At 38.6% G+C, this 288,358-nt stretch overlaps 3 protein-coding genes across 7 annotated transcripts; 1 reads left to right on the top strand and 2 right to left on the bottom strand.

Annotated features, from left to right (window-relative positions):
- Positions 1-5,779: 5,779 nt before the first annotated feature.
- gfra1a (gdnf family receptor alpha 1a) lies at positions 5,780-162,499 on the bottom strand. Of its 4 annotated transcripts, none has more exons than XM_041789929.1 (11): positions 162,461-162,499; positions 159,082-159,378; positions 157,997-158,077; positions 131,986-132,123; positions 49,340-49,518; positions 48,256-48,428; positions 43,062-43,171; positions 37,332-37,466; positions 24,392-24,573; positions 14,733-14,780; positions 5,780-8,984 (listed from the first exon to the last, which is right to left on the bottom strand). In XM_041789929.1, exons 2-11 carry the CDS (start codon positions 159,272-159,274, stop codon positions 8,835-8,837), a joined length of 1,389 nt encoding a protein of 462 aa, XP_041645863.1. In that variant the 5' UTR covers positions 159,275-159,378; positions 162,461-162,499; the 3' UTR covers positions 5,780-8,834. The 4 variants fall into 4 exon arrangements, with proteins under 4 accessions (XP_041645863.1, XP_041645864.1, XP_041645861.1 ...); XM_041789930.1 differs by lacking the exon at positions 162,461-162,499 and adding an exon at positions 160,881-160,944; XM_041789927.1 differs by lacking the exon at positions 162,461-162,499 and adding an exon at positions 159,859-160,286.
- A 160-nt stretch (positions 162,500-162,659) lies between these two features.
- Positions 162,660-183,776, top strand: ccdc172 (coiled-coil domain containing 172). Of its 2 annotated transcripts, none has more exons than XM_041790111.1 (8): positions 162,660-162,796; positions 162,986-163,071; positions 165,050-165,166; positions 165,593-165,758; positions 169,805-169,906; positions 172,194-172,296; positions 182,989-183,094; positions 183,341-183,776. In XM_041790111.1, the coding sequence occupies exons 1-8, from the start codon at positions 162,718-162,720 to the stop codon at positions 183,380-183,382; spliced, it is 801 nt and encodes a 266-aa protein (XP_041646045.1). In that variant the 5' UTR covers positions 162,660-162,717; the 3' UTR covers positions 183,383-183,776. The 2 variants fall into 2 exon arrangements, with proteins under 2 accessions (XP_041646045.1, XP_041646047.1); XM_041790113.1 differs by having other exon boundaries at positions 183,007-183,094; positions 183,341-183,774.
- Positions 183,777-189,630: 5,854 nt separating this feature from the next.
- On the bottom strand, positions 189,631-194,341 carry si:ch1073-126c3.2 (uncharacterized protein LOC555816 homolog). Its single transcript, XM_041788886.1, has 6 exons — positions 194,201-194,341; positions 193,995-194,080; positions 193,714-193,828; positions 190,344-190,456; positions 190,109-190,223; positions 189,631-189,901 (listed from the first exon to the last, which is right to left on the bottom strand). Exons 1-6 carry the CDS (start codon positions 194,241-194,243, stop codon positions 189,720-189,722), a joined length of 654 nt encoding a protein of 217 aa, XP_041644820.1. The 5' UTR covers positions 194,244-194,341; the 3' UTR covers positions 189,631-189,719.
- Positions 194,342-288,358: the final 94,017 nt, after the last annotated feature.

Below are 288,358 nucleotides of genomic sequence, written 5' to 3' on the forward strand. Positions count from 1 at the left end.
AATTGTGCTCACCTGTCTGAGCAGGCTTCTGGAAGCGTCCACACACAGTGAAGTCCTCCACAGTCCGCCTCAGGCTCCAACTTATTAGCTGGCTGGCTCTCAGTGTTTAATATAACACATTCAGTCAGCCGTTTTGTCCCGCTGCGCTCCTCAAACACTTTGGAATATTTATGAGCTGAGAATGAGAGCTCAGCCATGGCTGCAGGGGATGCTTTCTAACAGCAGAGAGCCTGTGTAGGTATCACTGCAGGTAGAAGTTACAGCTCAGAGATCACTGTGAGTGCTGAAGTCAGATGCAGCATGCACCTGTTAGCTGCAACTCCATGACTGTGTTTGATAAACATGACTTTGCTCACAGGTTGGTCAGTGCATTATATCATCATGTTTCTAAATGTGTACATATACAGGACTGTGACTGTGAAAAATGATCATATGCACAATTATTATCAAATATCTATGATGTCTCAAGAATGCTTTGAGGGATTTCTGAAAACTTTGCACAAATATTCACCCCAACTTAAGGATGAAATAATCAGGCCCCTTTGATGTTTTATCTTTTCATTTATTTTTTCAATCAATCATTGTCAATATAATTTGCAAAAAAAAGGTACAAAAACTCTTTAATGTCAAAGTGAAAACAGTAGTATCAATTAAATAGAAGTATATAATGTAAAATAAGTGTCTGCTAAGATATTCACCTCCTCCAAGTCAGTATTTAGTAGATGTACCTTTGGTTGCAATCACAGCAATGAGTCTGCCCTTCCAGGGCAGGAAGCATCCCCACAGCGTGATGCTGCCTCCACCGTGCTTCACAGTTTAAAGGCACTGTATTTCCACAACAAAGTCACTGTAGTTGCTATTGACTTTGGGGTTCTCAGGGAAACACCTAGAGCAGCCAGATCCATGTAGAGTTGCAAATCATATTATGATATTTTATTAGTACTTTGGCCAATCCCCAGATTTTTGCTGATATAATAGTCTGGTAGATATCATTTCAATTCCCTTCAATTTAGTTCAATACATTTTTCAATATCAGACAATATAATAAGCACATCAGATAAATTAATAGTAGTGCTTAGGGAAGACAGTTTTTGTCCTGTTTGAGAGCCTACACTTTTTAATCTTTATTTAGAAAATGAGGAAAGACAAAGACATAACATTGCTCCTTTGTTTTTTTTTTTGTTGATAATGAAAATAAAGGTGCTCAAATTAGCTTTATACTGTTGAATATAAGCTTTTAAGGTTTTACATGGTTTTATGTCTAAATGCATGCGTATCAAGCAGATCAAACACAATTTAAACCCAGAAAGTCCTCCCTGATTATTTCTTCATTCTAAAGAACACAGCTTACATCCTTCATGAGACATTGTGGAGAGTAAGTGCAACCACTCAAATGTTACTATTGAAATGCAAGTTAGACCACCACCCACACATAAACAGTGATATATTATGGTCAAAAATCAACATCAGTTTTGTTGTTTTATTGATAAACCCCAGCAGAAGACCTGTACATTATCTACTTCATGCGTGTTTTATCATCACCCCAGACTAAGAACCAGTGCTCTAGAGTTTAAATTGATGGTGTCTGTGATAATCACATTCGTTTCTGTTAATGTATCCCTTTGTGTGTTTATTTCTTCTGTATATGTAGGAAAAACCTCTGTCTCTTTTATTTCTGGTTGACACTGGGTACCTCTAACTATGAGAAGTGAAAGGCATTGTTTTACATTTATCTATAAAGGGTTAATTGACACAATGGCATCATATATAATGTCATTGTTACATCAATCTCATCAATAATATTAAACACATTCCAGTATCTTGCTAATGCTTAAGTTTCACAGGCAAACACTTCCTTTAGGAAAACTGCTTTTACACTGTAAACCCTGATAGTGATCTGGACTCATAGAAATTTAGTTTTTACTCAATAATCACATGCATGTTCTTATTACGATGTTTTATCAAGTAATGTTAAATTGCAGGGTGAAGGAAACCCTTCACTGTTGTTTCAAGTAAAGTCAACTTAACATAGACGAGTATCATCTAAGGGCTGGACTGAATATTTACTGATTTGCACCACTGTCCAGTAGGTGGCAGTAACCAGGTCAAAGCAACACTGAAAGAAGTAGAAAAAGAAGACAATAAACAGTCAGAACTGTCTGAAACAGGAGTGAGGACAACACAAGATTTCTGTGATTTTAACTTTTGTGAGGCTTTATCTATTTATTTTTACTTTTAAGGTAAGGCCTAGGTATTATGAACCCTAGAATTGCATATTTGCTCAGAAGTCTGAAGCTTTTTTTTAATATTGTGTAAATCCTAAAAGTTTGCGTATATCTTTGCACATGTGGGCAGAGCATGACAAAATTCGGTTTTCCTACTGGGGCTGTTCTTGATAAAGTAGTAAAGAGGAGAAACCATGAATCCAGTTACATTGACTTGTACTCAGGAAACTACACAACTGTCCAGCACTGTAAAACCCAACGTTTTGCATCAAGAGTGAATTATTGACTCAGTTAAAGAGCTCCTGCCTGTGGGGAGCAACTTAAAAATTATAAGGAGGATGTACTCAACCCTGAGGAAGTCTGCTTTCTGGATCAAATGCACCTTTCAGACTGTAAGACATGTTTAACAGATATTCAAAATAAGTTCTGTTAACTTAAATATCCAAAACAACTATTTCACCTCTATTTTTATGAGAAATTGTTTTTTTAGTTTTAAGTAAATAGTATCATCCTTTAATCATCAGAGTATTCCTAGAATGCTTTGTGGCATTAGACATGTTTGCACCATGAGTGAAGTTACTGACTCAGTTAAAGAGCTCCTGCCTGTGGTGAAAAACTATAATGAACATGATGGAAGAGGACTTTCCTGTCCAGCTTGCACCTTCATGGTTATAAATTTACTAAGCTTGACTTGAAAAAGTTAACATCTTAGATGTCTGAGTAAAACTGAATTGGTAGAACTTAAAATGTACCCGTAATTGATTTTACTTGGAGTTGCCTACTAGTGTAAAATGGGTATTACTTTTACGCTTCACTCAGTCGCTTGTACATCTCATTTAATTTATCAAGTGTTGATTACAAATTACTTTCAGTTACTTAAACTCAAGCGCAAGTGCACAGCACTGAAAAGCTTTTGAAAATGCAACACACAGTATCTAGTAATTGATGTCAAAAAGTTTGTTTTACTTTTGTACTTTCAACATTCACAACAAAATTTTAAACTGCAAACACTTGTTCCTTTTGGTCAGTTTAGAACTGCAATAAAAATATTTTTCTTTTTGAATGTAGCAGTTTTTAACAATGTTGATGACATTGTTTATTGTTCTGTTAAATGCATGTTTGTTATGTTCCTTGTTCCCTGAGGGCATGACCTCAGTGATTGTTGGAGACTAAATTAAGGTTGAAGGAATGAACATAAAATTCTCATTCACCACTAAATGATTCAGAAATGTTAGCCCAACCTAATGAGACCCTTTAACATCAGGCCAAAGCTGCATACCTCAGCTAACTCTTCTCTTCATGGATCACTACGGGGCTTTTATGCCTTTATTTGCGGTAAAGGATGAAGTCAGAAATAGAGGAGAGAGAGAAAGGAATAAAATGCAGTAAAGGAGCCACAGGGTGGATCTGAGCCCAGGGCATCTGCCTTGAGGACAACAGCCTCTGTGCATATACACATAACATCAGGCTTCTGGCACCTCAGATGACTCTTTGCCGGTCCTATCTCTTTGCTCTTAATGATTTCTGTAGCTAAAGTCAATTACCTTAAGCTCTTATCAGAATCCAGTCCACCTTTAACGTCCTTTAATCTCTCATGACACCATTTCATCTGACTTTTTCATGTGTCTTCTTGCTTGTTTGGTGGTTCCTTTTCATGTTTCTTGTTGAAATAACACAACAAACAGTGTAGATGATTTAACAGTTTTTAATCATAACTTTTGTACAATAGATTTTACATTTTCACAAGCGAAGAAGTGAATGATAGCTGAAGGACTGTGCATCTCCAAAAAGCATTTTTTGGTATTTTTAAACAACACATGGAGATGGGCAGCAGAGATTAAATAACATCTTTAACTTTTTTGGCCTAAAATGGGATCCTTATCAGCTCGGCGTGAAACCAGTTTAGGAGCTCTTCAGTGAAACTGATATACTAGAACACCTCCATAAACTTTATTTTATATCCCAGTGGCATTTAAGACATGAATCTGGATCAAGTATAAAATGCACTGTAAAACAATTATCTGTTAAATCTATTCAGACATTTTGTTTTTATTTCTCTTCTGATTCAACTGCAGCGTCCCTTTATGGTCAAACATGTCAGAGAAATGCCTTCATTTGTACCGTATTCAATATATTGATCTTCAAACTTTATTTTCTTCCCAGTCACCATGCAGTGACCAATTCCTTTCTTGCATTATTCTTTTAAATATTGTCACCATAGTTATTCCAGCAATAAAGCCAGAATATTTATGGTAACCAAACTTTAAAGAAGTTTAGCAATTAAAAATGATCCATCTCCTTTACTTCAACCCACCCCAAAAAGCAAAAATTAGTAAAAGATAGAAAAATAAGCTCAAATCTCAGCAAAAAACAAAATATTATATCTAAGCAATGTCATAAATGGGGCTATTTTCCTACATTAGGGTTGTAATGTTGATATCATCTTCTCAGATGCAATAATATTTCATAATAATGTACATACTGGGAGAAATATACACAATATAAAAAAACAATATTCTGGTTTATTCAATGTACTCTATATTGTATCTGAATGTCAAAATAGCTCACAATGCTCTGGAATAGAATATCATCAGACATTTATTTGTCCAATTTATAGTTTCAGCCAAGTACATACAGTGCATATACCATGTTTATGCTTGGTAAATAACATTTAGGTCCTACTATACATTAATCATGGTTTGAGAAGCTACATAAACCCAAGCAGTGATGCTTTAAATTCTCCTGTCTGTGTCCGAGTGCTTAAAGTAACTTCGCTGAACATGCCACAGTGATGAATCTGATGTATGAAAGTCTGTAGAAATGAAAAGTTTTCACTGAAAGAAGAGTTGAGAACTGTGTGCCTATTTGGAAGAAGCCAAAGAAAACTGATGGGTTAAAGTGGATCTAAGAAACGTAATATAATACATGCTGTGGCCTTTCAATTCCCCAGCAGTCCTTGGGAGCAGACATAAAACGCTTTGACATTTAACATACAGTACAAAAGTCACATGTGACATACTGTCCAGAGCTGTGCAGTGACTTGATCATTTGCTAAACCCCTCTAATACAAATAATTAGTGAAACAAAAAACTTAAGTGGGGCAATGTGAGTTTCTGTAAGGTAGTTTCTATCTTATCACTTCCTAAATGTGCAGAAGTACAAGGACTTACACGCAAATTCCACAAACACCACATACTCCACTTGCCCCACATTCAGGGTATGCAGTGGTTTGCTGCAGCAGACAGTGCTTGCCCTTTCCCACTTGTGTTTTTTTTCTGTCTACAGTAGGTGAGTAACCTTGCAAAGCAGATGGATACCCCCGTTTCCTTGTTTTTCACTGGTGAATCTATCTTGCAAAGATCCCATCTCACGTGTTTTGTTGCTCTGATTGGCCCATAGAGATGTGACAGACAGAACGTTCTCCCAATCACACTCCGAGTTTTTTTCAAAGCCTCTGCCTTTTCTCAAACATTTCCTATTGAAGCTTCCCCAGATGGATGTGTTTCACACGTGTTTCACACATCCATCTGGCGTGTCAGGTTAGTAGGTGAGTGCATAAGGCCCCCCCCCCCCCCAAAAAAAAATTATTTCTTTCATCCAATGTATCGTGTTACCCTTGTGACTCTGTGACAGACTGGTGACCTGCGGCTAGTGTGACAGGATTGGATGTACTGTTGATATAGTGATCTCTAGTGCTGTCAAATTTTTTGATCAATTATGATTAATTAATGACAGCTGTGAAAATATGCTAATTAATCACACTGATGCCACCTCACAACAAGCTAAAGAAGCTTTGTTACTTTGATTAGAACATTTAAAAATTCTCTGTGCTCTTAATTTTTTTTTATAAGTTTTATGGATAAAATCCATATTCTATAGATTAACACCATCTTTGCTTGACTACTAAGTGGATAATCTGTCCTCAGACCCCACATCTCCTGCTTCAAAATATTGGATGCCATTCAGAAGCATGTCCTATCTAATTATCAAAATATGCTATTAATTAACTACAAAGCCTATGATTAATCAGATCACTCTTAACAAATCACAGGAAAGCCTGACAAGTCTGAAGTGGTGCTATGGAACACCCTAAAGCTGTACTAGAGTGCCTGCTGTGGAGCTGCAAAGATTGACTTAAAAAAGGATACATTTTCTCTGGCAAAAATATTGTTATGCAGACGGAGCATGTGGAATTTTAGGGTTAGACATACAGAAGCAAATAGTAGTACCATGATGTTACCCTCATAGCCAGTAATCTTAACAAAGCCAAAGCCAGAATGAGACTAGGGCCCAGCTGGACAAAAGCTATGATGAAGGACTTTGTTGACAGGGGTTCTCCATCTGCGGCTTGCTACTAGGTTGCCTCTTTGCTTTGTTCTTCCCAGAGGAGGCCCACGTTGCCACAGATTTTTGAGAGTTACTGCAGAGCTGTTGTATTGTAAAATAAGTGTAGTATAACTATTTGCAGTATGGGCTGGTATAAACACTTGAAAGTTTTAAATTGAACTCTGTATGAGTGTAAATAACAGTGCCAATTTTGCTGTGAGTTTTAGCATATTATAGAGGTGTGACTTTACCTGAACAATCTGGTTGGCGATCTTTTTCCTTGTTGTTTTTGCCAAACAGAAAATATCATACTGTACTGTACTTCTCCTCAGTAGCTACTGAGTACTTTAAGCAAACTATTAATTGAGAACATTTTACTTTTAATTGAGCAGATTTATAGACCAGTGCCTCTACTTTCACTTAAGTAAATTTAAACCAGAGTAACTGCACTTTTACTTGAGTACAACAGTAATGTATTTTTTCCATAACCTGGAGCAACACTGTCTTATTCTTTGCTATAGTATATATAAAAGTATATTTTGACAATGAAGTTGTGCTGAAGAGTAAAGAAAATGATCCTCCTGCCAAGTCTTTTTCATGAATAATATAATTCCAGCTTTTTGGACAAACATGATAAGGTTGGTAGTGCCACAAAGGTGGCCCTTTGTTAGCAGGATATGCTATTTGATGTAGCCTAGCCATTAGCTGAGTAGCAAAAGCCCTTATGCTGGCACATCAAAGTCCCTGGCTGGATGTTCCTCAGGACACAAATCAGTGTAATCTAATTCATTTTATAAATTAAACAATAAAATAAATAAATAAACAATAGAAGTCTGATGAAAAAGATGTGCTATCAATATAATACTAAACTAATTCCAAACTAGAGTTAATAACAGGCCCAGATTTTCTTTTAGCTGTAAATCTGATGGTCAGCAGCTTAAATATAGCAACAGTCTGTCTACTTCTTCTTCAGTATGTCTAATGCCTTGTATTTGAAGGGTAATTATTTAAAGGATAGGAACTCCTGCTGTAGTAACAGTAATTTAAGGTAGTGGGGAATAGCAAATGATCAATTTTAAGTGCGAACCCTCCTCCCTGACACATGTTGACAGTTTCACAAAAGAGGCAATGAGTTGTAACACTGAACGGACAGAAACAGATGCTTTGACCTTAGAAGCAACAGAGGTGCAAGTTACTTTACAACATTTAGCTTCTTTTCTCTCACGAGCTCTCATCTTTGTGGACACAGTGCAGCAAAGTACATCAAAACTCAAAAGTACTTAAAAAAAATCCCCCAGGTGACACTTTAGCAGCTTTTCATTAAAAAAAATGGAGCATGGCTTGGATTTCTAACAATAACAAGTATGTACAATCACTAATGAGTGGATTTCCACAGCAGTGAATGACCTACTGCTCTGTGATCTCTGAGTATCACTCTGTTTGCAACAACAAGGTGTAAAAAAACAGGACGCTAAAAGCCTGGCGCTGTGAGTGTTTCGGTCTGTATGTGTGAATATGTGCTGTGTGTATTTGTGGGTCTTTGCCTGTGTGCTTTTGCCGGCAGCGATGCATGTTCAGTAAAGACGATTTGGGCGCACATGTTCTCACTTCTCTGATGTGTTAGGATATTGGTGTTCACCCTAAAAAACAAGGCTTCCAAGTGACTTTTTTGTAAGGTATATCCACAACCTTTCATAAAAATGTAAAACACCAGATTACATCATTATCAAAACATACCACAGAACCACAGAGACTGAATAACACCGAAAAAGGCTGCCCAAGTGATAAAATGTAGCCATTACTGAACTTACTGTGACTTTTAAGCAAAAGATCCCACCATTAGCCTCAACACACAAACAAACATGGGTGGTGACTCTGAAAATCTAGGCTAACTTACATTTTGCGTGTACCTTTCCAAGATCCACCAGCTGTGGTGTTTTGGAATGTAGTCCTTTGCTTATATCTGTTTGACACGTAAGCTTTAAATCCCCATTTTTTCACCAAATACCCAAAGGGGACACACAGCCAAACTGAGTTAACATGTAGAGAATATCACTCTTTTAGCACATAGCTGCAATGCAAAGAAAAAAAAACAATAAAACAACAAAGCTTCTCAAAAATTCATAAAAAATCAAAGAAGGAATCAAAAGAGAGAATCCAGAAGAAATAAAAGTACAACAGGTATTACCAAGAAGAAAGGATATATTTTCTGGTTTTGCTTTTTCTTTTATACAAATGTGTGTCTGTCAGTCCATTTTAGCTTTTTGCTGTGACGTTGTGAGGCTACAAGACGCCCAGCAAGGAGAGCGCATGCATGCTGCAGTACCACAGCCAGAGCAATGGGGGCAGCAGAGAGGCCAGGCCTGCGGGCCGTCTGGAGACAGCAGAGTCCCTCAGTATGGCGTTGGACGTGCTTGGGTCGTTTATCTGGTCCTGAGAGAGAGAGAGAAGAATGAGAGATGAAGAACTCATTACAGTCAGAATAAGTTGCAAAGAGCAACAAGCTGTAAAAATCCAACAACATTAATATTCAGGAAACTAATTATGAAATATTGGGTGCACTTTTGATAACTTAACTAGTTGATTAAGTAAGGGCGCACTCACACTAGGCCGTCAGTACCATGCCTGGGCCCATTTGAGCCTAAAGTCCAGTACGTTTGGTCAGTGTAAGTGCATTCTTTCTGTGCTAGGGCGCGGCATGCTTCGCGGCCCCGGCACGGAAGGACACATTTTACAGCCTAAACAACAATACATATGTATACTGAGTCATCAACATGTATCAATTTTTCAGTGGTGGATACCTCGTGTGATGACATCAGTGTATGACGTGCCCAGGCCTGGATATGTTGAGCAGTGTGAATGCAGGCCAAATGGGGGACAGGGGAAGGGGTCAAATGGGCTTCAGCACTCTTAGAATATGGCATGGTACGGATGGCCTAGTGTGAGCGCACCCTAAGTTCAACTCTACTTTTACTTAAGTACAATATTCTTGTACTTTCTGAAATCGTAGTGGGTGGGAATGTGTGGCTGGCATTTCTCATTTGTTTTATGTTTGGTTGTATTTGGATGCTGTTTCTGATGGATTGTTGTTGTTTTTGATGTGAGACACATTTGCACCATGAGTGAAGTTATCCATTGAGTTAGAGTTCCCGTCTGTGACATGGCACTTCAGCATGCATCGACCTGCTATTAGGTTGACTCTCTGCTTTGTTCTTCCTAGAGTAGACCCACCTTGCCATTGATTTTTAAGTGTTACTGCAGCAGCTACTGTGATATTGTAAAATATTTAACACTTTAAATGCGTCGTTTAACTATATGCTGTTTCACATTTTTAGCTATGAGGATGCTATGTCAACTAAATAGTTACATAAAGTAAAGTAGAGTTGGGCACCTTGACTCAAAAAGCTGTTAACACTTTTTATAGTTGTATCTCATACTTATTCATTCTTCTCTTGTTTAAGCTGCTTTTCCTCCCTATTAAGGAATAAAATACAGATGTAATAGAAAAAAATACCCCTGCCCTGTATTTTGTTTGATAACACACTCTTTTAAAATGAAATCTTGACTTACTCATCTAATTGTCTTAAAATAATGATGCTAGTTTTCCAGTAAAAATAACGTAATTCCTCAAAATCTTGTTAAAAACAACTGATACTGACATTTTATCATAAAAAAAAGGATTGGATTGGAAAATGGGAAAAGGAATCAGTGAAAGCTTGTCCTTTTAAGCTGGCTAAAAACACACGATTTTTAGACTTGGGGCAAGATTTGTCTCCCACCACCTGCTGATTATCAGGGGTCTGTGACCTGATTTGAGATTTGTTGCAACCAGGGTTGATCCTGATCACTCAGATAAGAGACAATATCAGCATTTTTTTTAATTGATTGGAGATCTGCAAATTGATCTGATTAGCCCAGCAAACTCACTTGGACTTTTTAGGGTTACAGACCAGTATTAAGATGAACATGAATGATGCAGCTGATGAAGGACTCGCTAAAGGATCTCACTGGCTGAATGTGTGGTGTTGGAAAGAAATATAAAACTGCCGTTGGCATAAAGATGGATGCTACAGTGTGTAACAGCAGATGTAATGTTGTTGATATATAATTAAAATAAAACTGGGCCTTTTATTGAGCCTTGCGGAACCAAAACCACATACTGTTGTCTCTGTGACAGACAGTCCTGGAACCAGGATTTATGGGATTCATGATCCAAGCCAACCTTGCTTAGACCAGGAATAAGCAAAGTGTGGTCAACAGTGTCAAAAGCTTTACTTTATGTTAATCTACAAATAACACAGCACAGTGCTTCCCTTTGTCTATTACACATATATCATTGGTAACAACGTTGATACTGACTTAATATGGGATGACTGGAGGGGAGGGATTTGATTTTATTATTGACTAAGGATTCCAAGATTTGGAAATGGGCTGGTACTTAACATGACTGGTTTTATCCCCATCCTTGTGCAGTGGGACATGAGCAGTCTTCCGAGCCAGGGGGAGAGCTCCAGTAAAGGGGGACAGATGAAAAAGATTTTTAACTTGATCAGATACTAATAGGACATGGAGTTTTAAAAGTATGGATCAAGTGTATCTTCTCAATAGTCTAAGAATGTTTAATACATCCTTAGCTTTACACTCCTTTGCACCTTTATAATTTATACATACATATACATATATATATATATATTTGTAAGTCCCTTATTCCCTCTCCGTGAAGTATTCCACCATGGCCAGGTAGTCCAACTACATTTAGACATCAATTTATTTGAACCAAATAACTCAGTAGTTGTTTGGTAGAAACGACACAGTAAGTCCTGTTTTTTTACCCACTTCTGGAATTTCAATATTATTCAAAAGTGATGATGATTTCTAAACTGTATTAAGTGTGAAGCTTATTAAAAGATGAGTGAGGAAGGATTAGTGATAAGTCTATTAAAGTAATCACCACTCTGCTCTGCAACTGAGCTGCAGATTATGCACCAAAGAGTCTTGGAAAGTCTTTAAAAATTTGAAAATACACATCAGTCTATCCAGATAAACTGCATTTGTGGGTTTAATTAGTGAGTCTGTGTGATGTGACCTTTCTGCGTTAAAAGTTTAGTATAAGTAACATGTAAGTTCAGAGACACTCTGCCTGCTCTGAGAGTCCACATCTGTGATGAGTAGGTTTCATGTCTCAGCTGATCATTTCCACAGTATTGTTTTCATGTCAGCTTGTTAAAGGGAAAACATTGTTTTTTTTTGTTTATTCATCTGTTTATCACACATTGGCAAAAGCCATTTTATCACTCAAAACTCAGGATTTGTTTGCCCTCTGAGACGGTGAGTTGCTGCAGTTTTATATGTGCATAAAAGATTTAGAAGACAACAACACACAAAACTGTTAAATTAAATGCTATCAGTCATAAAAACTCCTGAATCATCCTGTTTCTCAGTAAACTTCCAAAAGGTTGTTTAAAACTAGAACACCAGAGTGGAGCCTAAAAAGTCTGTTTGTATCTGAGCATGTTCACATTAACATGTGTCATCCTGTGTATGGGTGTTTGTATGAAGCTTCGCCACGGGTCTTTGGCTCGCTAATAAAGCCGTACGCTAACAGCTGGGTCATCTCCTCCAGACCTGTCCCAGCCTCTATTAAATGTCAGTCCAGTGAATACCAGTGCCTTATTATTGTACAATGACATTTACTGTGAACTTTAAAAGCCAGCAGATAAGCAACAATCCTATTCCAGCCTCAAAGGAACTACAAAGACCAGGAGTTTAAAAAAGGCTGGGAAGGACTGCTGTGGCAATCACTCTCAGCGGGAGATCAGAGACTTTCAAAAGCAAGGTCAGGATATGGGTTGTGATTATTTGGTAACTTGAGCAATTGCCTTATGGTTGCAACTAAAAGCGTTCACTGAGATAAGTAGAAGAGACGGTTTAAAACGCCTTTATGCAAAAAATGAGTGATGTTTTATTAAGTGCTGACCCTGCTGAAGTCTTTTCTCTAAAACTGGGAGGAACCTGAGCTAAACTGCAAGTGTTGTTGCAAACGGTTTGAATGCCTTTCAATTAGGGGTGTAAATCACTAGTTTCATCCCAATATGATATCAGTATTTTGGGTGATATATTTTCCAATATTACAAAATCTCACGATATGATTTCGATTTTATTTGACATAGGGGCCTACGATTGATATCAGGCGAATTTAGTCACCAATTTCACACACTTACAGAATAACAATTTCTGCAATTAACTGATTTACAGGTCTCTGTATTTAATAAGAAAAAGGATCTGCATTTCATTACAATAACATTTTTTAATGTTGTGAATACCTCATTTCTTTAAACCAAGGCCCCTGACCACCTTTAAATTAGGAACATAACTATGAACATGAATCTTTAGATACTGTGTACCATGGGGCACTGAGGTTTATAACTAAACTTAAGTCCTTAACTCATCATTGTATTCTGTATGATCTAGTTGGGTGGCCTTCTTTATGACAGTGAAGGCTGAATCATTGGCTTATCCTTATTTATAAGGCCATACTAAATCTGCTTCCATCATACTTGTGTGATTTCATTCATGTGAAAAGTTCTGGAAGTTACAGTCTTTGCTCTGTGACTCAGTCACAAGACTTATTTTTGCTCTCTGTGCCAAAAGTCTGTCTTGAAATGGGTAAAAGTAGTTCCAGGTATCCTGCTCCTGCAGCCTGGAATCTACTACAGGAGACTCTACTATGTCTTGAAGAGCTGGTCTCTTTAAATCTTTTTAAAAGTAGACTGAAGGCATTGGAGGATGATGCTTCAGGCTGTAGATGTTTGGACCAGTGACTTTCTGTTCTATGATTCAGGATTTGTTTGAGCTGTGTTTATAACTGTTATATTTCATGTCTGTAACTCTGTTAATTGTTCTGCTGCCTGTCTTGGCCAGGACACTTTTGTAAATGACATTATTGATCTCAGTGAGGTTTTCCAGGTTAAATAAAATTAGATAAATAAAAACAAATTAAAAAAATATATTTTTTCAACTGTAGCATCAGGCTACAACACTCAAAAAAGTAAATGGGGTCTTAATAATTTCTGAATGCACTGTACATTATACAGGGCAATGGGAATTTTACCCAAACGGGGAAAATAGTGGTTGACAGCTTGTCTTGCATTTTATTTGTTATTCAATTGTATTAAAGACCTGAAACAAGTGATTGAGGTTGTGAAATAATTAGAAAATTGTTTACATCAGTAATACGAAAGTAATTAAGTACAACGTCTTGTTGAAACTCACAGCCAACCTTTAAAAGAATACAGATTTAAGGTACTTCTGCATCAGCTTTATTAACAGTACAATTTATGAAAGGGTTGTGTTCACTTTTAATGCACAGTCTAAACAAGAGGCATACCTATCACAGTGTGATAGCATGGTTAGAATAAAGCTTACTTGGCTGCCTTTCAAACACCTTTTTACTTGAAACTTAGATGATATAAACAAGTTAAAAGGCTGACGGAGGGTTTTCTCAGTGCCTTGTTTAAAATGTTTTGAGGAAAAAGTCAAATTAAGCCACATTTGCTGCCGATGTGGTAAGACTGTGAGACACATTCTTTAAAACTCATTTTGTTTTTCGCCTAACCTTGAGGTAACTGTTATAATTAAATACAGTTATGTCTTGCTGAAAGTCATAAAGTTTTTTTGTAATCGACCGGAAATTTAATTGGAGGTAGAACGTCCTTGGAAGTGTGCTATTTATTTAACTCAGTCTCATGATGAAATATGAGTTTCAAAAAGTGATTTTTCTGACATTAATAAAGCTCAGTGTAAGTTCAAGCAGGAGGACTGTTTCATTTCCATTCACCCTTTCATTCATTAGTCATATTTTCAAATCTGTTCTACCCTCCTCCTCCCCAGCCACCTCCATTACATCTCATCAGTGTCTGGGTCAAGCTCCTCTGAAACCTGCTCCTCAGAAGTCTCTTACTCATCTTATCTTACTCCTTTATTACCACCACCAGTGTCTAGACTCCATGGGGGGGTTTCCTATGCTGTCTGCCTCACTACCCCTTCAAGTTCATAAAGATGGAGTCTATATGCCAAAGACATTTCACTATTTCAAACATTGCCAAAAATTTCCAAACTTGTAAAATAAATCATTGTTAAACTGGTATAAGTCTCTCCAGATTGAGGTGATAATGAACTTACCACACAAAGGACCCCATCAACAGTTGAGTTTGACTTTAACTTCTGGGCCTGCAACAAAAAGATACAGGAATCAAAATCAGTTGCACAACACAACACATTCACATCAACACATTCCTGCTGGTAACACGAAAGTCTTATTAAAAAACATTACACATTTAAAAAGCTTCATAGCTTTTTCTTACAGTTTGCATGTTGTCTCACAATGCTACAGCGTTTTAGCACTTCTGCCGCTCACACACAGACACTGAAGTTAATGTCGACAGGATCCGCAGTAATTAATTTGCTGTGATTAACAATCGATGGACCACTCTACAATCTCATTATGCTGAAAATATTCTGTCAATACATTTAAACAACAGCTCCAAACATCAGTGTTCACACACTGTGACTAAACTTGGACGAAGCGTCGCGTTCAGTGGCTACCTTTATGAAAGCTCGGCGCTGATCTGATCATAAAAGCAGATTGGAAGCTCAAACTAAATTGGAAACACTACAATAACCTTGGAGTGTTTACCCCGAGAGCCTGTTAAACTTTTAAAGCTTCTGATATTTTCACTCACAGGAGAGGAAGAGTACAGCCGAGCACAGAGGGACAGTCAAACCCAGACTGTGATTTCATCTCACATTTATCATTCAGCAGTTGTTGCAGGCTCAAACACACTCTCTTTGATTCTCCTGCTCTCTAAAACACACACCTGAACAGATTCCCCTCCAGTCAAAGTCGAGGTTAGAGGCTGTTCTATGACAACAGCAATGACTGGATGACTTCCTGTGTTTAACATTATTTAATAATAAACAATTCTGGTTGTGACAACATCACTTATAGAGTTTGTTTATTGTGTTTCAACAAAAATGTCAAAACAGAGTTGAATAAATATTATGATAAGGGTTAATCTAAAGGCAAATAAAGGGATGGAACTCCATCATGCATGTCTCATGGCCTTCACACCAACCCACCACCCTATCCTCCCAGCTGTTCCCCATCTCCAACATACTCAAAGGTAAGGCTGGATGGTACCACCTCAAAAATTAAATCTGTGATTTTTCACACCAAATACCCGTTTTAAACTATACATGGACAAAGACTTCAAACAAGTTTTGCTTTTATTTTCTCTTTAACAAAATTAAACCAAATTGGACACCTTCTGGAAATGTATGCTCATTTATGCACACAGAAATTAGTTTAAGCTGCTTTTACATTAATGATTATGTGGCGTGGCATGGAGCCAATCAGTCTGTGGCACTGCTGGAGTGTTATGAAGCCATGATTTTTCTGATAGCAGCCTTCAGCTCTTCTGTATTGTTGAATCTGGAATCTCTTATCTTCCTCTTAGCAATTGTCTATGGGTTCAGGTCAGGCTAGTTGGCTAGCCAATCACACACAGTGGTACCATGGTCAGCAAAACCAGTTTCTGATAGTTTTGGGTTCAGTGTGGGCAGGTGATGCTGGAAAAGGAAATCAGAATCCCCTTAAAGCTTCTCAGCAGATGGAGGCATGAAGGGCTCTAAATCTCTTGGTAGACGGCAGAGACGCAAAGTGGACCAACAGCAGCACCATCACTGTGGAAACACCTTGAATTCCATGCCTCTCCATCATTCGCCAGACTCTTTTAGGCTGAAGGCTGAGCTCAGCCCTGTTGCTTGTGCACCTTTTCCTACCACACTTTCTCTTTCTGTCAACTTTTCATGAATAAGCTTTAACACATGAGAACAGCCTGCCGGTCAGCACTGACCTTATGTGGCTTACCCTCATTAACTGAGATGTACCTGTATTGGGAATCCACTCCACACAGAGCTATGGGAATACATTTATTGATCAATTTCAGTACATTGACACTTCATGTGTTCCAAATTAAAGCCTGTAAACCTCAGAGTTCTTTCATGCTTCAAATACCTTATTAAAGAATCTGTAACTATGAGTATGACCTTGTTACTCATGATGAACATGGTCACATGTTTGCTGCATGTATGACACTGTAGTCAAGAACAGACAAGCTAAATAAAGATGACATTTATTCAGTGACGCATGTCCCTGACACTCTCTGTGACTCTGAGGTTCAGGCGCATTCTTAAACATATGGTAAGTGATTATTGCTTGTGCTGATTGCAATTCCACAATGCACTCACAGTACAGACCTAATCAGCAGCTAGACGTGTTTCTGTTGTGCTTTGGGAAGTTAAACATCTGATTGCCAGATTATTATTTAGTGAGGCCAAAGCACAAAATATCTTCACTTTCTTTGACCTGAATATTTAATCTGTGAATTCACTCAATTCATCCTGATACTCCAGTTTCTGCTTGTGGGTATTTTAGTGTGTGCTCGTTGTGCTAAGGCTGAAAGTGTGACGGAATAATAAATAGCTCCTGGATTAATTATTGTAAAATAAAACCCGAGATAAGGGTGTACAGGATTTAACATACACAGTTATACAAAATGAGAAACTTTTTTTTGTTGTTAATACAGCGTTTTTAGCACATGATGGCAACAAAATGCCAGGTTTGAGTGGAATGTCAGCTATAAATCGTTTTGTATTTGCAGACCTCTGCATAAAGACTTAGAAAACAAGGGAAGAATTCAAAACATGGTATCAAAATACAAGAGTCGCTCACTACAGTTGTAGAGATCCTGTGATTAAACATATCTCATATCAGTGTGGGCCTCACAATGAGGTCCCATCTGCGTTTACATTCATTGAAGATGAATTAAAAGTTTCAAACATTTTCACATCACAGTTAAAAGAAAAACACAGAGAGATTAGGATGATAACAGACGTTCTGAAATTGTTCAAGTGTGAGATTTTGGTGTTCATAAAAACTATTCACAATTTCATTAAAAAAGTGACTTCAGAAAGAAGCTCCGTTAAGAAGTTGGGCTCCATCTGCCACTGCACATACTTCTACTGGTTTGTTGCCAATATTCACTCTAAAATTCAAACATTTTTATATTTGGGTGTCTTGTCTTGCTAATCATCAGTGCCAAAATGTAACATCCAAATCCATAGAAAAGGATCATGAAACTGCCAAATTTAAGCACTGTCAATCTGTCTTATTTCTAAAAGAAAGGCATGAAGTAGACGTGGGAAATTTAAGTATCAAGAGACAGTAAGATTCACAAGGAGACATAACAGGACACAGAGAGAAAGCAGAAGGCAGACAATACATTTACTTTAACAAAATTTCCCCGTGATAACATGTAAACTGTGGTTGTTTGCTCAAGTTCTTGATGTCTCTCCTTTTCTTTGAAACCAAAACTGGTTTTCCCATGATCACAAAGGCTACACAAAAAATAGTGAAATGGATTCTATGCACTCAGGGATTCTCTGCTTAAAAGGAAAATTGTGGAATAAAAAATGTTTCAAGCAACTGAATTAAGTTCATTCAAGTCCAGTTAATAAGTTTCAAGAAGTTGAAGTGAGTTATAACATGTTAACTTGAGTTTTCTAAACTTAATTGCATTGCTTTTCGCCAGTTGAAGCAATTATGTAATGTCCTTTTCACAGCAACGGTAATCCTTAAAGTCTCTACCTGTATACTGATTTCAGCTTTTTTGTTCAGGCTCTGGCTGGATCATGTAATTTCTTTTTATTCCATCGTTCCCCAGATATAAAGCGCAGTTCATCGATTGAATTATATGATGCTCAGATGCTAATGCGCTGCAAGTGTTATTGTTTTGAGCAAGGTGTAACATAGCCCATAATTATCTTCAGTCAAGTTAGTGAGAAAAGGGAGGCAAATCTTTGGTCTGAATTCTGACTCAAAACTACCAAAATAAAGAGATTTGGTTGTGGTCTTCACCATGTCTTTTCATCGTCACTTAAATTTCTGTTTGATTGTGGCATCCTTAAACTAACTCAATAGAGTGAAATCTATTTCACATGAAGATATCCTCTGTTTTGTTATTGTCTGACCCTTAATATCAGATTACACCATGAGCACTTTGCTGGTGATCATTATTGGAAGACATGTAATGTGACATGTAAATGAGACCTATGTAGACCTTTTCAGTATCCTTCATAACTAAACCCCTGAAATGCTCAATTCAAATTCAAAAAGATTAGATGTCAACTAATTCAAGTACACATTCCTGCCTTGTGCCCTTGTGTTTTGTATTAGTCGAATACCTTCCTGCTCTGAAAAGTCACATTAGCATTTGCTACATTTCCATATTTGTCCAGGGCATGAGCTGCCTGGTTCAGAGTCAACTGTATTCAAAAGAACAGGCTGATGGCACCCTGGAGCTCACATACTCTTTATGTGTATGTATGTTTGCCTCTTTGTCTTGGCATGTGTGTATATGTTGTTATATCTTTGCTGGGTTTGCTGTGGGCCTAGCTTTGTCTGTTGTGTGATTGGAAAGGTAAAGCAGTCCTTCTGGTGTTTTAATCTTCTCTGAAACCTCAAGGGAAGAGTATAAAGAAAGATTATTTTCTCTAGCTTTGTATTCACACAACAAAAGGCAGAGAAAAGGAGTGACAGCACATTTTTACTATGCTGCTATGTTTGGTTAAAACACAACCAGGAAGCCACTGGCCCACTCACCCTGCTGTGGCCCACACTTCAGAACAAGTTCGCATAGAAGGGTTGGTCTGGGGACACTACTGTTTTGAGATTTGCATGAATCCTTTCAGGTTTGAGAGATAATATCACTGGTTGTATCAAATGTTGAGCTGTCATGGTAGATAGGAAAAGCAGCACCTATCCTGCCCCCCTCTAAATCATATATTCTAAATACTGTTAGAAATTACTACAACTAAAACAACAGTTATATCACTATATCATATTCCTATGATACCTTATCATTTCTATTATTTGTCGAGATTTTATTCTTCTTAACAGGATAGCTATACACAAATTTTATAGTGCAGTTCTGTAACAGTGCTGAAATAAAGCCCTGCCCTCATTACATCTTTGTACACTTCTATTGATTCCACAAAGTTGTGATACTGGTGTTATATCACAGTTCATTATGGCATGTAAACACACAGCAAGAACTCCATATCCATGCACACACACAACAATGCTGCTCAGCTGATCCCATCTAATCCCTATTATGCCTCCATTACTATCTGTGTTACTAAGCCAGCACAGAGTGGGATCCGTTCATCCTCCAATTTCACCTTCATGGCATTGGATCTTAAACGTGAAGTCTTATTAGGACAATTAAAGCAGGAAAATAGGGTGGCAAGTGGGGAATCTTTTGCAGAGTTCGAATCTGGGACCAGTGCAATGACCAGTTATGAGGAAATGATCAAGCAAATATATAGTATGTTAGCATCATCCCAAGCATCCCAACATATTCCATGATGAAAATTTACACAATCTCATAACTAGGATTTGTTATATTCTACTCTCATCAGTGTTTCCCCTACCATTATATTAGGCAAAGTTTGGGGCAACCAAAGTTGGCAGAATCCATCGAAAGAAGAGCAACGATACTCGTCCGAAATTTCATTATTAGACTCCCAACAGATGGTGGAGATATGACAGATGAACCGGTCACCTTATTGACTAACAGACTGACATGACTGAAAAGACTAAGAATTTTAGTCTTAATTGCCAGTACTGAAAACAAAACATCAAACTGGATCTCCTTAACTCAGTTTGATGCTTACGAGTCTTCCAAGTGTTGTCTGTACTTTTCACAAAGGAGTCAAAGTCGATTTCACAACATCAAGAAAGGGAATATGGAAGCAGCACCAGTCTCACTTCAAGCTGCGCAGCTTTTCACCTTCCATTTTTTTCCTCTCTACGCTTTGATTCTTGTCTTTCAAGTGGAGGTAAACGCACTGCTGTAAGTGTTGTTGGGCTGTCGTTTGCTCGAAGTGGAGAGGTTTGAGTCACCGGTTAATGGCTATTATTCTGCATTTGTGTGTGTGTGTAAGGTAGTGTGTGAAGAAGAGAGAGATCAATGTGGAGTGGAGGGAATCTTCTCATAGGCCTGTCCCCAGAGTGTGTCATTACAACGGCCTAGCCTGCCTTGATGACTGCACGCACACACTTTTACACACATTGATGCACTCCAATATACAAAGAAATTGTATACACACCCAGACACACACTAGAAAAGTGGTTAAACACAACTCTCTCATTAACTTGTACTTGACATGCTATCAGAACAGTGCCAACAGCACACACGCACCACTACACCAGCAAAGCTCATTATCAGTGCAGACTGAGTGTATGCGAGCATCTGAGGATGTGTGCAACTGCATCTGTGTGTATTTGTGTGTGCAGAAACAAGTGTGTAAATGTTTCCATCTACGATATCTGGCTCAGGGAAGTAAACTTGCAGGATGGTTCAACTGCATGTTTGTGTGTTTCAGGGTGTGTGTTTGTAGGGGCAATCCTATTAAATTCTCTTCTTGTTTATCTAAACTAGTCTCGGACAGAGGCAAAAGCTGTGATCCAAATCCAATCAAAGGGTGTTACCCAGGCCACTAATTACTCAGACAACTTTTATCTTCAGGTTTCAATCAGGTGCCCAATTAATTTTTCACGAATGACCCAGGCTCCAACTTTAGAGCTAATTAAAATCTGCATTTAAGAATGGATAAACTGACAGTAAGTGTTAAACTAGGCTTTTACAGTCATAAACCTTAAGATAATTATTCCAGCACTCTCTTTATTTTGATACCCAATTTAGCATCTTTCAGTTGATTTTTTTGGATTAAGTAGCAAGCAAGTTTAACATACTCACGCTTTATTTTAGTAAGCTGGCTCAACTAAGCTTTAAGTCGTACTTAGAGACAGTGGCATTAGACATTGGTTTAGAAATGTAATATTTTACAATATTACAATATTAAAATATTAATATTTTATTATTTTCAGTTTGGTATTGTTTTCTGTCAGGGGAGCTACTGCTCCTGGTGTCTGCGCAGTATTGATCTTGTGAGATAGTTTTCACCTCGACAAGAAAACTTGTGACATCTTGATCTTGCGAGATCTTGTAGCACGAGATCTCGTCACATCCCTACTGGGTGTACACTGCGATTTCAAGCCAAAGCTATAATAGTTATGGTAAAGTCTCAGCTCACGCTGGGAGACTTTCTCTTTTATGACGCAAGACCACACAATTTAATCTTTAAGCTCACACTACATAATCTGTTGGTCACACAGAGAGGTTGAAGTCAGATACTGTATATTGTCTTGTTCTATTGCTACAAAACCACTCTGGTAACAATGCACACATAAACAGCATCACTAGCAAACACAACTAGTAGCTAAATAATAACAAATATTCTGTGTCAGCTGAAGGTTTGGTATGGCTATTTCCTGCTTGTTTATTTTCTTTGTTATAATTGAGGAAGGCACATCAGGTATTCCTGCTGTTGTCATGGTGATTTAAGATGCTGTCTGACAGTTTACAGAAGAAAATGCTCCAAAGTTAGGGATTCTGCTCTCACTGAGGGAGTGTGCAGTTGTACGACCAAAAATCATCCAGCCAATTAGGAGCAGCTTACAACAAATGATGCAAGATCAAGCTAAAGCTCATAACAAACCAGCGTGTGGCGTTATTTGATGCGGCTTAATTGCCACCCCCAACACACCGACAGCAGGGCATCAACAGCCAAACTCCCCGCCAGCCACAGCTGGGCCAGGTGCATGATATCAGAGTTGAAAGCCCCGTCAGGGATCGCCTCCATGTTTCACCGGGTAGGTGAAAAACAATAGGAGCAGTGGTATTTCACCAGCAGACTAGTCCTCCTGTCTATTCTACACCTCAACCAAAAGATAGCAATAAATTTCATTTTTCTGTGTTCTCAAACACTCTGCTGCCAATGTGGGACAAAGTGAGCTGTGTGACTCAAAATTTTTTTAGAAATCAGCTGAAAATCACACGTTGTATGCCCTGCTAAATTCAGAAAAGTACATAAGTACATAATAATTTCAGGTATGTTCTGTTTAGAAATATGTTATGATGGTTTATCTCTTTAATATTCTTTAATTAGGGCATGGACCGTAATTTAAGATGGACTAAACAACAGCTGCCTGAAATTGAAGCCAAAAGATTTTAAGCATCCCCTGCTTACAGACTTTGGTACAAGTTACAAAGCCTGTATCCTTTGTATTAATAGATGGGACATGGGTCAAACTATAGAACTGAAACTTAAATCAATTAAAAAGTTCTCACAGGCTCTGCCATGGTTGTTGGTTATTATCATGTAGATTTGTGTCTGACTGTTCATTCTTCGTGATTTTCCTTCTTTAGATATTTGAGATGAAAGGAGAATGGATTTAATGTCATCATTGACTAATGCTGCTCCTGTTGTTCTTTACCTGATTAGCAGATAAGAGAAAGGTGAGAGAAAAACATACGACTAATAAAACAGTTAGATAAGTATATATCATATCAGCAATAATCATTCACAATCATGAATGTTTCCTCTAAACCACGACAACATTTTGCTCTGCTGTTGACTGTACCAACTTGAGAGAGCTTCAACATCTTGTTAAGTTTGAGTGCAGGTTGTGGAAATGCCATGGCTCCAAATAACATCAACAGCAGATGTTATCACACCCATTTTGGTGCTATTCTGGCTTCACTTTGGTACAACAGAAGAACACTGTCCATATCTATATACAATGAATGGATTAGGAGACACAATAGATTGCTGCAATACCAACAAAAACATATAAACTCTATTTCAGAAACAACAGCAACAGCTAGGAAAAAATGAGAGATACAGAACTTGATAGCAAGGAGATTATTATGGGGGGGCAGGAAGATTTCCTGTCAGCTAGAGTTAAAAAAATAACTAGTGATTTGATGATGCTCCATCAGGTTCCAGTTGTTGTTGTATTTGTAAAGGTTCTCTGAGCCCTTGCCTTCACTCTGCAGGTAATGACAGTATTATCCCCACTTCCTCCCTGACCTAGGAGGAGGATATTGCTGGTGTTCAGGATTGCTGCGTGTGATCCCTCTGTTTCATCAGCCAGATAACGGTTGTTCCTGTAGAGCAGGAGGGGCTGCTCAGAAATGTAGTGTAAGAGTCCTGTTGTGCACAGAGGGAAACACATATGCAGAGGTACATGTTTTCCTAATTCAAATCAATCATTTGTCACAACTGCTTTGGAAAATTATCATAAAAGTTGTCCTGGTTGGTGAAATAGTTAGTGGTTTGTTTATTTTTCTTTTAAGTTTTACAAGTTGACAACTTACAATAGTGCAATTTTGTAAAATGTGACCATCAGAGAATAGAGTTGCAAATCAAATAGTGCTGGTATATAAAACTATTAACTGCCATCAACTGTCTCTTTTAATGCTATTTTGGTCTCCACTAACTCCAGTAAAAAGACAAAAGGTGTCAAAAGGTGCTTAGTTACTTGAAAACTTTGTCTTGCCTAAAGAGTGCTTTGTACTTAATGTTTGTTTTATACATTACATCCACTAGCATTTTTAATTTTCATTAAATTCCTTTTACTTCCTAGTATTTTAGAGTTTCAGCTTGATGTATTTAATATTGTTGGTTTTGGAGTCAAAAGACACAGAATGTGAATTAGATGAGGACCAAGTAGTGACGGATATAACTAAAGCAAACAGCAAGATAGTCATATATGAACAAGTACTGGTGACACTCGGACTAATACACAAGTGAAGAAGGAAGATTAGCATGTAAGACAACAAGAATTAGAAATTTCAGAAACCTCAGAGTCTCACCTGTAGGTTGCCACAGAAGGGGTAGATGCCAGCGCCTGTGTTGATGTGGTTGTCGATAGTGTTGGGGTTGCGTTCGCGGTTCCTCTGGTAAGGGGTAGTGGTGGAGGTGGTGGTCTGGACAGGGGACATCGGCTGCCATACTCCAACATCTGTCCCATTCCCAAAGGCCTGTATGGCATTACCTAAAGAATGAAACACAACAAATGTTTTAGCTTTGAATCAAAAGTACATGTTTATGAGGAGGTTAGCAGCAGACATAAGTATTGTAAACTTAAGCTCTGAAGCAGTTCATGCAGCTGTGAAGGTCCCTTTGCTGCCTATCTCCAGGACTGCAGACCTTGTGGCAGGCAATCAACAAAATGAAAAGCACTTAGGCCCAGTGTGCCCCATTTCTTTTAATGTCAAAGTGAAAACAGATTTCTACAAAGTAAAGTCAACTAAACCAAAACATGCAAATGTAAAATTAGTGGCTGCTTTAAATACAGTATTCACCCCATTTAAAGTAACTGTCCTAATATAACTGAGGTCCAGCAAACTGGTGCTAGTTGGGATCACCTGAGTGCAGTTAATGTGTCTCAAGTGATTGTAGTGGTCCAGTCATGAGTGAATCAGTATCCCTGGCTACCATTACACCATCAAGACAAAAGAACACTCCAAGCAACTCAGAGAGAAGTTTATTGAAAAGTATACAAAAACATTTCTAAGCAACTGAACATCCTGAACAGTTCAGTTAAATCCATTATCACTATATTGACCATGATAAGCTCATATGCTGACTGTAACTTATAGTATTTATTTTTCTTCCAGAATTAGAAAATGGCAAAGCCAAAGTCACATTTATTATGTAAATATACTGAGGAGTAATATTATCTTAAAAAATATTAAAGTTAAACTACCTCAGGGTTTGTTGTCCAGCTCATTCATCATTAGTCAATCAAAGGCTCAACTATGTTTCATAAACGCTTTTTTTTTCTACCGAACCCCTCCCTCTCTAACTTTAGGTGTTACTACCTGTTGGGGTAGATAGAGTTTGCCCTTCTCAATGCTGTTTCTAAGGGCATAATATTTAAGTGTGGCCTCAAGGTACAACTGAAAGAGATCGAACACTTTTTTACACCAAAGAAAATATTTTCAGTCAGGAACACTCTCTCCTAACCTTGCAAAGCTGGTGGATTGGCCAGACTCCCTGTCATTAGAAATCAGAATGCATTTTGCAATGCTCTGGTCTGCAACTTTTGTGGCAAACCAATCAGCATCATTTGAGGAGAATGTGGCGGTAGCTATGGGTGGGGTTTAGTTGCATTGCCAGCAGACAACAACTTTCATGTTGAAAGTCGACCACATTTCTTTATACAATAAAGAGCAATAAAAAGGACCGAAAGCTTGGAAAGATGTGTCCGACATGCTTCTGCATGAGTTTGTAAGAGTTACGGAGGAAGGGGGGGTGTTAGTGTGGGTCTGTACGATTGGAGCTGGTGGAGCAGTCAGCTCAGCTGTAGCATTAGTATAGCCACAGTTTAATCAGAAACGGACCACATCTCTTTATTGAAAAAAGAGCAAAAGAGTCACACAGAGCTATAGTATTCTCTAGGCAGAGAAGATGCTTTCGCTCCTCTGCCAACTGGCTACAGCATTTAATCCACATCATAATTCACTGTTCCTAAACTACGGTAGCTTTTACCGGTAGGTTTGTTGTAGAGCTGCAAATGTGTACTTTTACGTCACATGTTTTGTCACTCTGATTGGCCCATGATGAATGTGACAGACAGAACGTTTGTCCAACCACCTTCTGAGAATTTGTTTTTAAAAGTCCTGGCCTTCCCTAATGCCCTAATAGCAAGCTTTCCTAGATGAATGTGAAATATGTATGCCATGGCTATATGAAACAGTGTATTTGGCATGTCAGGTTAACTCTCACTAAACATTTACCATATTATTGCAGAATCGATATACAGTTTTACTTGGTGGAGAAGGCTCTGCTCAACAGATGCTTTCTGGGTTAGTCAAGCAGCATATTTTAACTTTCTAAGGAGTGCATAGCTAGAAACCCCCATATGGATAGATACATTTATGACAATGTGTACTGAATACAATAAAATTAGTTCAAAAGCAATTGTTCCATAGTAGCATAAATCTGAATATGAGGGTACAACAAGCTTTATGCTATAAAGGAAGAGTCTGGGATGGAGGAGATTTAGGTTTGCCAGCAGCAGCAGCAGCAGCGTGATGCATCAGAATTAATGAAAGCACGGATTAGTGAGAAGAACATCATATCTAAATAAACCACTGTGTTGAGAGAAAGAGTTGTGATTGGCTGTGGGAGCTGAGAGGCGATAATTAGGATCAGCTGGCTGTCAGCTGACCATGGTGTCCTGCATGAACTAACCCTAGGCCTCATCTCTTTGTGCAAAAAGAAAAGAGAGAAAAACTGACAACAAAAGACTCAAGTTTGAGTTGCATATCATCATTTCAGATTAATGGCAGATTTTTTTTTTGTTTTCTGTCTCACAGACACTTGCTGGTGAAACAAGAAGGGAGGGCTGGGAGAAAGAAGTGTTGAGGCAGGAGGGGAGGTGGAAAGTGAGGGATAACATCAATGTGTTCAAGGAGTGTATTCATTTAGGCCCAACAATCTGCTCTGACAGTCCAATAATTTAATTTTAAGCCCCTATATTTAAACTATAAAGGTTCTTAACCCACCTCTACATGCATCTGATGTTAATACTTGCAAGTAATTACTTTGCCTTAACATAAATACAGCAATGTAATTCAGGTGGTGCTGAGCTGGATTCTTTTCATGAATCACAAGCTTGTTAGTCCCCATGTTCAAATAAAGCTTTATACTGCACCAGTCTAAACCACAATTAAAGGTGAGTTAGAAGGTACTTAGGTTTTGTTATCACTTCCCCCCATTATAAATTCACCACACAGTCAAAAACCTGAGTGCTGATGTGGCTATTTACCATTAGAGTCCATTAGTGGCCCTATTAATAGGCTGCTATGGCTTTGATGTAAAAGACACACACTAACACACTCACATCAGAATAAAGCTGAGCTGGACAGAGGGGCTGTTTGAATGTAATGATATTCTTCCCTCTAACAGTGAATTATGACCCTGACGCTGTGCTAAAGAAATGGAGAGAGGATCTGCATAACTCCTCTTTAACCTGACTCATACACACATGCCCAAAAACGCATGGGTATATTAAACAATAATCAGCCAAATCGTTGTGTATAAAAATGATCAGTGTTGAATGATTTCATTTTAAAAAAGAAACTTAAAAAAACTATGACATCAGCTAACATATATAGGAGTTATGAGATATTTAGTAAGTCAATGATAAAACATAGTAGCTTAGATAAATATAGACTGCATCCAAATAAGCAAATACTGGCATTTGAATCTGAGAAGAATCATTCAGCATGACATATTTATTTTAGTGACTTTCAACTTGAGTGTGCATACACATAATGCATTTGCTTAAATGTTTGTGCATATTTTTGAGTAGTTGGCCTCATTGAGCTGGGATAGCAGAGGGCTGATGAATTTGTTTTAAGTGTTGATGGGCTCAGTCTCTTGACCTCACGCCTGAGTACCCTCAAACCAAAGTGGCCACAAATGATCGAGTGTTTGCATCTCAAATTTAGCCTCAGGATGAGATTAAAAAAAAAATGTAAACTGTATGTATTGTAAGAGATTTTATCAGGAGCCGGGCTGACATAGATGAGTTTTCACTTCCTTTATCATGGTTATTTTTTGCAAGGTATTAGTGAAGACTTATCAGCCCTCTGAGAGGGCCGGCGTATTTAAAAATATTAACTGACAAGTCATGGGCTCAAATTTTAGTTTATAGTTTCAGAATTTTGATAATTAACATTTAAAAATGTTTCTAAGAGAATAAACTCATCAAAATGGCACAGTAAGAAAAAAAAATACTCTGATAAAAATATCCAGCTAGATCTTCTGAAAAAAAAAAAAAAAAAAAAAAAAAATCTTGGCAAATTTTTGCACACATTTTATGTAAACTAGCCTGATTCATCTTTTGTATAACTTACACATTTATTTTTGATCATGAACAAAAAATCAAAGTAACATCAATTTACACTAACTTTTTTTGAGTATACTAAACAAAATTTGTGTTTGAATTATTTCATTTCAATCTAAAATAAATGGAATTGCAAGTAAATAACCTAACCTGCAACTAACCCAACCCCTCAGGTTGTCAGGTGCAGGTCTTTAAGCTGTACCTAGGCTGGTGATGGGACCTTCAGGTATGGTCCTTCTCTCTGGAACAAACTCCCTGCAAACCTAAGGTCTATCACTACTGTATCTTTAATTAATACTACAGAAAAAGACCTAGCTATTCTCTTAAGCATATGAATAATTTCTCTAAGTGTGTTAATGTGATCTTTGTGTGGTTTTATGTCTTTTTTCTTTCCTTTTCATACTCCCAAGTGTTTAATTTCTATGTTTTGTCTCTGATGTCATTGTTCACAAGCTTTTTCAATGACTGTAGAAATAACTGCTGATGTTTTTAGACCCTCAGAGTAAAGCACATTGAGCTTTCTTGTAATAAAATATTCTCTATAAATAAAGTAGCTCTATTGCTTGCTAAACTCAACTTTCAAAATCTACTTATTTTTAGTGAGTAGACTCAACAAAAATAGACTTTGTTTTAGTGTTTTGGATCCTACACACTTGGGGAATGCATTTAATGCATCTTTGACTATACTGGTAAAATATGCATCAAAATGCACTTTTAAAACTTCCTTGATTTCACCTCATAACTGGGGCTATGAAAGAAGACTTAAATGTTCAGACTTAAGAGTGACACATACAGTCAAACTTATTGTCAGGAAGTGCTCACTTCACTCATGGTGCAAAAGTGTTGAACATAAAAAACCCATTAGAAGCATGAGCAAGTTAATCTCAGTAGTGATCTCCGTACAGCAGACAACGTCTAGAATCACCTAAATGCATTTAAACACATAAACACTATACCCTAGAAACCCCGCCTACTTGTATCAAAATAACTTGAGCCCCCTCAGAAACGACATGAAAAAAAGTGGCACTTTGTGGCCTAAATAAACATAAATTTTAATTATTTGTTTGTGTAAATAAACAAAGAAGCCCTAAAGACAAATTATTTTACACAAAAATCATTGCATGAAATATTTATGTTATACCATAATTTCTGTTTATATGTCCTGCTAAAAGGCATACAATCAAAACTTGCTTAAAGTTGACCAGATTAGCTAGCTGTCTTCCTTGAATGACGCTGTTATGCTGCGTCTTCCTAATGAGTTAGAAAAAGGAGCAAAGTTAAATTGATGCTGTTTTTTGGACCAACTTTATTTTTTTCTTTAAAGACAATTTCGAGCTTTTGCCTTTATTTGATAGGACAGCTGAAGAAAGAGGAAATATGGGGAAAGAGAATAGGGAAAGACATGCACCAACAATACCAAGACTGGTAATCAATCCTGCAACACGTATATCAAGGGCTGTAGCTTTTGTACTGTATGGCTACCTGTTCTACCAACTGAACCAAATGCTAGCCTGGATTGACTCGTGATAAAAAGTTGGAGTTACTTTGCAAAAGAAGAGGATGCCAGGATGCCAGGCCTACTTATTTTATTCCTGTTGCTATTACTATTTTATAAAGGTTTATTTGGAATAATGTGTCACAGATGATGTTTAAGAGCCATGGTGTGCTACTGAGACTTAACAATGAATTTAAGTAGACCTTTACAGAAAAACTGAACACTGTCAATGTATGCTTGGGGGGACAAAAAGCACTATAAACAACTCTGTGCTTTGCAGCCCGTCTGACCAGAATAACATTTGGTAGAGCGCTGAGCTAATCTTTGAGCTTATGTGGATAATAATCCTGAAGACTTAGAGCTTATACTTTCTATGGATTCTGCTGAGATTTAATGGTACCTCTGAAATACTTTTTACAGTTACCAAAGATGTAGATCACAAACACAGCAGACAAAGCAAAAGGGTCTCAGGGCTATATGTCTTCAGTACATACAGTGCTGTGAAAAAGTGTTTGCCCCCTTTCTTATTCCTGAAACTTTTTCACATAGGGCCAGATAAGTTTGGATTTTCTCCCCTTAATGAATAAAACCACCATTTAGAAACTGCATTTTGTATTTACTTGAGTTGTCTTTGCGAGATATTAAAATTGGTTAGATGATCTGAAACATTTAAGTGTGATAAATATGCAAAACAAACAGGAATCAGAAAGGAGGGTAAACACTTTTTCACGGCACTGCACATTAAGACAGACATTGCAACTGTATATGCTTCTCACTGGAGTTTGATCTTTGTAGTAAAACAAGCAATGCTAATTTTGTCTTGGATTTTTGAGGAGGTTGGATTGTATGTGCATGGGTCTTTTGCACCAGATTCAGTGGCTATGAAAAGTATTCACCCCTTGGATGTTTCACCCTTTTGTTGATTCTATCAGTACATCATGGTCGATATAATTAGGCTTTTCTGACAAAAAAAACAAAAAACAAAAAATTATAAAGATGCTAGTAGTTCGCTGTTATTGAAATGGAGATCACCTGAGTGCAGTGGATGTGTCTCAAGTGATTGTAGTATAAAGACGTCTGGAAGGTCCAGTCACTGGTTAATCAGTATTCCTGGCTACCACTACACCACCAAGACAAATGAACACTCCAAGCAACTCAGAGAAAAGGTTACTGAAAGGAAAAGTCAGGAGATGGATACAAAAAAGAATTCGAAGGCCTTGAGCATCCCAAGTTAAATCCATCATCAAGAAATGGAAGGGATATGGCACATGTGTAAATCTGCCTTGATAAGGCCATCCTCACACTGAGAGCAACTGAGTGACCATGCAAGAAGGAGACAAGAGAGTAAAGGCAGAGGGTAAAATGAATGTGCAAAACATAGAAAAATCCTGGAGAACGATCTTATTCAGTCTGCAAGAGAACTACGACTTGGGAGAATTATTTTCAAGCAAGACAATGGCTTGAAGCATACAGTGAAAACTACACAGAAATGGTCTAAAGACAAGGTGAATGTTCTGGAGTTTGTGGCTGGACTTGAAAAGGGCTATTCACGTCCAATCCCCATGCAACCTGACAGAGCTTGAGCAGGTTTGAAAAGAAGAATGGTGTAAAATTGCAGTGTCCAGAGGAGTAAGCCTGATTGAGACCTTTCCACACAGACTCAGTGCTGTGACTGCAGCCAAAGATCACAATGGAATACTGATGTGAAGGGTGAACAATTATTCAGTAACTTATTTTACATATTCTAATTTGGTTGGCACTACTTGTAGAAATCTCTTTTTTTTTGTTTTTATTTGTCACAAAGTTTAAATCAAATTGTCCATGATTGATTTAAAAAACACCCTTGGGGTTGAATACTTTTTATAGGCATTGTCGTTTTAAAAAGAAGACTCTCAATGAACTTTACTTCTTTTTCAAGCTACTCTAGTTTGTCCTGTGCCTCCAGTTTTAATGACCTGTTAGTTACGGCTCACGGTTTCTTGCATGGACAAGTACAACTGCTGGTTTTCCATTTCAGCTGCAGAGTACCTGTCCACCAGGCTCATGTGAGTCACAGTTCAACTGTATCTAACAAGATACATGGTGGATATAGTCAATTTTTATATAAAGTTAAGATTTCACCAATTTATTTTACTGTGATTTCAATAAAAGGCTACCAAAATATCTGAATATTATAATTCTAATACACATTTAAAATGCTAGTTTTTAAAGGTAATTGAATCCTACATTTCTATTGCACCAGAGAGTTTAAATGCCAACAAGCTTTTATGTCAGCTTTGTGTGAAATTATATGAGTTGTAAATGTTCACATTTCATTGTTAAACCCTTATTAAACCTATTCCAGTTTATCTCTTTGGAATTTCTCTCATTGTAAATTTACCACACAGAGCTATCTTTTCCTTTGTCTTAAACCCTCAATTAAAGCTAAAAGTCATGGTGCATTTTACTAATCTTAGACATTCTACTTAATGTCAGTGTTTAAATTTTAGCCTACCTTTGTCCATATTGTGATCAAAAAGGGTGAAAGATTTAAGTCACAAAATGGAATGTGGTAAGTAAAATTGTTTCTGGTGGTATGAACATGACTCATGATGGCTCCTAATTCAACTATTCACAGACAATGTTATGCCCTTCTGGGATTTGCCACTTCAACAACCAGTCCCCTTTTCCAGGAATTGATGATGTCACAACAACGACCAGAAACCTTGTTAGGAGAGCATCACAGCTTTACAAGAACTTATTACTGGAATGGTACTCAGTAGAAACACTGAAAGCCATTTCTGACCCTCAAACAGCCCTTTTCAGGGATATCTTTTCAGTAGGCATTGTGCCCAATAGACTTTCAAGGACACAAATATAGAAATGTATCTGAAAGAACATGAGATCATCTTCCCATTGCAGCAGATATGTGTTGAGGCAGTAATAGTTGTCTTCTCAGAAATCTTCATTATCACTTAACTCACTTTAAATATACTGTAGTAAGAGAATTATGTTCATGCTGAAGGCTCTGACCTTAGCATATTGTGGCCACTTCAGAAAATAAATATTTAAGCCTCAGTTTATTTCTTATAGTTTAAGTGAACCCCCAGCTCAAAGCTAACTCCATAATTCAAAAAATGCACAGAAAGGGAAAAGTTTGGTGCTGAGAGGAGGAAGGGGAAAAGGATGGGGTTTTCCAGATGAGGTGAGAGTGACAGTGACCTCCCCAGAAAGTGACACAGAGTCCTGCAGCACTGCTGCCTCAGAGCGATCTTTAGAGGTGGAGGATTTTTCACCTCCAGAGTCGCCTGAAGCAGGCTATAGTATGGTGGACCGTGGTGGTCTTGAGCACTACCTGTTTGGGCTGTTGGCTCCAGCACTAGCGTTACTAAAGCCGGAGCTGAGGCAGTGCAAGTGCATGAAAGGATGGGAGTGGTCTCTGAATGGTAAAGTTGGTTAGAGGTGGTAACGTTCTACTTTTTATATAGAGTTTGTGACCTACGGATGGTAGGTTTCTACGCCTTTTCAGAAAAGATTTTTTTGAAGCAGATGTCCATTAGAGCTAATTAAAGGCCATAAAACGCTGATTTTTATCAGTTTGGTGCAAATGTCAGAAATAACACCAGCATTCACGTGTTTTATCATCGTTCAGTCAGATACTTCAGTGTACAGATGAAAATTGTTTTAAAAGTGTTCACTGCTTCTTTAAAAATGTAAAATAATGGTTTCAAACTAGTAGGGGTTAAAGTGTCTCAAAAGCCCTAAATAATTGCAAGAAAATTCACGAAAACAAACAAAAAAATAATTAAATGTTGATTTCTTGGTTAGCCTCTAACTTTTCTCATTGCTGAATTTTTACATCTTAATGTGAAAAAAATTGCCAAAGTGATAAAAAGAAAACATTTATATCTTAGCTTAACCAGCAGATATATATAACAGAACCACCAATGACAAACTAAATTCCCATTTTAAAGATAATATTGCTTATGGTTCTAAAACACACAAAAACCTGCTGATTAAAGCAACAAAATACAAATTTTAAAGTGGATGACTACCCCCTTCCACAGAGAGTCTATGTCACTCGGTTTTAGCACTAAATAATTTTAGCAGTGGGCCAAAAAGAAGCCAGGTAGCCTGGCTTCGTTTCTTTTGATATGTTCTATATTTTAATGTCTTGTGTTTGCTCCCTGTCATGTCTTCTAATGCTCTTGATGTTATGAGTGCTTTGTTTTTGGCTAGGGTGAAACACTTTGACTTGATGTACAGTATAAAAGGTGCTTTACAAGTAAAGCTGCCCTCTCTTGCCTATCTTTTTATCCCAGTGCCAGCCCTGTATGCCCACGTTCATCATTTGCCAAATTAGTCTGACATTATTAACAAGAGTTCTTTAACCACTTTTGAAGCATCTTCAGACACAGGAATTAGTGCTACTGGTGGAAATAGACACATATTGTCAAGGCATTTAGTGTAAAAGTGTGTTCAGTCTGGTAGCTTTGAAAAGGCAGATGTTAAATGTTGAATTAAAAAGTATCTTAGTCAGGGCACAGATGGCCTAGTGGTTTAAGGCTTGCCCCGTGTCTGAGGGTGGCCCAGGTTCAAGTCCGGCCTGTGGCTACTTTTCCGTGGGTCTCTCCCACTTTATCCACTGTCCTCTATGACTAAAGGAATAAAAAAGACTGACTCTCTCTCTCTCTCTCAAAAGATAAGTCTCTGTAAAGTTACTTTCAGCGATGTTCTTCGAAATGAGGACTAAAAATCCTAGCTCCTTTGCTGTCAAGGACACAAATGCAGATATTACGATCCATTTTGCATCTGTAGTCTACTGAAATAATTCCAAACTGTTTTTGTCTTTGACTTGTTTTTTTTCATTTTGACCCCAAATATAAAATAGAGCTAGTCTTTTTTAATGGTTCAAGGGCCTAAAATGTTGGTAAAACTTGTGCTTTTATGAGTTTGCCTCTGTATGACATTCAAAGAAAGAACCATACATAAATAAATAAAAAAAAATTCAAGGAGTAGTAAAAGAACAGGGAGTTCTCTTTCTCTCTCCCAGTGTTTTAGTTGTCTCTTTTTTTGTTTCTCTTTAAAATCTTTCCGTCTTGGAGTTTCTCTCCAGTCATGACCCTGTAGCCGGCTGTGTGTCAGGATCTTCAGAGTTGTCAGTTCCAGTTACTGCTGAGCAAACTTAATGAGTGTAGAAGGAGGGAGGACATGAAAGGAGGGAGATGGAGACACAGAGATAGGATGAGGTGAAGCACGAGCAGGAAAGCAAGTGAAAGGAAGGGATGCTGATGGTGACATAGCGGCATGGAGACCAATAACAGGAATTCAGAGGAGTTTTCCTCCAGTTTGCCCTTCACTTTCCTCCTTACAGTCAATTTCCACTAAAGGGATTAATAAAGGATATCATCTTCTTCTTTAATATAGCAAATGATAAATATACACAAAGAGAATGTTTTAACCCACATTAACCACTCTTGATCCTGCAAATCTCACTGTGACTCCCTTAAACACACATGTAAGCACGTATAAACCAGTGGAAATAACAACATTTATGGTCCAAACACACACACAAACCTACAACCACTGACTGTGGCTGCCCTTATTATCAGCAGCAGACCAGCCTTGTTAACCCCGAATTGCAAAAAGACAACAAAGCAGAGAAAACAGAGGAGGAGAAGAGAAAAGGACAATAAAAGAGGAGAAGATAAACGAGTGAGTGAAAGAGAGAGGAGATGTTGAAAATGAAGCAGTGTCTGGTTGTTTTCTCATCTGCTAACTGTCACTCTGACAGCGGAAATTTAAAGCACCCACTTAGTTGTGAAGAGCAGAACTATCAGCGCTTCAGTTCAGCCTCCTCATTTTAACTCTGGCTCATTATTTTAAATGGCTCACATTTTCAAGAGCAAACATTATGTTTGGAGGTACTCATCAGTCAGTGGCTTTAGCAGGTATCTTCATTTTGATTGCATTATTGATTGCTCACTTGCAACAAATTGTTGTCAAAATGTGCTGCAACTCTACTACATAATCTGCACAAAGCCTGGTACAAACATAGCAATTACAGCAAATTCACCCAAAGTCATTCAGCGACAAAATCATTAGGAGTTAAACTGGTCAAACGTTACATAGCAAAAACAACAGAAAGGCTCAATAACTCATGAGAAGCAGTAAGGAGAACTCTTGATCCGAAACAAGGTCATAATATTAAACTTAAACTACCGAAATAATGAAAACAAAAACAAAAATCATTATGGTCTACTGAAACTGAAGTAAAAATGAGGCTTTACCAAGAAACGGAGAGCAGTCTAGGTATAGTGAAAAAAAGAAAGAAAGGGCTGCTATGATGTTTCTGGGACAGGTTCACATCTTTAGATGCTAAAGTACCAAAAATATACAAGTCAACAAGTTTTCCTGAGTTCTCAAAAAGTGGCCTTTTCATCTTATAACTGGTAGATATTTTAGCAAATCCATTTTTTCTGTGAACCTGAAACTGGATCCCAATTAACCCTAATTACTCCTCTTTGTAAATCAGCATCAGAGACAATAGGTATTCTTTTATTGATGATCCAGGTGCATTAACTTAATAATAATTATTCATCCCTTTGTCTTTCTGTTATTAGTGTAATAACCCTTGAATTAATTTGATAACACTTGCTAGATCACTTTTGTTGCATAACCTTATTTTTCTGAATAAACACAGGAATAAAAAGAAACCTCCCCCCTAAATCAGTCTCCATGTAATTATCAGCCTACCAGATATCACTTATCAAGGGTATAAGGTTACAAACATTCATCCAGCTCAGGTGTCCTTATAAGATATGACCCTGTGTCCTGACCTCCGTACAGAGATCAATGAAGAATCACGTTACTCTTAAACAGGACAGCAGCAGGCTGACTGACACCAAAACAAAAGTAGCAGAACTAGCTCTGATTACAGAGAAAACAGAATAAATCTGGCTCTTATCTTCACAGCTCACTACAAATGTCCAGCAACTTATTAATCGTGGTTGGGGATAGGTGTGTGAGAGTATGTGTGGGATAGAGACAGGCAGTGTGGGGTTGTTAATTAAAGTCGCTGTGTAAGAGGGCTGGATGAAAAAGCGGCTTTCTGTCAGAGATGTAGAGCATGAGTTCTGCTATGGCTTTTAGGCACACACACAAACACAGACCTACACTGTGGTGCAATATGACTGGATCCTCTATAATGCAGAGAGGATAACAATGCAAGCATGGCAATGGGATATATTTAGTTAGGGGGGAAGATAGGAAAAGAAAAGAGAGGATAAAAAGATCCAAGCAGAGCGAAGTGGGTGAGAATAAGAAGTTCGAGAGCAAAACTGAGAGGAACAGATGAGACTAAAGAATATTAGGTAAGAGTAGAACATACAAAAGTGCACTGATCTGGAGGATAACTTACGCAGGCAGGTGTTCTCTGTGAAAAATTCTGTGAATTTGTCACACTCGTCCTTGTTGTTGCCACTGTTGCTACAGTCACAGTAGGGTGAGACGCTGATTTTGGGTGAGCGCAGGTAGTTGGGGGTCATCACGGTACCTGCAGCAGATGTAAGGAAAGATTAGGGATGTTCAGGCAGCTGTATTTCAGAGTCAATTAAACACAAACTATGAAAAGAAAACATTTAAAACAATGCACTATTTATTTCACATGGCTAAACATGGCATCACAGCATCTGCGAGTAAACAATGCCAGACCGACTTCTTGAGTTTGGCTGATGTTAGCAGTGCTAGCTCCACCAGCCTCTGGTTGTCCTGAAGGGTTAAAAAGTCCACAAACCACTTTATTCCTGACATAACCTCATACCACTTTATCTCCAAGTGTGGAAAAAAATACTGCCAAAAATTCTCTAAAACATCCTTTAAGATAGCCTACATTATCCCATTTAAATCATGTTTGGTTACAGGCTTTCTCAAGTTCTGTTAATGTTCTCTTATATTGTTTATTTGTTTCTGACTTTGTCAGCTCAACTTGTGTCCTAACTCCCTTTCTTCTCCTTTCTGTTTCTTTTGTCATTGTTAAGGTAGCTTCAATATGGAAACTGGAAATTTGGCAATATGGCAGATAGCATTAGCAGCCAGCAGCATAAATGTCAATCAAAAGAAGAATGGAGGGCTTCCAGAGGAAATAAAGTAAGTAACTATGATTTATGGTTTAAAAGTTATGTAACTTTTGTAACCTGTCTTTTTTTTGTTGTATACGACAATGTTGGTCTCACAGGGTTAAGATTCTTTTGAGTACGTACAATGTGTAGCCCAACATTGGAAGAGTGGGTGTATTAAGGGGTCTCTGCTGTGTCATATTTGACCAGGTTGTAGGGGCCTGTTTGGGCCAAAATGAAACAGCAGAATTTATGACCCGGTCTTGTCTCTAAAATAGGTTAGTAGCAGGATATGTTTTTCAATAAATAAATAAGCAATGAAACAAACAATCTTTATGTTACAAATTAACCATGATACCAGTATTGATCAATATAATGATGATTATTATTTTGGCTAAAGTCATGCAGCCCTACTGCCAAAGTGCTATGTGCTCTGAGATGTTATCCATCCACTGTGCTGATTTACATTTAAGTAAAAGAACGGAACTTTAAGCCACTCACTGAGCTACAGCCAAAGCTAGATGATAGTCACCACTTAGGCATGATATTTCACCAGAAATGTTCAACATCAATAATTTCATCAACTGACTAAAAACTCTAATACCGGCTGTTCAGGGTGATGACATTTATTAGTTCAACTGACTAATCAAACACATTCCAGCTACAAATTTATATTTGTATATTCATTTGTTCTTATTCCATGGGTTGAATATTGATTCACAAACAAGGGTTCCATGTGAGTTTTCTAGTCAAGAACACCAATAAGCTGCTTACTGTCAAGAAAAAGAAAAGAGTTTTAAACCCTTTAAGCCTCAGTCATCATCCTTCTTCTATGTTAAATGATAAATGCCATCATAACCAAGTTAAATGTTGTGATATTTATTTCTTTCTCTCGCCCCATGCAGAGGAGTAATGCAGTGTGGTGGAGTTTCTGCAGGAAGCAGAATGCAGAGAAGCTGAAGTGAAGAATAGGCTTTCTCTCTGCGAGGGAAAGTAAATAGCTTCAGTCAGTGATTTCTCACTCCCCCAATGGATTGTTCCCTTGTGCTGGCTGCTCTCCAAAACGGGCCTTTATGTTTTGCAGTAGGCAGAATGAATTGGTGCTGTGTGGACTGGGTGTGCATGTGTGGCCCAGTTTAGTGAATTGTGAGGACCGGTTCTTGACAGCTCATTAGGTGTTTTCGTACCAGAGGAACTTTTAGTTTAGATTAGTTCCGCGAACCTCTGCATGCTCTGCCCCTGCAAGAGCTTGAAAAGATCTCAGTTGTTGGAACTACAGTAGCTAAAAAGAGAAGGGAACCTGCAACCACCCACTTGATCTACACAAGGAAAAATGCTGCAAAAACAAATATGATGCAAACTGAAAATCCCATGAAATAGATCAATACAAATGCAATAAAGAAAATGACACTACTAATAAAAACTGTGCAAAATGTTGCAAATGGTACAGAAAATTGTGGGCTAGCAGATATTTTCTGTGCTTGTATATTTTTCACTTTTTATAATCACCATGACTGTTTTAATAACAATGATTAAGACTTTTGCATTTGTTTTTTTAAATTTGCATAATTTGTCACGTTTTCCCATTGTTTAATATTTCTGTCATTGCTGTCAACCACTGAAAACATTCTAGTTTGGGAAATTTTTAATACTGCTTTTGTGTAGATACCCTCCAACCCTGCATAGGAACAAGGGCTTCTTGGGTAACACAGTGTATCGGTCCAGTCATATCTGAATGCTAATTTTTGACATTCATGAGCCAATAAAAAGCACACATTCAGCATCTCTTGAAACATAATTGTTACTGTAGCTTTATAAAAAAGAATAAAAAGGATCAAAATGAGGCCAACAAGGTAAATCTAAAGTGGGGTCTTATCTGAAGATGGAACTACCAGCAAACACATTTGTGACTATTGTGTCACACATTTCATAATTGTTGCTTTACATCCTGTTACACCAGCTTTGACATTTCCACTGGTAGAAAAAAAGACATTAGGGCTAGTTAGATGGTTTCACTTTTCATGGGATAGCATTAGCCGCTACTGGCAGACACAATCAAAAAATGGATTAAAAAATTGATAAAAAGATGTTCATTGTCAGAGTTACTTGTGTGAACTTCATCTTTAACCGCCCTGGAGAGTCAATCAAATTCCAGGCTTGTCAAAAAAGGGTCCTACAAGGCTAGGAAGACATGGATAGCAACATTAGTGTGGTCATTTGCAGTTTTTGCTTTTATTTTGACAACTTCCTGTGTGACCATTTCCTGCGTGGAGTTTGTTTTCTCTCGTTACAGAGACTGGGCGCCTTCCCCTGCACTGGCTCTCCTGGCACCTGCACACCTGATACTCATCACTGCAATCACCACCTGCTCTTAAAGTGGAGGTATTATGCCTCTTTCAAGGCTTTACACCATCTCTCTGATACCCACGTAGTAGCTTAACATGTTTTACAGCTCCAAAAACTCCTCATATTTCTCACATTTGCGCCCTGAAAACCCCTTATTTTAACCTCTGTCTGAAACGCTTCGTTTTCGCTGCTGTCTCTCTAAACCCCCCACCCCCACAGACCTGCTTTCCTCCGACTGGCTGATTTTCCAGAGGCTGGCCAGCAGCAGGTCTCAATGTTTTGTGCCCGCCTCCTCCAATGTGGCTATATTGCTATGCTAGTACTTGTAAACTTTGAATGAACTGGCTCGACTGAGTAAAATATGGCGAATTTTGATATATGTCTGTACGTGTTAGACCCGGAGTCTGACCCTGATAATTTGGAGAGAGAGGGGGAAGAAAACCAGTAGCAGCAAAGATTACTGCCACATACATTTATCTTGCGGTTTGAAAATTTGCAGACGTGAAGTATGGACACCCAACTTTGTGACTTTATATTTATGTTTTAAAAATCAGAAAAGTATAATACCCCCTCTTTAGGCTCTGCTCTGAGTCTTCACCAGTGCCATAAGATTCCCACATCTCCTGTGGTATCAGCCAACTCCTAGTGCTTTGTTGCTAGTTTGAGACTTTATTTGAGAATTCTTCTACGTGTATCTTACCTGTGACTAATCCTGCTCTCCCTCCATCTCTTCCAGTGCTTCCACGAGCTGCCAGTGCTTAGCCCAATCTCTGCCACGCTGCCTCACTCTCTCCCTGGATTCACTCATCAGCCTCTCCCCTCAAAGCCTTATGCCTGCAGCCCTCACGTCTTCTTGGATTCCCCCCTCACACCCTGGACCCTGGAATCCACCTCCCTCTACTGCCTGTTTCCCCCACAATAAATCCATTTTAACTGCTTCACTGTGTCAGGTTTCTGCGTTTTGGGTCCAACATTAAAATCATGATCTCCAGATCATTACAATTAGAATGGCAAAATGGAGGGCTTCTAGAGAGAAAAAAGCGCACGTTGCAACTACTGATGGTTTAAAAGTTATTTAACGTTGGTCTCAAAAGGTTAAATAACAAAGAAAGGCAAACACACATGACTTCCAAACATCTTGCAATAATGCTTGCAACTTTTTCCTAATTGCTATAAAACAACAAATGAGAAAGAAGCAGGTACAATTAAACACCTCTTTAACTTCTCTGAACTGTTTAAAAAGCCTTCTGGATGTGAAAGCAGATAGAATCCAAAACATTACCAAAGTAGGCTTCAATCGTTTATTGTAATTAGGGTTGCACCGATCCACTTTTTTTCACTTCCGATCTGATTCCGATAAATATGTGCTAATTTTTAACAATTATTATTGTTGTTGGTATAATGTGTGAGGTTACACGAGGCTGTAGTAAACCACCCAGCTCCTCTTATTAAAAAGCAAAAAAAAAACAAACAAAAATGAATTTAATTTAAACGTATTCCAAACAAATTTATTTGAACTACTACTAAAATATAAATATCATCATCATCCAAAAAACAACAACTGAGTTTAAGTTATAAACAACAATGCTTACCCTAAATAGGATAACTCAAGTCGGTTAAACTACGACTTTAACAGTCGGCTAAACTAATTACCTATCATTTTATAACAACACAGGCTTGAAATCCCTATAATGCTCTATTAAAGAACCTCCCGCCACTAGAGACCGCTGTCGCTTCAGTTAATGGCTGCAGCCTTCTTCTCTGACCCTTCACTGCCAGATGTAAACAGTGAGAATCTCTGCGGTGGTTAACCTGTTAGCATATAGTAGGAAGACCGTGGTACGGCAGTTTTCCAAAGTAGTAAATGGAAATAAAGTGGTATGTGGGCTGTCGAGGGTTAAGCTCACGTATGACTACTCGCCCAAAGTGAAAAGAGGCCAAATATCAAAGCACAATATTAATCTGCAAAGAGGAACGAAGGCGGGTGGAACTAGCTTTCAATGCTAGCCACACTGTAGAGAGTGTATTAGGCTAACAACACTACCGCTCTTCTTTGTGTTCTCTCATCTTTAGACTAGTTTTGACTATTCTAAATATAGATTTACGTTTAATCGACTTGGTAATTACACCGCTAAGAACATCCTTAACTAATACCAGCTCAGTTACACACAGACTGTCTCGTGTTAGACTGCGGTGCGTTCATGGTCTTCCACAAACTGTAGGATGGATTTGGATCAATCACTTGGATCGGCGCCGTCAGTCAGATATCCGATTTATTAATTACGTCCATATCGGATCCGATACCGATATTGGATTGGATCAGTCCCATCCCTAATTGTAATCTCTCAAGTTCCATCATAACATCCCTGAATAAACGGGTCCTTGTTCTGTTACTCACAGGAATGGTAATTTAGCATGAATAACCCAGTCACCCACTGTTCTTTGACAACTCAGTGACTACACACTTTTATAAATGGTAAATATGATACATTCATGTGGGATACACTTATTTTATTCTGATATTTCCTTTTGTATTTATTTATAAGTCAAATGTAACACTGAAAATAGAGTGTGACATAAATGAGTGATCCATTTAAGACATGAAATAAGTTAGAGAACTCCACTGAACCCTGGATAAAGTGTGAGTACAAGGCTGACCAATAACAATCAAATGTCAGTGAACTCACCAATCAGCCCCGAGTAAGCGAGCAGGCAGTCTGCGTAGTTCTCCTTCAGACAGCCTGACAGCGAGCGAGGCTCTGGCTGGCAGTTGACAAAGAAGTCAGCCAGTCGTGACCTGAAACAAACACACATCCCAAAAAGAAAATGTCAGAGGCAAACATCATTAGAGCTCCGATAGATTTCATATGAGGAATATAGATAGCCAATGTGACTGGAATGTGCAGCCATACTCCCGCTCCAAATGAGTGTTCAGTGGGAGTCATTTCTCTCAATATAATTAAGCATCTTAATGTCTGCCGTCAGCGCAGTAAGATGACCCTCTTATGTACGCTGTGGCTGGTTTATATCCTGGAATGAACGAGGCTGAAGGCAATTCTCTACCAGGTCTGTTTGGTTTCATTTACTGCCTTCATAAATGTTTGTTTATACTTTTGCCACAGGTGCAGTGGCATGTGAAATTGGAATGGAGTTTTGATTTTAAAGGAAGTCAACATAGGAGTTGGATTGAGTGTGATATACACGCACTTTGACGCAAAGCCAAACCTTCCAATGATGCTTTTCTAGTGCATCATCTTTGTGAAGAAGCTACTCTTATATACATTTGAGCAAAAAGTATCTTATTCTTTGTGTTGAACATTTGTACAAAAACTGCCCTCTACAGGGGAAACTGCTTGCTGAAACTTATTTTTAGTACTGTTTCTTTTTTTTACATTTCTTCTGGCTGATCTGCTGTTAAGTGACATATTTAGTGTCAACTTTCTTCACCACAGAGCTCCAGAGTTATTACCCATTTTCCAACAACCCTTAAATTCACTTGCTAGCAGCCAAATGAACTTTTGTGTTGGATTTCAGAGAGATGGCACAGCAGTGTGCTAGCTTAGTAGACAAGCACTAACTAGATAACAGGTAAGGGATATGTTGATATATATAGGGATATCTATGCTTTCTGTGCACAGAAGAAGGCATGATACGATAGAAATAGGTTTGTTAAATTACAAATGAACATTTAAATGCATGGCAAGCTAGCAAAGCTAAGCTAGTTTGGCCATTCACAGGACTTGTGTTTCAAGACATATTTCTCAAAATATGCTATGTTCCTGGCAGCCTCATTTACTCATTTCTTGACATGCAATATTAGCCTTGTTTTTGTCATGGTTATGACAGTTCTGGCTCATACTCAGACTCATAACATGTTCCTTTGAGCACAGATTTGATCTTTAGAAAAAGGAAAAAGTCACATGGTTCTAGATCAGGTGAACAGGGAGGGCAATCAAACTTGATATGTTTTGGGGACAGAAACTGCTTCACAGAGAGTGCAGTGTGAGCTGGTACACTGTCTTAATAGAATGAATCCATTTTTCCACAATTGTGGTCTCTTTCTTCTTACTTGCAGTTTTTCTAGAACATGTTTGTAACACTGTTGATGCACATAGACCCACTCCTCCAAAGTTATACTCTTAATGTCAAAGAAACAATCAACATGGCCTTGACTTTGGACTTGCTTTGCTGTGATTTCTTCATCCTTAATGATGATGGTGTTTTCCAATGCACTGATTGTCGTTTCGTCTCAGAGGATTGTACTGGAAGATCCATGTTTCATTTCATGCAATCACTTCTCCTAACTACATGGGTTTTCTTTAATTAGTTTCAAAATGTATCCACAAATCAGCAATTCCTTTTGATCAGGAGTCAGAAGTTTTGAAAAACCTTTATCATGTTCAAATTTTCATGCAAAAGTGTTTCAATGGAGACCTTTCCTGCTATCATTCTTATACAGAGTGGTTGATCAGTTCGAACGATTTGTTCAAATTGTTGAATTTGTCAGAACTTTTTGATATGCATGGGTGCCAAGCATGTTCTTAGTCTTGGAAATCCTCTCTGCCTTCACATAATCTTTTGTGCCATTCAAACACATGTGAAATGCAGTGCTCCCCACTCACAGTTAATGCACCAAAAAATCTGGCTGCTGTTTTGTTCAGTTTCACCAAAAATTTCAAGTTAATGTTTTGCCTAATTTTTAAGGTAGTCATTTTCTGATGCCTTAGCAAAAACATGTGCACTTCAGTCAGTCACTAGCAGTGAACTAAAGACGTCAGTTACTGGAAACTTACAGCAGTTGTGCGTGATTACCTGACCTTGAATATATAACACTCAGTGTGACTGTGATCATGTGGTTTTATCCTCATAAGAGAAGTCTCTATTTAATAGCCATAGCTTGTACAATCAAAGGACTTTTCCAATAAATTAAAGTACCTTCCACCAGAAAAACAATAGTTCCTTGTTAGCCAATCAGTATTTACATGCAGAGTTTTCCATCAAATGTCTGCATACTTGATGATTTTTTAAGACTTAATGAAAACTCTAGGTTAAAGAAACTTCGAATGACATTGAATACATTTTCATAATTTTAAAGAAATGTTATAGATCCTGATCGAGCACAATAGATTAATTTCTGGAACAGTACATGGAAAGTCCCCATATCAGTAATAGTGGTTAGAAATCTGATCCTTTGAAACAGTTGTGAAGAATCAGATTTCTGAGTGACAGCAACATAATTGTACCAGGAAAAGCTTACAGGCATGTTGCATCAAAACACACAAATTCACAGCTCTACACTAACAATGGGATCCATCTAACAAGACAATCTGGCGCAGAGCAGAGAGGAGTTGTCTGAGGTCAGAGTTGTCAACAGCAGCCACTACACCTGACATATGGTGAGAGAGCTGGTGGAAATGCATGGCTTTAATCTGTGCTAACCGACAAATGGACCAGGAGGAAGTGGAGCTGCAGTGAGAGCTGTTTTTCAGCCCTGAGCATATGTCTGATGGATAGAGAGAGCACAGCAGAGAGAAAAAAGGCAAAGACAGAGAGACAGAAACTTGCAGTATGAATTCACAGTTATCCTGCTGCTTGTTGTTAAGTAGAGAAACTGGAGGAGAGAGGGAGGGAGACCTGAGGCCATCGTCCAAATGGAGCTCATTTATGATGCCTAATGCCTTCATTTAATCCCAGAGAACCACACGACGGCTGGCTGCGAGCTCCAGAGACTGCATAACACACACTCCTCTACTGGTGATATTAGATGTCTATTAAGGATTACTATTTTCAACCATGAATTTCCATTTCTTTGTGTATGGGAAAGACTTGAGGAGTGAATGCAGACTATTTGACTAGTTGTTTACTGTAACTCAGAATATTCATAGGGCCTTTCTTAGAATGTGAGACATAAACATTACAGGTTTATGGTAATGATTAGTGTTTAAGTAAGCCCCTTGTTAACAGAAGTCTTTGGGGAATTAGCCCCAGTCAATGTCTAATGTCGCTTTCAGAATCAAAGCAAGCTCATCAGTGTTTAAAAATACATTACGTGTGTTAAATGCATAATCATTTGTTTATTCTAAACAACAGATGCTTCTTTAAACGTGCAAAGTAAGTGTATCTCATTGTAATCTTTTGCTAAAAGTTAAAAAAAATCGAATGCACTTGTGCTAGCAGCAATAATTACATCAGTTCCATACAATGCTAACATAAGCACAGTGCTACATGCTACAATATACGAAGTACTACATGACTAACCCACCATCATTTCTACAAAACAACTGCTTTGTCAGAGGCTTTTTTGTAGCCTATTTATGATCTGAGGTCAACTGTGATAATATATAAAATCCTGTAATGCTGCTTAGTGAACCTCTGGACGTTATGATAGTTAGGACTGAACAATCCTAGAAATTACTCCAACAAAATGTGCTGTTATATGGGTGCACATGAGTGCTAGGTAACATGACAGTGGAGGATCCTGAGTAGATGCTAGTGTTTTGATTTATTTTTGTGCATTTTTGTGCCTTTATTAGATAGGGGAGGACAGCGGATAGAGTCAGAAACAGGGTCAAGAGTAGGGGAGAGACATGCGGTAAAGGGCCTCAGGCCGGATTCGAGCCCGGGCCGCCTGCGTACATGGGGAGCGCCTTTAACCACTAGGCCACCTGCTCCCCATGTATTATGATTTCAGACTTGCATATGAATAAAGTTGAATTCTAAGAAAAAAAAAAAAAATCAAAACAATACACAGCACTTCCATCCTGACAGAGCCAGCCTCTCACATTAACAGGGGACATCTGAGATCTACAGCCTACAGCCAGACCGTCTTGGACATTTTCCAGAGGGACAGACAGAAAAAGATAAAATCCAAGTAAATATGGCTTTATATGGCCACACTGGGAACTGGGAATCCTAAATATCTCACAACGGGAACTGTTGTGAGATATTTAGGATTTTAAACAAATGTGTGAACTCTCAAACTGGTTTTAAGGACAGGATGTGTACAGCTTTAGTGAAAGATGATGTCTGTATGCGAACTATGGATGTTTCTCCCCACACTGTCAGGTTCCCTAATTTCCAGTTATTACCCCCACCAAGGAGGTTATGTGATTGGCAGGGTTTGTTAGTTTATTTGTTTGTTAGTTTGCGTGTTAGCAACATAACTCAAAAAGTTATGGACAGATTTTGATGAAATTTTCAAGAAATCTCAGAAATGGCATAAGGAAGAACTGATTAGATTTTGGGACTGATCCAGATCACTGTCTGGATCCAGGAATTTCTTCAAGGATTCTTTACTATTTAGAGATAAGGCTGATGGCGGAGGTCTGCGCTCTCTGAGTACTTTTCTAGTTTCTTTACTGTCTACTGTCTATTCTAATGGTCGCAAAGTGTGAGGCAGGCCACCTATGGGGGGTTTTCAGAGGACTTTAGGAGAAAAAACATAGCTCAGAGCAAAATGGTCTGTTTAGCTAACTTCTGCTATGTGTGGGGCAAAATGGTTAGGCTTTTAGTAACTACAGAGAGAGAAGGAACATTAAAAAGTGAGAAGAAAGTAGTACTTTGATGATTATTTCATGCTTGAATTTTCCTTGACTGGTCCAAATGATGCTTCCAGACCAAAGTGTTAAATTTGCAAAGAGGTGTAAGCTACAGATAGCATGAAGATGTAAACTCTAGTGGAAACCAAGCACCCACGTTTGGTTCCTTTGGTTCATATAAGTCTTTTGAAAGAAAGCTAAAGGGTGCAGCATATTATACTCTTTTTCTTATGGGTTACTCTCCCACATACAGCAAGCCCCCGATCTTTTCAAGAGAAAACATCCTTACATTTTCATAAACAAAAGTGCATTAATAGTATTGAGATAGTCTTTAGTGTCCTACCTGCAGATGTAGTTGGTCTTGCATGAGGCCTGCAGTTCCAGGCAGTTGGGCTTCTGCTTTTCTTCGTATGAGCAGACAGGCACAATGGTCTGACGCCTGCGTTCAGAGCACGCCGTCTGGTCGCTAAGTGGGCATGAGCAGAACAGCATGCCATAGCTGTGCTTTGGAGGAACCTGAAAGACAGAGAATGACAACAAAACATTAACATTACATTGCATTACCTGCAAAAACATGCTCCATTTGTTGATATTTCACAGTGGCTGCTTATTCTAACTTGCGACTATTTATTCAATTCTGCTGTTTGAACTTAGATTTAATGACTTCCATATATAGTATGGATGATATTGGAAGATTTTTTTCTCATGTTTTATCTACCTTTTTCAACTTCTATATAAAGCATCAAAGATCCACTTACCAAAAAAAGACAACTAACTTTTTAAGTTTGAACTTGAATAACTGCATTGATTATTACTCACAGAGTTCAAATATGATCATTTGCCCATTGTACACTAAAATATCAATAAACCCTGATGTTAAAGTTGGCAGCCACAAACAGTGGAGCATCATTATAGTTTTATGTCAAACGCATAGAAAACTCAAAGCTTAAGGCTGTTTACACAGAGAGCTCTGTTGTGGAAAAATAAAACTAAACCACACATCACATCAAGATTAACACTGTCACACATTCTGAATATTTTCTATTCATTCATATTGTTGCTTACTCTGAGCCATCCCAGTTAAGTGATTCCACAGAGGAATGATGGGAGCTGGGCTGTAATTACAATGCTTCACATCATTTTTTACAATACAGCACAGACAGCCAAAAACATCTTTTGTGTTTGATGACTGAATCAATGTCAAAGCTCGCCGCTGAAAAAGCGGCAACCCAAACAAAAAGGCCGACATGATTATTTATTGTTATTTTGACAACCTCTCTAACTTACGCACTTCAAAATGGTTCTTCCTTTTGAAGCACATCCTTTGTGGTGGACATCCAGCTTTTATCAGATATCAAACATGCAGAAAACCTCCTGCATTTTTTTTTCTATTTCTTTTGTAAAAGCTTGTGTCAGAAGCTCCTTGCCTTGTCGAAGAATTGCCGCAGGGCTTTGTGGCACTTTCTCTTGTTGCAGACTTCAGCGGTGGAGACACGGCTGGTGCATGGGCTGATGTAGGCTGAACGGTACTTCTTACACGTGTCGTTTAAGTTGCAGGCCTTGGCTGCGTTCAGGCAGTTGTTCTCTCTGGCCACTGCAGGTTCACCTGAAGAGGAGAGGAGGAAGAGGAATAGAAAAAATTAAAGAACTAAGCAGTTGTAGTTAAGCTTGTATTGCAATTTAGACATTAGTTAGTGTTTCAACTAGAAAGGAGGAGCCATAGAATAATGGTGAGCAATCACAGGGTAAAAAGGAAATATGAGTATATCATCTGCATATCGAGTAACTGAGAGCACAACAGCTAAGCAAGAATTTGACCAACAAAATACTTATTTTCTCAATGCTCTTTTGGGCTGACTGTCTACCAAGTGTCCCTAAAATCTGTCCGTATTTTTGTCCAAAATCACTGCTGATTAACCAACATTCATCTGATCAGCCTGATTCTCCTGTTTCAGGACCCAGGGCAGGATTTGTTTTTTTTCAAGGAATAATGCCATATGAGCAGCATAAAAGGACAACAAAACATGTTATGTTGAAACATTTGGACACATGGCCTTTTCTGAAACTGGATAATAAGATTTGCAAATAAGGCAAAAAATACGTTAGTTGACATTGTGCTTCAGAGACATGAAACACCTAACTATGCTACAATATTAAGTTTTCATTACGCAGACGCTTTTCTCCAAAGGGATGGATGACAATAAGTACAACAAAGTCACAGCTCTTGAGGAAACAACATAAACACAAGCTCAGGTAAACATATTTGACATATGAAACTGCAAAATGTCTCAACAAAATGTTATGTCTCCTGAAATCATTATTTTTTGCATCAGAAATATCATCAGAAGGTTTTATAACATTTACAGTTACGTACATCACATCTAAAACAAGACGGTGTAGGAAACAAAAACAAACATGTCTGTTGTGCCTTTGTTTGTCCATCTTCAGACTACTGAGTCAGATCTGGGGCTTTTGAGACCCTTGTGGGTCTTGGTCCCTCATCTGGTATGTCATATGTCACACAATACATAGCATAACTATGTAGACAAAGACTTTCATAGGAAATTCAGGACTCTGTGGCTATGGAATCAGCAAAGCGTTGATGACATTTACTCACCATGCGCCTTGTTTACCCTGCTCTATGATTTTACATAGTCTTCTGCTTCATGGCTGAGTTGCTGTTGTTCCTAAATGCTTCCACAAAGCTGGAATCCATCACAGCACCATGCTTGAAGTCACTGAGCTCTTTAGAATGACCCATTGTGTATCACAGTTTTTTGTAAATGAGACAGCATGGCTAGGATATGATATGCCTGTGGCAACAGGTCTGATTGAAACACCCGATTTTAATAACTAATAGATATGGACAAATACTTTTGTCCAAATAGTGTATATGGTCATATGTTTATACTTTGTTGCAGGTAAAGTCATTTCACTGATAAGATCAGAACCAATAAAAAACATTTCAAAAGTATATTTATATCTGTATTTCCCTGGAAAGTCACTGCATTTTTGAGCTCCCTCACTTTAAACTTAAAATACACCTGAACTTTATAACATCATAAAACTAAAGCTGTATTATTCCCCTGGCTGCAAATACTCAACGAAAACAAACAAAAGCAAAGAAAGAGAGCGAGGCACTGAGAGAGCAACATAATGATGTTTTATGAAACTAGTAGATAACCCCAGTCACATTTCTTTCAGCCTGTGTTTGTGTGTTTGAGTGTATTTGCTGATATAAGTGTTTGTTTTCATGTCTATCCTCTCTCTGTTCAAGTGTTTGTGTATGTGCTGGTTTATTCTAACTAAGAAGACACATTTTTGCAGTCTGGCCCTCGTCCACATGGCCATGCATCTGCCTGCATGAGTAGAGTTCTTGTAGTCGTCACAGTCTCAAGTAAAGTGCCTTGCTCATGTGTCAGCCTGCACTAATCACCAGGGTTGTCCTCAGACTACTATCAATTAACTTTTTCATACACCATACACTTCTCCCCCTCCTTGCAATTTTTGGGGGGTTTGGAAATGAAGCAAAAACAGCTTTTTTTTTTCCTCTAATGAGCACCAATTAAAAAGCGGGGGGAGGGCCGCCGTGACAAACGTACAGACACGGTGAAGGGCAGGAAACGGAGAGGATCAGCAGGAGTGGTGTAAGCAAATTAACAATCTGAGTGGCTGATTGAGCGTGGGCTGTGTTGTGACGGCAAATGGTGTTAATAAGATTCAACACATCAAGGGGAAGAAGAGAGAAAAAAGGGCCTAAAAGGCTCACAGACATAAAGGTGGTTATGAGTTGATGGTCCGCTGTATCAAAAGGTGACAAGGACGATGCTGTTTATTCCGCTAGAAGAGAGGAAATGGGCTGTGAGTGGAGTCACTATTTAACACATGGGACTTTTGGCTGTTATGTTTAAAATTAAAGCTAATTCTGCACTCTGACTGCTGCTGCTCATCATTGTTAAAGAAAGATGGATACCACTTTCCAGCCAGCCTATTCATTTTCAGACTTTAAACATATTATTTGTCTCGCCCCAGAACAGGACTGTCACTTTTAAAAGCAACTGGCAATTTCAGAGATAAGCCCCTGGCATTATCATTGATTTTTGGACGTAGGATTTTTTTTAAAAATTAATTTTGATGATTGCACTGCACACTAAATAGAATACTGAGAATATGACAGCCTGCAGTACAAAAATACAAAAGTACATGAATTTAAGTCAAATGTTCCTTCAGTCAGGAACACTGTTGTCATACATTTTACTTTTTTATTGCACAATGGATACAGTTTTACTGGGCGGAGAAGGTTTTGCTAAAAAGATGCTCTGTGGGTTAGTCAAGCAGCATGCTTTGACTTTCCAGGGCTAGAAACCCCCATATCAAAGATACATTTATGACCATGCGTACTGATTACATAATGACATAAAATTAGTTTAAAAGCGATTAATACATAGTAGCATAAAACTGAATATGAGCTTTATGCTATAAAGGAGGAGGCTGGGGTGGAGGAGGTTAAGCTTTGCCAGCAGCAGCAGTGTGGTGCATCAGCATCAATGCAAGCAAGGATTAGTGAGAAGTATGTCATATTTAAATGGACTGCTGTGTTGAGAAAAAGAGCTGTTATTGGCTGTGGGAGCTGAGAGGTGATAATTGGGATCAGCTGGCCGTCAGCTGAGAGATTATTTTAATACAGAGATCAAACCAGATTTCCCAGATGAGCTAAACAGACTGTGTTCAACTGTGTAATGCACTCAGAAACAAAGTCAAAAATGTATACCAGCGTTATACCGAAGTATGGTGAGAAGTACATGAACTCTATATAAGGGACAAATGGAAAAGGGAAATAGAGAGGCAAATAACAGAAGAGAAGTGGGATAACAAGCAGGATGCAGATGAGATCTTCTAGCTCTAGCTACTGGAGGGAATTCTGCTGGAGGAATATCGTTAGATTTTTTATCCTCTAGTCTAAAAAAAACGACTGAGAGATTCACAGCCCTGCTAAAGACTGTCAAGAGCAGAATGTTTATCACAACCATATTTTCTGACATACAAATCACTTTGTATCAGAAAGAAGTGGGGAAAGGAATTAAAGCAATATTAGGAAATGAACTTCCCATGACTTTTGAGGCATTACATCTGGGTAATCTAACACAAGAAACCATACATACGGCAATAAGGAAAGCAATTACAAGACAATGGTGCAAGGAGGACTCCCTAATCAGAGAAACTGATAGACATTGTGGAAGAACTACATGATATGGAGAAATTTACACATGCTTTAAGGCTTCAACAAGATTTAAGCTCCAGAAAATGGAGAAAGTGGACTGACATGCACAAAACATGAAGAGAATGGACTATTAAAGCTCAGCATTAGTTCATGCAGGAAACATTAAGTGACACGCCCAGCCATGATCAGCTGACAGCCAGCTGATCCCAATTATCTCCTGCCAGGTCCCACAGCCAATCACAGCTCTATCTCTCAACACAGTGCCATATAAATATGACCTACTTCTCACCAGTTGCTGTTTGCATTAATGCTGATGCACCATAGCGCCGCTGATGGCAAAGCTTAACATCCTCCACCCCAGCCTCCTCTTTTATAGCACAAAGCTTGTTGCACCCTCATATTCAGATTCATGCTTCTATGGATTAATTACTTTTGAAATAATTTTATTGTGTTCAGTACACATTTTCATGATTGTATCCATCCATATGAGGGTTTCTAACCATCTTTTGAGAGAAGCCTTAAGTGCCAAGTAAACCGTAAAACCATTTTACAAAAAAATGTTAAAATGAATGACTAGAGTGTTCCTGTCTGAATTATAATAGAAGCTAAAAAGGATTTTTGTTTTCTTGTGACCAATTTTTTTTATTTATTCATAGCTTACATAATAGGGGAGGAGCATCCCCACAGCCAAAGAAAAAACCGGAAGCAATTATTTACATACTGGGGAAAAGCAAAACAACTTTACATCCATGAAACCAGCACAGCAAAACACCATTTGCTCCGATGCCTGCTCCCCCCTCCCTCCCCAAACCATCCCATGCCCACCAACCCTCTCCACCCCCACCCCCTACACCCCAACAAGATGGAACCAAGGCAGAACCATATATTAACAAAAACAAAGGACTTCTGTTTTCTGACGCCAAGCTCTGTATTGTTTGTTTCGTTGTAACTGAAAAAATATACCGCAGCTGCCCAAACATTAAACCTTTCTATTAAATAAAGAAAAGATTTCTCTTAAGTTTCACTGATAACTAAGTCAGAGAAAATGCTCTTCATAACACTTTAAATAAAGTACTTTTTAAAAATTTTGTCTGTTTTCTTCCAGTAGGTAACTTAAGGTTCTTCTGTTCTCTCATCTGACACTTTTATTTTTTTCTTCATCACTTCAAAACTCTCTCAGGCTCTCCACTCCTGCTGCATCTCTCCCTCTTTTCAGCCCTCATGTCCGCCTTCAGTTTCCTCCTTCCTCCTCTCCTCTCCTGTCTCTCCTCTCTGGATCAGTCTGCAGACACATACACTTAATTCTTTTTTATTTATCTTTTCTTCCAGCTGCTTCAGATCCACAGACGGACTGTCATCTGCTAACCCTGCAGCCATCTCCCAGCAGCTGTGCAGGCTCTGAGCTTTTGTGTATTTTTTTCATGTTTCTTGGTATCTTTTGCTTTGTTTGAAAGGACTTGCTCTGAGCACCTATGTTTTGTGTTTTTACACAAAAGGACCCTCTTAATGAAGTATGCCAGGCTCATGCTTAACCTGCTATCATAAAGGGAGACCTAGAAATGGGTACAGTTACATTACACCAATTTGCTCTTTTTCCTTCAACAGTAATGTCCTTTAAGAGAGCTTTTAAGTCAAAATGAAAACATATTAAGATGTAAGCATTAATGATGTAGCCAGAGTTAATGTAAGAGGATTGAAAAGAGAAAGGAGGAGAACTTAAAAGCCACTAAGCCACAGCTTGAGCTTGTGTTGTAGGATTAGTTCATATCCAGAGTTTTGAAGACCCTTTGAGGTCGAAGACGGTCCACATTTAAAACCATAAAACTCAACTATTTAAAGGTTTTTGATATACTTCTAATCCTTACCCTGCTGAGTGCCTGAAGAGTATTTTCCTCCACTATGAGCCTCACTTTTTCATCTTCAAGAGCACCTTAAAGATTCCTGGACTCGAATCTTTTGAAACTGAATAAACACTTGGACTCTGAAATCTTTTTGATATCAAATGCAATGCTGCCAAAAGTCTTCAGTTCCTGTTCTGAAAAACATAAAACAGCAATTTGAATCAATTTTTGAACATATGAGAGGTGAGGAATCGGTCATCCAGTTACTAAATCAGTATAGTTTAACATTCGCACACTCTCCTTTGGTTTCTTGACAAGACTTGGCAGATTTAACTTCTGAAAAAACATGCTAGGATAAAATCTCCAGAGAACAAAAAAAGCATATCTGTTATACCTATGATTAATATTTTTCCCTTTATCAAAAAGAGACAAAAGTTGTTGGAATTCATGCAGAACACTTCTATCGTATTTTGATAAACTTCCACACAGCAAACTTCCACAGAGGGGTTTAATAGGACAACACTTCTAACATTATAAGGATTTATCTCCAACAGAAAGCAAACTGATCTGGTCTTGGGTTATTGATGAAAGCTGGACTGCAGTATCAATTTCTGGCCCCTTTACTTTGGTTCCAGTGAAGCCAGTGTTTAGCATTAAGGCTCATTTATGTTCCCTTCACTTATGAAAATAGATCAGTGCATTTTCAATGACACAGCCACCACTGCCAACAACTCTGTTACATTGGGGCAAAACATAAAAAGATAATCCACTACAGGTTGATGTCTCACCTGGACCTCAACAACGTCTTCACTGCTGCTCCATCTGGCCTCTGCCCAGCTGTTCTGTTATAGCTGTCTGTCTCTGTGCCAAGGTAAGCTTATATCATCAATATGTTTGTAGTTTAGAAAAACGCTCCCAAGATTCTGCAATTTCTTGTCAGAAATTTCAAGCAAGTTTTGTCATTTTTCCAGTTATTATATACAGTGACTATATAAAAGTATTCACCCCCTTGATATTTTACCCTTTTTTATTGATTTTATAAATCAACTGTGGTCAATATAAATTGGCTTTTTTAAACAAAACAAGAACAACAACAAAAAACATGTCAAAATGAGAACTGATTTCTACAAAGTAATGCCAATTAAATAAAAATATTTAATGTAAAGTAAGTTACAGAGCAAACATTCACCCCCTTCAAGTCAGTTGAGTCACCTTTGGCTGCAATCACAGCATTGAGTCTGTGTGGATAGGTCTCAACCAGGCTTGCACATCTGGACACTGCAACTTTACTCAGTTCTTCTTTGCAAAACTGCTCAAGGTCTGTCAGGTTGCATTGGAATCAGGCGTGAACAGCCCTTTTCAAGTCCAATTACATATTCTCTGTTGGATTTAGGTCTTGGCTTATGACTTAGCCGCTCCAGATCATTCACCCTGTTGTCTTTAAACCATTTCTGTGTAGCTTTTGCTGTATGCTTCAGGTCATTGTCTTTCTGGAAAGTAAATGTTCTTCCAAGCCGTAGTTCTCTTGTGGAGTGAATAAGATTGCCCTCCAAGACTTTCCTATATTTTGCTGCGTTCATTTTACCCTCTGCCTTTATGCTGAGAAGAATCCCCACAGCACGATGCTGCGACCACCGTGCTTTACAGTGGGGACGGTGTGTTTGCGGTGATGTGCAGTGTTTGATGACTGCCAAACACAACGTCTTGTCTTGATTGCCAAAAAGCACTACTTTGTTCTCATTAGACAAAAGAACTTCCTTTCACCTGACCATGGAGTCTCCCACACGCCTTTAATCAAACTCTAGCCCAGATTTAATATGAGTTTTCTTCAAGTGTCATTCTCTCTGCCACTTTCCCATAAAGCTTTGACTGGTGAGGAGCCAGGGCAACAGTTGCTGTATGCAAAGTCTCTCTGAACTCAAATGCGGAAGCTTGTAACTCTTTTGGAGTAGTCCTAGGTGTCTCAGTGGCCTGGTCACTCAGTTTGTAAGGATTGTCTGATCCAGGCAGATTTACATGTGTGCCATACTCCTTCCATTTCTTGATGATGGATTTAACTGACTTCTGGGGGATGTTCAGTGCCTTGGAATTTTTTTGGCATCTATCCCCTCACTTATACTTTTCAATAAACTTTTCTCTGAGTTGTTTGAAGTGTTCTTTTGTCTTCGTGGTGTAATGGTAGCCAGGAATACTGATTGACCAGTGACTGGACCATCCAGAGACAGGTGTCTTCATAATACAATCACTTGAGACACATTCACTGCACTCAGGTAATCCCCACTTCAATAATTGTTATACCACTGGCACAAATTGTCTGGATCTCTATTGAATTAGGTCAGTCACTTTAAAGGGGGTTGATATTTATGCAGTCACTTGTTTTACATTGTACATTTTTTTAATCTAATTGACATTACTGTGCAGAAACCTTTTTTCACTTTGAATTTAAAGAGATTTTTTCATAAAAAAGCCAAACTATGTTGACCCTGACTGATTTATAAAATCAATTAAAGGGTGAAACATCCAAGAAGGTTAATTTTTTTCAATAGGCACTGTGTAAATGACTGGTGAAGTTTGGACTCTTTTAACATAAATGTGTACTGCATTTCTTGCATGAACATAAACTCTTGAATTTGTGCACAATCACATACACCACAGCACATAAGCATAGAGCCATTGTCTGTACACTACAGCACCCCTAGTGTGAGCAAACACAACTGCTGAACTCCCCTTGCACTCTTAGCAGATGGCACTGTCTCTCAAACACACACACTTATCCACGCACACACACTCTGCATATTCTGACAGCGCCCACACAGGGTTAGGGCCGGGGCCATCTGGAGGCCTGGTAGGGGGAGCGAGGCCCCCCCTCCAGTGGCTCATGTTTCCGATTCAGCCTCAAATTGATTATCATGTCGCCTGTTTCCTCCAGTCCCACTGCACCCCCTCAGCCCCCCCAACCCCCACCTAATTTCAATTACCATGGGACACCACAGGGTCGAATCCTGACCTCACCCACCTCTGGATCCCCCTACAGCGCTTCTGGAGCCCCTTATTTCATCTTCTCTCTTCTTTCTTCTGGACCCTCCCTGTCTCATACCCACAAAGTCCCTCTTTTGTGTATTCCTCCCTGCTCCTCTTTCATGTCTTTCTCCATGTGGCTCTGAATGTACTCTACTCATTACCTCCCTTCCTCTGTCTCAATCATCATTATCCATCTCTTCACTTCTCTCTGGTGACTTCCTTCTCTCTTATGTCTTCCTGCGTCTTTCCTCCCCTCTGCCATCTGTCCTTTATTTTGTCTTTGGAGCAAAGCAGAGTCATTTAATGGCCTTTGGTGGCTTTTTGGATTCCTGTTCAAGAATCCCATTGACACTAAGCTTCCAGGTGCGTCAGCAGACCCAGTTTCAACATTTGAGGCTTACTTTCCATAGCAGTATTATGTTTTTCTGTCCTCTAAATTATGAAAAGCAGAATAATGATTTTCATCCAGCTCACCAATTCAACCCTCTGTCTTGGAGTTGAAAAAAAGTGAACTTGAGTTTCTAATGAAAAAAGATAAAGATGACACAGAGGTCATTTGAGGTCATGCTCTAGGGACTGTGATAATCAGAAAATCTTTTTTTAAGACTGCCTTGCTTGTATCAATATTACCAATGTGTTGAATGAACATAGACAAGGACCTGGAAAATCTGCAAGCTCATATTGCATTTCTCTGACAGATGTGTCTGCTCCTCCTACCCATTCAGACAGATTTTTTTCTGACCTGTTGAGGTCAGACCAATCACTTGTTAATCTAATATGAGCTTGTCTAAGCACTGCGGAGGCATTTTTGTACAAAACCAAGATGGCAGAGGGGAAACTGGATTTTTGTAATATCTATTTTAACATTATTCAACATCCTTGGGTGCCAAATGATTTAAAACAATAGAATAACAACTGTGTCCTGCATGAACTAACGCTGAGCTTCAATCGTTGTTCTGCATTTTTAGTCAACAAGAAAAAACTAACATTGCAGTATTATATTTCCTTTCAAAGGGAAATCCAAAATCTTTAAGGAAAACAATAAAAACAAATCAACTGCCACCACTAATAAGTGCTTTAAGAAGAACATAGTTGTCCCTATAAAAATGCTATGCAAATATGAGCACTTGTATTGTTAATGTGTTTTTTTTCCTGCTGTTGTTATAGAATATACAGTAATCTGCTGTGTTCTTGCCAGTATACATATATGTCATGTTACTGTGCCAGTAGAGAGTCAAAACTTTTTTTTACCTGGCAGACCACATGACAGTACTTGAGCCAGCCAACCGAGGGTCAGTGAGGGGAAACTGGGAGCACTTGACAGTTGCTTTTGCTTCCAATACTCAAAGCTCTTCAGCAGTGGAAACAGTCAGCGGCTGCATGCTGTGCCACTGGGTGTCTGACTATAATTCACAGCCTCTTTGTTTGCTAAGTGCAATAAAAAAGTGCAGGGATTTGTCCTGCTGGCATGGCTGCAGGGGATTACTGAACAAACACGCTGACGCCGAGGGGTAACAAGGCTTCATAGACAGAGCAAGGAAACAGTTTATACTGAACACGTAGCTTTAAGATTAAAGGTTTATTTCAGTGTTACTATGTTACATGCTCTTAAACTGCTGCTACCATGGATTCAGCACAGAGAACATGACGTGTCTCACAAATATGTAGTTGATGTTAAGTATTTCACTGAAAAGCTACTGGATAACTTTTTACACATGAGCAATAATCTAAATCCACTATCAAGCCAAAATTTCAATGGGGTTTCAGTCTCAAAGTTAAGAAAAGCAGCTTCAAATAAACATATTAGAATCACTGCCTGGTGGTTATAGGTGGTTATAGTAGTAAAGTAGAGTGATATTCATGTAGTTCATGAGGGACAGTCAAAGATGAAGATGGGGAGGAGAAGAAAAATAAGTTTAAAAAGTTAAATATTAAAATATTGAAAAATAATAATAAAAATGCATAATATAATAATAATAATAATAACATGGATGAACATACAAAAGGAAACAAAATACAAGGAACACAAATACCTCCTAACCTAATATGGTCATCCCTGATAACCTTGCAAAGCAGATGGATAGCTCAGTTGGTAGAGCAGGCAACCATGGGCAGAGGCAGTAGTCCTTGGCGTGCTAGCCGTGGGATTGCTGCCCGGTCTTGGTGGATGTTTGGTGCATGAATTCCCCATTCTCTCTCCTCCCATATTTCCTGTCTCTCTTCAGCTGCCCTATCATGTACAGGCAAAAAATGCCCAAAAATTATCTGGAAAAAGTGTTTTTTACTCCTTAAACTTGAAAAAAATGTTCTAACATTCAAGGGACACATACCAGTGAGAGGTGATAACTCTCACGTTTTACACCATTAAAACTTCAACATAATTTGTGTATTTTAACTGTTGGATTTAATATATGGCCGTAAAATAATGAATATCTTTAATTACAATTGTCTCAGACTTTCTGATTGTGGTTATTCTTTTTGCACACTTAAAAATTTCACCATTTTGCTTTTAATATGGTTTTGTTTCTTAAATTAAATGTAATCTACTTCCTGTTTGGATACAGACATGCTTTCATTTTAAAAGACAATAAGAAACTTTAGGTAGATGGGAGACTATGACATGAATTTAACCATGGAAAGAGGAACATGTTATGGGCTGAAAAATAAATAAGGGAAAATTCAAAGGTAAATGCTTGATAACATACAGTGCAGACAACTTTTGACTTGTCCACTGGGCTGTCTGTGAGTTTGTAAAAGTGAAATGAGAAATTATGGCTCAGTGGTGCCTTTTATGACAGGGAGACTCTGCAGTGGCTTAACCAGTGTGCTGATAGGGACAATACAGTGTCATAAAGTCATTTAGCAGATGCTTTTGTCCAAAGCTATGTATACCTGACAGTAAGTACAACACAAGTCTAGACAAGAGGAAACAACACCATTTAGTTCCACAAAGTGCTTCAGTCAGACGCAGGTACTGCCATGCATGTTAAAGGCAATACACATGGTGTATAGAAGCTTTTTTTTTAATGATAAACATCAGCAGTGAAACAACCGATTATTGAGTGAGACTCCACATCACCATCAATGAAATTTTCTTCTCCAACAAATAATAACCAAAGTATAAAGTAAAAATGCAAAACTCCAGAAGTAGAGCAGGACAGTGTGAGCCAACAGTAGGTGAGAGACCCAGTCTACCACTGGGTACAACAGAGAAAAGTCTAGCTAAGTGCATAGTGTTCTCTAAAGAGCTGGGTCTTTAACTTTCTCTTGAAAATAGAAAAGGACCATGCAGACAGAAAGGAGTTGGGTAATTCATCCCACCATCAGCAGACAACAGAGAAGAGTTGAGCTTGTGACTAAGGGCCTGGATTTGATGAAAGTACCAGGCACCGAGTAGGGGTGTAGACCTGGATATAGGATTCCATGTAAACAGGAGCAGTTTTAGGTATTGCTTTGTAAGCAGTGATTAGAGTTTTGCAGTTTATGCGAGCTGCAACTGGAAGCCAGAGTACAGAGACAAACAGTGGAGTGACATGAGCGGTCATGGGTTGGTTGAAGACCAGACCTGCTGCTGCGTTCTGGATCATGCATGCAAATGTGCATGCAGGAAGGCCTGCCAGTAGTCAATGCACAATATTGGAAATCTATCAGGCAATTCATGCGATTAAAAAAATGTAATGCACTAATTATGGACCTAAATCGAATCATACTTAATGGACTAATGCTGACAGCCCAAGTTTAAATTGTGTGTTACAGTTACCCATAAATATGCTAATATCAGCAAACATTACATGCTTTAAGAAGGTTTCTTTTTATTTTGCATCAAACTGGGTGGCTAGTGAGTTAAACTCACCTATTGTTTCCTTACAGCACAATTACAACACTGTGATTTGATATGAAAATCCAAAAACTTAACACCTATGCTACCACGAAAATCTGGAATATAATGTAAGTTGCACAGGTATATAACACACATTGTTAATATAATCCATTTTGTACTCCCACTACCTACAGTATGTTAGTTGAGATCTCAGCATAAGGTAATGTTGTTAAGTGGATGCTATGACCAACCTGCCCCAAGTCAAACTGTAACCACTGCTGGTCTCTATGCTGTCTTAAACTGATCAATATTTTTTTTTTAATCACACCAGCACTCCAAAACGTTCATTTACTTAACAGTACAACAGTCTTTCTCTAAAAGCATGACTTCAAACTAACGAGGGGGAAACGCTGTTAAATGTTGTGCCACTAGCTCGTCACCTGTTGCTATGCATTCCAGCACACTTTGTGCAGTGATGCAGCTGCTAATGATACACCATGAATGGGGGCAAATTTTCAGTCCCATCAGATGCATGCAGTGGGTGAAGGTGGAGGCTGCTCTTGCTGCTGGAAGGAGCATGCCTCAGCACTTTATACAGCTGTACTGACTGCACCAGTATAAAGGACACGGATATTTTTTAGAATTAAAAAAGGTATTAAGTGTGTGTTTTCTGATACATATTGTGTCATATCAGTGGTTTACTGTATATAAGGGGCTATCTAAAAATAAACAATATTAGCTGCATATGCATGATTTAGGTCTTTGTTAAAATGGAATTTATTCTTTTATTTCCCTGTATTAATTAGAAACTAAATTTTTCTCAGTCCTTTTCTTCAAAAATGTTGAATATTCATTGTGTAAATTATAACTCCTTACCTAGTTTCCACTTAGAGGAAGGCCTGGAAGGTCCTCTCCACGTGATTTTGTTCTCTATCTCTCTCTCTCTCTCTCTCTCTCTCTCTCCGTTGATTATCAGTGGTGAGTTACACTGTCATTCCCTTTAATGGGCTCTAGCTTGAAAGTGCAAGACAAGCAGAAATGAAGAGAGTGGAGGGTTCCAAGAGGAGAAATGAAGAGAGAGCCTCAAGGTTTACTCATCTTTCTTCGCTCCTCCTTGTTCTCTTTCTAAACTCTACACATTTCTTTCAATACTCTCTGATTTTTCCTTCAGCTTTCTTTTCCTCAGTTTCTCTCTCTCTCCGTGTGGTTAATAATCTCTCTCTCCCTCCCAACGCTGTCCCAGTGCAATAAAGCCACATGGCACTTGGTGCAGCAAATACCATAACTCACAGTTCCTAGTAATTGATCCCTGTAGTGCAACAGTCTCTTTCTCGCTTTCTCTTTCTTTTCCACACTTCCATCTATATCCCCTCCTCCTTCACCTCTTGTGTCTCTACCAGCACTTTCTCTTCTATTCCATAGAATTTATTAAGCTTTATTGGCACACAGTCCAATAAAAATCTGCCAAAGTCAATTACTTCTGTCTCTTCCATTAGCTGCTTTTTTAGTCTCCTGACATCTCATGCTATTGAAGTGCTATACTTTTCTCTTCATCAACAAATTCCCTTCACCTCGCTCCATCTATCCCGTTCTACCAGCATTTCAAGCCAGGTCTTGACAGAAGCGCTTACCTGAATACAAATCATGCACTCACGACTTCATCAGCTCTTCCAATTTCATACATGAAACTTATGTCCTAGACTGTAAATTCACTTTTTGGTGCAAATTGCTCTTCCCAAATCCTGGGATTCAGACTGCTGGAACTGATGGAAAAGTGGAGATATAGCCCCTTGGCAAATCTTGAAAAAGTTTTACTCCTCTAAGCTTTATTTTGGCTCTCTATCCTTTCCCAAATGTATTCCTTTTTGAACCCCTCTGGTCTACCATGTAATATCAACAAGCTATTAGCTGTGTGCCTATCATAGTTGAGTGGCTAACTTAAACACCTCTGCAGCTGCAAGTTCCCCCGCTGGCTCAAAAACCAGATACTTTTTTCATGTAGTTTCCCCTTCTCAGAATTTGTCAGCCTGACTTTGCTCAAACTACCCACTTTTAACACAGAAAACAGGGTAGGGCACACTGAAAGCCGGGAAAAACAACACGTTTGACACACAGTAAATAATGACTGCAACTTTTTTTGACTAAGGCCGGCCACACACTAGATGTTTCTTTAATCTGAAACGATTTTAAAACCATGAGAGACCACAAACTTCAGGACAATTTCCAAAGATTTTTCATCTTTAATCCTCTGAACGCATACACTAGACAACTCAGCCAGATTGTCAGAACACTGGAGACCACACACCTGCCGACTTGCCTACGACCATGTGTGATCATGTGACTTCAGAAAAAAAACAAAACATGGATGTCTGTCGATACCGTCTTGCTGTCTCTCCACAACAGGCTGTCCTGGCGTGTGTTACAGGTGCAGCAACTATCATGAAACAGGGGCTGGCTGGAATTAAGGTACAGTTGTGTTTATGGTTGTGAGCGGTGAAAGTACGTATGAGTCGTCTGGTGACCTTACCCGCTGTGCTCGCTCTCATTGGTTGTTGTGGGTACTCTGTCAGCAGCACTACGACCTAGAATCATAAATATCAAACATGTTTGATATTTATGATACAGGGTCTGGGAGGTTACGACACGATTTGGAGCTATAAATGAATCGTGTTGACAACACACACATGCAGACTACTCTGACAAATAATCATTTGCGACGAGGCTCCAGTCCCTATACGCCCCCACAATAGTCGGAGGAGTCAAATCTTGGCTATAATCGGGCTTAAAATCTTGTAGTATGTGGCCAGCCTAAGACCTGCTCTCCCATCTCTTAGGGACAAAAAAGTTAAAAAAAAAAAAAAAAAAAAAAATCTGTGACAAAAAGTCTTCAAGATTCACATATTTACAAAACAAAAGTCCTTGTGCTTTTTTGAATTGGCTGAATTTGAGTGACTATTCAAAACCGTTCCTGTCTACAGTGACACAGGGGGACACCTCACGGCTTCTCTGTGTCATTTTGAGCTATTCAAGCAGTCTATACCAATTGTTGAGGCATGCGTAGTTTGGCAAAGCATGACATGACAACAGAACAGAAGGCCATTGGCTGTCATGGTCCATGTGACAACTTCGTAGGAATAATATGGTGTCTAATGCCAAGGTCACTAGGTCAGCCAAGTTCAAGGCTCACTAGAGAAGTTTCTGTAAGGGCTGTGAAGGCATGGATGATGTCATTTGAATGGCACAATGGCAGGCTGAAAGAGGAAAAAAAAACATAAGTGGCTACGGTTAATGGTTCAAAGTTTTTTTTAAACTTTTTGTTACATGTTTCTCTTCATATAACAACACTGGCCTCAGAAGGTTGAACAAATTGCCTTCAGTTTTGGTTGAACCTTGAGTAGCTACTGAACATAATAACTGAATTAAAAACACTCACACCATGCTTTAGTGCAGTGGTTCCCAAACTTTTGTTGTCAGGTCCCTTACCCCTCATTGTGCATAGGAACATATAAAAACATGTAACTATATGAAAAAAACACAGGTATTCACAACTTTTGCACACAAATTCCTGTTTGTTTTAAGATTTTTTTACAACATAAAACCTAAAAACCTAACTTAACCTAAAAATTCTGAGTTTTAAAATTCTGACTCTCTAAAGATGAACAAACTTAACAAACATCTCTAAGATTTGCAAATCCTGCCACAATTTGAGTGACTGCTGTGGGCTTTTTTCGTGCTACAGATCTCTCGTGTCTTGTGTGCTGCTGTGAGACTGAAAATCTCGGACCACTGTCAATGTCCAGCTTTGATTTGTTTTGGTATTTTTGTCTTAATTAAGGCAACAGCAGAGAACTGTCTCCTACAGGTAGGACTTTGCAAAAGGAGAGAGTGTGGCCAAGGCTCTCAGTGGCATTGTTGAATCTGAGGTGGCATCAGTGAACTGCTCCTATTCTGGTGAAGTCATCGGCTTGTGTTGCTTAGCCTTTCCTTGCTGCCCCCCCTTTCATCATGACCTCGTGCCCCCTTTGGGGGGGGGCCCACGGCCCACTTTGGGAACCACTGCTTTAGTGTAAATGAGTGGCATGTGCTGATCATTTGGTCTACATTCATTTAGCCCACAGTCCACCAACTTTTAAGCAATGAATCTTGTTTTGTTTTACAGGCTGGTGGATGCTAAGATGTTACCTCTCTTGTATTGAGAAAAAATCCTGTACACCCCATCTTAGGGAATAATGCATCATCTGTGTTATTAAAAAAAAAAAGACGCAGTCAAAAGTGGTCCCTGCTTAAATTACCGTGCCTGTCAAATTCTGGGTAGCTAGCTTTGCTAGCAGGGAACAAGCAAGTATTCTGAGTAATCAGCCAGCAGTTACTTGGCAATTATACCTAAACTTTTTAACTTACCAACTGTGGTTAGAAATGAAATAGCTGATTTGTCCACAAAGTATTGAGCATGATAGTTGTACAGACTCTTGGGATTCTGGCCAGTAAAATGACTTCATTAAAGTTCCCCTGTCATGTAAGGGGAACAAAAACTGGCAGGAAGGAACCAAACAGGGTAGTGGCGTTACGATACAAAGTCTGACAAGATGGGAGTACATATGCTGGTTTTGAACTATTTAATGTAGCACATTCAACAGACCAAAACTATGACACAGAGATGAGAAAAAACAACTTGACAAAGAAAAAGGGAGAGGAGAGTGGGAGGAAGAGAGAGAGAGAATTGCCTTGGCTCTCTACAGTGATGAATCTCCAGCGAGGCCTGTTTCATTACCCGTCTGCCAGAGTGGAGATCAGCCGGTAAGAGCAGGCCCTTTGGGGCTGCAGCAGAAATATATGGCTCTTTAATAATCTCCACAAACACATTCCAGTACAGTACTGTACAGTACACCGCCCCCACAATGCTCCCCGGCTGTTGGGGGGCCGAAGCCCTGCACGCTGTCTGTATTTCCGTACTTCTACATCAGCTCTTCTGACTGCAAGTGTGAGACCATGAGTCAGCTGCAGCACAGACAAGATTTACAACTTATTTGACACTCATGCACTTATTTTGTCTCACAGTTTTTGTCTTATGTTAAATCATGTAGTCGTGGATACAATTTTTTTTGTTCCATTAAATGACCAGGAGTTTTTCATTAAAGTAAAGTAAAGTTTAAGGAGTATGGTTTCTTTCTTTTAATGATAATCAGCTGTTTACATAATTACTGGATTTAAAATATCCACCTCTCTCTTATGTTTTTTAATTATCATGTTAATAAAATCTTGAGAATGAATATTTCAACAGACCACAAATAAAAATACAAATACAAAATACAATGCAAAGAGTACGCAAAAACACAGACTGCCATTGCTAAGTGTGGCTGAATAGATCACCTTGTATACCAACAGTAAGATTACCCAGTCAACAGACAAAATTACCTTAACTTGAATCAGAAAAAAATAGAATTTATGGATCTGTTTTAGGGAATTCTAACAGATGATATTCTACATCACCTACAAAACTCCCAAAGATACAACTGACTCAAACAATGGAGCAACTAAGGCCTCATAGTGAAACAGAGCTCGCCAGGCACAGAGTTGTAGCTGTACTCTTAAATTAATTAAATCAGTGCTAGAAGAACTATCAAGGATTTTATCACATGGCAAAATCCATTTAAGTGAGTTTTCTCTTCCACCTGCAAGCAGTCAATTATATCTCCACACTCCTCATATACTGACAGATCATTGTGATTGTCTGAGTCTAAATGTAAGTCAGAGTTACTTTTGGATTTTTTTCCAGGAGCTCATTGCTCAGCTATCTTTCTTTTTCAATTAACATTTCTCTGGAGTGTTATACTATCAACTCTTAAGGTAACAGAATGGCTTCAATTCTGAGGAGAACAATTAAAAAATAGTGAAGTAAAGCAGTCACAGCTATCTTAACTTTCTTTCTGTAAACCCCAGTCCAGGATGATTAAAAAGAGAGGGCTGAGAGAAAACTTAATTCTCAGAGCAGCAGCTGAAGATAGAGAAAACCCACTGTTGAGCTCCACTAAAACTTAATGTGCCTGACAGACAAATTCTATTTATGACAAAGTCTTCACAGTAAGTCCCCACTTATTATGTTGATGAGAGACCCTTTATTATAAAGGAGCCATAGCAGTAGAAAGAGTCATTTTAACAGCAGTACCTCAACACAACTCAGACATCGTAAATACAAACAAATAAGAGAAATTAAACTATAATGTCAGAAGGCCTAAACATGTGTTAAGATGCACGATGAGGGCTGACATAATGGTTGAGTACTTTCCAGAAGATGGTATGGTTTTGGTGCATTCAGGAGTCATGTATTGCACCCTAGAACAGACATTACTGCTTTTTTTATGATTTTATTTTTTCATTACTGTAATGTGGTGGTGGTGGTGGTGGTGGTGGTGGGGGGGGTGTTAACACTGATGCACATATTTAGTTGGGAGCACACTCAGGCAAACCGATGCAAGATGCTATGGGAGGTATCTGTACTAAAAGTTCAGGTCTTGGAACCACTTAAATAGAGCACCTGCTGGCTTTATGGTTTGAGGATGTGTACCCAATATACAGAAGCTATAGTCTAGTCTGCCTCCAACCATTGGCTTCTTTCCAGCATGCTGGGAAAGGAGACATTATTTCTGATTCTATCTACTGTCTTGTTACTCAAATAAAAGCACAGAAACAAAAGTAGCTGCTTTCATTTTTACTAGGAATGCATGCGATTAGCTGGCTAAACTTGGTAGTTGGCACCAGAATTACTGGCCGATTAATATAAGTTCTTAATATTTTAATTGTTCCAGGCTAACAATCTCAGTCAAATGCTTTATCTGAACGGTAGCACAGCTAGACACCAATAATGGGCACTGTACGTCTTGTCAACAGCTACTGCCATGCTACCATAAAGCCCTTTAACACAATGTAAACAACAATGAACTGATCGCATCTTGTAGGATCAGTGTTGTTTAGCAATATTTTGATCTAGAAAATGGGGTTGAAGTTGTATGCAAACTAGGGGTGTAGTGGTACAGAAACATTCCGGTTCAGTACCTACCTTGGTTTTGAAGTCATGGTTCGGTACGTTTTCGGTACGGTAATTAAGGGGAACAAATAAAATTTATTTATTTATTTAATTTTATTAAATTGTATTACCATAAATAGGCTGAATAAATTACATTTACATTATTAATAATGCAGCAACCTCCTTCCAAATGTTTTTCAGTGATTGAGAATATTAATAAATAAATACATTTTTGAATTACTAGGTTATTTTAATTGCTATATTGACATACTTAAACCCATTCTTCAAACGCTAAAATTTCCCAGCCAACCTGAACGCATCATCATACAACCCTGCATTAGCTTGTTAAGTATGCAAATTAGCATCTATCCTGCTGATTTAAACACGGACTTCAGCACTGGATTACTTTGTTAACCAATGGGACCTACTACAAAGTTTGGGAGAACTTTTCACAGCCCATCTTGGCAGATACAGAGTTGAGAGCTGTGTGAAATCTGATGATAACTTTACCTATGACGCAGCTGCAGACATGAAGGAATCCTCTCTCCCCCCTCCTGTGAGGCTGATAGTTTAAGGTAAAATTAATTTGATTCACAGAGCCAGAACACCAGTGTTATTATAAAAACTATTTTAAAGAACAGGAAATTCATAACCAGCTGGTGAGACTTTTTGTTGTTCCTCCTCATTACAGCGACGTTCTTGTTTGAGTGGAGCTTTTTAAAATGCTTTGATTGGTCCGCTGGACGGCGTGCTGTCAGCGACACAGCTGCTGAATAATGTCAGCGCTACTGTTGTTCTCTTTGTCCACTGTTGTATTTTACTGGGCAACAAAGAGTTCCTAAACAGGACACTCTTATCTGGGAATATTCAGGCTGTTGCTGTCGTTTGCTGTGGTTGTGTGGTTACCAGGACAGTGTGACAGTGAGTTGCGCTCTGGTTTTCTGTCTGTATGTGAGCTTCATTCCACATGTATTAATTCGGTACATGTCTGTACCGTATGAAGAGGCCCGTACCAAATCGGTACAGTACAGATACACGTACCTTTACACCCCTAATGCAAACGTTGTTGTACTCAAACATAACCAAAGTACTGATTGTTGACATTCAGCACAGGATTGTGAAAGTTAAACTGTAAAGAGGATTGAAGGCCTGAGATGCTAGCAGTGCTAACTTTAGCCACATTCTGTGAACCAACTTTATGTTGTTCGCCCACTAGTTTTAAATGAATAGTGCTAAGTTTCTCTTGACTTTAGACGAGTCCACTCAATGCATGCTTTGCATTTAACTGAATTTGAAATCGTTGGCCTACGAACATCACTAGTTTCAACTGCTTTTACTGACCATCCCTTAAAACTGATAAACACCATTATCCTCTATTGCCAAGAACAAATCCCCTATCTTCATGTCTGGTTCTATGTTTTTTTTTTTGCTCTCAGTACTTCAACAGCTAATGCATCATCTTGCCACCATTCCCACTGCTACCACCTTCATATCTTGACAAAACCCTGAGCGCCCATTTCCTGCTGTTTAATATATCTAATCATTCTGTCCTCACCATCTACAACCAGTACTCCCCTCCTTAAATCGTCTGTCCCTGCTCCCCAGCCTCCAATATCTCCAAGCCCTTTCTCCTCCACTATCCCCCACCTGTGGTCCCTCTCTGAACATCAAACAGTCCACTGTGGAGATGGATGTGGACATCAAACAACTGCATACTCTGTTTACTCCGATGTGAGTACAAGTTGCAGCACAAGCACATGGCGCATAATTGTATTCAATAGCTTACCTCAGAGTCTGTCAGATTGATTTACAATAGTGGCAGCGATATGCCAATGAATTTGTTACACAGCTGGGAGCGTAGCAGAGCTGAGGGGGGAGTTATTGTTCGTTCATAATTAGTCCTGCTGGAGCCCTTTCAGGTGTGCATGAGTGAGAGTGAAGAGGAGAAAGAGACAGCATGAGGAGGACAGAAAGAGGGCATAGTTCCTCTTAAACAGAGGATTTCTGTCATCCTTTCCAAAAAAACTTATCTATAAAAACATCACTACATTCCCCATCCATCCAGATCACACACTCAAAGTTTGAGAGCAACAACATTTCAACATAGCTTCCATCAGCCATCATTCTTTTTCTTGTCCACTAAAAACAGAGTGAAATCTGTGCTGCTTTTCCTTTATGACAGGAGGAGGTGATGGTTGCTGAAAGCAATCTGGCGGCCCAGGACTTTTGGATCGATACTGAAGGACGGCAGCACAGTCAGCTAACTCTGCACTCCGACAGCAGAGAGAGTAAAGAGAGAGAGAGAGAGTTTGTCACTGTCTGGATGGATAGATCACCGGGATTACCAGGAGTCAAATCTGACAACTAAAGACAGAGTCTTTTAAATCTTTCAGACTGACAGAAGTACCTTCAACTGTATGAGAAATAGGTTATAATTAATGAATCCATCTCAGTGGATCCAGACAAATATCTGAATTGGGCACAGATTATACACCCAAAGATAAAATGTACTTGAACAGAAAGTGAGAAGCAAAGGACCGGGCTTCTAGTATTCAGATTTTGCCCTGAAGCAAAACAACTAATGCTTAAGAGTGGCCCCAGGTCTGATGTTAACTGTGGCCTCAAGAATATTTCAAAAATAAAATAACTATCAAGCATTTATGATTATCCATTACCTAAACTTTTTGTCAAGTTGTATGAGGTTGTGTTGTGGCAGCAAGGTCAAAAGTAAGCTAGAGAGGTCATATAACAAGTTTGAATACTCACCATTATAGGTTTGTGGTTGTAGAATGGCATTATTTTTTAATCTAGGAGCATAAATGTGATTTTTGTTCAATATCACCCTGCTGTAGGTTTGACCATTTAAAACTGAGTTTGCAACATATACAAAAGGTATAATCGTAAGCAGGATTACAATACTGAAAGAGGACATTTGCACTTAATTATTCAATGTCTTGTTAGCGGTGCAATAGTGTTTGGTGTACACCCAAGGAGAGGTGGAAAATTTACACAACTATTGTACCTGAGTAAAAGTACAGTTACTCTTGTTAAAGTTTACTGAAGTACAAGAAGAAGTACTGGTCTATAAATCTATTTAAGTAAAAAGCACTTCATTTAAAGTTTACTTTAAGTACCAAGTACTGAGTAGATACTGAGGAGCTGTCCTGTAAAATATGATCTTTCATTAGTGGCAAGAACAACAAGAGAAGAGATCTCCAACCAGGTTGTACAGGTAAAGTCATGCCTCTATAACAAAGTAGAATAAACAGCAAAATTGACTGAGTTAATTAAACTCATATAGAGTTAAATTCAATGCTTAAAAAGTTTCTATTTGAGTCCACGCTACATGCAGTTAAACTACACATATGAAAGTCTAAATATTTTACAGTATGACAGAGCTGCAGTAATTCTCCTTTCCATGAACAAAGCAGGGAGTCAACCTCATAGCAAGGCAATTCGTTCTGATGAAGAATAGTCCATGCTCTATGCATCCTTTAGGAACACCTGAAGTCACAGAAGTGGAAAAAGTATTGTACTCAAGAAAAAGGGGTGATTGACTCAGGGGTTCAAGTTTAAGTAGAAACAAAAGATTTTATAATGTACTAAAAAAAGTACAAGTCCCCCCACAAAACCTACTCAATTTCAGCACTTCAAGTGAATGTAATTAGTTACTTTTCACCCCTGCAACCGAGACAGAGCCTTCTTTATTATTTGAATAGAACAGAATGAAAAATGGGCAGAAATTTGAAGATAACTTACAGGTATAAATACATACAATTTACTTTATGGATACTGAAAATAACTGAACAGGGGTGAAGTAGATTTGGATGAAATCTAACAACATTACCCAACTAAGATCAACAATACAAAGAATGCAGAATCTCAGATAGTACTAAAATTGAATTTTAAAAATCCCAGTGTCTGTGCTGTGCAGGGGATGCTATTAGCTTAAAGCCTATACTAAGTCTCATACCAGAGTTCTCTTGTCTACATAAACACAGTATCTATCCATCACATCTGTTTTGAAATATGGACTAATGGATGTGTAAAATGCAAACACCATCTTGCACACATACCCACCCCTGCTCTTTAAATCTTTGGCATGTCATCTCTTCTCAGATGGTTTACCCAGGAGTAAAGACATGCACACATCCTGCCACTTAAACAAACTGAATATCACAGAACACTCTGTGTAGGTCTTTCTTTACTCATCTTCTGTTCTTTTCCTGTCTAAGGATACAAGCATATGTGCATGCACTTACAAAGTTTGTACACACATCCTTTCTATAATTGGCTATTTGGATGGCTGATGTCAGACAGCATTTTCTCCTCTACAAGCTTTTGCGAAGATGCAGAAGGTTTTGATGGATGATGTTCATTTTCCAAGGCGTGTCTTCGACACTTTGGGTGCAAACAACCCAATTTTTGGGGGGCTATATGTTTTTAATTTAACATCCAGGCACGTCAAAGTCTGGCTACAAGATGGATGAGAGCTCCTCTACCTTTGCTGGCAGGTTGAAAGCTGAAAACACGCTGGGAGGGGATAGGATCTGTGTGAGAGGGGTTGCATGGATAGCAAGACAGAGTGTGTGGAAGCCAGCCTTATAAGGAACAGAAGAAAGAGAAGTGGGTGCTGCTGACACCGTCCAGACTGCTAACAAAGGCAGATGAGATGAGAGGAAGGGAGGAACAAAGACAGAGAAGAAGGAAGGAGAAAAGGAAAGCAGTGAAACAGAGAAGCAGAGCTAAAAGTGGTGTTATGGGAAGAAAAGTGTAGCAGGAGTCAGGAGAACAAGGTGGTGGTAAAAGTGGAAACAAAGAGAGGTAGACAACTGAAAGGAAGGGTGGCTACCTTTCTCAAACAGTGAATTTTATTATAACAGATGGCAAAGCCACTGGAAAATACAATTTAGAAATAAGCGTGATAAAATTAACCTTTAGTTGTCATATAGTTGTCAATACAACAATTTTCATGACTATCATTTTTTCTCATCCATCCATCCATTATCTAAACTATTCTTCTCAGTCAGGGTGGCAGGGAGCTGCAACAGATCCCAGCTATTTTTGGATGAGTTGCCAGTCAATCACAAGGCTGGCATGTTGACAAGCATCGACACACACATTTATGGGCAATTTAGAGTTACAAATCAGCTTAACAAGCATGTTTTATTTTATTTTATCTTAATTTGTTTTTGGCTTCGAGAGGAGGCTGGAGTGAACTCACACATGCAATCTCCTGACAGAAAGGTCCTATCTGACTGGGATTCAAACCAGGAACCTTCGTGCTGTGAGACAACAGTGGGAAACTTTGCAACACACTGCAGATCAGTTTTTCCATGCGCAAACTTAATAAGCACAAGTGAGCTGTCTTAACCATTTTCATAGAGCTACATGCATGTCAGTCCTCCACCCAGTTGTACTCTTGTAGTCTTCTGTCTCTAAGTCCAGGGTGTGTTATGTAGCTCTGGCCTGAACTTTTCTCAACATTTCTCAGCACTGATTCCATTATTGCCTATGGTATTGCATCGTTTGGACAAAATCCTTAAGATTCTTGAGCATCAGTCTTAAATTTGGCAGCTGTTTTTAATCTTAGTCTTTGTCTTTAAAAGAAATGTCTTTTAATTTTAGTCCCATTTTAGTCGTTTCTATCCTTTTTAGTTTTAGTCTAGTTTTAGTCGACAATAACTCAAAACATTTCAGTCTAGTTTTAGTCCATAAAAAATCCTCACATTCTAGTCTTTATTATCAGCCCAAGCATTTTAATTTTTGCCTAAATCTGCTAATAAACCATGCTTATCTGTTCTATGCACTCTGCCAAACCTGGGGCCCCTGCTCTCTACAGCTGAGAGACAGAAGAGATACAGCTACATTGTTTTTTCACAGATTTACCCACAGTGGAGAAATATCACAGATTTTGAATGTCTGACGAAAACTACATTAGTTCATTTTTAGTAATCTTGACAAAAACTAAACTTAGTTTTTGTCAGTTTTAGTCATTACAGATCTATTTTTGTTTGCCTTAGTCTAGTTTTTGTCATGGAAAAAAAGGCAGTCAATGAATAGTTTAAGTCATAGCTTTAGTCAACGAAATTAACACTGTTGAGCGTTGGTTCCCAACCTAGGGTTCAGGATCCCCAGGGGAAGGGCAAAGGTTTCACTGGGAGCGTGAGGCTTTGCTGGCACTGAGGTTGTCAAACCTAAACTCAGTGTAGACACTAACTGGATGGTTAGTAAAAGGTCTTTTGTGAGTAACAAGCATTTGTCATCCTGTTATGTTAGAATTTTATCACTGAAAACATTTAAAGTTTCTGTTAATCTTTGACAACAATGCACTGTTTTTTCCTTGTGGGTCCTATCAGATGGGGGGCTCACAATTTTTTAAGAACCAAGCAGGGGGTGGGCAGGTGGGTGGGGGGCTCCAAGTAAAAAAGGTGGTAACCACAGTTCTACAGGACAAAATAACCACAGAGTACCCATAGAGGGCTATGTAGAGCTCCATCTGTCAATACAATTTCATATTGTTTCTCACGAATTATGTTCCTTTTGATTTCAGACAAGCATTTGAAAAAATAACCCATAATAGAAATGTCTGGTATCTCTGCGTCTGTTCTCTAATGTCGAGTACAGATGATGTATCAGGAACTTGAAAGGTCATCCCATTACGTGCGGGAAGTTTCCACCACAACCCCATTTAAAGGTCACATATTATACAAAAGACACTTTTTCAGGCTTTTCTAACCAAACTATATGTCCCTGGCCTGTCTACAATCCCCTCAAGCCCCCACCTTTCAGAAAATGTGTACTGTAACAAGCCGTTCTCAGATTTTCCCCTCATGATGTCATATGGGGAGGTAGCACCACCCCCAGGTTTGGTTGGCCCTCCCTCGCTTGGAAGAAAGTTCTGCCCTCCTCACAGCTGTCAGTTGAGAGGTGGATCAGGAGACCCACATCCATTAAGCCACATCCATTTCCTGGGAGGGGCAGCTCAGCAACATTTGAAGCTGCAGACACAGAGACGGCTTGTTCTGAACAAGGCTGAAACAGAGGGGTTTTTAGATATGCATAAATCCAATACTGGAGTATTTTTTCAGCAACAAACTTCACGGGCATGTTCTGGGGACCTCTGGGACCAATATAAACTTGTCTTAAAAGGGTAAAATATTTGACCTTTAACGCTGTTTCAAGGGGTAAGGGGGCACTACAAAAGAGGGGTAGCAGTAAAACTAAGAAATGGGACTGAACCCTCAAAACCCTTTGAGAATTAAATGACATCACAATAAATACTGGTTGGATGGATGATAAAGGCGGGGTTTTAAAGTATGTGTTTCAATTGCATCAATTAATTGTAACGGTCACCCATTACTAGCTACTTTTAATGATCATCTACTTCATTTTTGAAGTGCAACATTTAATCCTTAAGTGTTTCATTATTCTAAGTTAGATTGAAAGTAAAAATGCTACTCCAGTTTCTTTCCTGTGTTTGATGTAACTGTAAATGGTTGTGTGATCTGAGCCTGTGATGTCAGTGAAACAATCTGGTTCTGGTGGGTGCATGGGTGTTCAAGGGGATAAAGAGGGGGTGGATGATGAGGTCATGATTAAATGAGATTAGTTAATGATTACTTAATGAGTTGACAGGCGACCCCAGGCTCATTTACTGACCGATGACTTCCCCTTCATGCTCATTATTTGGAAACATGAGAACAATGGGTCAGTGTGCTCAGATGCACTCTAATTACATTCAGTGTGGACGCTGTCTCTGAAAAAGAGATGCTGAAAAAAAAGGAAGAAAAAGACATGACCGTAAGTGTTGTTTTCCCAAAGCTGTTTTTGTTTAGTCTGCTTTATAATAATAAAGTTTGACTCAAAAAGCTGTTTCATCATTCATGTTTTGACTCTGAGAGATTTAACATTTTCTCAAGATGATATCAAGCTCTGCAATTGACTGCATCATCTTTTGTTGCTGTCTTCTATTGCTGTTTGCTCCAATGTTTTACTTTTCACTTTCTGTGTCTGTCAGTTTCTCACTGTCCATTTTCAGTTCAAATTCTCCAGCCTGTACCTTTCAATAAAATCAGACCAAACAGAAAGCACTCAAAGGAAATAAACTGTGGCCTCCAGCATCTTGGCTCTCCATTTGGCTTCACAGCTCCAGCTAAAACACAGCGCCTTCACTTATTTGTCCAGTAAGGTCGCCCGCTGAGTTAATCAGGATCTGTTATCTTTTTCTATCCATCACAACAAGGTTAGAGTGAAATTGACGGATATAAAAGTGGAAAGGGTCTGCAAAGATGTCTTAAGTGTCTTGGAGCGTGCTGATACAGTTATTTGGCCTTTTGGAAATTGCTGCAGGACGTCTAGACGTCTAGAAAGATGATTTTTACCTTCTCTAAAACCCATTTTGATTTGTCCAGGTTCAAAGTTTCCAGCTGGTTGACTCATCACTGTATAAGTTTCCTGTTTATCCAACCCAATGTTTAAAAGTTAACTTTTTAAGATGGTTTTTTTTATCGTTTTGAAATGGCAAAAGGTTGTACAATACACACACTTTTACCTAGATGTCATGCAAAAATCTACTGTAGTTCAACCATTACAAGCAATTAAGTATACGTGAGTAAAAATAATCAAAAGTTGTGGCAATGATGGAAAACTTGGCCAAACGGTGAGTGACAAAGGTCTGTAAGGTGCCATCAGTAATGGTTGAAGGCTGAGGCTTACATTCTTAAAAGATGTAAAAAAAAATGCTTGGTTTGTTAAATCTGTTGGTGTTCTGCGATAAAATGTTGGGCCAGAGGTGTTAATAGTCACTCACCGATCCTTTCTGGGGTGCTTTTGGTCATGTTGATTATTATTGTTTTCTATGTGAGACAAATTTGCACCATGCAAAAGCTATCCGAAGAGTTAGAATCCCCCCTGTGACTATAGGTGTTCCTAAAGGATGCATAGTTAATTAATGATATCCCACAATACCAAACAGCTCTTGATTTAAAGCAAACCAGGAGGCCACTGTCATCAGTATAACTTTAAACAGTGAGCAAGGAGAGAGGAAAGGCATTTTTACACATTGTAAATCATATATTTTCTGTTATTCTATGGCCTGTTCCAGTCATTTGATACTGCAAACATCGTCAGCATTAAGCTTGTCTTCACATGTTTTTAAATAATCATTCATAATTTCCCATAATTCTCAGCCCTGATTACAGTGTACATTGCGTATTGTTTAATCCAGAATTTTTAATCCTCTTGTGAGAATAGTTAAATGTTAGCATATGTTACACTAGAATTTACATGTGCAGTTTCGTATCTTTTCTCTAAATCCATCTGTGCATCTTTGCAGCCACCCCTGAATGTACTTATGATTGTTCATGTTTGTTGACTTGTGTGTTTTCACATAGAAGCTCAGGTTTGTGTGAGCATGTCAGGCTCAGTGTGTGTATGTGTGTGTGTCAGGATGCCTGCCTTTGGTTTATGGATATTCATTACAGAGCCATTACAGCAGAGGTTACACGGGACGGGAGGGATGTTTTATCTACTAACGCATAAAACACAATCACACACATCCACAGTCCCCACACGCGCACAGCCACACGCACGTCCATATCTCTTGACATCTCGGGAATGAAAGCATCTATCATCCAGCGTGGCGGATCGACCCGAGCGTCAGCGGCGACTGTGTAGTGAGATGATGAGAAACAAATCACACTAACACATTCCTATCTGCGACTTCCCAAACAATTGAATCGCAGGAAGTCACAGCAGCGAATCGCAGCCTCGCAGGCACGCCATCGGTAAAGACGACTCACCTTTAATTGAGCTTTATTGAAATGGGAGAGCGTCATCAGCAAACAAATTGCAGTCGTGAGTTTACACCAGGCGAACTTTCATTACACTCAACTGCCTTTCCCTTCCACGGCTCCATGATCAATCCCATATTCCTCACCTGATCAATAGGATTGATCCCCATAGCTGATTGCATCATGTGACAGTAACTGCTGGCAGATGTCCTGCCTGAGGCGCCATTAGTTGAAATAATGGGGGATTTATTTACTACTTACTCCATGACAATGAAGTGGAACAAATATGTGCTCTGATGGCAGTCAGTGGAAACCAGGACAGCGTGTTACAGCAGTTATCAATGTCAAATATCAATCAATATCAATATAATGGTATATTGCCCTTCAATATTAGCAAGCACTTAAATCAGAAAGGAAACTCAAATTGTTTCGAAATGGTGCCCAACAAAGAGAAGATACAGTTTCCAAAGCACAGACAAAACTGTGTCAGAAGATGAATAATGTAGAGCGGTGTTTCTTAAATGCTCTTCCAACAGTCCTGTAAATGTTCAGCCGTGACATAGATCACAGAAAACTCTAAAAAACACAAAAGTTAGTTAAAGCCCAAACAAGCAAAGCCCATTAATTATGGGTACAAAGACACAGTTTCTTGAAAAGTAGGTCTTTCAAATAAAAAATAGCTAAGATTTCCCATTCTTTCAGAACTTCTAGAGTTCTTTGGCTCTCTGTTTGAAGAAACTTTCGACAAATAAGGCTGAAGGTTTCTTTGAGTACTAGAGAAAACCAGCTCCCTGTGTGCCTGTGGTTATGTTCAAGAGATAAACACAGGACATTAGCTCCAGGCTGGATGAGCCTCAGGGGCTACATGAACAAATCTGCTCTAATAGACAGCACACATTCTCTCATTTAACCCAGAGTGTTCACAGTGTTGATCACTTCATCAATGTTTCAGCTGCGCATATAGGGGAGAGCAAGAGGACAGCCCAGGGCGAGGACAGTGGGCGATAACAGAGCTACAGATCCGTGATTGCTCTTTATATTTACAGAGAAACCTCGGGATCGTATCTGGATTCTTTTGCTGAACCTTGACAACAACTTACAGAAACACTCATGCTTATTTTGAACTCTAGCTGAGTAAGAGTTTAAGCCCTTTGGCCAATTTACTGAAAACACAATGAAGTTGGATAACAAGAAGGGCTATGTGCTGAGATCCCATATTTAATAGAGAGTAAAAAGTTCATAAAACTTAAAAACTGGGAGAAAATTCTCGATGCAGAGCTGCTTAGATATTTACATATGTTCGCAATAATTCATCTCTGTATTAAGATGTTAAAAGATTAATTTTAGAGTCTGTATTTCAGGAAGCAGTAGGGAAGCAAAGTTCGACCTTTCAGAAAGCAGATCTTTTCAGTTTTGTATTTTTCTGAGCCAGGGAAACAGAGGACCCCATCAACTTTATTTTTAAATATCGACTGTATTATAAAGGGGTTTAGGTACAATCAGTTTCAAGCCTTATGTTAGGCTCCCGGCTCAGTCATCGAAGCTGTTGAAAGCCAGAAGTCACCACAACAGCTGGATAACAGGGATGCAAAGAACAACCATTCTGACAGTAGCAGTTATTGAAGCAGTTGACTATTTTTCATTATGACTTGATGTCTTCTATTGAGGTTAAACCATCGAAATTAAATAAGTATTATTATTATTATTATTATTATTATATGCCATATTCCTTCCATTTCTTGATGGTGGGTGCATCTGATCTTTTGGGGATGTTCAGTGCCTTGGATATTTTTTGGTATCCATCCTCTGACTTAAACTTTTTAATAACATTTTCTCTGAGTTGCTTCGAGTGTTTCTTTGTCTTCATGGTGCAATGGTAACCAGGAATACTGATTGCACAGTGACTGAACCTTCCAGACACAGCTGTCTTTACACTACAATCAGTTAGGTCAGTCACTTCAAGGGAGAAAATATTTATGCAATCACTTATTTCACCGTAAATATTTGTACAAATTTGTTTGACATTGATTTGTAGATATCTGCTTTTACCTTGACATTCTTTTGTTTTATTTTTAATTTTTTTTGTCCAAAAAGACAAATTATATTGATCATGATTGATTTATTAAATCAGTAAAAGGTACAAAAACTTCCAAGGGGGTGAATACTTTTTATAAGCACTGTTTCATCTCTGTACAGCATGAAAAACACACGATGATGTGTAAAACATTCATCAACAATAAAATCCATCTGTGAAATAATTTGTCACCTTATTTTGTCAACAACATCACATATTGTTCCATCCCTATCCCTAACAGCGACTACACATTGCTACACGTCTGGCTGTCAGACGTTTCACCATAACAAGGAAGATAATACATCTTTGTGTTAGGGCTGTCATCTTTTATTCAACATTTTAGCATTCATTTGCACCAGTGGGTGTAAGAACCCATTCAAAGACTCAAGAAGCACAATCTATCAGCACATCACACCAACGGAGGGCACTGTCTGCATAACTTTACCATTGTGTGCCCTCAGTAAATGAAGACAGTAATGCAGTAAGTTCTAAACACTCAAGAAGTACTGTGTGGAAATATTTAGGATTCTACACCAGGGATGGTAAAATAAAAGACATGGCATGCGAATCGGGAGATGCAAACATACGTGAGGAAGACTCCTCACTCTGCTGCTCTGGTGGAGAGACATTGAGATGTGCTAGATGCCTCGGCTCTCCAAACTGACTGGTAAACACTTCTGCATACCAGGAACTTCTGGGCTTTTACTAAACCCTGAGGAAAGCTTTATTTTTGGCACTCTGATATTGAACAAATAAACAAAAATGAACAAAGCTAACAGGATTTAGCAAACGTGAAGCTACAACTCAGCAGCCAGTCAGATCAGCAACAGCACTGATTATGCCTAATAAAGCAACTCTTAGCGTTGACATAACTACAGCTAACCTGACTAGCTGGACAAACTGTTTCAGATATCTAATGCGCTATGGCAACAGTCCATGTATAATGTTTGAGAAGAGCAGAACCTTTAAAAAAGCTAGAAGGATGCACAAGTTTACTTTTTGTGTAAAAACCAAGGGTGAATAGCATTTCATTTCACTTGATCACATTAGCCAATCTGGTCTCTTATAATTCTTCTAAAAAATAGTCAGAATAATGAAAATAGTTGGGGAGAAAAGCCAAAGTTTGGTGGAATGGCTCACATCTCCCAGACATAACAATCTGTGACAGGAGATCAGGCAGTAACTGGGCCAAAAGGTTGATAACTACTGCCTTACTTTTTGTCTGTCTCTGTTTTAATCTGAGAGGGCTTCCACTTTGACAGACAGTCGCTGACACTGAGGCATTAGTTTTATCCTTGTACTGGAGACACTGACAACAAGACTGAGACAGAGAGTGACACAGACACAGTGGGTGGGACAGTGGGAAACTGACTGTCAACAAGAGGAAAATGGTGTTCTGGGAAGAGAAGCTTCCTTTGGATTTGCATCCACCAATTTAGATAAAAAGTTGCGTGCTTTTCAATAAGGCAGTCTGAGGTGTTCTACAAACCTTGCCAGGCTTTGTACGTCATAGAATTGTGCCTGTGTGTAGATCCTTAACAGTGGAAATGGAAAAGATTGACTGTGCTGCAGCTCACAAGTGTATTCTAAGTGGAAAGCACATCGCGCCCACAGTGATTGACCACATTTCCCACTGGAAGGAAACATAACGTCTGAGCTTCACTGCATGCATCACGCAGGGAGCTGAGAGCCCGCCGATAAACCTACAACAGCCTGATTACCTGCCCACTGGATTCACTCACTCAACAAATCCCGCTGAGGCCGAGGCCACGTTGCAGATTTGTATTCATCAACGCACACTTTACTCAGAGTCAATCTCTGAGGTGTGCGCTAATCAGGACTTTCACAACAGCACTGGAGACTATTAAGTAGGACTCAACACAGTTGAGTCCACTCCATTTCTTAAAGTACGCCCACAGAGGCATGGATGGAGCCGTCACCTCTGCCAGATCGTTAATTCACTCCTTTTCACTCTGTTGTTCCCTGTTTTCTGCAAAGTCCCTCCTTCTGTTTGTCCTCCTGTCTCTCTCTCTTGCTAACTGCTCCTCAGTGAGCAGCTGTGCCAGTTTTGTCTCCCGTGAACTTTCCCTCCTGTCTCTCTGCATTTCTTTTAGCTGATTCTCTGTTTCCCTCTGCCTGTCTCTCTCTCTATGTTGATGAGAGGAACTGTATCGAGTGCTGTGGCTGTATTAATCAGGGACACATGGAGCCGTTCCAGCGGCTCTAGGCCCATTACTGAAACAATTAATAATTGATCAAGAAACTCAGAGACACATAAGAGTGTACACACATAGACACAAGTCTGTACTCATACGGATAAACTGGGTTTGCCAAACTTTGTCAGCACTGCGGAACATCTCAGTCATTGATTGGATAAAGAGCTGTCAGGTGGAAAGCAGACACAGAAGCCACATCTAAAACTTACAACATTCTCATAAAAGTTTGATACGTTCACAAGTTCACACTCTTACAACAGGAAAGTGGAAGCTCTGTGTGATAAAATGTTATAGCCACAAAAGCAGCAAAGCTTCTATCAGCTGTTTCCACATGAAGCATCCAAGTAGACATCAAAGTCTATTTTCCAGGCTTTACGTTATTTGGAAGGCTGCTCTAATTCGACCTACACCTCCATTATAAGTAATTACCAATAATATATTCATAACTGACAAGCAAATTTTGGAGATCTTCTGGGTTCTTGTAGTGTGTGCATGGGTAATAACAGACTTGTGAAAAGTCAAGACTAGTGGATACCAAGTCTGACATCAAACTAATAATCAATACAGAATAGGGGTGGGAGAAAATATTGATCAAGCAGTATGCCATTCTCTTGACTTGTGTTAAAATGATCAAATAACTGGTCTCAAATACTGATATCCTAATTGATATAGTGTAATTATATATTTCAGTGCTCTAATCAAAACAGATCCCCCAGTCAATGTAGGCTGCAAGCAACAATCCATTGAAATTAAAAAAAAAAAAAAAGCGCTCAGTAAGGACCAGAAATGCAAGGATGCGATCACAGTAGGGCTGGGGTGATCCAATAGATTCGTCCTATATGTAGGATGTCTGTGCAAAATTTGAAGAAAATTCCTCAGAGCATTCTTGATATATTGGGCTGAAAAATAAGGGCTGAAAACAAGGCCAAACGACCTTGGACTCTGACCTCTAAAATCAAATCAGTTCATCCTTGAGTCAGAGTGGACGTCTGCAAAGTTTGAATAAATTCCCTTAAAGCATTCTTGAGATACTTTGTTCACAAGCAGGGGACTAACATGAGGCCTAACTACCCTGACCTTTGACCTGCACGGTGTTTTAGGTGATAGACGCACAGACCCCAAAAACATAATGCATCTGGCTTCCTATGTCAGGAAAAGACATTTGATTTATGGTTAAAATATTGGGAATTTTGAGTCAAAGAAACAAAAAGACACACCTGAAAATAACATCTCTGATATTTCCATTAATTTTGGAGTCAGATGTTTTTCAGTGTGGTTTAAATTCCTGAACAATTCTCGTTATTTTATGTTGTGTTGTTTGTGGTATTTTCATATTATCCCTCTTTTATTTGCTTCCTAGGAGCTCTCAACCTTGGTGCAATTTGTTTTGTATCTATTAAGGTGCAAATTTGATCTCATTTTTTAAAACACCACAACATTATTGTCTTTGTTTTCTTCATTTTTCTCACTCTATAAAAATGATTTTCTCCTTAAAACATAATTTTGACTCAATCGAGTGTTTTCCAGGACTGTTGAGCTCTGTCTGTGAAACAGAACAAAAATGTAGAAAATTTTTCTAACCTGACTGCCTCATATCATCTACTCTTGAATAGAAATTTAGCTTGTGTTGCCCTTTATAGTTCAAAAGATGTCGTTGCAAACAGCTTTTATGAAAAATATGCAGGACTTGTGTAACTAAAATGTTGCTTGAAGGTTGGTAAGTAAAACTCATTAAATACAGTTGTAGGCAATGAATAAATATACATTTCCAAATGAGGAAAAACTTCACAAACTTTTTTTCCCAACTTAAAACAGAAACAGATGTACAAACGCCCACCAACCACTCTGACACATCAACCTTTTACTTCTCACACAACATCTCGATGAAAATTTTTTTTTCCTCTACACTTCAGTTTGCTCTATGTTTCATGTTGGATGGGTCTCACTTTATTTTAATTTCTCTTGCACAACTAAGACTATGTGCTCATTTCTGAAAACCACCAGGAGACCAGGATTCAGAAAGACAATGATGACAGAAGAGAAAGACTGGATGTGCATGATGGTAGCGCTTTACAAGAAGGTGACATAGACTCTCAAATCTGAAACCCCCGAGAACAGGATACCTCCTGATCTGATAAAGAGCTAAAGCCAGGATTATACAGTACCTATAAAAAGTATTCACCCCCTACGATGATTTCCCCTTTTATTGATTTTATGAATCAGTCATAGTCAATATAATTTGACTTTTTGGGGGCAAAATCACAAAAAAACTTTTTAATTTCAAAGTGATAGCAGATTTCCACAAAGAAATGTCGATTAAATAAAGAAAAATACCCCCAACCCCTTAAAGTGACTGACCTAATTCAACAGAGGTCCAACCAGTTGGTGACTACTCTGAAGGAGTTACAAGTTTCACAAAATTAAATGGGAGAGACTCTGCATGTAACAACTTTTGCCCGGGTTCTTCACCAGTCAAAGCTTTAATGGAGAATGGCAAAGAGAAATCCACGTTGGGGAAAACTCAGATTAAAACTCAACTAGAGTTCACCAAAAAGCATGTGGGAGACTCCATGGTCAAGTGGAAGAAAGTTCTTTGGTCTCATGAGACCAAAACGGTGATTTTTGGCCAGCAGCCAAGACACTATGCTTAATGATCACCAAACACTGCACGTCACCACAAACACACCATCACCACTGTAAAGCACAGAGCTGGTAGCATCATGCTGTAGGGATGCTTCTTAGAAGCTGGCCCTGGAAGGCTACTAAAGGTAGAGGGTAAACTGAATGCAAGAAATTATAGGAAAATCCTTGAGGAAACTCTTAATCATCCTGCAAGTGAACTGCAGCACGGGAAAAATTTTATTATCCAGCATGACAGTGAGCCAAAGCATATAGCGAGAGCTACAAAGAAATAGTTTAAAGACAACGAGGTTAGTGTTCTTGAATGGCTGAGTCAAAGGCCAGTCCTCAATCTAATAGAGAATGTAAGGCTGGCCTAGAAAAGGGCTGTTCACACCAGACCACACCCCTGTGTAACCTGACAGAGCTTGAGTAGTTTTGCAGAAAAGAATGGTAAAATTTCAGAGTCCAGATGTGCAAGCCTGATTGAGACCTACCCACGCAGACTCAGTGCTGTGATTGCATCCAAAGGTGCATCTACTATATACTGGCTTAAAGGGGGTAGGTATTTTATACATTTTTATGTTTAGACTTAGCAAGAGCATAAATATCAGCAAAGACTGGTCCACCAAAGTCAAGACTGGTAAGTACTACTACGTACTGGCTCTGGGAATGTTAAGGTTGTGTTTTTTTCCCATGTTAGCCATAAAGGAAATCAAGATAGTGATAAAGGAACTAATGCTAGCTTTTCTCAAAATGCTTAACCCGTTTCAAAGATAGGATTCCTTCAGTGTTCATTGTGTATGTTTAATCACTGGAATTGATTGACCCCATCTCCCCGTGTCAAAATGCAGAGCCGCTCATGAAAACAGAAAACATTACAAAGGAATGCAACATTACCCAAAACTCTTTAGCTAGGTTTGTCAGATTATCTAAGATCGAACATCCTCGTAAATCCTTGTAAAATCATTCATATTATCAAATGGAATAGTTCAAAACAATGTGATGTGAGTTGAGTGGTATAAAAGCTGTGCTGGATAGCTGACTAGCAGTTACATAGTGCAGCCCATGAATGGAGACTACAGTCCTACAGCCCAGTTATGACTCTAACCCTCAGCACTATACCCCAACATTACCCACATGCTCATCCTTGTCTTTTGGACTATCCACTGTCCTCAACAACAAAGGCTTAAAAAGCTCCCAAAATCAAAGAAAAATAAAAAACACGTAGCTCCCCCTACCTCTTGTTTTCAAGTGCCTGCAGCACCTTTGAACTCAGTGAAAAAGGGAAGTGGAAGTCTTCCCTTACTAAATGGGACGACCCGTCATGACTCTGGTAGTAGTCACTGATGACCGACATGACAATGGGTTCCCCAAAACACTTGAATTACAGTGTGCCTCTGGAAGTTTTTAGTTTAAAGTGCTATGTACCCCTAGCGTTTCACCCTTCCCCTCAATTTGAACAAAAATCCTTTTCTTTGGTGCCTTATCCTTTGACGTTAACATACAAAAATGTATGGGTTAGGCCAAGTGGCAGGGGCAAGGGTGGGATTGAGCCTCTAAGTGATAATTCAACACACTCTCATAAATGGACTGCAAGAACTGAAATGATCTTACAGAGGATTAAAACAGAGTTGTGACTCCAGTTCTAGCAGCCCTGCCTATATGTGCCCACAAACAACAGGCTGAAAAACAATGATTACAAATGTGACATGTTCATTGCTCTGTTTGTTCTTGATTGTTACAGAGATGCATGCATGTGGCTCCTCTGGGTTGCACAGCTGATAGTCATCAGTTATTTTCCCTTTAAGAACTTTGAAGAGTATGGTATACAGCCAGCCACTGTAAATGGTATATTTAGGTTTTTATTCATTTTTACTGCTGGTTTGTTCTTTAGTTTAGTTTTTATTGTGTAAAAATCCTTCATTTCAGTTTAGTTTTTATTTATTTTAGAGCTAGTTTTAGTTTTTTCAGCAATACGGGAGACTTGTCAGGGGTGAGAGCAGAAAAAGTAAACATCATATAATAGTTAAAGCACTTTTCATTTCATTTATTCAGATTTGATGTTTGAGTACAACCCAAGACCAAAAATTACTATTATGTGAAGTCTTTTTTAATCAAATCAGGCCATTTTACAATCTCCAGGTTAGGGTATGTATGTCAGTCAGTATGCTTTAGTTTGTTTTGTAAGCACATAATAAAGTTTAAGCTTTCTTTTTTGTAAAGCTTGTCCAGTATGTCCAAACAGCATGTGACATGAGCAAACATCAGAGACAAAATCAGCTCTATTACACTGATTCCTATTAAAGTGTCGTAACAGCACAGGAACAGTACATCCAGATGCAACATGCACCTTTTACACTGTCGCCCTGCTTTGTCTTTATACCTTTCTGTCGCTTGTGTTGAGCCTGACATGGATGAAGAACAAGGAGTGAGGAGCACAAGGTGTGTGAAATGACCTAAAGGAAGATTTTTACTGAAAAGCACGTTTTGCTGAATTAAAAAGATACATATGCATGAGCTGCATGATCACATGCATTGTAAAGCAATATCTGACATGTGCATGCTGATAGGACACAGTCTAACTGTATTAACCATTGTGTTTTATGACTTAGAAAATGTGCCACAATGGACCATGTTATCATGCAGAAAGTCATAGAGAATCAGTTGATGCTGCACAGATCTGTCTTGCACATCCGAACATTTTAGATCCTTATCTGTTTACAAAAGGACTGTGCGCTATACTCACACACATGAGAAAGCAGCAGAGAGGACGCACACACATATGCTCACGCAATTGTGGCCTAACTTGTAAAACCTGCTCTCTCATCCATCAGCCTCAGTAACACAGCCCTACATCTCTGACAGTGTTTAAATAACACTGTCTGAACAAATCTGCGGGGATGGAAATGTGACCGCACTGTGAACCCTCCTGTGACCTCTGACCTCACAGAGACAATCCAGATAACCAAGCTAGCCCTGTGGTATGCTTCATTTTGTCAACATTGGTAAGAAAGAGAGAGATGAAATCATAGCTCTACCAACTGTTGTTGAGAATAGTTTAGCCCATTTTGCTGTACAGTTTATTTACATGGGTAGTTTGAAGGGATGTTCAAATTAATTCTGATATGATTACATTATTCTTCTATCAGATTGTGTCCCAGCAAGAGCTAAGCAGATGCTCTGTACATCCAACTTAATAGTGAGGACAAGTCTAAGACACTTTTCTCTGTTGGGACATTAAAAGACAACTCATTCTGAAAAATAAAGTTCACATTGTATTATATCCAAAGCATTTGTTTCTGTGTTATCATACTCTGCCGTGTCATGCCTGGTCAATCATGTGGTATAAAATCACATCATGTTGTATCAAATTGGTTTCCTTATTCAGTGTTTGTTTTTCCTTGTAATCCAAACTATCACTACAGCAGCCCATTCTCTCTATCTGCGTCCAGGTCTACCTCGTTCATCTTCTGGACACAGTCCAGATGTCAGACTCTCTCAACGCCAGTGAAAAAAGTGTGGATGTTCTCAGGTTGTAAAGATGATGGAGAAGATAAACAACATGGAGTGGAAACAAGGGAGCCAGCAGGAGACAGCAGGGTCCCCTGTTGTTTTGCTTGAGCAGCCATTCATCAGGTGCTCATGTTGTTGTGTAAAATCTTTCTCTTTTCTTTTAGCGGTGTCGCTGAGCTATGGCCCGGCAGTCCTGTTGGCAAAAGGAAATGGGCTCTCTGTGTTTTCCTCAGGGGGCCTGGGTTTATTTCCTTTAGTGGGACGTTTAGAGAGGATCTACTAAACTGAAGGCCGCTGCTACCACAACCACTGCTGATTTATTACAGTAGCATGTCTGTGAAACGAGTAGGAGCACAAGAAAATACATGCATTTTAAAGACTTTCTTGAAGAAAAACTGTATTTAATGTCTACCTGTTTGCTTAAATCTACGAACACATGACTTGGAGCAGGGGTCTCAAACTGCCAGCCTGTGAGCAACTTCAGACCCTCCTCACTCTTCACCTTGGCCCACACCAGATGTAAAACATCTCAGTAAACAGCTCAATTTTTAAAATTCTATCCTAGTTTTTACATGCCCTACCCACTTTAATGTTCGTAATAAAGTTTTGAGATAGAGTCTGGGTGCATGACAACAAACATGTTTGCTCAAGCACTTGCTGTCGCAGCTTCCATACCGGACGCATGTTCTCTGCATGCTGCATGTGTCTCTTTGTTGTCACAGCCATGTCTATCCTTTCCTGACATTTTTTTGCCTTTATTTTGATAGGACAGCTGAAGAGAGACAGGATTCAAGGGGAGAGAGAAGGGGAAAGACATGGACCGAACAGTGCAGAGAATGGTAATTGATCCCGTGACCAGTGCATTAAGCACGATAGTCTCTAGTGTGAGTTGGTATGGCTGCAGTTGGAGTGATTAGCTCAGATGTAGCCATGGTGGCAGTTTTATCCAAATTTGACCACATTTCTCCATGAAAAAAAGAGCATAGAGTAACACCAAAAGCTTTACAAGATGGAAAATATGTTTTTGTGCTTCTCCAGACCTGCTCCGGCATGGGTCTGTGATTGTTACAAAGGAGATTGAGTTCTAGCTGCTACAGCTGAAGTGATTAGCAATAGAGAAGTGTCTGTTTTATCAGAATTGTTTTCTCTCTTCTCCTGACCGACCTCATCATAAGTTTTATCCACGTCATGCTCCACTGTTTATGCACTATGGCAGATTTTGCCTGTAAAACTGACTTTACTTTTAGAGCTGTGCATACGTTCAACCTAATCATGTCTTATTGCCCTTATTGGCCTGTCTTGAATGTGACAGACAGAATGTTCCTCCAATCAACTTCTGAGAATTTTTTGGAAAGTCCTGTCTTTCCCAAAGTTATCTAGGGGAAGTTTCCCAAACTATGAATGCTCAGCTAGCCTTTTTATCAGTGGGTAAGTGAGTGATTGATGCCTTACTTATGCAACTTCCAATCAAGAAATGTTTATTTTTTTTATCTGACCTTTATTTTACCAGGAGAAGAACTCATTATTATCAAAAACATCCTTTAAAGAGTGTCCTGACCAAGATATATACAGTGAAGTTAACTTACAAAGTTACAGACAAACAAAGAGCAGCCATACAAATAAAATGCCAAACACCTGAAAACACTGAAAGTAAACCTAAGTATTTGTTGAGGTCAGCCATAATCAAAAAACCTCATTTAAAAAACCTGCAGCCAGATGTGTCTGCCTCCAAGCTAACTTTGACTTAAAAGCGTCCAATGTTTCAGCGTGCTAACTTTCAGGTCTTTCTATAAACCATTCCAGGTAAAGGGAGCAGAAAATGTAAACACCTTTTTTTCCCAGTTCAGTTCTGACCCTTAGGACAAACAACAAGAAAAGATCCTGAAAAAAGACAAGGGAAAAGTTTGCAAAAGCAGTCGAAAACAATACAGTTTGCTGTGCGTTTTATGTTAGAGTAGAATAACAAAACAAACCACTACATACACATTGAAGTGGACATCCTGCAAGATACAAGAACCAACAGGGGCCTCCAGCCAAGTGAAGTTTGAGATCCCCGACCTTCAGAGACCTTAGACTGACCTTATCCACTCATGCATGTAATGGACAAACTATTTAAGCACCGAAGGAGGAGGTAGAACATTTTATGACCCTAAAACCTCCAAGGAAGGAAGCTGATGTGGATGGCTGGAAGTTCCATCTCCTTGCATCTTTGAACCATGAAGGCAATTATTATTTAACCTGAATTCATTACATTTTTGGTCCCTAAATGAAGCTTAGAACATGATTGAAGAAAAAACAATTCATTTGAATGACTTTTGGTTTGTCCAAGTGACTCACTGCATTTTTAAGCAGAATCTTTATTCCAAACCAAAGCAGGGTTAATCAAAATCCAGACAAGTACAAAAAGAAAAAGCATCTCCTGAAAGCACACAAATTTGTTAGGCTTTGTTGGAGTAAAGAAGCACACTTCAGCATCGCCAATTTTTCAGCAACTTAAGGAGGAAGAAAACAACAAATTTAGCTTCAAAAAGCCAAGATACCCTGAGAGTTGTTACATGAGAGTGAAAGTTTCATCTGAATGAAATGTGGTAAGCTGTGCTGCTCTTGAACGTTGGCTAAAACACCTGACGTATGGCTGCACTTCTCCAACAAAGGGAAGCAGTTAAATAATACGTTCCCCGTGACCATTTGTAAAGTGAGGGCTGCTCTTGTTCCTGAGATGTAACATTTCATGATATGCTCTCCAGCTGTGAAATATGATTTCAATCTATCCAAGCGATGGAACTGTATCTGTTCTCCCTTTCTTCTCTCTCCTGTACCTTTGCCTCGGAGGTGTCAGTGTCAGGGGGCCTCGTGATGGAAGCAGAGAAAATTGAGGTAGTGGATGACGCTTTCACGATCGCCTGCTGGGCTTTTGATGTGTTTGAGTGGTCGTGTGAAAGTGATTGGAACAATGAAGGTGAACTTTGGAATGGGTAGACGACAGGGGTTGGCGATTAAAGAACAGGAAAAGGTTTTTTTGACCCACAGGTGGGCCGCAGCGAAAGACTGAATGAGAATCGGAGGGACAAAGAAAAAAAGAGGGAAGTAGGCAAATGCAGAGAAGCAAGAAAGATGTAAAAAACGATCTGTTCTGTTTTCATAGCAGACTAACTGTAACTGCAGATTAGAATCAGTGAAAGCAGAGTTTAAACGTATCCATTTCTTCTTGCGATGTTTATGCAACAGCGCTAATCAAACTTACCTTTCATTATTGTAGTTGGCTTAAATAATTACTCCTTGAAAAAACATCCATTTGAGCAAGACACAGCTTTATTTATTCAATTAAAAGAGACAATGTCTGAGTGGAGAATTAATTCTCTTTTAACTGCTGCCAGCACAATATGGCTCAACCGACATCCATATTAAAAACCCTAGTGCATTAATTAAAATCTGAAGCAACTAGTGCACTCAACTGCAATTTGAGCTCACAAAAGAATTCATTCATTTGGCCTAAAATAATCATTAAAAAGCCGTATATCCTGTTCCCCTAACTCACTGTTGGGTTTTCCTGTTATTTATTCATTGAATGTCTATTAACCTGAAGGCATTTCACACAGAGGGTAATTTATTATTCAATAAGGTTGATATTGCGGCGCCAACGCTCGGAAATAATATTTATTTGAGACAAATGTGAAATACATTTGTGTAAAAGACGCAGAGACAGAGGAAGCAAAGAGAAGTTTGTCAGATAGAAGAATTAAAAAATGAAAAGTGTTACTAATTTCATGTGTTTTATAACAAATTAGTCTCTTTTTGTCTCTTCTGGCTGCATTTCTGACAATAATGGGATTTTCAGCCTCCAGGCTAAAACTGGCCAGCGCAGTTTCAGAAGTCATTGACTGTCTAATTCTGTGGATTTAGTTTGACCTTGAAAGATGAGTACAGATCTGGGTCAAAAAGCTGCACATGCTCACACACATGCAACATACACACATAAACAGTTATAGAGGATGGAAACACCCATCCTCCTCCCTGAAGTCAAGTGTGGAACTCTGACATTCATTACACAACTTCAGCTGCTTGGTCTTTGACTATGACAATTATGGTGCATGGTAAAATAGTCCTTGATAAAATTTAAAAAATGCTAATTTTTATTTGAAAAGGAAATAAATTAAAAAAAAAAACTGATGATAATGCTTGGAGTCACCAGTCTGATCACCTATATAATAATCTGGTGCTTGCAACCGAGGGCAATGCTCTGTGGGTAATGTAGTGTCACTATATAACAGGGCTGAGTGATACTGGAAAAAACAGACACTTCGATAGTTTTTCCCTCTGCAATGTATATTGCAAATTTTTATTTAAAAAAAGAAATAAAAGCAGATAAATGAAGCGCCTTCTATCTTACTTATAGGTATCAGCTACAAAAAAAGGAAACAGTGGAGCTTCCCTTGTGGAGACGTATCTAATAATAATATTTGTTTTGTTGTTATACAAGACACAGAAAACAAGAAATAACATTCAGGAGTTGTAAGGCTCGGTATACAGACCAGGATATATTCTGAAAACAGCTCCTGTTACTGTTAGAGAAAAAAAAATCATAAACTCACAGTAAGTCCATCTGTCGATAAGAAGATTGTTTTGTTCTCACAGGGAATTATTGGATACTTAGAGACAATTAGCACAATATTTTGTGCTTGAGAGTCAGTTTCTGCTGTGTTTCTGTCTCCTGGGGGACGGGGGGAGATTTCCTCACTCTTGTTTTAGCCAAATGCTTCCTCATGTTGGGATTTGTTGGATCCCTTTAAGTAATATTAATAGAGTACAGTCTAGACTTGCTCAATGTGAGCAATGTCCTTACATAACTTATTTATGATTTGGGATTGCTGACAAACTGTTTTCTTTTTCTTTTTTTTAAACCACAAATAACTTCAGCTACTGCTACAAACACTTAAAACAGCTTAAAATAAATAAAAATAAATAAATTTTAAGGCTGAATTCTTGTTCACCACTTCACCAGGATTTGTAAGATGGTTGTGTCTACTGTTGGGACTTTATCAGCTATAATCACCTTCCTATTTCATGATTATTGTTGCTGATGTTAATGATCAGTCATGATTGATTCTAATAGAATTATTAAATACTTTAATCAATATTATTGGCAGCATAGCAAAAAAAAAAAAAAAAAAAAAAAAATCATTCACTGTTGTTGTTCTGTTTGTCTCCAGTCATCCTGTTCTTTCTGCATCTCACTCATTCATGCCCCCAACATAGTCTCAGCAGATTGCTATTCAATGTGAGTTTGGTTCTGATTGAGGTTTCTGCCTACTTCAATGAAATTTTCCCTTTTAACTGTAATTGTGTTAGATCTTGTCTAGTGCTGTACCCCTTGTGGATTAATGCTGAGCCTCTGTAATAGTATAACAGAGAGTCACTCCAGGTAGGATAACAGTTAGGAATTGGTGCTTTATGAATAAGAATTATTTGATTGAACTACTTCATAAAAAAGTAAATGAAATATGTTTCTATTTGTGCATATTTTCAAATGAAATATTTCAGTGAAAACCCCAGGCTGCAGCAAATCTACCACAAATACTGCAACTAAAGTCAGATTAGAAATGGAAAATAAAACCAATGCTTCGGTCAGATCATACAGATGTCCAAGAACAAATGATACTCATTTAAATGTGGTAAAATGCCTCATCTCACACACACATTGCACTAATTCATCTTTTAACTGTAACTTAAATCACTGTGGTAAAATGCCTCCCTTCACACACACATTGCACTAATTCCTCTATTAACATTAACTTAAATCACTGCGGTAAAATGCCACACCTCATATGCATATATGCACTAAGTAATCTACTTCCATACAAATTACTAATTTAATCTATTTACCATACTTAAATGCTGTGTTTAATCTATTTACTGTAACTCAAATACTGTGAGAGTTAAAATGACTCACCTCATGTGGATGTTGCAATAATTAATCTATTAACTGTCACCTTAATCACTGCGGTAAATGCCCCACCTCATATGTATAACTATAATTAACCTATTTAACATACTAATTACTAATCAAATCTTTTTACCATTCTCAAATGCTGTAAGAAATTAATCTATTCACTGTAACTCAAACACTGTAGGAAGCCTCTCTGTGGTAAAATACTGCACCTCACATGGTGCAGGCTCAGGCTAGGTAAAAACATTTCAGCTTGAAGCTTTGCAAAATGGACCTGCCTGATGATAGACGTGGTCTATCAGCTTCACAAAGATACCTATCCATCAGCTTTACCAAATATGGTCTTGTGTGGCTGCACTAACAACATTGGTTGAAACACCAGTCTGGAGCCTTTAATTGGTCCACATGTTGGTGTGTAAGTTTGTAGCCATAACCATCAAAATTGCAAAATACTGCAAAAGCTATAGTATTTCAAGCTGGACAATAAAGCCAATCAGAAGCAAAGTGATCAGTTTTGACGCAATAAGTCTACATCAAATGACTTGCAATCCCCCCCCCAAAAAAACAAACAAACAAACAAACAAACTTCCACAGGGCAGTCAATAACCCACAATCTGTTTTTGAGACTTGTCTAATTATAGGAGTAGACATTGAAAAGAAAAACCCTTATCTTGTCTTTGACCTGTAATTATCCTCCACTCACTCTAAAACAGTCCTTGATAGATGTCATTCAATTTTCTGATCGAGCTGAATATGCTTATAGAAAAAAGGAAAAGGTAATCTTAAGAGCTACAAAGGAACCTGACAGAACTGTTTCTGATACCTTTTAACAGCTGAAAATGCTTAAACCTAAGTTTTTCTCTGCGGTAAAGGATCAATCACAATAAAGTGTAAAAAGTCAACCTCAGCACTGCCTGTAGGAAAAGTGCAATCTTTATTGTTTTTGATAGTTTCCTGCAGACAAGTCATCCCACCCAAGTGCACTCTGAGTGGACAGTAGTTAAAAAAAAATCTCCTCAGACTCCATTACTTTTTTGGCATTTCTCCAGCATGTGGATATTTTTGAGCATTTAGCGAGTAGAGATAAAACAAGCACACAGCGAAGGTTTCCCGTCAAATTTCCATCACGTTATACGATAGCTGCAGGTGTACAACACAGCCAGAGTGTTTCTCTCTGGAAATCTTCCTGTTTAATTTCCCTGTCTGCCTACCCGCCTGCCATCCTGAGAGGATATGTTAAATGTGCTTGGCCTGGGGATGTTTGATTTCTCTCTGCTGTGCTCCCTTCCATCTGACAGATTGGAATAATAAGGAGAGCTAATTGGGGAGGCTGCTCATATGCTGATTAGATGGGATTTTTTTAATAGAAGTATTTGCTTCCGTCTTCCTCTCCGTATATATTCCTCTCTGTCTCTGTTTTGATTTAACATATGGGAATGTGTGCTTCGACGACAGCAGACACACTGAAGCAGAGAGAGTGTCTTTATATATGTCCTGGGCATTGCTTTGACTCTCTACAGCTTTCTCCAGCCGGCTGATAACAGCAGATCAGGACACATTTGCAATTGCTGCTGCTTAGCATTACGACGCCTCTTAATCCAGGGGAAAATCAATGCCTAATAACCTATGAAAATGTACATTTGCTGTTTTACCACTGCCAGAGGCCTCGTCTGCCTCCCCTGGGTGTTTGGCTATAAATATGTCTGCATTAGCACTCAAGAAAAAACACAAGAATGGGCTGAAGTTTCAGCTGAGACTCAATACCCAAGCTAAGTGCAAGAAAAAGAAAACAAAAAGCTACTTTGGCAGCTTTTTCTATGACTTCTATTCTAGTTTTATATCTTGTTTGAGTACGTGAATGTGAAAGTGCTCTTTGTGTGTGACTCAGATAGAGAAAAGGAAAGTAATCGCTCATCAGGAAAAGAAGCGTCCACATGAATGCAACTGTGTGCACCCAAGAAACTCAACAAATGTCCTTATTGCTTAATTCTTCCCCTCTGTATCAGCTTTTATTTTATTTATACTACCGGTGACGAATGCCTTGTCTGCAAGGAGACAACAAAGAAGATTACATTGTTTTTCACAGATGTTTCTCTTCAGCTTTAACTTCTGTTGTTCCTTTCAAATGGAGTTAACATTGACTTCTATTAAGAGAACTGAACTTTTCATGAAGATTTGTATCAGATTGTCCCCAGCTTTTCCCACAGGTGCCACTAAAGTGTTGCTTGTGTTTGCTCAGATAATAAAGGGGAGCTCTCTGATAGTTTGGAAACTTTTTCAGCACTTCAGCTGTTCTGGTCTGTTAAAGGCTTTCTATTCATCTCATCCTTATTCGTTTATTTATCAGAGCTACTTATGTGCACTAGTTGTGAGATCAAAATCTGTGGATAATGTAGCCTTTTAGGACTCATGTGCATTCAGTGATGTACTTCAAAGTTCTTATTTCTATGCAGTTTTTCTGACCAAACTAAAGTTCAGCTGACAGAGGTGTCACTGTGAATTCAGAGCTGAAAACAACAAACCCATACACAGCCTGTATTGATTCAAAGACATATATTTCTCAACACTATATTAAGTTGATATTTGATATCTGTTATATTATTTTTTAAATATTTTGTATTTTTAACCTTAAAAGTCCATTCCTGTCAGTGCCAGATTCAATTTTGTAAGGACAGTTCTCATGTAAATGTGGCCTTGGTCTACTGATATTGACAGCAATGGCAATACTTCAAAACTGTTCAGTTTAAAAAGACCAGTTAGATTAATGGTAAAGAGTAGTAATATCAATTTAAGGGTTGGGCATTTTGGCATTGAGACAGTCTGGTGAGTGAATATTTAGGCAGATGCCCTATGATTAAAAGCATGATATGCTTTTAAGAATGCTTTCACTTTTGCATTTTCAAAAAAAAAAAAAAGAAAAAAAAAAGTAGGGATGCATGGTATAAAAAAAAGACAATCAGTCCTAACAGCAGTGGTTCTCAACCTTTCTGAGTTGCGACCCCCAATTTAACATGCACTGTTGTTCGCAACCCCCCCCGCTCCTCCCAAACACGCACGCTGACCCCCCCTGCGCTGTCCGCAGTGCTGAGACAAAAAACGGTGCAGGTATACTGAAAAAACAACTGGGAAATGTACTTAGAGTTCTTCTTCTACTCCCTTTACTGGTTGTCAATAAAACTCTGGCTCTAATTTCACTCTAACTTCAGTGGAGAAATCAAAAGATAGCTCAAAATTTTGAGGGCTATTTCTGTATATGCTGAATAACATGTGCAATAAATCTCAATAGATACTTGTTTTTTCACGACATTCTGTCTAAATTCATAACTTCTAATATTTTAAAGGCGTTCCGTGTCCTTTCAGTCGCTTGCACACCCGACCAATACAGCATACTGTTTGTGTCTGATTTACAAACAAGCACTTAAGCTCACACTTAAGCTGTCAGTTTCTTATTGAGACACGTCTTGCCCAAAGGCACGATAACATCTAATTTTTTTGCAAATCGCTTTTTATCGGATTTATTAAAAAACATGTAGCAGCATCACAATAACTCTTTAACATGACCGACAGACCCACAATGGTCCCTACATCACATCATATTGCTGCTAGTTGAGCTAAATAACATGTAAACAAATAACGCAAACTTTATGTTTCTTTTAAACAACATCAACACATACTAATTAAAGCCTTAAGAAAACAGTGGGGAGAAAAATTTGAACATTTCTGTTGCTGAGAGCTTGTTAACATGAAAACACACTGCAGGTATTCCGTGTTGTTTTTGGTCGTGCATGAAAAGCCATATTTCAAAAAGTGGGGCTGATATTTATGGAGCCTCAAAGCTCTGATATCAGCCGGTGTCGGCCCCAGGGCCTTACATTTCTCAGGTGGTGGAGCTGCTGTTAGGCTTTCTGGTGACTTACCTTGAGACCCCTCCTGCTGCTGCTGACCCAGGTCTAAGCTGGAACACTTTTTCTGTGAAGCCAATCACTCCATTTTTCATCAGGTAGCTAGCAAACTTGCTGCACAACGCGCGATTGTTTTTTCTTTCTCTTTGTTTCTTTTTTTTTTCGCTGTGTGTCACTGAACAGAATCTCCCGTGCACAGTTCAGATTGAACTCAGTTGAGACAATGAATTTTTGGCAAATAATGAATCAGAAAACAACTAAAACAACTCCCCGTCTAAAATAATGTATTTTAATATTAATTATGCGCATTTATATTTTTCCAAAATGATATGGCGACCCTCAGAAATCATCTCGCGACCCAGTTGGGGTCGGGACCCCAAGGTTGAGAATGGCTTAAATCTTAAGGAATAAAGGTAAATGAAGCAAAGGACTTCAGCTGACAAAGGTCTGTTGGTCCTGCCAATTCATTGGTACACATGGCAAATATTTACAGCTGATACACTGGTTGTAAATATCGGAAGAAATTTTCATAATAATGCATATAATTATCTTACGTTAATTTCTACCGGTACTTACATAATGCTGATGAAATTGTGCATTCCTAATCAAAAGTCATAAAATAAGAAATGTTACCTTTTTGCACCCACATAGTGAGCTCCCTGGAGCTACATAGTGTAGGTAATGTTCCACTGAGTTGTCCATGAGCGTGACTATGCTTTATAGGGTCCAAGAAATGAAAAAGATTTTGTTTTTAACTGATTGAGATGTTCTTCATTGTGATTTCTACCAATATATATGCCTTCTAAAATTTTTAACATGCTTTTATTCAGTGTGCAGTTTCCAGTTGAGTAAAGATGGATATAAGAAAGCTGCTAAGCCTATTTAACACTTTCACTCCTCCTTGCCATGGCTTAAACACGGTTATGGTAGAGCATTTGCAGGCAGATTCGCTCTGTATATCTGTGTTAATATATATCCTCCTCACATGTGTACTATTTAGATCTCTCCTGCAGTTTATCCGACCTGCTGTGTACAGAATTTGTCACTGGTAGTGCAGAGCAGAGCAGAGCAGAGCAGAGCAGAGCAGGCCTGACCTGGATGTAAACAGCTTCAGATGAATACAGGGGCTTAGCAGGAATACTGGCTGGAAGGCTGAAAGACTGCAGGGCTAAGCTACGTCCTCCATCAACACACGCACACTACATCACAAATAATTGCTACCATCCCTGTGACTGAAGCTCTCCATCTTAAAGTTCAATTCTGTTCAGTCATGCTCTCATGAATGCATATGAACACCTAGAGCTGATCCCTAGCAGCCATGATATTAAATTCATCTGAGTATTCCACCTCAAGTGGAAAATGTTCACCTAAACACAAACATACCTACAAAGGAGATCTCAATATCAGCAACTTTAATTAAAGGAGCAAACAAAAAGTCAAGTATTTGTCCAAATCAAATCAAAAAACACATTTACCAGCATTTTCTCCCATGTTATTAAGTAACAAATGATACTGATAATGAAGCTACAGCAGGAACAGAGATTAATCATACACCGTCAAAGCTACAAGTAAAATACACACATGTAAACAGGGTCTGTGGTGTATCATCTGTCTTTTTATTCTTGGCGCCCTCCTTCCAGAAGCATCTCCTTAATAACGTTCATAACTTGTGCCTGACGAGAGCACTTCTGCCCGGCCTTGACAACTTCGATAGCTCTTTGGAAAATCAATGCTCAGATAGGACTGAATCAGAGCCTGAGGGTGAAGGGGGGGGGGTACGGGCTAAGTGAAGTTTTGAAAGAAAAGGTAGGAAAGCCAGGCAGGAGAGGAGAGGAATTAAGATGTTGGGTGAGGGATAGGAGGAAGGACAAGAGAAGAGAAAAGAATACAAGACGGGAGAGAGGAGGGAGGACTAAATGTGGAAGGATAAAACAGGACGTGGAGAGCTGGGATTTGGTCTTTATAGTGCAAAGTTACCCAAATGCCAAACGTTAAATGTAATTTATGAATGGCAATAGCTTAAGTATAACAAAACTCTAAACTTCAAAAAATGTTTTCAACTGTTAGATTTAAACATCATTCATGCACACTGTGTGTACGAAAGTGTTTGGTTGCCTGAACATTACACCAACACTGACTGTAATGACATTGTATTCATACATTTACTTTGATAAGAGGCTAGAATAGCCTTCACTCTTTTTGGGAGGATTTCCACAAGATTTTGGATTGTTTCTGTGGGAATCTGTGCCCACTGATTCTGTAGAGTATTATGAGGTCAGGCACTGATGTTGGACAAGAAGGCCTGGCTCAACATCTCTGTTCCAGTTCATCCCAAAGGTGCTCAGTTGAGGTCAGGGATCTGTGCCAGCCAGTCAAGTTCTTCCACACCTAACTTATCAAACCATGTCTTTATATTCCTCTCTTTGTGCACTGGGGCACAGTCATGTTGAAATAGAAAAGAGCCTTCCCCAACGCCTGGCATTGGACCTGGAGATGCGAGGTTTGCGCGCTGTTGCTTGGCCATGGAAACCCACTTCATGAAGCTCTTGCAGCACAGTTTCTGTGCTTACATTCATGCCAGTGGACATTCAAAACTGGAGACTTTTACAAACGATGGACCTTAGCAGTGCCTGGCCTGCTCTGTGATTTTAAGTGGTCTTCCAATTCGTTGGTGAGTTGCTGTTGTTCCTAAATGCTTCCACTTTCTAATATAAGTTACAGTTGACTGTGGAATATCTAGCAGGGACAAATTAAAAGCTAACTATGCCGAGACAATGAGGTATTTGGATCTGTCATCACATAGAAGAAATGAAAGTTGAAAGCTGACAGACTACTACCAGAACATTGTGTGATTAAAACTAAGCATGAAAAAGCAAGAAAATTTCAATACTTTTTGAGACTAAGATGGGAGAAACTGCATACAACAACTGTTGCCCGGGTTCTTCACCAATCCAAGCTTGATGGAAGAACCGCAAAGACAAAAATCACTGTTGAAGAAAACTCAATACATCTAGACTAGAGTTTACCAAAAGTCATGTGGGACACTCCATGGTCAAGCGGAAGAACGTTCTTTGGTATGAAAAGACCAAAATGGTGCTTTTTTGCTATCAGACAAGACACTATGTTTGTTGGAAACCAAACACTGCACATCCCCTCACACACACACCATCCCCAGGGCTGTTTATGCCCAATCCATGTGCAACAGCAGTTTTGCAAAGAAGAATGGAGTAAAATTGTGATTGCAGCCAAAGGTGCATCTACTAAACTGAGGATTGAGGACTAAAAGGAGGATTTTTGTTGTCAAAAATGCCTAATTATATTGACCATGACTGATTTATTAAATCAATAAATGGGTAAAGCATCCAAAAGTGTGAACACATTTAACAGGTCAAAACATTATATGTGAAAAAGCCAGTTTTCAAGAAGAAAAACTAGGCATTAAAAGTGTGCCTTGAACATCGGACTCTTTAAAAACTCTCATTTAAAAACTTAGGTATACTTGATACCTACCACTGAAACTTGGACAAAGGCGGGGAATTTGAGTAAGTAGATTTGATTATGGTGTCCACATGGCTAAAACGAGTCCTTACATGACTCACCACAGACCTAAAGTCTACTACAGTAATGATAATGGTGATCTGGCTTCATTTCAGACTGTGGATATAGCAGAGAAAGCAGCTTCCTAGAAAAGCCATTATTCATTTTCTTATAAAAAAAAATATAACATGAGTCACTGTGACACACAGCCCAAGTCAAATAATTACATCCTGATAAGTGATGTAACTTTTTTCAGTGTATTTTTTATATTGAATCGGTTGCCACAGTTATTATCTGCTCTTCTGGGGCTTAGCAGATCTGTAAGCAAACTTCCTGTGTACCGGTAATAAAAATCCCTCCTGTGGCCCAGGACACTTTGTTCCAACTTGTTTTAAAGAACAACATAATTCTGCTTCACCTCACAAACGCAAATGTGTATGCTAATGAAATCTTGAGCTTAGCGGTGTTACCACGGCAACCACATCCAAAGATGTTTTTCCTCCTCTTTCCTTAAATGAGAGTCACCCACACGGAAATGTCTGTGAAGTATTTTTCCTGACAGGAGAGGACAAACAGTGCTAAACAAACAGTGCATTACACTGTCTCCTTACCTGTGAGCTGCAGATATAATGTACACAAATGAGTCCTGCCACGGCGCCTGTGGGGAGATCCACAGCAATTCCAGCTAAAATTGACTTTTCCAGTGGGGGGTTAAGCTAGAGATTGTGTATATGAGAGGCTGTGTGTGCATTAATGGCTCTGTAAATCTATGTTTGTGTGTTTTATGTGTTTTAATCTAACTTTGAGGGGGCTATTTTTTTTCTTTGATTCACATCGCTTTCTCTACGCGGACATAAATGTACTGCTCTCCGTCCGTCTATCAGGCAGCAGATTGGATCTCGTGTCAGCGCCTAAACAGATTACTCTGGCAAGAGGCAAGAAACAAAGCAATAACACACTCCCATCCTCAATCTGTTGATTTTTAACTTCATTTCACAGACAGACTCCTCTCACTTTCAATATCTGCAGAAGCATCGCAATTCAGCTGAAAGCAACAAGGACTTTCAATAAAACTATATTTCTGCAACAATACCACTGACTGACTGACAAATGTGATCATTTACAGGAGAATATCAACACACAGTCTTCAACTGACTGACTAGAGCAAAAAAACTTATTTTCCACAGTGTTTTTCTAAATGCACACATAATCTGGTTACAAGTCAGGTTCAAGGCCACCCATAAGAGGGATAAACAGGAGAGCTTTGTGGGACCCATCAAAACTGGGGGCCCTTGGGTGTCAGCAAAACCATGGTTTATTGTAAAGTTAAGCAGCGATAACCACATTTAATTGAAGCAAAAAAAAAAAACAAAACAAAACAAAAAAAGAACAAAACAAAAAAAAACAACACTTTTTTTAATTTATGCTGTGGTACAATAAATGCTTTTTAAAAATGTAAACCTCTTTTCTTAAAACAGAACCCCATTTGTACTGATAATGTTAACAATGTGGATGGCACAATGAACTAAATGACTGGGACAGTAATTTCAGACTTCATAGCTAAGCCATGATGTGCACAACTGCCAGGGCCAAAAATGGGTTTATTAAATGGCAAAAAAAGCCACAAAAAAGCCACATAAAATGGTAAAATGCGGAAAAAGAAGTGGAAAAAATGAGCTAGAAGTGGGAAAAAAGCATGTAAAGTGCCTTAAATGGGGTAAAGGTGGAAATAAAGTGGAAAAAAATGATCAGAAAGTGCCAATTATGGGCAAAAAGCTGCAAAAAACTGAAAAAATAAGAGGCAAAATTGGATAAAAGTGGCAACTATAGTGGCAAAAATTGGTACAAAGTGGTGAAAAAAGTTAAAAATTAGCCAGAATAAACAATTTTATTAGAACCCAATAATAGTTTGATACACTTCAGTTCCAAATGAGGTAACTGTCTGTTAGCCAGGTTGCTAGCACCAATGCTACTGATCCAACACACATGCATTGATAAATTCAATAAATCACAACTGAGAGTCCATCCTTTGGGGTTGTCAGGGGCTAAGCCAACTGTGTGGGCAGGCCTGGTCAGGTCTATTTGATGGTTTTATTTGTCTTTGGCAAAAACCTCATGGTCAATGCATGAAACATGAAAACATTTGACATTTCATAGTTAGAGCCATCAGGTAAAAGTAATCCAGGTAAACCATCACCTAAATGCTTTAGGTCTTCCCCCAGAAAGTCTAAACCCCGAATGTATGGGACAAACATTTCAATTTCCTGCACTACTTCAAAATCAATGCATGCTAAATGCATGGCTGTCAGCATTTAAATAGTTAAAGATATTTTTGATAAATTCCAGACCTCAGTGACATTACTGCCGCCCCCATAAAAGAATCCAGTATGCAAATGTTTCACCTGTGATTCCTTTACTGTGACAGGTACATCTCAAGTGGAGACGCTTGTTGATAACTCGGTAAAAGAACAGAAAGAGCAGCTGTAACGACCAAAACAGAGAGATTAGATCTACCTCTGACTGAAGTGTGTCTGCTTTCCTCTCCTCTGTTTTATTCTCAGTAGACTGATGCAGTACACAGGATGCAGTCTCTTGAGACTGTCATAAAAGTTTGCAAATTTTGAGCAGATTGTGCAAGTAAGTGCTTTTTGCACACTTACAGCTGAGGAAAACCCAAAGCAGTTCCAAAAAGCCACACTGAAGTTATTTCCTTAGGATTAATCCTAAATTTCGTTTCCTTTTCAGTCATGAATCCCTGCTCCTTAGAGAGGTGGAGGGGTGAAGCAAAGACATTTAATAGAGAGTGTGCAATAGAGCCAATAATATCATATCACGCTCTAAGATTCATAGGATCAAATATGCAATATTTTTGATATTAGCGTTTAAATGTTAGTTAAAAGTGTGAAAGTGTCAAAAGTACCAAAGCTTTAAAATTCTACATCATTTACATAAATGAAGTGCATAGGAGAGGCAGGAATCTGTTAAACTTTAAGGGAACTCCTCAGTGTGGAAACATCGCCAAACAGGGGTCCATTCACTTTTTTGTTTTGCCAACAAAAGTCGGTCTCATAATCTCACCATCTCTCTCTACATGTTAAATTTAATCTCAATAACTTGCAGCTGCTACTTTTTATTAGGTATCACTTTTCGGTGATCTCAAATAGTGTTGCATGCTTGTGGTGAGTGCAGTCAACTTTTTACTTGTCAACAAATACAGAGATCATTTTAGGAAAATCATTCACAAAGAAAAACCCTTCTAATCAACAGCTGTTTGATGGGAATATGAGAAAAGGCTTTAAACAAATAAAATCAACAGTTGAAGGTCATATTCCCATAATGCTCAGACAGAGTCCGGACACATAAATTAATTGCTCTTGTGAGAGTTCACGCTGGCTTTGTGCGATTAACTTCAGCTATGTCTGTGTGTGACTGGAGCTGCTATATGATCTAGTGTGTAGACAATCAGATTAGCTGCAGTCACAGACATGCCAGGCCAGGCCTGAACGGCTAACATCTGTTCTCCACATCCAGATTTATGGCTTAGAAATTAAGCTTTCCTGTACTGAGACTCTAAGGGCACACGGGGGAGAGTTTGAGGCTCTATTTCCCTCATTAGAGCAAAGTTGAGCCTGGATTTAACAGCATCAACAGGTCTGTGGTTGACTCAAGATTTCTGCTGAATGTAGAAAAAAAGGAAGAGAAACTTTGGTAAACTAGATAAAAAAAAAAAAAAGTATCAAACATCTTTATTTCCTTCTCTGTTTTTGTATTTTAACCTGCATGGATCAATATGATGGGTCAAAAATGGGATTTTTAAGTAAATGTATTTCCTTTAACCCAGTTTGAATCAAAACAGGCTTCTCTACAAGCTATTTGCCAACCAAATCTTCATATTCATAGCCCTTCTGGAGCTTAATATTAGGAAATAGTTTCAGGCCTTCCTCCAACTGATTCAATTCTTTGTGTAAATACTCCGTAGGCCAGGAAGCGAAGAGCGAGGAAGCCTAGCATAACTGGCAGCCTGAGCACATAATCCCAACTACAACATGGCACAAAGCAGAGAGGAGGAGAGGAGGGGATTGAGGAGGCAAGAGGAAGAAAAAGTGAAGAAGGAAGACTGCAGCGGAGGAAAGATGAGAGAGAGCAGATAATTTGGACGTGAAGGGAAATAAAAGAAACAGGAAGACAACTTTCGGAGTGTGAAACTGATTTACATCTATGCTGTCAAACAGGCAAATGACTTGTAGCTTTCTGTCACATCATGTGAGCTCATTTGCATGCAATGTAACTTTACATGTCTCACAAGCAGTTAAACTTCCACACAGTTCTAAAAACTGCATTATATCAATAGATGTAGACACTGACTCATTTTTGCAGGCAAATTCCTGCACTCTGATTGTTTAACAACATTGGCAACATTTCCATAGGTAGATGTTACTACTGGCAAGGAGTTATTATTATCAATATACATACATACATATATATATTTTATTTTTTATTTATTTTTTGCAATTTTAGATGGGCTAATTCTATGTGCCTCTGTTATGGAATAGATGGAGCTTTTTATAAGGGTGCTTTCTCACTAGCAATATTGAACCGTGCCCGGGCCCACTTGCATATTTACTCGGTCTGAAACAGCAGGTGGCGGTATGCACGTAGCTGGTCTACAACCCCCCAAAAGAGGAGAAAGAAGAAGAAGCTACCATGGCAACCACTGGGGTCATGACCTGAGCGAAGACTGCTTTTGTTTTGACCAGCAAAAAGTCCATCCTGCAGCCATGGATGATTAAAATCCCTTTTTAAGATGCCAGCAACTTCGCTCTTCGTATCTACACATCTATGTGCAGCTCAGAGGATTAAATGGGCTTGCGCTGCACAGATACAGTGATTTTTTAGGTGACAAGAGACTTTTATTGCCTTTGCACCTCCTCTCACTGACTCCAACTTGTGTTCATCCGTAAGGTGAGTCACAACAGACCATTTATTGGCTGGATTCTGATGATTTCTGTTTTTTACTGAGGAAAAATGTGAATAAATTGCAGCGCTGTTGAAAGAAGTTTAGTTTTTATGATGACGTCATATAGCTGATATGATGCTCTGTCCCGTATCCGAGCATGGTTGCATTCACATCTCATCCAAACCGTGCCAGAGTCCACTTGAATCGCACCCGAGACCACCTCCCCAAGTGGGCCCGGGCCCGGTGCCTGGGCACTGTTCATTTGCATTCACACTACCCAAACGAACTGGACTTTGGGCTCAAGAGCACTTGGATCCGGGATCGGGCCCTTAATATGAAAACACTCTAAGTTTCTGCACTTTTAAAATCTTCAATCATCAACATAATTGAGAATGTAGCTCCCTCCAGCTAGTTCAGAATGCTGCAGCACTGGTTTTAGAAGACGACGTCATGCCATCCCGGTTTTAGTATCACTACATTGGCTTCCCTGTTAGTTTTAGATTGGTTTTAATATTTTACTCATTACTTTTAAAGTATTAGAGGATACAAAGTAAAAGGGTATATTTCAGAATTACTGATCCACCATGAGCCACCCCACAGCCTTAGATCCTCAGGTGGGGCCTCCTGGTTGTTCCCAAGTCAAGACTTAAAACTAGAGGTGATAGGGTCTCCAGGGCCCCTCGAATTTGGAATGACTTGGCTGAGGAGATAAGGCATGCAGAGTCACTGACATCTTTTAAATCACTTCTTAAAACTTATTTTATAATTACGGGCTGATCTTATTAGTTTTTATTTTTATCTTTTTGATGTTAATTGCTATTATGTCTGGACATTTTCTAAAAAACATCTCAAGCACCACGTGTTCACCACAGCATACAGTCTTCACTAAACCAGCCCTTACACTCTGCCTTCCCCTCACATAGTTTGTCCTTGTCTATGTGTTATTGTAAAGCGTCCTTGGGTTTTTTCTTGAAAGGTGCTATATAAATTCAAGATATTATTATTATTATTATTAGTGTTTTCTTTCATCATACTTCTGCTTTTACTTTCTTTTTGTCCTGTATATATACATTTCTATCATTTTAGCTCTCTAAATCTTTTTTCTTTTTATTGCTTCTCTTTTGATTACTTCTTAAAACTTTGGTCCTCATGCTCTCAGATTCTCTAGTTGGGTTCCGGTGTTGGCTGAGTATTCTTGATGTCTAATTGTGTCTCATGATGTCGCAGTTCTTACGATTTCTCAGGATATCTTAGTTCTTTGACGTCTTAGGCTGTTATAGTACTGATGATGTCTTATGTGGGGGTAATAATGCTTTTTTGGATTTAATATGTAGGTTTGGATGTTGCTTGGGTAACTGATGTTATTTTGCTGTCTTTATGCTTTCTTTGGTTTCTGCTGCTTTGTTTATCTGCACGGCAAAGCACCTTCTGCACGCTCTTTTTAGAAAAAAAGTGCAATACAAATAAAGTTCTCATTATCATTATAAGTATTAAGACACAAGTAAGACATTTTACCAACCAAGAACAGTAACAGCAACATGCACACATGGGTGGTTGCAACAAAGAGCAAACTGTTAAAGCTATAATGATGCACAGTATGCACATAAGAGGAACATTAAAACATTCTATATTAAGAGGTTAAAAAGACAAGAATTTAAAATCAATTAAAACCCTATAGCCATATTTTTATGTCAGCTGCAGTTGCTCAATCTGAGGAAAGAGGAAGAAAAAAGTGCAAAAGGAAAAAAAGGAGGACCATAGAGTAACGCAGAGAGAGGTAAGAGAGCTGATAATCTGGAGGTGACAGGGTAAAGAAAGCACAAGAAAACTGCTGACAGACTGTGTAACTGATCGACATCTACCTGTGCTCAAAAAATCAATATGGTGATATGTTATCATATATTCCTTGCCAATACATGCATCAAGACAGATTTTAAGGTATTGATATGGTCACAAATGCTGTTATAGTATTTATGAAACATCTGTTACAAAGGACATAGCTAACAGAGAAACTAATAGGCATTAGCAGCTGCTAAACTACATGATACAGCTAACGCTTCAGATTTAAAAACAGCACTCAGAGAAAGTCCTGGCATGACTAAAAGCAAAGACATTTGATTATTTAAGGTTTCTTTAAACACAGAAAAGGCATAAATTGGTTATGAGTCATGCAAAGCGGTGCAAGAACAAGGTAAAATACTGCAGCAACACAACCCTGCCGAATAAGACTGAAGAGTTAAAATTGTCCTCAAATTCTAGACAGGATAAGAAGATCACAAGCAGCACTTAAGACATGAGACCATACAGCGTAGTAGGTAACAAAGGCTTTGGGCAGCTGCTTATTTATTGTGAGTCAGATTGTTTAAGAACTGCAGTGCCTGCATCGAGTGGCAAAAGAGATGTGGGGATACAAACGGGGCCTACATTTTTGTGAAACCAGAGTATTACTGTTGTATGAAAAACAACAGAGAGGGCCATTCTGGGACTAAATATTAAATAACATTGTACTTGCATTTATTAGTTGCTCAGTGATTATAAGGAGTAAATTTTTAATCTACTATTTGGATCTCTGAGGAGCTGAATTTAAGTGTTAAAACTATCCTACCGCAGTCATTTTCTGCAATAATGAACAGATAACTGCAGTGAATTATGTGTATTATGGTTCTTAAAGTAAGTGGCAAGTCCATCTATCCATCCATTTTTATACCGCATAGAAAGGCCCTTACCGGGAAGTGAACCAAGGACCTTCTTGCTGTTAGGCAACAACGATAGCCCCTGTGCCACTGTGCAGCCCAGCAGTGGCAAGTGTGACAGTTAATTGTTTTTGCTTGTTTGTGTCTTTGTTTGTTTTTTTAGCTGTACATCAAGAAATTCAGCATATTAAAAGTATCAAAAAGCAAGTGGAAAGATCACACTGGCATGCAGAAAGAGTATGAAGCAGCTTCATTATGTGCATGGCAACCAAACATCTTCTGCAAAAATTTTACAAGAAAAAAAAACAAAAAAAACAAACATAAAAATGTGGAGTTTGGTGCATGGTTGAGAAAAAAAGCATAGATCTATAAATTCTGCTCGTCAATGACATCTTTCTTTCATGTTTATCCCTCAGTTTTGCCAGCTTGGAAAACTCTCCAGCAAAGACAGAAAAAAAAAATTAATAGCAGAAGATTCATCCACCTTTGTTTTATTTTAAATTTCAGGATGAAAAAGAATTTCAGACACAACAAGTGTTAAAAATCTGCTGTAATTACTGTTTTTGTTGTTGTGGTTTCCTCACCCTCTCCTGTGTGTTATTATTATTGTAATTTTCCTTATTATTGTAATTTCAGTGAAAATGGTTTGGATTTATTTGAGATAGTTAGGCTTCATTTTTGTTCATGTGTTGTAATAAAAGCTTGTTTTCATTTTTGCATTAACCCTGATCCCTTCCTGTTTCTCCCTGGGCGTTATTGTTATTGGTACTCCCCTCATTACCTAGACAGTTTTAGGGAATGTAGAATCGAGTCTTATTTGTAGGGTCTGGCCCTGCAAATTAAACTTTAATTAAATGAATAAAATGAATTAATAGTAGCTTTTAATGGCTGAAGATCTCTGGTGAAATGAGTCTAAGACTATATTTGGGAACAAAAAAGATGTTACACTAAGTGATAAAAACTAGAATTACTGCCTTGTGTGCCCAACAGTCATGTTGTAGTTCTCAGTTTTTCCCAAATAATGTCAGTTTAACAAATTGCATGAGTAGGTCAAAATTAAACAGTCCGACCACAATCATTCACAAGAAGAAAATAATACCAGAGAAACTCCATCTCTCTCTCTCCCTCTACTTTTTTCTGCAGAGCATGCGGTAGCTAGCAGACCCTTTCTGCAACAGAAGGACAAACAGAATAGGATCAAATCACTGGATCCAATCCACAACTCCTGCAGTCTGTCTGACAGAATTGCCACAAGACTCATGATAGCTGTGCTTTTGAGGTAACAGCATCAAACCTCTTGATTTATTCCCAAACATCTCTGTGATCTGCTGACATGCTAAACCTTAAAGAAAAGCAGTCTATTAAAAGCAAGGACACTGGATTATTTCAGATTTCTTCAAACACCAGATAGTTGGTTGGGCGTGAGACATGCAATATGAAAGCTTAGCAAAAACAAGGACAAAAAACTGCAGCAGCACAATCAGGTTAAATCTGCACACACAGGGCTAGTAATTAGCTACAACAGCCAGGCAATAAGCTGAGCTGGTTTGTACAGTCCTGAATGATCCTTTAATGTCAAAACTTACCTCAACTTCTAAATGGGATTACATTACCAATAGTGCTTTTATGCTTAAAAGACTTGAGCGCACAAAGTGTACACAATGTGCTGTTTATTCGCCACTCGTTTGCTCATTGTAGAATCTGCTGTTCTGGTAAAGTAAAACCAGATTATCACTGTTGTTTTAAAACAACAAGAAAGGCAACCAAAAAGGTCATTTCAAGCTTGCATATTAAATAATACTGTATTTGCATTTATTGACTGCTTGAAATCCCTAGCCCTAGTTTCCTGCAGGACTGTAATCATGTGACTCATCCTAGACAGTTAATGCTGTAATCCTGAATATTGAATTTTACCGACATAAATCATCATGATATTTGTCAGTAAGAAGTGCAGATAAAATGTATTTACTTACTTATCTGAGAGGTGAAACAAGGGGAGACTGTGTGACAATATGTATCATATGGCATTTTTCTTTAGGATAACAACGTACTTGTAAAACAAGGCAGAAACAGGCAATAAATGGCAAAACATGGTTTAAAAGTGGTAAGAAAGTGCCTAAACTTGGTGTGCATTTGTTGAAATGGGTTAAAAGAAGCAAAAGGATAGTAAAAGTAGCAGGAAAAAAGACAAAAGACAAACAGGTGTTGATAGTGGCAAAAAGTGGTGAAAATTGGCTAAAAGCAGCATTCTTTAGCAAAAATTGGTTAAAAGTAGCAAAAAGCTTTAAAAGTCGAAAAAAAAGTGACAAAATTTTGTTAAAAGTAGGAAATACTGGAGACAATGGGTTAAATGTAGCAAAAAAAGTGGCAAAAATCGGCGTAATGGGTTGCAAGTACCAAAAATTAGATGGGAATACGGTGCATTTCAACAATTTTATCATCAGACCCAATAATTGCTTGACAAACTTTTCAGCTCCAAAATGAATAGCTGCTAACGTGGACTCTAGCACCAACGCTACTGCTCAAACACATGCTTGACATTGTAAATAAATCAGACTGGGCAGGACCCTTTCTCTGGGGTTCTAATAAGGCTTGGTCACAGCTAGCACATTATTTATTGAAAAATTGCCAAGAATCTGTTCCACAAGATCTTGTGACCTTTAATGTTTGATTACTAAAATCTAGTAATCAAGTTTAATCTGTATGAACAGTCATAAATGTTAACTAATCTCCTAAAATATCAGAATTTATTGCCTCTTACTCACCTAATTTGTAAAGTTAGGCCACAGGCTGCTCAGATTTGTCTATAATGTTGAGTTATTAGACCACCTAATACAATAATGGAACAGCTGGCTGAAAAGCAAAGGTCAGTATACCCCACTCTTCTTCTTTAAGTTTCAGCAACACACTTGCTCTCTCCACTCTTTTTTTTTTTTTTTTTTACTTCTCTGCACATTTCACCTTAATCTAAAAAGAGGCTTGAAAGTTGTGAAATTAAAGAGTTCTGTTCCCTTGTGAAAGTGAAGCCAAATTGCAAAAATGACCTCAGACTCCATCGGGATCAAATTTGCTCCCCTCTAAGAGATGAACTGGTGCGTTAATATATACTTTCACATTCATTTACTCACTTCAGGCACACTTTTCTGCTTCTCTTTATCAGCACGGCCCCACTGTGACCCTGAGGACAAGGGCACTTCACATGATGTCGACTTGTTAGACACGTCCCACTCTTTACTGCTCTATATATGAAAATATTAGAAACATATCATTACAGAGGCCCTTTAAGTCATTAGGAAATGTGTGCAGGGTGGCTTATTCAGTCTCCAAGTGCATCAGCCAAACATCTGTGGATAAAATTAACTTATAATTTTCCTGCCTTGTTATTCTGGGGTGTAAATCTCTTTCCCTACAAAAACAAGTCAAACATCTTAAGATGGAGAGCGCTTGAGTGTACGAATACATTACTTTGAGTTTCCACTTGTAAATGAAATTGGTTTCCTCGCTAGTCGTAAGCGCATTTGCACTGAGTACATTTCAACCTTCACTTCCCCAAGTTAAGATGCAGGAGCACCGGCGCTTTGCATGTAAATCTCTCAAGTTTAAGCACACAGCCTACGCTCGCTGGCTTGCTCTGTCTCTTTCTTTTTTTGTAGTTCACACACACACTCATGCCCCCACACTCACAAAGCTTCACAGCAAATCCAAGTCCAACTTTAACTCTCTAAAACTCTATAACTTGTATTTCTGTGAAATTCACTGTAGGGCAATTCCAAAATGAGACACTGACAGACATAAAAATTCAAGCTAGTACACAAACTCATTAGCACACCTTTATGCCTCAGCTGCTGGCAACTAGACACACAAACGCCTACACATACAAATCAATATTCTCCCGTCATCGAAAAAAATGCCAATTTCTTTTTTCTTCCCTGACTAGACATCTTCTCTGTCATGCAAAATTTGTTAAAAAATAGACCTGCTGACCCTAGTAGATGACATTATATCTATTAAACAGCTTGAATATACCCACCTCAACACGGTGGGTCAATCATTAAAGAGAAAAATATGTGTCGCTTGCCAGAGGTCAGCTGAGTTCTTCCAAAACTTTAACTCTTGCACTGGTAAACCGAATAAAAACTTAACATGGGTGCTGTTAGCTCAGCTGGTAGAGCAGGCGCACATATTCAGAGGCTGGATCCATCAATGCACCGGTGAATGGATTAATTCCTGGTGCATGTCTACCCCCACCCCCACTCTCCCATATTTCCTGTCTCTCCCATATGTCCTTTCTGAATAAAGGCAAAAAAATATATAATTTATAATTTAGGATTGTGGATCCATTGGCTAAGTATTTGGTGTCTTTAGTGTCCTTCAATTTTACAATATCATTTAGCAGATGCTTTTGTCAAAAGTGATGTTCATCTGAGAGTAAGTAAAACACAAGCAAAGATGTAGACAGGAGGAAATAACATCAGTAGGTGCTACAAAGTGCTTCAAGTCCAATTGGGTGAAGGTGCTGTCATGAAGTGCTAAGGGCTATACACATGGTGTAACTTTATTTTAGACGATAAACATCAGCAATGAAACAACCAACCATTAACATGAGACCAGCCATCATCACCATCAATTCAACTGTCTTCACCATCAAATAACGACCAAAGTACCAAGTGCTGGGTCACTCATAATGAGCTGGGTGCAAAACCTCCAGAAGTAGAGCAGGAAGGTGTAAGCCAACTGTATTTGGGAGACTCATTCTACCACTGGGTACAACAGTGGAGACAAGTCTAGCTCAGAGCATATTGATCTCTACAGCAATGGTTCCCAACCTGGCATCCGGGACCCCATGGGGGGGCACGAGGCTTGGTTTGCTCTGAGGTTGTCTAAATTAGATTTATAAAGTAAAACCATGATAAAACATTGTATAAACAGTTAAGTCTTCTGGTGGGGAAACATGTGCAGGGACATTTTTTCTGGGTTGTATCAATGAAAAGTAGCAGAGACGCGAACCCCAAACCCGAGTGGAAGGCATTTATATTACTGCTGAGCTACCTGATAGTCTGCTGGTTTCCTTAAATTTCCCAAACGTGAGCTGAATAACAACTTCCTTAGCATCTGAAATGACTGAGCCATCACTCAAAAACTCATTGGCCAAAAGGGATACGCCCCAGAAAAGCCCGCCCACACGTGACATTTGTGTCAGAACTGAGACCAAAAACTCAAGAAATGCAAACAAAGGATCAAGCAGCGCAAACGCAAAACTGAGAAGCGAGAGCAAAGGTCTGATCACTGAGAGAGAATAACAAGAACTGTAAACAAAAAGATAGATGTTCAAAATTCAGACTAATAATTTGATTGCTATTTCAAATTTGTTCTCTTGATGTGAACATTTTTTGCTTGGATCACATTTTTTTGTTCTCAAATGCTAATTTTTGTTTGATACTGAAAAGTTTTGTTTGAATCTTAATACACTGAAAATGTACTAGTATTGTAACAAAGTAGGCTTTTAGAAAAAATTGATAAAAACCATGAATTGACTGATTAATTAAAAAAAAGAAATTAGATTCTTACACATAAATATGCCTGTCATGTCATTGACCCATGCATAAATAAAATGGACACAAACCTCCAACACTTCCCTCTGACAAATAAGGAAAATGCCTGTGAACTAGTAAAACCACACCTCTGCATTCAAAGCAACAACTTGCAAACCAGACCTGAGACTTAATCAAAACTGAGTCTCCACAGGTCTGACAACCATATCTAAGTTTTAGGGCCACACAGTAAAGACAAATAAACCACGTTCTGTAATGACACTCACATCTCAACACAAAGCTGAGCTCAAAAGCAAACCAGGAATTTACTCTAAACACTGAATTCAGCATATTTTAAAAAAACCCAGCAAAACGGCCACACTGTGGTTCAAAAATATTCAATATTTACATCATTATCCCCTCTTTTACCCCACCACAAACGTCATTATTCCCTGCTTCCAAAGCTCAATCAGCCCTGCAGCAATCTGGCACCACAGTCCTGCTGCTGCTGTTGTGTTTCATAACTTGATCAGTAATTTTAAAGCTTAAATTTCGCTGTTTTTAAGACTCATAAGAGCAACTGCGAACTGGTGTGTTTTTGAAGCTATGTAAACTAGCCTGGTGTTTATACCAACATAAATGCAAGCACATTTCATATACTTCATGCTCTTTAAGCCATCACATATGCAAACCCTACTCAAGTTATAAGCAAACCTTGAGTCTTGAGCTGGGGTTTTAGGTATAAAAGGTGTGGTGAGACACCCAGACTTTGACTAAAAAGGCATAAACAATGTAGGTTTAATTTGCTAAATATTCTCAATGGCCCTTGTATAATTTCATATTCTACTGACAGGAGGCCACCAAGGCGGAGAAAGAAAAAGAAGCTATGGTAACCACTCGGGTCATGACCTGAGCAAAAAAGTCCATACCGCCATCATGGATGTTTTAAAATCACGCCAGCAACATCGTCCTTCATATCTACACACCTAGATGCAGCTCAGTGGATTAAATGGGCTTTTACTTCGCAAGTACAACAGTTTTTGAGGTGACAGGAAACTTTTATTGCCTTTGCATCTCATCTCGCTGACTCCAACTTTTGTTAATCTGTAAGGTGAGTCACAGTAAACAGTTTGTTGACTTGATTCTGATTATTTCTGCCTTTTATTGAGGAAAAATGTGAAAAAAAAACTGTCGCACTAGGGAAGAAAGTTCAGTTTAGTTACATCACGTAGCTAAGGTGACTCTTAATTTGTTTGCACACACACCAACCAAAACCAGACTTTGAGCTCAAGTGTACTGGGATCAGGGACTGGACTCCTAGTGTGAAAGCCACCTAAGACTCTGCAGACACCCTGCTCTCATGGCATGAATATGACTTTAGGATTAAAACTTAGAATCAGGACTCCATACATTTTGTTGTATTTTGAAATTAATCGAATGCCTTGCACGTTCTTCCTCCGGTTTGGATTGATCTGCTCTCCAGAAGCCTTCACAGAAAACAGACCTGCTGGGAGCAGAGCTGAGCAGAGTGGCACTTTTGTCATGCGCCAGAGACTGACTGGCGTGCTTACAGTGGAACTGCAAAGATTGCCAAGAGTGGAAGTGATTTTCTCTGGAGAACGCTCGTGTGCAGATCGTTGCAGACCGAGTATCGTGATTGTTTTAAAATGGGGTAATAGCTTTTTGTCTGGAAATGTTGCACTATTTACACCATTAAATACATCTTTGTTTTGAATTAAACAATTTACATACCTTTAGAGCAAGCTGCAGTTTAAGACCAGTGCTTTAAGCACCATTTATAAATAAAATAGAGGTCATCAGACGTCTGTTGATATATGGTCATAGTCGAAAAATAGCAAGCTATTCTCTCATTAAAACTAATTACAAAGTAGAACTGCCTGAAGCTTACCTAAAAGTACTTTTGGGTAAATTCAGCTGTAGTTACAAAAGTGAAGCTTTAATGGTCTCCCTGTGGAGGATGGATTTGTGTTGTTAAGTTAAAACTGAATACAAAGTCCACTTCGTGTTTTTTCTGCTTATGTTATGAAGATATAAGGTTTCACATTTTCAGGGTTATAATTTCATCCTTGTTACTTCTTTTAAATGAAAGTCATGTTTTATGTAAAAACTGGGGTTTAGTGTTGTTTCATCACTGTTGCTGTATTTTGGTGCCTTCCTTTAAAATTTTAAACACTCCAAATCAGCTCTGCCTCTAACAACCCAAAATGCCTCCACTGCTTTGCCAAGTACTTCAGCTCATCCTCTGGAGCGTAATGTGCCGAGCAAAAACAGCTCGTCAAACTGCCCGCCGAGGTCGGAGCCGCCACTGACTCACCACTAGCACTTCATACTGGGAGCAGTGGGAAGGAAATGCCCCTGCTCATTTTTCAGTCAACAGAATGGAGCCAAGGTAGTGGCTGCAGTGGGAGTGCACAAATGTGTGAGTCAACACTGGCGATTTAAATGGATACGCTCCACGGGCACGACAGCAACACATAGTGAATCACACATCAGGATACCTGGCTCTCTCAGCGGCATGCGCAACACGGCCAACTACACGCTCAGCAACACGTAAACACCTGCTCACAAACACACATTAGCGCAGTTGGCCATGCAATTGCACATTATGTCCCTTTCACCTCTCCCTCCCTCTGGCTGGACGATGATAAGTCCCCCACTCTCAGTCAACGCAGAGCTGTGAATAATGGATGAAGTACAAGTTGTGAGCAGAAAACTCACATGATGGACACAGACACAAAGAGAGAAACATGGCAGGGATGGCAGACATCTGTCTCTGCCTCTTTTACTGCCCCTCATATCCAATCAGCAGGAGTATACTTGTCTTTTATTTCAAAATAAAACAATTTAGACTCCTCAAAAACTAATTTTAACACAGCGAGTTGTCCCGTCTGACTGCCTCAAGTGTTTTGTAAAACCTTGGTTTGACCAGCTTCACCATTTCCCGCCATTTTCTGACCTTAAAAACCATTCAAAGCACATCTGCCTCCATCTGTGAGTAATAGCACCGCCAACACATGCACAAAGCTACACACGCTGCTCTCCATCCCCTCAAGGTGGCACGACCATGCCAGCTCTGATTCTCATAATGTTCCTTCTGTGTGTTATTTCAAGCTCTCCTGGAACGCTCTAGCCGTCATTATCTTTTTCCTCTCAGCCGGCATGTGTACAGAGAACACGTGTGGTCGTCAGCGGAGACATGATCCGAGCGTGGAGAGCAGTCAGTGTGGTGATCTGCAAAGTGTTTGTGGTTCAGTGCCAGTAACCTGTGGGGGTATCAGTGGGTATCAGGCTTCCGACTGTTAAGGCGACTGCTACGGCATTCTAAAGGGCTCACGCCATGCTCAGTGACCTGTGCTGATGAGCTCTGAGAAATAACACAGGAGGAGCTGATCATGGGAAGAAGATAAAGAGCATCTCAACAAGATAAACATGACAGATGTCCTCTTATTTTGTAAATCAACCTGCATTTAGGGTTTTTCCTGAACTCCATGAATCTTATTTACACTTTTCATCAATCTGATCTTCCTTATCTCTAGTTCCCGAATCACCCATTTCTGCCTTTATTAACTTTTACATCAGACTAAGTTGCATAAGTTAATACAGGGTATATGCAGGAATCTTGGAGTTAATTTTAATACCTTTTTAAGACTTTTTCAAGACCTCAATATTTTTTAATACCTCACCGTCACTTCAAGCTGTAACCATTTACATCAGTGATATAGCTCGTTCTGGTGCTCTCAGAGACAATTTACGAACACACCCACAATAGCCTAGTTTTTTATGTACCTGTCCATCTTTGTTTTTAATAAAAATGAAAAAATTCACACACTTTTATGATGTTTTTGGGACTCAAACTCTTCGGCAGCTAATTCAGAGAAAATACTTTCAAAATTTAAGACTTTATAAAGTCGTGTTAAGACTTTTTAATACTTTTTAAGGGTCTTAATTTTCCCAAAATTGATTTATCACCTTTTAATAATTTTCAAGACTCTGTGGATACCCTGTAATAAAAAAGCCTCTGTTTCTGCACAAAATGTAAACATGCTTTGGTGCAAATGTACCAAGTACCCTCGGCTTGGTCCTAATGCTAGCAGCTACTGCTAGCGGCTAGCTCTACTGCTGTTTCATATTCTGTCAATAGTCATTAGGATGATGACTCATCCGTTGTGTTCAAACTTGAGTTTTTCCTCCCTTTGGAATCGTTGCGAAACGTGTTACAAAAACTAGTTAGGTAAAGCCTAGTAAAGACCATAGACTAGTAAAACTATGTTTAAGGGGCTTCTTGGCAGACAAAATACCATGACACCACCTACTGATTGAGAAAGTGTAGTCTTGTGAGGTAGTAAACAAACACCTTTGGTATTGGTGGATTTCATTGGTTAGTATGTGACACTTGGAATATTACCATACATACAGTATTTGCCATATCAGCTGGTAATTTATCATAATTTACCAGAAATGTCGTGCATCCTTAAAATATGATCACTGTTTTGTTTTTAACTTGGATGAAAACTATGCCTGAGGTCTGAAGTCAATGGACATCAACACACTCAGAGACAAATCCCTGGAGATTCTTTACCAAACCTTTACAGCATTTACTGTTTGTTTCATGTTCAATTTTGTCTTCAGTATCTAAAAATTGTGCTCTATTGGGTAACATCATGTGACTGACTTGGCCATTGAAGAATTCAATTCCTTCCCTGGGTTGCTTTCCCAGTATGTTCTGTGTCATTATCCATCTACACTGCAAAGCACTATCCTATCAGTTTTGCAGTATATGTGAGCAGAGAGTTTAGCCTTGTCATCTATAAACATTAGTAAGCCCATTCCATTGGCACTGCCTACACCTATTTGGCAGATGATGAAGTATGCTGCTTGTTTCCTTCTCCAAACTTTTCTTTTCCCATCATTCTGGCATGTTTGTCTTGGTTTCATCTGTGCAAAGAATCCCACTCAAACCTAGGAGGCTCTTTCAGATGTTTTCTGGTAAAGTCTAATCTGACCTTCTTATTTCAGTATGGCACGTGTAGCTATACACTGAGTGCAGCTCTCTGTCAACAAGGTTTCTAGAGGCTGACTGATGCTTGGCAGATTTTGATAACTGAATATATTTGTCTAACCTTGTTTCAAAACTTAAGTAAAAGCTGATGCAGCATAAATGATTTCCATAGTCTTGTCAGCACAGTGAGGTAAATGAGCTATAAATTCAACATAATTATCAGTGGACACTGAAGAACAAGAATCAGATTGGCATGGGAGCTGAAAAGCAGATCTGTAGGTAAAATGCTGCTTCACCAATAAAAACAGGAACACATAATTCATAATTTCACATCATTCTCCTGTAATACTGGTGTTTTGTCATTGGTTCTTGTGAGATCATCTTGTTAATTACCGCTGCAGCATTAACATTTCATAAGCATACACACACACACACATCACAGTTAGCTCACTTCACTCAGCTGTACATTCTTACACAGATCATAACATGGGATTCTCTCATTAACTAGTTCGTTTTAAACTAATGCTTCCAGATGTAAACTCCTAAAGAAAATCCCTGAAAGAGAAGATGGTGAGTGACAGAAAGAATGACAACTAAAGAGACAGCCACACTGGTGAGATGGATGGAGTGAACTGGAACATGAGGCAGCTAAGAACTTCACTGAAAAAAACTTAATAAATAATGTTTTTTGAAATAAGTTGTATTCTTTTTTATTTATTAAATTATTTTCATTCTGAATCAGAAATAATGTTGCAAGGCCAGTTGGCACCCTGATTAAAGTAATACATCTTTGGAAGGGTGGTGTTTGTGTTGCCTTACTGCTTCTCAATTTTTATTTATTCTATGCATAATGCAAAGTATTTCACTGATATATTTGTTTAATTTCAATAAGTTTTTGACCTTTTTGTACAGAAGTCATGCAGGATTGTAACCTTTGTGGCAAAAATTACACTTCTTGTTCAGTTATTTTATTGAGTTATTTATTAATAGGATGTAGTGCTAGAATTTCAGATGGCATTTAGAGCATTTTCACCATATTGGCACTTGTGGTATTTCCTTAAACAGCTGGTTATCAAACTCAAACTGCATCAAATGTTTAACAGTGTGTTGGTATTGTGCAGTCACCTTGAGTGTACAAGATCTTTGATACAAAATAATACTTTCCATAACGTTTATCCACACATTCCTACTATGTCTCACTTCCTCCCATCCTTCCCCTCTCTGTGCTCGCTGTTTATTTTATGCAGATTAGTTATATGAACATTATTATGAGGTGCAAGAAGTTTCCTCGAAATATGCAAATTTCAAACATTTTACAGTGTTGCAGGGCTAAACAATATATTAACCTTAGAGCTCTGTTTCTAATTAATCATCAGTATTTCATATTAAGTCTGTGAGATTTCTGCAAAGTTTCTGAGACTGGAATAAGAGGATAAACGCTCTGGGCGTGGCCCATTATAAGCTCCTCTGTCTGAAAACGCTGATTTAAAATAAGCTCTCTCTTTCAGACAGTCATGACTCATTTGGTTCGGGAGGAGATTTTCAGCTTCCTCATTTAAAGATAATGCTTCATCCAAGAGACGGCGAGCTGGTGGCCAAATCTTCTGAGCTGATGAGACTACAAGATGAGGAGAGCTTGTTCTAGGTGGTAGAGGAAGAACCAGGGGGCATCCCAGGTTTGACTCTGTAGAGTCAAAGGGGGGCTTTAACTGTTCTGTGTCTTTTCTTTAACCTTTTTTTGTGTGGAAATTGCAAAAAAATGCATTAAAGTCACAACTCCAACTGTGCTATAACTGTATACTATTAATAAAATAATTATATATGGTTTTCAGTGCATGGGAAGTGTAACTATAAAAGTTCAACCTCAACAAGGTTTATAAATCATTACTAACAGAAACCGTTTCTTACATGAAACCAAAGATGTACAACAAGGAAAAATCATATTGTGTACATAAAGGCACTTTCTATCCCATAGAAACCATTTAAGACACAAAAAACAAGAATAAACTATGATATCAAACCCATGAGTAGGCTCTAAAATTCACTTATTGCACATAGTTACTCAAAATGTGATTAGTACCACAGAAATCGAGTGATTATCTCTCTGATTTTTGTTATCTTATAAGATTTCAATACACTATTCATGCACAGTGTTGGGGAATTACATGACACAGCAATCGATTTGAGTGCTGAGATAATTCTTATGTCGTAAGAAATAATAAAATAGTATTTTCTTGTTGCTGTAAAGAAATGCTGCATTCCTCTTTCCCCATCCTTAGAAACTCTCCAGAGCATCTGCACTGTTTCTGTTTCTCCTCTTTTGGAGCAGGTAACTGTGTACCAGCAGAAGTTAACCCTACAGTTGTGTCTGTGCATGTGTAGCTAGCTAATTTAACTAGCTAGACACTGTATACTTTCTGGAAAGTGACAAGAACCACATCATGATGAAACCTGAGTAAAAAACAGTTTTGCGTGGTTTTTATTCAAACAGTTGTGCCTCATACCACAGCACATGCAAAGATGTACTATGGGCATTGTACTATCTAGGTTGTGAATGTGCAACAATGTGCAATGATTTATGAGTCAGCTAAGTGAATTACCCATCATTTTATAAACACAGGCTTGAAATCCAGGTCTATAGTGCTCTTTTAAACAGTAAAGAGCCTCCCACCACTGGAGGCCGCTGCCTTCCTGTCTGGCACTTCACGGATGTAAACATCAGAAGCTCAGCGGTGGCTTAGCGGTTAGCGTGTAGTAGGAACAGCGCGGTATGTCAGTTTTTTAAACTAGTTAATAATGTGGTATGTAGACTGTCAAGAGTTGAACTCATGTATAACTTCCACCTGAAGTAAAAAGAGGCCACATATCAAAACATGGTATTAATCTGCAAAGAGGAACGAAGGCTGGCAGCACTAGATTGTAATGTTAGCCTTGCTGTAAAGAGTATAGGCTAATGTCACTGTGACTATGACACTGTGAGGAATCTGTTTTCTAAGGATTTCCTCCTTTTCAGAGTAGTCTAAAATGGAAAATGTATTATTCTTAGTGATGCATGATAACTATTTTTTTGAACCGATACCGATAACCGATAATTTCCTACTCCTGATGGCCGATAACCGATAATAACCGATATATTTTTTTTCAATTGTTGATTTAACAAAATAAGTTTATTTGATGTGTTAATGCACATCTGAGGGTAAGAAGGGGTTACTATGTAGTGAGCAAAGATATTTATAACTCATTTAACTAATATCACTCGTGCTTTTCAAAAAACAAAGAACTATTCTGACTTTATAACTGTTATTATAGTTAACTTTTTTTAGTTGAACATTTGTGAACCAAGTACAACATACACAAACAACTGACAGATGGTTTTCCCCCATAAAACCAAATGATAAAAGGCTGTTATGCTTAACAAATGGAGATATTTAGGGGTCTGTTTTTTTTTTTTTTTTGCTTAAGCCAGAGTTAAAGCAAGCTGATGTTTTACAAGATTAAAAATATGCACTGACATAAGTCATATCAGAGATAGGTTAAGAATGTAAAGTCCAACGTGGTCTGTGGCTAACTTCTGTTCATAACGTTGATCAGACTGAATGAAACCACGTCAAACAGAGCAGGCAGGTACACGTCTATGAATGGATCAGGAGACTGTCAGACTGATTTTGTTATAACGTTGCGCCTTTTGGCTCTGGCAAGCTTTCTTCAGTTTTCAATGCTTGCTAATGAGGCTAGTGGCTGCTGCCGCTTCGTTTTAACGTCGTTAGGATGATGACTCTTAAGTGACTTATAAGATCCGTCGAGGACTTCTTTCTACTCTTTGCGACCTTTGCAGGGCAAATTCTACACACACGGTTGTGTTATCCTCCCTGTAAATACTGAAAAACACCACCGTGTTGTTAGCAGTTTAGCACAGGGGCTGCTACTTTCTCTTCTCCTTTAGTGCTTTAATAGCAGGTCGTGTACTGCGGCGCCACCTGCTGTTTCTGAATGTGTCTTGTGAGAAAGAAAACAAATGCCAGCACTGTCTTGCTGACGAAAATATATATGTTATCGGGACTCATCGTAATGATATCAGACCGATAAGAATGACAAAATAATTTCCTGTTATCGGCCCGATAGTTATCGTGCACCCCTAATTATTCTAAGATGCCAACCACGTCTATCTTCCTACTTCCTCATCTATCATGCTGCTCAGAGGAAGACATGCACCCATGCTGAGCAAATATGACGATTTTTAAAGAGAAAGGAGACGTTAAGATTTGTCTTCACAACTTCACTCTCTGACAAATACCCGTACTGAAGAACAGCTATGTCTGCCATTCAGACGTTCAGTCTGGACAGCTGTTGTTCACACTGATCAAATGAACAAGACATTGGAGTTAAGTACACTCAGATCAAGCCTCTGGCCCCTAGAGGGAAACCACCCTTAGTCTGTCAGGTTTAAGATGACAAGAAGTTTATGATGAGAAGTTTCCCCTCAATCAGTCAATCAATCAATCAATTGGTCAATGTTCTTCACATGCCAGACTTCGGAAGTATGATGCATTTAAAAGGGTAAAAATAACTTTATCATGGTTGTTTGTGTGTTAAATAAAACAAAACCATCAGATTATTTGTCAAAATTTTTACTATCATGTGACAGAAGCTTCTGATCTCTGATCCAACTCAGTGACAAACACCTCACTGTGATGCTCCAACTTTTATCCACTATTGTTTCCATCATCATCTTTGATGTTTTATAGAAAAGTTGAAACAGAAGATGCCTGTCTGGTTAACCTTTGGAAACATCCCTGTAATGTTTGCCATGAAAATCAACAACTCTGGCTCTTGTTTACTTTTCTGAGATGCATGTTTCATCATCAACAAAGAGTTGTATTTCATCATTTCATATCAGCAACTTAAGAAAGTGGTGCTCCTCTAGGAGTTAAAAACCAATTTGAATCCATTCATGTACACTTTCTCAAATCCTCTCTATAGTGGGTTCTATGATTAGTACTACCTGTCTGAGACTCTGAATCTTTTTAAATGACAATTTTTGAGAAGCAGTATTTACAGTTAAACCCCAGGCGGCATCCATATTCCTGTCAGAGAACAGAGGGATAGAAGTTTTTAATTAATCAGAACGTCAGCATCCCCCGGGATACACAATCAAATCCTCACTCACTCTCCTCTTCACACACTCTTAGACAAACACACCAACCCGCCCAGGCACAAACTCTGACTATGCAGACTGTGCAATGGTAGCTTCTGGCTCTGCCACTTTCCACCTGTCGTGCTTCTTCCTACAGGTCTTGCTTAGATACACTGTCAAAATAAAAGTGTCTGAAGAGACAGTTCAGCCCCAAAGCCTGTGTCAGAGAAGTTCAAGAGTTTACTAGAAATTCAAAATTTTCATCTCCAGCTGCTCTTAACCAGAAACAGTGAGTATATAACTGTGGCATTTATTTTTGTTTTTTTGACCAATAACAGTTCCCATACACTCAGACTTTTATATTACAGCATGGCAATATGATGGCAATAATGTGATAAATAAGGGGTTACAAATAGGAGCTTAGTAATAACTACACAACAGCTTGACAATTAAAATTAGATTTAGAGTTGCTCAAGAATGGATGTCAGCTGATATCTGATATGCTGATATTTGCAGCTAAAATGTAGCCAATACAAATATCGGTAGTCATACTTAAATGTAATTCAGACCTGAATCTACTGTAATTGAAAAATACTGTCTGTTTTAGGATGAATAAATTAACAGATTTCAGTCCTTAAAATAAACTTTAAGTTGCAGGAAAAATGATTAATAAAAAAAGAAACAGACTCAAGCTGAAGGTCTGTTGGTTCAGTCTAAAATGACAAACTTATCAGTTTGTGGGCCAATATATACAGCTGATAAAGGCAGGTTTTTATAGCCAAAATATCAGAGGTAAACATCGGCAGAAATGTCCATATCTGCAAATACAGATAATTCACTGTTTAAGATACAGTGTGTAAAAATTTAGAAGCATTCAGTGGGACAACCCTGGTAAAAATGTTAGGTTTGTTTTATTTCATTTACCATATTTGACTCCTTGTTTCTCTTTGTTTTTAGTTACTTTACTTACTGCTTTTGATTGTGATTTGAAGTTTTTGTCATAAGTCGGCATGTTTATGTCTGCCTCACTGTTAGCTTTTATGTATGTTTGAGGCTGCATGTTTATGTCTGGCTGTTGTGTTTTTTTTTTGTTTTTTTTTAATGTAATTGTGTGGTTATCTATCTATGTCTTGTATTTGTCAGTGTTTTATGTCTGTTTTGTTCTGTTGTACCATGTGTGTCATTCCTAAAAAGCCTAATCAGGGACGAGGACTGACAGTCAGCCATGGCTAGAAGTCTTGTTCACATTGCATCAGTTGTACTGCAACTGATAAACAAATAAATGTGTGTTTAACCACCTGAAGCTATCAAAATTCTGTTATTTTTAATAAGCCTTTGATTCATATTTAAGAAGGGTGTCCCTCCAGGGACTTCACCATCTTACATCGCCATGTTTCTACAGAACCTCAGAAGGCACCAAAAACAGTTGAACATTTTTAAAAATTTCATTGATTACCTAAGTTGACACCAGATGACAGATTTCACTAATACGTCACAGTTTTACACATTGTACCTTTAGGAAACAGGGCAACAATGGCCCTGAATCCAAGTGTTGTAATAAGGAAACAATTATGAAGATGTGAAAGTGTTTGGAAAAATGTGGTAGTTCCATGTCAAAAAATTTAACAGGAAAATCAGTGCATTTTAAGGATTCAAAACTGGTTATATAGTGGTAAACCATGATAATAATGGTGTGATAAATGTTCATGTTTTTACAATTTTCACCTAATGTTTCACGAAAATAAGGGGTAAATAATACTTCTCGATTGTCTTTTGACTTCCTGCCATTGCAATGGTCTGAGTCTGTGTAAGTTATACGTTATTATATGTGACTTTGTGCAAAAATGTATTAAATGGTATTTAATTCAAACCCAGTTTTCTGTAAATACTAATTTATTTAATCAATTATTACTTATTCTATGGGAGGATGCCACAGTAACTGAAGGAAAAGATGCTGGAGCAGAAGTCAAAAGACCACTGGAAGATGCTACATAAGGCGAATAGTCTGCTATTAGTGTTACACCTTCCATAATGCTGAGATTCATCCAACCCTTATATTCCAAACATTCTCATTTGTTTCAAGCTGATCCTGCAAAAATTTTGTCTAATCCCATGGCATTGATTCATAGTTATATGCAGGAACTACCAGAAGTGTTTCTATGTGTATCCTCTTTGTTATCATATGTTATCCATGTTGTTACCATGATGTCATGTAAAACGATTTCTTTTTTAGTAGTAGTAGTAATTAAAAAAAAAAAGGAAACTGACATTTTGCTCTCACTACAATCTCTGATTGAACGGCAAATCTTTGCATTGCAAAAGCATGGTTTCTTAATTCTATATGGCTCTATTTTTTACAATTCATAACTATGTTTGTAGAATTCCTGTAAGTTTGTTGTAGATATTCCAACTTCATCAAGAGTTATAAACCAGATCAAAGTTCAAGCTGTGAACTCTTGGTATGTTTTAACAGTATTACCTGAGTAATATTGTAGTTTTTTTTTATGTATCTTTGTATTGATAAGTGAAGTAATGTGGATTATCACTGTGGCAGCAGCCAGAAAAACCTTGATAAATATGTAAAGGGATTATCAACATAAGCCAAGTTGTTACAAAATGTTCCCTTGATCCTGACAGACTTTGTTATTTGTGTAGTTAAGCAAGATTAACATGGAAGTTCAAGCAGCTCTCAGAGGTGAGCAGTTAGCAACATAGATGGTTTTTGTTGTTGTTTTGCTGGGATCTTATCCTGTTGAACACAAGTTTCAGAATGATTTCTATTGTCGTTCTTTGGATAACCACCACGTTGATACAGCATTAAAACATGTTCATGTACTTGAGATATCTGTGTGAAGATGTTCTCATCATTCTCTTGTATTGGACAACCACTTATATGCTGTTGGTTAATTGAGCACATTATACAGTTGTAGTGTTGGGTGGCAGGAATTAATGTGGTTAGATTTTTGCCAAATTAGTATCTAAGTAAAAACTTCTGTTATTAGGAGAACCATTGCATCAATTCATTTTTATATGAACCTTTATTTCAAATGTTCGCCTAAATATAATAAACACTTGCTTGCAGGTTTTGCACTTTTCATTTGAATTACTTCCTGAAATTTCCACTCTGATGGTTATTGGCAAATTGAAAATGGATTAAAACACGTGGATGGAAACACTCTTTCAGTAACCTGAGAGAGAAAACAGGCTGGGAGGCAGTGCTGGTCTTCCCTTAGGTTTTAGTAAGAACATACATTTCAACATGATTCAACCTCTAAACCTCATTGATGTAATCCCCCTTCAGCAACACTCACAGCAGGAAACACGTGTGTATGTCCCTGTTTGCTTCCTGGTTGAGTTGTATATTCAAAAAGATTTGTACCAGCATACCTGATGGACCATTTCTGTGTGTGCTCATGCATGTGTTTGTGGGAAACAGTCATGTTTTTGCAGTCTTGCAAAACAATATATTAGTATGCTGACTGCCTATGTTTGCATGGCTACAAACTTCAGGCATGTATGTACATCTAAGCTGGAATAATGCTGTCATTTAAAAAAGAAAATGATGCTTCAAAGTGTACATATCAGGTTAATTTTTCAGTATGCCTTGATGAAGAAATTGAATATTTCCCACACAGCATCGCAGCCTGCAATAAGCTGTTTTTTGGCCATAAAATTAATGTAGCAGTCACAGACACTGACTGCCCTCTAAAATGGAAATTCATAAGCCAAAATGGCACAGTGGGAATATCCAAACATGACATATCCTCTCCTTCTTCTACCCCCTCACTTTTCAGTGTCTCTTGCCGCCTCCATCCCTACTCTGACTTTTTCAACAGAGAGCACATCTGCTGTAGAAACTCCTCTGAAGGACATGTCAACCCTCTCTGACGCAGCTGACGAAGCAGACAGATGGACAGCCAGGCTGATGGTCTGACACCTCTCAAACATGGTCCAAAAGAAACCAAAATCTATAACTAGCTTAATGTAATTCCTACAAGCATGATGTCAGTGTGAACGGATCAGACAAATCAAGGTAAAAGATATTGTTATTGGGACTTTGCAGCTTTGGATCTAGCCTTGGGTGGATGCACAGGCAAGACCCCCATAAAGGGGTGTAAACAGGAGAGCTTACTGGGGCCCAGTCAATTGAGGGTGCACGGAGTTCAGCAAAATCATTGTCTACTGAAGAGTAAAGCTGTCATACCCACATTTTATTTCTATTTTTTTTTTTACCTGATTAAAAAACACTTACATCAAAGCTACACATACTTTTTCCAATTAACTAAAACCCATTTTCTTAAAACAGAAATAAAATGGACTCAAAGTGGAAAAAAGTAGGGAAAAAAGGGTTTAAAGGAGTTACAAGTGGCAAAAAATAGGTTTAAAGATTTGTATGACATAGGGAAACGCGGTCAATTGGCAAAAATGAGCATTAAAGTCATACAAAGAGGTAAACAGCTGCAAATGGGTCAACAGAGGCACCAATAAGTGGAAAGTGGCAAAAAATGGGTTCAAATTGATTAAATGGGGGAAAAATGGGTTAAAATGTGAAAAACATGGGTTAAAAGAGGCATAAATTGGTAAATGGTGAAGAAACTGGATTACAAAGTGGCAAAAATGAGTTAAAAGTATCAAAAAAAGAGCAGAAAAAGTGGTCAAGTGGGTTTTAAAAATGGTAATATAGGGTAGAAGGGGCAACAATTTTTGAAGTGGTAAAATGTGCTGAAAAAAGTGATGAAAATAGGTGAAAATCTGGCACAAAATGGTTTTACGAGGCAAAAATTGTGCTAAGCTGATGAAAAATCTGACATAACGGAGAAAAAATATGCAAAAAAATTGCGGAATGGGGTTAGAAATTGGCAAAAATAAATAATTTTGATATCCAAACCCAGTAAAAGCTTGACACAATTTTTACCTCCAAAATGAATTAACCGTTCGCTAAGATGCTAGCCCCAGAGCTACTGATCTAACATATATTGCACTGATCCCATCAACAGCTGGGGAGGGCCCATTCACTGGGTTTGTCAGGAGCCTGAGGGCAGGCCTGCTCTACGGTATAAACCAACCTCATTGGTTGCCACACATATTTACAGCTTGGTAAAAAAAAAAAAAAAAAAAAAGTTTTGGTTGGATTAGTTCAGGTCTTTGTTGGCGGACACTGTACAGGATCATTTTATAACTCATCCGTTTTGGTTTAGATAAGGATATCAACTTAAATATCATAAGGGGCGTGGCTTGTATGACTGTATGCCAGCAGCTGTTTGTCAGGAGGCTCAAGACCCCCCTAAGCTCCTCCTCTTTGCTTGATACTTGGTAGAACTAAAGTTAGTTTGAGACAGCATTTTCAACATGGTCGCTGCCACAGATGGACCTTAAGGCCTCTTTCACTAATGAGATGAAGCTATCATTCATGCTTCTTCCATTATCTTATACACAAGACATACAAATCATATCTAATAACCAGCGGTTATTTGGCTTAGAGAATTTCCTGATACACTGGTTTAAGAAGCATTTGTGCATGAGCCTTAAACATGCATTATTTCTGATGGCCGATATGGGCTGACTCCAGTGGTAACAAAAAGACAGGACGATTTTCATGAGAGTAAAGTCATAAAATCTGTTTCAAGTTCTTCAATAAAGCAGGAAGTTAAAGCAGAGAAGGGTCCAACTACTTATAACAACTACAGTTGCTACATCACAGACATATCAGTCAAGGGCCAGATAATAAGCGTTTGACCTCTCACTGATCTCAGTCTCAACCATCCAACCAAGAAAAGGAAAAAAAAAGGGTGGCCCCAATGCCAAAGTAAAAGCTGATAAAATGTAGTGCACAAACCAAAAGCTTTCATGACATGTTTCACCCAAAAGTTATTTCGTAAGCCAATGGCACCCATAAAACCCTTAAAACTTCCACTTTTTAATATTTTTAAAGCAGTTAGAATCCCCAGAAAACATAAATATGATGTGAAGTATTAGGGAATTTCTGTCAGAGGTGACAAAGATTAAAGTTTTTGGTTGTGTTTTCAAGTCTGGATCCTCTACTAAATTTGTGAGGTGCTATTTTTAAATGTGTGTACTGTATATACCAAACAAACTGCAAGTTACCGCCATACATAACAATGACTGTGAACCATGAGCGTAATCTGATACCTAAAGACATTCAACATGCACTATCAAACACAAGAACACAAGTCTATTTTTGTTACCCAGTATGGCCCAATTGGGATGAGCTCTCCTGTTTCTACTGGGATCCTGAAGTTCCGTGGAGGAGGGGCTACCTCTGCCCGGGGCGCCCCCCCTGCCTGGAGCCGAAGTGGCCGAGCTGCTCCAAGGTTCCCCACCCTCTGTAAGAGATTGTGCTTCATTCAGGACCACCAACCAAAAATACAGCCATGACAGGGGTCATCAGGGTTCACAAAGGTCACAGGGGGGTCGAGACTCCAAACGATAAAAAAGGAGAAAAGGTCAAACAAGGACCAGAGAGACAGCATTCAGATCATTCGGCTGACAGGCAAAGAGTCACATTCTGGGTTGATCCAGGTAGGAAAAGGTGAAGGCAGAAGGGGCACACAGGAGAAAGGTTCAAATGGACCTTGAGTTTCTTGAAAGGAAAAATATAGGAGAGGTTTACAGTACTGCAGAGAGAGAAAAGGAAGGAGGAACCATTGCCTGCAACATCACTGAGGGAGTATAGTTCTTATCTGCAGTAGAGAAGAAGATGTAATCTTTTTAATTTCCTGCCAGAGTCAATCAGTGAAATCACAGCTGAGACTGAACAAGCTTCACACCTGACATCTTTACACATCCATGTCTCTGCTGAATTTTTCTAACAGGCACAATCAAAAAATCTGGCTGCACTGACTACAAAATAAGAGTCTGGCTGCAACAAAAGAACAGCTAGAGCGGTGTTTACAATGCAAAAAAACCCCTCAAATCTTAATAAGAGTTAGTCTAAGATTCAAGATTCTAATTATTTGTTGTTTTCTCTAAGTAACAGCAAAAAGAAAACACAAGTTTTTTCCAGCCCCCAACTGTGTGAAGGATAGAAAAAAATAACATTATAGATGTAGACAATTATAACATGATTAAAATATAAATTAAAAGCATACAATTAGCATCACAATCTTAGGAAGTACTTTGTGTTGTAAAATGCGATGTAGTTAAAGTACTGATTAGGTAAAAACTATCAGAAACACAGCTGTAGTTGTAGTCTAGTTTGTCTGATTTCTTGGGCTGAAGTCAACAAAAGATAAACTTGACCATCACTGGTCATTAGGGCACCAAAAGAAAAAAAAATGCACGTTACCTCTAGACCTAATCAGTAACAATATCCTCATCGTACTCTCCTGGTAGTTTAAATGAACTATAAAACAACCATAATAAGCTTCTTGCAGCATAACTTTTACTTTTTATTATGTTTTACTGAAAAAACAACAAACTCAGAGCTGACCAATGTGAACCTCCATATGCCCATTTAATCCCTGTGTTCATGTCACAAGAATGATAAATAACAGAACTTCAACTCATCCATTATGCCTTATTTATCATGAGAAAAATAAACAGGACCCACCTGATTGTCATTCACGACCTAAATACTGTCCAGACAACATGCAATGTTAATCAGGTGAAACTGAAAATAAGTTGGTAGGTCAGTAAAGGAGGACTTTCAGGGGTCTTGAGATATCTGTCTCTCCTCTTCTGTCTATCTTTGACAGACAATAACGTTTACATGTGCGTTTTAATGAGATGCCAAAGGGACAGGGACATATGGAGCTCAACAAGGCCTGCTTACTGTTTCAGAAGCTCTGGTCTGGAAGTGAATTTTCACTTTAAATCCTCCATCAACATTTCACAAAGTCCAGTATCAACACTTTGAATGTGTGAACCAAGCTAACCAGCTACCTGCATACTCATGACTATTCCATATGTACTGCATATATGTGCACGCGTTCATCCTCGACAAACTGGTCCGACATCATTAACAGGAAATATGTATAATCTTTCACAAATAATTCACAGAAATATCTTTATAAGATACCAGTTGAATATGGAATAAGAAAAGGAAAACAGTGTAACTTAACTTACATCACAAAAAATTTATAATCATTTTCTTTCCTTTCATTTGGGGTGACAGGGTATTTCAGGGTAATAATGTATCAATACATGTGTTGTAATATGGTCCAGTACATATTGGATATGTTGATACTGGTACAACGCTGGTACCAGATTTCAATTTTACAATTCGAACTGATGTTCCACATGTCATTTAAGGTTGTTGAATTGAAATTGTATTGAAATTGAGAAAGAGAAAGAGCGAGAGAGACCAATTGGACTTTAGTCAGATGAGAGCTCGACCAACTAATCAACTAGCTGACTGAAGGCTGCTGGCTCTAATAATTTCCTTGCAAACATCAAATTACACTTAACATGAGCCACATTCAAACTAAACCAGTTGAAAATTCATAGGTTCTGCAATCAAAAATAAAACCAGAAATTCTAGGTAAAATAGCCGTCAGAGCAGCATGCAAAATTTACTAATTAAGTTTCTTGAAAAATATCTTATTTCGAGCAACTTGCTTGTTCAATTTGCCACAATTTCCACTTATTATGAGCAATACTGGCCACATTTTTGTTTGTAATATCTTGAAGTGAAATGTTTGTCTTGAATTGCCATGTGAGTTTGGCTTGAATCAAGTGTAATGACATATTTTTGACCAGAGATCAGAACCATTCAATAGCTAAGATGTGACTTTTTGCAGTGTACCTCAATTACTATTGACAAACTGCACAATCCACGTGGTAAAAGATAGCTGTTTAGCCCACTTATGTGTGAAGAAAGAGTACACACAACCCAATCGATTGAGAGTCACGCTAGCCTCACATGAAAGAAAAAAAAAAAAAATCCCAGAATAGAAGCATCTAAAGCTGCCTGGCAAATTGGGGGCATGCAACTATAGATTTTGAGTTAGGAGGACTGAGCAGATGAAACAAATGCAAATTTATGTATCAATGCCCTCATTTAACATCTCTGAAACAAGACTGGCATGGAACAAGAGCTCAGCTGGATGCCATGTGTGTATGTGGGCATATACACACTTGGTTGTGTGTGTGTCAAAGGCTGTTTGCTTTTTAGGGATGCTGCTGTTCTGTGATCAAAAGAAGAGGCACAAAGGGAGAAGAGGGAGAGAGAGAGAAATATATGGGAGAAGCTATTATTCTCTACAGAGCCGTGTTTGTTCGTTAGAGACATTTCTTTAATCAGACACACTGTGACTGTTGACAAATATGATAACTGAAGGAGGAGACAGTAAATACCAATTAAACAGAAGGGACCTTCAAAGTGCATTTAGCAACAACAGGAAATTTACACCGCTGTGTAACAAGGAAGCAAGAGCTCTTAAAACCCAGTAATAAAGACATCACCCCCCCCCTCTAAAACATGTAAAAAGAATGAGCAAAACCCTGAGAAGCTTACCCAAATAACCCTTGCAATGGCATAAAAACACACTGAAGGCACAATTAAAACACTACACAATCAAGACTGAGAGTAAGCTAGCTGCACCATCAAACAGAATAACCTAGGAATCCATGGGGAAAGAATATGAAACAATATCACAAGACATTCATTTTCTTTGCTAATTAGTAAGTGCAGGAGAACCAATGGGCTGCAATAAGATAAACAGCTCCTGTGACAGAAACTCTACATTATCACTGTTGTGTGTGTCAACACATTTTTGAACCAAATACATAAATTCACAGCATGCTCTCATTGTACTGAGTTAGCAGCCTTGGCTCATACAGCAGAGTGAAATGTTGCCCTCTCAACCAAGACATCTTATTATAATAATTACTGCAGAAACTATTACAACTATGTTAATACTGTCCTAAATGAGCTCTGCTATTGAAAGCTGACTGTCTATGGTGCTACATAAGTTGGCAAAAAAGGCAGAACACTGAAACTGGTCTGAGATTTTTTTTCCATAAAGTGTTCGCTTTATACCAAATTACGTGACTTAAAAAATGATTGACTGTAGGGGTGTGGGATGGAACAATATTTCACTTCAGCAATCCATGTCTACATAATAATGAAACAGTATAGCTCAGGCCTCACTTTGTAAGGGTGTGTAATTCTATTAAGACACATCAGTTCAAGTGAAAGGGCTGACAGTCGGAGTCGACTGTCAAGCTAATCCAGCGAGTTGTCTTTGTGCAGCTGAGGGCTTAGAGTAGCAGCTTAACACAAGGCCGAGGCTTTGACACACCTGCCAGTGGTCAGTCATGCCTGCAGCCAGCTGAGTAAAACACAGTGGGATGATAAGAAGTCATGATTGACAACAGTGGGCTTAAATCATCTCTTCATCAAAACTCCAGATTTTTTTTTTTAACAGTCAAACAAATGAAAGAGTCCAGTGTGAAAGCAAATATACAACACAGCCAACCTGACACCTAGTAGGATAAGCTGACAGATAGGAGCTTGGTTTGTTGCAGTTTTCTTATTCAACAACCCAATTTTCTTAAAAGTTCGGACACATATAGAAAACAAAATCTAATGATTGTAAAAATGCTGACATGCCATATTTGATTGAAAATAGCTCATATAGTTTTTGACAATACAATTTTAAAACTATGTTTTATTACTCTGGGAATATTTCTGCCCATGTCTGTTTCAAATTTGATGCCAGGAACACATTACAAAAAAAGATATTACACCACTCTGTAGCATCTACTCTTCCTATAACTCCCTGAAAGCCTTAGAACCTGAAAAAACAAGTTCCTGTCATTTTGGGGAAAAAAAAGAAATTAATAAATTGGGCATTCAAAAACCATGACTTTTTCAGTTTTAGTATTTCATACAGTCTTTGTGTTACTGTCAACCAGTTTGATGTCTTGAAAATCATCACCCTCTGTTTTGTAATTAACATTTCACAAACACCCCAACTTGTTAGTAATAGGAGTTATTTATGTATCCTCTAGTTTTAACAACATGCCCACCAAATCTTTTATTTTTAATATATAATAAGAAACAGTGAGAGCTGAGATGATAATACTCCCCAAACCAAATCACAAATAGATTGATTCATATGATGCTCTGATTAATCTGGATCCTGCAGGTTCTGTGTACTGCCTGAATCCTGTTCATACATGTGGGCTTAGATTAGTCCTGTTACTGTAATGTTTATGACAAAAGCTCAGTGTTTTACTACTTTTGACTAACATGCAAAATGCTCACCACAGGTGTAGCAACAAAGTGATTCATTCTGCACATAGTCTCAACAAACAATCCACATCAACAAGCACTGCAATAGGGAACAATTAGCGACTGAAAAACTGGAACTCAGAGGTCACCTGAGAACACTGAAACCCTGCCTACAGCTTCCTGGTAGCATTACTTTTAAAGTGGCCAAAACACATGGAAACTACATGCTGCTTGCTCCGTTTTTGTGCACTTGCGTATCTGTGGCCATTTGTACCCTGACTTGTGTGTCAGTTGACATCGCACTATCTGCAATTTGCCTCTTGCACCTGCCTTTATTGTAAATAAAAAAGACAAAACATGAGATATCACATCTGGCAGCCCTTATGAATTGCATGAAAACAAGACAGTAAGGTTTTACATCTAGACCCAATGATTTGGTCAGAACATACATTAATAAGTCTGCCCCATCTGCGACAGCAGCATTTTTTTAAAACTATGATCAGAAAATATGAACGAGAGGCTGAAATTAAAATGCTTAAATTGCATGCACTTGATTCAGACTGTACACATTAGATTTGAAGACTGGATAGCTAAAGGGAAAACAGCTCTACGCAGAATAATGCAAGAAGAAAGACTGCTCAGATTTGAGATGTTAGAAGAAAAGCAAAAGAAAATGACACTTCTAATGGTACATCCAGATGTAAAATCATGTTAAAATAAGGCTGAGAATGTCATCTAAAGCAAATACATACTACAGAGAGATTCAGGAGAGCATACTTTTCGGATTTGGGAAGTAGAATAATTTCATGTACTGTATATTCAGGGAAATGTAAAATCTTAAAACACATTTGACTTCAAACATCAGAGCAAAGCGAGACAATATAGAGGGGTAGGTATATCACAGGGAGAATGGATAAAAATATGCAGATATCAATGGAAATATACCAGATCACATGATTAGAGAGAGTTCTGTCAAAGCTTGATTTATAATCCCTGAAACTTGGTTTTATATCACACCTAAAAAGTTTTTGGTATACTGCATATCTAAGTCTGAAGTTTGCCTATAGTGTACAACCTTATGTCTTGAGACTATAGTTCTTATGGTGTAAACTGAGGTAGTATCGTCTGCCTGCAAGTCGTGGCTGAGTGTATGTGCTCACAGGCTATAGCTCTGTCAGCGTAGGTGTCTCAAACAGTGTATGAGAAAAGTTAATTGTCCATATTTGCATGCAGGATAAAGCAGTGGGGACACGCAGACCTGGCACATGCTCCCTCCTGCTGATTTCAGCTGTCAGCCACATTTATTAAGTATGATGAATCACCCCTCCAGTTCACATCCAATCAAAGGCCTCTCACAGGGACTCAAAGCTGGTCACCTTTAACTAAATGATTTTCTTGGCCCACGGTGCGCATGCCAGTGACTGGACTGGCAACCTGATGATATGGCTGCTGTTCGAATTATCCTGCCAATGTCCCACAGCTGGATCAGTCATTTCTGAAACAGTGTGGTGAATTAAGTGGCTTGCTGACATGTAGCTGTGCGGGGAAGGAGAATTTTAAAGAGGCTGGTTTGAATGAGGAAATATCCAAATGAAGTCAGCGATACCTACAAAATAAGGTGTTCCCTTGACCTTGCCTAGAGGATTTGGATTTAATCTGAACCAGGTTCAGCCCCCGCTGCATAATACAGTGCACTTTACAATGCAAACTGACAGCTACCACTAAATCTGAATAATTTTTCTTCCACAATATAGAGGAATTTTCCCTAAGCCTCGCCTTTCCTCCCAAACCACAAAGAGCTTCTATCCATCTCTATTCTGCTAAAAATACACCCATTCATCTCTAAGAATCTCTGCCGAGCTCACACTGCTGCACATTTTATGCTAAAAATCAGCTGTACAAAATATAGACAAGGTCAGTGAAAACACAAATCCCCAGCAGGCTGCGTCCTTTGCTCAGAACATGAGAGTGGAGCTGAGTCTGGAATCGTACACCTTAAACCTTTCTGAAGGATAAATCCTCTGATCCCGGCCTGAGCGGAAGAGTTTAGGCGGAAAAGGAGGAGGGAAGAGCGGAAAAAAGGAGAAATCAATATATTCTTGTAGACACAGCCTCAAGTTTCCAATCTAACACAGCGCTCTATTGATTAGGGCTCACACGAGACAAGGCACAGGGACTGTACTGTCAGCAGTGGATTTGGGAGTCTTTAACAAAATAAACTCCTGCAAAGAACAGGACAATGGTATCTATATCTTCTTCTCTTCTTCTATTGCTAAACAGGGGTCACGCTGTAGATATGGACTTACTATATGGACGACCATATTCAGCAGTATAGAAAGTCCTAAAATCATGTCATTCAGTTATACAAATAAAAACATTGCACGGCATTAATTAAAATATAACTTCCAATATCGATTTGTTATGGATAAATGATGTAACTTTTCAACTTAAGTAATAGTAACTTCTGACAGGAATAATGGCACAGGGTTTCCCACACATACAATACTTGGGTGGGTCACAGAGGTGTAGGGATACACCTAATAATTTCACATCTGATTACTACATAATGCTATTGTGCTTAGCAGACTCTTAAGTCGACTTAACACCATCAACCAATTTCACATCTTGTCGTTAGGGAGCTGTTCACAGAATGTGGCTGATGTTAACAGTGCTAACCCCACCAGCTGTCGATCCTTTGTAAGTTAAAATTCTCATTCCTGTGTTAAAAACTGTCACATAGTGCTTTGGTTAAACTCCAGTATAATCTGACAAACCCTCTGGACAACTTTATCTCAATATTGAGGATCATGTAAGTGCTAAACTGCCTCGATGCTATCAGTTCCCCTTTGTTTACATTGAGCTATAGAGCATTGTGGCAGCAAGACAAAAGACATTAAGAACTGTTTTAGTAGCTAATGGAGGGCCGCTGCATTACAGTTTAAAAGGAGGTGTTTGATCAGGTTTGGACTGATCAACAATTATTGAGAAATAGTTAACCCAGCTTTTAACTCTGGTGCCAACTACCAAGAGATCCAAAGCCTTCACACTCCTAGCTCACTTGTAATGATTGTGGAATATCGAGTGAAATTCGAACGGTGAGTGATGTTATTTGAGTTTGATTTTAGTAACACCTGCTGATGAACACTGTCAAAAGTGCAGAAACAAGAAGTAAACATGCATATTGTGTCAGGGCAGAATGGCCGTCCACACCTAAGTAAAGTGTCGTTCTCTGGGAAACACTATGATGTCATCAACATTTGCACAGTGTCTTCTTTCAACAATATGTAACTTAAGCAGCAGATCGCGGCTCTCTTACAAGCAGTGTGTAAACGGCTCATGGCACTAGTTTACACAGCAGTCTTTAGCTACAATAAGCCACTTAACCCATCTCAGTGCTATTTGGAACAAAGGCTGAGGCTATGAGAAGAAAGAGGACTGTGGGCACAGGAGTGCTCCAAACAAAGTTCCTACATTTTGTTGCTTTAAAGACAGATAGCAAATACATACCCTTCAATATATTGTGGAAAGCAGATGCTGTTGGTCTTAGGTTTATCAAATCCCCCTAAGGTGCACAGGGTTGTTGATTCCATTGAGATATTCTGTAAGTTTCATATGTTTTAATTTGGCAGTCACTTCCAGTTTATTTTTTAATCCTGTTGGTTTTGTGTTATGTCTAGAGTTACTTCGATGGCCATTGTTTAATTTCCCACCTTTTTCAAAACACATCCTTGTCTTACTTGTATTTAGCCTGACCACTGGCACCTAAAGTGCATTGTTGCCCTTGTGTTCCTTCTGATTGCTAGATTGATGGGATTTTTCTTCTTTATTTAGGTCATTTACTTTTTCTTATTTAGGGGAGAATGGGGATGGTCGTCAAACTTTTTTATTCTAGTGTGAATTGCTCATCATCAAAACATAATTGAATAGTCATTCCTACATTAAATTGAAGCTTAGATTGTTGGCTTCAAATGTGTATCCCTCTCATTTTCCAACTTATTGAAACAAAAAGGTAGTTATCAAAGACACTCCGACACATTGTGACAACCAACCCCATCACAGGGATGGTTGTCACACACTATAGGGTTGTTTGTCACAATGTTATTTTATGGGAAAAAATCTAATAACAAAAGAAGGCAGAACTAAATTTGAAACTTCAATTGCATTGAAAAGTTGACAAATACATAACTTAATGCATCTAACACAAAATGAGCTAGGAACATGAACATCCATAAGCCAGCCTACAGGCCTATAGTAGCATAAAGAAAAACAAACAGGCCTAACAATAATAGCCCACTCAACTGAACTACACCCATTCACTATCGCATGTGACAACCAACCCCAACTGGTAGCATCAAGACTTACAACAGTGTAACAACTAGTTAGCTAGCTTACAACAATCTAAACTATAGCTATCCCTTCACACTTTTTAAGGGTAACAATTGTTTTGTTAATTTCAGAGAAGACTATATAGGAGAGCTCTGATCCCAAATCTGGGCATTTCCATACCAAATTCTGAGAGACAGCAACCTCTAGTGACGAGATATAATGAGTGTGACAACCAACCCATGTGACAACCAACCCCGTTCTCCCCTACTCGTTTGTGTGTGTCCTAGAGTTCTGGCTGTATCTGACTTTGGTTCAGAATTGTTACATCTACCATCATCTTTTCTAAGGCAAAAGTAAAGTTGCTGTGACTCAAACTGGACTGAAGGCTGAACTGGTTTATGACTGACATGCAGAAAAAAAGTCCTCAATGATTCAGCTTGAGTGGAACTTGTTTCTAAAAGCTGGCTCAAACTTAGCTTACATTATAAAGAAAATACTTCCTGGAAGTTGACACAAAAGACTTGATATCTATATTAGTGAGGCCAGATGTTTGTGACTATGACATTATAAACACCAAACTTGGAACCTCATGATTCCATCATCTTGTTCTGAGAGGCACAGATCATCATATTTTAAGTACTGTAACTCCCAGCTGGCATGAGGATTAAGTTTTGAAGTATCCCACTTTTTCAGGATTTCACCAGTCAAATCAGGTTTGGTTTAAAGAGTAGTTGTTCCTTATTTTAGCAGGTCAATGTCACTCTGATTTCTTACATCAGCCTAAATGAGTTTCATGGAGTTTCATGCCTTACATGTAAGATACAATTTTATTACAGTTCTCAAATAAGCCCAGGACATCTCAGTGTTTAATACAGATTACCTCCTTGCTGTTTCAAGTCACGTCTCAGATGCTTTAATAAAATAAATTGAAGCAGATGATGGATTTTGGTTACTGGCCATTGGATCTTGAGTTCTAATAGAAACAAGCCTTGCTAAAATTACAAGAAGCTCAGACTCAGCCAAGTAGCACTGAAAAACACTGTAAGTGTCAAACAGTGATTTTTATGTGTTTTTACTTTTCAGATAACCAGGATTGTTTGTTTTGGAGATAAAGAGACCTCAGAGGATAATTTGCTTCCTGTTAAGCTCATGGGGGTTGTTCTGAGACTCAGTTTTTAGCAGTGGTTTAGTTGCGCCTGGAGAAGAGGGTGTACTTTTTATCTATTCCACATTTCTTCAAGCAGTCGCTCCTGCATGAGCAAATTGCTGTTATTTGACTTGATATGGATGACGATTCTTGCATATTTAGTTCACCTTAAAAATAGAGTTTTACTGTCACTAACTTCTGCTGCTTGACTTCAAGCAGTAAGGTATGAGACAACCACATAATGCATTTTGAGTAAACTATTCCATATTCATTCGCAGCGTTGTGAGTAATGCATTAAAAAGCAATATACTAGTGTCAGAGTACTTCTTTTTGTAAGAAGTTAACAAACATGTTAAAATTGCAATTTAAAATCAGTTATTTAGTTCTCTTTCCAAATGAGAGATCCAATACTTTCATATGTGTTCTCTGTTCATTTTGTTTACACAAAGATTACACATAAGATTAAATCTTATGGTTGTGTCAGTTTGCATGTGAAGCTCAGGCTAATACACCTTCTAGTTGAGCTGTAATGTAAGGTATACAAGCTGGTACATTACTGTTTCCATTGAGGCAGTATGCCTAACATGCCTCTGACAAGTTTACCGTCACATCAATGCAAGGCCGTACAGGTAGAATCTAGCAGACCTTTAGTTCCCTTCCTGCGGTCTTTGTTCTCCTTGGGGAGCGTTGAGATTCTCAGAAAATTTCTGTAGATTTTGTCAGCAATTATCTTTTTTTCTTTTGTGTGGGTCGTGGGGAAAAAGACAAGGAACCACTGAAGTAGACTGCCTTTGGTGTCTAATTACTTTCTAACAGATCAGGCAGGTAGACCACTAGCAACATGTTTCCTAGCTGTGCACACATTGAAACCAATTTGAGTTTTTTGAGGTGCACCACCTACATCAGCTGGTCACTTGTCTTGAATTTAGGCTTCAGAGTATGACCTGCCACTGGGGACAGAGAATGACCCTCTAACTCTGAATGGCTAACACTGTTTTTTTTTTTTTTTTTTTTTTTTACCCCAGCTAACAATCAAAGGGACCAATGAGCACTGGCTAGTAAGCAAAAGAGACAGACAAAAAAGTGTGGCACACCCCTGAATGAAGAGCATCTGGAGCAGGGATGTCAAACTCAATCACAGCAGGGGCTGGATTCTGAATTCAGGACTAACCTGAGGGCCTAACAGGCTCACCTTTTTAACCATAAACTGTCAACCTTGTTTCACTGGTAATAAAATATGGGAAGAAAACTTAGCACTGATGATGAACAATTTTGACATTTAAAAAGTTAAAAAGATAAGTTTGAAGGCTCACAATCTGAAAGGGTACATTTATTAGTTCAAAAAGGTCAAAACATGTTTTTTAATGGCAAATATATTGGAAGGAAAATCAAAATCATGAGTTTGAAAGGTTAGAATTTGTAAACATGAAATTAAAAGTCAAAATATGATTCAAAATTTGAAACTGTTAGTCTTAAAGGGTCAAACTATGGGGTTATGAAGTCAAAGTTTGGAGTAAAAATATGAGGTAAAATACAAAATAATTGGTTAAAAAGGTCAAAGTATCACTTAAAAATTAGAATTATGAATCTTAAGGCTCAAAATATTATATGAGAAGTCAAAATTATGAGTTGAAATACTCTAAGTAGTAAATAAAAAATTCAAAATCTTAATTCTGAGTTCTAATTGTAAGATGCTAAATTGAAAATGTGAAATTAAAACACAAATTAATTTATTTTCCCACATTCCTGACTTCTTATCTAAATATTTTTATTCCTTACTTTTTCAGATTTTGTGTCTTAACAAGGATATGTTAAATCATCAATGATAAGTTCACATTTTAATACTTGAGGAAATCTGCAGACCTCATACTGATGGGCCAGTTATAACAGAAATATGACATCATCGTTCGATATGGCCCTCGGGCCTTGAGTTTGACACCTGTGATGGAGGGATTTAGAGGTGGGTATACACTACTGAGGCTGATTAAAAAACAGTTCACAAAGTATACCCTGTACTACACTATAGTTTGTGGCATGTAAAGATGGTCATAATGCTGTTCATGAATTGTTCTTTAGACAAGCAATTCCCAAACTTTTTTTTCTCTGGTGACTCACTTTTTAGAAGATACAAGTCATTGTGACCCAGCAACTTTGTTTTCTGTACTTTGTAAAATCAGCCTTCAGTGCCATCCTCAGCTGGTTGTTTTAGCTGATGGTCAGTGATAGCTTGGATAATGTTAATTTGGGACTAAGTCTGGTTCTAACCTGGGACTATCCATTTTATAAGCCTGAAAAGGGCCACTTTACCTCCCTCACATAGGCTTTCTCTACATGCTTGGCGCAGTAGTTGGAACAATGAGTTTCATCTTTGTTAGCCAAGCACTTATAACTGTGACTATAGCTCTACAGGAATCCACTACTGGTAGAGCCTTGTTTTTTGGTTTATTATGGTGGAATGGGTGAGTGTTATCGGTGGCACTCTAAAATGTAGCTATGTGTACTGCAGACATAAATGTCTCATTGAATACTCTAGCAAAGTAATTCTGACAACTCATTTTGTGACCCTAAAAAAAAACTCCCACAACCCACCAGTGGGTCCTGACCCGGACTTTGGAAATAAGTGCTTTATTACGCAGCTTGAAAAGTGGAGTGTAGCAGACAAGAACAAAAGTTTGACTCATCCTCTTAAGTGACGAACAAAAATGTCGACTTTTTCAGTCCAAATCCAAGCCAATTTTTGCCTCTGCAGATTTAGGCTACAAAGGTGAAGAAACACCCCCTTTTTCAACAACTTCCACACAGAAAAGCACCAAAATTGGCTCAGTGGCTTAAAGTGCAGGACTTTTTATATCCAGAGCGACTATCAGCTCCAAATACATTTGGGTGAGAAAGCGTGACGCAGGGAATGGCAGAGTGCTCAGTCAACAACCTCTGGATAAATAAAGCAGGAAAATAAAGTTAAAAGAACACGCTGGATACTCTCTCACTGAAAATGCAACACAATAAACTATGTTCCTGCATCTGTAGCTCCTCTGCATTCCTTCCCTGAATCTATCTTGCTCTCACATAAACACACAAACACAAGCGGGGAAGAGATAGCGCTAGACACTGTTATCTTTAAACATTGGCAGCTCATAATGAGAGTGACTTCCTCTGCAGCCAGTGGTTGAGTGGTGCTGACAGCCTCTCAGCGCAGCGTGTCAGCACAGGAGGGGGGGTTTGAAGCGCTGCCTTCGCTTGACAGCCGGGGCCATGCTCTTACAGATGTTTTCACACCCGCACATATGCACACATTGCCGCGACTGCGCTTCAAGGTTGACTTCAGCAGTGGGAGGGGAGGAGGAGAAGATGTGTTTGAAGTCTTGACACATGGAAGAGACACAATATTGAGCTTTGGCATATTGGGGCTTGTGAGTCGTGAGTGGGTGATACATAGAGAGCCAAATGGGAAGAGGACGGAGCTTAAGGAGAGTGTTTAAGCCAAGCAGACATCAATAAGAAAATTCATTACAAGCCAGAGAACAGGGTGTCTGATTTCAGCATAGCGGAAAATTTGAAACATGCTCTCGTTGAAGATTAAAAAAGCTCCAACTCTTCCGAAAATTTGTCTTGATATAAGTTTACTTTAACAGTTTCTGATACCCTTTCTGTGCAAGGTCAGGGTTGAGGCATGAAGGAGAAAGAGTTGCAACAAAGTTCTTATGCTGTCTACATACTAGACAGAAAACTGAAATAATCCCCTATCCATTCTCTATCTATCTATCTATCTATCTATCTATCTATCTATCTATCTATCTATCTATCTATCTATCTATCTAATAACAATCATGAATATCACCAATAGTGTCAGGAGCTTTGAGAAACAAGCATGCGAGGCATTAAAAGACTAAAGGGGTCGTCCACCAGTTTATTGATCCTGGGTGCATGAATTTTAAAATGATAAAAAAAATGATCGTCAGGTGACCTCCGGATGGGCCGCTCAGTCATAATCTGTATAGGAATTGATATCCTCTGATATTCACAGCACACCTGCGGGCCTTGCGTATTTCTGCCTGCTGAGGTGAGAAGATCAAGAGGGAGGTGGTGCAGACATGAGCACTAATTTTAACCACGTTTCCCACCGGTTTGTCAGTTTGTATGAACAGGAGGCCTGACAAACTTTCAGCAGAGGCTAGTATGCTGAGTGAGGTGGGGTGTTGAATTTTCACCTTCCCTAAGCCAAAAAAAAACTAGACAAGAGATGCCAGATGTGAATAAAACAGAGTAAAAGGCTGCATGAACACAGGCATCAATTCAGTATAGTTTAGCTAGCAAGATGATACCATTAACAATAGGGGTGGGAATCACTAGTGGCCCCACAATACCATATTATCACAATACTTGGGTCACAATTCGATATTGCAATTTTCAACATTTTGCAACACAGTGAGTATTACGATACCATATATTGCAATTTGTTGAGATCTATACCTTTCTTTTTTTTTTTGTACTTTTTAGCTGATTTAGCATTAGTCTTGCCCTCATGTTTGTCGTATTTCCGCAGTATTTTATTTTCATACAGCACTTCTTGCAAACCTCCTATGTCATTTCCGTCTCATTTGGCCCTGCTTGCATTCTTAATGTCCTTCCCCTGGTGCTGCCATGTTTGCTGTAATAACTTTCTCCTGCTCTACAACCGTCACCTCTGCCGAACTCAAGGGCAAGCATTTTTCCACATATTTTTTCCATTATCATAGACTTCTGTTCATATAAGAATAATTTGAAAAAAAAAAAACAAAAAACAAAAAAAGACGACATTTGGTGGACAAGACGATACAATATATCACCAGACAAAATATTGCGATACTATGCTGTATTGATTTTCTCTTTCACCTCTAATTAACACACATATAATTAAAGCTAACTCAACCCAAGTATATGATTTAACATATTGAGTTACTCTGCTACGAGAGAAATGTTGTTCCACATGTTTGTCGGGCCTGGGTCACATATATCTGTCCGACCCTGCTCTAAATCCAATATAGGCTAGTAGAAACCCAGCCTGACAGGAAACCCATGCTGTCGTTTCACTGTTTCAGCCTGCTTATTTACACAGATTACACATGATTGGACCATAAAAATGACAGTTAAAACACATTATTTCATTGATCTTCATGTAAGTTGTTTAAACAAACACAGTGAAGTGTATTCACAACACATAGCTTCACGTTAACTCTTAATTAGCCCCTTAACCACTACCATAAAACAGCTAAACACCATCCTCCACAGAAAATACCAACAAACTATCACAATGAACAGCTAACCAGCACTCTGATCATGTTAGACGCCATGTTAAAACTCCATCCAATTCCTCATAAACTGATGAACTCGATTGCAGCTGCTGTTCACTGAAAACTATAAAATCCCACCATTGCGGTTTATCTGGAGTAGTTGAAAAGAGGGACTCAAGGGGCTCAAGCATTTAACCCAGTGATGGTAAATATTAACCTGGCACATCTAGAAAACCACTCACAGACAGTGTTTGGGAAAGGGCAGAGCCTTTGAAAAAAACCTGCAGGGGGATCGGATGAAAGTTCTGTCTGTCACATCTTTATCGGCCAATCAGAGCAACAATACACGTGAGGTAGCCGCTACGAAGCTGCGCCCCTACCGAAGGAGTAAACTCGACTATATATGTCAGTACAAGACTTTTGTTGTTTTGGAAAAGAAAACAACTCAATGTTGTTCTTTGTTCTTCTTTTCACCAAGAAATGTCGTCAAGTTCTGAAATAACTGGCGCTTTAGCAGCATCCACGCTAATTTCTTCCGCCATAACGGCACTGGCCTCTTGTTCCTGCTTGCATACATCACGACTCCGCCTCGCCTGAGAGTACTGCCCCTTGTCGCTGATTGGTCCTGTCACTTTCTAACTGGGCCCAAACGGTTCAGACGGAAGCTTTGCAAGATGAATTTGCCAGTGAGAAACACGGAAATGGGCATATAATCTGCTTTGTAAAGTTAGGTAAATATGCCAGCCCCAGAAAACTCAGCTAAAATATCTCAATCGCCCCCTTGTGGCTGGCCTTAGTATACAGACTGATTTCACTGTCCGTGGCTAAAAATGAAATACATTCTTTAAAAGAATCAAACAAAAATTATAGGGCTGTCAAAATATTGCAGTTTTTAATCATAATTTATCTCAGAATTTCTGTAGTTGATTGCTATTAATCAGAATCATTTTAGCTAGGGGTGGGAATCACAGGGTACCTCACGACACGATACACAATACACGATACATGGTCCATGACACTGGAGGGCATGAGGTGACAGGCCACAGTGTTTTTTTTATCGTATTATGGAAGCCTTCATTCTTAACGACACTAAGACAGCGCAGGACCTTACAAATAAAACGGTGTATTGACTGTGTGATTGATGCATGAGTAGAGACCAACGGTCAACAGGCTTGTTTCACGTTAGCCGTTAGCTGTAATGCTATCGCTATGATGTCTAGCTCTCAGATTCGTTGTGTTGTCAGAGTATTTCACTCTGGGGTGACATATCTTGCAAACGACTTGACTCCTGTCTAAGTCTGTACCATCTTTAATGTTTTAGAAACCAAAATAAGTCCACATATCCGCTATGAATTCTGATAGGTAGGCACGGGCAACTGGCTCGCTCAGACTGGAAGGCTTGCATAATCTCATTGTCTAAAGAGAGAAGAGGGAAGAGTAAAATTCCTGCTGCCTGCTAGCGGTGTCTGCCCCCAACTAGTGGTCAGGGGGTGAAATTACACCAGAAACTGCCACACCATAAGGTAAATTATTAACTAATAAAATACTGACACTGCATCTAAAATATCAACACAGTATTACACCACAAAATATTGTAATATGTTCATATATTGATATTTTGTCCCATCTCAAATTTTAGGGCAGTTTCAAATGGATCTATTTTGCATCTTGCATCATTTTCTACTGTTTAAACTAAGGGTAATTCACTTACTGTTGTGATACAGCCCTTCATTTATTTGAAGATTTAAACACAAACTTAACCACAGAGTAACTTACTTGTTATGGATCTTAAAGGAAATGCAAGGTGCAGATAACTTTTGACTTGTCCACTGAGCTGTCTGTGAGATTTCTGAAGTGAAATGAGACATTAAGTCATTAAAGAGCAGTGATGAACTTACTTGACATCACTGTTGCTGCAAGGAGATGCTGACATGGCTTAACCTGAGTGTGCTTAAAGGCCTAATAAATCATGAGATTAACTGAAATAAAAAAGGTGCACTGGTAATTAACTTTGATTAGCTGCAATTAATGCTTTAATCTTGACAGCCCTATAAAAAGTGTTATTTAGACCTTTTTTAAATTTGTTTGAAAGTCAGGCTTCTAAAGTGCCCATCAAGGAGAAAGCTGGCTCTTAAATGTAGCAGATAACCCATGCCCAATATTATCACTTCCAAACTTCCAGACAGTCGTCAGTCTAAAACAACCAGTATTGACTCGCCTGCACATCCTGTCCAGTCTGTAATGTTCTATCTGTTGGTGCCACGGACTGTGAACTAAGATGGATGGGGCAGCAGTTGCCTGAAAGTGAAGCCAAAGTATTTAGAGCTTCCCCTGCTGACTGGTTGCAGTATAGGTCATAAAACCTACCTCATCCATGTTAACACACGGGCCATCTTATAAAGTTCAATGCAAGTGAAATTTGTTTTTCTCCAGTTTGGTTTAATTATTTGATTGGTGGTGATGGTGCAAGAGATAAAGTAAATTTGATGCAGAAAGATAATGTAATGTCATGATTGACAGCCCTGAGGCCCCAAGCAGCATTCCTAACCAGATGTGCAGAGAACAGGAGGAAAGGCAAGAGGAAATGTAACAAAAGCTAAAAATACAAAACAATAAGAATCTGTGCTAGTGTGGACTTCACTAATCTGAGGGGTGTTTGTCATTTTATTAGTATTGTACATTTGTGTTTCAGTTAGCAGAAGGAGCATAGCATCAGTTTTGAAGTTCCACCAGCCAGCTCCAATCTGTGCATGTCTTGGCTGCAAATATTGTCACTGGTGTTATACTGTATGTCAGCACTTGTCACCGGGGTTAATGTAGTTTTACTTTCCACAACATAAGAGGACAGAAATGCGATGTCCATATTAACATACAGTCCATGGTTTGCACCTGCTGACACCCCATCATTTCACCACAGCTGCTGCCTTTTAAAATCCCATTTGGATGCTGCTCAGACTGTTGATTATGGACTGAGTCCCTATGTCCCCAGTTACATTTCTATGGTCTCTCATCCTATAGTTTGGCAAACACAATAAAATGGTCTCTTATCTGCAAACACTCCAATCATGCTCTCTAACTGTGGCAATATTTTAAAATTGCACAGCAATGTTTAGTAATTGAAGCAAACCCTTTTTGTCCTTCAAAGGAAATTATGAATAAGGGGTCATGGTGATGGGGCAAACTCTTTTTAGAGACTCAGAATGCTGAAAAATAAGACCATGCAGAGTAAGGACACAAAACAGGAGGCCAAGAGAAGAAATGTTTTGAAAGGCACCCAGAAAAACTACCTAGAAAAGCAAGTCTTCATGAATAAAGTGAAACTACGTGCGCCGTGTAGTCATCCATTTCCTGCGCTGCTTTGATTTTCGAGCAGCCTGGGCCAAATGGTGTGGCAGTAATTCCAAGTCCACTTTAATCTCAGAATAATGCTCTCTGTTTCTGTGTTGCTCTCTCCTGCATGGATCAGTGACTCATAAACATGGGCAGCCATTTCATCTAAACTCTGCTCTCTCCTTCTTCTAAAGCTCATATGAACTCATGGGGTGCCATGGGATATTATTTGCTTCTCTTCACAGCGTGATGGCTACCTCTTTTGTTTTGTGATTTCATAAAGCTGGCACCTCATAATGCTTACATTACTCTGAGGTCAAGGAAAGGTAACAAACTGAAGAGCACAGAAATAGGCAAATGTACAGTCAAACAGATAGGCAGTGATTAAACTATACTATATACACTACCGCTCAAAAGTTATGGATCACTTGGAATTTTTCTTGTTTTCCATGGGAAAACTCGTGAAATTATTCTGAACTGGAAATATGGACTGGACATGCTGACATTGTCAGAGTTAGAAATAATGATTTTAATGAAAAATGTTGTTTAAATGTTGCCATCATAGAAAAAAAAACACCTTTTGCATTTTGGAGGTGTGTTTTGGGCCATTATCCTGTTGCATGATGAAACTGGCCTCAAGCAAGTGCTGTCCTAGGGGCATAGCATGGCACTGCAAAATCTCGTGATAGCTTTCCTTCCCCAAGGTCCCTTGAACTCTTTATGAATCTCCTATTCTACCACCTCCAGAGCACCCCCAGACCACCATGCTGCCTCCACCTTGCTTGACAGATGGCTATAAGCACTGTTCTTGCATCTTCTCATTTGTTCTGCATCTAACAAATGTTCTTCTGTTTGATCCAAAGACCTCAAACTTGGACTCATCCGTCCACAACACTTTCTTCCTGTCTTCCAGCGTCCAGTCTTTTTGCTCCTTTATTGGTTAAATGTTTTTCAGCAGTGCAACATGATTAACTTGGATTAGCAGTCACACTAGGAGCTTGATGCAGAGGACTGACAGTTGCTGATAACTGTTTGTGAACTGCATGAAAATGTTTTTCTTTGGAAAACAAAGAAATGCGCCACTGATCAAACTTTTGAGCGGTAGTGTATGCACATGTGGCTCACATCTGTTTACACTGTAAAAAAGATTGTGAGGACCAAGCAAGTTGTTTCTGAGAGCTGCTGATCTCTATAAGATAAATATTCTTTTGTTAAAGAAATGATGTGTAAATTTTTCCACTTCAAGAAGGCCTTTCTAACTCAATCTAATAATACATTTACATTTTGGATAATGGTGACTACCTCATTTTCACAGACGCTTCTCTCACAAGAAGCACCTATGAGTTACATCACTAGTTCAATTTTCAGCCTTCAGCTAAAAAGAAGCAAGTTAGGCTTCCTTGGTGCTGTTTGACACAATGTTTCAGGATAATAGATGGAAGCAGACTTTAAAGGATGAAGGAAAAAGAAGAAAGAGAAAGTGGATGAGAAAGATGCCAGACAAAAAGCAACAATCTGATTGCAGAGTATATATCCCTGCTGATGTAAGTCAGAACAGACACAATACAGTTGAAGTTGAAGTTATAGCCATTTAGCAACAGTTGAACATATACATAATCAAAGTCTACATGCAAACACTTTGCAAAAAACAGACTGTAGACACTTGAAGAATCTTTTGCGAAAAATCTGGCAATTTTACTGTATCATGTCAATTGACATGAATTTTTTTAAGCTTATCATAATGTCTTTGCTAGCTTCACAAGCCTCTGCTTGTCGACAACACCAGGAATGACTTTCTAATGCCCAACTTCACCTTCAGCTTGTAAGACTTTTTCTAAGGAAACTCCACAGATTTCTGTCAGTCTGTCAGTGAGTACTCAGGTCGTACTTGACCATCTGACTGTATGGTGTGAGTGCATAAATAGTTTATGATGGTTGTGTGTTGTAAGAGATTGAGTCGCACAGTATGAGCTGACATTCCACCACGGCTGTCAGAGAGTTGACTTGAAATCGCACAGTGTATGCCCAGCTTAACAGCACTTTAGGGCCTATTTTGGTGGCATAAGGTGTGCTGTCGAAAGCACACGGTACACAGCAATGGTCGCGAACACAGGCGCCGACTACAAAGGGGTTGGTTATTTCATTATGCATGGTTGTGTTAAGGGAGTGACCTGAATCAAACAAATCAGAGTATCAGCTCTCTTTCTCTTTAGGAAGTGAGTGCATATGCCAGCAGGCACAACTATCTACTCCCAGTGGACTTAGTTTGAATCCTTTCAAAAATCATTTTTAATGACTTGAAACACATGCACCTTATCAGGTAGAGAGCTAAAGGGATAAAAGTAAAGGGACTGAACATTGGGATATTTTGTTGGAAAAGTAAATTGAGGAGAAAATCAACAGGCAAAAAAAAAGTGAACCACGAGAGAACACGTGTACATGCTGCATAACACCCTCACACAAAGTTTCACAAGCAGTACGAATTTATTTGTAATTCCGGTGCACATATTTCAGATTTATAGTATAAATAATTTAAGGACTAAGGCAGCAACTATTGCAATATTGGAAAGCCTTCTCTCTAGAAAATAAGAAAATGTTTTAATTATTGTTGGTAGAGACAGAATAGTAATAAAACTTTCCCCTTAAAAAATAATTTGTTCAAAATAACTTGGAAACAGCAGGTATTTCAGAATTTTCAGTAATTGTCAATATTTGAGCTTTTGCTGCACTCACAGGGTTTCCTGCAAACTAGTGCTCTCTGAACAACAGCAGAACGGTAACATCAGGTAATGCCTGCAACAGAAGGTGCTGTACAGATTAAAATAGTCTAACATTTTGTCATCCTCTTGGACAATACTAAAAATCTTCACTAGAACTGGATCATTTTAACTGTCTGTCTTGCTGTTGGGTTTCACTTATCATGGTCCCAAGATGCTTTTTTTGACTGTCTGTGATCTGCCTGAATCTGCAGTGACCTTTAAATGTTAGGTCCTCTGCCAATGTCAGTCAGTCTGTCCTCTCTGTTTACATAACTCCTAGTCAACTCTCCTTTGTCTGAGCACTACTGAGCCACTGACCATCATAGACTGCAGCAAGAGCACTTGTGGATTTCTTTTCCTTTTTTGTGCAGACAAACACACTTGACTGTGACCCATCAAACTGAATGCAAGAGGTAAAAGAAATCAGCCTCTGGTAAAGATCTTAAATTATTAGCTAAAGTAAACCAACAATGAACAATAAAAGCCCAACCAAACACCCTACATTAGGTTTCTACAATCCCAATATTTTCAAACAAAGCCTCTTTGTATCATCTTTAAAAAAATATGTTGAAGGGAAAAGCAAAATCAAAATTTGTACTTAATAAGTATATAGATCTGATGTTTTTTCCTGTAAACTGGCACAAGCCACTAAAGCTGCACACGGCACTCTGCACATCTCCTTAATGAAATCAGTCTGACGCCTCTGCGTGTTTCACTGGGAACAGGTGTTCAGGACACAGTACTGTTTGTGCATCTGTGCACTGTATGTATGGGTGTCACTATGGATTAGATGCTTCAGACAGAGACACAGGGTCGATTGTGGAATTACAGGATCACTGTGGCTATCCATTGTTCCTATAGCCCAGGATCACCAAGTCACACTGCCTAACTGTGACAAATATGACACTCATTTAGAGACACTCCTGAAATAGTGGGATGGCCACAGACTACCAAGGAAAACATTCACAAACTGGTATCCACAAAACACATTTGTGCTTGGGACTAAAATAAAACATTTTTATTGATGTAAAACAAAACACCAAATCTACCACAACATCAAGCCTCAGAAGAATAATTTCCCCTCAACTTGTGCATGTTTTCTGCTCTTCTATATACATTTCAACCCTTTGTTAGTTTATTGACTGCAGAATCTAAGTTAAAGGCCGTCAGAGTGACCAAAAAGCTCTAAGCGCTAATCATTTCTGCCTCGGTCCCCCTCCTGTCACCTTGCCCTTTAAAGAGCGGAGGAGGCAGAGTGATCTCATGCGGTCTTGTTCTGAGCTCAGCGTCCTCTTTGTCTAACCCATGCTATTCCCTGATTAACCCTCAACCCCGTGCCACGCTCTCCTCCCACCCCTTCATCCCTGTCTCTTTGAGTCTCCTAATGATCACATAACATTCTTGGTCCAGTGTAGTTCCTGTCTACACTATTTCTCTAGTAAACGTATCCCTGTTTCATTTGTGGGTGTCTGAGGACATACATGGGAACTACTGCCACAGAGGAAGTTGTAACCTTTATAACTGCTTTTTAACAGCAGATCAGGCTGATCTGAAATTATGTGAAAAGAGAGAGGGATGTGAAGCTGTCAATTAGCACAAGAAGAACTGAACAACAAGGCAGAGTGGTTCTTCACATACCGTATGAGTTTGGACTTCTTAAGATGCCCCATTAAAATATGAAGTGACAAAAGAGAAAAGAAAAGAAAAACAACATAAAAAAATCACTCAATTTATAAAATGTTATTGAGTTGACTATTACACTGCTTACTTCTCTGACTTTTCTTAATGTTGTTAATGTGAAACGAGTTTGTCTGAGAGGACACCAATGATGTAAAAAAAGATACGACAGCTAAAGAAATGTAAATATTTTGGGGAAATGATGCAAGTACTGCAAGAAATGACAAAAATGTATGCCTATGTAGTAACTGTGTTTCTCTTTATTGCAGATGAAACTATTGAAACTTACCAGTGAGAACGTTTTGTTGTCGTTTTAAAATTCAGTTTTTATGTGGATCAATATATTTTAGATTTATTTTGCAAATTGTTGATCTAAATGGTCTTCAGTTCCTATTTCTGACACAATGTTCATACTCTCTTCAAATATTATGATGGAAAAACTACAATAACTTTAAGATAAGGTTATATGAATCCAGAGGATAATAAAAAAATTGACTTTACTCCAAGAGGCGACATAAAGATAAGTACAAATTTAAATGAAGCCATAACAGAAACTTAATAGTTTTTTTAAGGAGGTAAGGAACTTTTCTGTTTTTACGTTTCTATTTATGTCATAATTTTCCTACTTCCTTCTATTATAGTTGAGTGACTTCAGTAAACTTTAAGTTTATGTTTTACAGATTCAGAAGATATATAAAAAATTCCAATGCTCCAACATGATGTAACAATAAGAAAAATTCCAATGCAGCCATTTTTATTACAGTGTAACTGCTTAACACAGAATAATGTTAAATCTTCAGCCTGAAAATAAATAAATAAATAAATAACAATCCCTGAGGAAAAAATACTTTTTAAACAATAAATGAAGGAGATCTGTGCAGATATTTCTTCAATTGTGGGTTTTAAAAGTACAAAAAGGTAAAAATTTAAACAAGAACTGAAGTAATGAAGTTAGTTAAAAATCAAATGACTATTAAAACTCACTTACAAGACAAAAACAAACTTCTTGTGAATCAAATTTCCCAGAAATGATTTTCTGCCTCTTCTGTTTCACACTAATGTAATGTGAAGTATAACTGCTGCACATGCTTCAGTGCTGCTGGCCCGTAGGTGTCATGTCCCTGCTGGGACCGGCTGGCATATTGAGGGCTAGACACAAACCATTACACAAAGTGACATGATCATCCTTTGAAAGTCCTCCTCTTGAGAGAAGGAGGAGCGTGCTTGTCACAAGAATGTCTCTGAGTTTTAAATACACATAAAATAAATACAGACGTCTGATCACTGCCGCTTACATAGAGAGATATACCACATATGCTAAACCATTGATAAATGTAAAGACGCACTCATGCATCAAATCAGTTCCTGCCTCCACTATAAGAATAGCACCATAAATCTGTTGGCTCTCACCCCTGAATCCTCCAACTCACACTGTGGAGACATGTCACTTGCCTGTGATGTGAACTATGATCCTGTGCTGCACATGCTTCAGCGCTGACGGCCTGTGGGTGTCATGTCCCTGCTGGCATATTGAGGGCCAGAAACAAACTGATATACAGTGTGACATGATCATTCTCTGAAATCCCTCTTCTTGGTAGTAGCAGGAGGAGAGTGAAAAAAAAACAAAAAAACAAAAAAACAAATTGGAAGCAAATTGGTCTTGAAGCCAGTAAGTATCCTGTCCAAATATTTTTTATCTGTACCTCACCACCCACATTATGATTTAACCAGACTGTGGGAGAAGCTTTGGTTTAAGGGCAAATCAGTCTATTGTAGGATAAAAATGACAGAGGAAAGGGAAAGAAAAGGCTCGTCTATATCAAAAGGGGTCAAAATATCAGCCTTGTTTTTTGAGGATGTGGAGGCAGAGCGTGTCTGTTTGATTTGACACAGCTCTCATCACCTGCAGTGTAATAATGAAAATGTAAGCAGCTACATGATTGCAGCACATTCATAGATCAGGGCTCTCAAATAGCATCAACGGTGGGACCACAGAGTTCCTGAGCAGCTGTGAAGAAGGGAATAACATCGCCATCTAGAGGCTAGATTCAGCATCGCTTGTGAAGAGAGGAAAAAAAAGCCTGTCATGCTCTCTCCCATCAGAGCTCCTCACTCACTCCTTTCAACAAGTGGTTCCAAGCTGTCCACAACCCACAGTGAAAAACACCAGCAGCAACAAGAGAGGCCCTCCTTCAGCGACTGAAGCACTTTTGTCCACTGCTTGATAAGACTCAGAACTATAGCTCCCTGTGCAAGGTCACTTCCAGCCAGCATGCAAGTGTTGCTGGGTTGAAAGAACGAGCAGAGAGGAGGATGGACAGATAGCGAGGAGAGAGGATGAGGAGGGAGGATAAAAAAAACTCAACACACAGATAACCTTCAGTAAGAGCATGCACAGCTTGGAGCTTTGACTGTATCTCAACTTAGATGGGCGACCAGTGAAACAATGAAGAAAATAAAACAAGAGGGGTGGAGAGAGAGCCTCCAGGAAGAATTTTCTTTTATGCCTACCTATGATGGGTGCCAGACGGAAAATGTCAGATAGACGGCTGTTGACGGGCTCGTATGGAGAATCCTCCAAGAAATCATTACCTGTGAGAGAGAAAACAGAGTGAAAAAGACTTCTGGCAGATTGGTTTCTATCAGTGAGTCTGGCTCTGCCTGTGGATTCTGCCTCTTAAAAGGGTGTTTTTTTCTGTATTGTCGCCAAGTGCTTGATATTGTGGTGAATGTTATGTCTCTGAATTATATAATGATGAATACCTGCTCATATGTAAAGTGACCTGAGGTAACTTTTGTTATAGTTTGTCCCCAAAAATATAAAAACTGATTGATAGCTGGATGGATTTGTTTTAACCCCCTCCTGTTTTGTTTATCCTCAATCACCCCTCACATTGGCCTGCATGTGACATGGGTTATTTGGGTCAGTCAATAACCACGCCGGCACACAGCGCCACGCTTGATTAGGTAGGTTGGTCAGCTGTGTTGCACAACTGGAAGTGGACTCTCCAGCCATGGTCTGGATGTAGTTTAGGAGACTAAAAGGGCCCTCCTGTTATGATCTCAACACTTTAAGATGGCACTGCCAGCCAGCCAGTGCTAAGGGGCTTCATGCTCCATTACCTCCAGGGAAAAGTGATTATGGAGGTCAAAAAGCATCACGGCACTGCAGGACTGTGGCTGTGAACCAAGGCAAGGGGCCAAATTTGAATGAAAGTTGAGTGATGGTGCATGATCTCATTGGACCATTACAACACACAAATTGCTGTGTGCTACTTTTTGGAGTTTTGGCGTATGTGGTTGCAAAGGTGAGAAGGTTCAGAGAGAAGGAGGGAGGAGAACAGAGCTCCTCTTACCACATACAGAACGGAGGAGTAGCTTAGGCAGCTTATCATGTCCACCCCTTCAGATTACAACACATATGGCGGATGTAACTTTCATGTTAAATATGGTTGTAGGGCTTTCTTTAAATAAGGCAAGCACAGTCCCAAGGGGCTTAATGGCTATGAAGTAAGACCACGAGGAAATCAGCAGAAAAGCTAAAATCTGTACATGGATATGTGCGTAAAAGGTGAGGACAAAAGCCCTAAACCCACCTTGTAACGTCTGATAGATTCCCCAGTATATGCGCAGACAGTTTTTTTCTTTCTTCATGCCCCTTTTACACCGGCAGTTGTACAGAGGGCTCTGTTTGAGCGCGTCCATAGCACTCCGGCACTCGTCTTTGGCCTCCAGCCCGGCCACCATGCTGAAGTTGCTCTCTTTGCCACCGGCCACGCACTGCCTCATGGTGCGGTACTTGGTGCTGCACGCCTGCTCCTTTAGACACTGCTCGCTGGCCCTGACACAGTCCAGCCTGGCGCGCAGGTTCTCCTCGGCGTAACACAAGACATCTGAAAACCAAAAGTCACAATCAGAAGAGCAGCATGCCATTTCAATAATACTTGTTTTATCATTTCTTCGGGGCATGTTTTAAACTCAAGCCGCCACTGGGGATTAAATATGCGTTCTTTCTTGTAATGTTGAACAAATTTACGTCGCCATGGAATCGATTTTAATGTCTGAAACTATTCACTGTGAGCAGTTTCACACTAAGAAAACTTCTTAGTTTGCTTGCACTTTCACTAAAACACTGAAAATTCAGTTTTCACTTGCTCTATAGTTTGTCGAGGCAGTGACAGTTTCGAGTTCGCTCTTTTGGATCACTTTGGACCCTCTACCTCCCAGACTCCCGGAGAGCAGCCAACGTCTCTGCCAAGCTCCCCTTTAATACCAGAGCTGCCCATTTACCCCTTAAAACAACGGATACACATATGGTATGATTTAGTGTCAATCGGACCGCTGCTGGTGGTGAAAAATAAAGTCAAACTTACCCAAAAGAGGCAGAACGACATACAGTACCGCGAGGATCATCGTCTTCCTTTCTATATGTGACACAAACCCTTGTTGGAAGAAAATTTAGAAACTAAAAGCGACTTAATGAGAGTTTAATTCCCAGGGTACCTCCGCGACACTGAAATCCATTGAAAAGACGTAACAACGTGCGCTCCGCTGTACTGAACGGATCCAGTCTGCTTCATGTGAGAAATAATTCTCCCCCCCCCTCCAAAAAGTCCCGATGTTTTAGTCTCCTAAAAGTCTTTACAAAAAAAAAAAATAAGTGCCCCTCTCTTCGTATCCCTCCCGTGCGGGTGGTCTTCTCACCGCCGGGAGACAAAGACAGCGGATCAAAGCAGCGGTGGAAGCGAAGCGGCCGAGTGTCCTCCAACTCCAGCCAGTGTGGGTGCTTTGCGTCTGTGCGTCTGAGCGCACACAGCCAACTGGAGCCCCACTGCTGTCTACAGCGCATTCAGCAGGAGGAGAGTGCCAGCTTCCCCCTCGCGATGAAGTACACTGATCTGATCATAAATTAACTAAGACGTAGGCCGTTTATCACAGCACTCTTACTTTCAAATCACAGCTGCATCACAGTAAAACTATGAGAAATACATTAAGCTCACTTTACTGAACACGGGAGACACATTTGGAAAAGTTCAAGCTGCAAACTCACTAAATTTCGTCAAGGTTATTATTATAGCGGTTTTATTGTGTTTACTTTTAATAAGGCTAATATGCTCTCTCCAAAAGGAGAAAAAAGCACAGTAATAATCACTTTTCCAGTCCATAAAAGCAGCGCTGGTTGTAAAACCACAAAGGGCATGTGGTTGCATTCAATCTGTCATGAAATAAAAGCAGCACTATCATCTTTTTATGTGTGTGGGCTGGTTTTAACACTTCAGTCTAACTATGCTGACAAAGAGGGGGCAAAGATCATGACTTAAGAGTATTTTTATGACATGATTAATAGCCATAGCAGCTTATATGGCCATATGAAGTATCTGGATCCCTCTCTAACCTGGAGTTCCTCTCCTTTTTGCACAGTACTTCAAGCACGTATGTGTGTGGCTCCTCCCAGTTTGCCATGATAATAATCCAATTTTCAAATGACAGAAGGGTTATGCAACAGTAGCTGCCAAGCCTGGAGAGGATGGGTTATTTGATGGGCTCGGATGATGGCACACTTCAGGGGTTGTGTTATAAAGCGCAGCCTGGGGGAAATAAAATGTGTTTTTGATACTTAAGTCAGGCAGACTGTCAGCGCTGCGCTCAGTCCACTCACAGGACAGTGGACACTTTGTGAATGTCGCCATCTGTTGGTGAAAATGACGTATAAGGCACTAGTAAAAGCAATAATGTAAAAGCCTGTCTACTTTCAGAGACCCAGTATCATGAGTTTGCATCGTATTTTGAATATCACTGCCAGTCGATCAGGCTACATTCAAATGATTATATACAACATGATGATAACAGAGAACATTTAGCCTATCATGCTACCTGTAACTAACTCATCTCATAGCTTATTGATCACCAATAAGGTTTATTCAGAGGCCAATCCACTTGGGTGAATAGACGGGGCAAGACTATGTCAATGGGGCTTCCTCTATAATAAACAGCGGGATAAATCAATCAAGGATGCCGGCATCCACCGCAGTAAATCAGCCCAACACACATCCAGAGAGAGAGAGGAGTGACTAGTTCGATGGTACTTATCAGGTGGATGATCATGCAAGGTGCAGTCTTTTCCCAATTTGATTTTAAAGTTTGATTAATAAGATAAATCATGGGCAAGTATCTATAGCTACTTTATATGATAAAAATGACAATAAATTCATAACTGTAAATGGATACAAATGAACGCCAGACTCGGGCTCCTATCTAGGATAATTATCTGCTCCCAATTTGATGACTTTGCTTTTCTAAAAGTCTCTAAAGGGAGCCTTGCCAGTCAGAGGAAGGGGCCCTGTCTGGTGATTTATGAAAAGGCTCAATCAATATATGATATTAATTTTGCAAATGAATGTCAGAATGATGTAGTCCTCGGGTCATTTAGCGTTTCACACTGTAATGTGCCTCATGGCACCGGATCAGGAGCCTTCTCTGTCCCAGTGGTGAAGCATGAAAATTGGTCAAAGTGAGGGATTGTGTGACAAATGTAGGCAGCGGGTCTCAGTGGATTACTGATAAAGCTGGCTGTGCCGATACACAGCTTCCCTTTCAGCTGTTGGACCCACATGTCAATGTAGTGTAACGGACTACAGTTAGCATATACCGTCAGGAGGTATCAAAAGCAGTTAAAAACAGAACCTAGGCTCTAAAAATGCAAGGTCAATGTTATATCTTATGTAATATTAAGGTGAGCTGGATGTTAGCTAGATGAAGCTGTCATCTAGCTAACGTTAGCCAAGTATGGGACACTGTTTAAGCTAGCTATGTTGACTCTGTTGTCACCAACGGCTATAACGTTTTTTACAGTTTGAATAACCGGCACCTTGTGACTTTTCAACTTTTTCACATTATTTTACGATACAAAACACAATATTTCTTTTTTTATCACTAACTTTCCGCTTCTATGACATGCAGAAAATACAAACCTACCAGTGACAGTTGGGAAGCTTTAAACAAATTCTAGCAGAGACCTTAAGCTGCTTTTGATTGGCTAGTAGTCGCTGCCTTACTTTGTTTTGATAGGTTTATTAATGATTGACAAAAGGGACAGGTAACTGTTGGCCAATCAAGTGCAGAGATGACTTTTTAATGAGATCAGGCGGGTTTAGCCTGAAAATAGGTCTTTGCTCTCATGCTAGCTTTGTAGACGGATTTTACTTTACACTGAAGTCTGCTTTTGACGTAAGATGAGTCTAGACTCGCTGTTTCAGCAAATTCTTCTAACTGAGCAACAGTTAGCCGATCAGACAAACAAATTTCAAGAAGGTAATGTGTGTTGTAAAGTGCTGTAGCTAAAGCTATCACTTAATATTTAAAAGCTATAAATCGTGTTGTCTTCCCATTATGTAAACAGCACAGTCTCTGGTCCTAGACATAGCTGTTGTGATACTAACAAGATTGTGGTGGTGCTATGTTGTGTTTAAAAGCTAATAATTTCCAACTTTGTTTTTACAGCAAAAGTAGCCATTATCAGATGCCATGAGCAGATAAAAAGCACCAATGAAATTCTTGAAAAGACCAAAGAAGAGCATGATAAAAAGGTAAGGACATATCGTAATGTCTTCTTCTATATTTTTGGCTAAATTATTAATATACATGGACGCAAGAGGAGAAACCATGATTTTAGTACTCTGTGGTTGTCTTTTAATTCAACTATGAGCAAGTGTAAGTACACAAGAGGGGAATGGTTCTGGTCTAATATGTATAGGTTATAACTGAACAGCCTAATATTTGCATAACTTGATCCCCAATTTTATGTTGGCATATCATGCAATTTAAATCTGAGGTGTAAGTGTTAGTCTTTTGTACAAAATCCTTAATGATAGTACTTGTTCCATGTCAGGATGAATATGTGGCAGGAAAAAGCAAAAGGGGGTGGTTTATTTTTCAAGAGATAATACATATATATAAATGTCTTATAAGATGTCATTTTTATCATGATTTACTTCAGAAAGTTAAATTTACATATATTGTAGACTCGTCTCATGCAAAGTGATTTTTTAATCTCGATGATCATGGTTTACAGCTCACAAAAAAATGCCATCTCAGAATAGTTTAATACTGTGGAAAGTCTGATCTGCAAAGTTTTCCTAAGCCTTTACGCTCTCACTGTGGTTTAGTCCACATTGTAAAGTAGTAAGTATATACAGGGTATATATGTAATGTTAAATTAGATACCTTAAACTGAAAACCTTTTCTATATGTAAGTATTAAGGTTTAGATGTTTAAATGTGGCTCAACAGTGAGGGGAGTTTCCCATTATGGTGAAAAGCTGTCTTAGTAGCATAACTGAATATCAACTAACTCTGTAGGAAATGAACACTTGAGCAAAAAAAAAAAAAAGCACATTCCAGCCTTCATTAACACTTCTCACAAAATATTTTTTTGTCCACAACTCATTTTACTGCATGCTACCATTGTTAATTACAACCCTTATACATAGGTAAACATTTACTGTCAAATTAAATTAAAAGGTTTAGCAGGGGTACTCAACACATTCAAGCAACTCTGGCCTACATGTCATATTTTAAAGGAGCTGAGCACCCCTAAAAGGACTAATCCTACCCCCCCCCCCCCCCCGGTTAAAGAATGTATATTTTTGTAGTTGTACACAGTTAACTTCTCGTAAAATGTAAGAATATATGAAAATGAGGCAGTACAATTGCACTACCTTGAAACAGTGTAAGTTATAAGTTGCATTAACACACAGGGTTAAGAAGTGCATATTGGCATATTGATCAGTTGATCTGCTTTATGATTGAAAACACTTAATCTCTCCAATTCATTTCATCAACAGTGCAAATTGCAAGTGCCACTGTAAAATCAATGGCTAATTTCCCCAGGATAACATTAGAGAAACCTTTTAGCATGTGTGAGATATGATGTCAAAGGCCGCCTCATTGACCCCTCAGAAATATTGCCAACTTCTTCCTGTCGTAAAAGTCGACATCTGATCAAAAGAGGAAATTACTAGCTCTAATTGGAGAGGATGCTGCACACAACTCAATGTCTGAGCACGATCAGCGTGAGAGCACACCGTTCAGATACCTTTTCTGACCCTGCAGAATAAAATGGTGTAACTGTTTACATCATACAGATATGCAGGCTGTGTTTACAGCTCTCATGATGTAATGCTTTACCGTTTATGAGAGCTGTCTTAAGATAATTACAGTGTTTAGAAAACTTGAAGCCAATTGTGCTCACTGGAAACATGCTGTGCTCCTCAGCTTACGTGTAAGAAACAATAAACTCTCTTCCTCACTGACAGCTGGAATAATAGGTTAAGAACCGTACAAAAAGTCGTGCCTGAGGTGTATTTACAAACCATCCTACACAAATTTACCTTCCTATATAATTAAGTAATCTCTCTGTTTTGGGGTACACCATGTAATCAACTGGGTGATGGTCCAGGAAAATAAACATACAAAAACCATGTCTTTGACATACAAAGAATCAGAGTTTCCAGCACATCTGTCAAAATGTGAGTTTAAAATTCTCATACGTCCTATTGTACACCAGGCTCAGCAGTTGTCACTGATGAAGCTGCAGCATGGTCTGATGAAGAAACAAGAAAACCAGATGTTGATGAAAAATGAGGAGCTGCTGGGCCAGAAGAACCACCTCCAGGAACATCTAGTGAGTTAAAATCTGAGCCAGTGTTTACTTGTATCGCCCTGAATACTTTGTCAACTTTACAGTCCAAACAACATAGGTGTACGCAAATTGACCCACGCTCTCATTTGGAAGAGTCAGATGGAACAAAAACAAGCCAGGGTTACAAGTATGTAAACATAGAGATGGCTGTACTCAGCTAACTGATTGAGCTGATTGAAAATGATCAGCTTATGTAAGAGTGAGAAAGTACACTGAATACAGGAACGATAGTTAAACTTGTGTAGAATTGTAAAATACTCTCTTTCCTTGTCCTCAAGGTAAAGATTTCATCAGCATTGTATCATGAATTTTAGTAATAGTATCAGCAGAGCCTATTGCAGCCACACAAGCAGATATATTAGCATTATCCCAAGGAGAATTACTCATCATTTGTCTCTTTTATATCAGGCAAAGATAAAGAGGGAGTCTACAGAAGAAAAGGAAACATTTCTGCAAGAGATTTCAAGGTTTAACAGTGAGTTCAGTCTCACAAGGAACAGAGAGATAGAGTCCAAGAACCAAACAACCTCTGAGATCCTGGACCTGGAGAGGAAGGTGGAATTGTTACACCAAGGTCATAGGAGACTTTTAATTATACAGTTGTCACAGCCAACACTGATTGTATGTAATGATGTTAATGAGTTGTGGAAGTAATAAATCAATACAATGCACAAGAAGTGTGATTTGAACCAGAATCAGGTTTAGATTTGTGGGTGTTTGATGGAGAAAGTTAGTAAAACAGATCCAATGAAAAAGTAATTCGATTCATAAATGAATACAGGGAAAATGAATAGAAGCTCCTGCTGAACCTATTCGTCAATTCTTTTCATATCTCTTTCCCAGACTATAGAAATGTAAATTAGATAGAAAAGAAATGCAAATCAGTGCTTCATTACAGTTTAAAACACTGGTTTTCAACTGGTCAGTCATCAATATCCACCACCACTTCTTTAAGAGAAATCATGACCAAAATTTTTGGAGATGCTAAACTTTAATTTCCAACTTTAAATCTCCATTTTTAATGAAAAATGTGTCATTTTGGAGCCCTACTTCAACAGAACATAATTGACCAGAGAGACTTGATAAAACAAACGTGTTTAAGAAGCAACAACATTACAGATAGACTGCTCAGTTTACTTCATTTTGCAGAGAAAGCAAAGTAATTTGGGAATTTTTCAAGGAATTTCCTCATTGTCTTGGAAAAAAACCCCATGGTGTTATTCAAAGAAAAGGAGATGGATAAAGAAACATCTGGAGGAAAATACTTAAATATGCTTGTGATCATAGGAAAACCTAACAAATACACGTTTGAATGTGTATTCCTTTAGGGTTTTATGTACACAGCTTTTTGACATATTTGGTTTCCTGACACAGATTTACAAGTCACCGGAACAGGCTTTACGATCCACTTTTGGGTCGTGACCCACCAGTTGAGAACCACTGGTTTAAAGCAGCAACAGAGTTTCATTCACTTGGCGCACATCAAAGGTCATCCACCCTCCCCAACAGACCATTTACATTTGTTGATAAGCTGTGGGTGGAGAGGCATGTGGAATTGTGTAAATGTATTCAGCATTTGCCATGATATCCATAGTCTGAGGCCAAATGGCTGCATCTAACAGGGTCATTTATTACATGTCAGATGAGATAGTAGTTTTTTTTACAGCCTGATGTGGATGATATCTGCAAGAAAGTACACTCTGCTGTCAGATTTGTACCGTTTGTCTGCTTTGTTGAATGATCATTCACTCTTTTTCTATTTTCAGCTTCTCTGTTCAAAAAAGTTTGGGCGCTGCAGCTGTGTAAAATGTAAATAACAACAAAATGTAGTTATTGCAAATCTTAAAAACCCATATTTTGTTCCCAATAGAACATAAACAGCACATCAGATGTTGAGACTGAGACATTTTCCCATTACATGCGAAGTATTAGCTGACTTGAAATTTGTTGGCAGCAACACATCCCAAAAAAGTAGAGACAGGGTGATGTTTACCAATGTATAGCATCCCCTCTTTTAAGATAAGACAAGATATTCCTTTATTAGTCCTACAAGCAGACCCAGATCATCAGAGATGCAGGCTTTTGAACTCTGCCAGATAACAAGCTGGAGGGCCCCTGTCCTCTTCAGTCCACAGGACTTGGCGTCTGTGGTTTCCCCCAAAAATTCAAATTTTAAATCAACTGACTACAGAACAATTATCTATTTTACCTCAGTCCATTTTAAATTAACTTTGGCCTAGAGAAGATGACGGCATTCCTGGATCGTGTTCACATATGGTTTCTTCTTTGCATGATACAGCTTTAAATTGTATTTGTGGATGGCACAGCTGGTTGTGTTGTCAAACAGGGATTTCTGGAAGTGTTCCTGAGCCCATGCAGTGATTTTCAGTGCAGAATAATGCCTGTTTTTAATGCAGTGCCACCTGAGGGCTAAAAGATAAAGAGCATCCGATATTGACCAACAGCAGGGGTAACCAAACTATGGCCCAGGGGCCAAATGTAGCCCTCAGCACATTTTTGATCGGGCCCCCAAAAATTATTCGAATTTAATGAAATATGGTCTTCAACAGCAAATGACACTTGTGCCAGACTGTATTATTATTCTTAGTTTCAGGACAAAGCAGTGCTTCCATAAAAACACTGTAAACAAACACTTTGACAAGTTTTTATGCTGTTTTTTAAGGACTTAACTGAAACAACACTATAAATAGTAAACATAATGGCAAACCAAAATAATAAAGATATCTTGATTTATAATGCCCTAATGGATTACAGCAGCAAACAGCCGCACCAATGATGTTACAGTGGTGGAGTCAGTGGTGGGCAGAGCCGACCAGGGCCCCCTGAAATCTGACTTGCCTCCCCAAGTCCCCATCTTTAAAAATGATGGGTTGTTTGCGTTTTCAGCCATCAACTAGCCATTTAAGCATACCCAATCACTGAGCATATCTTAAACTACAATAGATTGGTTTCACTCATTTTAATGTCAAGGTGAAGCATATGAAAGTGGCCCCACCATTCTTATATATTTCTGTATTTGGTCCCCAATGGAAAATGTTTGGACACCTCTGACCTACAGTCTTGTCCCTTGTGCACAGAAATTTCTCAGGATTCTTTGAATCTTTTGATGAAATTATGTACTGTATAAAATGGGATATTCAAAGTCTTTGTAATTTAACATTGAGGAACATTTTTCTAAAATGTTTCTAAAATTCCAAAATTTTTAGATACTTTTTTTTTTACAGAATGGTGAAAGATTAAACTGAACAGAACTGTTTTTTAGATAAGAAGCATTAAAGTACAGCACTTGGCTGCCTGTGTCTTCATAAACCAGCATGCTGCCTAAAGAGGTTTCAAAAATGGAGCTCTAAAGGTGTAACAGCCTGTTTTTTTAATTGTTTCAATTTAGTTTAACAACCAGCAATTGTGTTTAAATTATTTATTCAAAAATTGCAGTGGTTTTAATTAGTGCAACGTATGCTTTCTGAATCTTTGCAACTTTAAATGGCTGATTATACTTTGATATTGTTCGCACTGTAAAGCTTTTCTAACCATCGAAGACAGGTGTCCTTGAAGCAAGCATTATATTTAAATCAGGGGTGTCAAACTCAGTCACAGCAGGGGCCAGGTTCTGGATTCAGGTCTAACCTGAGGGCCTAACAGGGTCACCTTTATAACCATAAACTGTCAACCTTGTTTCATCAGTAATAAAATGTGAAAAAAAATCAAAAACCTTTGCACCAATGATAAAAGAAAATTGAGGTTAAACTCTCATAATCTGAGAAAAGTGAAATTATTAGCCAAAACAGTCAAAACATGAAATTGAAAAATGATGTTTTAAAGGCAAATTTGTTAGAAAGAAAGTCACAATTATGAGTTTAAAAGATCAAAATATGAAATAAAATTTGCAATCATAAAAATAAAAGTCAAAATATGATTGAAAATTTAAAATTGTGAGTCTAAAAGGTCAAACTATGGTATTATGAAGTCAAAGTAAGGAGATGAAAATATGAGATAAAATACAAAATAATTAGTTAAAAATGTCAAAACATGCTTTAAATTTTTAAATTATGAATCTTAAAGCTCAAAATATTATATAAGAAGTCAAAATTATGAGTTGAAAAGCTCAAAGTACAAAATAAAAAGCCCAAATCCCAAGTTTAAGTCCTAATTGTGAGATGCAAAATTGAAAAAAATATGAAATTAAAACACAAATGAATTTATTTTCCCACATTCCTGACTTTATATCTAAATATTTTTACTCCTTACTTTTTCAGATTTCATGACCCAACAAGGATATCTTAAAGCATCAAGGATAAGTTCACATTTTTATACTTGAGAAAATTTGCATACCGATGGGCCAGTTATAACAGAAATATCATATGATCTCACAGGCCGTATTTAACTGTTTAATGGGCTGGATTTGGCCCCCAGGCCTTGAGTTTGACACCCCTGATTTAAATGGTTACACTGTATAGTAGTATACTGCATTCCCCATAAAATAAAGCACTATTATAGTGTGCAGAAGACTTTCAGTGTAACCTTTTGTCTTCCTAGCTGATTTTTAAACAACTTTTCAGGAGTTCTGAGCGGGTTTCTTCTCTTATTCTCTATGATCAGAGATGGAGCAGATGAGCTGCAGGAACAGTCACATGAGCACCATGCAGGAGCAGAAGAGAGAACTACAGCTTGAACTTAAGAGCCTGGAAGACCTGAATAAAGGTGAATACCAAATGTTCATCTAATATCGGATGATGTTGTTCTGACTGATCACACGAGAACATATGGTATCAGTTAAGTTAGGCTCATGGTTTGAATGTTTTCTGCGGCATCTACACTGGCTCCATCTCATTATACACCTATTTCTCATTCTCTATTATTGGAGAAAACTGTCACAATCATTTAGAACATGAATCCTGAATCCAAAAATGTTCAATTATTATCATGGGATCCCATGTGAGTTTGTGATTGTTTAGGAGATTTAAGTCATTATATCTAAGGCAGATATCAGTGTCATCTACAATTGGATGGTATCCGATTTTAATGCCATTAAATCTTTGCAAAATTCCCCTCCAATATATGGTTTTACTGCCATGTAACTAAAAATGAAATAATAAAAGAAGCAGTTCAGACCAAGCTCTTGCTAGCAAGCTAAGAGCCAACCTCTGCACACGTCTCATTCAGTCCTTCTATAAAATCCTTCTTTTACTGAGTCAAAGGAAAACCAATAAGGACACTCACCAGTTTGAATTAAAGGGATACTTCAACATTTTGGCAGATTCGCCCATTGCCATAATCCCTATAGTCTTACTAACAGGTTTGTTACCTTTAGTTGTCCATGTGAGCTATTTTTAGATCAGCAGTGCTGAGTTAGGAGCTGCTCTGCCAATGCAATGGATTCTTATGGTATCCCGGCTTTCCTCATCAAACTCATCAAATACACAATCCAACAACTCCGAAACGTTCTCGTGGACAAGTTGTGACCTGCACATTCACCACGCTATGAAATAATCATGGAACATTACAAGACGGAGATGTTTTAAAGTTAAATGCAAAGCCGGAACTACACTCCAGGCATGGCTGCTGCACTGTGTCACTCCACCCAGTGGTTTACTCAAGAAATAGTTCAGAGTATTTGCTTCGTAATGTTACATAATTATACGTTATTATTTCATAGCATGGTGAATGTGCAGGTCACAACTTGTCCACGAGAGTGTTTCGGAGTTGTTGGATTGTGTATTTGATGAGTTTGATGAAGGAAAGCTGGGATACCATAAGAATCCATTGTGTTGGCAGAGAAGCTCCTAACTCAGCACCGCCAATCTAAAAATAGCTTGCACCAGCAACTAAAGGTAACAAACCTATTGGTAAGACTATAGGGATTATGGCAATGGGTGAATTTGCCAAAATGTTGAAGTATCCCTTTAAGCAAAGACCATGGTGTGATGCCAACACATGGCACATAGCTTTACCAACTAAATTGGTACTTTTTTGGGGTAGGTTCTGCATTTAACAAACAAAGCCTACATCATTCACAGAAGTTCTGTCACCATTTTTGGCATTTCCATTTTTGGAAATAGACACATGCTCGAAAGGATTTATTATAAATATAACAGTAGTATTAGCTTTAATGGTAATGCAGTACCACCCAATCTCCTCCAGCTGTTGTATGGGAGTATCCATCATTTTAAGACCAAAAAATGTACATAGCATGAGCTACAGCATGATAGCAAGGCCATGTTTACTCAACAATTTTATCCGATAAAAGCAACCTTTTTTTGTGTTTTAGCTATTTGCTTACATTTTGGATGCCTGAAAATTGGAAGCTTTGAAAACTGGCACCAGAGTTCAATCTATTTAAACTACCTCTAGTTTTGTTGCATGTGAACTGGCAATATGAAGTTCCCACTGAAAACAGAGACTTACACTGATGGGCTTTATAGTTGCAGTTAATGGCCATAACCAATAAGGCTTTTCGGACATGGGCATAGTAGCTCCAGTTAATTCCCATGCACAAGGTGGGGGGACTACAACAACAATGGCAGACTCCCAAGTTCTGTTTATGTTGCTCACTTTTTATTCACTCACTGGGTAGCTAAGGGTCACTCGGATTAGCACCTTGCATCGTAATTTGTTTATATAAACATTTGTGTTGGCCATTTTTGTAGTTTTACACCTAACACTCTGCTTCATTTCAGAGTCAGACTGCCAGATACTGACCTGACATGTATACCTCAGCATTTTAGTCAGTTTTATGCATCTGTCTGCACACAGATTTTTTACAAAATAATTGAAATGGAAAATGAAGAACAGTTCAGTTTTCAGTGGATTGTTTCTGTGTAAACGTGGCCTTAGATCATTTCAAGCCTTGGTGGTGTTGGGAAGCATAGTAAGTCCATCCATATTGTCTTTGCCATTTCAGCAAATATTGTAACAATGTACCCACAGCATGTGTCTGTCTTGTCTAAGGGAAGTCATTTTGTGTTTGATTTATTACTCCTGACTACAGACCTGGAGCAGCAGTTGATGGAGGCTGAGGCAATGACAGAATCTCTGAAAGCGGAGGGCCTGTTTGTCAGTCAGAAACCTCTCACTGACAGTACCTGTCTTAGGTGAGTGTCATCAGCGGTACGGATACAAAAGCAGGTTTTTATCATACAGATAGACATCGTATGCAGCACTTATTTTACTTGTATGATATTATGTCTAAGAATAACTTCAGAGAGAAAGCAAATGTGGAGAAAAACTGTCAAAAAAAGTCATTTAGAAAATAAAAATATTATTTTTGCTGAATTTCATTGGATCTTGCTGTAAATTTGAATATACCTTCCTGAGCAGCTATGAATATGATTACTTGAGGGTTGTAAACAAAAGTCCATTTTCTACCCTCTCCTGAACAGAGCTCTTTTGGATTCCATAATTTGACTGGAAAAATAATATAAAATAATCTTAGGAGTAGCACTAATGGCTACAGTCACTCTAACACTTAGAAAAGCACTGGAAGAGAATCACGGTGCTGACACAAGTCAGCACAGCAGTCTTCGGGGCCCATAAATAGGAGGTGTTATTTATGACAAGCAGAAGTGAATCGTGCTGTGAGAAGTGCTGAATAAACTGTGTTTCTCTCTCTGTATCCTGCTGGCTGGAGTCCACATCTGAAAGTGTAAATAACAGAGCATTAAGACCATTTGGCTTAATTAATGCTTTGATCCGCAGCGTATTTCATTCAATCAACAAGTGGAAGAGAGGGGGGGCTAATGTGATTGATGCAGGAAGGTTTGTAAAGGAAAATTAATGAGGAGCAGGGACTTAAGTATTTACACTGAATGCTTATCCAGCTTCTTAAAAGCAACAAGACACTTTGTTTTTGTGTGTGTGGAATCTTACAGCATGTTTTAACTTAAAAACATCTTATGTATTAAAATATATATTTCTTTTTTATGGACTAAAACTAGACTAAAACTATAAAGGGTAGAAATGACTAAAATGTCACTAAAAGGCATTTAATCCAAAGACTAAGACTAAAATTAAAAATAACTGTCAAAACTAACACTGGATGCCACTCAAGCTTTGTCTAATACTTTATGCAAAAAACTGCAAATAAATATTTGAAAACGGGGTCAAGCAGAGTTTCCATTAACCAACATTTGCCAGTCTTTGGCTTTTTTCACAGGCGGATGTCCAGCAGATAAAAATGATTGAAATGATGTCAAGATTTCTGGCACAAAATACGCCAATGACCAGATAAGTAAAAACTGAATACTTACATATTATTTTCTGTATTACCTGGGGTTGTTCATCTACTCAGGCAGCAAGCACATGGCTTATTAATGTTGATATATTTATAAGCTGAAACAGATGCCATCAAACTGAGCCTTTCTCTGAGGGAGTTCATAGCTACTGGTAACTATGCAGGGAAATCTTTACCAGAACACGCTTGGAAAACAGACTTTTAATCTCAGTGAGATTTCCCTGGTTTACCAAAGGCTTAACCCTTTACCTACTTAGCCAGCACCAGTGCTGTGTTTTATATGTCCGGAGTATTATTACCATAACTCTGTCAAAGTTTGTCCGATCAGAAAAATTCCAACAGTGTTGGAAAGCTGAGAATTATGGGCATGCGCACATATATGGTTCATTGCAGTACTCGCAACCATATGATGTGGGCATTCATAGCAAAACACCATAGCGAAACACCAGAAGTATGGCAAGACCACTACACGGATCCTCAACACTATAACTCCTCTAAAGTTTGCTCAGTCTAAAAAATTCTAACGCTGACAGAGAGCTGAGAATCTGTGATTTCCAGCAATATATGATGTGTGGTATATATGTTATGGTAATGTTGAACAGCATCATGAAAACGGTAGCTTTGGCAGAAGACAAGTGAGAAAAGGAGAGTGAAGGAAGAGAGTAAAAGGAGAGCGAGCAAGAGTGGAGTTATGTTTTCAAAAAATAGCGTTAGATAGTGGCATTTGTGTGTGTCTGTCATGTGCAATAACAATATGTTACTTGAGAATGTTGAGAATGCATTTTTCCACCTTTATTTGCACTAATTGTTGCCTATGTATATAGTTATCTTTTGCACTGTGTTTTGCACACCCAGAGTCCTAGACTCAAAAAGTGACTGGTGATTGTTCTTAAAATGTATAGGTTCACATTTCAAATGTCAAATCAAAACTTCATGAGCAATAACAAAATTTCTTCTCATAAAAGCCATGAAAAACAAATCCGTTTTTTGTGTTTTTCCTCTTGTAAACTGCTGACAATTCCATATAATGTGCAAGAATCATTAACCAGATGTTGAAAAGTCAAGTTCAAATACTCCTGGGAAAAGGGACCAAAGCTCTCATACTAAGGGCATTTCCTGACTATTTTACAGCCATAATAACAAAATATGTCCAAATCGCCATTTTTACACTCAGTGGGGAAAGGGTTAATATAATCAGCAATATAGGGGAATTTTGAGTTGGTCATCGCTGCAAGTAATAAAGACGCTGAAACAAAGGGAACTGTAGACAGCTGAGCGGCTTAAACACCGATGCAGCAGCCGGGAGAGAGAGGTCTACGCCATGTAAAGTTGTAGTGGACTTTGATGAGTGGGTAAATCTGCCTGTGACCAATTCTCTGATAAAGTGGAACTGTATTGCACACAGAATCAGGTTGTGCAGAACAGTATGGATTGCTTGGGGCTGATAGCGAAGGCTCCATCTGTCTTTCTCTTCACTAGTTGTTATTGCTCTGGGTGTCCTGGTCTAATAAGCAGCAACAATGTAGGATAAGCCGTCAATGAGAAGAGGACTGGACTGAAATATCCGATGTGGAGCTTTTGCCTTTTCAGTACTACTCCCAGTAAACTAGGATGGTTGAATTTACTTCTTTAGCGGAGGTTACAGTTGAAATCATCATGAGGACTAATATTGGACAACTGACGGTAATGCTCATATTTCATTTGAAATGCAGTTTTAATGTGGGTGTCTAGTTCAGTGGTTCCCAACCTTTTCAGCCTGTGACCCCCAAAATAAAGGGGCCAGAGACAGGGGACCCCCGCTGTAACTGAAAGTGGTCGAACACAGCCATGCACAATCAAGAATAGTCCTGTGCAGACAAGGCCGCCCATACAGAGGATAAAGGAGGGATAAAGGGGGAGGTTTCGGGGACCCAGCCACAATGGGGGCCCATGGAGGTCAGCAAAATCATGGTCCATTGTGAAGTTAAGCTGTGATAACCATATTTTATATTTGACCTGAATAATAACCACTCTCAAAGCAACAAATATATTTATTTATTCAGCTGAATAGAGAATAGCCTTCTTAAAATGAAAATAACTTTTATTAAAAACACATTTCAAATTGTCGAAATTGGTTAATAATGGCAAAAAATGGTGGAAAAGGTGGTAAAATTGGATTTTTTAAGAACATAAATAGGTTAAAAGTGGCAAAAAATAACCAAAGATGGATTAAAGTGGCATAAAAGGGCACATAGGGTGGTAAAAGGGGATTGAAAAGTGGCTGAATTGGCTTTAAAGTCTAAAAAATTTGTGAAAATTAGGTGGAATTGGATGAAAATTTGATATAAACTGGCAAAAATAGGTTAACTGTGGTTAAAATGGGCAAAAGGTGTGTAAAAAAATGGTTAATAGTGGCAATAATGGGTCAACAGAGGCAACAATAGGAAGAAAGTGGCAAGAATTGGTTTAGAAGTGACAAAAACAGGCAAAAAAAAGTGATGGAAAGAGTTTGAAATTGACACAAATGGGTTTTAAATGTCAAAAATGTGCTAAAATTAACAAAATTTGCATTAAAAGTCATACAAAAAGAGTTAACAATTGGTAAAATTGGTGTAAAATGGCAACAGTATAATTAAAAAACAGTGTATATATATATATATATATATATATATATATATATATACATATATATTTTTTTAAAGGCATCTGGTGACCCCTTTTCAGTATCTTGCAACCCCCAAGGGGGTCCTGACCCCAAGGTTGAGAACCACTGGTCTAGTTAGCGGAGCACTTGTAAGTATGGACTATTCGTTGTTGTCAGTAAGGGATGGTATTTGGCTGTTGTAAGCTGCTAAGTTATGGCTACAGCTTATTTTGAAAAAGACTTAATTCAAACTTTTACTAATAAATCAAAAATACATAAATCGTGAAATACTTGGTCTTTAATAGTGTATGGACAGTCCTGAAATGTTTCCTGTGTTATGTTTTTTTCTTGCTGATTATAAAGAAATTATTTTCCTCATTACGGGTGAAGCAAACCTACACAAAACTCACCAATCAGCAGCCGATGGCCAAAACCCTGCAGTCTAGTACACTATTCAGGCTAACAGCTGTGATTATATTAGTCCATTATCTGTGCTGATGAACGCTGGACCAGTTTCTGACAAGTTCTTAACATAAGAGCATCTTTAGACCTTATTCAAGAAACTCTCCTGTGTGATCATTGGGGAGAAAGCTCGTTTGGAGGCAGGAATTTTTTAACTCTGAGTTGTCATGTTTTGAACTGTTAGGCTGAGATAAGGCTCCGTAGTAGTGGAGAAGTGGATCACATTTGTCCACTGCTGGACCATCTTCTCTCTGACATGTACGACTCTGGCAGGGAGTTTTCTGCAAAAATCTTGCGCCCAGGCAAATCACATATCCTGGGTGGAGTGTCTTTATGAGATTTTTAAATCCTGGCTTTTCAGCAACACTGGGGTTGTGTCTTTAGCGACGTGTCGTGTTACTGCCACTGTTATTTCAGCATCATCTTGCAGCGATTTTAAGGACTTCTGTGTGAGTTTGACCTCTTCCTTCTTAAAGCTGAACAACTGGCAGATGACAGACCCACCGCTGTTTCTCATTGTGTGTCTCTGAACACAGCTAACTAGCCGCTAACTCGCCACGCTGCTCTCTTTACCCATAGTGTTTACCTCCTTCCCTCTCCCATGCTTCCATCCTCCACTGATAAAAAAATGTGCACGTGCAGAGGAGAATTTTCTGGATGGGCTGGGGAGTGAGCTCGCTGCCGTGAGAGATGTGTTCAGGGACAACGGGAGGAGGGAAAATTCAGGGAGAAATGCACGCTGAAGGCTCAAAACTTCCACATAATTAATGCTTGATGTTCGTGATATAGTCATTTTATACATCGTGTGTGGCAGAAGCCATGATACGTCGAGTATACTCGATATATCGCCCACCCCTACCCAGGTGTTGACAATCAGGTGCCTGATTGGCACGTGTTATATTCAACGATGAGTCCAGATTCTGTCTAAGGCAGTTCGATCATAGCGTCAAAGTGTGAAGAAGATGTGAACAACGCTATGCTGAACACTAGTGGGATCCGCTTGAGCATGCTGTTCATGCCAGAGTGACCAACACAACCTCACTGGCTGATTTGCGATAAATGCTTGTTGAAGAATGGGATGCCATCCCACAGCAGTGTGTGAGCAGGCTGGTGACCAGCATGAGAGTCAGGCTGTTGTGGCTGTGTATGGTTCTTCTACAGGCTCTTGTTTGTTGAATAAATAACATGTTAATTTGACAATATGTGTTGTTTCTTCAGACCTCAATCATCCAATCCACCAAACAGGAGTCAATGGCAGAATAAGCTGTTTGGCATTGATAGAGAAGATTTGGAAAATTTTTCATGGGTGCAACCCACATACTCAGCTCTGCTGCTCATCCCACAAATGCATGTTACTTACAAATGTGGCACCACTTAAAAGGGAAGAAACAGATTTAAAAAATGAGATTATTATCAAACAGCATTGTTAAAACAAAGAAATAATCTACCAAACACAAATTACTAATTTTTTGTGCTAAGTTTATCAATGCAAACTAAAACACCTGATCATCTGTGTGGCATAGTTGAAAATGAGCCAGTTGTGTGTCATGAATCAGAAACCTTCTCTATTAAAACATGACTGGTGGGTCCACCTTGTTTCTCCACAAAGAGACTTCCTTTATGTGATTAAAGACTAGAGATCAATAGTGTTCCGGGAAGGAAGGGTCATTGTTATTGCTGATGCCACTACTTTGGATAATGTCTCCTCTACAATACTGTGGATGTGAGGTGATTAAAAAAAAAAAACTTAAGATGATGATTGGTATGCTTTGAATTTTACATCTAATTTGAACTCTTACTTATTTTGACACCTTTAAGGTCACCAATTTCTTCAGCATTTAATCAAAGACTTGTTTTTAGGATGAGATATAAAATGGGTCTATGGCAAACTCCTCTCTTCCCATTTCTGTTATTCCTGCTCTCTTATTTATTTTTCTGTCTTCTTTTGCCTCTACATATTCATCTAGTCCATTTCTGAACCCTCCCAAAGCGCTGCCTTAAATCATGCATGTGAGTAGCATGTCCTGTTCATCCATCAGCCTCATTAAACATACTCGGCCCTTCATTACCCCCCGGGCTTATTAGCCTCAGGAAGTGCTGAGGACGAGGCTTTAGAAGAGAGAGGGGCCTCCTCTCACTCATTCCTATGATCATCCATCGGAACTGAAACCATCAATCCTGTCCTCAACTGCTGCAGCGTCTCCTTAAAACGCAGATTTAACTCTCCGCTCATTGATTGTTGGAAATTGAATGCATGTCAATTTGAATGAGTGCTACAGCCATTTAAAAAGTGTTCAGTGTGCAAAACAGGGTTCCTGCCGCCATAGAAGGATACCTGAAATATTCAGTGCTTGGGATTGATGATTTAGGAGTCGTGGAGATTTTTGGATGTGTAGGATTTTCTTCATTGATATATTACTGCTATATTATTTCTGAAGGCTCATTTGAAGATGTCATTGCAGTGCAGAAATCAAATTTTAAACTGCAGAAACTGCAGATATCCAAATGCCATTCTGTGTTTCTATGCTGTTGGAGTCCTCACAGTATGATGGCCCTAAAAATCAGATTTCTTAGTCCTTCAGGGGTGTGGAAAGTTTAAGACACTGCTGTGTGAATGTAATTTAAGCTTAGTTGTTTTATTGCCTCATGAACTTCCAATAAAAAAAAGAAAGTATAGATTGTGTTCAACCCTTGGAACACCTGGCATGTAACTCAAATCAAAGAAATGAAATGCCATAGCCTGGACAAAGATGCAGCTTTATTTTTTTTCTGAGTGCTCTGAAATGGGTTATAGCTTTATGTAGGTTCATGATATAAAAGTGTAAACCAATTTTAGAAATACAGAGTTTGTGTTTTATTCTACAACAAAGGGACTGCTGTTTCCTCTGTTGTTCAAATCTTTGATCTACTTTGTATAAGGGAATTTCAGAGCTGCTTATTTTAAGGCTTTGTGAACAAAACCTTAGGGTAAATGTTAAAATCAGAAGTCTAATCCATCATCACTATTTGATGATTTGTAAGGAAGTGCTGACTCAGGCTGTTTACAAAGAGAAAAATGTCTTTTTTCATGCTCAAATTTAATGTTAAGTATTATCATAACACTTCTGAGGCGTTTTATCGAGCATTGTTTTGCTCTTCTTGCAGTATCTCTGCAGACCATTTAGATTTGTTCCTGCTGGATGATTTCAACGTAAGAGAAAAGTCTTAGCTTGATTTATTGCTGTCAGTTCCCTCTATGTTCGGTAATTTGTCCCTCAGGGGCTTCTGTATACCCTCACCTCTGTGCTCCAAGGCCTCACTGATAACATAATCAAATACGGAATAAAAAGGACCTGACAATGCTGACTGCAGCTTGTTAGAGGAGGAGAAGATGCAGCTCATCAGTCAAGGAAACATTGAGTGTCACTGTTTTATATCCCTCTTTCTTTTCAGCTGCGGATTCTAAGAAAAAAGATGGAAAAAATTCATGCAGTTACAGAGCAGTATGACTCGTCAAACTTTTACTTTTATGTAGTTCATTAGATTCCTTTGTCTGGTCATTTAGCTGGTTGATTTAGAGTGTGTGCCATAAATCATTACATAATGATAAAAGAGACTAAAAGCAGCACATGTGAAAGAGAGCTTGTCAAATATGGAATTTACGAGATCCATACCATCGTAAAGAGGAAAAAATACCTATTACTCATGTGACAGCTACTGTAATGAGTTTCATGACTTGGAATAAAGTCAAGCCTTTGTTTACCTGCATTGTGTATAAATATGACTCCAGCTCTCAAATGTAAATATATAAGTGCATAAATCATTTTAGATGATATTTCACAGTATCATAAATTTTCAATCATGTGGGATGGAACTATAGTTGATAAGGAGGCAAGGTGGACGAAGAGGTAAGCACAACAAACAGCCATGGCAATGATGGTAAACGTGGAGATGGAAGTCAGAAACGAATAAGAGAATGGAACAGAATACAGTATCTTCATTTTCATTGCACAAGTACAGTGACATTGAAATATAATCCTTAAAGGTGCAACGAAACAGTACAAATAATAAAACGCATGAAAAACTATGATATAAATAATCAAAAGAAGTAAAAAAATTCATTCATTCAGACACATTCATACACAATACGAACTTTTCAAGTTTCTGCTGTTTTGTGCAGTTATGGCTCTGGCATGAAATAGATCTTTAATCCCAAGGGCAACAGTTCAAAGCAAGAATGACTGGGGTGAGATAGGTTCCTGAGAATATTCTGTGACAACAGGAACTGTAAAGATCCTCCAGGAAGTGAAGAAGGCAGCTTACAATGGCAGATCAATTTGCCCGTTTGTGCCAAACTAACAAGTGTGTAAAGCATGTACTGTAAAACATATCAAACTCACCAAGAGAGAACCAAAACTGCTACTGCAGTGCTGGTAGCAGGTAGCTAACAGCTAGCCACATTGGGCTTCTTTACTGTAATAAAGCATTTGCAAGAAAGTCTGGCTGCAGACTGTCCATTTCTGACGACTATTCTCACAGACTGCTTATCTGAGACGCCATACGTCTTAGAACAAAAATGCGCGCTAAAACTTAAATAAAAGTCTAAAGTAAACTTAACCATAAAAAGATTCCAACTCAGCCAGTGTATCTTACATTGCTATGGAGCGACAGAGCTAATGTGGCTAAAGCTAAGCTCACAAAACAGCTACACATCTACATTATCTGCATAGCTAAGTTGCTAAGACTCATGCTGCTAAAGCTAACTTAGCAAAAGAGTTACGTAGTTAACAAATCTAAAGCTAAGCTCACAAAGCAGCTGCATAAGCTACTAAGTTGTTATTTCCGTATCTACTATCTACAGTAGCTCAAGCAACATTTGCGAAAGCTCACGCTGTTAAAGTTTACCTAGCTATGTTGGCTTATGTAGTAACTTTAATTAAGTAGCGAGCATAGTCGTGTTAGCTTTAGCTAAAGCTAACAAAGCAAATTACGGCCCTTCCTTTCTGTGTCAGATGGTGTCTCAGATAAACAGTGTTTGAGAGTGACTGTTAGAAATGTAGGGCCACAAATGGTCAGCCAGACCCCACTCCACGTTTAACCACATCATTTGTGTTTGAGAGTATTTTTGGTGACTGAATCTTTCAGTGAGTGGTATGATGAGTCGTTTTTTCTCATTCCACACCACACTATGCGAACAAAACAGTTGAATCTGTCATTGTTTGCCGTCATGTTTGGTCTCTCAAATTCTCAAAATGAATTCAGATTTAAAAGTTCTTGAAGTGTGTGCCAAGCTTTGGCTGTGATTCAGCTAGATTTGCTGCCGACTGTGTTGAGGGTTCTGGATGCTGTAAAGCATCTTTTGATAGAAAAAAAAGGTGATATTTAAAATCAACTTTAATTTTTATTTTCAGCATTATATGTTTTAAGACTCTCTTCACATTTCATTAAACATATACTGACATTGTCAGTCATGCCTGAGGTCTGTAAAAAATTTTTACATCAATTTTTGCATTAGCCGTTTAAGAGTCCATTCACCGATAAATTTAGTATTGTCTCCTCACCTTGCATCAGTTTTGTTTGATTTGTCAAAGATACCTTTGCTTGTCTTCTTTCTTAAAACACACAGCAGGCTGCCCCACCGTTCCTTATGTTTTCTCTTCCTTTGTACCTGTACCTTTTGACTTGCTTGTTCTGCCAGCTGTTTTTGAAGTTTGTTTTTTCAGTGTTTCACTTGCAATTCTGTGATGACAAAAGGATATCTTCACATACTGTATATGAGACAGCTATTAATAAATTAAGGCATCACAGACAATTAAAAAATAAAATAATGCAGAATGTAATCAGCACAAATTAGCTGCTTGAAAATACTGAAGCACTGGTGTAAGAATAGCCATAACTTACAAAAGGTGTTGCACCCAAGTCACTGTATTTGCTACAGCAACATACCAGAGGATGTCTCTCTCTCTCTCTCTCTCTCTCTCTCTCTCTCTCTCTCTCTCTCTCTCCCCCTCTCTCTCTTCCCCTCTAGAGCACATACAGAGACACCACTCAATACTTAAAGGTACAAGCAAGGGGAGATTGTTCACTAGTTTTTGCTTCAAAGAGGACATCATACATGAAATGAACAAGAAGAAATTCTTACAGTGACAGAAATATACTTTGGAAACGCTAATAGTAGTTGAAATATTGGCTGTCAATTTTGTCCTACAGATAAGACAGGTCAGACAAATCAGGCTCTAGGTTGAAAAATGATTAAATGTGGAGTTGTCATTATTCATCATGAAGTCTCTATTTCCTTTTGTTTAGATTTTATGTTTGAAATATATTTTGATATTTAATCATCCCTTAAGAAACTTGTGAAAGTTTCCTGCAAATGCAAAGGAATGGCATCACTGGGTTTTAACTTTATACAGAGAAATCTAATAATGACTCATAAAGATTGACATTACAAGTTTCCTTTTTTAACTAATCCCTCTGCTTCTAACATAGATTTCATGTGTTTCCCAGGCTGAGGAGGGAGCTGGAAATCCATAAAGACGGAGAGCTGGAGCTCCGTAGAGAGGCGCTGAGCTCTGAAATACAGTTCATCAAGTCTGTAAGTGGCTCTCTAAAGGACAAGACTTTATTATGGCTGATAAAAACTATTTTAGATATGATGAAATTATTCATATCCTACCACAATTAGGCTGGATTCTTTTCATGTCAGACCAGGGCAGAAATAATTACGTCTTTCAAACACAGATAAGCTGACCAGAATTGTTATTCGTTTTTATGAAAAAGTAAGAATAGGAAGGGAATTCATTTAGAGTGCTCTTCATAGACTCTCTTTGTCCTTCTGCAGAAGCTGGACAGCAGCCAGGGAAGTGGGCGGCATGAGATTTGACACAGAGAAGATACAGGAGTGTTTCACTGGTTTACTGATAGTCTGTTCTGTTTAATAAATATACATCCTGATGAATAAGGAGCAGGGAGAGAGCAGGATTATAAACTGTGCTCTTCTATATTTACTTAAGAAGATCCATGAATAGAGCAAATGCCAACCTTTGATTAACCGCAGTCAGCTCAGACTGTCTTTCAAACATTCAGAGATGTAAACTGTTGCCTGAAGAGTTAATACAAAAAAAGCTAATGACTTTAAAACTTTAGGAATTGTAAGTAAAATATTTCTTGTTATACTTGTTTCAGTTTCAGTAAAACACAGCAGAGATTTTAACCTTGAACTAGGTGTTTTAATGACTGTATTTTATGTGTACATAATCTGTCTCTACAATACTAACAACAAAAAGCAGACACCTGCAGAGTGAGCTTTATATATGTCATTCCTTAAACATCAGGACAGATGTACAAAATGATACTACACTTCCCTCTAGTGTAAAAAGACTTGCATTGCAACATTAGCTTATGAAAGGAGAATCATACTGAGCCATGGGTAAGTCTATACAAAGAAAATAAACTAAATCAACTGAAAAGAAAAGCAGCCTCACAGCAACCTGCCACAAGCAACAGTTCTTCCCAGCCAATGGCTGAATCTAATTTCATATCTCACTTTGGGTATGTTCAAGTAGTGCTTTTTGGATTAGAAGGTTTTTCAACTGAGCGTACTCTGCGTTAATTTTTGTCAGTTTTTCATCTGTTCTCTCAAAGCTTACAGATACGGACCAAATGTAACAATGATCATTCCAACTTAACAGACACATGTCAGTATGAGGCCGTTGACGGTTGTTTTGACAGATAAGGATAAGGATAAGGATAAACTTTATTGTCCCCGAGGGGAAATTTGTCATGGACATAAGTGCAGCGCTGCTCACAATCAATGCATTCATCATAAAAACAAACAGGCAATACACAGGCAGATAAATGGTCCACATTGACCCAGAATAAGAGAGACTTGCAGGTAGAGTTAGTATTGCGCCTGCCCAGTAATATTGCACTGGCTTCCCTGCAGTAAACAGTTTGTAAAATATATTGCACATTCCCCTGGTGCAAGTTGACAAAATTGCCTGAGGAGAGCACATTAAAAAAGCTGTCACTGTGGCATACCAATGACACAGCAAAGTACCAATATTACAATAACAAACCCACTGTTAGAATAAAAAAACGATGTCACTGTGACATAATAATGACACAACAAGATACCAATAATACAATAAAATACCAACTGTAACAATTAAAAAAAACAGTTCCACTGTGGCATACCAGTGACACAACAGAATACCAGTAATACAATAAAATACCAATGTGGCATTAAAAAGCAATGTCACAATAAATTTAATGCAGTAGTAAGACAACACCCATGCTAGAGCATTATGTTAATGCAGAGAGATGGAAGTAGGGAGGAAGGAGAGCTTGTAGCGATGACTTTTATATCTGCTAGCTCTGAACTGTCTTCCAGAGGGCAATAATTCATATTCCAAATAAAGAACATGAGAAGAGTCCTTCAAGATTTTTTTATGCCTGATTGATGACAATTTCTTCAAAGATAGTTTGAAGGGACAGGTAATTTTTCATGCCAATCACTTTCATGGTACATTTAAACATTTTTTCAATCTTAGATTTACATTGAACAGACAGAAAGCCAAACCCTGCTGCCATCCCGTCCGTATCTGATCAGACTTCCCATGACAGCATTATAGAAAGTCAACATCTCACTTGTACTCACACCAAACAATCTGAGTCTGCAAAGAAAATGCAGTCTTTGGGCCAGTGTGGCACACAAGAAATCAACATGAACATTCCACTTTAAAGAGTTATCCATCTGAATGCCTAAATACTTACATGAGTCCACCTGCTCAACTAGACTATCACTGATTAAAACAGGGCCATGTGATCTAACCGCCCTGGGGTGAAATATCATCTCTTTAGTTTTGTTTGTGTTTAGAATGAGATGATGTTTCTCACACCAAGCCTGAAATGAGACAGCCTCATTGAGATAAACAGAAGGGCAATCATCAACACAAAAAAGACTGAAGATAATTGTGTCATCAGAAAATTTTATGATAAAGTTATTTTGATGACTGCTTCTGCAGTCGTTGGTATTAAGTGTGAATAAGAGAGGAGAGCTCACAGCTCCTTGGGGTACCCCTGTACTACATTTTTTAACAGTGGAGAGTGTACTATTCACAATAACTCGTTGTGACCTGTCAGTCAAAAGGGAATAAAACCATCTAATAACTACAGGGTTAACCTGTAGGTTGAGGAGCTTCTCAAGCAGATGAGTTCTGACAGTATCAAAAGCAGAACTAAAGTCTGCAAGTAAAAGAAGTAAAAGATGAGACACGCTGAGAACCGCATCCTCAGTACTACGACCCTTCCTATATGCCAAGTGTAGAGGGCCAAGATGAGGAGATATTACAGGTATAATTATATCAACAATGACTCTCTCAAAACGTGTGTGTAGAGCATGAATGAATGTTTACTTGCAACATCTTTGCCTTACTTCAGCCCCAGTTTTTGGCCCAAACATGCCTAAAAACATCCGTAAATAACCTCTCAGGTGTTCTTAGATGTTAAAACTCACAGCAGCTTAAAGCTTCCTCATCCTTAATAGACTTTCTGGTTCATAAATTGTTAAACCCTGATGAAACCATTTTTCTCACCAAGGCTTTCTTTGTTTTGCATTTAACATTGCAGATTGCTCTGGGCAATCGATGCACATTTTGTAGTCAATTATCAGTGAATTGTATTTTTAGACAGTAGACCAATGTCAAAATCTTCAACCACCACGTGGAGCAAGTAAGATTTTCAGCAAGGTTGTCTCTTCCCCTTTTAATACACACTTCTCCTTGACCATAGCTAAAGCCAAGTGTTTAAGAGGCCCAGCCTTGGAAAGACAAATCAACTCTGCCAAATTCAAGTGAACTCCACCAACAATGCGGTTGCATGCTTTCCTTGAAAGTTTTCTTTTTGGAACCAGGCTGCAGAGATTTATGCCTTGTAAGCATTAAAAGGCTGTAGAGAGAGATCCATTGCTTATGTTTGGCAAGGAAGCCTGGCTCAGAGTTGAGACTTCATCTAAACACAGTAGCAAGATGTGGTCAAGATCAGAGCACAACAAACTTGAAAAATTAATTTATTGATGGTAATGTTGAACTGGTAAAGAGCCCACACTTAATACTGCCTCAAAAAAGCATTGTGATATTAGTAAAAAGAGAATGGCTTTTGGAGGTAAAGGCTTCAGAAAATCTAGCTCTCATCATTTCTCTGAAGCACTGTGAATCACAAACCTGGAGGAACAAGTGGAGAGGAGATTTTTTTTGTGTGCATTTGTTGCCATCTTCTGGTAGATGTGTGACATTACAGTTCCCCACTGTGAATTTCTTATTCCACAGACTGTTATTCCCATAATTGATGATTAGACGGTCTGCTGGTCTGCACCAGAGGGTCATTCAGTGGGTCATTTTGTCTCTGATTAGAGTGATTCCTAATAGAATGACGGTGAATGTCAATGACTACCTAATGAGATCCTGCAATCTCGTTTTGACTTTTTAACCCTGACCTCAGTGAATTACGTCTGGATGTGTTAGCAAAAAACTAAGAGCAGACAAAGCAGTCCATTTGGTAGAGTGGTTCAGATCATTTAAACTGTTGCTCACCTTGTCATTAAAAACATAAATAGTGAATGCTACCTAATTGAAGGAGTGACTGCAGTGAAGATCGAAATCAGAGCATGAGTGGGCTGTTTATGCCTCTTCTTGCTGTTTTTCTGCAGGGAAACATCACCTTTAATCTAAATTGATTCTGTCTGAATACCTCCATGATGCCCGAAGTATTACAGATGTTTGTCAGCTGTCATTACACACAATTTCCCATCAAAGACTTCACCAAGTAAAGTTTCTCTTGCTATAGTTTAATGTTTAGAGGTAAGACCTAAATGTCCTCTTTATTTTTAACTGACTTATATGGAAAGGTAACTAGGACTGGGTAATTAATCATTAATTAGATCAAAACCACAGTATGGCATGCTGCAATTTTCAAATCGCAGACAGTGCAATATTTCTTTAACGTGAATTGTGTCAAAATACCAGCTTGATACTAGCCTTTTTCTTTTTTATGTTCTTCACGTTTTGCAAAAATTCAAGTGTCTTTTTTATTTTTATTTTTTTACAAAAGTCCTACTTCTGTTGTTCATGTACATGTTTTTCTTCATCAGAATGAAAATAATATAAAAGATTATCCCCTTCAATATAGCAATTGATACCAAATTTGCTGTATGAGCCAAAAGTGCAAGAAGATATATTTTCTAATCATTCATCCCTAGTTTAACTTATCTAATATTGTGCTTGCCATAATATAGAAGGATTTCTTGCTTATGATTGTATAACAACACATGAGATGAGGAACCTAAAACTAATCACATAATATCTCAATATTGGGGGGGTGCAATAAGTATATTTTTGCAAATATTTCAGCCCTTATGGTAACAAAATAAAAGCATCTTTATAGGTGATGCACCAAATTTTATGTATCTCAATTGAAGCAATCCCAGAATTCAGAACCTATCTGTTACCAACAGGAGGACTTTTACCTTTTATTAGCCCTCAACTTTTATCCTTTGTCTCATGATTTTCTTTTTCAACTGAAAAAAGTGCCACACATAAAGGAGAGAGTTGTAGCTCTGAAAACACCAAAAAAAAAAAACAACTGAATTTCACTCTTAAAATGTAATTGTGTAAAGCCATCTTTCTCACAGCATGAGGCGGGCCTCCACTGGGGAGTGCCAGAGGACTTCAGGAGAAGTGTGGTGTGAGAAAGACCAGGAAAGAAAGGGATTTGCTTAGCTAGCTTCTGTCGTGCATGGGGCAAAATGTAAATGAATAAGGGAGTTTAACCACAACTATCTAAAGTTAATCCTGGCAAATGAAAGCATGATACCATGTAAACTAAAGCATCATATTGAGACTAAGCACCCAAGTTCTGGGACCAAGCCAATGAGGAAATGAAGGAAATGCAGTCACAGAAAACAATCATCTGCATTTACAGCACTCAAAGGCAAGAGCTGTGCAAGGCTGACAGAGGATGATTTGCAGTCAGTTCTTTCCACAGTGTAGGAATGGGGAAGAAAGTGGTAATATGGTATCCCAGAGTATTAAAAAAATAACCACGCTATTGCTTTCATTACCATCATGAAGACTGGGATGTGTAGTGAGTGCATGATTAAAATAAATGCCTCAAGCGTGTGTGTCATTTTCTAGCAGCAGCATCACTGCTTGTGTAATGATGTCTGTTGTTATTCGTCAAACAACAAATCTGTAATAAAAAGGGTTCACTATCTGGATGTGCTTATGTTTGGTTATACAAAGGAGAGACGTTTTGTCATCATTATCCTTTATCATAAGGCTTGTCCTCTGGCTTCCCACAGGACAAAATTTTATTTTTTCTATTCCTGAGAATGGGCCCTCTCCTGCTGTGATTTACTTAGGATGTGAGAGCATGTGTGTTGGATCAATAGCTGCCTGAATAACCATACATCAGTTTGGAGCTGAAATGTGTGCCAAGCTATTATTCACTTCTGATGTTGAAATTATTTAATCATGACAATATTTAAGCCATTTTTTAAATCACTTTTAAAACCCTTTTCACCTCTTTTTCTGCCCATTTTTGCCACTCTAACCCATAAAATTCCGAGGGCCCACCAGCAGGCCAGCAGATTTTTCTGCAACTACTCAGTTATTTACAAAATTTTCACACAGAGTTCACACATCCTGATATTTGTGCACATTATGTCTTAATTCTGAGGCCTTACATTAGTTTCCTAATCAATTATAACAGTGTGCCCATCCACATTGTTATCTTGCATTACCCCAAAAAATATGGCTGTTTTAAGAAAAGGGTTTTACATTAGAAAAGATACGTTGTACTACAGAAGAAATATACCTAATTATTTTTTTTATTTTGCTTTGACAAGGGTAGCTATTATAAAGGTCAAAAATAAAATATGATTATCAAAGCTTAACTTTACAATGGACCATGATTTTGCTGACCTCAATGGGCCCCCAATTTGGCTGGGCCCCAGAAAGCTCTCCCCTTTATCCCCTCATATGGGCATCCTTGGACACTGCTTAAAAGAAAGTGCTTAGCTGTCTTACAGGAGCTGAAAAAAACAATATTTAATAACCAGGCACATCTATTGCAGAAACTTCTGACAAAGCTTTATTTCTTTGTGTGGCTCAGGGGAATTGACACACTACAACTTTTATGAATTTTACCATATTTGTTTTTAATCACAGTCCTCCACATACTAGACACTCAAACTGTGGCGTCCCATCTATTCCCTGACTTATCAGCTCAGTGGTAAATTGCTGAATTATGCTCTTCTGCCGTTTGATGTTGCCCTTGGTTGTCAGGCAGTCCTGGTCCCTGGGAAAATAGGCTGATGGTACCCCAGAAATTTGAAAAGGAGACTCTGGAAAGTGGGAAAGATATGTCAGCTACATAAGTTAACATCCAACATAAAGTTCCACTGTATAAATATGTAATGAGTTTTTTTGTGTACAGACAGTTTAAATCATTAAAAAGTCATCAATCGTAACTGGAGTGAAGAAATCAAGAGTTCACATGAAGACAGCTGGAGCTGAAGTTCACCACAGGATCAACTGTAAAAGAGCCTTACCGTTACACACAGCCAGTTTGTTTCCTCCTATGTACTGAGTACTCCATTTATATCTTGTCTGCTCGCTGCATTCATCGTATACACGACCCCTCCTAATGAAACCAAAGTCATAACCCTGTGGGGAAAGAAAAGTATTTCATTTTCTCTTTCTGTGTTAAGAAGTATCGTCAGTATAGTGCCTGTTTTATTTTAACATGTTATTATTAGTAAATGATAAGTTGTATAGAGCACTTACATAGTTGCAAAGAGGTTTGCAGTAGCGCTTGTTATTAACAGAGACACATGCCAAACCTCCATTGTCAGGAACCTCAGCCGCAGAGCAATTTTTTGGCTCAGCACCTTCGCAGTCTGTAAATCAATTATGAAACTAAATTTAAATGTAGAAGATAAAACATGTTCTTCTGCACCAGTGATAGAGCCTGGAGGCTGACTTTTTCAAGTTGACCATCCTTCTTAGCTATTGTAATGAATGTGATATCACAAGAATACTTTGACAAATTTTTATAAAGCTTTGCATGGATGTCTATTCTGACTCAAGAATGAACTAGTTAGAATTTGGAGGCTAAAGGTCAAAGTCAATGTCATGGGGCATCATGTTCATCCCTTGCAATCCAGGCTTTTCTTGTGAATGCAATCACGGTGATTTTCTAAAAATTTTTCAAAAATATTTATCCTTACTCAAGGATAAAGTGATTCGATTTTGGAGATCATGGGTCAAGGTAAAGATACTCTTGCGTGGCTTGCTTATAACATTTCTACCACAGAAAACACCACAGCCCTTCTTTTTGATCCACTGCTGTACTTCACTGTCTGGCAACTGGAAACTTCACAGAGGCATACAGTATAAATGCCTGGACATTAGCTCTGGTTATCATTTTTCCCTGTTGGATTTTCGTCCCTTCTAAATCAGGACTAAACCCCAAGTGCTGTACCTGTGACACTGGATTTTAGGAAATATGGACCTACCTGAACAAGAAAACCACTCTTTATTGGGTTTATTTTATAAATATAGATCCAGGTCTTCTGGGAAACGTTTACTTTCTGTTCCCTGAATCAGAGAAGCAGCGTGAGATAGCTTATAATTTTAAACATTCTCTTTTTGGAAGTGGACTGGCTGCAGACCGTTACTCTGACAGCCCCTCCTACAGACTGTTCATCTGAGACACTGAATATCTTAGAAAGAAAGTGCCGTAATTTGCCAGTACAATATACTTTCAGTTTTAGATTTGTTTTTAAATTCAGCTTTATTCATAAACAAAGTCTAGCAGTTAAATTTGTTAAATAACCACATTGCAAACATTTCAGACAAAGCAACATTTTGTGAATAAAATAGTGGGAAAGGTAAAGGGGCTGGGAATAAATTATATATAACCCTGTTTCAGAAGTAGATATGAACAGTAGCTTTGTTATCTTTAGCTAAAGCTAACATAGCTATGCTAGTGTAACACAGTTAGAAAGGTCTGGGTTAAATCCAGCTAAATGGCACAACACTGACACCTACTGTCCTAAAGTGTAACTGCAGTTCTGTCCCACGGTAGATATGGCAGAGCATTGTGGGTAATTCCTTCACAGCGAGGAAATTAATGCAGGAAAACGTGTCTGTAAATGCCTGTGAGAATGTATGCTTAAGTTATATTATAAATGCTCATACTAATTGAGATGGCTGTACCTAAGTTATTGTTTATATTTTAACTTTATTTTCGCCATGTTTATGTAAAGTTCAGCCTTTGGTTTTGTCTGTTTTATCGCTTTAAAAAGATCCCTAATATGCGCTAGCTAACATTAGCATTGTGCTGTCTACAGGCTGCTGTATATGCTGTTACCTAGAGAAGTCATCATTATACCCTGTTGCTTTGTTGCACATGCAGGTATGTTGCACTGTGCTGTAAGTTATGAATATTGTGGTTTATAAAACAGCAAGTTTTATTATTTTTATGCTGTTAGCCTTTTGTACTGTTAAAAAAGTATGATGTAAAAAGCAAGTTATAAAGGACAATGTATATATTTATTCTAATAAATTATTTCCATAAATTTTAGTGTCTTATATTAATGCTTTTTTTGATTGATAAAGTATTACATCTGTATTTTATTGTATTATTTTTTGATTAGTAGTATCTCTCTACATGTTCTTGATGTCATATGTTTATTTATGCCTATACAATAACCGAGGATAAAAACATGTTGTTTTTGGGTTTGTTCATTCAAGCAATTTTTGTGGCCACAAAGAAGAAGAGGGCTGTATTTTTTTGTTTTTTTTTAAACTGTGCAGAAATGTTCACCCTGACTCAAAGATTACCCAATTAGATATTGGAGGTTATACAACAAAGGTCAAGATCATTGGGCCTCATGTTCATGAATTGTTATCCAATGTAATATTTGGTGAATGAGAGTGACTTTTTGTAAACTTTCCATGAATGTCCACTAGGATTCAAGAATGAATTGATTAGATTTTGAGTGTACGAGGTCAAGGACATTGGGCCCTTTCCTTTGACATTTCTATGAATTACACCACCATAAAGCCCCCCCCGTGGAGGCATATAACCACCACACCATAATTATAGTAAACTTCTTTGCTGTGTATTTTAATGTTTTTTTGTTTTTATAAAAACGTTTCCTTGCCTTGTGTACAAGAAAAACAAGTAATTACTACAACCTTAACGAGCTAATCACCAATTAGAATATTATCACCATCTTAGTGATGATAGCATCTTCAGTAGGACTATCTCTTTGTCTTTCAGGCAGTATTCACTCAATATAGCTTTAGATTTTACATGCCAAGACAAATGGAATTAAGTATTGTGGGAAATAATGGTGAAAAAAGCTTAATTTAACTGGAAGCAAAGACCTCATCTCAAACAAAATTATTTTTGATATCCAATCTCACATTCATCACATCTGGGCTGGACTACTGATATTCTTTGTATGCAGGTTTGGAACTGTCTTTGCTGCAATGTTCTCAGCTTGGCAAAATACTGCCTCATACTTGCTAATTGAAATAATAGGAAGCCAAATAACACTACACCTTTTTTGGCCTGACTGCAGTGACTACCTGTCCAGTGCACCTGAGAATCTTTTTCTTTATGTTGACTGTAAAAATAATACTACATACTCAAAAATCATACACTTTTTCCTCATTCTGTTTACTCTTTGTTTGTTTTCCCATGTGTAACACTTACTGCAATATTAATCTGACTGCTTTTTCCATCTATTTTTGTTCAAACTAGAATGAATATAAAACAAAATTCTGCTGTGTATATTGTGCAAACAAAGGTGTTATCCTGATCAATATCATGTCATCTTATTATCTTAGAAAACACTGTTGTGATGAAAGACAACTCTTTCAGTTCAAACAAGCCAGAAAAAGTGCAAAAACACAGAAGTAACTTTTTCAAAAAAAATAAAGAAACAAAATCAGATTTCTTTCCCTCAAACTGTTCTCTCTACCTCGGAAACTTAAGGCACTTAAACCAAACTCAGATAAACTTTCTAAGAAGTTTGAAGGAGTGCCAGAGGAAAGATAACATTTCATTGAAGGAGTTACTCTTTTCACAGAGTAATAACAACAAGAATGCACTCAGACACATTTTTCTGGCTCATGCTCCTACCACTCAGCTGCTGCTTATGCAGAATACCAGTCAGATTCCTCATGGAGAGCAGAAGTGAAGCTGTCTGATGTGCACTCAAAGTAAATGGCAGGTTGTCACTGCACTCTGCTGTCACCTGTTGGTTCACATTTGACACAAACCTTGTTATTCCTCCATCGTATATGTGGCATTACACATACTTAAAACACAATACTTAAGCATTAAATATGGACTGATTAGATGTGGGAAAACATAGCTCATGATATAGCACCTTTCCTGGATATTCCCCATCAATGGTTTACCTTAAGATTTGAAGATAGTTGCTCTAATACATCTGCACTGCAGCTCTGAGGAATTGTGCTATCTTGGGATGCAGAGAACGACAAGACTGCAAGCAAACACACAAACATATTTTATCCATCTGATTATTTTTGCCTCCTTCGGCATACATGTATCTCTCTTTGCGTGAGATTTCTTGAAACGCAGTAAAAGAAAACCTTGATGTTACCTGATAGCAAGCAAAGCCAAATGAGTGCTCCTTTTAATGCCATGTTTCCAGAATTTGAATTTCTCTGACCAAAAGCTGAAGGCAGAAAGCAGAGACAGATGAATTTATTGACTCTGTGAGGACAAAGTTTCCAGAATTGGCCAATTTTATGGTCTGTAGCCAAGAATGGAGTCACTTTTTTGCCCACATTTCACAAACTACCACTTCCAATCAGTGGTGTAACATGGACTTTGGCTCTGCAGAGATGGCTTTCATAACGCTGCAAGTGCAACTCTGTTTTTTATTTGTTTTGATGCACTGATTCTGTCCTGCTTTCCTGGTAAATAACAAGTCACTGTTGCACTCTGTACTGTCTGTCCCTGCTCTGTACTGCTGGTGGAGCTGGTAGTACACGCTAACTTGTGTAATTGTACTTTGGAATGTTTGTCTTCACACAGGTTGTCACTGCCATCTCCTAGTTGTGAGCCCATGATGAAGCCAAATGTCTATGAAACCTACACAAGCATGCACACTTGCACACAGCAGACACACTGGGTGACTCAGTGTCAGTCAATAAGTTGGGCTGAGAAGGATGACTGTGTAAATAATTCACTGTGGATGTTATTCATTATGGATGTCTGACAATCTGGGAGAGAATGAATTATTGAAGCTTTTAGAAAAAACGTCGTTGAAGCTCATTAACTTGGAGAATTGCCTTTTTATGTTTGATTTGACGAACAAAGATTAGTTCTCAAAACAGACCTCTGGAGCTGTCATTATGTTCCCAGCGACGAGTCCTCTTATGTACTCACATTCTGTCTTTTTGTCTTTAATTCCTCTCTGGTGATCAAAGAAGAAAGAGAAAGTCTTCAATTTCATAAAGACATTAACAATATACTGATTGTAGGCCTACATTTCATAGTGAATTGGATGATTGCATGCATGTGTAGATGGGAGGAATTAAGATAATATAGGCTTTTATGTGTTCAGAAAAAAGAATTCAAGGTTTTTTTGTTTTTTTGTGTGGTGGTAAAGCCCAAAACAACATGGGTATGCTGGTATATATTGTATAATTTTTGTGCGTAACATTGGACAAGATATCCACATTAAGTTTGACAAATCATAAGCCTGGTTCTTGTTAGCTCTGCTATCATTTGCTTTTTTGTCTTTATTGCTTCCCTTTTGTTTACCTCTGTTATAATATGTATCAGTTTTACTGCTTTTACAGTTTTACAGCTCATTTTACCTCGCTTTACTGTCTGTGTTTGCCCTCTTATTTACATTTTACTGCTTTTTCTCATTTATCTCCTGTTTTGTTTTTACTCCTCCTTGTTTCTCTTTTAATTTCTCATGTTTTAATTCTGGTCCTCTTGGTCTCAGCCTGTGCAGCTGGGTTCCTGCATTGCCTGGGTTCCTATTGTTCCTATTGTTTTATGGTACTTGGTGTGTGTGTCTTGCCTGCATCCTGATGATGTACATGATGTCTTAGTTATGTAGAATGGCTTCATGTCTGCACCATGATTGATATCTGTGATGTCTTAGTTTGCATGGCTTCACATGACATCTAGGTTTTGATGTATATTGATCTTGATGAATTACTATCTCATCCATATTCCTGTTTAGTTTCTTTAAATGTGTGGATTCTGCTGATGTTGTCTGCATGTCACGTTCTGTCTTCTTATCTTTTCTTTGGGTTGTTGCTTTGTTCTTCTGCTTGCTTCTGCGCTTGTCAAAGCACTTTGTAAACCCATGTTTTTAAAAGTGCTATACAAATAAAGTTATTATTATTATTATTATTATTATTATTATTATTATTATCATTTACCAGTGTAATTTAAACTGAATCCTACTGTGTCTATGAAAAGTATTCAACCCTTTGGATGTTTTACCCTTGTATTGATTTGATAAATCAATCATGGTCAATATAATTTGGCTTTTTTGACCAAGAAAATACACCAAAAAATGTTGAAGTGAAAACAGATTTCTACAAAGTGAAGTCAATTTAACAAAAATATGTACAGTAAAATAAGTGACTGCAACTAGTTCAACAGATGTCCAGCCAAAGCGTGCTAGCAGTTTCACAATCTGTGAAATGGGGATTAGCTGAGTGCAGTGAATGTGTCTCGTGTCACTGTAGCATAAAGACACTTGTGTCTGAAAGGTCCAGTCACTTGTTAATCAATATTCCTGGTATAAATCTGCCTAGATCAGACCATCCTCACAAACTGAGTGACCGTTCAAGAAGGGGACTCTGCATACATCAACCATTCAAACATTAACCCCTTTACTTATAGTATTAAGTGAAGTCTTTAAGGGCTTTGAGACACTGCAACAAAAGCCAGATATCGTTCATCATTTTATTTTAAGATGCATTCCAATATATCAGAGCTGTCTTAATGAAGACAATGCTAGCAAAGTAAAAACAGTGCTATTTGTTCATATAAGCCAGTGATTGACTTGCCAACAGACAGTTTTAACCTCAATTGTGCATTCATTGTCAAACTCTTCAAACACTCCTGAACACACACATATGAATCCAACTCTTCAAGACAGAGCAGAAACCCAAACCTTAAACCTTTGCATGTGAAGCAAGCTAGCTAGCAAGGCAACTTAAGCAGCCGTACCAAACCAAACATGTTGATGTATCGAGCATTTTCAACTGTTGAAAGGGGACAAGAAATTACAGCTAGTGTTGTACTCAAGACCACACTATCTGAGAACGACTTGCCCGAGACCAGATTGCACCGAGACCAAGACAAGACCAAGACTTTTGGAAGTCAAGACAAGCCGAGACCGAGACAGGACCAAGACCATAAAAATCAATTACATAAAAACATGACAAGGTTGAACAGTTAAAGAGCATTCTCTTTTTAATTTTAGTTTTCTTTTTATTCAATTTGACAGATAAAAACAAGGTGTCTGCAAGTCTTTCAAAGCACAGCATGCAAAGATCTCAAATTTTAACAAATTTGTTCAACTAAATTCTTGTAAAAAATAAATCCTATATGTATTTAAAAGTCACTGACAAGTCCAGAATTATTTCAAATATCTAAAAACAAGATGTTTATCTAGATTTATCAGGTGAATGAGGCTTAAAGTAAATGTTCAGAGGTATTTCTGACTAGAAATAAGATGGACTGATGTCTGAGTTTTTGTAGATAAAGCTATTTGTTGTTTTATCAGGTGCTTCTCCTTATTATCAAATCAGTGAAGTCAAAGAACAGCAGATCAGTGCTGGTCCCGACTGATCATGATGGAAAATCCTGAGTCCGGCCAGTCTGAGACCAAGACAAGACCAAGTGAAACTGCTCTTGAGTCTGAGACAAGACCAAGACATTCAAAATCAGCAAGACTGTTCTCGAGTACTACAGCACTAATTAACCAATCACGGCTGTATTGAGTCGAACCATTCTGCAGCTCAATTCCTCCCCCTCCCTCTCCTACTACTATTGTCCATACACTACTGTGACTATCTGGTGTCATCTTTAAAATAAATTCAGCTTTTTGCATTTAACGTCATCTGCTTTAGGGAGCTCTCGTATGAAATTAAAAGTGTGTTCTCTAAAGCTTTATGTGTTTTTTGTGTAAATTTGGTTGAATGTTTTCCAGGTTGTGGAACCTGGTTCTTATGCTTATACAGTGACACCAGTTTTTCCTCTGGTCCTTGGCCCCACCATTAGACCCTGGATACATATAAAATGAGAGGGAGGTGTAAAAGAGGCGTTGTGATGATGCTAGATGATGATTATTTGGTAATTAATTCAAAATTAAAATGATCATAATCTGAAAGAATCTTCCCTAACTAGATACGTTACAGTCCGTTTACAGCATGTCTTGGGTAATACTAAGCATATGTGACAGCTATAAATATAAAATAAGTCATTATGAGAGCCAGTCTTTACTTGGCAGAAAAATGTACAGTAACTGATAATGTTTGTTTTCTCTTGCTCCTGCCTATCTAGAGTTACGACTTCAACTACTGCTAAGTGGTTTTTGCCGTTTAGCTGAAATGCTGACAAGTCAATGAAAACCCTGCATGATAAACTCCCACATTAAGCTGTGAGGGGACCTATAGGGTCTCTTATGGTGCTGTTGGGAGCATTTGGTGGTATGATTTTCAGTTTCCCTTGTTCCATTTGTGAAGGGAAACCTCTATTGTATGATGACACATTTCTTTTCTGGTAGAGTGGTCCCACCAGGATGACAGTACTCCCATCCATTAAGTAGGAGGGATAATGCATGATTTGTGCAGCATGGAAATGATTCTGTTCAACAGCCTGACATTCAGAGTAACCAGCTCAACCAAAAAGAACACCCATAGGGGATTGCTCTAACACTCTCCACAATTACCCATAAAACAAAAGAGGACATATCTAATGGAAGAATGGATATCTGATCAAATTCACAGGACGGTACTTATGAATATTTAAGTTCTTTTCGCACAAATTAGGATGTATGGTGTCTGTTATGGAGCTTCACACAAGAGAAAACAGTGATGTTACCTGATTAAATAGTCATAATTTTGTTGGTTAAGATTACTTTGTTTGGGTAGATTTGTTTTGCAGCCAGCAAGATGACATCTATTACAACCACAGGCAGTTTTACCATCAGGCTAAAGTAGCCATCTTTCCTGGGTTCTCATGCACCATGAGGTCTCCAGCATTGGCCAAAATAGGCATCAATCTGAGGTAAACATCAACATTTTTTCAGTAATTAAGATGAATGTTTAGAATGTAAATAAGGTGCCCAGCATGCATAATCAAGCCCATTTTAAAAATCCTGGGATGGCCCCCTACTGCTAAATGTGCAAACATTGCTACAGCTTGTCAAGTTCAGTGATAGCAGCAGGAACAAAGCTGCTTTTGTACTACTATGTTCTGCACCTCGGGACTTAAATCCTCCGCCCAGAGGGAAGAAGTTGATAATCACTTTGCAAAGAAAGGGAGTTACTGTTTAAGACTGGCTGTCTGCTGTAATTGTTGAGCATACAAGGACGCTGGGAAACACTGTGAATCATAAATCCGCCAACTAAACCTTAAATCTGGTTTAAGGAATTCCTATCTTCTGAAGATTTATGACCAAAGCAGGACACCAAAGAAAAAGCCCAGATTGGGGGAGCAGGTGGCCTAGTGGTTAAATGCGCTCCCCATGTACGCGGGCGGCCCGGGTTCAAGTCCAGCCTGAGGCCCTTTACCACATGTCTCTTCCCCACTCTTGACCCTGTTTCCAACTCTATCCACTGTCCTCCTCTATCTAATAAATGCTCAAAAATAAATCTTAAAAAAAAAAAAAAAAAAGACCAGATTGATTCAATGGGAGCACAATAATGCATAGTCATCACAGATGATCAATGTGAAAGAACTAGAGTTTCCATTAACAAAACAAATGCTGCCGAGCCTTTTAACACAGCTTTACATCTAGCTCCAAAGTTCAGAGCTAAATCAATGATGTTCTAGAGGATTTAATAAGAACACTGGATGGTCTGAACTTTTGATTACAGTGACTTCATTAATGCATTCTTTTCAAAAATCAATTAAATCGTTTTAAGTTTTACGGGTTTTAGAGGTAAGAGTCAACACACCACCAAACAAACTAAGTAAACTTCGGCTTATCTTATATTCATGGTTCCGACTAATAATGAGGGAATCATCTGCAAATTTTACATATCTGTCATATCTGCTCTCTACATAAAAAAACAATACTCTCAGTCACATGACCTACAAGAATACCTGGGGAGGAAAAAGTGTCATGTTTTCTAGAAATTGTGTGGTTGTATATTAAATCATACCCATTCATGTGCCACCAACAAAGCAGTGGGAGCAGACTGGGGTTAAATGTCTCACCCAAGGACATCGACATGGGACAGGGAGCTGGGGATCAAACCCACAACCATCCAATTGCAGGACGGCTGACTCTGCCTACTGAGCAGCAGTCACCACAAGTAACCAGGTTTAAGTTTCTGACAGGAAATTGTATTTACTTTAGCCTCATAGATTAGACTAACCTGGCACGCCAGATGGGAAACCACTCATAGACAGCGATTGGGAAAGGGCAGAGCCTTTGAAAAAAAAAAACCTCAGAGTGTGATTGGATGAATGTTCTGTCTATCACATTTTTATGGGCCAATCAGAGCAACAAAACATGATGTAGCAGCTATGGGGCTGTGTGCCTACGCCCCTACCGTAGAAGTAAGCTCCACAGAGAACTGCGTAATGCCCATGGCAAACCATGGCGACTGTAGACTTGTCAGTACACGACTGTTGTCGTTTTTGAAAAGAAAACGCCTCACTGCTGTTTTTTGTTCTTCTTTTAATGAAGAAATGTTGTCAAGTTCTGATAAAACTGGCACTTCAGCAGCATCCACGCTAAACTCTTCTGCCACAGTTGCACCGGCCTCTTGACGCTGCTTGCTTATGTCACGACTCCACCATGTCCAAAAGTACTGCCCCTTGATGCTGATTGGTCCTGTCACTTTCTAACAGGGCCCAAACACTTCAGACGGGAGGTTTGCAAGATAGATTCGCCAGTAAGAAACACGGACACAGGCGTATCCATCTGCTTTGCAGATTAGACAGTCATCTCTGATCAGCCTGGTATTGACTTCTCACTTCTTAGTTTCAGTTTCTAATGTCTTGTTGACACTGACTGGCATTATTATCAGTGGTATTAATAGGAATTATGGTGTGTACACATAACTTTTAAAGTTTATCTTTGTTATTTATATAAACCTTTTCCCTACAAACATGAATATTCAACAAATAAGGAAGCGTCACATCACTCATCTTGGACACAAGCTCAATCATCCTATTTATAATTGGTACGATTATTTTTCCAGCATTAGATTACCACATTATGAGTGAGCATTCACAGCCCAATTTCTTCAAAAGTTTAATTCCCTTGTTTTCTTTCCTTATTCTTAAACTTATCCTATCATCCACACGCACTTCTACCTCAGCACAGCAGCACTATGTTTGATACATTTCTTTATTAACTGCTCTTGAAGTGTTTATGCTCCCTGTGATCCACATCAGCCACGTCTTTTCAGGATGCAGAGTGTATCAGAAACTATCAAAACACACACACGATTGCAGAGATGGGGGAGAGTCAAGTGATCGTGGAAGCAGATCATATTGATTATGTGTGTTCCTTTGCTGGTTTCTGTTCTGTTTTCCTCATCATCACCGCTGACACCAATCCGTCCATCATCACCTCCAAAAGGGACTCTAACCTTGACAGCGAAATAATAGCAGTATGAATTATCCTTATTTTTATTTATAAAGGATTGTTTATTCATAACGACACCACAATTCTGACAAAACATAAAATCAGCAATAAAATAAAAGAAAGCAATAAACAATAAATCAGTATTAGTATTATTTGTTTCATATTTTGACCTTTTTTACAGCCTACATATATAACCACATAGCAACGTAGAAAAATGTAAATGTAATGTATAGTGCATCATGATTAAGTAGACCTAGAAATGTGATCTCTTTAAATTTTCTCTTTATGCACACAAATATGTTTGTATGTAGGTTTATTGCTCATAATCATATCATATATCCTTGTAAATTGTTTCCTGCATCAGCTGTGTATTTGAGATTTTCAAACTGAATATTTGTTGTTGATAAGGGACAACAGTAGCACAGGGGTTAGCAAGAAGGTCCCTGGTTTGCTTCCCGGTCAGGGCCTCTGTGCAGAGTTTGCATGTTCTCCTTGGCATGCGCAAGTTCTCTCTGGGTACTCTTCCTCATTATATACATACATTATTACTTCAACAATACAACAACTAGAAATAATTATGTATTAAAGAGGCTATTTAGGACTGAATTGATCATGCTGAGCCTTGAGATTCTGGCTTGATCTTAGGTGTGCCCTGGGCAAATAAAGTGAGAAAACCACTGTTGGCTGTCTGTTCCCCCTTCAGCCCACTGTGAAAACCTGCAGCGGCCCCGTACATCAGTCCACCTCTAGCTGCAAACGACTCTCAGATGACTACCCAGATCAACATGTGAATGGTCAACAGAGGCTATAAATTCTCTTCAGTCTCTTCAGACCTGAAGAATTTTGGAGGAGAGGCAAAACATTTTCAAGAACCTCAATCAAATGTTTGACAAATATTTGGATCAGGAGAAGTCTGCTCAGCACTGCTGTCTATGGTAACAGAATAGTGGAGTGTCTATAACATGAATCCACAAACCTCTCTGGGATTCTGTTAAAAAATAACCTGCAGCTTTTTTCCTCGTCTGTTAGTGAATCCAGTAAAACAAACAAAAAACTTTCTTTAAAAACAGAAAAAAAGAATAAACAGCTTTTCTTGCCAGGGGGGCAGTTCAATGAGCATGTGATGTCAAGTTAAAGCTATGAATAAAGGTGACAGCACACACCCTTGTGGTGAACCTGTAGAAGAACACTTTGCTCAAACAAATGGCCATTTACCCTGGGTCTCTGTGTCCTGTTTGTTAAAAAGAAAAAAAGCCATCCTGCCAGATTTTTACTTAGGTCAAAGAGCTCTAAAAGCCTGCACAAACATGATGAAAAAACTTAAAAATAGACAGAGGCTAGGGTCTGTGCAGATACAGATGACATCTAACACACTGAATATTAAAAAAGGGGTTCCCAGGGTTTCTTCTGTTGTTTCCCTTGTATTAAACAGGTATTGGTGTTGTTTTTTCACACTGAAGTTTAAATTCTGGTCTTGTAAAAACCCTTGTAGGCACAGACTCAAAAGTAAAACATGAATACAATCATACAGTGGGCCAACATCCTTACAAACATCAGCACAGACAGACGTACCGCCACCTTTTGTGACTGTGTGGTGTGAAAGTGATGATGAATGGCATGAATGCTGGCGACATGATTTCTCTCTGCCTAACCTTTCTCAAATCCTCCCGACATTCTCCCCACAGCGCTCCTTGTCTACCTCCCTCAGAGGCATTGTACAGAATTAGCCAGGCGTGGAAAACGGCGACTCTGTTGTCAAACGATTCACACAATTGAGCCGCAGACACCCGAGCAGTCTGAGCTAATTGGTATTCAGGAGGATGCTGCACTACCTGTATCAAAGACTTTTTATGTTTTGGAGGATCACTGTGCCTCCAGGGAATGTTTCAATGCAATCACAGCTGATGAATAGCTAATAGCATCTATTAGTTCATTTTAATTACCCCTTTGCTTTCATCACTGAGCTGATTTATTTTCTTAACACACAGAAGCCGCAGCAGTTGCACATCATTTTGGAGGTGCAGCCCACAGCTTTGTTAGAGATTTTGGGAGATTAATGTGCAAATGCCTCTGGAATCAAAGGTTTAACACTGGTTTTCAACTCTGAGCTTGTAATGACACAAACAAACTGAGCTGGTCGGTCAAGTAAGGCTGTCTGCATAAAAATCAAAGGGAAGTGGGAGACAAGTCGGGAAACAGAGTGGTTGAAAGTGGGCATGATAACTCCAGCTGGGCTGTATCAGACATTTGAAGCACAGCAGGAAGCTCCAAAAAGATGCTCTCTTCTCCCGGTCTTCCCTAACCTCAAACTCTAATTTATAAACTACTGACAGAAATGCCTTCCAGTGGTGAGAACATCCTTTGATGACTGTGATAGTTGACTGACAGCTTGGCTAAACTTTTTTTCCCCTTTTTATCCCTCATCTGCCTGTTTCAGAGAACGGCATTTAAACATGGACAGCATGTCTCAACATCCTCTCAGTGTTCTAATGAAAAGCCAAAGTATGCCTCACGATGGGCAATGCCATCTTTTGACATCATTTGGAGACAGAGCCGTAGGGACTGACTAGTGGAGGCACTCTGGCGTGATGCCCTTTCACTACTTAAGCCACTCTTTGTAGAAACAATACACAGTGTTTTCACCCCCTTGGATATTTTATCCTTTAAAGGGGACATATTATGCAAAAATCACTTTTTTAAGCTTTTCTAAAAAGACAAAAGACAAAAAAGACCCCTCATGACCTCATGTGGGGAGTAAGCCCTGCCCCCAGGTTCAGTTGGCCCTCCCGCTTGGAAGAAAGTTCCGCCCTCCTCTCCTGATTCTCCTCTCAGCAGGAGAGCCACATCCATAAGCCCACATTCATTTCCTGAGAGGGGTGTGGTCAGGGGGGGAGTCAGTTAGCTCATTAACATTTAAAGCCACAGACACAGAAATATCTCGTTTTGAGCGGGGCTGAAACAGGGTTTTTAGACATGCAAAAATCCAATACTGGAGTTTTTTTTTATTCAGCAACTTCACAGGCATGTTTTGGGGATGTCTGAGACCAATATAAACTTGTCATAAAAGGGTAAAATATGTCCCCTTTAATCTCTGTACACATACACAAGTGGACACTATATGTTGTGGAACCTCCAATGACTCTTGCGTTAATGTTTATTATATTTCACTAATAATATGTGCACCGCGAAAGCTACATTCTGCAAAATTTCTATTGATGATGATGAAACAGGGCCGGACAGATAGCCTAGTGGTCTAGGGCACTACCCATGTACGCCAATCTAAATTAGTGCATAAAAGCCAAAAAAGTAAGACCCCTAGAATCAATACACATATAATTAACAGAGGCTAATACATCATGGTGTTGGAAGATCAGTAGCAATGGTGTGAAAGACGAGTGGCCCATGCCTCTGGTCCCCGGCAGCATGCTACCAGCTACTGTATATACCACTGAACTTGTGGCACATGCCTTTATACTACTGGTACATATCAGTGTTTCAAAAGTAGAATGCAACACAATAGACCATTTCTGTCCCTACTTTCTCCAACTGTGTAACAGGCTACACCATCACTTAGTCATTCAGTAATACAGTCACTCAAATCAACATGGAGATTGCTCAACACCTACTGAGACAGAGAGACATGCACATACAGAAGCAACAGCCCACAAGAACACACACCAGATGGAGGAATCTATTAATTTATCAAATATTTATAAGATGCAAATGTGAATAAAAAAATGATGATGCTGTCCCTGAACACCTGTTTTCCTACTGGCTTACCAAGCTCTTGTTTACCACCTGTCTCCTTGCAAACTTTCCCCTCTCCTGAACACCAACACATCTGTGACTTTAACACCTGTCTCACTGGAAACTGTTTCCACAGCCTGTTTCTGAGATTTTTTGAGCAGTAAATTTTTTTTCATAAAAAGAAACATTTTATTTTGCCTAAATGTATGCATTTTTTCCCCAGGTGCTTACTTTAGTCATGTCTTTGCATAATGCATCCTGTCTTTCAGCCTGACTCCTGTTTTCTAACCTGTGTTCACTCATATTGAAGGTTACAACCTAAGTGGCTCTAAGTATGCTAATGACTGCCTTTGAATGTGCTTGTTTACTGAATGTGTCTATTCATGTGACACCTCTTATTTATGCCAGTTTAAGCACCTACTCGTTTTCTGATTTTCCTTTTATTACGGTCCAGTTTTCTATTAAGTATGCACTTAAACAGCTTTTATGCACTGTTAAACTATGGACCACTGCAAATGGACTGCCAAACTTGTAGCAGTATGTTGACAAAAAGATTAAGTTACTCAAACAGTGGTCTTTTGTTGTAGTTTACCGTTTCTTAATGGAAACAACCTCGATGAAATCACAGTTCAGTCAGGACCACTTTATCAATAAAGACACATGATTTGCAGTTACAAATATTTCTCTTTATCAGCAGTTATTAATTTGCTCTTGTTGCTGTAATTCGTTTCCTAGGCCTGTGGAAACATTAAACAGGAACAGCACACGTTCCTGCTCTTCCTATGCTGATAAAGAAAGTCTGAACCTTAATTTCCACATATGACGACTGTGCTGCAGGTTTGCTCTGACCAAAGGCGAGCGACCTCACCCACTGGAGGCGTGTCTAGAGTGTTGCACTGTGGCGCACAGCCCTGATCAGCAGGCAGACAGCACTGCAAGTTCAGAAGAGAATTAGTATGTCAACAGTTGCCTATTTTACCTTTTGGGGTTAATTTATCATCCATTCCAGTATAAGTCCATGATATTATTGCTTCCGCCATTGGGTGAGAACATTAGGCAGTTAAAGGTTAATGTTTGCTTAAAGAATCTGTGGTTTCATGTAAAGTTCTTTGGCTAAATGTCCTCAAAAGTTAACTTTTCCTCGTCAATGTCACCATTGTAGCTCTGTGACACACTGACCTCTCGGTGACCCTTTGCTCTCGCAGCAGGATGAGACGTAATGTTGATATAGTGGTGATTTCTGAGTGGGAGTCTGTGCATTGTGTTGTATTTTGAATGAAATGGATATTCTACGCTTGTGACTTCCTGTTTGGAGCTTTCTGATTGACGGGTATTGACGTGGTTTGGCAGCAGCAGGAACCAAATATAGTACTGCAGTGTATCTCGAACGAAGCGAAGGAGTGGCGCTCCAGGGACACACTGCTGCCAGACTGAAGTGTGGGCTGGGAAACTGCTCTGATAGACTAGAGAGGGAGCGATGTGCCTTCAGTACAATTCGCTGACAGATCGTGGCATGGTTGCTGTATGTGCAAATTGGAGGTGAGGCAGGGAGAGAAGCAACAAAAAACCAAGAACACAGCAGGCATGAATAACAACACTTGCTAGAGTTAATCAGCTGGCCGTCAGCTGATGAGGGCTTGATCTCGATTATATGGCAGCACTTGACTCTGTGGCCTGTCTGAACTAATGCTATATGCTCAATTTATGGCTGATCTCTTATGTATTTCTTTCTAGAAAAAGGAAGACACTGTAAACTATTAATAATCCACTTAATTATGAGCATACTTGGAGGTCTACACTGTGGTATCAGGCATCAGGATGGATCACAGAAGAGTGGGGTTGAATGTCCAACGTATCCCAATCACTGGATACCCCCAAACAGCATATGATGCATGCACCCTCCAGAAGAATCTACAATCTCCCAGAGAACTACTGGTCATCAATGGTCACATTGATGATCAGTGTCCTGGTAGCTCAAAAACACGTTCAGGTCTTTAAAGGAGATTTACCTCATCTTTGCAGTTGCACTGATTAAAAACAAAAACACTTAACAAAGCACATAGTAATGTGTGTTCATGAATGAGTGAACCAACTCTTTTATATTCTTTTTTTCTTGCTTTTATTATATATATTTTGTGTGTGTCTGTGCATTATTTTATTGCATTAGGGACACATGCTTTATGTTTTATACCAGGTGTGTCATACAGACCAGCCAATGAGTGGATTTCATTGACTAATTTGCTGTTTGCACGCACACAGAAAAACCTGGTTATTCATACCTCAGAATGATAAATACTAGTACTCCTGTTTTTTGATTACCGTATCTTATTTGCACAGGTGCCTGCAATGTTCATAGTAGAAGCAAAACATTTGTAGTATTGGGTAAAAATGAGGCCCCTGTGTCTTATTGTGGGCTTGGCATTTCTAGATGCCAACACTGCAGATATGGCTTCTCCACCTCACCTTCAGCAATGGGGGAAGATAGTGACAGCAAATAATAACATGTCCTCACTGTTGCCTGGTATCAGCTTGTCACTGCCAACATACAGGACAAGGGAACAATGGGCAAAGAGCAGCAGCTGTGACTGGTGGGACAGCGTGGTCCTGATGGAGTTCACCGATTTTGAGCTGAGGGAAAACTTAAGAATGAGCAGGGCATCCTTCATCCGGCTATGTGGCATTGTTAAGTAAAACTTCAACATTGGAGAAGATGACAGTAAGAACAGCAGCTCCATACAAATGAGTCGCAATTGTTACAGACTGAGCAGTTGTGGGGAATATTGCCTGGTTGCCAACTAATCTGGCGTCTATAGGCACTATAAAAAAAAAAAACCCACTTGTTTTGTCATGGTATAGTGTAGAAAGCCATGAGTCTCAAGTCAGGAGGACGCCTTAAAGATATTGGAGTGCTTTGTGTTTTTCAGATTCAGGGTTCATTAAATGTAAAAATGTCTTCTTCATACAATAGGGCGACAAGGGGTCTCCAACTATAGCTTGGTATTTTCTTATAGTGTTTTCAATCATTTCTTGTATTGTTTCAATTAATTCACTTTCATTTTTTAATATAATTAAAGTAAAAATGCCCTGATCTGATATGCCAGTTCTGTTGGTTTGCTTAATCGTTGTGATTGACAGACTGGAAATAAACTAATCAAATGAAAAGCAGAGGGAAGGAGAGAGAGGAGTGTCCTGGGATAAGTCATCACGGTTGATTGCTTGATAGATTGATGTCTTTCTGATTGGTAGTGTTCGGTCCTTTTGCTCAAAAGAATTAAGTTATATATATCCTGGGAACCCTAAGGTTGATTGTTTGAATATATAAATGATAAACCACCCCAAACAATGAACTAACAGACCACTGCATATAGATAATGACAACAAAAACAGTCAAAGTGGAAGAAGGAAATGGAACTCATCAGCAACTTTGACAGGGTACGTACATTTCAGTAACAACTTAAAATGTCCAAGGATGTGTTCAAAACCTGAGCCGCTCATGTATGGGGCACAACCTAATTGCAAGGCCAGCTGCGCCCCTGTCCCAAACTCTTAATGGCTCATTTCAGGGTGTCATCCTGAATTAAGGCAAAGCAGAGAGGACTGTGGCATAAGAATGGTAGCCTTGTTAGCTCTAAAGAAGAGCATGAGGTCTGCATTATTTAATTTTTACTCTGAAACTCAGAGCACCTCCTAAAAATCACACAGTATTTCATTGCATTATAAATTGAATCAAATATTCCTTCAGCATACTGTCTATGGTGAAAGCAATACATAGCTTATTTCTGGTCATGTTCAAACATATGACCCATTAAAAAATGGGCAACTGCATCCTAATAATTTTATAATTCTGGATTCATCTCATGCAAAGTGAAATATCCCAAGACTTTTGTTTTTCTTTATCTCTTCCACATCTCACAAAAATCTAAAATCCACTATCTTAAAATATTACAATATTGTGGAATTGTCCAATTTGCAAAGGTTTCCTGAGCATTCACTCTCTCATTTTGATTTAGGACACATAATAACACTCAGTGGTATGTTCTTATGAGGGGGTGCTGTTTGTCATGACATCCAGCTTGGGGTTATCGAACACTGCAGCAATTCTGAATATCTACAGCATCTGATTTAAGATGGCTCTGAACACCTACCTTTAGAGCTTTAACGGGCCCGCCCAACTGGGAGGAGACCTTGTGGTAGACCCAAAGTGCCCTGGAGGGATTATCTAGCCTGGGAACACACAGGATGTCTGTGTTGATTTAGACCCAGATGGATAAATAAATGACTTCATAGTATCAAACATGTTACTGACAAAGTAGGGATTAATTAAAAATTAGGGAACACTTCATTTTGCAGAGACATGGTGAGACTTAAATCTTTTGTCTAACAGCAAACAAACAAAACCATTTTTTGGATAGGAACTTTCAGAGCAAGAGCTAGAAAAACATGAAATAAATCCTGCTGTATCATCCAGAGGGGATCAGTGTAATTGGGGTTATGCTCTGAAGCGTCACAACCGTGGAAAAGCTAAAGTTCATTGTTCAAGTCTTTAAGGGGTTAGCACAACTGCCAAGAGATGACACAAGAAAAAAACCCTGCTGTCTGTTTCTTTTTTTTCACCCTGTTTTATTTTAACAGCAAGAAGCATGAGTACTGCACAAAGAGGCTTTGTGAGGAATCAGTACAGTTTTTAATATAGATCCTAAAAAGAGGTTTTCTTTTTTTAATTTTATGCTTTTGTTTGAGGGACAGAACCAGACTGGTAGGTTTGTTCTCTGTATTCTTTGGTGGATAAACAGGCTATATCTCAGAAAACAAGAATCTAAAATGCAGAAAATGGCTTGAGCATAATAAAATATTAGATAACAAATAATTACTATACACTTTAAGTATTGATAAAGCACAAGTGAAGCATCCATTTATATACTAGGGGTGTAATGATTCACAGAAGTCACTGTTCAGCTCGTACTTTTAGCTTTTACTTTGTTCCATCTAGTGCAATTTAGAACTATCAGTGATAGTTGGTAAAGCCTATGATATACAGTGCTTAACAAATTTATTAGACCACCTTTCATATTTGTCTCAGAGACCATCCAGCATCTTGAAGTGCTTTAATGTGGACTCTTTCATTTTCAGTGAGCTCTCCACGTTTTACCATTTTGAACAGGAATGAGGAATTTCAAACTGAATTCACCTTTTTATACCCAAATTTGAGCCAGCTCACTGGGCTTCTCTGAGAAGTCAGAAATGAATCAAGCATAACATTCAACCACTAAAAATTTTTTTTTCTGTTCAGGAATGCAAGTAAATAACTATAATTTGACATATTAATCAAGAAATAATAATTAGCTTTACTATTTTTTTTCAGTTTTGTTGTAAATCAGTAAATTTGAAAATTCATGGATAACAATAATAATTATATTTTAGATTAAAAAAATTTGGGTTAAAGAGCTTCTACATGTTGGTGTATTAACCATTGCAGAAACATAAAAAATGATTTTGGTAATTACCAATGCTGTTAATTTAGGGCAGCTGTGGCATAAACATTACTTTGGGTGGTGGTCTAATAAATTTGTTAAGCACTGTATATATATATATATATATATATATTAAACACTCTGAACTGTGTGAGTAGATATTGAGTATTTTTATCTGACATCTAGTGAAAATTATCTAATTACACTTACCAGCCACATTTACTTGAAAAGTACACATACAGATGTTTTTTCATGATATTTGTAGGAAATACTTTTCTTACCTCATTTGGAAGTACTTTTATTACAACTTCACACTTATAAATAAGAATAAATGACAAGAAGAGACAGCAGACTGACATTGCTCGCAGTCTTTACCCAAATGACACCTTTTAACAGTTTTCCCCACTCGTTATGTGAAATGCATCCATACAAATAAGTTAGGGAGCGAATACACATTATGAAGTGTAATTGATTTTGAAAAGTGTACATATTTAAAATGACAAGTTAGCTTAGAAGGTGGTTGGAGCTAGGGGTCTATTTCTGATTTGGAAATGTCTAGTGGGTCCACAACATTGGAGGTTTGGGATATGGAGCCATGGGGGGAGTTTGTAAACCCAATGAGGGAGAAGACCTGCAGCAACAGAACAGCAGCTTCCAGGAGTGCTTCTTTACAGAACAATATTTCACATATGACCAGCTTTTCAGGGGCAACAGTAAACATTCTGTGTCTATCATTTTGGCTCTGTCACAATGGCCCACATTGCAAGACAGAAGTTAATGAAGTGTTCAGCTAGAGAATATACAGTCCCCTCCAGAAGTATTGGAACAGTGGGCCCAATCCTTTATTTTCACTGTAGACTAAAATCATTTTGGTGTGGCATCAAAAGATAAATATGAAACAAGAGATCAACATTTCAGCTTTTATTTCCAGGTATTTTATTTTTGGGGGGTTACTCCCTTCAGTCTCCTCTTTAGCGTTTTCCATATTTTCTCAGCTTCACAATCGCTTGTTTTTCACCCATAGACAGCTCTGGTTTTTATATTGTTTACACCAGTCTGCACAGGCAAATCCCAAATCTGAATCTGAGCATAGACATTCAGCACTATTTATTGTGTGAATGTCATTGGACACACCTGGGCAACAAAACACACCTGTCAATGACATGTTCCAATACTTTTGTTCACCTAAAAATGTGGTGTTCCATTACAAATAATGCTATCTTCTGAGTTGTGTATGAGATCAAGACCTGGAAATAAAAGCTGAAATGTTAATTTATTGTCTCATATTCATCTTTTAATGTTAAACCAAAATGTTTTTAGACTACAGCAAAAATTAAGGAATTGGGCCCACTGTTCCAAAACTTTTGGAGGGGACTGTACATAACAGAGTCATAGTCATTTAAAGTAATATAGACATTTCAGTGTAAAAATTCAGTTAGCCTATCTTTACAAGGAACTTTGCATGATCAGAAAAAAATCACCATATTGGATATATTTTTCATTTTTCATAGGCACATTGAAAAACAACAACAAAAAAGATTTTTGCATTTTGAGAAATTTTGATCAAAACTTTTTAGCGACTCACGAGGAGGTGGGTAGGTGCACTCTGGGTAGTATGATGTCATCTGCCAACAGCGGCCCACAGCTGTTACTATTTCTATGCATTAGTTGTCCATCGATTCTTTATCCAGATGTATGCTCGCGCCTTTAGTGCAGAGAAAATGAATGAAGACGTTACTGTCAATGTAAATACAGTAAATGTAGTCATAGAGGCAAAATATTCAAGTGGGGAGGATATTATTGGTGTAGTGTGTATCGGTGCCTGCAGTGAGAGAGAGAGAGAGAGAGCCTACCATGGTGAGCAGTGAGTCCTGGCTGTTGACACCTGCTCTATGCTCTATTTACCTCTACTCACCCCTGGTCTGATCCTCATTACATCCCACTGTCTCAGTGATGACCTGATTGTTTTTTCTCCTCACATGCAAATAAACAAGGAGCCACATTTACCCTCAAAAGCCTGTAAAACCAGAATATAATACCACAAACAGGACCTGTTCATTAATTAACTCCTTTTTTGAGTCTTATTTTCGTCATTCTATGTATACAGACACTCATGTCATAAAACACAGTATTAAGCATGTAGAGACGGAGAATTAAAAAATATGGACTGGTATGATTTACTTCATCCAGAGATATTAATAGCAAGCATTTATCTTATAAATCTCTCTCTCTCTCTCGCTCTCTCTCTCTCTCTCTCTCTCTCTCTCTCTCTCTATATATATATATATATATATATATAAAAATCAGGATAAATCCTTGCTGTAAATATATCTGGATGGTGATTTGCATTATTCTGGTTTCGTAACCTTTATCGAGTCCCCACTCAGAATTTAGCAAAAGCCACCTTGTCTGTCTTTGAAATGCAGAAGAATAGTATGGGCCACAGACCGCTGTCACCAGATGCTGTCACACTGCTCACAGTGTAGTGCGGACTAAAACATGGCAGCATCCTGGTGAGTTTATAAATTAAAAATTTCTCAAAATGCAGATATCTTGTGTGTGTTATTGTTCACTATACATTTAAGAGATACAAATATCTTTCCAACAGGATGAACTTGCCCAATCTTGTAGGGTTTCTTATAAGCTTTGCTGTGTTGAACCCCTATTGTGCATACATATCTTTGACAATAATGAAGCCAGAAATTCCATATGGATTGATAATTCATGTTAGAAAGTGAACCATCTTCATCTCTAAATGGGACACTTGTGCCTGTAACGGGCCCTTGGACGGTGGCACCCCTAAGATTCTACCCTGTCCCTGCCTTTAGACACCCAACTGTTAAGTTTCTGGCTTTCTGACATTTGGTCTTTTCAAGAAAACCTCCTCAATATTAAGTCAACTGTGAGGGTTTTATAGTGATGTCGAAGTTTGTGTGATAATGTGTTGTTGTGAAGATAAAGTGGGACAGTGTGCTCATCTATGAGAGTTATTGGTTTAATTTTCCTCTTTATGTGACTGTAAATGAAAGCTATTTGAATAAGGCAACTGAGGCTCATAAAGTGCCTGTGTTGAGATAGTGGATCTAGTTAAGTTCTTTCTCACATTCAAAGCTGTGTGAGCTGACGGGCATCGACAGAGCTGGGAGCTGAAAAGACAATTTTTCCATTCCTCTGCATCAGTTCTGATATCTTTTAAGTCTCATTCACACTGGTGGATATATATCTTGGGGCATTTCCTGTGAAATTAGGCTTGAAACTGACCTGGAAAATCAAAAAGTAACACTAAAGAAAGTCTAAAGCACAACGTGGGTGGAGGCTCAGTCTGTCAACCACACTCATCCACATTTCCAATCCAGCCTGCCCGCCTGCAAATTTATTCCCATTACTCATTTTACTTTCTTTTCAGTCAGATGTGGAGAGGGAGAAAAGCATAAAAAAGACCCATTCTGAAACAATAGATCACTTTCTGAAAGACATTCATAGGACATTTTTGTAGCAACAGAGGTGATTATAAAACCAGAAACAGAGTTGATTTGTAAGAAAATTTCTTAAAATGAGTATTCGGAGCACTCATCATGTTGTAATTATGTGTTGATTTATTCGTGCAGCCTCATTTTGGATTGTAAATGTTCAGATTTGCATGACAGAAACAAAAAAGCATCAGTTCTATTCACATCTAAATCTGTTTATGCTGTCTTTTTGTGGCTGTTATAAAACCCTCCATCAGAGATGACTGCACTGCGACATTTCTAATCCACAGGGGGAATTACTATTAAGGTCACTAGACTTTCCATTCAGAAAGGAGGACGTGGGTGTTTACAGTAAATTTGCATACTGTAGCACATAAATAAATAATATGCGAGTGTTTGTTGTTTACTTCATTGATTCCCATCATTCAGTCTCAGTGATCATCCAACATTTACATTGTAAACATGCTTCAACCGTGATGATCAGGTTATGCTGTGCACCGTAAAATATGCCAGTTCAATATTACTATATGGTATGTTATCTTATTTAGCATCTGATCCTCATTCATGGCCATTAGTACTGCTTGAGATGTTGCTAGTAGGTCCTCTTGATCAAATTCACTTTGATTTGAGCTCATTATTTAAAAAGCTGAGTTGTAAGGATAATGGGGAGAGTTTTAAAACAGGCCTGGAGATTTATTAAGTAGTATCATTGACTACAATGTAATGCTAATGAGCATTTGCAGGTTTAAAAAAAGAAAGGATCCTTGAAATACCCAAAATTTTACCACAATCATTAGACTTGTAAATGGAAGTGCAATTTGTCCTCATAAATCTTTTGTATCTAGTTAAACTTCGGTAAACACCAGTTTTTGTACTGTTGAGTACTGCAGCTCTCACACCATCACACGCAGGATTTGGATGCACCATTTTCCCTCCATGCTGCACATTCCAGAGCTTTTCATATCCTGCAGTCAATGTTGTTTCCACAGCACACACCCAAGTCCATCTCCACCAGATGCCAGAAGCCTGACTGTGCTGTCCTCCGAAAGATGCATGCCATTTCTATTTTCTATGGAGTTTCTCCTGGCCGACATCAACTGATCAGATAATAGCAATCTAGAGAGGAAGTTAGATGTGGAGCATTTTGTAAAAAAAAATAAATAAATAAAAAAAAAAAAAGGAAAAACCTGCTGATCATACTGTATAACCCATGATCATAAATATAATTTTAAAACAGGCACCAAATGGAAAGTGAATCAACCCAATAAAGGCAAAGTAACATGTTGTTTGTTTGACTTTTTTCCTGACTTATCCTGTTCTAAACACAGTCTGACAGCAGACTGCACATCTCTGATGGCCACTCTCAAAGACTTTTTATCTGAGACGCTGTTTCAGAACAGAAGTGCTGTAATTTGCCGTCACAATGTCGATTTTCTTTTCTAAATTCAACTTTCTTCATAAAAAAGGTCTGGTGGTTACATTCATGACATAACTACGCTGTAAACATTACAGACTAAGAAGCATTTCATAAATAAAACAGAGAAAAGGATCAGAGGGCCAATTGTGGATTGAAATAAAGACCTGTATCAGAAGTATTCACACAAACAGTGGCTTGTTAGCTATCCTAGCTATGTAATTGATGTTACTAAGCCAATGTAGCCAAGTAAGCTTTTGCAAAATGAGCTTTAGCAAGAATTGCTTAAGCTAATGGAGCTAAAGCTAACATAGCTATGCAGAGAACATACATATGTAGCTTTGCAAGCTTTGCATAGCTACGTAGCTAACATAGCTAAGGAAGCTATGCTTGCTGCATTATAATGTTTTCATGGAGGACGAATATTTTTCCTGCAGGTAGGCTGTTTACTTGGCTTTATCAAATGTATTGGAATCAGGTTTGGGAGTGGAGGCTGTGCAAAAGGGGGACCAACTCCATATTAAAGTACATATTTGAACACAAAGACATTACAGTCCCTGTTGGTGAAATGCTTAGATGGCCAAATACTTTTGTCCATAAAGTTTGTATTTCTGTCACAGCTAAACACACTGCATGATCTTCACAATCCATCCCTGAGGTGAGGCAGAAGAACCACATGATGTTTTCTGTTCCTTCTTTGTGCCCCTCTCTGCTCTGCTTGGTGGCACAATATTTTGAGCCTGTCAAATGTGTCTCGAAGGCTTTTTCCATTTTGTCCTGCATATTTCTGGATCTGCTGAAAAGAAAAGAACATGTGGTTATGTAAAAAAGTATATTCCTTCTCTCTTTTATGCAGATGCATCGCATTGGGTAATTCTATGCCTACCGTGGCAGAAAGGAAGACATGTACCATACAGCGCCGAGATCAGGAACTGAATTCATGACCATTCACATCTCCATGCTCCACCTACTGAGCCAAACCAGGGCCCAAAACAGAAATACTTTTGAATGTGGGTTGAAAGTTGTTAGATACTAAAATCCTACTTAGAGACAATAAACCAGTTTTAGTTTGGGGTTTTTAGTGGGTTTAGCAAACATGTCTATGCTAACTGACACAAATGCTTTGCTTTTATGCTTCTCAATAGTTTCATGAAAGATTTGAAGGGTCATCATCTATTTTTACCTTGTTGCCCTCTGACTTTCCTCTATCAGCACTGCAGCATTAGCATATGAGTCAGAACACCAAAGGGTGACACATGCTCTGATGTTTAGCTCCATGGAAAATATGCAGAGCAGAAAAGACAACTGACTTATATGTCAGGTGTTATTTCCCTCAAACCTGCTCTCTGGGATCATGCAGGTAGAAATGTGGTCATCAAGTGAAGTATTTGTGTGTCAGTGTTTAACACCACAAGACCTAAGCAGATGCTTCACTGAACCCATTAGAGCGAGCTGCTCTTTCTGTCATTATTTTGAAATGTCACTGTTGTTGTCACATTTTTTTGTTCTTAACCCTGTCCACTTCAAATGCCACCGTCTCAGTTCACTGTCTGTTTTCTCTAAGCCTTTTATTGTTTTTGATTCCAACACAAAAATCAATACTTGCAAAATTCTGACAGAGAAAGTAAATAAGTGCCTCTGTCCCTGTGCAGGTGCTTTCAAAAGGTGCCTCCAGCCAAATAGTTCAAGCCCAGTTTCTTCCATTAAACTGACAGGAAACTGTGGATGAACTGAGTGGCTCACCAACTGTATGGTTGTGATTGGTGTGCTGCTGAAAAAGAAAGAAGAAAGAAGAAGAAAGATAAAGCATTCATCCTTGCTCAACCTCCTTGATGTAAAAGAAAAGAAAGGAAGCAGTCATAAATAAACCATAGCACATGAAAAAAAATCTCATTAAACTTTAAACTTTTTACACGCAAATTTGTTTCTCCAGTCATCTCCAGTCAATCACTGGAGTATGTGCCTACTTTGAGCAGCAATTTGTTTGTGCACTAAAGGGCATGTTATGTAGCAGTTATTATAACCTCTGAGGGGTAAATGACGTGGAATGAGTAAATTGGCAGCATATGAGATCAAACACAGCTGATTGCATCTCCTGAAGCTCAGAGACTAATTGATTGATTGTTTGTCTGCAAGCAACAGCAGCTGGTGTCAACGTTCAAGGTGCCACAGAATCTAAACTCTGCGTCTGTCACTGTTTTCAAACACTTGGTGGATTGAAAATGCCTCCAAACACTGCATATCAGTTGGTTTGACACGGAAAATAAAACCGTAGAAATGATTTTCCTTCATATATTGTACAACTATCGTCAATAATTAAATATGTCAACCATGGAGGTCATGTCACAATACTCGACACATTAAAGGTCCACAATGTTAGTGTCATGTTTCCACATTAACATCTACCATTTTTGATTTATTTGACCAGTTTCTTGTTATAAATAATCCACTTTTCTTATGTTAGAACTTCAATAGCCAGCGCATGCAAAGACACCATCTTGGATGTTATCTGTTATCAAAATCATCTATCATTGTCTGCTAGACAGTACTTTTTTTTTTTTTTTTTTTTTTTTACAAAAATTAACAAAAAACTTCTTTAATGCACACTGAATATGATTGTTCTCCAGGATTTTCCCATATTTTGCTTTATTCATTTTACTCTCTACCTTTATAAGCTCTAGAGGGGTGGCTGCTGAGAAGCATCCCTGCAGCATGATGCTGCCTCCACTGTGCTTGACAGTGAGGATGGTGTGTTTGTGGTGGTGTCAAACATAGCGCCTGCTTGTCTGATGGCCAGAAAGCACCATATTATGGTCTCATCAAACCAAAGAACTTTCTTTCACTTGACCATGAAGCCTCCCACATCCCCTTTGGTGAAATCTAGTTAAGCTTAATCTGAGTTTTCTTCAACAGTGGCTTTCTTTCTGCCTATCTCCCATAAAGCTTTGACTGGTGAAGGACCTCGGCAACAGTTGTATGCAGAGTCTCTCTCATTTCAGCTGCTGAAACTTGGAACTCCGTCAGAGTAGTCATAGGTGTCTTGGTGGCCTCTCTCGGTAGTTTCCTCCTTGCACGATCACTCGGTTTGTAAGGACGACCTGATCTAGGCAGATTTACACATATTCCATCCATTCCTTGATGATGGATCTAACTGAACTCTTGGGGGATGGTCAGTGCCTTGAATTTTGTATACTCTCTTAATTATACTTTTTAATAACCTTTTTTCTGAGTTTCTTAAAGTGTTCTTTTGTCCTCATGGTGTAATGTTAGCCAGGAATACTGATCACCAGTGATTGAACCTTCCAGACACAGGGATCTTTATACAGCAACAACTTGAGACACATTCACTGCTCTCAGGTGATCCCCATTTCACATATTGTGAGCCTAGCATCAATTGGCTGGATCTCTGTTAAATTAGGTAAAACACTTTATAGGGTGAATATTTCTGCAACCACTTAATTTACCTTACATATTTTTATTAAATTGACATTACTTTATAGAAATCTGTTTTCACTTTGACATTTTTTGGTCAAAAAGCCGAATTATATTGAACATGATTGATGTTCAAAAATCAATATCAATATAAAAGTAAACTCATCAAAGGGGATGATACTTTTATAGCCACTGCATTCCTCTCGGAATGGATGCAAATTTCTCCACAGTCTCGATACAGCAAGAGGCAAGACCAATTTTTTTTCATCCCTACTCCGCAACTTCCCCTTATTGTTTGACAAAGGAGACCCCCTTTGACTTGACATTAATGTTGATATGATAAGGTAAATATTCCTTTTACCTGGTTTTGACCCTGAAATGCAAATGTAGGACTTTCCCTCAACTATTTTGGTGCTTCATTACAATTTTAGTACTCTGTCGTCTCATTTTACTAACCAGTGAAATCACATTGAAAGCATGTTAGCATAATACAATCAGCACCCTGCTTAAACAGAGCCTTTTTTCCTTTGGTAGCAGGATATCACGGATCACAAATTAGTCTGACGAGGGTTAATCTGCACAGCACACATCACACTCTACCCTGAAAACCTCTGTTGTAATGAGGAAGACCTTTACAGATAAAGAAAATTAAATGCTGAGCAAAATTGAAGACATGTCTTTTTTATTTTAAGCTGAAATTAAATATTTTTTATTTGTGGCATCTCTTAAAGGTTTTATGTTTTCATGTTCTAACAGCATACTTTTAATATGCTGACAATAGTAAGGTACGGTTTTTGGATACATCTGGGGTATTTTATGTTTTTGTAATTTTTTTGGCTTGATATACAGAAATACATTCTTAGACATGCGTTAAATGCACTGTTTTATTCTACACTGTAAAAAATGTCCGTAGAAAATACAGCAAAAGACTGTCAAATAGCAACAGTAAAAGACCGTAAAACAAATAAACATATATTACTGTATAAAATACGCAGAATTGCTGTAAATCAAGCAACGGTATGAAACATAAATTTTTACAATTAAAGTACGTAATAATTACAAAATTGTACCGTTTAAACGAAAGAAGATTGTGAAAATAAAGGAAAAATACTGTAATCTTCAAGACGGGCAATTACTCTAAAAATTACAGTAGTATTTTGTTAAAATTACAGACTTTTCTCTCATGTACATTTAAATTCACAGTAAAAATCTGTGAAAAAAATTGCAATCACATACCGTAATTTTAGCAGGGACAAGAGGTTAAAAATACTGCATGATCAGGAAAGTTCTGTAGAAAATACAGTATAAACCTGTCAACCTGCAAAACCTGTGAACAAGCACCAATTTGTTGTTATGTCCACATTTGTTTCTCAGTGCTACACCACATGATGCTGCCTTGTGAAATAAACGGACAGTTACAGTTAATATGAAAACCTTATTGAAATCAAGAATGGTACCAAAAATCATTTTGTTTGTTCTTAATTTGATGGATGAAAGTGGTCAATTATTTTAGTTTAACTGATTTATTGGAAAAGAATGATGTTAATTGCTCTCACAAAGAATGCCATTGCATTTGTAAAGCCATTCCACTTCCTTTAATGCATCTAACACAAAATACATTGATGTACTTTAATGTTTCAGTCAATCTTCCAGAACTGAAATTGGATGACACATATTACCGATAGGAAATATAACAAGGTAATTGGAAAGAACTATTTTATATATACATAAAGAGAGAGAGAGAGAGAGAGATACATACTGTATATATAATATGTATATAATACAGTTGAATATATAGTATATACATTATATAAATACAATAGTTATTTTTACTGGTTAAATAACTTAAACATGAATGCAAATAGAATGACAAGAAACCCTCCATAATCAGTTTTAAAAATGAATGGGAACTGTACATATAGTCTATCAAATTGATTTCTAAGGGGAAAAAAATTCTTAAAAAAAAAACAATATGAAACCATGGTTTAGTTTCTGAAATTTTAATTTACTTCTCATACCTTATGTAATTTAATCTAAACTTCTCTTTACCTGTATGTGGGGTTATTTATGTCTAGTAAATACGTTTTGTTTCATGTGCCAATGCTGTATTAACTATTGGAATCTGTTCAATAAAGTTGTATCAATATAAAAAATAAATATATAAAAATAATTTTGAAAAACTGTTTCCCGTCGCCATTCAACCCTGTCTACACAGGAACGATTTCTATTCTGTCTGTACTAGAACAGCGATTTGGGTGATTAAAAATGGAACAATTTGGAAACGAGCTCCAGAGTGAACAGTTTTCAGGCACCTCCCTCCATGTACACTAACAGTGCTGCTTTCTCGAAATGCGTTTGCGCACTGTGGTTGCAGTCAATTGCCATGCGCGAATACGGTTTCGCGCAGGCGCGGGGAAAGAAGGACCTTATACGCATGCGTGTGTGGTTCGTTGGAAAATCAAACCGCCAACGGCTGCCTGGTAAACTACAGCGTTTTCGTGTCTTCTGTGGTCTCGTGTGCGCGGAAATATTTCATAAAGTTGCTGTCTGCTCGTAGAACGAGCTGCAAACGAAGATGGAATACAAAGCAGGACATTGGCGTGTATTAATTCGACGTCACCCGGAGCATCAGCCTACGAGCTATTGGTAAGGTATGTAGACCTTCTTTTGTCGTAGTGTCAAATATTTCTTGAGTTCTTTTCATTCAGTAACACCACGTGTTTATAGGTAGAAGTTAAATGGGTCAGGAGGCATTTTGTTTCAATTCTAGACCAGCCAACATTGCTGTTTGATTTGTATTGTTTGCTGTCATTTTAGCGTGGCGAACGTTTAACACTTGCTGTGTTGGGGTCCATAAGTGAACCCCAAGCTCAGAGCTAACTCCGCCCACTTCAGACTTTTGAAAAATGCACAAAAAATGGGCGGTTGGATACTGGGAACACTGGGAAGAGGGAAAGAAAAAGGACGGAGTTTTCCAGATGAGGTGGGAGTGACCGTGAGGACCGTGATGTCCCCTAGCCAAAAAGTGAGAGTCCCGCCGCAGCACTGCTGCTTCAGAGCGACCTAAGGTGAAGGATTTTTCCCCTTCAGAGTCATATTCATATCTGTGTTCAGAGTCACATTCATATCTGTGTTCAGAGTCACATTCATATCTGTGTTCAGAGTCACATTCATATCTGTGTTCAGAGTCACATTCATATCTGTGTTCAGAGTCCCCTGAGGCAGGCTTTCCAGCTTATTGCTACCCCTCCATGAATATGGGCGCAACTTCCTCTCCGTTCTATCTAAACGGGACTTTGCATAGAAACGAGATGCTAAACGTGACTATTAAAGCAATTTTAATACCAAACTACATAAAGTTAGACTGCTTCACCTCAGACGGGATAATATTATTATTATTTCTCTAGCCTCTACTGGAGAGTTCAAATTGATGACATTACTTTAGATAACCTACAAGGGCATATTTAGCTAACTTTAGTAGCTTTATATCGGTATAAAAAGATACATTTCTAGTTTGTGGAGTTGCTGAAATTCTCATTTTACAAACTAATCCCTCTTAGATATGGGAATTATATTTATAAAATTATCCATGACTCAAGTTGCCAGCTCTTCAGTTTGGTAAATGTCAAGTTTTGTATTAAGAATTAATGATAAATTAATACTAAAAGAATCACATCCCCGATGCACTTAGACAGTGGACAGCATGTTGTGAGAGACATATTTAACTTTGTCATAATATTAGTACCATGAACATAGCAGCAGGTACTGAGCATTACAGAAAATATGATTAAAAAATTTCAGCTCATTGATTTAACAAAAATGAAGCAGTATTTATTACAGCAAATATTTATTTATTTCAGAACAACCACTGTTGACACTAAATCACTTTAGTAAGCCTTTGGAAGAATCATGTTTTTGCTATTATTGTTACTGTACTGGAAGCTCCACTTCCATTCATAGCTACAGTAGACCCCCAGGAATAATGTGGTATCCACCTTATTTACTTATCTACAGCTTATAATACAAACAATGTGAACATGTGATAACAAAAATATAAATATTTACAAATTCCAGAAGAATTCCTATTGAAACAACTGTCGTTCTTTGTTAGCGTCCATAGTTAGCTGCTGTACTAGAATACATGTATTTAATGTAGCCTACTTCTGTTTTGGCACCAGAAGTTTCGCCCATATTCACATTTGCAGTAGCGGCCCCAGGAATAAGGGGGATAGTGTGGTGGTGGACTGTGGTGGTCCTGGGCACTACCTGTTGGCTCCAGCACCTCCTAAATGCACAATGGGGATATGTGCACGTCAGTGTCATGGCACTAAAGATTTAATAGCTCACTTGATTTTTGCAGGATGCCACAAAGCTCAAGATTCAGAGAGGACAGTTGGAGGGCTGCTCAGAGGACATAAAGGGCTTCTCTCCTGTTTCGACAAAAAAGAAGACAACCTCTTTTGCCTTGTTGAAACATTCTTGCCAGATGGGGTACCAGTGGAAAGCCTGCCCCATGTATTGTTTTTTGTAGTAAGTGGATCTCAGAAACACTTTAAAGACTCATTTGGATGGTAATGGATGATTTGCTTGTAATTCTTTTCTACTTTTATCATCCTCCCAGGAGCCTCTTGCTAGGCTTCAAGGCAGCTCATGCTATGCATTGACCAGCATTGGGATCCACTCAGGAGTTCCTACAGAGGTAATAATTTTTCCTCTTTAGAGGTAGTTATATGGTATAGTGTAATGCTGGCAAAATGTTTTATTTCCTTCCAGCCGTGTGCATCATATGATACAATATCAGTTATTTTTATAACTGTGTTATTGTCATCTGTAACAACTGCTATCCTGAGGAAGACGGTTCAGGACAATAAGAGCCAAAACTAACAGACTGAAAAACAGCACATATCCCAGAGCAGTTGCAATAATAAACTAGAAAAGCACTCAGAGAGCGCAGACCTCCGCCATTAGCCCTATCTCCCAATAGTGAGGAGTCCTTTAAAAATTCCTAGATCCAGACGATGATCTGGATCAGTCCCAAAATCAAATCAGTTCTTCCTTTTGCCATTTCTGACATTCCCTGGAAATTTCATCAGAATCTATCCACAACTTTTTGGGTTATGTTGCCAACAAACAAACCCTGCCGATCACATAACCTCCTTGGCAGAGGTAATAATAATTGCACTGAATGGAACTGTGCAAAATTTCGTTGTACTTGTGTACAATGACAATAAAGATTCTGGTTCAGATTTTTAGGTTTGATAGTATCCAAATTTTCAAATTTAAAAAACAAAAAAGAAATAGATGTGCAGCATTTTTTTCTAAACCAAAACTGTTGTGAGCAGAAAAAGCGCAAGGGCAAGCAAGATAACATACAGAGCTGTGGGGTCAACACACACTCTAAGTGGAGAGGGTAGCACCAGTCACAACTTAGTGTTGATTTTAGAAGAACATATAAACACAGCAACACCCGTCTGATAACTGCTTAACAGCTGGATCACTCTACATGTATGTCTGCATTTTGTGTCTGCTGTAGCTTCTGCCACAAAACACAAGGGATGTGACAAGACATTCAGCTCACGGGACAAGAAGAGATTGGGTCCCCTCCTTTTTTGAGTGAATTCAAAAATTGGATAGTACTTTGCAATCAGTGCATACATAAGTGTTCAAAACTTCTAAGTTGACATGATTTGGTGCTTTACCTTGTCTTTCTATTTTTCCTTACTCTTTTTTAAGGTCCTGTTTCTTCTGCTAGTGGTGACTAGGACTCCATTACTTTATACTGTCTCCGGTATTCCACTCTTCTAAAAAGACGCCAGTTATCAAGGAAAAATAATGGTAAGCCTTGCACAGCATTTGTACATACCTCAATAAATTCTTTAGATTAATCTTTCTTTAAGCAACATGAAGCCGTTTTATGTTTATTTTATGTAGTTTACACCAAGCACTGCATTAATCTGGTCATGTAGAAATACCCAGAATACTGCCATGCCACTGCTTTGTCCAGCTTGTTCTCAGTGTTCTGATGATCACACCATATGGGGGCCAATACAGTTTTCTGTGTGAGTCATATGTTTTCATTATGATTGATTTAAAATTCAGCGCCCATCATCTTTGTTACAGCAAAATCCTTTTGTACCCCAAAGCATTTAGGGTAAGTGTACCCATTAGGCTCACCAAAATCTAAGTTCACGTATTTTTCATAGATACTAAGATGGTTTATAAACATGATCATTTGTTAGAATGAAGGATTAATCCCTCATTTGAAGGTATATTTATTTACTTATGCATATTTTAGAGAACAAATTAAAGAAATGTTATGAATAAAGTCAAAGTCTGGCATGGGCTTAATTGGTACCTAAGTACCATTTAAGCCCACGTGTGTTCCAAATAAGCCCACAACCACGTTTATTGACAGAAATTAAAAAAATTATTACATTTTTCAAGTAGTAAACATATATTAATTCAGTAACATGTTATACATGTTAAACACAATGTATTTTTTGAACTTGGCTTTAATGTTTGGCTTGTAACAATGGACCACCACAAACATGACTAAGTAGGCCTAAACCTAATTTTCATTGGCTTCAGTATTTAACATTTCATTGAACATTTTATTTAATATTGACAAAATTTGATTCAATATTGACAAAATTAAAAAAATGTGTTTGTTTTTAAAAGTATTAAATGACATTACAGTGAATCAACAATATCTTATTGAACTTGGATTTAATGTTTGGCTGTAACAATGATGATTTTAGGACAGTTGCTGTAATTCCTCTTTTTTGTTGGCATTTTTTCCACTATAAACAAATTATTATGCAAAATTAACTGACATAACAATTCTTCTGGTCAGTGTGTGATCTGTGATGTACTCGTGTTAATGAAGTTAGTATAACAACATCCAACACAGGATTACAGCGAAAAGCTATCAAACCTCAAAATTTCATTTTTTTCTATTGAAACACGTCAGATGGGCTGAAATGGAACACACTGGGCTTAAATGGTACTACAGTGACTACCAGGGAAATGAAGATAATATGTTCTCACCAAAATTAAACAAATGTTTAAAGAAATGCCTGTAGCCTAAATATGCTGTAAAACTTGCCATCACAGTTATTCCTCTTCTGCCAAACTTTCTGAATTATCAAGGAATTCTTGTTCAAAGTTTTATGTAAGATTTATGTAAAATGAATCAGAAAACACTTAGCTTGTGTACTTATCATTTTTAATCATTAAGCAGTGTATCTATCAGTAGGGCTACATGTATTGACTAGTGATTAGCTTGCTACGCTAGCTAGCATGACTCATCTTTTCACATAAAACTAAATAGTAAGAAATTACAAAAAACTACCTGTTTATACACAAAAAAACAAATCAGTAATCTCTCAAATTACATAATATGAATGTACTCAACAAGTCAGTGGCTGAAAATGGTTGAAAAGAGGTTCTTTCTGAGGGGTCCCAAAACACCAAAGTTTTGAGACGACTTTATCTGAGCCTCCTTGAGACTGCACAAATGTAGGCGGGCCTTTTTCAATATCTACAAATGTGATTGGTGTCAAACAAAAACTGACATATAATTAAGAAATTGTGTGATTGGACAAAATAATGTATAGCATAAGACAGGCCCCTCTTTTTTTTTTTTTTTAAATTGACTTCAAAGTCGCAAGTGGGCTTAAATGGTGCCTGGGCTTAATGGGTAGGCTTACCCTAATACAATACAATAATAACTTTATTCATCCCGAAAATTATATAGAAATTATATATAAAATTATATATTATATTTACATGTAAAAGCAAATTCTATATTTATTTGGGTGGTCTTACAAGTAAATATATAAATAAAGAGCATAGTTTGCAAATATTTATCTTGTGGTTCAACTACCTAAAATCACAATATAACCCTTATGAATGGTTCATACCAAGGTCTTTTGCTAACACTTGTGGTTTGGGCTATTGTGTGTAGCTTTAAACCAGTGTTAATTTCGTCGACTAAAACTATGACTAAAAATGTTCATCGACAGCTTTGTTTTCCATGACAAAAACTAGACTAAGACTAACAAAAATAGATCTGTGATGACTAAAACTGACAAAAACTAAGTTTAGTTTTTGACTAGAATGTAATGTAGTTTTTCGGACATTCAAAATCCATGATATCTCTCCACTGTGGGTAATTCTGTCAAAAACAATGCAGCTGTAGCTCTTCTGTCTCTCAGCTGTAGAAAGCAGGGACCCCAGGTTTGGCAGGGTGCAGAGAACATCCCACTATGACTTGGTACCAGATTTAAGCAAGACAATAAATGCTTGGACTAAAAGTAAAACCTAAAATGTGAGGACTTTTTATGGACTAAAACTAAATGGACAGAAATTACTAAAATGTGACTGAAACTAAAATTCATTTCACTTAAAGACTAAAACTAAGACTAACATTAAAAATATCTGCCAAAATTAAAACTGCTTTAAATAATGACATCAATTCAAATTTATGTTTAGTTTTTACAGCAATAGCTATGTCACTTTTTTGTGTGGGTCCATATCTTCTTGGATATGTGAAGGAGGGGGGAGCTCAGTGGATACAAGCCTGGGCACCACAGCTCTAAACTATAAAGGAAAAGCAAATTGCAATTAATATGTCATAACTGTCTCATTATAATCAATAACGGAAAAGTAATTGGCTGTTGTTAGGTGATTGCTGACTTAATAGCTGGCACTTGTGGGTACATTTGCGTTTCTTCACCATATTCTATTATAGAAGCGATCTGTATGTACTGTACACACTGTTTATTTTATTCTGTTGTGCTGATTGTAAGCATGGCTTATTAGAGCCTAGTTTTCTCAAATTTACATCTGTGTAGGCATTAAACTGAAGCACTGAATCACTCTAACTTTGTTTTGTATATGTACTTCCTGCAGAGAGGATGGAGCCAGTCCAAAGTAGAACACCTGATGAACTGTGCTCGAGTCTTCAAGAAGATGAAGTTTCTTGGCCATGTGAAGCTTCCCAAGTGGAAGGCCTTCTTCAGTCAAGACTGGGCTCATTACTCTTGAATCATTTAGGGGCAAGTGACTTTGTTTCATCTTCATGCATTACACCAAGGACTACCTGTCATACATATGGACACAAGCTTTTTTTTCCAAGATCTAAACTGCTTTGTGAGTATACAGACAAGTTATCAGATGTGTTGAAAGGTTTTTTATTGCAAACATATAACTGCAGAGTTTCTTATTGTTTATCAGAGAGCTTGAATCTTTTGTTAAAAGTAGGAGTATTAGGGCACTACTGCAAAAATCTAGCAAATTAACTGAAATTTCACATGTTTTGTACTGTATTTTTTACAGTAAATTTCTGGCAACCACAGCTGCTGGTAATTTACCGTAAAATTTAAAGTAAGGCAGTATTAAGCTACTACTGTAAAATCTGCAAACATCAGCTGTAATTTCTCATGTTTTGTCCTGTATTTTTTACAGTAAATTTCTGGCAACCACAGCTGCTGGTAATTTACCGTAAAATTTAAAGTAAGGCAGTATTAAGCTACTACTGTAAAATCTGCAAACATCAGCTGTAATTTCTCATGTTTTGTCCTGTATTTTTTACAGTAAATTTCTGGTAACCACAGCTGCCAGTAATTTACTGTAAAATTTAAAGTTGGGCAGTATTTTGCTACTACCGTAAAATCTGCAAATATCAGCTGTAATTTCTCATGTTTTGTCCTGTATTTTTTACAGTAAATTTCTGGTAACCACAGCTGCCAGTAATTTACTGTAAAATTTAAAGTTGGGCAGTATTTTGCTACTACCGTAAAATCTGCAAATATCAGCTGTAATTTCTCATGTTTTGTCCTGTATTTTTTACAGTAAATTTCTGGTAACCACAGCTGCCAGTAATTTACTGTAAAATTTAAGTAGTTATAATAAAATACCGTTTAACATTATACGGGTCTACTGTTTTTATTACTGAGATAGATTGTATTTAGGTTTACAGGATTTCTGGTGTTTTTACAGTAATTTACCGTAAACAGGTTTGTTTCATTATCGTTATTTTTACAGCCAATCCCTGTAGAAAATGTTGTAATAGAGCTGTAACTTCTACATCAAATTACAGTAAGTTGTACAGCAAATTACCGTAAATATGGTTACAGTATAACTGTTATTTTTACAGCAAATCCTTGTATAAACGGTTACAATATTGTATTTTTTTAACAGAAATTTACAGTTAAAAAAAAACAGGTTTGAACTGTAATATTTACAGTTGTAGAATGAAAACACCGTTTTTTCTCATACATTCTCACCGTAATTTTTACAGTAAATCTCTGGTAACCACAGCTGCCAGCGTTTTACCGTAAATTTAACGGAATTTTTTTTACAGTGTACCTTTTTCCTGGGAGTGCTGCCTTGGATAAGATTATGGACAGAGTTTCTGTGGATCTCGTGGAAGTAGAAAACTGTGTTTCTCCCAGTGGCTAAAGACAGGCAATGGTTGCTTTGAAATGCATTCACTCTTAATTTAGCTAACACTACTTCATTTTTATTAGATATTTTAATGAATCATGTCATGAGCTTTAAGTAATTTCTTTAATTGTCCTCATGGATTTGTGATAGTCTGCCTGTTGCATCATTTGCAGTTGTACTAAAACCAGATGAAGATCAACAGCAGTGAATTAGACATTCTGGTTTGTGTCTGATTGCATCAGGGGCTCACTTCTTTAAAGTTAATCTAAATTCCAGATTTTTGGACCTGATGACGTGACTCATGTGAATCGTCATCATGGATCTGTTTAAACATTCCAAAAGGCAGAATAATTTATAAATAATGAGAACTTCAGAACATATGCTAAGTAAAATGTGTGATGATAATTTCCGTCAAGCACTTGAACTTTGCAAACTGAGTCCAGTGCTTTTTTTTTGTATTTATGGTGAAAGTTTGTAGAGTGTAGCACATTGTTTTGTTTTGTACTGCAAGGAGAAAAAAGGTTGAAGAATCTTCCCTTGACAAATCACACTAATTCCATCCATCCTGACAGAGGGCTTCATACGGCACCAGCTCACACGTCACACCACTGAGCCAACTTAGAGAGATGGAGAGCGACTTTATAATTCAGTCTCTGGCTGTGAGTATGAACATTGGCTAACTATCCATTATGTGTAAGTGCAAAAAAGAGGCTCCATTTCTGTCAACCTGAATGCTAGCTAGCGGGCTGACAGGAAGTCGCGCTTAATGGGCGAGCCTTTAGGTTGATCTAAAGTTCGGTTGAGACCACGATCTCAATATGGAAGCCTCCACAGATTGGCTTGGATTGAGTCCACCTATTGTAAGCAGACAACTGACGTCACACAGGGTTTGTCCAATTCTTTCCACAGTCTATGAGTAGGACTACATTGTGCTTATCTCACGGAGAATTGCCTGGTTGCTGACAACTAATGGCTCATGTCCTCCTTCTTCCTGTCCTTTAACAGGTTAGTGGTGGTGGTTAATAATCCCAAAAGCACTTTTAAAGGGCTTTTCAATTCTTTCTGTTGTTGTACTAAAAGTGTAATGTCAAAAACAATGTGTTTTATCCATGGTGAAGCTTAGAAGCTGAGGGTCAATAGGCTCGATGCACTCATTGCTTCTTCATTTGGCATAAGGCGGCTCCCAAACTTCCGGTCCATAGATTAAACGCAGAAGAGAATGGCGGAGGATGGCAGATTTCTTGTGGTTCATTTGCTGTAGTTTGCATAAGTTACCAAAGCTGACTGTGAATGGCGAGTTAAATTTAGCTGAAGATGTACTTTGATAACCTGGCATGCTGGTAAACCACTCATAGAAAACATTTGGGAAAGGGCAGAGCCTTTGAAAAACAATTCAGAGGGTGATTGGAAGAATGTTTTGTCCGTCACATCTTTATGGGCTAATCAGAGCAACAAAACACGGTTGCTACCGAGCTGTGCCCCTATGGAGTAAACTCCATAGAGAGCTGCATAATGTGAACCATGGTGACTGTGGACATGTCAGTACACGTTTTTCTTTTAACAAAGAAATGTCGTCAATTTCTGATAAAACTGGCATTTTAGCAGCATCCACGCTAATGTCTTTCACCATAATTGCACAGGCCTCGTGTTGCTGCTTGCTTACGTTGCAACTTCGCCACGCCTGAAGTACTGCCCCTCGGCGCTGATTGGTTCTGTCACTTTCTAACCGGGCCAAAATGGTTCAGGCGGGAGCTTTGCAGTAAGACGGATTCCCCAGTAAGAAACATGGAAACGAGCGTATTCATCTGCTTTGCAAGGTTAGTTCATTGCAGCACACTGCAATGATGTCCAGAAGTGCTGTTGACCCATGTTTGAAACATAATTTCAGAACATTTGGATGCCATTATGATAAAGAGTAAAGACAACAATCCAAACAAACAAAAAAAAATGACGAATAAACCCTGTATAGAATGGGTTGGATTCCATTTTGGCTTAGCACGTATCATTGGGAGGAGGTTGTAAGGAAGCCTTGTTTCCAACGGAAATACGCTTTACTGTGCCATGCATTGAGCCAGTCGTAGAGAAGTTTTGCTAGCTCATGAGTGTAAATGAGGTAACAACAATGGCGGTTTTATGCCAGGACTTTTCTTTGTTTTGCTGAGTTGCAGCTGAGGTGCTGTTGTTCCTAAATGCTTCCATTTTTTTATGATATCACTTACAGTACACTGTGGAAAATCCAGCAGGGTTGAATTTCCACAAACCATCCTATTACAATGGTATCCATCACAGTACCACATTTGAAGTCACTGAATTAACAGGTGTGGCCAAATACGTTTGCCCATATAGTGTATCATCGTGTTAATTCTTTCAGTTGTAACTAATAATGTTTCTGTTTTCATGGATTACAAATGTTCCACTGAAATAAGAGGCAACTCAGTGAAGAAGAGGGGGATCCAGGCCTAGCAGAAGTTCTTTGGACAGTTTTAGGATAATTCTTTTATAGCTTCACTTTCTTTTTTTGAATTTAATAGAGAAACGGTGAGATGAGCATAATAGGCCTGCTGACATGACAGATAAATCATGAGCTGAAGTCAGAGTCATTTAGCTCTTTATGGTGCTACATGCTTCATGAGCTGCTATGTGGGACAGTTTTATTACCTCATGTGACAGGTTTGTGAAGGAGCCTCTCCCGGTGCATTAATTCAGCTGGAAACTAAATGTTAACAATTATTCAAAGTTATTATTTTCCTTTTCAGACTAAAGTGTGGAGACTGCAGTAGGATTTTATTCAAAGGTAACACTAATACATTCTGGAGGTGTTTTCATTCGACATTTATTCCAAAAACTGACAAATGATTTGAAAACTTTACAACAGTTTCTTAATGTGGGCAATTTCAACAAGTCATTATGGAGATGGAACTCGACAGACAGGAGATTTGATGAAACTTCATCTCAGGCTAAAGATGGTTATAAAATTGGTTCCTGCAAAAAGCCTTTTGCCAAATTCTCCATCCTGAATTTGAATTAAATGCAAATAGAGCTATGGGCTTCCCCCTCTCTCCTTTTGCATTTACTGAGGTCCTGCAATCTGTCAGTGAAACTCTGGGTTTTAAGGTTTGCATATTGGACCTCAGCTCTACTTCTGACTAAAGCTAAAATGGTTCACAATTAAGGGACAACTGCAGACAGCTCTAAGATTGCTAAAGTTAAATGATGCAGCACAGTTTTATGGGTATTGTAAAAATAAAAAGGTACTCTGTCTTTTAAAAGGCTATGTTTTACTTCAAAGCATCTTGATCTATGCACAGTTTAGTTCTGCTTAGTTAAATTCACTGACCAACAGCAACAGAGCTTCATCACCCAGGAACGTTTAGGTCTTTTCTATTTACAGAATAGTACAGCTAATGTTATGCTCACTTTTACTGGACTTGTTTGTCTTTAAAATAACACCAAGTGTGAATGATAGTAATACAAAAGTGTTTAAGTCATCACTGGAAAAAAACACACCAACAAATGTCAATACTACTCATTTAAGTGAACTTAAAGTATGTATTTGAACAATCTCCTAACTCTTGATCTTTTTTTAAGATGTTTCTACACCTTGTCTGGAGTTCACCTGTGATAATGCCACACCATCTTGCTTTGTCTCGTGCGAATCCAAGTCTGTGGTTGACCTCAGCATCAATGAAAGCCTCAAAATGTGCAACTTTCACCTTCTTTTTTTTTTTTTTTTTTTTTTTTTAATTAGCAGCAAGTTAGGTACTTTAGGCCACAGGAATCACGAAAAGGTTGCAAAATCCTTAAGAGACTTAAAGTGACATTTTAAACAATTATTTTATTCACATCAACATAAAGCTTTATGCAAATAGAACTACCTGTTATGTTTTGGCCAACAATATTTAAACATGCATTTATTAACTAAGACCATGCCAAAAGAGATATGAATTTAGAAAGTTCTTTGTTGTATACAGTATTACAGGATAATTTTAAGTGAAGAATTGAGTCTCAGGGTAGCAGGATCTAGGGATCTGGGGATGGTAGTAAGGGTTGGGAAATGTAGGTAGTTGAGAAGGGTTTAGGTAGGAAAGGGTATTGAAAGGTCAAGGGATAATTTAATGGGGGTAAAGGCAGATAATGGCAACTCGAGTGGTCGGGCTTGGATTGTAGTAGAAAAGGATGGACTGGTGTGCGCTGGTGCTGATATGTGAGGAAACCTGGGGATTTGAGGAACTGGTCAAGGTCAATTGCATGTGGGAACCATCTCATTGTTGCTCTCAGTAAGTGGTTCTTGTACTTTGACAGAGAGAGAAGTTTTAAAAAAAAAAAAAAAAAGATTTTTCTTAACTGAAGAAGTGTGAAAACAGCCAGAGGAATACAACTGAGGCATGCTTAAAACATTTGGCAACAGAATTGGTCAAGTTTAAAAAAAAAAACATAATTTAATACCTCTATCTTAGATGTTTGTTGAAAACAGATTTGTCTTTGAATTGCTTAAACCCTCAGCTGAGAACAGAATAGAGAAATGTCTATTTAAGTGAAAATAAATGATATTGAGTCTGATCATTGAATCATGCTGGAGAACTGGTGGTTAGTGTGGGATTGGCCCTCAGGTGAACCATCTGCCCAGACAGACAGGCAGACGGCCAGATGGCCTAACATATTTACTGGCCCCAAAGCCCCAACGTGAGACAGACACAGAGGGAAAACTGGAGGCTTTGCACATCAAGATAAACACACAAACAGATGTGCACACAAAAACTGAACACAGAATGGAATGTGATTCTCTGACCACTGGCTGAAATAGAGGCAGGGAGAATCTTACAATAAACAGTTTGTTAAACAAATGTGTGCAGTGGTCTTTATGTAGCAGACCAATGAAAAAGGATATTTCTAAGCCTTTTAAGTTTGACAGGACTTATCTGTCCCTTCAGGCTCAGCTCAGGTTGTTCTGTCCAGCAGGTTTTGCTGCCTTTTTGTTTGGTTAATGTGAAGCTAAAGCCACTTTAACACTAAATGGATTGCCTTATGTGACAAAGCAGACTTGCTTTAGGTCCCACTAAAAGTTCTGAACAACCACAATGAAAAAGCACAACATGGCTCCCCAGATCCCTTGTCACCCATTGGCTGTTTGAAAGGTAAGCCAGTACTTTACCTCCAAACTATTTTCTAAAGCGATGAGCGTTTTTCACCTTGTCACCACATTTCCCTCAGCTCGTCTACAATGTAGAGAACTGCATTCTTTTTTGGGGGGAATTTCAAGGCAACATGGATGGTTTTGAAATAATTTGTACTAAATCCCCCAAAAGACAAAATGTGCCTGGAAGACAATGGGAGAGAATTCTGAAAAGAATGATTGGTGATTATTTTATAAACATCTCTGTTAAATGTTCACATCTTTTGTCCAATATTGTGAGCATTTACACTCATCAATGCAATTATTCCTTACAGAACCATTCTGTAATCAATCACTAAAGTTATAAGATGAAGTGATAACAGTTTTGTAGTTTGTGTTCCACAACATGCTGGTCATATGTGTAAGGAAAACAAAGTTTAACAGGTACAGGAATAGTATAAAGGATCTGAAAATCTTCTTGAATTTAGCTGGGTTTTCATCAAACAAAGAATCCCTGAAGATTAATTTGGATAAACAGAGGAAAACAACACTGGTGTAAAAACAGTGTGGATATTGTGTACATTTCTGATATAAAAAGCACAGGCTCACTCTTATTAACAGTATTTTAAAACCAGGAAGCATATTGGTAAATTACCTACTCATGTAAAAGTGTATTTGTGTACTGTATGATCCATGTATAATCCAGCTGTTTGAGACTGGAGCAAAGACTGTGAAACATGGATTTCTGAAGAGTCAATTTGTAGCCAAATGATGTTTTATTGCAAAATTGGAAATACTGTCTTTCTCAACTTTAGAGCAACCTGGAAACAGGCAACACCCAGTGACAGCTGTTAGGTTCCAGCCCCTGACGACCTCCCCAAAAATGGATGAATTGATGGACTGTATAGGCACATCAGTGTAATGGTTCAGATCCTGCATCAAGGATGCTCCATTATTGTGTCAAATGTAACTGTATCTTTATCATGTCTGTCATGGTTCCTGCCTGTTTTGTTTACGTTTGTAATTATAGATTTCTTTTTGGTTATTCTTTGTTTTTGTTCACTGTTATGAAAGCAAATTACATTTTAATTATAAAAAAATGGATAAATGGATGGATAGAAACAGCCACAGAATTTTAATCAAATATGCCTTAAAGTAGTGATCATCACCTGGAGGCCCAAGGACCACATCTGCCTCCCAAATCTCCGGTCTCATAGGGCTTGCAGGAGGCCTGCCATGACTGCCCTTCACCGCTGGGCCCATTTGCGCTTAGGGATGGGGATTGTTAATTTTGGTGTCCCCTGCAGTGAAAAACACCCTTTCTGAAGCGATGGATAAGGCTTGAACTCAGAGGTAGCTCAGAAAGAGTTCAGCCAGCAAGGGCAGGGTAGTTCTCTGTCCACCACCAGAGAACAGGGTCATCAGCCATGGTAAAGGGATGCAGGCTTATGTAGACCTGGCTTTCATGTTGGGCTTGCTGCTTAACGGTGGTTTGGTTGTTCATTTGGATGGCCTGCCTCTCCTGCCCTTCCTCCTTCCTTCCCAAACAGCTCCTCTAAGGCGGCCTTTGGCTGTAGTGGAGTGACTGCAGTGACTTTAACAGGAGGGTTCACTTCATCCTCATCTGAAATTAATGTGCCACCATCTTCACACTCTGCCTTCTGGGTTGTGTCACTGTCTTTTTTGAAGTCAGGGAGTGGGACCACTTCGGCTTGTGTAGTTTGGGTCGCCATAACTGCCTCCTGCAAACAGTTCCAGGTGGAGTTTCTGTCAGTTTTAGATTTGAATCTGGGGTCCATCGCAGTCACCTCCTCAAGGAAGTACTGGAATTTTTTTCTTCCTGGTAACGCCCAGAAAAGTCAGCCCAAACCTTTTGTTTAATTCAAACTACAAATAAAGAATCCCCATCCAAAAATGCAAAGCTGGTCTCAGTGTGACAGTTATTGGGAGGATCTGGCCACAGGTAGGGTTTTTTTTCACAGGATACACATAGTGTGGAAATGTACAGTTCCTTCATGACGTTTATGAACTCATCAGCTTTAATGAAGTCCCCATCTGTGATCCTGTCCAGTTTTACCCTCTCCAGTGGCTTTCATAGCCGTTGATCCAGCACTGCAGCTTGGAGAGGTGGGTACTGTTGAAGAAGTCTGTCAACCATCAGGACGAGAGAATTCCACCTGGTTTTCACATCCAGTGTCATAGTGTGCTGCAGAAATTTGAGGTGGGGCTGCTTGTCTTTCAGCACTGTCTCGGCTATTGTAGATCGCTTCAACCACACAATGACTGCTCAGTTTTGCTGCCCACCTGGTCACTATGGCAAGGCTGTAGACTTTTTGTGCTGCCAAATCGAATGTGTGGGCAAAGCATCCAAGTTTGAGGATTTACAGCCTCTTTGCAACAACTTCCATGTTGGATGCATTGTCAAAAGTCATTTCAGTCACCTTGTATGCCAAGCCAAACTTTTTCACTGCCACTGCTTCTCCTGTATGTGACTGGTACACAGCTTTGGTTTGAAGGACTTTTTGGAGGTATGCAGTCCTGTGCTAAGCTCGTCCACCCAACACTTGTGATGGCTACCTCCTGCATAGTTGCCAGCTCTCTTATGACATTTTCTCCACTTCATACCATACAGGAATGAGGGTGTTTGATAAAACAGCCCTTTAGGGAGGGGTGTAATGGGGATTTAGGGCATTTTATGATTTCCCTAAACCATGGTGGTTCAACAGTTGCAAAAGGATGCAGACCTTTTAAAACAAACTTTGGCACAGCTCTGTGACACTGCTCAATGATCAGATGCCATCTTCCTGACAGCCAGGGTGAAGGGTGTATGGATTGTGGGGGTTGGATCAGTAGTATTGACTTTTTCAGTGAGCCTGAGCTGATAGGCATAAAAAAGATATTAGGAATAATGATAATTATAATGGCATGTCATTAAACACAACACATCAATGGGGGCCTCTAAATGTTCCTCTAGCAGACAAACTTAAGGTGACATATTTATTTCATAATAAAATATCCTTAGTAATTTTTTTGTTTGTTTTGATGCTTTTCAGTTTTACATGTAGGTGTTGACATATATACTCTCACCTTTAGTCAAAGTGTTAATGTTATATATATATTTTTTCTCAATTTTAAACTTCGTTTGAAAAACTTGGTAATGATGTGGTAAGAAGATCAGAGCTAGGAAGTTTATTAAGAAAAAATTGTATTTCCAAAAACAATTTTATCTCTGATCAGCTGTATTTATCTAAGTGTCTTGCCATACATACAATTAATTTTCTTTCAGTTATGTCTGAACTAGGGCTGTCAAAGTTAACGCGTTAATATTGCGTTAACTCAAATTACTTTTAACGCCACTAATTTTTTTGTTGTACGATTAATGCATGAACGTTCTGTGTGACCCTTGACCCATCCCGTAGTTTGCCAGTTCGCCACCGTGATGCAGTGCAAGCGGGCAGAAATGGATAAAGGACAGAGACTTTTGAATGGCAGGTTCAGCTTTCAGATCATGCCAAATAAGACTGAAGTTACTGTCTCCTACTGTCGACATGAACTGAGTTACCAGGATTTCGTAGAGTCTTAAACAGCCCGTACCACTCGCTGGCCAAGCACACTGCTAATGTAGAGAGCCGCCCCCTTAGCCATGCTGGATTGTTTACAACGGAGATGCTGAGACAACTGCGACCAGGGATGGACTCGCTATCTGGCATACTGGGGATTTCCGGGTGGGCCGACTCACTTTTGGGCTAGTATGATTTATTAATTTATTTATATCTGCTATGATCCAGCTTTACAGCTGCGCTGACCCTTTATATTAACTGTTCATGGATCTGATCACGTCTCCTAAAGGTCTGATTACCCCCTCTCAGCTTCTGCTTGAAAGTGAAAGTATTCAGAGAAAATGGAACTTACTAAAATGATAGATTGGACCTGTAAATAAACGCCAAAGTAAAGAAAAAAACAGTCAATCCAGATGCTGCAAAAGTGTCAAAGACTCTGCAGTCCCTATAGGAAACAGTCTGAAACATGGTGATTATACAGCTACATCATGTGGAGGAGGAGGAGACAGAGCAGCAGAGGCTGGCGCGTGACAGGAGCAGAGGTGTTACATGTGAGCCTGAGAGTGAAGAAGCTCTGTAGAGTATCATAATATAAGCTAAAAAGCATTATTAGACTGTGGGTCCCCTTTATTTATGAAGAAAAAAAATTTGAGATTAAATCTGTAGCTCTTCTATGATCTGAAGATGAAAAGATGGTTAAGTCCTCTTACTGCACCTTAAAAGTTCTCCTCTGAGAGTTCTTTTACTTTTTATGTTCAGCTTGAAATTTGTTTATTATTATTCCAGTAAATCTACTGGACTGAAGACAGTCATTTCTTACTGTCAGCATTTATTTTACATTTGGGCCTTTTTTTATTTGAAAATAAAATGATGATAAATAATAGCAGACATTTTTAAAGTAATAACTTGCTTTTCTCTTGAGTAGGGCATATATGTCCACCTTACTCACCTCTGACCACATCAGAACAGTGAAGCACCATTAGATGTGTATGTGCCTTACTGCTGAGCTCTCAGTGGAGACTTGACTTCTCCCTGTAGTGTAATTCTCTAACTGTATTTAGTCTCTTTTTTTTGTATCATCCTGTTGTGAGTCCTCTTGATGTAAAAGGGATGTTTCTGTGAGCCTATATTTCCCTCATGTGAGGTTGAAATGCTCTGCTTTAGTGTGAAGGATCAGGAATGATCTATGAGAAAAACAGAGGAGTTAACCTCTAGAAGTCTGAAGTTGGACTACATTGTGGTGTTATTCAGTAATGTTACATTAAGGTCAGTATCTCCATCCATTTTCCTTGTTGGGCTTGAGTTTACCTGATATGTTCTCAGCATATTTTTGGAGAATTCAGTATCTTTGAGCTTAGACTAGAGAATTTTTGGACATTATCTGTTGTTTTGGGTTGTTGACATGAACAAACATTTGCATAAAGAAAGCATTTTTGTCCACTTGTGTTGATAAGGGCATTTAAATCTTGAGAAATAGTCCTGTAAGGTACATTGAGAATGGACAAACCAACTGTGATTAATTTGTGATTAATCTCAAGTTAACTATGAAATTTGTGAGATTAATCACAATTAAAAATTCAAACTATTGACAGCCCTAGTTTGAACACATATATGATGGCCTTTGGATCAACTTTTTGAAATGATCTTTTTTCCAAGCAGATATTAAACACATCATCATGATTCACTACAGTATTAGTCTATTCAAACCTTCTTCCATTCCTCCAGAGTCCAATCTTTATGCTCCCTAGCAAACTGAAGCCTTTTTTGCATGCCAATGATTTGACCCTTCTTAAACAGACTAACATCTTTTCCTCGACCACAGGATGTGTCTTTCGACATGGTTGTTTAAGAAATGAGAAGTTAGTCATTGCATCAGCTGGGGTTAAATAACTTGTTGCCAGCTGAAAGATAATCACCCATGCAGTAATTATCCAATAGGAGGCTCGTACCTATTTGCTTAGCTAAATCCAGGTGGCGACTTTTTTTTTTTGGCCAGGCAGTGTATATCCTAAGTATTTAAGTGGCAAGGTGGCTGAGAGGTTAAAATGAGACTGATACTATACTAAAAGGAGACACTCCAATCATGACTACAAGACTAAAGGGTTATATTTTATATAATCTTTTTAAAAGTAAAGAGAAAGATCAAGACAGTATGTCTCTTGGGGATCTCCTGGCTGGAACAGTCCCAACACAAGGTACATATGAAGGTGCAGCTTGAACATTAACATGTGACATGCAACATAAAAAGCAATGGTGAAAGGATGCTGTATAAAGTAATTCAGTTTTTTTGCACTTCTGCACTGCTACAACTACTGAAGAAAACATAAAAAATCCCAAACACTTCAGCAAGAGCAGCTTCAAAAACAGCATCTTATTGTGTTTTGTTGTTTGATTTCTGTTATGATTTGTACATAAATTGTTTCTATCCCAGAATCCACTGTTGAAACTGTCCTCCTCTCAGCTGTCTAACCCACGCGCTGGCTTTTTAAGTGTCTTTTACATTGTCTGAACTCCACTTCTACTTATCGGTAAGTCATTTTCCTTTCACTGATTTTGTAATCAGCTCCTCATCACGACTTTCTGCAGCCTGGTCTTAATAGGTTTCCCCATGGCTAATATCAGCTCCTTTACTCTGTTCACCATTAGCCTCTTTAATGAAAGCGTGACCCCTATCTGCTGCCTGGCCTCTCACCGTCTCCCTCTCGGCCCATCCAAAGCTCCAGACATCACACTGCAAGGTGATGGAAATGTCACTTCTTGTCCTTATTCAATTTGATATTAGCAGTTATGACTCCTTGGAGGCTCACATACAGCCAGTGCTGGAAATAATGTATAAGACAAGATACACCATGTTCTTGTCTGCCCTGTTTCTTTGAGCTCATGATACAATATGAAGTTTGTCTTATGTGGTGGAACCAGAACATGGTAGGACTGAGGCCTGGTGATTTTTGCTCTCAACAGCTGATGCTCTCAGATAAAGGAGTTGTGTGGCAATGTGGATAAGGACCTCATGAATGAAAGAAAAATGAACTTGCTCACTTTCTTAGAAATAGTGCCAGGCTTGACCTGGATGCGGACTGCATAAATCTCTAATGACATACTGAACAAAAACAAGACAAAAGTATCTTTATATATTGATTGTTGTAGTGAAAAACAAAAGTTTTAGACGGACAGAGAGATATGGTTTATGTTGAACATATTGATGCACAGTCATGTGCACATGTTTTGGCATGAAGTGCATGGAAGGCTGCAGATTAATCTTGGGGACCATTGTGCAACAACCCAGGGCTTGTGAGGTGACTCAAGCCCTAGACTTTTATTGTGAAGAACTTGTCAGAAATAGCCTGTTTGTCACTATTTTAACAGAGCTTCCCAGTGAGCTTATGGAACAACTGTGTTTACAGCTGCTTCCTTGACCTTTTTAACACTACAGCCTGCTTCCTTGAATCATTGTTGGCTTAAAGGTGTTTTAAACAAAACAGTTCTAAGATAAGTTGTAAAAAGATGCTTTACAAAGCAGACTCGCTAGAGCCTTCGTTCTCAACCTGATTTCGGGGGGGGGGCGTGATGGCCTGTCAGCTCTAAGGTTGTTAAATTAGGTTCACTCAAATGTCTTAAAATCATGATATAACCCATGTGAATGGGTCATACCATTTATACTTGTGGTTTAGGCTTTAAACAATTACAAAAAAAATCTAATTTATGTGTATTTTTTGACAGCATTATACCACTTTTTCCATGTGGGTTCTGGAGGGGGGGTATGTGAAGGGGGGGTTCAACGGAAAAAAGGTTGGGAACAACTGCATTAGAGCATGTCGCTGTTAATACACAAATCAAACTTGGAGAGGAAAGAAAACATTTCAACTCTTTGTTTTGATTCATGTTAATTACACTGACACAAACAGGTGACTTTTGGTTTGTAACTGAGCTGCTCTTTAGAGTCTAAGTGAAACATTCTGATGCCTGGACTCAAACTGAGCTGTTGTCTGTCACTTATCACTCTGCGGTGCTAACAGTGGCACAGATATTGTCCTGTGTATGCATTAAAGCACCATATTTTATTTTAAACCTGAATAATAACCATTCTTAGCAAAGTAACAAAAACTTTGAAAATGAAACGTATGTATTCATGCTAAAGAACAAAATTGCCTTTTTCAAAATGTAAACCTCTTTTCTTAAAATAGAATTACATTTTTATCTGTAATGTTAACAATATGGTAAGGCCAGTAGATAAACAATTGGGAAAGAACTTCAGAACATAAGTCCTGAAAATACAAACAGAGACAACTTTAATGGAAAAAAACAAAAAAAACTGTGAAAAGAGACAAAAAGTGGCAGAAATTATCAAAAAGATGCACAATGGGTTAAAATGGCAAATATGGGCAAAAAGCAGTAGAATTGGGTTAAAAGTGGTGATATGAAGGTGCAAAAACTAGATGAAAAGCAGCAAAAATTGCACAGAAGTGACAAAATGGGTGAAATCTGTGCAAAAAGGGGTAAATAAGGGCCAAAAGCAACAAAAACTGGTTGAAGTGGCAAATAAGAGCAACTTAAGGCAAAACTCAGCAAAAATGGTTTCAAGTGGCAACAAAGTGCTGAATAAGGGCGAAACAAAGTGACAAAAATAGCTTAAAAGTGTCAAAATGGATAGCCATAAAAGCAGCAAAATTGGCTACTAACAATGCTACAGATCCCACACCCATGCCTTGATACTATCCATAAATCACTACTTAGGAAGGCCTATTCAGTGGGTTTTTCAGGGACCCAGCCAACTCTGCGCTCAGGCCAGACTGATTCCAGTTTACTACCCAGCACCATCCTAAATAAGTTAACAGCGATTGGTTTGAAAGAGCCTCATTCTACGGCCAATCTCATATTTGAACCCCTGCTTATGGTAAAACGACTGTTCCTTTCAAGCTAAACTGGGGTGTTAAATGACTCCACTGGAGCTGATTACATGCTATGTGTTTCATTAATGGTGATACAGTGCAGAAGCTAGTTGACTGTTTAAAGCTCAGCAGTGCCAGCAGTCTGTTAAACTGTTGAGATAAGGTTATGTAAATAAAAATAAAAAAATGAAATCAAAGGTCATGGAAACCACTACACAGATGGTAGGTAGAAGATCTGGATCACAGTGGATGTATTGGTCAAGAATAGCAATATTACCAGATGTACCAAATATTCAGCCATGTTTGTGTTACATTCTAAATTTACACCATCGTAGACTTCTGCCCTGTAAAGTCTATAAAGCAATTTATGTGCTTGAAACTTGTCCTCCCAGCTGCATCATTACTTCCTCATTCCTTTGGCGCTGTAATCGTGAAGACTTCAATAATTAATGGAAAACTATTCTTGTAAGTGCTGCTCTGGAGCTGTGACTTCAACCACACAGCTATATTACAAAGTGTCCAAAGTGTCCATTTAAAGACGCAACGCTTGCTCCAACAAATGTTACGATTTCAGTCAACAGTGCTTTTGGGAGCTGCTTATTGGAAAGTGGTTATCTCCTGAATTGAGGCTAATCCGTTTAGATTTTAAAAGGTTTTTCCCTCTACTTCTCTGAAATGACAAGTCTGTCCTTGAGATTGTTTTCCAGCTTTAGTTTTCTAATGCAGCCACTGTGTTGAGTAGTTTCCAAAGAAACTTTTTTTGTGGTTAGAAGTATAGACTGAACAAAAACATGAATTCATTTGTGTGAACACAAACTAAACCAAAGGTTCTTAGACTGCGGTGTGGGCACTCATATGCAGGAAGCCTTACAGACTGAAGGAAAACTGGAGCGTAAATTAGATTTATTTCTTTTTCAGCACTTAGTTCCATTGTGGTAAACTATTTTAAGTTCTCTCTCCCTTTTCCCTCTTGTCCCCTATTTCTTTCCCTTGGGGTCTTGTGTCAGTCTACCTGTTTCTTTTTTTTTTGTGAATGGCATCTTAAGAGTGTCTGCTGTGGTGAATGTGTCGCCTTTTCTATCATGGTTTTTGTCACAAAGAGTCTTTCAGCAAATAGAAGCACCTGAAACATCATTATCAAATACCTTAAATCTTCAGTGAGTATTGAATTTCTACATTCTTTCTCTCAGTTGCTTCATTACCTTGACAGAAATGTTGGTAATGGATGTTTCTGAAGTCCTAGCTGTGATGGAATTATACAAGAAAATGGATGGACTGAAGTCACTGCCATTTCTCTGATCTCACCAATGCTTTCAAAAGTTCCTTAGTGGAATCAAAATAGCTCAAAATACGTGATATGCAATGGAAAGGCTCTCTAATTGGTTGGAATTACATCCATTATCTATACCGCTTATCCCATTTGGGGTCATAGGGGGCTGAAGCCTATCTCAGCTGTCATTGGGCGAGAGGTGGGGCTCACTCACAATCACACCTACGATCAAATTAGAGTCCCCAATTAACCTAACAAGCATGTCTTTGGTAATGGAAGGAAGCCGGAAAATCGGAGAAGTAGAAGTAGATATTTAACAGTGGAAATCCAAAAAACAACCGGTATATTTTCAAAAGGGATGTACTGTTATCATAACCTGACACGTCAGATGGATGTGTAAAATACATCCATCTGGGAAAGCTTCAATAGGAGACGTTTGAGAAAGGCAGAGGCTTTGAAAAAAACTCGGAGTGTGATTAGATGAACGTTCTGTCTGTCACATCTCTACGGGCCAATCAGAGCAACAAAACACGTGACGTAGCAGCTATCGAGCTGCGGGTGCGCAGCTACCGAGGAATAATGCGAAACATGGCGACTATAGACAGTATAGTATAGAGTATAGAGTACAAGTACTCAACTTTTGTCATTTTTGAAAAGAAAACAACTCACTGCTGTTCTTTGTTCTTCTTTTAACAAAGAACTGTTGTCAAGTTCTGATAAAACTTATGCTTTAGCAGCATCCACGCTAAGCTCTTCCGCCATAATTGCATCAGCCTCTTGCTGCTGCTTGTTTATGTCACGACTCCGCCTGCCTGAAAGTACTGCCCCTCATCGCTGATTGGTCCTGTCACTTTCTAAACGGTTCAGATAGGAGTTTAATAAGATGAATTTGCCAGTAAAAAACAAGGAAATGGACGTATCCATCTGCTTTGCAACGTTACTGTTGTCATAGACCTGCCTGGAATTGGTTCCCAGGCAAAGTCTGTGTGAGACATGCTGGATAATTGTTACCCTAATATTTCTCATACAGTTAGCAACCTCATAATCCTTCAGATGAGTCTGTGTGTTTTGGTCCGCTACAGTACCTGATTTAATCCAGAAAAGTGCAATCCCTCCTACAGATGGGTCAGATTAAAGTTGATTCATGTTATTGCTACAGATGAAAGGCAAATGAGTTCAAAAAGTGACTTATGTTTGGTCTGCATCAGAGACAGAACATATTATAATTTGTTTTGTTTCTATTTAATGATAGATTATTGCATCTGAACCAGATGTCCACCTTTACCAGTTCCTCTTTTACATCATTTTGAAGATGATCTTAGTCAGAAGTGTTCTAAGTATGGCCTGCAGGCCAACTGTGGCCTGCGGTCCATTTGTCTTTGGCCTGCACAAAATTTTTAAAATAAAATGAAATATGGCCACACATTAGCCCATGAAACCTGTGCTTGATTGTATTGTACTTCTTAGTTTCAACACTATGCAATGCTGCTTTAATCATGTAAACAAACATTTTGACATGAATTTAGTGATATGCTTTTTTCATGACTAAGTTGAGGTGATGACATAAAATACAGACATATTAACAACTAAAATAATACCTCAAATCATAATGACCCAATAATTAAAGACAAGAGGATTGTGGCAGCAAAAGGCAGCCCCAATGGCAGCTGCTCTGATACGCTGAGGCAGGAGAGCATGTTAAAATAGTGGCAAACACAGCAGCTTTCTACACTCGCATGCTCAATATAGCATACTATTGAGCCAGCATTGCTTTTTTTGGACCATTTTTACCTTGAACCTGCTAAATTATGTGAAGATATTATGCCCATCAATGGTGCTGTATAGGCTAGATTCTCAAATCGATTTCTTATTAAAGATGAAATGCACACTGATAATCTCTGGAGGCTAATGGCACTACTATTGCAGAGAACTTCAGCCTAACTTAAAAAAAATTAACAAACAACCCTTAAAGGTTTGGCAGGTCATATTCACAAAACTTCTGCATTAATTTAGTTTCTCATCCATCACGGATGGACCAGGCTGATGTGAGCCTTTGGGCTCTGCTTTGTGTACTTAAAATCATCCAGATAAGCATCGGGAAACTTGTCGAGTCCAAATATTTCCCATTTAGGCAGATATTAGTCCATTTTTCTCCTGTTTTCGCCCGCTTCTCACAGCGCTGACTTTCATGTTTGAAGCCCGGAGGTGAGCAGCTGAGTCGCGTGCTGACGTGACGTCAGTGCAGCCCCTATTGTTGTGTGTGTAGCTCCACCTTTTTAGTACGGTTAGGTAAGACTGGCACCCCTACGGAAGGGTGCCGAAAAGTGGGACAGTACGGGTCGGTCTTTTGGGACCCTTTCTCTATGGAAACACCAAAAAAAGCATGCCATACCGCACTGAACTGAGCCAGGCTGCTCGGTGGAAACGACCTATAAAGGTGAAGTATGTCATAGCTACTATGTTATCCTGATATTTTCTGTATCTGGACCTGGATTTTATTTTGTTTAAAACATTTTCCTCTGATTTCCAGTGCAGTTTTTGGTGGCTTGCAAAGTTAACCAGTTTGCATATGGGAGCTTTTGTGGACTGACAAGCAGTCTGTGAACATAACACAAAATCTTTACATCCTCAGGTTGTGTTTTATCAGAGCACAGATGAGATCACAGCAGAAGAAACAGGACAATGATGATAAAGGCTGACACTGACACAGCATGTGGTCTTTATCTTCCTCTGTCTCACAGAAACACAACTGCACACGCTCTCCTCTATCTCCTCTTTGCCAGACAGCCCCATCACACACAGAGCATCACACCTTCATCCACTCTTCCCTGTTTTACACTTTCTCTCTCTCCCTCCCTCTTCTCTGCGGGTGCTGATACAGTGCACTAATCGCCAGCTCAATAAATCAATGGCCCAGCCAATAACCATTACTTCAAATTAGAGCTGCTCGCTCCTGTGAGGGAAAGCAGCTGACACCTTCATAAAGGCGCTTTCATTAGTGGGTATTGACCTGGCCCAGCTCGCATGGAACCTGCAGGACAGCACACAGGGTGGGAGTGGGTTGGGGGGGGGGGGGTTGCAGAAACAGCAGGAGGGTGGAGTGGGAGTGAAAAAAGAGAAGAAAGAGACAAACTGGCAGAGAAAGAAAACCTAAAGTTGTTTCCAGTAAATACATCTTGGCTGGAGATAAATTCCCTCTGCCAGAATGTATCCTCCTTGAACAGATGGGATTGAGTTCAGCGCATCTGAGAGAGGCAGAATTACTGTATGCATGTGTGTGTTTGTGTATGTGTGTGCTTTTTGGAGGCAGAGAAGGCACTGGTGGGTGCATGAAATGGCAGCCTCTCAGTCTCTCTTTTCTTTCCATTTCTTTCACTCCCCCTTGATCTGTCAGGAGCACAAAAGTAGCGCATGGATGTGGGTCACATGTAAATCAGCATGGCGGGTCGAGTTGGCGATGCCTCCCCAGTGGGATCCCCCCAGCAGAGCGCCATCTCAGCTCGCTTATTGTTCGGGAGCCTCTCACACTGCTGGTTTATAGATCACTTACGTAAGGATGGATGGGTTTTTTTTCTTCGTTTTTCCATTGTTGACCAACAGATGGCAGTGTGGGATAACCAGCCTGAGCTGATAGTGTCGGTCATCTCTGTCTGGTCTGCTGCTTCGGAGAGAAAAAGGAGGCGCAGGCTGACATTAAACACACAGTGTGTGCCTCTGCTTTTTCCTCAGCTAACTGTGTATGACAAATCAAGACAGCCACAGAGAAAGCATAGGTATTAAAAGGGCTTTTAAAATGTCCTTAAATTGTCAAGAAGATATGTTACATCTGAGTTTTGCTCTATCAGGATAAAAATCCCACCATCAGTTTTTGCTCTGGCAGATATTCATACAGTCAAGTCCTTTATTCCACCTCTTCTTCATTTAACTTGGTGGCATGTTACTGTGACTGCCTGCTCATGTGAGATTGCCATGATCCAAGAGATTTCTCACCAGGAAAAGCATCGTTTTTTTAAGAAAATTCTTCACACTTAAGTACCATACCTTTACGACACACTTCCCCCTTCTTTTTTCAAATGTTTAATACTATATGCTTAAGTCACAATGACTCTTTTCTCCTTGTTGATGGTTACAACCAAAGATTTCATGAGTACTGATTCCGTGATGCCCCCCTTCGTTTGTTGACTGCCTTTGATAAAGCCCCGTTCACACAGAAACGAAAACGCTATACTGCCGTTTCGTTTTGGAAAGGTTTTCTGTAAAGACGGGATCGTTTCAGGAAATATCCGCGTAAACACGGAACCACTGAAATGACGGAAAACGCTGTAGTACATATGCCAAGCCTATATGTGGCGCTGTAACGCTGCCACGGAAATGCACCAGAGTAGAAGAAGAATATCACAGAAAACTTACACAGACTTCCATTTAGTTGCCCTTCTGGTTGTTCTCCGCGTTGGATTTAAGAACATGGTGTATGCGTTTCATGGTGGTGGTAAAGGAGCATTAGATTTTTCTGTAAAAGCCACAACAAGCTCTGTAGCGTCTGCAGCACGAACACAACCGTGTAGTCCGCTATTATTGTTTTGGCCTAACCCGCGCAGGCGCCTTAAGAGCGCTGAGCCGTGTGTGACGTAATCGTTTCAAGAAAGATGCGGATAACAGTCCACAAGGAGATGAAACGGTATTCATTTACGGATTTATGCACTCTGGGACCCGGTTTCAAAAAGTATCGTTTACAGTCACCCGAAACGCCGTTTCCGTGTGAACACCTGAATTCGTTTCTGTGTGAACGGAGCCTAAGTCTTGAGTTTGGTGTTTTGATCAACACCATGGGGCAGGAGGTGAACATATTTAGATGAAGGGTGGTGCTGAAGAGCTTCAGGTTGGTAACACCAAGTAATCAAAGCTTATTAATCAACATGTACAGTATGGCTAATTCATTATGGTTAGATAGTTGACAGAAATGTGTAGGACTTTAAGACATGTTTGGGCCAAAAATTTCAGGCAGAAGTAAGGCAAAGATGTGCCGCCTGAGGGTGGGAAGGAGGATTGATACAATCCCAGCTGTGCTCTGGATGTCCTTGCATATTACCAGGGGCATAGGGAATAATGTAATGAAACAAAAACAAAGTCCACATCCTTCAGCTTTTCCAATTCATGGTTCGACTCGACTTGGTTGGATTGGGATTTGCTTTTCCACCACAGTCAAGCTACCCATTTGAGGGCGTGTCTAGAGCTGATGATGTGGCATTCTGAGCCCTCCTCCATCTCTCTATGCTGTCTGATCTGAATGACTTTAAATCGTTTTAAAGCAAAAATCAAACTTTAGACTGACAGTGCTGCACACTGCTCTTTTCACATTCTCTCCCTTTCTTTCTTTCTTTCTGCGATCAATAACAAACAATAATTCACACTTATCATCAAAAGGAGAGAATTTTCCTGCATACAAGTTAAAGAACAGTCTTCTAATTGTTGATTTATGGGTCTCTAGAGAGCAGACAATGAACACAATCATATTTTTGGATTGAACAGTGAGAACTGCATGCTTTACTAAAGCGCCAGATAATAAATTAAAGACTGATGTGCTTTTGTTATTAGCAGGTGCCAAAAAAGTTGTAATCCTGGATCTGTGCCCCCTGTGTCCTCATTTTGCTCCTCAACTTTGATCGACTATCGGACTGTAGCATAAGCACATAAATCTCAAGTTTTGGTCATTTGTGTCATAAATGTTTCAGTCACACAGTGAATGCTTAGACCATCACTGTAACAGAGAGCTGGAGCAGAGGTAGGGATGAAACGTATCTCCCTGTGGCATGGATATGTATAATGGGGGGTATCAGTAGCAGAAGGGGTAAATCCACCCGGCAAATCGCACTCTGTGAACTGCTTTGACACCAGACACCAGAGCACTTGGAGGGGGGACTGGCTGGCTTTGGTCCTGCTCTATAGCAGGACCTTTGAGTGCTACTCGGCGCGGCTTGGCTCAGCCAAACTGGTAATGGTAAAGCAAATCAGCACAGCTTGGTTGTCGCAGAGGAAAAGCACCAATACTGTATTATGTTTGGTTTAGAGCCCCCTGGTGGTGGAATTTTAACAGTTTAAACAGTGATAAGAGCAGATGGACCCCAAACAGGAACAAGAATATACAAGGCATCCAGCTAATTTTCAAACACAGTTCATGGACTCCGTATTGTAAATCTCATCACTATGTCACATGTGGCAAAGGGCACAAATCATCCATCCATCAGGGGGTCACAAAGGTTATATGGTGGCTTTAATGAAGACAAGTTGATCTTGAAAACTGGGATAATATAAAAACAAACAGTAAAAGAACCTCAGATAGACAAAATAACCTCTTGCTATGTTGTGCTAATTATATATGTGGTCAGTCCAAGCAAATCCACCGTGCAGATTAAATACTGTGGACAAAAACTATGACTGTCTGCTGGAAGAGATATAATGAACAACCATTAAGTATAAATGTAAGTTTTATGGTGAGTTAAAGTTAATGCAGACTTTAGTCCCACTGTATTAAAGAATAAACCTTTCCTGTCTTCTTAAAATAGATCTAAAATCAGATTTCACACTTAAATATATCTTTGGCAGAGGGAAATGTAATTGGTTAAATAAGACACTTTAGAAGCAAAATATTGTAAATGAGCCAATTTGAAGGTGCATTAATGATGTTGGATGGTGTCCTATATAAAGTCCCAGAGTTTCCTCTTAGATTAAGCTGTTCGCTCAGGTAAATGTGATTTATTTTGGCTGAGAGACGCTTCGTCTCAGTGGTGAACTGGAGCTTAACTGATATAGAATAATGTATGTTTAGTTCTGATGGATGTTTTGCTATCAGCTGACATGATAAATTAGTATTTCCTCTTTGGGGATGCTTGTCTTTGCTTATACATTTTCTTCTTACTCAGCCATTTTTATACAAGCAGTGGAGTTTTTCAAGAACGCAACTTTCTGTCACAGAGCAGTTTGAACTTGGACGATAGGTTTTTCTGACTACTTCGAAGTGGACAGTCGTACAATGTAATAATCACATTTGGTGAGATAATAGCTGTACTATTGTTTAGATATTGTAACTGTAACATGCTAGGTCACTGTCAATCTCTGACTCTGTGGTTGTGAGACCCAATAGACCATCTTAACATGTGATCCTCATGACAAGTGAAAGTCAAATGGGGGGCAGGAAGTGAAAAAAAAACTATTGGGGAATGAAGGAAAGTGAGCACACTAAAGCTCTATTGGGTTACTGGGTATGATCCCTACACTTCACAGAAAAGCAATTTTCCCATAAGCTGACCAACTAGGAGAAGGCATAAGAGTCACTTTAAGTCAGCTGATGGAAAAGCTTTGTTTTAGCAGACAAGCATAAACAGAAAAAATCCTCTCAGTATATTATGAGGTAGACTGGGCCAGGTAGACATAGAGCCAGCCCCACCATGCAGATGTTGATCTTCAGAGTGTGCTCTAACTCAGTAGGCTTTGCCATAATCATGTGTTTAAATAAACAAGTTATACAGGATATAGTTGCTAATTTTATTGAAAAGACTCCACAAGAAGTGGCACTCTGCTTCTTTTTATTGAAAATGTGCTACAGGCCTATTTTTCCTGCACTGGCCACTGCCAAACCGCATCAGTCTACACAGAGCAGATCAAAAAAGTTCAAGAATGTGCAAAATATCTAGTCAACTTCAGAATTCAGCACAATTCACTGACTCCAGATCGTAAATCATCCTCATATTAACATCCAGCAGCACAGGCAAAAGGTCATTAGGAGGCCAGTGGGTCACAGTGCTACTACGACGCCTTTGAAGAGGAAAAGATAACTTCAGGTAAAGCCTCAGAATTTGACATGAAACCACAGATCCGTTGTAGCAGACATTTACCTTTAAACTTCATAATGTACTCACCCATAGCAGAAGCAATAAAAACATGGAATCATGTTGAAGTGAACAGTGAAAATAATCTGCTGTTGACATATTATTCCTTTGTGATCTCTTCCCTCTTGTCCCAAGCTGATCAGGGCTGCCCTGCGTAGGGTTCTAGACACACTTCCAGTGTGTACGGCCACTTGCCCTCAGTCAGAGCAAAATCGTGGTGCTGCAGAGCGTGGCACAGTCGGTGTATGTGAAAATTACCGGTAAAATATGATATATAATGTTAAGTAGCTCTGATTGTAGATTGATAGTTGCCTAACCTGTCATGAAGTGACCACAGCACACATTCACATGTTGTCTCAAGGCTCATTCATGTTCTACATTTGAAATGCATACAGGTATGGTCAGAGCGTTCTGTCCTTACTCAGTGATTTTTTGTCCATATCTCTGCACATTCCCTCAAAGCTCACAGACCAAACATTGCGATACTACTGCTAATCATTTGGGCAATGTTGTGTGATGTAGCTAACAGTTCAAATTAGAGCAGTGAGACACAACAAAGAAGAAGAATTTGGAAAAATGGCAAAACACTTGAACTTTATGAGGAAATATTGCTGAATATTGTGTAAGTTCTTACTAGTTACAAGTATATTATGTTACCTTACCTGGGCACAAAGACATCTATGATCAAATGGCCTTTCAATTGCTTAGCTGTTTGATTGATGAAGTGAGGTAGTACCAAAGGGGTTAGGGGTTCAGGTTAGGCCAAACAAGCAAAACCTCTAGGAATTAGTAGAGGACATTAGCCAATACTGGGATGTGTATTTGGAATGCATTTATTTGGGTGTGATAATTCATTTGCTGCTCTCATGTGCCACAAAGCTGCATATACCCAAATGTGTTTAGGGATTGATTTTTGATTTCTCTTGGCAGGGACTTTAAATATCATCTTATTATCAATAGAACTGATTTCAAAGGTAGAATAGCCACATGTTTAGTTAATTAACAGTGACTTTAACACAGTCTGCTGTTTCCTCTTGTTTTTAGTGTAAATGTAAAGTCCTTCCTCCTCCCTTTGGGCTGTGTTTTCTCTCTTCAGTATAGTGCTGAACATTTATCTCTATTTGAGCAGCTAAATTGTAATGTTAAACATAACTCAAGTCTCTGTAATGGAGAAGACGACCCACTTCCCCACAGATTGGCAGTCTACCAGTGATTTCAGCTCATCACATCTTCCCACCGACCGGCTTCCCTGTCCCCCGCCTGTCTCACAGCTAATTTTATTGATGGTGCCATCTTACACAAGCTAGCAGAGTGAGTCAGTTCGATTTTCTACAGCAATCTTTTGCAATTTTAGCACCTTTCCCTTCTCAGGGTAGTCAAAGTTAGCGGTTAGTGTATTATGATTAAAGGAAAACTGGGGATAGTCGAACAAAGATCGAAATAAGCAATTAAAATGGCTGTCAGGTGAACTACCTGAGCATGGTTAATCAATGCAAACAGCTGGAGGTTCTTTATTGTGAAGAGAATTGCTTGATGGAGGGTACTATCAAAAGAGGACAATGATTTTATAACTCCACTCTCCTCTTTTAATGTAGGTGGCTCTGGATGAGTAATTTCTGCTTAAAGATATGAGGGTACCTGGAAAGAAAGGCACAAGTGGAAGTGATGGGAGGGCGGATGAAGGAGTGAGAAGTGCTGGAAGACGAGAGCTGCGAAGTGAAGGCACTTAAACTATTTTTATCACTCATCTTACCTGGCTTACAGGTGTCTTTGTCTCTTCTGCTTCGCTTTACTTTACAGAAATAACAGGCAATCATAACCCCACATTTTAAGTGTGCAGAAGCCTAGTGCAGTTATTACCATAGAGTTACCTGTCACTCAGGCTTGTATAAAGGCATTTAAGGCTATCTGAATCAAATATCTGTATTATGAAAACTTCATGGGCTTCATTTGTCCCTCACTATTTGCATTCATACCAATGAAAAGGTATTCACTACACTGTAAGAAAAAAATAGTTGAGCTTACTTAAAAAAATTATGGAAAGTCGTTGCCTCAAAAATAACAAGTAAACTACACTTGACCTTTGTGAGTTAAAAAAACTTGTTTGTTAGTAGTGTGCAGTACTTGTTCTACTTGAACTATTTAAGTATTCACTACTAGTTTAAAATCAATTATTTGAAGTTTTCACAACTGAGATTCAAATCTTAATTTAAGTTTGCAGGACTTAGCCTAAATCATCTACTTTGAGTGTGTAATACTTAACATTTTTAGTGCATTGTAAACACTGATAAGTTGAGAGCACTCAAAATATCTTAGAATACTGATTACCTTAGTACATCAGCTAGTACAAAAGTTTTGTAAGTCATCATTTCACCTAAGGTGGTCTATCTTGTGCCACCATTTGCAACAATGACTGTTGGTGACCCACTTCATCAGTGACAGTGTGCCATACAACTTTCACTGATGCTGATAACAGTATCAATACACCCTATGGGTGGGACATCTTTAATTGAGACAGCAACTTCACTCGTGGTGCATTTTATTTATTTATTTTATTTCACCTTTTTTTAACCAGGAGAAAACCTCACTGAGATTAAAAATCTCTTTTTCAAAAGTGTCCTGGCAAAGACAGCTGCAGCAAACTGAGTGCATAAAGGTTTAGTGCCCAAAGGCATTCTGGGAAAACTGCAGATTTGCCACAACTCAAATAATATGAGTTATAACAAAAAATACTTAAATTGTTTGAGTACTGTTCACTTAAAACTGAAATAAGTTCTATTAGCTCATAAAAATTGAGTTCAAATCGCTGTTTTGGATTTTTAAGTTAACACAACTTAATTACACCCCCTTTTTACTTAATTTTTTTAAACTAAGTAAACTTAAGTAAATCAAGCCCTTTTGCTGTTATGGCCAAGAAGTACAATTAACTTGTTTATAATAAGTATTTAGAACAGGTTAAGAAGAACTGAGTAATTTAAACTCAATGTTTATGAGTAAAATGGATGTTGCTTTTTACAGTGTATTGCTCTGAGACTACCCATCCATATTGGCTAAATAAATGTGAGGCAACTTAGAAGCCTTGCCAGAGAGGGAGGTAGACCATCTCAGAAGGCTCGTAGGGTTAGAGATGGGGGTTGGCTGTAGTGAACTTACACCCAAGAAACTGGAGTTCAGTTCTTAATTCAAACGAGTCAGCCTGGCGTAAGAGTCCTGCAATGGTCCAATTTTACAAACCCACAATGCTAAGTAGTCTAACCTGACCTTTTAGCCACAATTATCTCTATGCCAAGTCCAGATCCACCAAGACCCTTGTGTAGTTGACCCCATGGTTAAACACAATGGCTTTACACTCACTTCTTTTATTTCCTGCACCATCAATCTGTCTCCTTTTACCAGATAATCTTGCATGAAATTTTCATATATTAGTAGAGATGTTTTGGTATTGTTAATATCATGGTTACAGAAGAGTCTCAGTACCATCGCAGACATGCAGTGTTTTCAAATGGCAGGAATTAAGGGCAAAAAGAGTATTTCTTTAGAGGAGCAAAGAAAGGGGAAGAGAGGACTACAGCTACCATCAGTCCATACGTACCAATAATTCTGTGAATTAACAGTGTGAAAATGGTGGGTGCCATTAGGGGTGAGGGGGAACAGTGTGACAAAGTGGGGCAGCACCATAGATACTTCCAGCCAGTTTAAACCAATGAAGAAGAGTGACAAAGTGTTGTTTCAGTCAGGAACACTCTTGTCATACATTTAACCATTTATTGCAAAATGCTATAAAGTTTAACTTTACAGTAAAGGCTCTGCTCAGAAGTTGTTTGTCAGTCATGCAATATGCTCTGATTTTCCAGAGACCACATAGAACCCCCACAAATACATAAATACATTCAGGACAATGAATGTTGAAGATAATGACATTTATTTTAGCAGCACTTTACTCCATAGCAGCATGAAACTGAATATGGGGGTGAAACAAATGTTTAAGCTAGGCTGGTTCGAGGTGAAGCTCTGAGTGTGGTGTTATCTGCATTGATTCAGAAGGGATCAGTGAGAAGGATGTCACATTAAATGAACCCCTGTGTTGAGAGAATTAGCCATGATTGGCTGTGAGACTATGACTGCAGTACTGTCAGCTGATTGCAGCAGGGTGTATTACGTCTGTGTCCTGCAAAAACTAATGAAGTCATTAAGTTAATGATTATTTAAAAAAGGGGGTTAACTCATTATTTTAATTCTCAGATCACACTACTACACTGACTGCAATACACATATAAATAACTGAAATTCTGATTGGTCCACATGGAAGGAAAATGATTTTGGTTATCCCCTGATCCTTCCATCAGCAGCTGATGAAGGTGATGTGGAATAGCTTGTCCATGAGGGTATTCAGGACAAGGTAGCAGCCTTCAGCTTGTCTATATTGTTGGGTCTGGTCTCTCTCATCTTCCTCTCGACACTTTCCCAGATTCTCTGCGAGGTTCAGATCAGGTCAGTTGGTTGGTCAATAAAACACAGTACTACCATTATCAGCAAACCTCTGGTAATTTTGGCGCCACTGTGGGCAGGTGAAAAGGAAGTCAGTATCTCTGTAAAGCTTCTCAGAGTACTGAAAGCATAAAGGGCTCTAAATTCTCCACAGCGTTGACTCTGGACTTGATAAAGCACAGTGGACCAACACAACAGATAACATGGTACCCCAAACCATCACGAATTGGAAACTGAAAACACTGGACTCAAGCACCTCGGATTCTGTGCCTTTCTGATCTTACTGTCAAATCTGGGACCTTGATTTCTAAATAAACAGAAATTGCAACATTGTTGCACTTTAATTTGGTTCGCATTCACATTGCTCTTGTCAAACGGACCAAACCGTCTGAATACCTACAACCTCTGCCTGTTAGGGGCGTTGTCATTACAAACAAACAGCAACCAAGAAGAGAAGACGACGTCCATCTCCTTCCGCCTGTCTTTTCTACCACATAAACATGAAAAAACACAGAATTTACGCTGTCTTGGGGTTTCTGCTTTTGCATTGGAGCATAATGAGCAGCCAGTGAGGCGGTTAACGGTCCAGCATTTCGCTCTTTACATGAGATGAATAAATCAGCACCGACGTGTTGCTGTGGCTACACAGACGCCAAGTGAGGTACTGACATGTATTTGAGTGTATTAAATCACTTATAAATCCGTATATCATTATGCTTTATGCCACTTCCTGCCTTCGGTTCACAACTTGGTCCGCTTTGCTTTCACACCTCAAACGAACCGCACCAGAGATCGTTTGTAAGCGGACTGAGAGCCCCTGTTTTCAAGCGGACCAGAGTTCGCTTGTTTGATCCGCACCGGAGTTTGTGTGAGCTTTCACACCACTCCAAACGAATCCGGGAAAACGGACCAGAGTTCGTTTAAAGCAGACCAAACAGCTCTGATATGAAAGCGCCCTTAATCTATTTCACTTCTGTATATGAAATGAATCTAGAATTTATGGAAACTCACTTTCTGAAGTAAATCATGGGAAACAAGTAGCTTTTACTTTATATTTTATTATTCTAAGATGCATTTCAATACTTGATTTTTTTCATCATGAAAATATGACCTGGTAGCTCTGTTGCAGTTTATCACTTAAAATATTTTTTAATGCTTTACACATACCTAATTAAAACAAAAATACCACTGATTTTATGCTACAATAACAAAAGTGCTTTCCTAAAGGATTGTAGCATCAGTAACATATGTATTGACAAGGAAATGTAGCTAAACACAGTATGCATCATTAAGAATGAGTTTTTCAGCTATAGGTTAACTTCTAAGAGGTTATCTGGTTTGCATTTGCTCTTGCACAGTGGCCGGTATTAATGATTACAATCTGTTTTAAAGCCAGTTAAAAACTCATCAGAGAACATTAAATGTTTGAATACACTCTGTCTATTGCCCTACCGACCCAAATACTGATTTCTCATCAAATAAACAATGATTGTGAATTTTAAGCAACCAGGAGCCTAAGGAACAAGGGAACAAGCTTATATGCAGTATTAATTTCCTTCATAATGCATAAAATAAGCACTCACAGGTGCATCACAGATGGCCTCCTTTGCTGCCATGGCTCAAAACAACATCACAAAGAAAAATTAATGATGGCTCTATTAGGATAAAAATTGTAAGAACTGATTCTGGGTTCAGAAATAAATCTTTTTTTACCACTTACTTGTGTGTGAGCAAAACTAAACTCATGTGTAAACCCTCTGCTTTGTTGTGTCATCCTCTTTACTCTGATTGCCTCAGTGCCCCTTTTTTTGTTTTGCCCTCTTGCAGCTTTGACTTTCTGAAAGACGCGACACAAATACACAGTGAGGAAGACTAAACACATGATTGCTCAAACACATGAAATATGAATGTAATTTTGATTTTATGTGCATGTACTGCTGGCAGTGAGTAACTTTTTATTCATTTATTCAAATGATATTCCCGCTTTTGGAATAATCTGAAGTTTGATGTAAACACTTTAAAAGTTGATGTCTGGTGTGAGAGAGAGAGTCCTTGATGTCGCTTGAAGAGACAACAGTGAGTGTTGTGCCTACGAGAAGTGATGAGGAGTAGATGTACAACAGAACAGATGAGGTTCTCTGTGGGCAAACATACGTACGGTGCTGGCAGAGTTAGATAAGACAAGCTAGTCATAATAAGAAATCATTCATGTTAGCATGTCCTTGAGTGAAAGCCTGAACTCTGACTGTGCTTAATGTGACCTCATGTTTGTTTTGGAGGGATTTTTAAAGCACATATCCTTAATAGCAGACTGCATAAACACATGTTGTGAATTTTAAATTACTGTAACAGTGAAGGAGAGCTAAGAGCCTGTTGTAGCTTTTTAGCAGCAATACCTCATGAATAACTTGATGAATTGCATGAATTTATCTTTGCTTATTTTGTGTTAACAAGTAAACTGTTGTAGCAATCAAATTACTGACTATAGCACTGACAAAAAAGTGGCAAAAAATTATGTTTCTATGTTTCATGGAGATATTTCCTGGTTTTTGTCAGTCAGTCTTAATTTGTTGTATATTTTTGAGGAAAAAATGGGTTTGTCTTTCCTGTTTTTATTCTTTACTATGAAAGGTAAACCTACATTATACCACACAAACCATTTGTACCAATGTTCAGGGAAGGCAGGCACATCGCTGACATCCATCGGATCAATTAAAGCATTCAAACCAGCACCATGCGATCATGAATGTCACTGCGTCGACTGCGAGAAAAAACAGGAGCACCACTCTGAGAGTACAAAAGTGGTAAAATGATTTTTAAAGCAGTCAATCGACAACCATATAAGCTGTTCAGAAAACAGGTTTTCAACACCTGTTAAAGTTAATTGAGCCAAAGTAAAGAAATTCTAATCCTCTGCCTTTTAACAAAAAGTCTCACTAGCCCATTATGAACTGATTTATGGTCTCTTTATTAAAACAATAGTCTTCTGGTTTTGTGACTTAAGTTAAACCTTAATGTGGTACCTTTGACTGTCCGCTTCAGGGGGGGAGGAGAGGAAGACTACACTATAGTGACAAAAGTATTCACTCACCCATCCAAATAATTGAAATCAGGTGTTCTAATCACTTCCATGGCCACAGGTGTATAAAATCAAGCACCTAAGCATGCAGACTGTTTCTACAAACATTTGTGAAAGAATGGGTCGCTGTCAGGAGCTCAGTGAATTCCAGCGTGGTACTGTGATAGGATGCCACCTGTGCAATAAATCCAATAGTGAAATTTCCTCACTCCTAAATTTTCCACAGTCAACTGTCAGTGGTATTATAACAAAGTGGAAGCGATTGGGAATGACAGCAACTTAGCCATGAAGTGGTAGGCCGTGTAAAATGACGGAACGGGGTCAGCGGATGCTTAAGCACATAGTGTGCAGAGGTCGCCAACTTTCTGCAGAGTGAATCGCCACAGAACTCCAAACTTCATGTAGCCTTCAGATTAGTTCAAGAATAGTGCGTAGAGAGCATCATGGAATGGGTTTTCATGGCTGAGCAGCCACATCCAAGCCATACATCACCAAGTGCAATGCAAAGCATCGGATGCAGTGGTGTAAAGCCGCCACTGGACTATAGAGCAGTGGAGACATGTTCTCTGGAGTGACTAATCATGCCTGTCCATCTGGTAATCTGATGGACGAGTCTGGGTTTGGTGGTTGCCAGGAGAACGGTACTTGTCTGACTGCATTGTGCCAAGTGTAAAGTTTGGTGGAGTGGGGATTATGGTGTGGGGTTGTTTTTCAAGAGCTGGGCTTGGCCCCTTAGTTCCAGAGAAAGGAACTCTGAATGCTTCAGCTTACCAAGAGATTTTGGACAATTCCATGCTCCCAAGTTTGTGGGAACAGTTTGGGGATGGACCCTTCTTGTTCAAACATGACCGTGCACCAGTGCACAAAGCAAGATCCATAAAGACATAGATAAGAGAGTTTGGTGTGGATGAACTTGACTGGCCTGCACAGAGTCCTGACCTTGACTCAATAGAACACCTTTATTGCGGAGACTGAGAGCCAGGCCTTCTCATCCAACATCAGTGTGTGACCTTACAAATGCGCTTCTGGAAGAATGGTCAAAAATTCCCATAAACACACTCCTTAACCTTGTGGAAAGCCTTCCCAGAAGAGTTGAAGCTGTTAAAGCTGCAAAGGGTGGACCGATGTCATATTAAACCTTATGGATTAAGAATGGGATGTCGCTTAAATTCATATTGCGAGTCAAGGCAGGTGAGTGAATACTTTTGGCAATATAGTGTATGTCATGCCTGCAGCCATGTCGTAGCATGGGCAGCAGTTATCCTCAGACTCCAGACGGACTACATCTGCTTTATCTGCTCAGAAGGTCGGTGAAAAGAGCTCCCACACTTTGTAGGAGGTCCGATTGGTTAAAAAAGTAATCCAGTGCTGAAGTCCGTGTTGAAATCAGCAAAATAGACTTCAATTAGGGCACAGACCAAGGCCACCTCTTTTGGTTGGACCACGTTCTGACTATTTGGTATGGAACATGGTCCAAGGGAGGGTTATATACCTGTCATTTAGGTTCAGAACAAACTAATCAGTCTGAAAGCCTTGACCAGGCGACATAGCGGTGAATTCACCCTTAAACTATAAAGTGGAGCTTTCGCAGAACTGCAGGGTAAGAATAATGGAAAAAATACTTATTCTGATATATATTCTAAATCAATAGTTACATGAAAAACTATCGACTTTTCATCCCCAATGGACTGGTTGACATATATTTTGCTTCACAAACTACAGTAGTACCATATAAAAGGAAAACCCTGAATAATAAAAGGAATCATTTCAGTGATGTCTGAAAGCAGGAGATTGCCCTCACACAGAAAACCAGCTGCCATGTGGACTGCTAATCAGGTTTCATTATCAGCATCATGAAGTGTCACTAATAACTATTCTCCCATTTCTGAATAATGCTAGCCCCTATAAGAATTAATAAAACTTGTAACACAGTTTTTCTGCCACTGATATTGTTGTAGTCACAAATTCATAGTGGTTGGTCCCCACAGTGACAGATTAGATTCGATGCAGGAGACTGAGATGGTTTCTCTGGCTGCAAGCACATTGCAAATATATTAAGCATTTTAATCAAGTTTTCAATTACTATCACTTAGCCTACTGTACCCCCTATGGCATCTCCTCCCTCTGAGCCTTGCCGTCAGCTGAATTATTGTGTGGATGTGCTGGACAGCAGAGCAAAATGCTGCAGGATATAATGCTAAGTCCCCGTTCTCCCCTTTTCTCTCCGTCTCCCTCACTTTATCCACAATAATCCCCAAGAGCCCCGGATGATAATGGGTAATGGATCCCCAGACCTTCCAGAAACACACACACAACCATACACTCAGTGGTGATGCTGAGGGTGCAAGTTCCTGTGTCTAACATTTTGCGTCCCTGGACCTCGTATCCATGGCGATTAGCTGGCTAACGGGATTATCCCATCCCACATTTCTGAATCTATACGTTCCATTATTTGTGATCCGTTTCCTCCAGTGGTGCAGGTTTTACCGCCCTGGCCACAGGTACTGAGGAAAGTTACACCAGATATACTGAGGTGTTTAAAAGAGAGAAAATTTTAATGAGCAACTTTCCTGGTAGAAAACTCTGGAGTAAGTTGGAGAGTCAGTCATTTGGGACTCATGGGCTGTGGAGTTATTACTGCTTTGTGGGGTGTTCTTTTCTTCTCTACAGTGAAGAGAGAAGTGTTACTTTATAGTGTTGGATGGAGGATGGTGTGCATTTTCTTCATCTTAAGATGTGAGTTTGCAGATGTAGCTAAAGACAGCTTGAACTGATGGCTTTGGGTGATAAGGTGTGTATAACTGATGCAATTATTGTGAATAATATGGGCAATTGAAAACGTGTTTTGTACAACTTTTTAAACAGATCAATCCAGTTGTAGTTTGTACTGTGCATTAAAATACTCAGAAAAGATAAGATTTAAGACTTCAACAGCTTATTGAAAGTAAATGTGAATTTTTACATAACACATAATCACAGGTTTCAGTCAGGTGACTGGTGCAGAGGCCTGGAGGCCAAAATAACTGGCAGCTACAATCAGCAACTATGTGGAGCTGCAGCATCAGCTTTTTAATGCTCCATCCATTGGAAATGACACATGTGCATCACCTGACAACTGCAGAGAAATGGACGTATTAAGTGAAACTGGAAGTTTTGGTCACTTGGACTTTTGTACAGCACCTGGAATACCATTCAAATCACTAAAACCATCCTCGCCTCGACCTAACTTAATAAGAGGCTTAGCATATTGGTGTTAGTAGTCCCACTGTTAGTAAAATGGGGATCACTTGAGTGCAGTTAATATGTCTCAAGTGATTATAGTATAGACACCTGTGTCTGGAAGATCCAGCCACCGGTCAATCAGTATTCCAGGCTACCATTACACCATTAGGACAAAAGAACACCCCAGGCAACTCAGAGAAATGACACTGAAAAGTATAAGTCAGGGAATTAATACAAAAACTGTCAAAGGCAATGAACATCCCCCAGAGTTCAGATAAAAACATCACCAGGAATTGGAAGGAAGATGCAGCACAGTTTTGTAAATCAGGATCCAAATTACAAAGGTTTTATTTTAAACAAATGGAGGTGGCTATGCAGGCTAAGCTTGTAGGCGAGGATTTGCTTCAAGCAAAGTCATGCCAAAGGCTAACACAATGTGATCAAGCTATTTGAAAATAAACAAATGTGAGCAGTATTTGGCCTTGACAGTAAGTAAGTAGGTAAGACTTAAAATACAAAAAACATAAAATAAATAAGATAGATGATAAAGCGAATAAAAATAGAGCGTATTCGATGTCTGCATCATGGATATCACAGGTTGCCACAGGAGACAGCTTCAGAGTGTCTAAGCAGCTGCTAGTGGCACAATGTTTCTATCCAAGCTTAACCTACTCCCACAACAAGAGATGCACTCCACTTTTCTCTATTCTTTCTTTATTTTTCTGGTTGTGGATTTAGGATCCAGTGGACGTTTGGACTACGGATGAAAGGCTGCTCTGTGCTGCTGCCTTGACCCAGCCTGGTGGTCAATATCCTAACCGAGACAAATCAAACGCCCCCTGATGTCCAGTTGCCTGGGGCCATTCAACGCATTTCAAAGTGCTTGGATCTCAAACCTTTGCAGAGCCATGAGCAGCTCCTTTTAACTGATGCCCAGCAGCTGCAACCCACAGAGCTGCAGAGTAATTCGACTCAGCCACAGTAGGAGCCGATACTCAAATTGCTCTCTATCAGGCATCACACTCAAAGGTTGAAAACCTGTTGAAATACATGCTTCCCAGGTCTCTTTTTGCCTTTGTTCTTCTCTCCAGACAGGGCTAGCAAAAGCTCACCTCGTTATACACTGACAAACCGGAGGTACAAAATGGTGACCTTTCACCTCTTCATGTCACATATCAGCATGACTAACACATGAGGACTAGGCTTGTTGTCCTCTGGCACTAAACTTGTACCATTTTCTAACATTACAGCTAAAATGCTTTCGCTCAAAGTTCATTTACACATAAATGTGTGACCAAAATAATCAAAGCTTAAATATCAAAGAATAACACAAGGCCAGGATCCATTTATTTGTCTTATTAATTAATTTGTGGCTGCATACCATGGTAACTCTTGTCTAATTAAAGATTTACTCAACATTATAGCAAATCAAGGCTTCAAGTATTTTAATAATGGATGGTCAGCTGTGAGGCCATTTTAATTAGAAGTGTAATTGTGGTGCAATTTTCAAATTCAATCTGCAAGTACATTAATTAACACCTACAAAAACAGGGTGAACACTGGTCCAGCAGAGCTCTTAGGCCTGGAGGCAGTTATCCTTGAGTCATTTAATACCACATATCTGCTGCCAAGCTGTTGAATTCAAATAAATGGCATGGACTGCATTTCAATTCACTCTGTACCGGTGGGATTTTTACCTCTAAGAGTTTCCTCTTAATCAGCATTAGGCTGTAATTATTTCAAGTGTGTGTAAGTACAAATCAAAGTATGTATATCCTGCCATTAAGGATGCTGAGGTGCCTATTCATGCCTTTGTTCAATCTCAGTTGGATTACTGTAATTTCATTTTGTCAGGCCTGCCAAATAAGAGTTTTCAAAGTCAAAGGGTGACCTCTCTTCGATCGTTTTCTGTTTGCATTAGAGCCGACTTGAAGGCGTTTCTGCTGATATAAAAAATAATAAATTACATAGCACAACCGTACCCAGCTGACCAATATGTACCTATACATGTGCTGGGCTCCCAGAGAGCTGATCTTTTTGGTGTCCCCAAGGTTGGTTGGTGAGTGGGCTTTTTCATCCCAGACATCTAAAGTGCATTCAGAGGGTATTCAGACCTCCTTCACTTTCTTCAATTTCGCTATGCTGCAGCCTGATGGCTCCAGTAAAAAAAAAACAACTTTTATTCTCATAAACCTACACTCTGTGCACCATAATGACAAAATGAAAACAGAATTTTAGTCATTTCTGCGAATTTATTGAAAAGAAAAAACAGAATCACATTGGCAGAGGTAAGACCTTCTGCAAAAACGCAATTTAGCTCAGATCCTCCTATTCTCTGGATGTCTGCTGAGATGTTTCTACACTCTTACTGGTGTTCATCTGTGTTAAATTAAAATGAATGGTCATGATTTGGAAAGGAACTTACCTCTCTATAGAAGGCCTCACAGCTGACAATGCATATCAGAGCAAAAACCAAGCCATGTGGTTAAAGGAGCTGCCTGCAGAGCTCAGAGACAGGATTGTTGAAAGGCGCAGATCTGGGGAAGGCTATTAAAATATTATGTTGCACTGAAAGCTCCCATGAGCACAGTGGCCTCCATAATTCTCAAATAGAAAAAGTTTGGCACCGCCAGGACTCTTCCAAGAGCCGGTTCCCCAGCCAGACTGAGCTATCAGGGAAAAAGGGTGTTGTAAGAGAGGTGTCAAATGACCTGATGGCCACTCTAAGCTCCTGTGTGGAGATGGGACAAAGTTCCAGAAGATCAACCATCACTGCAGCCCTCCACCAATCTGGGCTTGATGGCAGAGTGGCTTGACAGAAGCCCCAGGTTGGTGCAAAACACATGAAAGCCCACATGAACTGTGCAAATACCTCCATGTAAAATTCAAGCAGGCTTTCATATGGTCAAATGGGGGGGGGATAAAACCACCAGTAGGGCTGTCATAATCCTCCAAATGAAGGATTCTGTTTGACTTTATTTTTTTTACTTTATAGTAACTACACATCAGTGTGTGCAACATGCCCTAACAGCATGTGATGTAAGCCACTATCAGGGGCAAAATCAGCTTGAGTCACGAAGTAACAGGTTGTATGTTTCTATTTTCATCTCTGTCCCTCTTGTAGACAAGAAACAAGGGATATCAACATAGTTCTGTCAGTGGCTGACAGGAAGAATTTCTTGATTTCTTTCTTTTCTCACTCAACAAAACTTCCTCTTTTGGAGGTAGTGAAGAATTAAGTTTCTTCATCCATGATTGAAATGTTTTGCTCTTTCTAACTTGTGTATTACACTCACGTTTTTTTTTTTTTTTTTCTCTCAGGAGAAGCTCATTCTTCCACACTTAAAAAAACCAAACTTAACCTAAAGGTGTCACTGATAACTGCCCCATACCTCCCATATTACTGTGTGGGATATGAGTATATGATGAAAAATTCACCAGTGTCCCACACTGCTGTTGCAGTATTATGACTGACAAATTCAAGCTCATTTGATTTAAAGCAGACCCCACACACACACACACACACACACACACTACCACCTTTAGTAATAACAGGCTGTCTTATCTGTACTGGGACAAATCACACAGAAAGGATTTCTGCTTCATAGATAGTGAGCATGACATTTCCCTGACACCAATTAGTCTGTCTCTCATGTTCTAGGTGGAAGGCATTAATTAATCCCATCATTATTATGTAGTTTTTACTGTTAACAAACCTCTATCTGATCATTAAAATCTAATTTTGATGTAGGCGCTCCAAATGGATGTGAGGTTTGACAACTGTGTATAATACATTTCATATGGACAGCTGCAGCAGGAGAACTGTGGCTGTCATATGTGATACTGAAACACAGCCTGACAATTTTAATCTAAATAATTAACTCTCTTTAAACCAGTTTAAGCTAGCACTGTGTGTCCAGTTGAACATGTATTTGCAATAGCTCACTACTGTTTTTTTTTTTCTACAGAGAACAATATATTAATTTGTTCTACAATCATTGTTTTAATAATGTAGCTTTTTATATATGCAACAATTTAATACTTATATAACCAGTTTTTAAATTATATGCCACTGACCATTTCTTTTTTGCCAAAGTGGAAACCTGTGCTCTGGTACATTACCATATTATTTATGGCACAATAAATTATTGAATAAAGCTGGCCTCGTAGGGCACCATGAGGGGGCCCAGATTTAAATTTTGCATGGTGTCATAAATTTCCAGTGCTGGCTTTGATTCTACTTCATTATCAAGGAGGTCCAGGTTACTCTGAATTCTGACCTCTATAAGAATAAAAGGAAAAAGAAAGAAACCACCAAGACTGCCTGACCATCCCCTGCTTCAGCAGCCGGTTTGGGTTAAGGCTCAGCAGTTTAATAGGTGCAGTTTGCCTGAAATTTTTAACAAAGCCTTTTTTCTGAGACACCAATGTGAACATCATCATAAATCCAGACCCTTCAAGTTTTTTTTGTTTGTTTTAGATATACATTAGTACAATTGTAAATATTTGTTGAATGGTGCAACATATAAAGGCAGGGTTTTTTTTTTTTTACTACAGTGGTCCTGAAAAGTGACAGTGCAAAGTCACAGTTTATCAATGAAAAGCACAGAATCATAAATTGAATGTGAATTAACAATTTAATCTTCAGCAGCATTGACTCTATAGTAGCATGACAGTGAATATGAGGGTGCCACAAAAGCTTTGGGCTTCAAAAGAGGAGGCTGGGGTGGTGGAGGAAAGCTTCGCCAGCAGCAGTGTAGTGTTAATGGCATTAATCAAGCAGGGATCAGTGGGAACGTTGTTGTATTTAAATGGGCTGACCAGTTGAAAGAATGAGCTGTGATTGGCTGTTTGCCAATAATTGAAATCAAGTGGCCGTCAGCAGGGTATATAACTTATGTATCCGGCATGCAATAATGCTAACGTAAAGACGTGCAATTGCACATGCCTTTGCTGAACGGTGTCACTCATTGCTTTGGTTGTATATGAGAATGACCAGTCAAAGCTTTATTGGAGAGAGAAAGCCACTGTTGAAGAACACTCAGATTAAATCTAGACTAGACTTTGACAAAGAGGTCAAGAGGTCAAGTGGAAGAAAGTTCTTTGGTCAGATGATAACAAAATGATGCTTTTTGTCAAATGCTATGTTTGGCAGACACCACACACTGCACATCACCACAAACACACCATCCCCACTGTGAAGTATGGTGGTGGCGGCATCATGCTGTGGGGATGCTTGTCAACATTAAGGCATTCTCAAACATGAAGAGGTTTTTTTTTTGGTCAGAAAGCTAAATTATATTGACCTAACCTGACACACCAAATACACTGATAGACAGCGTTTGGGAAAGTATAGAGCCTTTGCAAAAACACTCAGAGGGTGACTGGATGAACGTTCTGTCTGTCCCATCCTTATGGGCCAATCAGAGCAACATAATTCGCAACGTCGTAGCTGCTACTGAGATGTGCACGCGTACCAAGGAATAAACTCCATACTGAACAGCATAACGTGAACTATGGCAACTGTAGATGTGTCAGTACACCAATTTTGTCGTTTTTGAGTAGAAAAAAACTCAGTGCTATTCTTTGTTCTTCTTTTAACAAAGAAATGTTGTCAAGTTCTGATAATGGCGCTTTATCAGCATCCACGCTAATCTCTTCTGCCATAACTGCACCGGCTTCTTGTTGCTGCTTGCTTACGTCCGCCACGCCCAAAAATACTGCCCCTCATCACTGATTGGTCCTATATCTTTCTAAATGGGCCCAAACGGTTCAGATGGGAGCTTTGCTAGATGGATTCGCCAGTGAGAAAAACAGAAACGGCGAATCCATCGGCTTTGCAAGGTTAATACTGACCATAATTGACTTTTAAAATTTTTAAAGGGAAAAACATCAAAGGGGGGAATACTTTTTTTTAGAGGCTTTGTGATTAAAATTAGGTTGATATGTCAAAATGTAGCTTCTTATAGTGCTAAATTAATTATTTTACCCTGTCATGCCAACTCTAAAATGTGCATAACAATGCTGTCTAGTGTTCTTAGATTTTGCTATTAGCTTTGAAGAATGTCATAATCTTCTTAGAAACTACCCAGTTTCTAAGAATGTTTTTTTCTTTAAGAATGGTTGGTGAAAGCCCCAGTATGTACAAAAAGGGTTTGACATCTTTTCTGGGGTTTGACCATCCAGTTTCCATACACGTCTTGACTCTAAATCATGCCATAAGTGCAATATGTCAGACCCCCTTATAATGGTATTTTGGTTTTATTTCAATACAAGGAAAGGAGACTGAGGAACAGTCCATTTTGATATACAGTGCAGGGTGTTACAATGCATGGGTTAAAGCTAATCTGGTGTTAGGATAGAACAATTCTAACAACAAAGCATGATAAGAATAGAAATGCATAAAAAAGCAGAATAATACAGACAAAACTGAACAAAAGAGTAACATGAACATTGATTGGAAGTTATTGGGATTTAAACAAAGAGTAAAAAACCATTGTGTGATGTAGTGGAGAGTGCATTTCCTGTTTGTATAGCAGCTGCTGGTCATTAAGTGCAGCTTGTACTGGTCAGCATGTGTCAGTGGTCTGAACGTGCTGAATGCATATTAACACGTTGTACGACAGAACCCTTACACAGCACACCACTCTGCTGTCTCTTGCCCATTTTGCACCATCCTTTGCACAACATATGTTCAAATCTACTTCTTATTTTTAAGTCACAGATTTAATGACCCAGGAGTTCTGCACAATAAAAGGTTGTAGCTTGTCACTGCAGCTGGAAGATGAGTGGTGCTTACCCCAGCATCTGGTTTAGGCACATTTACTCCGTATTTTGTCAAGTGAAGATCTGGGAACGTGTCTGCGTGTCTGCATGCATTTGTGCAGGTACATCAAAGTGTAAATGTAAAATGAGGTGTAATGGGAACAAAGACAGTCAGAATGTGAGAGGTTTCTCCTGATCCTTGCAACCTAATTTATCACGTTAGGAGAAAAACACAAACAAAAAGGCTCTAAATCCTGAGGGGAAAACCACTTTCTCGACAATTAGGACTGATTTGTAAGAAGTCTGCAGACACACTTGGCTGTCCTGCATTAAGCCTGTGTATCTCTTCCTAATTAATGCCTTGAAATAGAAGGTTTTTCTTTTTTTATATCAGACCAAAGTACAAGGCATAAAAAGGTGCTTCTTTGTATTTCTTGTCGGACATCTTGATTTAACTTTACTATAATGGAATATAAAAACATTTTAAAAGCAAAACACTGTAGCTGTCATTATGTTAATGTCCAACACTTAAAGCAGGATATTTATGAACCTTGATGATGGAACTAAAGGCTTCTGTGGAAAATGTTGCACCATCCATCTGACTGGCATTTATTTTTAAACCTGGCACTGTCTCAGATAAAATACCTGATAAAATAAGGAGGTGTGTGTTTGTGTGTGATTAAAGAGAGTGTTTAATGATTTAAGAAGCCTGCAGAGCACAAGCCAGACATCTTTGATGTGCTGAAGGTTGCTGTCAGAGTGGAAACAAAGGTGTAAGTGGACCTCTCTTTGTCTTTCACTCAAGCTAACAACTCAAGGGTAGAAAAACAAATCTGGGCTCAGCAGCCATTTCTGTAAAAATATAACACACATACTGGCGCATAAAATTCTACACACCGACTTGTTCGACTGGTGTGACTTGCTGGAAAGAGATGACTGCTCCTGACATATCAGTTTGACCCTGGCTTCACCAGGGTCCTCAGTGCCGCGGCTCCAAATGTGTGTGTGTGTGAGTGTGGTGTCAAGGCTAATGTGGCGTACGCTGACATTCTGATAAATCTCCAGGCGGCCTGCGCTCTGCCCTTTCACAGCTGCTGACTATGTTAATGCAGGGTGTAGATACAGGCTGTGCTCCGTGTCTCTCTGCTGTCCCACCCACTCTGCACACACGTTCTCTATAGATGGATTCGATGTATAAGCTGATACAACCTGCACTTTCTGCCTCAGGGACAAGGCTTTAGTTAAGTCTAAATGCACTGTGATAGAAAGTGAAATTAGTACATTGATTTTCTTGCACCCTGAAATTTCCCTGAGTTGCTTATTCACACATGCACCTCACAACAAGACCCTGTCCTGCTGGACTCAGGCAATTTCATGAGGACACACTTAAAATGAATAACCTGAAAATGTGTGGCAAAGCAGCAGCGTCTGTCACTGTGATGACGATGTTTCAATGCCTTGTGCAGTTGGATGTGTTCACTTAGTACCTGCCCACATCAGTCATCCTAACTTCATCTAGGATTACTTTGATGACTGATGAGAAAAATATCTGATGAAGAGATGGGGATAAACTTGACTTTTGGTGTTTACACTTGCTGAGCTCTGGCTGTGCGATAAAAAAACAGTGTGTTAGAAAATACAACTTCATTTCACGAGATCCTTAGCCCAGGTTAATGCTAAACTTTAATGCTAAAATATCCCACACTTTCTCTAACTGCTTTACTGTAACTCACATAATGTAAGAAAGCTCACTGTGGTAAAATCCTTCAGCCAATATGGCACTAATTCATACATTTACTGTGAATTATATTCTGTGAGAAAGTTCACTGAACCAACTCTGTTGGCTCCCAAATGGATCTTCATTCGGGTACCAGTTTGCCTTCATTTGACCTGCCAATTTAAGCAATGTCATAATATATGACTGATATTTGGGTAGGTATTTATAACCTTGCAAAGCAGATGGATACGACCGTTTCCTTGTTTTTCACTGGTGAATCCATCTTGCAAAGCTCCCATCTGAACCGTTTGGGCCTGGTTAGAAAGTGATACGACCAATCAGCAACGAGGGGCAGTACTTTCAGGCGCTGCAGAGTCGTGACATCGATAAGCAGCAACAAGAGGCTGGTGCAATTATGACGATAGACATTAGCATGGATGCTGCTAAAGCACAAGTTTTATCAGAACTTGATGACATTTCTTCAACAGCAAAGAACAAAGAACAGCAGTGAGTTGTTTTCTTTTCAAAAACGACTAAAGTCCAGTACTTACATGTCTACAGTCACCATGTTTTGCGTTATTCCTTGGTGGCTGCGCACACGCAGCTCGATAGCAGCTATGTTATGTGTTTTGTTGCTCTGATTGGCTTGTAGAGATGCAACAGACAGAACATTCATTCAATCACACTCCGAGTTTTTTTTAAATCCTCTTCCTTTTCCCAAACATTTCCTACTGAAGCTTTCTCATATGGATGTGTGAAACAAATACATCTGGCATGTCAGGTTGGGTATTTTACTCTAACTGTGCTCAATTTTTAAAATTGATGAAAATAGCATGTCATTTTTTTCAAAATGTACTTTCTCCCCAGAAGACCTTGCAGGTCAGATTAAATCTGCTCATTGGCAGGGCTGTATGACACACCTGAAATCAAACATTATTGTTATACCATCAGACACAAGTCCTAAATGCGTGGTGTGCCTGTGGTAGATGAAAGAAGATCATCCCTATTAATCAATCAAATAACACACATACACACACAATCTGCTTAAAAATAACATTGGTAATAATAATAATATGATGAACCGGCTAGTTCACGAAGGATCCATCACTAGTTCATTCATTTATTGTAACTCAAATACTGTAAAAAAGCTCACTGTGGTAAAATGCCTCACCTCATATGTGAATTTGCACTAATGAGTTGCTGAGTTCTGGCTGTGCAATAAAACAATTATAGTATGTCAGAAAATACATCTTCATTTCACAAGATCCGCAGCCTGATTAGAGAGCCAACTAGTCTGACCTGAACCCCATGGTTTTCTGGACTGTTGTTTTGTGATATATTCTGAGATAGTGGACTTTTGATTTTTAGGAGCTGTAAGCCATGATCATCAAGATTAAAACTTAAAATAAATATAATTAAACTCTTAAAATATTTTAGTTTGTATGAAATGAATCTAAAAAGTATGAAAGTTTAACTTCTTGTGTTAAATCCTAGGGGAAGAAAAAATGTTTTCCAATTGCTATTTTAAGATACACCTGACTCCTGTAGACACTCCTGCTACTTTGCTCCAAGTTGAGGTTGGCAATAGTGGTGCCCCCCCACAAAATTACAGCTTCGCAAACTGTACATGTTGCTGTTTTACTTGTCTGGCTTGTCAAGTTGCAGACATTTAGTTTGTTCTGTTATACACCCAGCAATGAGTTCCTCTTTGCTGCTTTAAAAATGGAAAAATACTAATATCAGGATCAAAAAAAGGCTACAGTAATTTTAGCTGTCAAGAGTCTATCTAATACGAGTTAGCTTGTAGGCTGAGTTAGCTGTTAGCTAATAGTTCATATAATTTTTTTTTCTTAATATTTGGCACAATGTCCCACGAGATTTCCTTGTCTAATGTTGGGTGTGTTAAAAAGGTTTTCTGAAACCATAGATCTGTGCAGTTAACAGCCTGTAAAGCAGCAGTACGTTATTTTAAGAGCATGTGAGCTTCTCACTCAGAGCATGACTGCAGAGAAGAATGTCTACTGTGTGAATATGGTCAATGTGCCACTGAGAAGAAAACTCTCTGCTGTTCTGAGGAAAAAACAGCCTCAGGAAAGAAGCTGCATTTCCACCAGTTAACACAAACAGCTGCAACATCTTCCATATAGCAATTGCTGCATAAAAATGTCATAGCCTAACTCATTTAAAGAAAATAGCAAATGATACAGAAAATCATAAAGGACTCTTGTGAATTCTCTAATGGTTCACATACATCAAAGCCAGAGCTCCTTTCAACATCATTTATACCTCCTCAAATGTCAATTCTCCTCTATTCTGCTATTCTCTTTATTGTTGGACCTCTACATCTTTTGTTCTTCACTTTTACTGAGAAAATTTGAGTTAATGCATCATTTTCTGTCAATAATTAACTCATAAGATTCTCAATAGACTATGCTGTGATTAGATTCAAAGCTGTGATCTCGTATACTAACATGCGATTTAAACATTGATTAATGTGATCAAAGATAGGAATTTGCTCAAATCATCAGGTAACACTCACTGCCAGCTAGTGCAGAGAGTTTATGCTTTAATTTTATTAAGGAAATGGTAAGGTTGTATGCAGGCTGCATACAGTAAAAATAGCCTTAAAACACGAGTAATGTGTAACCAGCACAGGCACATGGATGTTTACTTGCAAGAAGAGCTGAAAGCTGGTGGTGCTAGAACTACAGTGCATTCAGAAAGTATTAAGACCCCCTTAACATTTTTTTTTTTTTTTACAATTTTGGTACTGGCCTGATGCTAGTACAAATATATATACATATTCTGATTAATCTACCCCCATTACCCCATCATGACAAAGTGAAAACAAGTTTAGATATTTTTTTATTAATGAAATAATAAACTGAAATATCACATTGACATACAATCCCCTCTTTATTTTTGCCAAAGACTGAAAGCATGTGGATTTGACATCAAAAGATGAATATGAGACAATACATCAGCATTTCAGCTTTTATTTCCAGGCATTTACATCTGGATCTCATACGCAACTTAGAAGATAGCACCTTTCTTCGAACCCGCCCATTGAGCAAAAGTATTGGAACATGTGTGTCCTACTTTATTGATTATTCAAACAATAAATAGTGCTGAATGTGTATGCTCAGTTTCATATTTGGGTTGAACTGTTTTCAGAGCATTTTCTAGAGATTTGTAACCTTGCAAAGCAGATGGAAACGCCTGTTTCTGTGTTTCTCACCGGTTAATCCATCTTGCAAAGCTCCCGTCTGGACAGTTTGGGTCCAGTTAGAAAGTGACAGGACCAATCAAAGACAAGGGGCAGTACTTTCTGGTGAGGCAGAGTCATGACGTAAGTAAGCAGCGACAAGAGGCTGGTGCAATTATGGCAGAAGACATCAGCGTGGATGCTGCTAAAAGCGGCAGATTTATTAGATCTTGACAACATTTCTTTGTTAAAAGAAGAACAAAGAACAGCAGTGAGTTGTTTTCTTTTCAGAAACGACAAAGGTCATATACTTACATGTCTACAGTCGCCGTGGTTCGCATTATGCAGTTCTATATGGAGTTTACTCCTTTGGCAGGGGTGCAGCTCAATAGCGGCTACATCACGTTTTGTTGCTCTGATTGTCCCGTAAAGATGTGACAGAACGTTCATCCAATCCCCCGTCTAACTTTGTTTTTTCAAAGGCTCTGTCTTTTCCCAAACGCGGTCTATGGGTGGTTTTCCAGATGGATGTGTGAAACAAGTCCATCTGGAGTGCCAGGTTAACAGATTCGTTGACTAGTAATGATTTAAATTTGCACATAATTTGACAGTCAAAGTAGTCGCCAGGAGCATGCCAATTCAAAACTCAATCAAAGCAGTGGAGCAGAAAAATTTACAGCTTAAATGGGCAGAAAATGCAATTCCTCACTTTCATTCACTGTTTTATCATCACATTCAAGTCGCATGCTTTTTTTCCCCTGAGGATTAACAAGCTATAAAATTTAAATAGACCCCACTCCTTAACCCTAACCTAGTCTCAGTAGACACTGATGATACTGTAAAATATTGCTAAGGTTAACACACAATGCATTGATGAAGCAGTCTCTTTGCCTTGAAATAATGGTCCCAAGGATCCAGTTTGGTAAAGTGTACATTTGATAAACAGAAAAGAGCATGACACAGAAGGTCACACACTTACATTAACATACACAGTATTTTGTCACACGTAGTCATATTAATACTATTTTTAATAGCTCTATGAGAGTGTCTCTCTCTCCACTGCTCTCAAGAGGGAGAGCGACAGGGAAAGAATGTGCTGAGTGGGTTCCTCCCACTGAAGATAAATTTCTCTCACCTCTTGATCCTGTGTGACAAGAGAAGAGCTCGGCCGACTATTTTACCTTCTATGTGGTCATTAGAATAAAGTTTGAGTCTAGAACTGAACTTAATCCTCTCTTGTCCTTCTGTCCAACAAAAGAACAGATGCAATATTTACCAATACATTGTCTAAACAATAAGAGAGAGAATTAGTCCTAGCGATGCATAACCACATGCTGAATGGTGAAGTAAATAGGGTACATTTTTTAGAGAAAATTAACTCAAACCATTGGAGGAATCCCCCACATGTGTTTAACCTTAATATACTGTATATGGATGACACTTTCCAGCAAATGGAGGGAAAAATTATAGCCAGCAGCAGCCAAAAGTCCACAACGGCCTAATGTGTCAATAATGGAAAGAAGTGTTGACAAGGGTAATTAGTCACCATGCAGCGTCGGCCAGAAGGAAAGGGAAGGAAATGTTAAAAAGAGGGAAGATAAGAAGAGAGCGGGTGCAAGGAGCGGCTGTAAGGAAAGAAGGGGAGGAGGAGGGGAGAGGTTCAAGAGGGGAAAATATAATGAGTAATGGGTGAAAAGGTGAAAAACACAGCTGAGAAGTGGTTGAAGAACGGCAGAGAGGAGGATTTGACACAGGGGATGGAAATAGAGTCATAATGGGAAAGATAAAGACTGGGGGATGATGAAAGAAAATAAGCAGAAAAGGTAATGAAGAGAAAGAAACTGAATGAGAGGGGAGAAAATACGCAGAGGTGCTGAGAGGTGAGGCATCAGGTCATACAGTAAATATAAAACCTGTAATGCCCATGTCAGTTATGACAGAAAAAAGTAAAGTTTCAAAAAAGGCACTATATACATAAAAAAAAAAAATAGGGCAAATAATTTTTCAACATTTTCCTTTATTATTCATTTCAACCATAAAATGATATTAAATAGAGAAGGTTATTTCCAGTAGCATGATCCAGATGGCGTATGAATATCTGGGTGCAAGAAGTGGTTGGACCTGCAAACTTGCATTTACCAAAAAAATGACTCATACATTGAGTATGAGCCCTACACTTTACAAACAGTTACTTTTTCAGTGTTGACCAATGTGTCTGGAGTGCATGCCATGATATCAAGTTGCCAGATGAAGGGAGAAGAGTCTAAAGGCTAGCTGTGCCCCTTTAACAGTTTTTGTCATTGCGGTTTTGTCACAAACAGGCTTCTAACTGAAATGATGAAAAACTATTTAAAGAATAAACCTTGTAGGGTAAGTGACTGAGTAATGATCTGTTTACAAAACAGTCTGTTTCATGAAAGGCTTTTATTTGAACCACAGTATCAGGCTCCTGGATGAGAATGAGTTTCTTTTCTTTATTTTTTTCCTTATTCAATACACATTTAAAAAGCCAAACTGGCACCGTATGAAGAGTTGTTAGGGAACAAATAAACCAGTTCTTATTACTGACCTGAGCCAAGTGATCCAGATCTACTGCAACAAGGAAGGCTGGTTTACTATACTGACCATAACCAGACTGTTTGGTGGGAAGAGCACTGTGTGACCCTTTTCCTTCAGACTTTAAATGAAGTCTGCTCTGTTTTTCGTGAGCTTTTTAACCTTTTGGCCTGATTTTGTTGCTACTTTTTTGACAAAGAAGTGTCAGAGACTGGTGAAAGAAATAGGATAAGATGAAGAATAGGTGTCTGAGGAGTTTTGACCCAGACACTGATGAGATGAATTGGAAGTAGCCATGAAAGGATACAGAGGACCTGGACACCAATGAAAAGCCATGAGGTGGCTGGGGTGGAGAAAGGTTGTAGCAGTCATTCTTAAATAACTGACTGGGAAGGAGAGGAGAACAGGTTTGAAAATGTGACAGCAACAGGATGATTGGATCAAGGAAGGTTGTGGCAGAAAGGGATTGGCTCAAAATTTAAGTGAGTAGATGCCAGTACCAACTTATTATCAGAGCAGGAAAAAGAGATGGAAATGGGACCTGAGTGAATGATTACTAATGAATGAAAGGATGAATGGAAATTAAACTTTTCTTGCTTGAATTTGCGCTAAGCTTCATTAAAACAAAATCAGGTAAGTAAAAACTGTTCATCACTTATATATGTTACTTCAGTTTACGATTAAGAACATATATTAAACATTATTTCTTTTCAATTTTTACATATTTCCACCATCAAAGTGGCCCAAAAATGGCACAAACAATATTATTGAGCAAGTTATATTATGCAAATTGCTACTTTATTGCACAACTGAATGATAATTGCATCAATAATTAATTAATTGATTGATTAATTAAAATCATTCACAAATAATATTACATTGCTTGTACAAAATCAGAGTATTATGTGTGTTTGTGTTTTGTAATTGTTGCTGTGCCGTTGGCCCAGACAGTACCAAAGGGTCCAAAAAGTGAACTTAATACAAGGATCAACCATTCAGTACTAAGTACTTACTATATTGTGCATTCACTTTAATAGACTGACCTCTTCAGCAGAAATAAAAAAAAAAAAAAAAAAAAAAACTTCAAGACTCTGCTTGGGTTAATTTATCGCTGCTATTTGTTGTTTTTTCATTTCAGTATAACAAACAATGGAAATGTTGCTTGGATAGAAACCATTGGTTTAAACTACTTTTCAGATGCAATGAGGAATACTATGTGGGCTCTATATGGTGTTGAATGAATAGTAAGACATTAAACATGTTGAACTTCTAATATCAATGTGATAGAGCTTCTTTAGGATGAGTAATTTTAGTGCGTTATCTGCATGTTAAACTTTAATCCTCTGTTACAGTTGCTGCTGAAACTAGGTGCATGTATATCTTCTTCCCACTCTTTTGAGCACTGAGTTTGGTAGAGTATAGCAGCTCACAACATCAATGCATACTCTATGTAGCTATATGAATGTAGCTAGCACAGTGGATTGAAACAGCAGCAAAGTGTGCTTTCTTTCATGAATTCTGGTATTCCCTTGTACTGAAAGATAGGAGCCTTTCAAAAGAACTTGATAGGTGGGAAAGAAGTTTGAGGGAGGAGTATTTTTCAACAGCTATAGGTTCTGTGTTGCAGAATTTACAGACACTTTTCTTGGTTTCTTTAAAAGCTTTTTGGTTTACAATTTGCCTCTCAAAACTCAAACAGAGAAATATCAGTTTACCTTGAAGTAAAGTGCTGTCTTGTCAGATCCTGCCTTGGCTGTGACATTGAGGCCACATAGGGGTGTTTTGTTTTTTAAAGGAAACTCTGCTGTTGGATTTTCAAGTGTTCAGATCCTGATAAAATACTGTGGAAAAGTCTCGACATAATCCAACTTTTGCACAACTTTCTCAGAACACTTTGTGCACTTGCATTTGAAGTCCACACGTATGAATCTGTGCTGTTCTCAAGTAGAATTTTTGCACCATCAGATTTCCATAAATGCAAACATTCCAAACTCTTTTATGTAAAACTTTTTTCTCCAAAGTTATTCAAACAACTGTTTCATGCAGCATTGTCTATGAATACCTGAAAACATATCCCATACATTTTTCACAAAGGCTTGCCTGTTTTGGTATCTGTGCCTTAGTATGCTTGTCTCTGGATGTTTCATCTTCTTGCATCAGTCTCTCTTCACATTCATTTAGTAGACATTTAAATAAGCAATTAAGGCTGGTATGCATGTGAATAGTATATGTATGCTAGTGGTGTAAAGATAATACGATATGGATCTGTTAACCGATCTTGACGTCAGCGGTCTGAGTGCATTGGTCCGCGGAGCCCTGCCGTAAAAATGCGGCAGAAACCCGTCTTTGGACCAGTTTTAACGTTGAAGATCGGTTCATGAGGCTCTGCCATGCTCTGGCTCAGCATCTGTAATCTCACGTGACCCGTGGTGACCTTTGACCTTTAAACAAGAGTTCTGTTCGCCATAGGTGCTTGCTAGGTAGGTGGATGTGTTTCACTGGTCATCGCCTAAACGTTTTTCAGTTCTGCACCTCAGGAAAGAGTCATGTGGTCTTTATATGAAGGAAGTATAACTTAAGAAATGTCTGTACACTGGAGGAAAGCAATTAAGAACTACGGCAGCTCATAAAGCTCACCTGTTGACACGGCGGTGCTAAAGTTTAGGTAAGATGCTAACGCTAAATGCAGCACAAACACACACAAACAAACACTTTTCTAAGTTAAACTCTTCAGTTATCATCATAACAACAGCCGCTTTATTCACAGGGTTTACCATAAGGTGTTGTTGGGAGTGATTGATTTGGTGACATAATCAATACATCTGAGCCCACTGATATGATATTAAACAAAGAGGACTTCACTAAGCTGGAGATCAGCTGCTCTCCTATGAATTAATTCAAGAATGAAAACAATCAAGAACCATCAGAAACACAGAGAAAGGGAATAATGTTTTTACTACATGAAGACTGAATACTCACATTAAGAGGAATTATGAAAGGAAAAACATGTTTAGAAAGCTGTTTTAATATGACTGTTTTCAACATTATTTTAATCCCTTGTTCTCCTGTTCTAGCAGACATGCTCTGTCTATCCAAATCTTGTGATTTTAAATTTGTTTTAATTTGTCCTTGGACAAATTAAAAGGAAGTTACAAGTACAGAAGGACAAACATGCACCAGTGAAAACTCATTTTAATATTTATCTCCCAATTTAATGTCAAAGTAAGGCACTTGGGCACCTGGGTGTGATGAAAACTTTCTTAAACATAATTTCAGAATGTCAGCACAGGAGGCCTGGTATTTAGTTTGTTTTATAAATCAGATCAAATAAACTTAGATTATTATTAAATTATCTAGTTTTCCCCCTTTTTGGTAATTTTGTTTTTTTGTTTTTTGATTCTATAATCAGATTGTACCGGTTTGAATCGGACCGAATCGTTCTGTATTTTAATGACTCATCTGTGAATCAAATCTGTGAATTGAGATTTGAATCAAATTGTCTTGAGAAGGAGAGATTCACACCCCTAATGTATGCCTTTGAGAAGAGGTCAGTATCCACAATGAATTAAGGAGTTTAAAGAATTTAAAGAATTTTATTTTAGTCAAGGTAACCCTCTGGTACCCCTTGTGCCAAAAATGCACACTTAGTTGATACTTTTTAAAAAAAAAACTTTGTCTGCTTTCACAATTAATATTATCATGTCTTGTATTTTTTGTTCATTTTTGCACAATTTTCAAAATTCTGTCCCAGCCACAACAATCAGCCCAACATAAATAAAGTAAACCTTTTTTAGAGTGTTAATAACCCTGGTGTGCAAAAAGTCTCTATTGAAACCCATTCAAACCAATTCTTTTGATCTATATGCCATTAAGGCATGAATCATGCATTTTCTGGTGTCTGGGCTTCATTTGAGAGTTGGGGCTTTACATTTGCACCTGGAGCATTTTTTTACCCTATGACATCACTTTTACCAAATATGGGCGAGGGCAGGAAATACATGTTTTTTTTTCCACCAGATTTCAGTGTTATACTGCCCTTTGCTCCCCTTCTCACTAACTCTCTGAGGTTTTGTTTCAGTGCAGATCAGTGTGTGAGTCTGTGAGTGTGTCTGTGCAATAATCAAAAAATAAGTTATCTAACTTTCATGTAGTAACTTGCAAAAAAAAAAAAAAAAAAAATACATATTTTGCATCTAAAAATGCAGTGACATCATCAATGAAACATGGCATTTAAAGGGTTAGAAAAATTAAAATGAATGAGTATTTGACATTTATGATTAGGGCTGACCTCAAATAAGTAAAATATAATTCAATAACAGTAAAACGATTTTGAAATGTATGATATTTATAACATGATTTAAAGGTGTGCATTTTTTGCGCAGAAGGGTGAAAAACGTGAGTATTTTAGAATAATTGACCTCACAAAAAAACTAATAATGCATTTTAACCAATGTTGCTAATAATCAATGACATATGCCAGGCTGCAATCATCCATAAATAAGTTATTCACTTACAGTGTAGTATCTTGAAAAAATCAGTTTGTGTTTTTTTTTTCCATAAAAAAATTGTGTTTGTTTACATTACAAACATGGCAATTAAAGGGTTAAAAGATATGACAATTATTGAGTATTTGGTATTTTTGTTAATGGCACAAGTTGGTGAAACAAGGAAAAAAATAAACAATTAAAAATAAACTAATATAACTTTTTTATTTACAGTAATAACCCCCCGTGCATGTTTTTGCACACTAGGAGGAAAATGAGGTGGCAATTTGTAAGGATACCAGAGGGTTAGAATAAATTAAAGACATCTTCAATGCAGTGTTTATCTTTTTTGCAAAGTTTTACTGAAAAAGTACATTTTAAATGAGAAATGGTGGTTCTCTGAGCAACTTCTAAATGATTGTTTAGTAGGTTATGTAATCAAACAAAATATTTTTTGCTCATCATTTACTGTTATAATTTGTCACCAAAGCCAGCCATACTATGGGAAATGTGAAGCAGACTATGATCTGTGTTTTTCTTGATTTTGAAATTTCTCAAACTGCTATTTTTGAATGGCCCAATCAAGCATTGTTTGCCATGCAGCCTACAGACAGGATACGCTAGGGCTCTGAGCAGGGGTGTGACTCTCTCCTTATCAAGATAATGTGATTTGAATTTTGATTAACATGCAATGATTTAATTCACTGACAATGTATTAAAATTAACAATTCAATTTGGTCCAATCCAGTTTGGGGTTAGACAATCATCTGGAGCCTCCTTCCCAGCACCTCAGAGAAAACTTTCCCTGGAAGCCTGAGTGCTGTGATGCCCTGGTAATTTGAGCCACACCCTCTGGTCGCCCCTTGTTAAAAATGGGTACCACCACCCTGGTCTGCCACTCCATAGGCACGGTCCCAGACCTCCATGCAACACTGAAAAGGCATGTCATCCCACACAGCCAACAATGTCCAGAGCCATCTCAGGGCGAATCTCATCTAGACCAAGTGCCTTGCCTAGGAGCTTTTTGACCACCTCAGTGACCTCTGCCAAGGATATAAGTGGGTCTTCCCTTGGTTCATCTGTCTCGTTCTCCTCCTAGAAGAACATGCTAATTGGTTTCAGGAGTTCCTCAAAGTGCATCTTCCACCACTGAAGAATATCCCCAGTGTGAGTCAGACTGTTATCAGTGGGAGTAAGGAACTGCTGAGCCAAGCCACGCTTTCCCTTCTAAGTCACCAGTTTGCCAGAACACCATTGAGGCCAACCAAATGTCCTTCTCCATAGTCTTCCTGAACTCCTACCTTCTCCTGCAACAGCCAAGGCTGCAACCCCTGAGCCACCCAGTACCTGTCATCTACTTCCAGAGACCCTTGGGCTAACCAAACCCGAAAGCCCTCCGTCTTTAGTTTGACGGCTTCCCTCACTGCTGGTGTCTACCAGTGGGTTCTGGGTTCTTGGGGTTCCCAACCTCCCCTGGGATGCACAAAAAAATATTTCAGTGGTGAAAGTTGAAAACCTCACAGACAGGGACATCCACCAGACCTTCGTTATTCACCCACACTACTTGTTTGGGTTTACCAGGTCTGTCAGGCAGCCTCCTCTGCATCTGATCCTACTCACCACCAGGTGGTGATCAGTTTAGGGCTCTTCTCTCTTCATCCAACTGTCCAAGACATATGGCTGCATATCTGATGAAATGACTACAAAGTGGATCATAGCTCTTTGGCCTATGGTACTCTGGTACCAGGTACACTTATGAGCATCCCTATGCTTAAACATTGGAATTTGTTTTGGCCAACTGATCTGAACCACTCAGGTTCAAATCAGGCAGCAGTTCCTCCTAATCACCCCCTTCCTCTCATCATGTCCCATAAGTGTTTAAAAACCCAAGTAGAATAATGGAGTGCCCAGGTGGTACCCTGTCCAGGACCCCACCCAGAAACTCCAATAAGGCTGTGTACTCTTTACTGTTGTTCATCGCATAGGCATTAACAACGGTCAGTCTTTCTCTTTGCGACCCAAAGCCACAAAAAGGTGAACCTCTCATTCCCTGGGGAAAACTCCAACACTGTGGTGGGCACCCAGGGCAACTCCAGAGTAAAAGGGCATCCAGGCCCTCTCCAGTTTGGTTTCAGAGCTGTTGCTGTTTGTAGAGGAAAGCCCGTATATGTCTACTTGGTAACACTCCACCTCCTGCACCAACTCCGGCTCCTTCCCTGCCAGAGAGGTGATGTTCCCCATCCAGCACTGCACTGGGTGAGTGAAATTCTTTTTGGACATCTTGAATCCATGAAGTGCACTTCAAAGTCACCATCACATCAGTGGGTCATTATGTTTTGATCTCTAAGAAGCATTTATTTGGTTATTTTTCAGCATCAGGTTTGAATTTACCACAAACAGGCAAGAGTAAAGAAAAATAACTGCTGTGAAAGATGTAGGCACCGGGAGCTTTGCTTTCAATCTCGTTCGCTGTTTATTATGAAGCTAAATGAAACAAGGTGGAAGCTGGGTGAAAGGCTTCACTGCTCTGAGATCCAGCTCCATTCATCTGCATTAAGGCCACTTATTATAAAGGCAGTAATTTATTTTCTCTGGCACTTTTTTTCCCTGTGAGGTTGAACAAGTTAAAGAGAAGTGTGGAAAAAAATGGAGAAAGAAAGGGTTGGGGGAATTGATTTTGCAGGATGAATGGATTTAATACAGTATAATATTTATCTCCTGTAGATTAACAGACCATGAGGTTGCTAAAAAAAAAAAGAAGCGGAAGTTTAATTGAACATCTCCAGCATCCCTCTTTCACTGGCTGTCATTGGCTCACTTCACATCTTTTTCTCGCCTCTCACTCTTTTCATCTCTTTCCTGCCAGAACTCCGACCGAACAGATGAAACAGTCTGCAGTCACTCACTGAAGGAAGAGAGGAATAAAGGGAAGACAAATACGTCTGTTGAAAATGTTGGCTTTTTTTTTAAATCGCTACTGGCGTCATTTCTGCACAGATTTGCATTTGGAGCATTTTTTCAACTCCAGTGAAGAGCACAAACAGCATGATAGATCCTAAAGGATACAAACTAGCATGTACACACTGTTGGCAACATTACACACTCACAGCATTTACACCAGAAAGTCACTCTTTAGACTGGCAGCAGCCTCTGAGTAGAGTGTGAAGAGCTCTACTGCTGTTATTTACACCTTCACACAACATTGGTGATAATTCCTACTACATGCTTCCTGCCCTTTGTTAATTTTAGGCATGTGAAACCAAATATACACAAACCCACATGCAGTATTTTGTAAATCTGCTTGGATTAATCAATTGTATGTAGACATGTGACTGTATAGTCTTTCAGTAAGTTGATTTTACAGCTTTGTAATCTGCCTTCAAGTTCTATGAAACTGAGGTAGTAAATAAAAATCATTGTAATTCGACTCACCTTACCATGGTCTTTTGTAAAAAAAAAAGTAAATGGTTGTTACCATTTGCCACTATGACTGTAATCAAGCATTTGTGATATCTGGCAGTGAGTCTTTCACATCACTCTGGAGAAATTTTGGCCTACTCCTCTTTGCAGAATTGTTGTAATTCAGCCACATTGGAGGGTTTTTGATCATGAACGGCCCATCTAAGGTCACAGCATCTCAATCAGAGATTGACTAGGCCACTCCAAAACCTTCATTTTTTGTTTTTTTAACCATTCAGTGATCAACTTGCTTGTATGTTTCGGATTGTTGTCCTGCAGCATAACCCAAGTGTGCTTGAGCTTGAAGATAGCTGGACATTCTCCTTTAGTGTTTCTGGTAGAGAGCAGAATTCATGATTCAATGAATTATGGCAATGTGTCCAGGTCCTGAGGTAGCAAAGCAGCCCCAGACCATCACAACACCACCACCACGTTTGACTCTTGGTATGATGTTCTTTTGATTAATTGCTGTGTTAGATTTATGCCAGATGTAACGGGACACACACCTTTCAAAAATTTGATTTTTTGTCTTGTTGGTCCACAGGATATTTTCTCCAAAGTCTTGGGGATCATCAAGATGTTTTTTTTGGGAAATGTGAGGCGAACTTTTGTCTATTTCTTGTTAAATCATGAACACTGACCTTAATTGAGTCAAATGAGGTCTGCAGGCCTTTAGATGTTATTCTCTTGGAGTAATTATGGTGGACCAGTCAATCCTGAGAAGGTTTACCACTGTTCAATTTCTTCTCCATTTGTGGACAATGGCTTCCACTGTGGTTTGCTGGAGTCCTAAAGCCTTAGAAATGGCTTTGTAATTCTTTACAGACTGAAAGGTGTTAATGACTTTGTGTCTCATCTGTTTTTGTGCCGTCTGGCAGTAATCAGTCTGGATGTGGTTTGATGAGTGAACTCAGCTCTCCTTCAGCTTTCCTAATATCTTTTTCAGACTATGACCAAGAGCCTAGGATCAAGGTTTGTTGAAGTTTTTGTTTTATCAAAGTGTGCTCAATCCTGAACAACAGGGTTAAAGTTGGAAGGTATTGAAGTCCTTGATTTGTTTGTCTGGCAGTTTTTCTCCTCTCTGATGAAGTTAGTGACTCCATCTTGGTGCTTAACATTTACAAGCTCCCAAACTCATTTATGGAGACATGGGTCTCCACAAAACTTTCTTTTTTAGCAGAGTCTTGCAGTAAATGCATTGTAAAGTACCATTGCTTCTAGGTTTGCTGGCCTGGAATGAGTGTTCAGTTCCTTGTTTTGGGACATCATTATTATGAGTATGGCTTCTATTGTTTCTCATAAGTTCAAAATGTAATTTTTGTCCCTCTTAGATTCAAAGAAAAGTAATTGCTTGTGCTTCAGCTTTTCCAATGGTTCATTTCTGAATCAAGGGCCTTGCTATTTTAGGTCAGTCTGTTGGAAAGTAGAGACAATGGTGCATTTTACTTCAGCTGTAACTCAGTCTTACTGAACTTTCATTACAGACACTTTTTACTGGTTAATATTGTCAGGGTTTTCAGTTGCAGCTCTTTTACTTCTTCACTGCAAAGTCGCTGTGTCAAGTTTGTCCTCTTTGGGTCCTTGTCATTTTTTTTTTTTGTTTCTCAGGTTTGCTTTATGTAACCTTGATCATATGATCGTCATACTCTGAAAAGCGTCTGTGAATCAAGGCCTTTGATAGAATTTATTCACCCCCCTGCTTTCAGCATAGCTAGTAGAGATGTCACATCCATCCATTGATGGTCTATTTATGGGATCGTTTGTTGAGTTGGAATGAAATATGTAAGAGGCATTAAGAAATAAGAATGTTACCTTTGGATTAGTTGCAAGAAACAGACATGTAAAGGTTTGAAGTAAGTTTTACATACATGCACTGTGTGTGGCGTGTAGGCTAGAAGGTTGATAAATAGTGGAGGTAAAATACTCTGATGGTTTCATTTATTGAGTGATTATTTTTAAAAATGTGTTAAAATATTTGACTCAGAATTCAGCATTTATCTATTTTAATGATTGAGTTTGAATAGAAAAGCTGTAAAGATTTAGATAAACACATGTTGGAGGTCAGTATGGGTTTGGATCAAAAAGTAATGGTAGATTTCCACTAGTTTTAACATGCAATGTGCAGCCTTTCTTTCTTTCTTTCTTTCTGTCTGTCTTTCTTTGCTGCATTATTGGACGTGGTGATGTGAGGCTTGCTCACAGCTGCTTAGCAGCTGTTAAGCTGTTCTGTGATTTAACAGGTCTCATGCTTTGTGGCTGAGCTGTTGTTGTTCCTAAACGTTTCCACTTTCTGATAATAACACTTACAGTTGACTGTGAACCATCCAGCGGGGATGAAACTTAACAAACTTTCTTATTGCAAAGGCGTCATCCATCGCAGTAGCACACTTGGAACTGAGCTCACTGAGCTCTCCAGAACAACCCATTTTGTATCACAAATGTTTGCATATGGAGACTGCATTGCTAGGTGATTGATTGTATATTCCTGTGACAATGAGTGTGATTGAAACACCTGAATTCAATAATTAACAGGTGTGGCCGAATACTTTTGTCCATGTAGTGTATTATTATTTTACACTTAGGTAGTTTATGGAAAGTCTCCCTTAATGGTCCTGACATTATGGCTTGTAATCAAATCTAAAAAGCAGCAAGGACTGAATGATGTGGCTGATGAGGGACAGGAGCAAAGAGGGAGTTAGCTGTCTTGTCCCCCCTTGTCTCAGGCCTCTCCATGATGTTCTAAAGCCTTTTGTTCTGTTTTTCCAGAGTAGACCTCAGCTGAAACTCTAGGATCTAGCTGCTCCTTTAGAAAAAATAAATAACTAAGCTTCACAGCAGGCTGTCTTTTACTGAAAGCAATGCTCATGTTGGTGGGGAATTTTAAGTTGAAACTATATGTTCAAACAACAGCTTTCACTGTGACTTCTGTTAGCATTTCTTTCTTTCAGTTTTCTGCATCTTTTTATCTCTGAAGTTACTTTGTTTTTCTTTTACCATCAAACAAATTCAATCACAAGCATACATTTGCTTTGAGCCATTTTGAAAAATTAGCTTCTGTTATAAATGTCTTTGAAAGTTTGGCTGCAGAAATCAAACTCTAAAGTGAAGCTGCCGGCTGTTGGATTTATCTCACAGTAGCACTCACGTCATGTTTTTATATAAATTTAGCACAGGTGAAGTTTGGATTCACTTTAAAGCGAGACATCAGTGATTAAAGGAGACTTTTTACTCCTTGTTTGTCCTCACTGTGATGATGACATCAGGACAGGGCAGCAAGGT

Source organism: Cheilinus undulatus, linkage group 6 (genome assembly GCF_018320785.1).
Source record: "Cheilinus undulatus linkage group 6, ASM1832078v1, whole genome shotgun sequence".
Lineage (NCBI taxonomy): Eukaryota > Metazoa > Chordata > Actinopteri > Labriformes > Labridae > Cheilinus > Cheilinus undulatus.

Excerpts from the sequence above, each read along its gene's own strand:
- si:ch1073-126c3.2 (XM_041788886.1), bottom strand. The coding sequence starts at position 194,243 with ATGGCATTAAAAGGAGCACTCATTTGGCTTTGCTTGCTATCAG. Across the intron at positions 194,081-194,200 it reads TTGGCTTTGCTTGCTATCAG|TCTTGTCGTTCTCTGCATCC; the intron begins GTAACATCAAGG and ends GTTTGCTTGCAG. Across the intron at positions 190,224-190,343 it reads GCAAACCTCTTTGCAACTAT|GGTTATGACTTTGGTTTCAT; the intron begins GTAAGTGCTCTA and ends CTTTCCCCACAG.
- ccdc172 (XM_041790111.1), top strand. The coding sequence starts at position 162,718 with ATGAGTCTAGACTCGCTGTTTCAGCAAATTCTTCTAACTGAGCAACAG. Across the intron at positions 162,797-162,985 it reads GACAAACAAATTTCAAGAAG|CAAAAGTAGCCATTATCAGA; the intron begins GTAATGTGTGTT and ends TTGTTTTTACAG. Across the intron at positions 169,907-172,193 it reads CCTGGAAGACCTGAATAAAG|ACCTGGAGCAGCAGTTGATG; the intron begins GTGAATACCAAA and ends TCCTGACTACAG.
- gfra1a (XM_041789927.1), bottom strand. The coding sequence starts at position 159,898 with ATGATCCTCGCGGTACTGTATGTCGTTCTGCCTCTTTTGG. Across the intron at positions 43,172-48,255 it reads AAGACCAACTACATCTGCAG|GTCACGACTGGCTGACTTCT; the intron begins GTAGGACACTAA and ends TGTTTGTTTCAG. Across the intron at positions 24,574-37,331 it reads CACAGAGAACACCTGCCTGC|GTAATGCCATACAGGCCTTT; the intron begins GTAAGTTATCCT and ends TTCATTCTTTAG.